The sequence below is a fragment of the Panulirus ornatus genome, chromosome 5 (assembly GCF_036320965.1).
Source record: "Panulirus ornatus isolate Po-2019 chromosome 5, ASM3632096v1, whole genome shotgun sequence".
NCBI lineage: Eukaryota > Metazoa > Arthropoda > Malacostraca > Decapoda > Palinuridae > Panulirus > Panulirus ornatus.
The window spans coordinates 39,001,801-39,290,158 of NC_092228.1; the positions used below are offsets into that span (position 1 = coordinate 39,001,801).

Sequence of the window (288,358 nt, forward strand, 5' to 3'; positions counted from 1 at the left end):
GACGTAGAACAACAAAACGCATTACAATATACTTACAATAAGCATTTCAAAACAACAACAATAACAAGAGGAACAAGCTGGTTATTAACTATTCATTACCAATCATTAGCTTATCATTCATTACCAATTATCAGCATATTATTCATTTCTATGATAACTGAATAACGTAGGAACAATTCGAAATTAAATGTATGGAAGCATGTGTATAGGAATATTTATATGAAATGCAATAAACATCTTGAAAACTTAAGTTAACATTGAGCAAATTTTACAAATGTTTACTGTGTTTATTTTCTTTGTTATTTGTTTGGCAACAAAAACAAATACAACATCTTTACGTGGTAATTCTGGCCACATCTCGTCCTCACTCTCGCCCAGGACAAAGTTAACTTTATTAGTGATATGCAAATATCTTTATAGTACTTCTAAGAACTACTTATCAAAGTTAAGCAAGACAATAACCCTGTGTTTTCTGATAATTTGTAAGTAATAACAGATATACACCACAAGAAAACTAATATTTATGTATATATATATATATATATATATATATATATATATATATATATATATATATATATATATATATATATATATATATATATATATATATATATATATATATATATATTTGTGTATATATATATATATATGTGTGTGTGTGTGTGTGTGTGTGTGTGTGTGTGTGTGTGCTTTATATCTACATGTTCCTATACCAGTACATATGTATAATGATATTCAGTTATTCATGTCATAAGAATGTTACAAATATTAGTGTAATGAAAGTGACGGGTTAAGGGTTAAGCCTTGTTGGAGACTTGATACTCAGCTGGTGGGAACACAACCCATCATAATACTCAGCTGGTGCACCCACAACCCATTATAATACTCAGCTGGTGCACCTAAAACCTATTATAATACTCAGCTGGTGGACCCACAACCCATCATAATACTCAGCTGGTGCACCTAAGACCTATTATAATACTCAGCTGGTGCACCAACAACCCATCATAATACTCAGCTGGTGGACCCACAACCCATTATAATACTCAGCTGGTGGACCCATAACCCATTATAATACTCAGCTGGTGGACCCACAACCCATTATGATACTCAGCTGGTGGACCCACAACCCATTATAATACTCAGCTGGTGGACCCATAACCCCATAACCCATTATAATACTCAGCTGGTGGACCCACAACCCATTATCATACTCAGCTGGTGGACCCACAACCCATTATGATACTCAGCTGGTGGACCCACAACCCATTATAATACTCAGCTGGTGGACCCATAACCCATTATAATACTCAGCTGGTAGACCCACAACCCATTATCAGTATTAAGCAAATGAACTCATACTCCTCCCCCTCTTGTGATCCTCTAATTATTTATCTTTACTTCCTTTAACACGACGGTACGACCGTTGAACACGACGGTACGACCCTTCAGCACGACGGTACGATTCTTGAGCACGACGGTACGACCCTTTTATATGCTTTGCCTGGTCGTGGATCTGATCCTTAATGATTTAGGTACATGTCTGGCAAGTATGGACAATAGTCGTACAACCCGTGATCAGAGGTCGTACCACCGTACTCAAGGGTCGTATCTTCGTACTCAAGGGTCGTATCTTCGTACTCAAGGGTCGTATCGTCGTGCTCAGGGGTCGTACCGTCGTGCTCAAGGGTCGTACGTTCAAAATTATAGGGAGATACCGTCTCAAAGAGATAAATCCATCATTAACTTTGTGGTATTCATGTGTCAATTCATCAGTTTTTCATTGTTAGCTGTATAACCAAATTTTCGTTTGTGTTCACAATACTTTCATGTTATCGTACTGCTCTTGTCTTTATTAGTCTTATTTTTCTATATCAAAATTGCATCAACGTCATCACTTTGTGAACTTCAAAGATCATGTGACAGTTGGTTCATAAACTTTCTCAGAATTTCTTTTTGATTATAATATGAGGGATTTGTTTGCTTTAAGTCACTACATTTGTCATGGGTTCATAATAAACAATACTTTTATCTCTTAATACTTTCCTAGTTTAGCAACTTTATCAAATGGAGGTTACCAGCATCATCTAGATACATCAACTTGGGGCTAAAGTTTGGAGGGCTAGTCTGACGTCCTTCATGAGATCTGAATAATTCATTAAGCTTTAAATCAAGTTCTACAAGACCTCTGTAGACCGAACCAAGATGTTCAAGTTCGTAATTTGAATTTCAATGGTGATCGTGTGGCCAAGAGAAACACAGGTGGAGCTACTCTGGCCTCTCCTCAAGTATATATAATTTCAATTAGTTTCCTGAACCATGAAGACATGACTCTCTCTCTCTCTCTCTCTCTCTCTCTCTCTCTCTCTCTCTCTCTCTCTCTCTCTCTCTCTCTCTCTCTCTCTCTGAAGAAGCCGAGCCCTGGAACTACATGTGTTGCTTCAGGGTAAGGTTTGTCCCTGTCATGTCATGTCATGTCATGTCATGACACCTTCCTGAGGAGTGACATGAGTGACATGACTTACTAACATTGCATGACTTCCTTCATTTCACCCTTCTCTTCACGCACATTTCCTTCATCTTTATCATCTTAAACTCTGTCGTACTTTTCCTCTAAGTTCTACTTCGTCATCAATGCCTCTCATTCTGCCCTTATCTTCTCTATCTGTTATCATCTTGAACTCTTCTTTCATTATCTTACTTATTCATCTTTTCCTTCAATTCTATTCACTCACGACCCTTAATGAACAAATAGGTTCGATTTCTTATAAATTCTTATACAGTACTTATAGGTCTCCACTTATAAACATTGTAAGTATGATCACTTTCATTTGAACAATCATTCAAATTATCTTCCCACTTCTGTCTACTGATGTATATAGTAAAACTTTTAACAGAAATCTACTGAGTGGTTTCATGGCAAACCCACACACTTATATATCTATCTATGTCTACGTATTCAAAGTAATGTGGTAATTATGTCAAGAAATAAAACACCAAAATTCTCTTACATTAAAATGAAACAATTGGACGGTGATCTAAACACTGAGAAACAATTCTCACATATCACTTAATGTTTTAATGAAGTCAAAATTGATAAAGAAATATAATTACTATAAGTACTTATAGTAGTAGTAAGAAATATTTAAATATATGGAATTATTTGTAGAAAGTTTGTAAATTGTTTTAGTAAATTATATAGATAATTTCATTAAAAAAGCTGAAGTGTAATGTAACTCATTCCATTTAAATACATCAAACACTTTGGCACCAAGAATGGTTACAAGAACGAGCTAAGCCAAAAGTCGAATGAATCCAGTGAAAACATCCACAAAAACGCTTGTGCGTTATCTTTCTTTTATGCTCATCCTTATTCATCTTTAGGAAACTTATGATCTCTTTCTCCTTTGTACATAAGATATAGTGTTCCGTCTAACTTGCATGTATAGCTACGAAATGCAAGGTTACTCATTATCTTATACGGAAAGTCGTTTGCATATCAAAGGAGGAATACTTAAGACCATGGTCTGTTCCGTCCCTTTAAACATATAGAGACGGTCTGAGCAGACCATACCAGATCACACTGGCTCTTACAGACATCCAGTTTTCAAGAATAAATCGGAAAATTAATGTACACTCGCATCTTTAATATATATCAAGTTATATATAAATTTTTCATCACCTTTGATGCAAAACTGAAGATCAATCGATCATACAAACTGAAATACATACATATGTCTTGTTGTTGGTCCTCTTCATATTGTGCAATTACTGCCAGTTATCAACCTATAGACCACTGCAAATGATAACAATACGTTGCAATATCATTGTATCTACGCTATACTCGGGGGTAAGACTCATGTAATATATGGAAGAGATTATGAGTTATGGAATATTTTCCCTGGACTGTATAATTAGGGAGACGTTTAGTAATGTTCTTACTTCTTTACCTTCCTGCTTTTAGAATTTATTGAAGTAGCAATATCTAACTTTATGTATATCCAGTAACTGTGTATCTAATCTCTTAAACAAGATGTAGGGAGTTTCAGTGTCAGTATAAAATGCCAATGTTGGCTTCACTATCTATAAATGTCTTTTAGAGCTCAAATGCCTGCCAAAATGTCAAAGACTCTCTCATTGAGTCAAAATGTAAAGATGGACATCAAATGCCCGAGGATGTGGGTCACCTGGCTTGCCTATCTTAGTAAAATGTGGAGGAAGAGTCTCTCATGAAGATATCTAAGAACTAGCAATGTGGGCAAGACGTAAGATCCTTAAGTACAACGTACCGTCGTGTTCAAGATAACTACACTAGTTTAAGTGTCCAGTGAAGAAATGATCATCAGCAAGAAAGCAGAGCTTCGTCTCCATTGGTTGATGTGACTGAACACAACTGACCAAACCATCAGATGTTTGCATCACGTTACTATTGATGGAGTTGTATCAGTATAAGTGTAAGTAGCTATGTACAAGCAGTTTGTAAGCTTGACTTCTCTATAGCAGAAAGCAACACTAAAAAAAAAGAATAAGAGTGAAAAAATGAAGGTTATTGAGGATGATGGGTTATGTTTGGTGTTGTATATGTTGTCAAACTCAGTACTTGGTTAAGTTGTAAGTTTAATGGTGATGTGTGTTGAGGGAGTCATGAGGCGTGAGGGGAAGTGTGAAGATTCTAGTTTGAGGGGGGTTATGAGTTGTGAGTAAAGTGTAAACATTCTAGTTTGAGGGGACTTATGAGTTGTGAGTAAAGTGGAAACATTCTAGTGTGAGGGGACTTATGAGTTGTGAGTAAAGTGTAAACATTCTAGTTTGAGGGGACTTATGAGTTGTGAGTAAAGTGGAAACATTCTAGTGTGAGGGGACTTATGAGTTGTGAGTAAAGTGTAAACATTCTAGTTTGAGGGGACTTATGAGTTGTGAGTAAAGTGTAAACATTCTAGTTTGAGGGGACTTATGAGTTGTGAGTAAAGTGTAAACATTCTAGTGTGAGGGGACTTATGAGTTGTGAGTAAAGTGTAAAGATTCTAGTGTGAGATATCTACATAAAATGACATCTATGAAGTTAAGTTTCTAGAAATCGAAGATCCTGTTTACTTCATCTAGCAGGTTTGGTTCTAGTGGCCAATATACTTAACTCTAGATATGAATACCTAATAGCAAAAATCTAGAGATAATTAGATATAAGAATTAATTTTCTAGACGTTAGTTTTCTAACAGCAAAGTTCCAAGTCCTTTGCATCTATCAAGTTAGGTTTGTAGTAGCAAACTTCTTAAACTTTGTTTAAGAATTATATACTAAGTTACTATAACACTAAAGTATATACAAACTTACTTAGGTCTATAAGTGTCAACACTCGAGCCTTTTCTAAGTGACTGTCATCCTAATGGCAAAACATTAATTACTTTGTGCAGAAAAATAAACCTTATTGGTAAAGTATTAATACTCTGGGTGCAAAAAGTAACAATCTTGGGATACTTTTGTCATTAAAAGTTTTCATAGATCAAACTACAACAAGAAAGGAGTTGTGTTTAAACTACTTTATAAAAGTTTTACTTTGTATTACTTTTGTTGATAAAGTTGTGTTCGTATTAGTATTTTTCGTTGAATTTTGGTTTATTTACTTATGATTATTGTCTTTTAGTGTTGAGAAATATATTATATGTTCTTAAAGTCTATATTGGGAGAAAATTTGGTTTGCAAAGATTGCAAAGGAAAGTGTATTAGAACACTGTGGGTCTCAGGATCATTGAGAAACTAATTATCACTATAATCTACACTGATTGATAGTCTAATTAACACTGATCATCAGTGTAATCAACATTGATCATCAGAATAATCTACACTGATTGATAGTCTAATGAACACTGATTATCAGTGTAATCAACACTGATTATCTGTGTAATCAACACTGATTATCTGTGTAATCAACAGTGATTAGCAGTGCTATCTAGACTGATTATCAGTGTAATTACTGATTACGAGTGTGATCATCAGTGATTATCAATGTGATGAACACTGATCATACGTGTAATCAACGGCAATATACCAATCAGCCAAACACTGATCACATCACAAACAGACAAATACTGCCTACAGGATGGTACTAAGACGATCCTGGGTATACTGACGTACACTGACACACACACACACACACACACACACACACACACACACACACACACGTACACTGACACACACACACACACACACACACACACACAGTATTCCTATATCTAACATCTATGTCCCACTACGTTGAAGAGAACGAAGAACAACTGTTAAGGAATGAAGGAATCCTATTCCTTCTACAGCAGACCACACGTCACGTATCCTTACGTTGGAAGGATACGTTATATAGGATACTCCACCTGTTGAACGAGACTGTGTGCCGCTAGATGTCTCTAGTCTCAGAGGCAATGAAGGTTATGCTTAAACACGCCTTATATGAGAAGGAGATAAAGGTAATAGTGTATAAAAAAGATAGGAAATTATTCGGGAATATTGAAATGTAAAACTCCAATCTTCGAAGTTCAGGGAAAACCCCTTTTTTTTTTAAAACGGGTAAGGAAAAATGTTTCATCCTTTCTTTAAAAGAGTAAAGATCTATATCAAACCCTTTAAACAATATTTGTCACCATGGCGAAAAAAATAGGCCTGTTTAGGCTTAATTTCCCAATATATATATGTTACTGATATATAATTCCTTTCCATATACACACATGCAAGAAGCACAATAGCTCTTGTATTACTAAAGTTACGTTCTACATCTTTATGGTATATTTTAGATTCTTTCAACGCCAGATAGCATATCATTGTACATTAGTTACTGAGCGAGCTAATCACTCACAATACACAGGTTAATCTTAAGCTTGAAACATTCCAGTAAAGAAAGGAGAACCTTACCTCTGAATACTATAAGTTTGGCTCCTCAAATAAACAAGTGGGCGGAGCCTAAGCGTTTGACGTCAGCAAAACATGGGGTTCCGCAGGTGGAGCATCCACATATTTCACTATCTTACGCTACGTTTCACAAAATACACATCCACTTCTCCAGACAGTTGATTTATACGAGTAATTAGAATACATAGATCAAGTTTGTTGACATCAAATTCCTTAGCGAACTACTTAGAGCAGAAGAAAAGACAAAAGCGAGTGCCATTCCATCATCAATGGCCAATACTCTATTCTCTTTTTCACTAAGTTGTTCCTATCAGCCAACTTGGTGCTATTTGGCTACATGGGCCCTCCAGATCTGGAGGAAAACCTGTTCAAAACATGACTAAAACAGGAACTATCATTTGATTTTTCACTTGTTGCGTTTACTTATATACACATCATGATGGATATATAGATATATGTGCAGAGTGTTGGGTCAGAAAGTTTTCAAAATGCACGAGAAAGTTGACGACCAAAGTATTATATTACCAAAGTATCTTCAGAAGGAAGTAAAGTCTTTTGAACAGGTAATAAATTGTCTTTGGCAGGTAGTAAATCATTCTCAATATGTCGTATAATAACTTTACAATATCCTGAGACTCTCTTTTTTTCTCTCTCATATACTTGAATCCTTATATCACATCACTGTTACCAGTGCTAAGTGGCTGCGTCACTGTTACCAGTGCTAAGTGGCTGCGTCACTGTTACCAGTGCTAAGTGGCTGCGTCACTGTTACCAGTGCTAAGTGGCTGCGTCACTGAAGTCTGAATGAAAGTGATCTAGGATTCTATAGACGGTACGACGTTTTGTCATTTATATGATCAACATCCAAGTTTGTAGAACATAGAAACATCAGATGACAGAAACCTTCATTATCTTACAACTTGTGTCTGACTTTTCATCTTCAATTGTTCACAATCATTAAAGTCTTATACGAACAACCATTTCATGATAACCAGAGTCCAGCGGTAGATTGGGACTTGGATCTCCCAGGATAAGACATCAGGATAATGAATCAACAACCTGTTGATTGTAAAGACATAAACCCAACTGTCAATTAGAGAAGAGTGTGTGACTTGACCTGGGTCAGAACACAGGATGAGAGATCAATAACTTAAGCTGAGTCAGACCACAGAGTTAGAAGTCATTTTCTCTGGAACATCTGTTTGTGTTTGTGATTACTTCTGGGAATAGTGAGTTCCTGGATAGTAGACATTGAAGCTTGAAGTATTCTATCCACCAGCTTAAGCTGTCTACACCCAAGCTGCTGATAGATGGAAGTCCTTGTCTTCAACATGAAGACCATCTTCCTGGTGAACCTTCATGATACATGCTACAGCTCGCCCTCTGCCAGGATGACAGGACACTCCCCTAGTGTCCTTGTGGTGTCTGGGTCGTATCCTTAAAGACCCAAGTTGTGGTTGAGGATTCCTGGGTGGCAGCAGAGGGCGAGGACCTGCCTCAGAGCTCCCGTAGGAGTTCTGGCTGTTGTCTGGAAGGTTTCTTCAAGACCGAGTACTGTGAGCCCCACTCCAGCTCCTCTGCCGGACCACAGATCTTGTAGGCACAGCAGGCAACCACACACAGGGCCATCAGCGCCCCCAGACACATGGCTGTTAACTGCATAGCCAGCACGATGTCTGTAGGAGACAGACCAAGAACATATCAGATAAGAACAAGTTAATCCACAAACATATGTCTGTGTATTATGCTAACTAGGGTCACCTAAAAACATCTGCCTATGATACACTTATACACACACATCTGTGTGGACTCCTCCCCTAACATCTGTCTTTGCTAATCTTACCTACTAAACATCTGTGTCTTCTGTGGAGCCTCTAACAAACATCTGTCTTTGTTACATTCCCCCACAAACATCTGTCTGTGCTGTATAATTGCCCCAGATTATATCTGTGTTGTATAATAGCCCACAGACACCTGTTTGTACAACATTCACTCAGAAATAACTGTCTGTCTATTGATAAAAATGCATCAATGTCTCCTTGTGTCAACATGAGAGTCAACCAGCCAAGAAGGAATACCTAATTTTGGATGGTTGAAAGAAACACAAAAATATATATTCTTAACAGCTACATCTTCGAAATAGAACTTACAAAAATATTTATGAAAATGATAGAAAGATATTTATATATCCATCAATCTTATCATGTAAGGTATTTTCTTTAGAAGGAGTAAAATATTTACATTTCTCTGGAGCCACTATGTAAACACAGATAGGTATCCCTGAGTTGACTTTTATATAAGTAAATCAGCAAAGTAGAAATCTTTTTGCGAGTTTCCCCTCTGGTTTTAAAATGTCCTCCAACTTACCTCCAAGGATTTTGATGTCTATCAGTGACTTTGGCTTCTTATAGTCGCAAAATATCTCCAATTCATCTCCAAAATTTTTGAGGTACAGAAGTGTAAATACATTCTCTTGGAGTTAAAGTTTCTTCCAGCTCACCTCCAAAACCTTTGAGGTATTGAAGTTGTCGTGGTTTCTTATGACACTAAGGTCTCCTACAACTTATCTCCAAGAACCGTGAAGGACTTAAGTCTCCTTTTATGATACTAAAGTTTCCTTCAACTTACCTCCAAGAATTGTGAAGGTTATATGTTCTCTGCCTACAACACCCACCTTCCCAAGTCATCTCCCGGGAAACGGAGTTGGAGAGGCCATTGTAGCCTCCATGTCCACCTCCTCCGGTCCCTTTCCCAGCTTTCCCTCCACGGCCGTGTCCTGCAGGAACTCCTGGGGAAGGAGAAGGAGAGAATCCTTCAGTTGTCGTGGATGCCACCGTCTGGCCGGGGTGATGGCGTGTCGGGGAGAAAGGTCTGTGTCTACCTGGTCAAAGTGGCAGTGTAGTTTACTGCTTCATGACCAAGTTGAGTCACAGGAGAAGTTGTGAGTCTGGATGAGTAATGGTCTTAGTGGTTGGTCACTACGTCTTAACATGTAGAGTTCTTCATAACAAGTGTATGTAAGATGTATATGTTTATGAACGCATATGAGAATCCATATAGTTGTGAATGCATTTAGGAGTGCTTATATTTTGAGTGTATATACGAGTGTATATGGTTGTGAGTGCATCTGAGAGCACATACATTTGGGAGTGCATCTGGTAGTGCACGTAATTTTGAGTACATCACATAATTTACATATGTTTCTGAGTGCCTTTGTGAGTGCATACGTTTCTGAGTGCATGTGCGAGTGCATGCGAGTCTTAATAAGGACATTCACTGCTTCTAAAGCTACTTGCAGTTCAACAGATACACAATCCACATTGGGTCACCTATAAGTCAGTGTCACATTATGTTTAGATCGTCCTCCATACAGAACAGATGGACGCAGTCTGGTCTTATCTTTCTCAAGTTGTTATCAGTAGTGAGAACTGGAATGAAGATAAGAGCATCTAAATGTGGCGTCTGAGTGTAAGATAACTTTGAGAAGACACTTGAGATGCATTCAGGATCATAAGGTCAACTATCTGTCTCGTCTGGTCCAGTTAGACCACACGGGTCAAAGTCACTAGTGAAGGTGAAGGTTCAAGTCCAGGTCAGATGTCAAAGTCTACATCATATTCCGGTTGTGTTCGTGATTTAAAGTCATCGTTAATTTCCTAATTATAAAAGTCACGGAATTAATATGGAGATCTTGAATTATAATCTTACTCTGTACACAGATTATTCAACTAACACATAACATAGAAAAATGAAGTAGTAGATTTTGAGGACAGACGTAGAATCTGAAAAGTTACTATCATACTTAGAGAATGTAATCATAGAATTTAGGGAAATAGAATTGAACTAAACTTAGAAGAAAAATTAGAATTTGAATCTGTTCTTACAATACTAGTAAAAGACTAACTTTACCGGGGAAAGAATGTCATGAACTAGAAATGACTTTAGTAAAGTTGTATTAGGTAATAAAAAGAACGATCAATATGATCACGAGAGATAGATTGATCAATATGATCACGAGAGATAGAACGATCAATATGATCACGAGAGATAGAACGATCAATATGATCACGAGAGATAGATTGATCAATATGATCACGAGAGATAGAACGATCAATATGATCACGAGAGATAGATTGATCAATATGATCACGAGAGATAGATTGATCAATATGATCACGAGAGATAGATTGATCAATATGATCACGAGAGATAGATTGATCAATATGATCACGAGAGATAGATTGATCAATATGATCACGAGAGATAGATTGATCAATATGATCACGAGAGATAGATTGATTAATATGATCACGAGAGATAGAAAACACAATGAAAACGAAAGGTCAATAAAAACCTGGTTGTTTAAGAATGATCTAAGTAACAATAGATCTAACGTCAGAAATCTAAATAGAAATACTTTGAACCTTTGAGCACGACGGTACGACCCTTGAACACGACGGTACGACCCTTGAACACGACGGTACGACCCTTGAACACGACGGTACGACCCTTGAACACGACGGTACGACCCTCGGGCATGATGGTTTGGCCTTTTAACCTAACCCTTAAAAATCAGGTCGAAAGCCAGTCCATTATTCCTGAGGGTCGTACAGCCGTGTGCAAGGGTCGTACTGTCGTGTGCAAGGGTCGTACCGTCGTGTGCAGGGGTCGTACCGTCGTGTGCAAGGGTCGTACCGTCGTGTGCAAGGGTCGTACCGTCGTGTGCAAGGGGTCGTCCTACTGTTCTAAAAGGTTCAAAGTACATAAGACAGGGTCATGACCAGTTGTATCAGCCCATTGACCAACAGGTCATCAAAAGACCTCATATTGAACATCAAGTAGTTATCATAATGTCTAATTATCATTATCATTATTACCATTATTATTATCATTATCATTATTACCATTATTATTATCATTATTATTATTATTATTATTATCATTATTATTATTATTATTATTATTATTATCATTATTATTATTATTGTTATTATCATTATTATTATTATCATTATTATCATTATTATTATTATTATTATTATTATTATTATTATTATTATTATTATTATTATTGTTATTATTATTATTATTATTATTATTATTATTATTATTATTATTATTATTATTATTATTATTATTGTTATTATCATCATCATTATCATTATTATTATCATTATTATTATTATTATTATTATTATTATTATTATTATTATTATTATTATTTTCATTGCTCTCATTTTGGGGGATGAAATCTAACATATATTCCAAGTGAAGTGATATAAGACAGATGGAGGTTTAAACACAAGAGATCTTCAGTAGATGGAGTTGTGTGGATTTACCTGGGATGAGGAAGTTATGATTTAGTTAGGATGAGGATTAAAGTAAACACCAGGATTAATTATCTCAAACATTGGAAGTTATTAAGGGGACCAACAGGAATATAAGAACTATTCTATACCATATATCTATATCTATGTTATTGCTTATGTCATGCTCTAAAGTAATCTATATGACGACAAACTTTCAAAATATTTGAATTAACTTTTGGTGGATTCTAAGAGGGACATGTGACTCTCCTGATGGGCAGTAGTGACTCTACGTAACAGTATACTAACTACACACAGACTGCAAACTTCAAGATAAAGATAACAAACTTTACTACTGTGGTTATGTTCTACTTGTTGATCAGCGAGCTATGGCCAGGGGTTGTTAACAACACATACAACACACAAACACGGTGAAGGAATGACTGGAACTCATCATTTCATTACGTATAGTTAATTATAATTATCTCTAGATAATGAATGTTTCTTTGTTGACGTATTTTGGTCAAGATTTTACTTATTCCTAATAATGAGAATAAATAAGGGACTTCCATTCAGCATACATACTGTATAATGATAGACAGGGCATCATGCTGCCATAGTATCATGCATGAAGTATGTATACATGAGAAGGTTTGAGGTTAGTTAATATATACACTCAATCATGAAAGACACTCAAGGGTAAACAAAGGGATTTTGAAAGTCGTATTTACAATACAAAATTGAGATGAATATTTTCAACCATTAACATAACATAGTTTCTTCCACCCAAGGTTAATATATTTAACTCTTTTTTTAAAAGTAAATGGTATATATAGATCAAAAATTTTCAATATCATCGCAGCGTAAAAAGCATTCGTTAATATTTATACATTCTATACTTCGAAACGAATTTTTGCTCATATATATATATATATATATATATATATATATATATATATATATATATATATATATATATATATATATATATATATATATATATATATATATATATATATATCGGTAATTATTTTCTTTGATTTTTACAGACAGTTTTTTAATTATTTGTATCTATGTTTAATGAGTAACTAGACTGAAGAGATTAATTAGTTGTTAGATTAAGAGTGTAGTAGTTGAAGAGTTAGGATAAGGAACCAATGTGAAGATAGAGTTTAGATTTTATTGTCACAGTTCTATGACAAAGAAAGTGTTCTCAGTACACAGTACTTACAATACTTACAATACTTACAATATCCTTGAAACACTTTAGGTGGTGGTCGCGAAATGCTCTTAAGTAAAGTACAGAAACACTATAACGCTAACAACACTTCGTTAAAGTAACATATTACTACAAGTGTTACTTTCTCTGGGTTGTAAGTGTAAGTAGCTCCCAGAACGGCATTTTCCACACGTTCTGGGATCGGCCAGAAGAACGTAGTCTCCCAGGTCAGAAAATCATGACTATTGTTTGATGTTTTGTATCATGTATTTATTGCTTGATACTACCATGTGTGTGTGTGTGTGTGTGTGTGTGTGTGTGTGTGTGTGTGTGTGTGTGTACATTTCAACATATTCCCCAGAATATGTAATTAACTGTAATATCAACTACTCCATCAAACAACACACGGGAATACATAATTAAAAGTATGAGATAGATCGTCAAAGTCATAGAAATCTTCCTAAATACTTCTTTATCCACAGTTCAAAATATGATTGCTCTCGTATGGCAATACCAGCCCAAGCAGTAAGGTGGGAATTGGAAATTGACGAAAGCAAATTACTGTATCATTTGTACTGAAATTTTTATAAATGTATTGGTTTAGATTTACTTGTTTTGCGGGAAATACAACAACACAAACGATATCTAACGATCTTATCCAATCAGCTAAAGATTCTAGCCTCTATGTCAATATATATATATATATATATATATATATATATATATATATATATATATATATATATATATATATATATATATATATATATATATATATATTCCTATGATATTTAAAAGAAAGATAATAATCTGTCTAATACTTTTATTTTTTTTTGTAGAATTTTTTTGGTCCTGGGCCTCCAACAGGTTTCACCCCTCCCCCCCTCTCCCACACGGGTTTCTGTCATTCAATTTACTGTTGTTTTAAGAAGCCATGAACAGATAACAGAATCCACGAACAGATAACAGAATCCACACATGCACGATCCTAATTTTGAATGCAGACATCACAAAATGAAAAATCATTAGGTTTGAGACAGAGGATAAGAGATGAACGTTCACAAACCAGTCATCTCACTGTTGAATTGTGATAACTACTGTAAAGATAACAATCTTCCTGATTGTTTATCTCTTCAGGAACGAATGGGAAGTCAGTTATCATAATTATCAGAACACTGAGGTCATTCTTCTACGCTAACCAATAAAGAGAATGTAACTGATTTCTAATGATAACATATACTCAGTTATATTGTTAAATCATCAGTTAATCTTTAGGATAAAGAACCTTATTATATTCTATAGGGAACTATATCCTTCTTGCACGGGACTAAGGTTGTATTTCCTGCTATATTTATCTTTATTTGTGAACAATTAATGACGACTTGTATCAAACTGAACACTCTCTGGGATGGAACAATTTACGTGTTATTCGTTGTAATGTTTGTTTTGCTATTTCTTTTCCCTTGCTCTGGCATGTACACTTGCTTACCATCAGTCTGTTGTACACCTAACTGATTTGAAAATATTTTTTAGCTGATTTTTTGAACCTATAGATTCACAGTCATGTGTTTTGTAAATGATAATTTTATATCAATATGTTCAACTGCTGAATAGTTTACCCTTGTTTGTATTGCATGTTTACACATCTTGTTTTCTTGTCACGTCACCTCATTTTCGTGTCATGAACTTGAATGTTTCATTTGAACACTACTGTAAGGTAAATCTCTAATGAAATTCATGAAAAAAGATAATGTGAAATCATGAATGAGGATCATTTACATGTAAGATGTTTTACAATATCAACATATGTTTTATATCAACAATGTTGTATACGTTTATATCTATATATATTGATGGTTGACAGATTTACTTCAAGCAGTTTGAACCAACTGATTCTCTGATGATTATCCTGATAACAAAATTATTATAGAAACTTGTATCATTCTAATGGTTTCTATGTCAATATTAACGTCAGAGGTTCATTCCAATATAGAAATGTCTCTGCATAAAGCTACTTCAACAAGGATGACTTCTTCTTCCATTAAGACAACGTCAAGTTTTCCAGACAAAGTTTCGTTGAATGATTTAGTATACAAACCCCTCCACCCACCCACCCCAGAAACACTCTGGCACCCCAGATATACTCATAAGATATACTTTTTCAAAGCTCACTATCTAAGCAAAACGTTTTCTAGTTTCTAAAGCCTTCCCACCATGTTAGACACACGTGCCTCTTCTAAGATATTCTTTGCAAACTACATTTCAAGACAAAATCCTTATAATAAAATATTATTTCTTTCCGGAACATCTTGTCATGACTTTCATCTAAATTCTGTACCTAACACTTTATGTGCATCAAGATACAATGTTTATCTAGTAAACAAAAAATCTTTTTTTTTTTACATATGTTGTATTACCATTGGTGACTTAAGTTTATCTATGTGACACTAATATGGAAATTAGCCACTCAGGTAAATATGTGTTTTATGGTTCCAGATCCACATAATGTGATCACCTTTACATTATACATATTTCGACGAGCCATTCATTAAATAATGGTATTTTCTCTACAATAGATAAAACTTCTAAAAACTATAGTCATTCAATTCAAAATTAAGATTTCCATGTCAATAGAAATTAGAAATTAGTCTATCTTCTTCCTATATATATATATATATATCTATATATATTCTTCAATTTTTAAAACATTTTTCGTCCCTACAAATGACTATGGTAATACACAGAATTTCAAAATACATATTTCTCTGTAACTACAATAATCAACATTATCTATTAATCTATTAATCCAATAAACTATATACCAATCTAAGCTCAGATCTATTACAATTCTTTGTTCTCAAACCAAGTTCTTCACCAGTGTAGTTAACAACCTCATTACATCGTCATTACACCTGCTACCTTCCACTCAAATTTTGTACAATTTCGCAGTTGTTAAGAATTTCTGTATTCGTTGACATATCTTAGTTCAAATACGTAAAAGTGAATAAAGGGAACAAGATAGTAAGGAGTTAAAGACATTAAACAATATATTGTTAAAAAGGAAATTGTAAAATTGAATCGGTCATTTTGGATCTATATGTTGTGAAAGCAAATAAATAGATAAAAAGCATAATATATATATATATATATATATATATATATATATATATATATATATATATATATATATATATATATATATATATATATATATATATATATATATATATATATATATAACCTCTACGTCTCTCGAGTCGTATTACATTATCTATAATTCCTCATAACGTTTTCCAGTGTATTATTCATTGTACTGATCACTGTTCTCCAGTGTGAGAACAGCTGTAACAATAACATTAACGACAAGGTTCTGTAGGATAGATGATGTTCTGGGTTAACAAAAGTTGCAAAGTGTAGTAAAGTGTAGTAAAGTGTAGTAAAGTGTAGTAAAGTGTAGTAAAGTGTAGTAAAGGGACAAAGTGTAGTAAAGTAACAAAGGATTTTACCAAGTCAAACAAAGTCAAAAGATGTGACAAGAAAATTATTTCCCACTACTACATGTAAAGTAGAATATATATATGTAAGACAATGTAAGTAATGAATAACACATAGCTGATTAAACACACATATCTTACATACTGTGCAATGCGTACACACACACACACAAACATACACATACATGCCAACAGACAAACAAATAAATACATTCTTTATATCTATCTACTCATTTATACATACATATATATATATATATATATATATATATATATATATATATATATATATATATATATATATATATATATATATATATATATATGATACAGTGACGTAACTATATATCCAGTGACATAAGCCACGTAAATTTTCCGTATATATAATAGCCAGAGAAACATTAAACTCCTTAATTTCCATCACCAAAATTTTTTCAAGAAAACAGAAAAACAAGAACATAACACAAGGCTAAACACTGGAACCTGGATGCAGACGATAAGGTCGTCATTCCCAACGAATTACTTTGATACAATGACTTTAAAGCTTCAACTAGAATATAAAAAAAAGATGTTCTATTCACAAATTGAATCTCGCTATCTTTCTGGAAAAAATGAAAGGTCAAAGGTCAAAGATCGATGTTTGGAACCTGAGTCAATTAGACCTGCTAACAACCTGACCAATAAGAACCAAGAAACTCAGACAAAGACATCACTTTAACGACCTTGTTACCTCGACCCTTGTTACCTCCACCCTTGTTACCACTCACTAGATCATGACTTGAAATTCTTCCTTCAAACCATCACACAATTTTGATATGTCCTTCAATTTCCTCAACTGTCTCCAGATAATATCCTACACACATGATATCTATACAATGTTCTATGTCCTTCTTAAACATCAAATATAGACACAGGTGATCCTCGAATCTTCCTTCAGTTCCGTAGAGCACCAGTTAATAAATGTGAAATTCAGAGTTTAAAGTTTCCTTTCAAGCATCAATGAACAACTTGATATTGCCACCAGGTCTGTTAAGTTCCCATATAAGTCAATAAACAAAGTTCTTCAAGTTCACGAGAGCTTCTGTCGAGAATTTGGATCATTCTTACGAAGTTTTATAAGTTCGTGAAGCTAAAATACGTGGACACCCCACTAACTTTTTTAAGTTCACAAAGGCTCCAGTAAGCAACTTGACCATTCTCTCTCTTCTATGTCATCTGTTGTGAACTTAACTCCCACTTAACTCCCACTTAACTCCTCTGACTTGACTGAGACATCAGGAAGCATTACCCGACGCCCACAACTTTATCTAATCCCACAAAAAAGACAAGATTGTTACACAGACACCAACGGTAAGGAATGAAACTCTCTTAAGATAACTTCATCCTGTTCAGCAAGACGGTACGACCCTTGTGCACGACGGTACGACCCTTGTGCACGACGGTACGACCCTTGTGCACGACGGTACGACCCTTGTGCACGACGGTACGACCCTTGTTCACGACGGTACGACCCTTGTGCACGACGGTATGACCCTTTGGTATGATATCCCGCCCCTTGTAGCATGACCATCAAGGGTCGTACCGTCGTGCTCAAAGGTATGATTTGACCTGTACCGTAACATCTGACCTGTACCGTAACATCTGACCTGTAGCGTAACATCTGACCTGTACCGTAACATCTGACCTGTACCGTAACATCTGACCTGTACCGTAACATCTGACCTGTACCGTAACATCTGACCTGTACCGTAACATCTGACCTGTACCGTAACATCTGACCTGTAGCGTAACATCTGACCTGTAGCGTAACACTCTTATTGTATCATATCAGTATATCAGAGATTCTTACTATATCATATCAGTATATCAGAATTAATTCCTAAGACGCTAATCTATTATCTAAAATATCTTTCTATGATAATAATATCTTTCATAATCAACAAATATATTTCTGATAAAATACGTCAACTGAACATTGTTTATTTATAATCTATAGCAACAGCTGTGCATGATAATTATAGGTTATGATAATTGATTTGAGTTTTTATCGCAAAACTACAAATATGTAAATCTCACAAGAAGACATTTATGGGTTTGGTCTTAAACTATTTGTTTCATAAAACAATATAATAAAAGTAGCCAACATGAAATCACACAGTCAAAATAATTCAAAGGTATTCTTCCTCTTTGAGCAATATAATTCTTTAACAGATAATTGATCAACATAAAACACGGTATGTTTCTTCCACTGGCTAATGTTTCAATATAATTATCATACTTTCCCCTCTAAATATATAGAAATTCTAAGAAAAACAATTATATTTTACAAAGAATGGAAAGCAATTATGAAGATAATCATCTCTCAATGTTGTTTTCAGATATCATATAATTGTAAAGTTTCTGCAATGATATCATCAGAGTCATGATATCATCTGAGTCAAACTGTGAAGGTAATTATAATGAAAGAAAGAATCAGGTCAAGTTAGAAGGTGGAGTTAGTAATAAGTATGACATGAGATACAGAGGAGTAACCTCACATCTCAGAAGCAGAGAAAACTGACAAGTTGGTTGTAGACTAGAACAAGTGGCCATAACTCTACCATAACTCTAATATCAGGACGTACCATGAATAGATAAGCTTGGAAGATAAGACAAAAGACGAGATATCTTGAGAGATATGGTTCCTGGTGGAATACCGTGAACTGTAGGAATGTTCATATGGTTAGGTTGAAGATGACGTAACCTTACATTTGTCCTTCATTTTATGGTGAAGGAAAGATGATCTATGATCTAGCACGTAATCCAACGCCTAGAAAACTCACTTGTAGATACACTCAAGATTGAGAATATCTTAATCTAAGAGTCTTACATGCTTACAATGTAGGTAACCCTGAGTGCTTTATGTACTCGACTATGACACTTGGAAATCAACTCGAAATGGTTTTGAGTCTTGACATACAGACAGACAGACAAACAGACAGACAGACAGAGGTTCATCTATATAAAACCTGTACAATGTTCAGGGGTCAAACATACGCGTGGAAAACCTGTACAGACGGCAGAGGCTCTGGTGTGTCTGTGTTGGTGTGTGACAGACACAGTGTTCGCATGTGAACAACACCAAGTGATATTCACCAAGTCCACCCACATATAAACGAATCTCTGTAAACATTTATTAGAATTTGCTTGGTGAGATTTCTACACTTGTCACATCCAATACGAAGATAACATTACTAAACTATCAAATTACATTATCAAAATTGCTTCTACATTACCTGAAGTGGTATTCATTACTTGTATCAGTAAATACAACGAAGGACCATCCCAAACGCTAATGCTATACAATCCTCACTACATCTTGACCAACTACATCAAACTGCTTCCTATACTCACTATACGTTTTCCCCTTTCCATATGTGATGCTTTAAATGACCCTAATTTCTGTAACTAATGGTTTTATCATTAAGCCATGTAGGAACAGAATCTTGAAGTGTAATATGTAATTCCAAACTACAGTACATCAGATCACCAGTAACTATGGCAGTAGGTGGAGTGGACGACCTTTGACCTCTTGTTATATAGTTTACCCCATCATTAACAACACTCAGAATGGTACAATAACTTTCTGCTTCTATAAAGTGTTACTCTCACTAGTTTCTCGTTCAGTTTGACGAAGAATAAATGATAATAACGTTCTCTCTGTTCTGCATTTATCTTTAATTCTTGATCTAGTTTGTTCATTCTTAACTGATTGACCTTCTTGAATAATTTGAATATATCAGGTGGATGACTTTGACTATGCAACTGAAAACAGCTTTAACTTTAATGATGTTACTGTATAGAAAACACACACACACACACACACACACACACACACACACACACACACACACACACACACACACACACACACACTGAAAGTGACATGAAATGTAACACATACATGCACATATGCACAAACACACCCAAGACTGTAACACTGTCATTTGCCACTGTAACATCATCTCTGTATTATCATGACTATATCAAAGAAAACTGTTCATTATAACATTGTCCTGCACAACATCATAGATTCATTTCACATCTTCCCACATATTTGTATGAAACCAAATGTCCACAAAACGACCGGTCTTTTTGATGTAACTTAGAAACTGTAATACGTTGACGTTACTGTAAAATACTACATTAAATGATGAAAAGTGTATTATCTGTATTGGTGTAAGAACAGTACAGTTCTGTAGCTGTAAAAGCTGTTATGTTTCTATTGTGTCTGACTCATTCTCTCGTGATAATGATTGGAGCACTAGTTGGCAACATTGGCTACGTCATTGTCCCTGATGACGTCATATGTTAATGTCCGGCCCATGTCACAACTCCCTGACCCCGTCATAACCTTCATAATGATGTCATAATGATAAATAACAACAAAACGACCAAATTGTCATTTGTTGTTTATAGTCATTTCTAACTGTACGCTACGACATACCACGTACGTTATCTGTTACTTGTTCACGATGTGACGTCACACATTGTAACGCCTATAGATTCCCTGGGTTAGCCAGCGTTACCATAACACGGTGCTACTGATTGGAGCGCAGCCACGAAGGTGCAGGAACCCCATAAACGGGTCCTGGGATCAACTATATATATATATATATATATATATATATATATATATATATATATATATATATATATATATATATCATTTTTTCTAAAGAAAGAACTGGATATCAACGGTCGTCTGTTGTGTTATCTGCCGTGTTATCAACGGTCGTCTGTTACTGGAGTCAAGAATAGCTGTCATGAACGCAGTGCATGATGGTCGTTAACAGATAATTACGCAATTAGTAATCGACAATTATTTCCCTCGTCTGTTAACAGTATCATAATGTCTATAACTCTGTTGTAATGTCCACAAACTGTCTACAACTGTATTCCTTAAGGCTTCGATCCACTGGTGTTATTACAATACACAACATCATAACCTAACCATCTGAACTATGACAAGCAGGTATAGAAGATGATCCTTCCTAATTTGACTACATAAACATTCAGATTAAATTCACGTTATTGACTTCAGGGCAAAATAAAGAAATAGTCAGCACAGAACAGCAAAATCACATTGAATAATTTTTTCCCCTTTTTTTCTTATTACATTTGGTCCCTTTCCCTGTGTTGGTGTCATTTTTGTTAGCTCACCTGTGAACGTCGTTGTGATCGAAGGCTGACTTCATACAACCAAACCATTGTAGTTACACATCGTTAATGATCGTAAAGACAAACTAACAAATTATTGGTGACAGTGAGAACATTATCTTCCGTCAACGCGTACAACACCTAGTAGCAATGTAAACAACCCAGGCTAAGTTGACTTCTTACAATAAACATTAGTAAAATAGTATGTTATTAGATGTAATATACAAATATATGATCATTGTAGATTCTTCTAGTTAACTGTGAAGATCATTCTACATCTACTGTCCCTCTACAGTAGACCAATCTACCTCTACAGTCCCTCTACAAGAATATCTCACTACCATCTTCTACATGAGGCAACAGGTCCCCATCTACCATACTAGGAGGGACCACCTGGCCCAGTGTACCCATGTGTTTCCAAGGTGTGTCTGCCACGACCCCTGTACACTATTGTCGCCATTTTGGTCCCAAGATTTGACTACACCGAGAAGCAATACAATCCCAATACAAACACTCACTAAACTCTGTTTACAGTTGGTAAAGAAAAGAACTCCATGATCTACACTCTGGTGTTGACGTCATGTGTGTCCTTGTTATCAGATCACATAACCTGTGTTTGTTATTGTTATCTGTGACATGTTATACATAACAGTCTTTCCTTCTCTCTCTCGTCTTGCCTCCGAATGTTGTCTGGACGAAGACATTTCCTCACAGTCATATACGTATTGCTACAGTGGTCACAACCGGACCAGCTGTTTGTGGTTCTTATCGTACACAGTGAACGCACTTCTGACGTGCGTCACTCCTTTATCACGACGGTTTTCATCTGACGTAACATTAAACTTGTGAGATACAGGAAGGCTACAAGCAGTGATGAGGTCGGCTTGGTCAGTTGAGGAAACCAGCGACGCATATACTCAGCACCGAAGATTGAGCGGGTGTCCAGGTAATTGGCTGACTCTATTAAGGCCGTGTATGCAAATGAGAAGGTTCCCTCCCACTACAAATGCAAGATAACAGGTGAAGGAAAGTTGGTATCGTCTCCAGTGATGGAGTAAAGAATGTGAAGTGTTGATGGATCCATCTTGGTGGAGGAACTGGTGGCCAGGTTAGACCAGGGAAGTATAAGGCTCCGACAGTGACCTGTGTGTCTGAGAGAGGCTGGGGATGGAGGCGGCAGCCGCGCGGGCCAGGTCAAGGGTCGAGCTGTGCTGGTTGTAGGCCGCCAGTCTGTTGGCCGCCCCTCGGCCAGCCACCTCCTTGGCCGCTCTGGAGGACGTCATGGCCGAGAGCGTCAGCAGACGAGGCCGACCGTCCAGCATACAGTTCAAGTTGAGGAGTCGTGGAGGTTTATACACGTCGGCCCGTGTGTTCTGAACGGTCAGAGGTCGCCGAGGGGGTCCGGGGGTCACTGACGGGGTCACCTCCCCAGCAGGTGGTCCTCGTGGCCTTCCATTCGGTAGGTGACTCAACTTGGCGCCTCTCTCGCTGCTCAGTGACTCTCTGCTGACCGAAGTGACCCGCAGACCACCACCCTCAGTGTACCTGCCCACAGATCCTGCCACCACAGCCTCGGGCGAGCGACGTGTCGCGGGATTCGACGCCTGGGACGGGCTGGTGGTTGTGGCAGGTCTGCTGGCCGTGTTGGCTGCCTGCTGCGAGTGAGCAGAGGCGGACAAAGAGAGAGTATAGATCTCCCGTAGCAGCTCTGGAGGGAAGCGAGAGTGTTCTGTCTTGAAGGCTGAGTAGCGAGGACTGTAGTCGATCTCCTCAGCTGGACCACAGATCTTGTAGGCGCAACAGGCCACGATACACAGTGCCAACAGGGCTCCGAAACACATGGCTGACAACTGCATAGCCAAGACAATGTCTGCGGAGGAGGAAGACAGCAACAGTTAGCTGGGTGGTTGGCAGGTTGGCAGGTAAATCATCAATCATACACTGAACTAAACTCGGTCACAGAACGAGTCATTTATATACATCTACAGAAAACGGCGGACGGTTCACTACGACCATCATTCCAGAGCTCTATAAGATACTAAGGCTTCACATAACATTAATTCTACATCTAGAAGCCTTATGGTACCATCCTTAATGTGGGTCAGACCGTCCGTTTGGGTCACACCAGGTCAGACCGTCCGTTTGGGTCACACCAGGTCAGACCGTCCGTTTGGGTCACACCAGGTCAGACCGTCCGTTTGGGTCACACCAGGTCAGACCGTCCGTTTGGGTCACACCAGGTCAGACCGTCCGTTTGGGTCACACCAGGTCAGACCGTCCGTTTGGGTCACACCAGGTCAGACCGTCCGTTTGGGTCACACCAGGTCAGACCGTCCGTTTGGGTCACACCAGGTCAGACCGTCCGTTTGGGTCACACCAGGTCAGACCGTCCGTTTGGGTCACACCAGGTCAGACCGTCCGTTTGGGTCACACCAGGTCAGACCGTCCGTTTGGGTCACACCAGGTCAGACCGTCCGTTTGGGTCACACCAGGTCAGACCGTCCGTTTGGGTCACACCAGGTCAGACCGTCCGTTTGGGTCACACCAGGTCAGACCGTCCGTTTGGGTCACACCAGGTCAGACCGTCCGTTTGGGTCACACCAGGTCAGACCGTCCGTTTGGGTCACACCAGGTCAGACCGTCCGTTTGGGTCACACCAGGTCAGACCGTCCGTTTGGGTCACACCAGGTCAGACCGTCCGTTTGGGTCACACCAGGTCAGACCGTCCGTTTGGGTCACACCAGGTCAGACCGTCCGTTTGGGTCACACCAGGTCAGACCGTCCGTTTGGGTCACACCAGGTCAGACCGTCCGTTTGGGTCACACCAGGTCAGACCGTCCGTTTGGGTCACACCAGGTCAGACCGTCCGTTTGGGTCACACCAGGTCAGACCGTCCGTTTGGGTCACACCAGGTCAGACCGTCCGTTTGGGTCACACCAGGTCAGACCGTCCGTTTGGGTCACACCAGGTCAGACCGTCCGTTTGGGTCACACCAGGTCAGACCGTCCGTTTGGGTCACACCAGGTCAGACCGTCCGTTTGGGTCACACCAGGTCAGACCGTCCGTTTGGGTCACACCAGGTCAGACCGTCCGTTTGGGTCACACCAGGTCAGACCGTCCGTTTGGGTCACACCAGGTCAGACCGTCCGTTTGGGTCACACCAGGTCAGACCGTCCGTTTGGGTCACACCAGGTCAGACCGTCCGTTTGGGTCACACCAGGTCAGACCGTCCGTTTGGGTCACACCAGGTCAGACCGTCCGTTTGGGTCACACCAGGTCAGACCGTCCGTTTGGGTCACACCAGGTCAGACCGTCCGTTTGGGTCACACCAGGTCAGACCGTCCGTTTGGGTCACACCAGGTCAGACCGTCCGTTTGGGTCACACCAGGTCAGACCGTCCGTTTGGGTCACACCAGGTCAGACCGTCCGTTTGGGTCACACCAGGTCAGACCGTCCGTTTGGGTCACACCAGGTCAGACCGTCCGTTTGGGTCACACCAGGTCAGACCGTCCGTTTGGGTCACACCAGGTCAGACCGTCCGTTTGGGTCACACCAGGTCAGACCGTCCGTTTGGGTCACACCAGGTCAGACCGTCCGTTTGGGTCACACCAGGTCAGACCGTCCGTTTGGGTCACACCAGGTCAGACCGTCCGTTTGGGTCACACCAGGTCAGACCGTCCGTTTGGGTCACACCAGGTCAGACCGTCCGTTTGGGTCACACCAGGTCAGACCGTCCGTTTGGGTCACACCAGGTCAGACCGTCCGTTTGGGTCACACCAGGTCAGACCGTCCGTTTGGGTCACACCAGGTCAGACCGTCCGTTTGGGTCACACCAGGTCAGACCGTCCGTTTGGGTCACACCAGGTCAGACCGTCCGTTTGGGTCACACCAGGTCAGACCGTCCGTTTGGGTCACACCAGGTCAGACCGTCCGTTTGGGTCACACCAGGTCAGACCGTCCGTTTGGGTCACACCAGGTCAGACCGTCCGTTTGGGTCACACCAGGTCAGACCGTCCGTTTGGGTCACACCAGGTCAGACCGTCCGTTTGGGTCACACCAGGTCAGACCGTCCGTTTGGGTCACACCAGGTCAGACCGTCCGTTTGGGTCACACCAGGTCAGACCGTCCGTTTGGGTCACACCAGGTCAGACCGTCCGTTTGGGTCACACCAGGTCAGACCGTCCGTTTGGGTCACACCAGGTCAGACCGTCCGTTTGGGTCACACCAGGTCAGACCGTCCGTTTGGGTCACACCAGGTCAGACCGTCCGTTTGGGTCACACCAGGTCAGACCGTCCGTTTGGGTCACACCAGGTCAGACCGTCCGTTTGGGTCACACCAGGTCAGACCGTCCGTTTGGGTCACACCAGGTCAGACCGTCCGTTTGGGTCACACCAGGTCAGACCGTCCGTTTGGGTCACACCAGGTCAGACCGTCCGTTTGGGTCACACCAGGTCAGACCGTCCGTTTGGGTCACACCAGGTCAGACCGTCCGTTTGGGTCACACCAGGTCAGACCGTCCGTTTGGGTCACACCAGGTCAGACCGTCCGTTTGGGTCACACCAGGTCAGACCGTCCGTTTGGGTCACACCAGGTCAGACCGTCCGTTTGGGTCACACCAGGTCAGACCGTCCGTTTGGGTCACACCAGGTCAGACCGTCCGTTTGGGTCACACCAGGTCAGACCGTCCGTTTGGGTCACACCAGGTCACACATTCCATGTGGGTCAGACCGTCCGTTTGGGTCACACCAGGTCAGACCGTCCGTTTGGGTCACACCAGGTCAGACCGTCCGTTTGGGTCACACCAGGTCAGACCGTCCGTTTGGGTCACACCAGGTCAGACCGTCCGTTTGGGTCACACCAGGTCAGACCGTCCGTTTGGGTCACACCAGGTCAGACCGTCCGTTTGGGTCACACCAGGTCAGACCGTCCGTTTGGGTCACACCAGGTCAGACCGTCCGTTTGGGTCACACCAGGTCAGACCGTCCGTTTGGGTCACACCAGGTCAGACCGTCCGTTTGGGTCACACCAGGTCACACATTCCATGTGGGTCAGACCGTCCGTTTGGGTCACACCAGGTCAGACCGTCCGTTTGGGTCACACCAGGTCAGACCGTCCGTTTGGGTCACACCAGGTCAGACCGTCCGTTTGGGTCACACCAGGTCAGACCGTCCGTTTGGGTCACACCAGGTCAGACCGTCCGTTTGGGTCACACCAGGTCAGACCGTCCGTTTGGGTCACACCAGGTCAGACCGTCCGTTTGGGTCACACCAGGTCAGACCGTCCGTTTGGGTCACACCAGGTCAGACCGTCCGTTTGGGTCACACCAGGTCAGACCGTCCGTTTGGGTCACACCAGGTCAGACCGTCCGTTTGGGTCACACCAGGTCAGACCGTCCGTTTGGGTCACACCAGGTCAGACCGTCCGTTTGGGTCACACCAGGTCAGACCGTCCGTTTGGGTCACACCAGGTCAGACCGTCCGTTTGGGTCACACCAGGTCAGACCGTCCGTTTGGGTCACACCAGGTCAGACCGTCCGTTTGGGTCACACCAGGTCAGACCGTCCGTTTGGGTCACACCAGGTCAGACCGTCCGTTTGGGTCACACCAGGTCAGACCGTCCGTTTGGGTCACACCAGGTCACACATTCCATGTGGGTCAGACCGTCCGTTTGGGTCACACCAGGTCAGACCGTCCGTTTGGGTCACACCAGGTCAGACCGTCCGTTTGGGTCACACCAGGTCAGACCGTCCGTTTGGGTCACACCAGGTCAGACCGTCCGTTTGGGTCACACCAGGTCAGACCGTCCGTTTGGGTCACACCAGGTCAGACCGTCCGTTTGGGTCACACCAGGTCAGACCGTCCGTTTGGGTCACACCAGGTCAGACCGTCCGTTTGGGTCACACCAGGTCAGACCGTCCGTTTGGGTCACACCAGGTCAGACCGTCCGTTTGGGTCACACCAGGTCAGACCGTCCGTTTGGGTCACACCAGGTCAGACCGTCCGTTTGGGTCACACCAGGTCAGACCGTCCGTTTGGGTCACACCAGGTCACACATTCCATGTGGGTCAGACCGTCCGTTTGGGTCACACCAGGTCAGACCGTCCGTTTGGGTCACACCAGGTCAGACCGTCCGTTTGGGTCACACCAGGTCAGACCGTCCGTTTGGGTCACACCAGGTCAGACCGTCCGTTTGGGTCACACCAGGTCAGACCGTCCGTTTGGGTCACACCAGGTCAGACCGTCCGTTTGGGTCACACCAGGTCAGACCGTCCGTTTGGGTCACACCAGGTCAGACCGTCCGTTTGGGTCACACCAGGTCAGACCGTCCGTTTGGGTCACACCAGGTCAGACCGTCCGTTTGGGTCACACCAGGTCAGACCGTCCGTTTGGGTCACACCAGGTCAGACCGTCCGTTTGGGTCACACCAGGTCAGACCGTCCGTTTGGGTCACACCAGGTCAGACCGTCCGTTTGGGTCATGCTAGGTCACACATACCGTGTGGATCAGATCGTCGTGTGGGTAACGGCGGACGGTTCACTACGACCATCATTCCAGAGCTCTATAAGATACTAAGGCTTCACATAACATTAATTCTACATCTAGAAGCCTTATGGTACCATCCTTAATGATCTGGTGACTTAATGACTCCATTAAGTCAGTTAATTATCATAATAGATACACAGGTGTCCCACACCCGTGGTGATACACCGTCTGTATCATTATGTTGTCTTCATAATGTTTACTAGTTTCTTTACTGGTCAAAAACCTAGAACCATCTCTTGTGGAATGTTCATACACACTCTCTCTCTCTCTCTCTCTCTCTCTCTCTCTCTCTCTCTCTCTCTCTCTCTCTCTCTCTCTCTCTCTCTCTCTCTCTCTCTCTCTCTCTCTCTCTCTCTCTCTCTCGTGCACCGTATACGAGCAATCTTCACTCTATTTCTCATATCCCCTTTCCTGAAGTCTCATATCTCTCATCTGACAACCTCTCCGACATCTCTTGTCTCTCTGGACATCACTTTCTCGTCTGTAATTCTCTCTTATCTTTCTTATCTTCACCTCTTAAGTTAATCAGGTATGAGCAGTTAGCTCTAACTCTCATCATTTCTCAAGAATAACATATCCAATCTTCATCATCTATCTGTTTCTCACTATGACCTAAGTCTCTCTAATATCTTAGTTTTCAGCAACAACCTTCAGGTGTCTTATCTATTATCTCCTACTTATCATCTACCAGTCTCCCATCTGTTCTAATCTACAATCCTAACCATTATAGTTACCAGTAGCCTTATTCTCACTCATATTTCACCCTGACACTTCAATCACACCTCATCCCTCCAGTTTGGATCCATCTATTGTTTCTCATCTTTCATTCGTCTCTCACACATTCTTCATCTGCCAGCCTAGCCAAGCCTCCAGGTGTTTCCCAATTACCAACAACCTAATCACGCTTTCTTTATAAACAACTGATCTACTTTAAGACTAAGACTATATTTGTGTATATTTGTCTGTGTGTGTGTTACAGGACTCTGCCCACAAGTGGTTACACGTCGAACATAAGATCGCATTCGACGGTATCATATCATCATCAAAGGACGGAAAGGAGTACAATCTATTCTAGGACCTTCGTAGACCCAGAGAAGTACATTATGTTCTCCTGCTCCTGCATCGAGCGCAGCGTAGGAACCGAAGGAATTCCGCAAAAGAGGTCCTGCAGTTGTTCAATAATAATGATGATAATAATGATAATGATAATAATGATAATTATAATAATGATAATAATAATAATAATAATAATAATGATAATAATAATAATAATGATAATAATAATAATGATAATAATAATGATAACAAAGATAATTATGATAATAGATCTATACACAGTCTGTCTGTGTATGTGTAGAGGATTCACAATTCGTAGTTATAAACATGTTTAACATAATAATGTTGTACCCACGATGGTTACCCAGTTCCTACAATGGTTACTCACTTCCACTTCATCTGTTATCTCTCTTATCAACATGATAACATTGTTATATGTATGAAATTCGTATTTACTATGTGGCAAAATTCTTACGTGCAGTAATCGTACCTTCCAGCCTTACCTAATCCTCTTAATCAAGATACGCATATTAATCCTCTTAAATCCTCTCTAAAAAATTTTATGACCGTTTTTGCTATTCCCTTGTAACATGGTAGCATTATATATATATAATGTATATATCTATATCACATACACAATATAGATTTCAGTATATTGTCCTTCTCATTATAATGTGTATACCTATGATTATCACCTTTATTAGCAAATTTTCATTATAATCTTTAGATGCATATGATAACTACACAAGCTGTTGATACAATCTATATATCAGTTCTATATCTATAATCTTTTTCTCACGGTGTAACATATGGGCGGAGTCCGGTAACACACACACACACACATTTCTTCACATCACTCTACCTACATTTGGTGTTTAGTCCCTGCAATTAATCCCCTGTCCACTGAACCTGTCTTAATATCTATAGAATGTTTGAAACTATCAGACCTTTGTGTCCTTAGGGGTCACACTGGGTCACACCGTCCGTTTGGGTCACACCAGGTCAGACCGTCCGTTTGGGTCACACCAGGTCAGACCGTCCGTTTGGGTCATGCTAGGTCACACATATCGTGTGGATCAGATCGTCCGTGTGGGTCACACTAGGTCACACCATCCGTTTGGATCACACCAAGTCACACTGTCCATTTAGGGTCACATCAGGTCACGCCATCCGTTTGGGGTCACACCAGGTCACACATTCCATGTGGGTCAGACCGTCCGTTAGGGGTCAGATCGTCATTGTGGGTCACACAAGATCACACCAGTCGTGTGGGTCACACTAAGGTCACACCAGGTCACACAGTGGGTGGGGGGGGGTTATCTCACCTTCCCAGGTCATCTCTCTGGCAGAGAAGTTGGTAAGGCCATGACTGCTGCCATAACCTCCTCCAGCACCCTTGGCTGCCTTGCCTCCTCTGGCTCCGCCGCACGGTAGACCTGGGAGAGGTGAAGGTGGACCTTCAATTGGGACTCAGAACCCCAGCAGAGGGAGAGGTGGACCTCGAGTGAGGCTCACAACTCCAGGCTGGGTGGCAGAACCAGAGACCGAAGCTATGAACCAAAGGAAACTTGAAAGAAGGGGACGTGGATGAGAGAGAGAGAGAGAGAGAGAGAGAGAGAGAGAGAGAGAGAGAGAGAGAGAGAGAGAGAGAGAGAGAGAGAGAGAGAGAGAGAGAGAGAGAGAGAGAGAGAGAGAGAGAGAGAGAGAGAGAGAGAGAGAGAGAGAGAGAGAGAGAGAGAGAGAGAGAGAGAGAGTTTACTTCTCTCGAGGGAGAAAATATCTTAAGAGCTTTACTTTGGAAATGTGAGTTTGAATGAGAGTCTTGGGGTTTGAGAGAAAGGATCTTAAGGAGCATAAGTTGCCACAGTTCAGGAAAGCTTTTCCAGATTTCCAGAAAATAAGAAGAAAAAATTCAATAGGTTGCCTCAGGAGGATAGAATTTTCTTTGGTTCATATGCGATAGCAGAATGAAGAGGACTGAGTGATATATTCCACACAGGAATCTATGAAATCCATTTGCGAGTCACTGGATAGTTGATGGTCAAGTGTCCTGAGGTGCGAATGAACATGTTGAGGGAGAATGGCTGAAGCTAACAGTCTACTAACAAGCATATAAAGCTTTTGATCACGATTATCTATGGAAGAATAAAGTGGCTTACTAAAGACTACAAGAAGAACGATCCGTCACAAGTAATTGTGTTGTTACGGTTGTTGCAATGACGTCATGATGGATGAGGAAGACAGGATCTCTTCTGAAGCACTCAGAGGTTCAGCTTGGTTTACCCGAGGTCATCCTGATGCATGTATATACCTGACATAGTCTTAGTCTCCAGGATGTTTGTGTGTAAGATGTTTATATGTTGGTCTCCGAGATGTTTATAGATTTGTCTTCAAGATTTCTCAATCTTTTGTCTCCTAAATGTTTATAAGTGTATATGATGAGTCTACATGGTGAGGGAGGGGAAGTAAGAGTCTTTAAAGAGAACTTGAAAACAGCTTAATGAAGACATTTGATGAAGTTCATAGAAGTAAACATGTCAACTATGACAATAGACAAGTGGACAAGTCAGTTAAAGGCTAACCCTTGATGATAATGTTAACAAAAACACTTAGATGGCGAATGTTAGTAGACATTACTGCAATCATCTTGCAATAAATGAGAAATAATAATGATAATAATAAAGACAAGAAGAAAAGAGAGAATTCAAAAGAGATATCACAGTAAAAGTCAAATTTTTCACTACTGAGAGTACTGTCTCTATAGCAAGTGTTGGCAACACTGTTACTTAGTCTACGTGTTGCCAACATTACCACAGTCAATTACCACAAAGTATGATGTCAATATTTCTCATTATCATGAAATATAAGTTACTTATCTTTAAGTTATAAACAGCCAGTTCTTAACAGATGAGAAGAGATAGATTTGTGAGTTATACATACATATTTAATGTGTTAATGTTTTTGCATTGACTTAATATTTTCTAAGCCACTGTAAGAAGTTCTTGTAAAAGAAACATTGCAAAATCATTTGGGAACCAAGTCTCTCAAGAAATTAGAAATATTTCTTATCAGTTGAAGAAGATCTGTTTCGTTTGTTCTTATTCTGATTCATTAACATTTTCAACTGTACAACATTTGAAAAGAAAAATATAAAACATTATCAATTTGGGATTACTGATGAGACCATGGAAAAGATTGAATCTAGTAAACATTGAGAAATACTGACATCAGAAACGAAGCAAGTTCACAGACACATAACATGAACAATTCACAACATGACTCCATAACATAATTAGAAAAACATAACATGGGCAAAGAATATATCTATGTATTTAGCTGAGAAAATTTATAGAATATCTAATATCTAACCAGAGAATGAATCTCTCTAGTCGTTAACTAGAGAATGAAAATTTTTTTGCAAAATGTAAATAAATGAAAAAATAGAATAGTCATTTAAGACAACAGGTCCACAATTTAGCCCAGTGATGCAAGCATTGCATAAGTTTAGATAGTATAGTAAATCAAGCAATTGTATCTACTGAATATAGCTACAGATATGACATACAAGAAAGTAGTCAAAGAAAACACTCATATAGTAAAGGCAAGACATAAAGATACATTGATAAAGTGTTTCATATGACAGATAAGTCAAGAAATTAAACAGAATAATTGAACAATGATACATATACTGTTTTGCTGTGTAAGTCTTTCGTCTTTGCTCATGATCCTAGGGAGGAAAAAATTCTTGATAAATCAAGAAAAAAGAAAGATCAGAATTAGGAACACTGACATCAACATAAGTTTGGAAAATGCCGGAAACATTTGCAGTAACAGAAGTCTTCTTTCACATCAGTTGGGCTGGAGAGATTTATATGTTTGATCCATATCAGAATAATGGTAAAGGTTGGTCATCTACAGATATACATGGCGTATCTAAGATCTGATGTAGCAGAACTGCTGGATGAAGAGGGACATAATTCAAACCACAGAATTACTTTAAAATAACTAGCAAGATCAGGTCAAAAAATCTACCGCAACTAAGATGATCTATATGACTATCTAGTAAGATAAGAGCACACATAAAGGGCAGCATAACAGCCATCAGAGAATATAGTCATATCAAAACACATTATTGCAGTGACACAAAGTCAGAGAATAAGACAGTAACAAGATCTGTAAGTAGAGAACTTGATGATGGGCGGGTAAGAACAGGCATTTATAACACCTATGAAGTCAAACACTGAGGGAACTAGAGTTTTGTAATCTAGAGAAACTAACTCAGTCTGAATGAAGAATACAAAGACTGGATTGACACATCTATTGAAATACATCTTGTAGGAGTAAATACATGTAGTAAATACAGCTGTAGAGAAGAGCAGATTAATCAAAATATGTTGAAGAAGAATCGGTTTACGAACAGGTTTAGATACGCTAGACAGAGGGACAAGTTTGTCGCTTCGTCCTGTTGGCAAAGGCCACTACGGGGGAGAAGCCAAACATCTACAACAAGACTAACATTGGTCAGAGAGAGAGAGAGAGAGAGAGAGAGAGAGAGAGAGAGAGAGAGAGAGAGAGAGAGAGAGAGAGAGAGAGAGAGAGAGAGAGAGAGACATCAGACTTCTAGACTAAGTTCATATCAGAGTTTTATTATGAGGTCTACACACCTTGTGGCGCCATCTCGCGTTGACGGGATGACCGCGGCTTCCCACACACACTCCATCCCCAGCCCAGACACCAAGAACACTGACAACAATAACATGCACAACTCTCCCTACTAAACACATTACAATAAAAATGTGAAAGACACCCAGGCAGGGCAAGCTCCGTCGACACAAAGAGGAAGCAAACACACCATCATCACCATCAATATCATCATCATCATCATCATCATCATCATCATCATGGTACAGAAATGGTAAATAAAGGAGTCAAATATTCACATTTACACACACAACAAAAATAAATCTTTCTCTGCTGCTCTTAAACTATAATGATATCCAAAGCAATAGCCAAAATCATGTAGGGTATAAACAAAAGCACAAGTGTTGTGAGTGCATTAACAACTCAAGAAACTGCCTTCATTCCTGTGAAGTTTTGAACATTTCCAAAATCACATTATGATAACCACTACAAGTGTCTTCTACAACCTGTATCCTCATTACAAGTGATGTTAACCCACTGTGCACGACTGTACGTGATGTTAACCCATTGTGCACGGCTGTACGTGATGTTAACCCACTGTGCACGACTGTACGTGATGTTAACCCACTGTGCACGACTGTACGTGATGTTAACCCACTGTGCACGACTGTACGTGATGTTAACCCATTGTGCACGACTGTACGTGATGTTAACCCACTGTGCACGACTGTACGTGATGTTAACCCACTGTGCACGACTGTACGTGATATTAACCCACTGTGCACGACTGTACGTGATGTTAACCCACTGTGCACGACTGTACGTGATGTTAACCCACTGTGCACGACTGTACGTGATGTTAACCCATTGTGCACGACTGTACGTGATGTTAACCCATTGTGCACGACTGTACGTGATGTTAACCCATTGTGCACGGCTGTACGTGATGTTAACCCACTGTGCACGACTGTACGTGATGTTAACCCACTGTGCACGACTGTACGTGATGTTAACCCATTGTGCACGACTGTACGTGATGTTAACCCACTGTGCACGACTGTACGTGATGTTAACCCATTGTGCACGACTGTACGTGATGTTAACCCACTGTGCACGACTGTACGTGATGTTAACCCACTGTGCACGACTGTACGTGATGTTAACCCACTGTGCACGACTGTACGTGATGTTAACCCACTGTGCACGACTGTACGTGATGTTAACCCACTGTGCACGACTGTACGTGATGTTAACCCACTGTGCACGACTGTACGTGATGTTAACCCACTGTGCACGACTGTACGTGATGTTAACCCACTGTGCACGACTGTACGTGATGTTAACCCACTGTGCACGACTGTACGTGATGTTAACCCACTGTGCACGACTGTACGTGATGTTAACCCACTGTGCACGACTGTACGTGATGTTAACCCACTGTGCACGACTGTACGTGATGTTAACCCATTGTGCACGACTGTACGTGATGTTAACCCACTGTGCACGACTGTACGTGATGTTAACCCATTGTGCACGACTGTACGCCCCTTGCTTACGATGGTATGATCCGTGAATATGACCTTTGACCTGATGCATTCAAAGATTGGGTCAATAGCTAACCATCATGCGCGTGGGCCGTACCGTCAGGCACAGGGATGGCATCTCGGTCTTCATGAAGTCAGACTAAGAAATAATTAATAACTTCTTTCTCAAGTCATTCATTCCCTGACTTCAAGAGTTTTTCATTTATACAATCATGAATGTTTAACGAAGCTTCGTATGCACTGTGAAGCCTTATAAGGTATTTAGACTTTCTCATTTTTAAAGGTATTTTGGTACTTAATATTTCTTGTCTTATAGAATTTATTTCAATAAAAAACAGGTTTAAGTAAAGTCATTTAAAATCTTATCTTACAAGATTACGAAAAAGTATTAGATTATTATCATTATTATTTGTCTTGTATTTTTATATAGGTTTAAAAACATTAGTTAGATTTATGCCAGAAATTGGCATAATAACCTAAAGAAAAGGGAAAATCTACAATCTTAGAAAAGATGAATCTTTCTTACAGTTCTACAACAGATGAAGAAGACAAAACCTTCAGTGGAATATGGATACCCAGAGTTGACATGTTCCTAGCTGATGAGTATTTCAATCACTTGCAGAAATTCCCTTGATATTAGGATTACATTTACTTACTTTAATCTTACGTTTGTAAATGTTTCATAAGGAAAGATGATGCACTAAATAGGGGGGTAGGCAGGCGCTTATCCAAGTCCATTTTGCTTTTAACTTTATCTGAAGTTTCCATGTTGTATTGTCTGTCTCACTAACAACTCATGTCTGTAAATATAATGTCATTGCCATTTCAAGAAAGTCTGACTTGCTCTGGTCTCGGCCCAGTACATAAATGAATGATCAATTTCACCAGCAGTAAGTGTTTAACATATTGTAGTCAGGTAAATAATTATGATATTAGTAGTTGTGATTCTTTCTTGATTGTGTCATATAAAAAAATGTTTTGTTATTCATCTAAGTAACGATTGTTCTCTGTTTATCTCAGAATGGAAACTGATTCTAAGACAGTTGATCAAAACAAGTCTGAAAAACATTATTCAACTCAAGTTTATTGCTCGGGTTGTAGAAAATAAAGCTGTTTCTTACTTTATAATGATTGAATGCTTGATAATCTCCAGGTTTGTTTAGTAAACACATGTTACCACACAAACTAACACAGAACAGATGCTAACATAGGATTAGGTATTATAGTGTTAATCTTAACCCTAACATAGAATCTATTATCACTAACTCGAATCCCAGTCTGTACTGTTGATTTATAAATGAATTATCTATTCTATCTTCTGTTTTACTGGTATAGAAATATGTTCTATCTTACCGACTGCGCTTTATAAAACTATATTTATTATATCTTTATATTGTTTTTTAAATAGATTTCGATCAGATTACGTTACAAACAAATGGTTTCGAGGTCAGCCCATCGCACTGACCTTCTGAATCAATTGATGACTTTTATGTACAATAATAACACGTTATGATCTCACAAACTTCAGAGTCCAGTAAACAATATAGAACTATACAATAATATTTCTATATCATATATGAATTACTCCAAGACAAATTAGACAATAGTATGATAAACAGTCGTGTATTGATAATAAGAGAGAGAGAGGCAGCAGAGATATTAGGGCCAGTACAGAGCAAGTAAAAAGACTTCATAGTATAAAGCAAGTCTTATGAGAGACTTATGAGCAGTGAGAGAGGTTCTATAATGATGAGAGACTTATGAAAGTGAAGAGTTCTGTAAGAAACACAGATACAGAAAAATGCCTCATGTCTGAATCGTATTTATAATAATTACGTCATTCTTTTTCATTTTCTTATCTCAACCCCATCCCCCTCCCCTCCCTAGACAATCTATATACGTTATCTTATCATATTGGAAGAAAGAACCAATCTGCTAAAACATGTAACTTTTTACTGTAATTATGGTAAGGAATCATTAGATTTTTACCAATAGTCACATGATCAAATACATTTGCATATCTCTTCGTAAAGCACCGAGATTTTGATCTAGATTTTGACAAACTCTTTGTACTTTACATATTTTAGCAGTTGAAACATTCAGTTATATATATATATATATATATATATATATATATATATATATATATATATATATATATATATATATATATATATATATATATATATATATATATATATATATATATATATATATATATATATATATATATATATATATATATATATATATATATATATATATATATATATATATATATATATATATATATATATATATATATATATATATATATATATATATATATATATATATATATATATATATATATATCCTAAAATGTGATGCATTCAGTGTATTGGTTATTTTCATAGCAACAAATATATATAGAAAAACTTGCCAAAAGTTTCCAAGAAGAGAAAATACAATATAAAATATCAATGAAGAAACTATATACAAAAGATCGAGCAGAGAATGATGCAAGTATAACATTTCTATGCAGCTCAGTTTTCATGTTATATCCGGGTTGTATTAAAGCAAACAGGAACGTACTGCTTCGGGTTACGTTATGGAGGTAATTATAACGAAGGCTAACATTAAAAGCAGAGACTTATACAGGACGTGCAAGACCTTATGCTATACAAGGCTATGTACTGGTGAAACCCATCGTAACTACAAGCTAAACATTGACTAGATTCTCCTTATCGACATATAATGATATATACAACATATAACCTCTTCTACGGGGCATACAACATACAGCATTTTTCCTTTGTACATACGCATGGTACTGTTTCTTTTGTAGTACATACAACACATGTATGGCGCATACAACACGCTACGTCTCTATACAACTAATGCATAATGTTTTACAACCTGTGTTCTTATGTCGACGGTATGCAACTCGTCACTCTCTACAACATCGACACATTGAACTACAGCTACAACATACATATCATAACCTCATCATAAACCATTCTAACTCATTCCTACAACACATCAAACAACTCATACGCCTACGAAGCACATACAACATAATTCATTATCTCTACAATGAATATACATTGCTGCCTATTGTCGTCACAGCAAATACAACATACTGTATCACTTCTACAACACGTATCACGTACAGCGACACCTCTACAACACGTATCACCTACTGTAGCATTTCTAAAACACGTACCACCTATTGAATTAGCTCTAATGCACGCACACTACCACAAATACAACATTTTGCGTCTCTATTACGGCATGAACAGCACACAAGTTGTTACATCATTTCCCTATAGGTTATTCTACATTTCCTACAGCCCCAGCAAGGCAGGTGTCAGCCAACATTATTACCTCCCAACCAAAACGAAAAAACAAAAATGCACACAGAACGACAGAAAGTGTGTTTGCACCTAGCATGTTCAAACCCTCACAACACAAGCAAAAATGTAAAAAGAAATGAAAAATATCCACCAACACCAATTCAACAATGCAAAAGCGGCGGTACAGCAGCTGTACCCACAATGACGGTACAAGGTACCGTACCCCTCCCACAATACAGCCACTCCAGTGGTACTCCAGTGAGCAAGATTTCAAAGGCCGGTTGCACATGCTTAGAGGAAGATCGGAGAAGTATACAGACGTGGTATTCCTGGGGGTATATCCTTTGAATTGGGTATCGCCATTAATATTGCTCCCAAAGATGTTATCCACGTCTTCATTATCGCTGTAACGCTACCGCTGTAACAATCACCTATGTATTTATTAACACCTTTGTTACATGGAGCTCTCCAGACACGAGAGGCTGCAATGATCTTTATATGAAAAAATTTGGTATTAACTGAAAAAAATAATCAGGAATGTAATTCATGTTAAAAATCATTCTATTTTGAATGACATTTATGAAAGATAGGCCACCATGATGAAAGCTCCAAGTACATAAGGTAGTTGAAATATAATTCATTGAGCGGATATATTAATGAATTACTTTATTCTACAATGTTAATTATGGATTAAAATTTAGATTATCTAAGGTTAATGTAGATTTAAAGATAATGATCCTTTCCTTAGGAGATGATATTAAACATAAACATATTAACCTGCACTAGAAATAATCATATTTATCACTAACGAAATATTCCTTTCCAATGTATTGAATTATTTAAAAATTATATTATCTCACTCCACGTTATTAACATATCCATAATGTCCCCTTATAAAATTCCTCATAGTAATATTATGTTCTCTCTTTAATTATATCCTTCACGAATCCTGTTTTCTATTTAACACACACACACACACACACACACACACACACACACACACACACACACACACACACACGTAAGCAGACTCTGGTCCTCAGATGTAATCCAACATTGCTAAAACCCTACTTAATCTCAACATCTTCTTTCATTAGCAATTTAAAAGCTTTATGAAAGACCAAATCTATTTTCCTGTATGAACATTTCCGAGTCTAAAATTCGTATGAGAGGTATTGGGTTATACAGATATGTCCAACTATATCCAGAGAATAATATCTTAGATATACTTCTCTTGATCTGATATATTTCTCTTGATCTGATATACTTCTCTTGATCTGATATATTTCTCTTGATCTGATATACTTCTCTTGATCTGATATACTTCTCTTGATCTGATATACTTCTCTTGATTTGAAATGTGTATGCAAGGGAAGGGAACATTCCCTCACACAGAACTATATAGTTTCTTCTGAACCAGATGATCAGAACGGGATACACTCAGAGAGAGAGAGAGAGAGAGAGAGAGAGAGAGAGAGAGAGAGAGAGAGAGAGAGAGAGAGAGAGAGAGAGAGAGAGAGAGAGAGAGAGAGAGAGAGAGAGAGAGAGTTTTGTATATTTGTTGACTGGATGGATAAAGAAATAGATAGATAGCTAAAAGGTACCTACATAAATAGATAGATAGATAGATTATTAGATAGATAGATGGATAGACAGTTTGATAGTAAATAGATAGAGAGTCAGATAGACAACAGATGCCGTGAAATGTACATTGATAAATATATATGACTTTTGTGTTAGAGAGCAGTGGAAAATATGAGTCTACTGAATAAAATAATATATACAACGTTTAATGATTCAAAACAGACGAATTATAACCGGAAAATATCTCCCACATATTGTAAGATGAAATCCAATTAGGAAAACTACATAATATGACGATGGTTACTAAGAAGGATTGGTAAAATGAAGGTAATATAGAGAAATATCGCTCTATATTGTAAGAAGACTTTAGTAAATACAAAGTTTGGGAGTTTTAATTATTTCAATGATTATGTATGTTTTCTGATATATCATTATTGACTCCTTGTATGCACCAGATGCAGTAAGTCACAGTGGGAATGATCCTGCAGTGGTGGAACTACCACAAGTTTGATATGAGATGAGAAACTTGGCTTGTTAGCCTTGTTATGTTGGCTGATGGTTCTCAAGATGAATTCTAATCTTAATATGAAGATTTCAGTATGAAATTTTAAACTCTTTACATAACAAACTTGCTAACAAATTAACATTTGTCAGCTTCATTAACGAGAATTTGTGTGAGAAAATGAAGGATGGCACATGACGCGATCACTGGCGCGACCAAGAACTCTACGGGAAGTGCTACCCACATTTCGCTAACCCGGCCGTCAAACTCTACGGACCAAATACCCGCGCTTCACTAACACTGTTTCAAAATTCTAACAACACGGCCTGTTTTACATTTCACATACTTCTACAAATATCTTAATCTTCTATCATCTTTATAGATATCCTCTATAATTGTTATTTCTATGTGTTATTTTCTTTATACATGTGATGATTAGATAAGTGTAAACATACATAATTCAAAACATTTCAGTCTTTATCCATCATCTACCATTGTAACATTCTCAATATTTTGATATTGCATTACCCCTTGAATAATCATTATTCAAAGAGGAAAGTAAAAAACACAAAGGTAATTCATGATTATTAGATCTTATAAGTTAAAACTTGAATGATTTAGAATATCCTGGTGTCTGGCTAAGGCGGGAAATTGCGAATATATATAAAAAAGAATATATATATATATATATATATATATATATATATATATATATATATATATATATATATATATATATATATATATATATATTTCATTTTACACAAAAATCTTATCTTTTGAGAAGGAGAAGGAAAAAGATATATATATATCAAAACAATTTGAGTCTAAGCAAAAGCTTGGAAAGGTTATGTATAATTGCATATTTATGTGTGTGTATAAATAGATGAGAGAGAGAGAGAGAGAGAGAGAGAGAGAGAGAGAGAGAGAGAGAGAGAGAGAGAGAGAGAGAGAGAGAGAGAGAGAGAGAGAGAGAGAGAGAGAGAGAGAGAGAGAGAGAGAGAGAGAGAGAGAGAGAGAGAGTATCCCTTGGATATGATAAAATACTTTTCCTATAATTACTTATATCTTCGGAATATTTGTAATATACAATTCATATAAAGAAACCCTGAATACTGCACTTGAGATACTATACATATTTAATGTGTAATGATATAACTAATGTTACATACATCTGTCCTTCCCAGGTGTGCTAGGAAAGTCTTCCATACAGTTTTCGTACAACGATTGGAGATAGCTATACTTAGCTATAAAAACAGCAAATGATTTTGTGATAGAAATATAGAAGCCGTTACCCAGTGTTAAGTTAGGTTAACTTCTCACAAAGGAAAGACGTTACACTGATTATAATTCATTGCGTGTCTTTTGGTCGCGTTTAAATAAACTCATCTCGATTGCGGCGTCGAAACAGGTTCAAAAAGAAAGCATTTTTATCTGTCTGATTTATTTGTGAGCCCTATGACAAAGAGTACAAACAATCAACAGTACACAGTACTTACAATATCTCTGAAACACTTTAGGCGGTGACCAGTACTTTATCATATAAGTAACTAGCCATATATATTAGAACCTAGCCATATATAAGAACCTAACCATATATGTAAACCTAGTCATAGATGTGAACCTAGTAATTAAGAACTTACAGAAAACCTCTACATAGTATGTCCAGAACCATCAAAATGTACACGTGTTACCACCAAACTTACATGTGAAGTACACATATTACTTTCTAATTACTTGTTATAAGACATTTTATTGCTAATGATTGGTAAAGAGAATTGCCTGATTAGGTGTTTAATTGGGTGCTTTGGGAAGGTATATAGATGGTTATAGGTGGGTGTAGGATGGTGTAGATGGGCATAGTAGGGTGTAGGATGGTGTATTGGGTATAAAGGTGCTCAGGGTGGTGTATGTAGGTATAGAAGGGTGTAGGATACTGTAGATGGGTATAAAGCGGTGTAAGATGGTGTGGTTGAGTATACAGGAGTGTAGGAAGGCGTAGCTAAGTTTAAAGAGGTGTTGTGAGGAGTGTAGGATCGTGGTAAGTGGCCAGGATGTGTTGTGAGGAGTGTAGGATAGTGGTAAGTGGCCAGAATGTGTAAGGTACGACCATAGTGGTAGGAATGTGTAAGGTACGACCCATGTACGACCCCAGTGGAAGGTACGACCCCAGTAGTAGGCATGTAAGAGGTACAGTATCTAAGGTGCCCCCCATATACCCCATCTTATTCTAACCTATTATCATACTCTATTATAAAGTTGTTATCTACTGTATTAAGACTGACCTTGAGCTGATTAGAACATTCTATTAATATTAATGACTGAGAGACCCAATTCCCCTACTGAGAGATCGAATCCCTCTTCTAAGAGACCTAGTCTCTCATCTATGAGACCCAATCCCTCTTCTAAGAGACCCAATCTTTCGATCTAAGATACCCAATCCCCGTACTAAGATACCCAATCCCACTATTAAAAGACCCAATCCCTCGACTAAGAGACCCCAATCCTTCGACTAGAATACCCAGTTCCTCTACCTCACTACGACTGGTAACATCTTACAGATCCCACAACTCAAAGGTAAGTCGCGCTACACAGCTATATTAACTACAGATTTATTTCAAAGTTTAATTAAACTAATAAAGTCTATGACAAAAAATTGCGTTGTATGTAGTTATTTTCATTTTTTTGTAATTCTAACTTCATTTCCTTGAAATTTATTCATACGTTAATTTCCTCTAATATTCTACAATATTTACATCAAAATTTTTATTTTGTTCTTTTTATTAGTAACTTCTGTTCCACGAAATTAATTTGTTGAAACTTCTATGCTACATATGATCACTATATTGTTTACACCGTCTTAGCTTTTATGTCCATCAATAATCATAATTATGTTTACGTCTCACTAGCTTCCTCAGCAGTCTCTATCTATCTGTGATTTTCTCATATCTTACAAATGTTGAACTGATGATCTTCCAATTGCAACCAATTGGAGTGAACGTTGGTTCTACAATGTCACTTGTAGTCAGGTTTAATATTCTACAATATTCATCAGCCATTATATTCTACTGTATACATTGGTCGATATACAATATCTCTGTCAATTTTTGTCTTACGTCTTGTTTAAGCAACATTCATTTTATCTATGTGATAAAGTTGTCAGTGATTGCATTTCTCATTATGCATCAGTCGTTTCTTGTATTCTACAGCTTTTAAAAGTATTTTTTTCTTCAATTTCACATAATTTGTCAGTTACTCGTTTGTATTGAACTATATGTATTAGTCAATGTAGTCATTTATGGAGTGTCTTCACTTATAAATGAAAACACTATAGTTATGACGACAGTGGCCGATACATAGTGCTCAATACAAGAGCAACAGATGAATTATGTAAATCTGAAAGAAAGAATACTTTTAAAAGCTGTAATTACAAGAAACGACTGACAGATAATTATTCTTGAAGATCACAGTATATACGTGTCATGTTATTAATCATCTATCAATCCTCAAACGCTCTCGTGTTCTACTACGTATCGTTATGTGTTCTTGGGTTCTGAATCTACTTCCTGTACCGTTTAAGGTACAGTAGCCAGCTGTATCTGACCTGTAGCGTTTCATAACGCATTTCTTTCATTTTTTCTTCGTCAGTCATGATATATTGATCCGCGTTCATCAATTACCGTTTGTTGATATTTACATAGCAGTCATGTCTTGTGTCTTGTATAGATTCTATGGTTCACTCATTCACACATTGTATAGTCAAGATCTCACTCATACTTTGCATCAGAGTCATGCATTGTAGCTAACGTTATTGTCATTCATAACTTAAAATCTATTGTGTTTATAGATGTTTAGAAGACATCATGAATCATATTACATAAAGCTATGGAAACCTACACACGACCCAAACCCCAGTTTGGAACTGAGATTGGAAACTCCTAATGTACATATCAAGACTATATACATTCTTAACTCCTGACAACACTTAAGACAACCTAAACATCTATATCCCAAGAAAATCAGCTGGAAATCATTGAAGACAACTAGAGTCAACTTATGGAATCAGAACAAGATTCAAACTTGTGTGGACTTACGTCCCGGGTATCGCCAGCAGTTACTTGTCATCATATTTCTAAATCCACCTGGTTGATTCCAGAACCATATAAAGGATTACATATACATAGAAATCTAGATATAACCACATAAACCCTTGTGACGTGTTTCAGACGATATCAAAAGGCCACACACTTCCCCAAGCTAACTGCTGGCTATATCCTAAGACCAGTCCTTTTTCAACTATACATCTCCTTACGTTCTACATCATGTATACTAACTATATACAAGGTTTAAATGACCAAAGACTTGTTTACCTTTATCACATAAGAGACGAGAGAGAGAACGTTATCTTAACACATGTCAATAATAACGAAATGTTCATCAAACTTGTAGTAAGTATAAATATACAAGACCATAATATTTTACAATACTTTCATAAAAATGCCACTGGCGTTTATATACGTTTTCATTATCAATCTACAGGAACATAATGCTTGCTGTATCAAAGGTACGGCACCTCTACGTAGGGATATTTTCATTTTCAACCCTGTATTTCGTTCACAGGTAAAATTACTTCATATTTTTCCTTTCTCTACAACTGAGCATGAGGGGAGACGGCTTTTTCCAGGAGAAGGAAGTTCGGGTGTGGGGTTGGGATAAATCACTTTCCACATGAAGTTTCAAATGTTCTATTTCATTATATCACTAATAATTCGAACACATAATTTATTCTAAAGTCTTGAGAGCTTAAATCAAACAGGAATATTCATTCGTCTGTTGTAGTTTGTATATCAAATGTATACATCATACAAAACGTTGCTCTATTTCTTGAGCTGTATAATGTCCATCTATCCATAACATTAATTCAAGATGTATATCCTTCATCATTATACATTATATTTCATGTATGTGGTTCGTTTCATCATCACATTTAGCAATAATATGCTTTTCGGTACACATCATCAAGGTAAAATTATTATTCATAATCTTTATGATTTAGTTTTATTCACTATACACTTACAATTTATGGAATTTGTTTTCATATAGATTTGGTAGAGGTTGCTTCAATAACCATACTTAATTACTTATATCCATACATATCAAACGTATTCAGTCTCATTTCATCTAACTATTCTTATGAGCATTTTGTAAGTTCCATTTTGAAAGTTACAAGTGGAATATATTGTTAACCTGAAATATTATATATCGCAAGCATTTTTTTTTCTATTTCAGGTACATGTTCTGTTATAGTTCTGTTATATTCTGTTATATAGAAAAACGTCGATGTTATTACAAGAAGAGAACACCCAAGTTCTCCACACATAAGCAAAAATTACCAAGCCAAACTTGATAATCATCTATGTACTTGTTTGCAAAACATGACAAGTAAAAAAGTTAAAATAATGTACACGTCAAGGAATTTAACTTTATACAAGTAAATTGAAGTATATAAAAGATCACACATACACACACACACACACACACACACACACACACACACACACACACACACACACACACTTGGGCGCAGTTTCCTGCTTAGTGAGGTAGCGCCAGGAACAGACGAATAAAGGCCTCATTCTCCCTCATCCATTCTCTAGTTGTCATGTTCAGTGTACCAACACCAACTGAACTTTCCATGGTTTACCATGACAGCTTCATATGACTTGTTCCAGCTCTGTGACAGCACGTCACATCCCATATACCACATCGCTCCATTTTGTTCCATCAGGGGATGCCCTTCACCCTCCTGAATAAACGGATCCTCAGATCTTAAAATCTCCTCCTCTCCATTTTCTCCACAGAGCATCCCTCCTCTCCTGCTCCCTCTAGTTCTGCCAGATGCCTTCTCTCTCTGCCATCTTTCCTCACTCACCCACTCCAAACCAGCACCCTGGTGAACAACCAGTCACACCACGCTCACTCTCACACACATTGTATACATATACATACATACATATATATGTATATATATATATATATATATATATATATATATATATATATATATATATATATATATATATATATATATATATATATATATATATATATATATATATATGTATATATATATTCGAGAGGGAATGTTCATATATTTACACTTACATACATGAACGCAACTGCGTCGTACGAAAATTCATATACACATAGTAAGCTCTCTCTCTCTCTCTCTCTCTCTCTCTCTCTCTCTCTCTCTCTCTCTCTCTCTCTCTCTCTCTCTCTCTCTCTCTCTCTCTCTCTCTCTCTCTCTCTCTCTCTCTCTCTCTCTCTCTCTCTCTCTCTCTCTCTCTCTCTCTCTCTCTCTCTCTCTCTCTCTCTCTCTCTCTCTCTCTCTCTCTCTCTCTCTCTCTCTCTCAACAGTGACAATTCTAGCGTATGATCACTCTACACGTCGTTACGTACGCATGACCTTTCATAACTAGTGTTGCTTCGTACAAACCTCTTCGTTATGTATGATCACTTCAGGAAAAGGTAACACAATACATTTTCATTTTGCTTAAATACTTCCGACTATAACAATAGTTCCACTATGCACCAAAATGTATCATGATTTACGTGATAATTGCTGAGCTTTGTCATGAAAATTCGCAGGACGAATTAAATAAACGTCACAACATTATCAAAACCCTTTTGCACGTAAGTCTCCATACTTCATTTCTCAGGGTTATGTCGTCTACTTGTAAAAACAAATAAAATAAATGTTTTACACGTTTCAATGTAAAGTTATGCCGTAGAAAATAACGCTCTGTAATTGTAATTGCAAAACTGCGCGAAAAATTGCAAACATCGATTTGCGGTAGATATACAACAATGATAGCAAGCTGTGCTACCCTGAGCTAATATCTATATTCGTTAGTTACTATCTCTTTCACGTAAGACAAAAAAAGATAGAAAAAAAATGTTATAAGCTTACAGGCGAATAATATAAATATATAATCTTTCATATAAAAAAGATATACTACAGTCATGTTGCCTTTGTAAAATAGATAATAATTATAAACTGGGAAAGTTAATTGTGAGAAAGTGTTATGTGTGTGTGTTTCCATCATATGAAGTCATGGAAAGGACAGATATTTGTTTGATTTTCAAAATACTTAAGCAAAATTATATGTCCTAGTTAGCGTCTACTTGTAATGATGGTCTGCATCACATACAAAATGTGGACATTTAGCAATGAAGATATCTCTTAATTACTAAAACATTACTTTATATTACTATTAAAAAATGTATTCTTACAAACGTGTCATAAATCTACGTCTTCTATCACATTACTTAGATTGTATCCATTAAGGCTTCAAAATACACATATAGTCTCACCAACGACGTACGTCATCAAAATAGCATGTATAAGTGTTATATAACATGTATGAGTGTTATATAACATGTATGAGTGTTATATAACATGTATGAGTGTTATATAGCATGTATGACTGTTATATAACATGTATGAGTGTTATATAACATGTATGAGTGTTGTTATATAACATGTATGAGTGTTGTTATATAACATGTATGAGTGTTGTTATATAACACGTATGAGTGTTGTTATATAACATGTATGAGTGTTGTTATATAACATGTATGAGTGTTGTTATATAACATGTATGAGTGTTGTTATATAACATGTATGAGTGTTGTTATATAACATGTATGAGTGTTGTTATATAACATGGGGCAAATTTAGCACAACACCATTTGTGCACACAGCACAATCTGATTCTTGGCTGGAAATAGTTTTGCACGATCTGGAAACCAAGGAATTTCCCGAGTGATCTGGAATGTGAAGTTTGATCGGTGGTTTCTTACAAGGTCATCTGCCTAAACCAGTACAGAATATTTCTTTTTCAATATATTTGACAAGATGAACTAATGCTGAGTACCAAATCTTAACAAATTCTCCCAAAATCTGAACCACCTTCAACATTTACTTATTGAAACAAAATGGAATCATATGAATGGTCAAGAAAATAGACTCATTACTTTCTGAGATCACTATCATCTCTCTCTAAGAAGCAAACAAACTGATTCTTCACGACGTGAAAAAAATCGTTGTATAGATGAGGAAGTGAGGAAGGATCAGTGCTGGGTGAACAAACGTAGGATCTATCATGACGTAAACTGACCCAACCATCTCTCCATATCTTACCCACTTGTTCCCCAGACAGACAGACAGACAGACCCCAGAGTATAGGATCAGGGGTTAGACTTGTGTATTTACCTTACGATCCTAACACAATGACGAGGGTTAGGAGGGAGGAGAGATGTGTATAGGAGGAGAGGACTAGCAAAACAGGTTTTATCATAACTATCATTACATCGAAATGTAAAACATTACTGTGGCGAAGTTTAGATTACTCTATATAACATGAATTAAACATCTTCCAGACACTAATAATATGTACTAAAGGAATCGTATGAAATGCATAAGATAAAGGTTGTATTCCACTCTAGAATACAGTTGTATGGGTAGTGTGTGTTGGGAAATATTCTTTGTGGAACTGGCGTAGGTCAAGCACGAATCTTCTGCTTGCCAGAGATAAATTGCTTGAGGTTTTCGGTGTTTTCTGCAGGCCGTCAGCGCCATCAACGTTAAAGATACAATAGCTGCCACTAAGAGAAATAAGCTAAGTTAGATTACCTCGGTAATCACATATCTTAACTTTAAAACGATTATCTTAAAGCTTACATATTCCTTCACCTCTACACATATTTACGAAAGCCTAAATAATTAAAACAAGTTTTATTTACAGGAATAGTTTCACATGTGGGTGATCTGAAAACCCAACATGGCTGACAAAATAATCCAATATAGTTCTTAGAACTTCCGAAGGATTATATTTTCTTAGCAGTTTTCTCTTCACAGATCTTGAAATAAATATCAAACGTTTGTCACTTTATCAAAATTGCATCAACACCGTCTCTAATACCTTTACTAAGATAAGAAAATACTGCAGCTGTCTTCTTCAGTACCTCCACTGAGATAAAACAATCTTTGATCTCAATGTACTCCATGCTCTTTCATACGTACTTTATCATTTACCGTTTGTATATCACTGTCGTGTTTGAGCCGCCCCCTGGATACCATTAGGATCACCAGAGGTTTGTATACAAAGTGTAAATAATGGTAGAAAACCACTTAGTAAAACCTTCCTCACCCTACTGAACCCAACTGCCATTTTCTACTGAAGTAGCGAGACGTATATATGTAATACTATGTACACTTGCTGTACGTGTACACCACAGCAGGTACTGTCGCTACAGACCCGCTGGTGTACACTGTGTTTGCATACAGGTTGAATCTAGGCAGCTTGAGTCAGTCAGCTTATGATCTAGGAAGCTTGATTGAGCCAGCTTATGATCTAGGCAGCTTGAGTGGGTCCTTTTCAGGATAAAGGGAGTTCGGTCCTCCTCAAGCCGCTGTGAGATCCTCCTTAAGCTGGCTTCGTCATCAAGTGCCACATCTTGAGCAGGTAACTGGTACAATACGAAAGGTAAACAGGTGTGGTAACTCAGCCCGCAGGAAGGCTGGAAAGTGCTGGACGCACACTTATTGATTCCCGTCAGTGTCCCGCTATACAACGTCAGTGTCCCGCTATACAACGTCAGTGTCCCGCTATACAACGTCAGTGTCCCGCTATACAACGTCAGTGTCCCGCTATACAACGTCAGTGTCCCGCTATACGACGGCTGTGTGGGGGTCGGAGAATGACCTGTGGGTGTAGTTGATGGTCGGGATGGAGACTGCAGCAGCGCGGGCCAGGTCAAGGGTCGAACTGGTCTGGTTGTATGCCGCCAGTCTGTTGGCTGCCCCTCGGCCAGCGTGCTGTCTTGCTGACCTTGCGGACGACAGAGAAGACAACGTCGGTAACCTGGGCCGAGCCTCCAGTATGGAACCTAAGTTGAGGAGACGAGGTGACTTCCTGGAGGTGAGGCGGATGTTGTGTGGCGTCGGAGGTCGAGGTGGAGCGGCGGGAATGATGTCCTCGAGTGGTGTTTCTCCCGGACGTCCATTAGGTAGTTGGCCAAGGCTGGCCACTCTGGCCCCAGGCGCGGGATCCCTGTTCACAGACGTCACTCGAAACCCGCCTTCCATGAGCACGCTGGAAGCCGTCGCTGCCTTCACAGAGTGTCTGTTTCCCGTCGCTACGGGCGTCGTCACCGACCTGGCTGGCTTGGTCATGGAACGTGAGACTGACGCGGTCGACGTGGGTAGTGTGTAGATCTCCCGGAGCAGCTCCGGCGGGAGGCGAGGGTGAGGAGGCTTTAACACTGAGTAGCGGGAACCCCACTCCTCCTCCTCTGCCGGGCCACAGATCTTGTAGGCACAGCAAGCGACGATACACAGGGCCAGCAGCGCCCCGAAGCACATGGCCGACAGTTCCATGGCCAAGACAATGTCTGGAGACGAGACAGAACACAATAACGATAACACGCTTGGATGAGCAATAGATATGTGAGATATTCTCGTAACTTCTACAAATACTACAATGTCTATATCATTATTTCATACAATATATCATATTCCTCATTCATAACTAGTGTGACTTTTAGATATGTTCTTACAGGATTTATTTCCAAACAGACAGTCATGATCAGAGTCTAATTCTGAAACATTTCTGCTCATGGATACTTTACCTCTTCATGATTGATCTTCTTCAGTTGTATTCCTCTTCCTGTTTGACTCAGTCTTCCCATTATTCCTATTTTTGAAGCTTTACTACAATCTCGCCTAATTCTGTCGTTTATCTAATTTTTCCTTTCCTTTCATCTTCCATATGGCAACCACTTCCTTGTGACAACCTTCTGTATAAATTCTCTCTTACGTCATACCTACCTAATACCTTCATCCAGTGCTCGTTAATGACTGAATACAACACCTGTTCTAACAGCCTATCAGCAGGTGATTAGATAGACGTCCTGAAAGGTGGGCACCCTACAACGCAGGATCCTGGTAGTTAACACCCACATTAACCATTTTCTTCACCAATAAATCATCAAATCAATTTCTCTCTACAGTCAAAACCATTGACTGTTATCATTAAACTCACAGTTCTTAACTATTCGAAAAATCTAATTTCCATAATCATTTCCAGCTATTGTTATTCTAATTTCCCTTTCCCGTTTGTTGCACCAAATCCCGAAATATTATTCATAGTGTAAACATTACTATCCTTCTTCTAACACTCGCCTAATTCTATAATCTATTTCCCTTCTATATCTAACATATCCACAGTGGTGATGATGTTAAATGTTAACTTACACTGTGTTAACTCCGAATTCCTCAAATGGTTTAGTCCAATAACTAAACTATCCTCACTGTGTATTTATCTTAACAAATACATAACACGTTCTCCTTACCCACAGGTATTGTATGTGTCTTTATTACAACCATTATAGAACCTATAATGTTAACTCTTCTTATCGTTCTTTTTTATTTTCAATATTCTTTTTGGTCTATATAAACTGTTCTGACTTCATATTCACTCTAAATGCAAATTTCTTCCCATAAAATCGATGTCTTTTATGTTCACTTTCAGAAGTGGGGTTTCGCAGCAGCTGAGCTGATTCTGTATCTAAATTCCTTATGCTTGTGTGAGATGTGGAACAGGCGTATGGCTGTATTATACAATAGGCTGCTGGACTACAGGAAAATGACTCTGTATCTATTGATTCTTGAAAATTCGGAGATTCAACACAACCCAACCCTGATACACTGCCCACGTGTCCTATATCCACTCTACAATATCAGTATTTTTTTCAGTGAAAACGTCGCCTGGTTGATATATAGATCTATAAAATCCTTACCTATCGGAAATGATGTATTTATTCCGTTTTTTTCTCCCCAAAATTCTTCTTTGTCTAAACTTAGCGATTGTTTAATTCTTTCTCGTCTGCCATATTCAAATTCCTTACCTTCATGTAACCTGCATTTACGAGGAGGTCTTACCTTGCCTCCTGTGTGGACGTTCCTCCCCCCACCAGGTGTGGCTGGCATGCCGTTTCCTACGTCACTAGAGTAGCGTCAGCCTTACCTTCCCACGTCACTTCGTAAGACGCAGCATTTGCGACACCTCGGTACCCGTAGCGACCAACACCGCCTCCTGCTCCTTTGCCAGCCTTGCTCCCCCTGGCACCTCCCCCAGGCACACCTGTGGAGGGGATGTGTACCACATCGGTTCTGCGTATTACTGTCCATGTGGCGGTGGTACGGTCCGGAGGGGGTGAGGGGTGAAGTGAGGGAGAAGGAGGGAGAGGGGAGGGTGTCCGTCGGTGGGGGCGAACTATGGGTTGGGGGGCTGGGGGGGGGGTCACGTTGCTTCAGGTGTCGTATATTGCTAGGTCTACGATCAGTTGGAGGAGGGGGGAGGGGTTGGTTGCGTTTAGTAATACGACATTAAGGTAAGGTCCCTGGCTGAAGGTCAGGTCCACAGTCAGGTCCACCATAAGGGTCACACTTCATGCTTTAGGGTCCACAAGTTCATATCTTTAGGGCTGTGCTCATATAGGGTCAGAGTTCACATCTAGGGTCGTTTTCTTGTTCATGACCGCAGCTCATCTTGAGAGACACAGCCCAGTTTTTAAGGTCCATGGTCATGCTCAGGGCCCCAGTTAGGGCCACACTTCAATTTTAGGATTATACGTTTATACGTTGTTATGATTTCAAGCAAACTCCACGTTTATATATATATATATATATATATATATATATATATATATATATATATATATATATATATATATATATATATATATATATATATATATATATATATATATATATATATATATATATATATATATATATATATATATATATATATATATATATATATATATATATATATATATATATATATATATATATATATATATATATATATATATATATATATATATATATATATATATATATATATATATATATATATATATCCTCCCATGTGTACATGAACTTACAATTGCAGCGTCCTGACAAAAACCAAACAATAACAAACACACACACGTCATCAGACCTGTGCCTCACTTACAACCTAATGTCTACATCAACACATCAATCCTCTATATCGCTCTCATAACCCCAGAGAAACATGACTCCAAATAACAACCTGCCATAACCCTGAGCAGCCACTCACTCCCTCACAACCAAAGTTCCGACTACACTTACCATAACCTACAACAAACACTTGACTCTCGCCCACAACACAAATAACAACACAAAGACTGTAAACAAACCAGACTTCCTCACACACTTGCCAGCGTCACATTTAGTTCAAGAGAGAAAATCCCTCGGTATTACTTGCAAATAGTTCATCATCCGCACCATTCTAAACTACGTCTCACCTGTCTGGCCTTCCATCCTGTTAGAAAACACACACACACACACACACACACACACACACACACACACACACACACACACACACACACACACACACACACACACACACACACACACACACACACACACACACACACACACACACAGAGCACGTACAACAATCATTAGGTCCTTAACAACCACAAAGATATAGCACCTACCAATACAATCTTAAGTCTAACTCTCAGTTTTCTACCCGAGGCGTCTTCAACAACAAACACTCCATAACTAACCACTAAACACTTATCAAAGATAAACACTTTACCTTTACCTTCCACATCAACAGACACGACATTCAAAAAACTCTTTTATACTGAAATGACCAAATATGCACTAAACTGCTTCCCTACCCACCCCAAACATACACCAATCCGAAACTACATACTATATATATATATATATATATATATATATATATATATGTATGTATATTTGCCCGACAAGATTGTGTAGATTAGATAAAGTCACTTGCTTGAGTAATGTTACAGGAATCATCATCAAGTTACAGGAATAATTTCGTCTCATCAGTAAATGACGAACGTCATTGTACGAAACTGAGAATGTAACAAAACGGTCAGTCCTGCGTCAGACTCGTGGCTCAGGATGTGCTCAGTCTCAGAGGAACTGACTGACTGACTGACTGACTGACTGACTGACAGGCGTCCAAATAAGTGAGGAAGAAGATGAGATAACGTGTTGAGTGTAGCCACACACCACCTGTGGTAGACCAGGTCGTACATTGATGTGTTCTCCCGTCCGTCCAGGTGGAGGTGTGTACACCAGAAACCTTAACTGCCAACGATCCACTAACTGTATGACGTCACCACAACAGGAGGCAGGAAACGCTACGTATGAACAACTAACAACCACAAGACGCAAGTTGTAATAACTCGTATCTTTAAGAGTGAATGAATTTCCCCTCCTGATTGATCACTTGTCAAGGAAAAATTCGAATGTATTGTGATCATTGTTACAAGTTAGTGGCACTAAATGGAGGTAGTTAGGACGAGTTCTAACCGAGCGCTGGGGACAAGGAAGGGAACACGGGAAAAGCCCGCGCTACAAACATCGAATGACGTCATACACAAGGTAGTTACCTCTATATTCCAACCATCGTTCAGGTAATTCCTTATAACATCAGACGATACAATTAGAAAAGGCTAAATAAACTGAGAAACCCTCAGCAGATTTAGTTATCATTCAAATCAGTAGACTTAATTATTTGTAGTTTTATTTAGTAATAGTAATACAGAGTTTAGTTATATTAGTTAAAGCGGAATATGATTTGCTTTTATGTCATGAGAGATGAGTATAATGTGGTTGATAGTTTTAGGTGAAGATACGTGCATGTGTGTATGATGAATATGTTCATGACTGTCTCAATGTATACCATGCATCAACACAGTATAAATGAAGGTGTTTGCATGAAAATGTCTTTTCCGAAGTCTCAAAAAATATAATATGCTTCATAACAAAGAATAAATGTTTGAGTAAGAAGTTTTTAGAGAGTTTAGCTTCTCGCTTGAGAATATACCTTGGTGTTTACTGAAGTTTGTCAACATAACTTCAACACCGCCTTGAAGGCACTCACACTGATATATACCTTCAGAAAGTGATGATATTCAATGGCCAGAAAGTTTACGTTATAGAGAATCATAATATACATATTGAACCCTGATAAAAAATGGGAATTTCCATTTCAATACTTTCACATTTCTTCATACAGTAAGGTACTGTTAACATGGCAGCTTGACTTAATATCATATTCTTCTTAATAATATTCACATATCATGTGTTTAGTATATCATTTTGTGACTGTCACGTGTGATCAACATTCACATATACAACAAATACTGTATGTGTGTTCACGTGACAGTGTGGTGAGTCTTGTGTGTGAAGTGTCAGATGTGTTTTGGTTCCATATATAATATATACATACATAATCTTTGTCTTGTTCATCTATTCTTTATTTCACATTAATCAATAATATCATGTCTATTTATGTTCCAGTGATATGGGCCAGACAGGGGCCCATCACTGTAAATTAAACAAAATTGTTTACTTCATTTGTTTATTAAGCAAAAAATGCATATTATTTAAACACAACAAATGCCAAACATTATTTAAAAAAGTAATTTGATTATTTAGTAAATCTGTAGTTACCAGGGATGTTCCTAGTTTACCATAAGCAATACTGACCCTTATGTCCACGATATCATACATCATGTCCACGATATCATACATTATGTCCACGATATCATACATTATGTCCACGATATCATCCATTATGTCCACGATATCAAACATTATGTCCACAATATCGGCAAATTTATCGACTTCCAAAACGCCAAACTACTTAAATTCTTCTCCGTTACTTATAAGTGTGAGATAAGCGAAAACATCGAATATAAGTTCTTTAATACATCCACATTAGCTATAGCGACTACAACGAAGTAAAGTATAACATCGAGGAATTACTACACGAGACCCTGGCTGGGGCAGACCCGCCCACACATTGTGAGGACAAGAACAGATTAAGTGATCACGAAACTTAATCTGGTCACTAGTGCACATCAGTCAACTACTTGACTCGGTACCTTAATTTTCTCTAGAATACAAGCTGTTACTAGCAAACTAACGAATAGAGTTACATATATATATATATATATATATATATATATATATATATATATATATATATATATATATATATATATATATATATATATATATATATATATATATATATATATATATATATATATATATATATATATATATATATATATGTAATATGTCAAACCTGATGACTGATTACGTATCAGTATATACAGAGGAGATAAAGAAGAACGTAAATAGTTTGGAGGATTATCATGGAAGCTGAGATCATGATGTCACTTCCTGGAAATCTGATGATTTGCTCACACAAGACGAAGTTGTGCAGTAACGAAGAATAACAAGATAACAACATTAGGAGATTTAGTGAAATATTAATATCATGAAGTCCTCAGTGAACACATACACACACACACACACACACACACACACACACACACACACACACACACACACACATACTAATATATAAACAAATTTCTTCGACTGATTTTTGTGAAAACTTTCTGTTTTTTTCAGGGTCAATTGTATTTGAATTTGTGTCAAAACAAAAACATTTCTTTGTTGTACCTGTCACAAATTTCGTTCAGCCTCAAAATTTTATTGTATAAAGATTTACCTTCCTCTCATAGTTAAGGAAAATATCATATAGTGTGTTTGTAAAACGTTTCTCTCTTTGTTAGAACAAAAACAGTAAAGACAGTTACAAAATACAGTTTGTATGATTTTTCTCAGCAATGGCTACAGTATACAATGCGAAACACCAATATAATTTGTCCCACCTCAAACTTAACACCAAAATAACTTGACTTCACTAATACATGTACGACAATTTAACTTTTTCTATCTAGAACATGAACGTCACTTATGTGTGAAATTTTACGGTAAAATTTTGAGGAATTTTCCTAGTTCATTTGAACTTTATTTCTGTGTTTATAGAAAAAAAATTAAGGGAAAGGTGAGCAAATTATTAAGAAAATTTGATCATTAGATGTTTCATGGATACAAAACTTCATAAATTATTTCTACATGTGGCATACCACTGATCTCATCAAGTTGCATTAGTTTCGTTATTTATTCTAATTTTTCGCAGATTTAATTTATCTTGAAATTCTAGAATAACATTTAATTACACTTATCACATCTTTTCCGATCCTTTGTAATTAATCGTCACTTTATGCTGACTCATTTACATGTGTTATCATATAATCAAATTAATCAATATTAAATTTTGAACAGAATTTCTAATTATATCTTCGGGAGCATTATAGATAATTTCATATATATATATATATATATATATATATATATATATATATATATATATATATATATATATATATATATATATATATATATATATATATATATATATATATATATATATATATATATATATATACATATATATATATATATATATATATATATATATATATATATATATATATATATATATATATATATCAAAACACGTAAAACTGATCTAAATTTGTACTTTAAGTCAAGACAGTTATCATGATCGCAGCTTCCATAAGATTGCTATAATCATCGTTTACCACAGGATTACCTGACATCTCTGTATAGGACACACTTTGAGGAAGATAATGACATACCATATAAGGAAGAGGTTTACGCTGTGTACAACACAACGAGGAAGCCATAGTCATGATCGAATAATTACACTTGATCAAGGATTATGGTAATCACTTCCGGTGTGAAGGATGTTACCTAAAGGGTTAATCAAAAGGGTTTGCAGTAACCGGTTCCACTATAGTCAATGTAGTAGTTAGTAGTTTATAAGCAAGCAGACAAGGTAGTCTCAGAGGATGGTACTGTGGGGGGGGAGGGTTGGGGTGGGGGGGTGGGGGGGTCATTACAGATTACCAAGCAGGGAATAAAGTGAAATGATACGAATTGGCTGAGGCTGTCAGGGTCATAATCTCATGTTAGCGTCATGGGAAAACACCAGTATGTTAGTATGAATCTTCAGAATGGACACAAAACAGCTGAAATGGAGGCAAAACAGGAGATAATGTCAATGTTAATGCAAATGTGGATTTTAGATGAAAGCTTTACGAGCGGAATAGATATTAAGGATTCTGTAACTACTTTATAGTTAGAAAGTATCTTTTCTATCTACAGTTAGAGAATATTTTTTGCTACCGATAGAAATACAAAAGATGATGCAAAGAGTTTACTTTAAATTTGACAGCTCTTATTTTTCCACCTTCTACTGAGCCATAGAAAGAATACATCTATATATAAAGCAGTTCTAAGGATGATTAAGTTTACAAATGCAGATTCAAATTCCATTAAGATGAAAATAAAGTTTAGAAGCATTATCCAGGCAGATAAGAGAAAGAATTACTTCAATACAGTAAGAATGGAATAATTTATAACCTTAATACAACAATATAAGAAAATATAACACAGGAAGCAATTATTTAAGCAAAGGTCAGTACTTGCAAATGCAAAGGAAGTACTTAGAAATATTCTACAAAAAAACTCTCACATAATTAACACACAAGTTTTAGGAAGGGTGTGGTACACGAAGGTTTAAAAGGTTTTGAAAATGGTAAATTATTTTGAAGGAAGAAATAAGCAGGATTTACATGATATTAAGATGTATTTAGTCAGATATTTTATTTGATATAGATGCTTTAATGAAAAGAATTTGACATATATCTGGATACTTCGAACCAAAGTTATATTGCAACCTATAGGTAATACATGAGAAGAACTTTACATTTACTGGAGTATATTTATGTAATAAGATATTCACACAGTGAAAGTTTCAGTATATCACTTTAATAACATCTTATGTATGGACACACCTGAATACATCTTTGAATAACAATAATACACTGAATAACACTTCATTTTCACGAATCATGAATTCACCACGAACTTGGAAACACTTTAGAACGTCACTTTGAAGAACAGAACAGTTGAACTGACGAACACTGACGGTAGGAGAACAAACTACACTATATGGAAGAAAACGAGCTGAAGGTGCACACTGTCAAGACATGTAACTAAGATATGCTATAAACAGAGATATCATTTGACTTGTACACACCTTTGTTATCCAGTATGTGTTGCCTGTTATTGAAGTTTTCCAATTAAAAAAAAAGTAAATACAAATTGTAAGACATGCCTTGAGCCCCAACAGACGTGAACGAGACATCATATCAACATCCACTGAAGTGCTAGCATCGATCATGTCAGATTTTTCCATGAACACTAGAACGGTCTCATTCTCAACAAACACAACAACATCATCTCTACAGCGAACGAAAACACACTCTAACCTACACACTCTAACCAACACACTCTAACCTACATACTCTAACCTACATACTCTAACCTACATACTTTAACCTACACACTCTAATCAACACACTCTAACCTACACACTCTAACCTGCATACTCTAACCTACATTAACCTACACACTCTAATTACAGAAGTTCATCATAAGTGCCTCTATGTTCAGGGTTAAGTCCTTAGTTATGTTGACTTAGAGTTTTATTTATAAGAATGAAAATATAATATTCTTCTCTTCCATAAAAGACACCCATGTATATATATATATATATATATATATATATATATATATATATATATATATATATATATATATATATATATATATATATATATATATATATATAATCATATGGGATGCTGCTCTTTAATTACTCAAGATAATGTTATAAGAACAGACAATGCTGGAGAAGGCGTCATTATAACAGATTATTCGTAGTATAACAATACAACCCTTGTTTACCCAGATGGTTATAAGACTATTATTATTTACAGTGACAAAATCTGAGAAAGTCGAATCCTTGCCATAAAGATTGTATTATTTATATCTTCAGTTATTTACATATTCCTCAGCAATATGGTTTACATCCATTCCTGTCACAGTGCCTCACTAACTTTGTTCTTACTGAGCATCAAGTGATATCTTGATTAGAATTAGAATATTATTTACGTGTCAAGAAACCTAGGCGTCGGGTCATACTTCATTTATATGCCACAGCATCATGATCGTAAACCTCAATATCAACTCACTCTGCAAGTGGACTAATTATCTAGTCATGATCGGTGTCAGTTAGCCAGATAATAAAACCCGAAATCTCAGGAAAATGAAACTTAATAATGTAAATAAGCAGCTAACGCTCAGGCAAATGTGTTATGACTCGGAGTATGAGCTAAAGTGATGGTTTCTATCTTCATGCAGACATATTGCTATCATCACTGCCTCTATCATGCAACATTATACTGCTTTCTTCACTGCCAATAACTGGCTCAGCAGTTTCCTGGGAATCTTTACTGGTTGTAAGATGGATCACTGAAGCTTGTAGCACGAAGCAGTGAACTTTTTCTGGACTGCATACAGTGAAAAACGAGAACTTGTAGTTGTTTTTCGATACAGTGAAAATGTGTGTGTGTGTGTGTGTGTGTGTGTGTGTGTGTGTGTGTTGTGGCCAAATCACGTCACTTCCGGCCCACATCAAGTAGCAAGTCAGACTAACCCAAGTTTTGGATAGGCGATGACTTTAAGTTGTACTTGTGTGAGTGTGGGAACTCCAGTGTTGTGAGTGTGGGAACCCCAGTGTTGTGAGTGTGGGAACCCCAGTGTTGTGAGTGTGGGAACCCCAGTGTTGTGAGTGTGGGAACTTCAGTGTTGTGAGTGTGGGAACTTCAGTGTTGTGAGTGTGGGAACCCCAGTGTTGTGATTGTGGGAACCCCTGTGTTGTGATTGTGGGAACTCCAGTGTTGTGAGTTTGGGAACTCCAGTGTTATGAGTGTGGGAACTCTAGTGTTGTGAGTTTGGGAACTCCAGTGTTATGAGTGTGGGAACTCTAATGTTGTGAGTGTGGGAACTTCAGTGTTGTGAATGTGGGAACTCCAGTGTTGTGAGTTTGGGAACTCTAGTGTTGTGAGTGTGGGAACTTCAGTGTTGTGAATGTGGGAACTCCAGTGTTGTGAGTTTGGGAACTCTAGTGTTGTGAGTGTGGGAACTTCAGTGTTGTGAATGTGGGAACTCCAGTGTTGTGAGTTTGGGAACTCTAGTGTTGTGAGTGTGGGAACTTCAGTGTTGTGAATGTGGGAACTCCAGTGTTGTGAGCTTGGGAACTCTAGTGTTGTGAGTGTGGGAACTCCAGTGTTGTGAGTGTGGGAACTTCAGTGTTGTGAGTGTGGGAATACCAGTGTTGTGACTGTGGGAACCCCAGTGTTGTGAAAATATGTAGGTGACATCAAACTCTCCCTAGGTTGTAGAGAAAGGAGGAAAGACAAACAAGAGAGAGAGAGAGAGAGAGAGAGAGAGAGAGAGAGAGAGAGAGAGAGAGAGAGAGAGAGAGAGAGAGAGAGAGAGAGAGAGAGAGAGAGAGAGAGAGAGAATAAGGGAGGCAGAGAAAGAGAAATAGAGGATATATATATATATATATATATATATATATATATATATATATATATATATATATATATATATATATATATATATATATATATATATATATATATATATATATATATATATATATATATATATATATATATATATATTTGATTCATATTGACAGATTGGAGGGATACTGAATTACAGACAGAGAGACAGAGAGTAAAGGATAAACTTCCAAAACAAACACAGACAAAAAAAAGGTAAGAAACTTGAGAGAAAGAGGAAAGTACACGAGAGAGAAAGTGGCAGACTAGTTAGGGAGAGAAAGTGGCGGACTAGTTAGGGAGAGAAAGTGGCGGACTAGTTAGGGAGAGAAAGTGGTGGACTAGTTAGGGAGAGGAAGTGGCGGACTAGTTAGGGAGAGAAAGCAACGTTAGGGAGAGTTCAGACCTGGAGGCATCTATATCATTGCTACTGCCATCCCCTCTAGTGGCAGGTGGCTACATCTTCCAGTCCATGTCTTCCAGCATCTATGGAAGACAGTCTCCCAATCTTACAAACTTCCAATATGGCTGGAGAAGGATCAGATGTAACACATAACACCTCTATATACACGCCCAGTTCAACGTATGGGATCAGGTATAGCTTTTGCTTTGGAAATAAATATGATAATACTGTTAAGACGTTCAGTCAGCCGGCCATACATCTATTTGCTGCAGAAGAAAGCTGTTTTCAGAGAAGGAACAGACACACACGACACTCAGAGCATAACACATCTTCTCTAAACACAACACAAAGGTTATTCCCCCAGGCTCCAGTATATACAACTTACAAATACAACCTCTACCACCAGTGTAACCAATAATCCATGTAGATGAATTCTTTGCATTATTTATGTGTATTTAGATTTGCCAAGATCACACAGTGAAGGAATGGCTTCCAACAAACTCATATAAAAACAAATTCTCATGAAAATAATTGAATTTACCAAAAGAAAATTCTGACACGATTAATACTTTATGTATTTCCCAATAAAACTTATCTCTAGTTATATTTTTCTTGAAACATTGGCTTCACAAATGACTTTAATTCGTACATTCCATTTCTTCGTTATAAAGAGTGAGATCTCTCATTCTCACACTCAGTTTTGAAATATCTTTATGCTACTGAACAATTCTTTTCATTTCCATAATCTAATTCAAAATATATTTAAAACTAATAGATAGATAGATAGATAGATAGATAGATAGATAGATAGATAGATAGATGGATAGATAGATAGATAAATAACTTGATAGATAGATAGAGAGAAATAAAACTAAATAGATAAACTGTAAAAAGAAACTGAGTGGTAGTGGAACGTGGGTGGTGATGTCCGTAGAGTTTTTTCGGAAATTTGAAATTTTCATATTTTACTTTTGGAAGGATATGTTTCCACTATATCTACGCTGCATACATTCCATCGATAAATGAACAGATAGATACTTAAACAAATAGATAGAAAGATAGACAGATAGAGATATAGATTGACTAAAATAGATATTTAAATAATGATTTATCGATAAAGAAAACGTGTACTAGTGTAACATGGATGGTGAACTCCGTAGAGTTTATCCCAACTTTTAATTTATCATTATTTACTTTTAGATAGATTTATTTCCTCTATATTTACGTTATTTGTAGAATTCATAGAATTTTCTAGAAATAACATTTAAATATTAGTTTAAGATAATTTGTTCAGTTGATATTTCATGAGAAGCTGTGAGATGTCTGGCCCTGAACATAATTCTCAGATAAGATGAACCATATTAGAAATACAATTTACTTCTTCCTTGTGGATTTTATAAACGATAATCAATTCCAATGCAAAGAACATGGAGTGAGAGGCTTCACATCATTACAATATGTATTCAATAGTTTAGGAACTTTACATTTACGAATATTTTACATAAACCGTCGTAGTAAAGTTACGAACCTGGGGGAATCAGCTTCAGCTATATAATAATCACACCTCATAACAATGAAAGAAAATGGTGAATGGTAAGAAGAGAAGGTGCGAGTTGTGGCCATGAAACTATTCCCCCGAAGAGGAATGTCTTCTTGGCTCTCACTCTATCTTGACTTCATTATCATTAACCAACTTGTTGCTAAAGATAACACTGACTGAGGGAAAATGTAAACACCTTCAAACAGCTAGATGTGTGATGGTCTCCATGTAGTGTATACAGACGAAACATGACGTAAACTAAGGCTACTAAATTCATTGAGAGCAAAATATATATATAAAAAAATATATATATATATGGATATAAACATTAACATTCAGAGAATACGTGACACTAAAGAACAAAGAACAGCAAGAACAAATACACTGCTACTGATTCTAAAGTTACTAACGTATGAGAAAGACACGCAAAGCAAACACGAAGTAGACGGTGCCCACACTTCACATACCACACACATACTCTCATATGTGCCCATTTTGCATACTCACACAACGTAAGATAATAACTTCTGCCAACAAACCTTGATGTCACACACACACACACACACACACAGACACACACACACACACACACACACACACACACACACACACACACACACACACATGATATACCACGAACCCATTTTCATTTCAGCAAGCCCCTGCCTCCCTCCACACGTTTTCTTAACGTCACAACACCAGGAACCAAACTTCTCCAAACAATAACATTAATGTTCTACAAACTTGAGAAAGTTCTTGTTTTCTCCGTTTTCTCTGACACAGATAACTTTGTTCAACACATCTATCCTAACGTGAGATGTTTATGTGCGAGGTAGATAAGGGTATTTGACCATAATTCGCCAAAAATGATAATGATGCTCAAATTCAAAAACTTCTTCAAGAGTCTGTCAATGATGTGAAAAGAACTTTGACAACGTTAACCCCTGTTGTCATCCACATGACAACAGACTCGACACAGCTCTATAGATGACCACACACGACTGGAACTGCTGACTGTAACACTGACAATGTCAGCACATATGTTGGAAAGGATCACAATGTTGCGCGAGATCAAGTATATTCCTATGAGTCCACGGCGAAAATGAAACACGATAAGTTGCCAAATGCATTTGGGAACTTATCGTGTTTCATTTTCCCCGTGGAAATTTTATGTCTGCGTAAGACCAAAGATGTGGCAGATGAAGATCAATTAAAAGAAGTTATATAGGCTCTTACAACCATAACAGATGTTACAACCCTTGTCTTCAAAAACGTCATAGTCTTCAGTTGTAGAGAAACGTTCAACCTTAATCATATTAATCATTATTATCAACATCTGCTTAACGATCAAATACTTTCATTCCTTCAATTGAACATAATATTGGCTGAACAGACGATATAACACATCAGAGTTCGGTTCTCGATAGAACAAAGTGTTCTACTAATGATGTCATTGATTTTGAAGTTTGGCACACAGCACATTGATGATGATAGGGTTGTAATGATGTCACTAACAATGTTGAAAAGGTTATAACTCTCTCATTACTGTCTCTCTATATTGTCTAATAGATTTTCACTTTATAACAACTTAGTTTTTTATAGCAATTGTCTGTTTTTATCTTAAGGAATGTAGATATTAGAAAATGTGATTTTAACGCCATTACTCCCAACACCTTTAGCCTACTGCCACCAATAGTCTAGTCGTCAACTCTGCCAACACCACAGCGAGCACAAACACTGACCTCCATACCAACACTGACAACATTGCCAACCCTGACACTCTTACCACCACAACCAACGCTTCTGCCACCAAACATAGAACAGAAGTCGTGTGTTCACAGCACGTACCTCACAATTGTATACAACATCAGGATAAACTCGCTACTTCAACATACCCACAGATATAATAACTTTATATGAACATATTATATAAACAGACGCCATATCTCCTGGTCTATATAGCCCTATAGATAAAATGAATCTTATAGCGTATAGATATAGAACCTATATAATCAACAAAACTATTTTTCGAGGAAAACAACAGAGTTTAATATCAGTCCTTACAGTACAGGACACAGAAGATCAATAACTTTCAACAGAAGTGTTCTGACATATCACGTTGATCAAACTTGACCATTGTTATCAATCAATACAGAGCCCTTAACCCCCTACCCCCACCCACCCCCATTGTGTAATCATCCTTCTAACATCTAACACAACTCGAAAACCCTCAGTAGAAATTATCTTTTTATATTTACTTTGTTGAAAACTCATTTGTAAAACAAGAACTTGTTTGACTTGTCCTTTTTAAAACCATCTGCTGAAGAAAACTTTCTTAATCTACATCTTTGTAAATCATTAGTTTCAGTGAGCTAAAGGAGTGTGGGCAACCCTCTGGTGGCAGCTGTAGACCAATGAGAACACAGAACATCTTCGCCAGGTGACATATGTAATCATTTCCTTTTGTTTAACTACCATTTTATGATAACTTCTCCTTCACTGTACCTCTTACAAATAGATACTTTCTATACAATTCGTGGTCTTAAAAGGTCATCTGTGATATGTATTTTTTTTAAAAGATAATCTTATTATAATACTTTCCCTAAATTCCAGCAAGTTTGGAAAAAGAAATGTGTGGAATCAGTTGAAGCACAAGGACGAATGTGACCCACTGCAACACTAACACACCTGGCCAGCAGGATGACGTAACAACCCATAACAAGTCACGTGTTCTGTAGGTAACCCACACCCCGACCCCACCCAGACCCCACCCAGACCCCACCCAGACCCCACCCAGACCCCACCTCACCACAGATCTCTCTGACCGACGTGAATGTACCCCATACGGGGTTGAGAACTACGTCATCAAGCCAATCTATGTGCAGGGTCATGACCCGGTTGATGAGGTCACGACCCGGATGATGAGGTCACGACCCGGATGATAAATGGATTCAAGAAAACGTCAGCTCGGACCTCAAACTGAACTCACTATAAAAACTATAGTATATATGCTTCCCAGATAAACTAAAACAAATTTAATTTTGCGTTTTGGAAAAAGCCTCATTGAGACTGAAAATCTTAATACACAACACAACCACAAGCAACACATCGAACACACCAACACCAACACCAACACCAACACCACCACACCAACACCACACCATCACCAACACCACACCATCACCATCACCAACACCACACCATCACCATCACCAACACCACACCATCACCATCACCAACACCACACCATCACCATCTCCAACACCACACATTGCCTATTGCAGGAAAGAAGACAGTCACTCCATGAACACTAAAAGAAAAATTCATAACAAAAGTTGTATTAGACTTACTGCATGCTTGAGTTTGATAATGACGAATGGTACGTACATCAGAGAGCATGTTATTAAGGCAGCACGGAATGTAAAGAAAAATTCTGTAAGTACATATGGATATGTTAGAGAGAATGGCCTCACACGTTACCACAATCATGATCTTTGAGCAGGTAACCACCACAGGTGACTGAGCCAGTCAACATTCATCATTCATACCAATGAGAACTCACTTGTCTTTAACAACTAACAAACATTCCTTGCCCTAGTGAAACCATTCATCTTGCCTGAAGCACAGTGTAATATTTAGTCACCTGTGGGAAACAGGTGAAGACAATTCCTATTTACAGTATTATTTAATTTGATGTTCAATATACAAGCGACTTACATCTTAAGAAGCATCTACGGAAAAAAATCCTTAAATGACTTTTGAAAAAAAAATATATATATAAATATCATCAGTGTTAGAGCCAATTGTTTAAGAAATTTTGGGTATTGGTATGAAGGTTGTCTGGCAAATAATTGTTTTGGTAATATTAGAATTATAATAATTTTCGTTGACGTCCTTCCCATACCATACAGAGCAACCAGCTAACTGTCCATAACATAAAAAATATATGTATATTTGTTTTCGCCTCTTATATGTTATACTTCTTAAGAAAACAAACTGTTTCTTTATTCTATTATGTTGTCAAAATTTGAGACTTGTTGTGGACGTGTGAGATTATCTGGTGCCGGATGGAGCCAGGGTTGTGCCGGATGGAGCCAGGGTTGTGCCGGATGGAGCCAGGGTTGTGATGAGCCATCCCTCCATATATACCGGGGAAGAAGAGTTCATTTTTCTTGACCTGAAAGCACAAACCCTGTAAGGGTCATCTTAAGACCCATGACGGAGTTGGGGGAAGAGTGTGACCTCCTATACTTCTTTCTTGGAGGAGGTGCCTGACCCCAGCAACTTACAGACCTTCAAAGGATAAGAATATTTCTGGAGGAGAGCAGGTCACCACTTCCGTCTGCCACAGCCTCCTCGTACAGACGGACCCGCTGTGGCCTCACCTACCAACACAAGAGGATGGTCAGCAGATGGGGACTTAGAGAGACCATCCCTCAATCCACAGGGAAGACCCCCTTATCAAGACCAAAGCCTGTGTTGGTCGTCTTCACCCTGCGACTTGCTATAAGACACTCTGAACTCTTGGATTTGGAGCAGGAGGGAAGATCAGCCATGTTGATAAGTCCCCCACGAGAGGCCATCTTTTCAGGTCAGAGGAAAAGAGTTGAACCTCAAGATTTGTTGTACCATTTGTTGTGAGACAACGAATCATGACCGACACAAGAGACCATCTCGACAGTGGAATTGGTAACAACCAAAGTTATTGATCGTTTCCATACTGATTCACTGGTTCGTTCGCTGTTTCATAGGTTCATTTAGGTGTTATGAACCTGGTCGACGAGCGTAACAAAAACAGAAAAATGTACTTACATCATCGTCTTTGTTCAGCCTCAGGAAACATAATAATAAACAAATACAACAGATCCAGCGATTGCTTTTTGTTTTCGTTTCGTAACTTTTAAAATATTTCGATCGAAACAGGAAATAAAGTGAGAATAAAATGCTGCTCTGGTCCCTGATGGTGCAGGAAGGACGGAAGTCTTGGTGAGAGTCACTATATTGACACATCTATTAGTTTTAAGTGATTCTTTTTTTTAAAGCAATGAGGTTAGGGGGAACTGAAGATGAGTTGAGGGGACATTGGCAGGGAACAGACATTGACAGTAACATATATATGCTTGGGAGGATTTTGTTTTCTTTTCTTTTAGGGAGTGAAAGATGATTTTGGGATGCACGTGAGGGATTGTGAGGGACTCTGGGTGGAACATGGACATACAGATGTAAACAGTAGGGAGGTAAGTCTGCGAGGGTTGCTGAGCAAAACATGATCTTCCCAACACGGTTAGTGGGAGAGTGGAGTCATCATACCCGGGATTAATGATGGATTTAGACGATCGTGATAACTAGTGGCGCGGTGGTGGGAGTTGTGGGGAGGGAGTCAGGGGTGGGTGAGTGCCTTCTCACACTGTGACATTGTTCAAGTGGGAGGTAATCAAGGACGGAGACTACTAACAACTACGAACTTAGGTCAGAAGTTGATGATGAACTGGTCAGGTTAAGACGGGGGTCAGGTGGGATACATACAAATGGTCAAGAATAGAAATCTCATGTTCCTCCATCTACCCAAAACCCCTTAACAGGGACCATTAGCCCATATTGCCTTGTTAGAGCATTATTAACCTAGCTCTCGGGCCCTGATGGCACTGTTACATGATAACATAGGCGTCACAACACAGCCTTGGAGACATCCTGCGATCCTGGCCTAATTTGTAGCTACAATAATGAGTTTCTAGAGACGTGTGTGTGTGTGTGTGTGTGTGTGTGTGTGTGTGTGTGTGTGTGTGTGTGTGTGTGTGTGTGTGTGTGTGTGTGTGTGTGTGTGTATTCTAGAAGCATCTAGTAGTGCTAGCCTGAAGGGTTTCCTAGAGAAGGTGAGGACTCACCTGCCAGTAAGGCGGCTAGGAGCAACGCCACCTGCGGCGTCATGGCTGCGGCTTCTGGATTGCGGAAGGTTGCGGCGTCCGGGTTATTATCTCATTGCGGCAGCTGGGACGCAAGGCTGGGGGTCGCAGCGGCCGCAACCACCACCTTGCCTGCGGCTCCACCTGACCACTAGAGAAGCTGCGGCACACCGCATCACACAAGCCACCTGCCGCACCCCTTCACCTGCGGCCAACACTGCCGCTAGCGGCACATAGCACTGGGGCCCACAGGGCCACAACCAAACAGCTTCCTCACTTAAAGATTTTTAAACATCAATATTTTCTTCTTTTCGTTATGTGATCAACACTGATTTATAATGGAATAAACCTTTTATTTATTTACAAACTTTTCCTTTATTTATGCCCGGGAAAAAAAATCATACTAATTAGAATTATATTTTAAGGTAAGTAATTAAGTCACATCATTGCAAAATAATGATATCTTTTTTATTTTCTTCAAGAACGTGATTCGAAATATACTTTGAAAGATACCAGCTGCCGAGCCTCCCTCATATGGCCTTTGAAAACTAAATTTTTTGAATCTAATTCTAAATCTTTCAGGTACGGGCGAGATGGGTCTGATGTAAGACACGAGACCTGACACAAGGTCTTCTCTGACCCACGAGCGAGTAACGGCCTTTTCTTTCCCAGTATGATCACCGGCGTCTCGTCTTCCACCGTCGACTTCTTCTGCTCTTCCTCTTCCGAATCTCTTCAGAAAACTTTCAAGAACTTTTTCATGAGCTCTGAGGAGTTCTCAGGTGCTTCTTGGAGCTCTGGGAACTTTGTGAGCTCTCGGCAGTTCAGGGGAACTTTTCAAACACCTCTGGGAACTTTCCGTTGCTGTTGTATATCTGGTCTTTGGTGCTTGCTGAGCCATGGGAAGCTACAGACTTCTTCTTGATCCTGGAAAACACAAGAAGAAAAAAAGTTTAGTTTTAATCTAGACAAGAAATTTGTCGGCAAAATAACATATCATATCATTTTCTTATGTTAGCTGACACGTCAACTGAATACCCCAGACAAGGTCATCTCATTAATATATGTATATATTTACTCCTTCATGTTACACTCATATATACAGACATACACCTCGCTGGCTACATATCTCAAATATCACAAACAAATCTTCCTTCGTTCATATTTCATTTCATCTTCATGTTTATCAGTCTTCATAAAAGTATATTTAACCTGTACGGGTTAGTGAGAATCAAGCTCGTCTGGTACGTGTATATATGTAGATAATGTCATCATGACAGTGTGTGAGGTGAGGTATGGCCTCATCATGACAGTGTGTGAGGTGAGGTATGGCCTCATCATGACAGTGTGTGAGGTGAGGTATGGCCTCACGAACATTGCATGACCCGGGGAGGTCATAAGTTGACCTCACTATAGAAAGATATCGTCAATATTTACCCAAGACATGGCTGAGGATTTCACTGGAGGTGAAGGTAGAATGTTTACCTCTGTATTTACTGTAATATGTAACGGATTCTCCCTGTCATCACGTAGTATATATATACAACTGTTTTGTTACAGTCAACATAAACAACTGCAGCAGATTCAGATGTTGAAATTCATTCGACTGATATGAATTACCCTGGACGACCCTAATGACCCTGTGGGTCAACAGACTTCAGGCCTAACTACTCAAGCGACCTCTGTAATGCGTTGTCTTCATCCCTTATGAAATAACAGCAATGTTCCCGCTCATCCGCCATCACTCGGGCCTCCCCACCATCCACCCTCCTCAGAAATAATTGGCTGAGTATTTCACAGAAGCGATCGACCACTTGGCAAAGTGTCGTGTAATATCCTGGGCGAGTGTGCACCATTGTGACATCGGTTCATCGTCAAGTGGTTGGGTTGTTGAGGGTGATTTACGACTGGTCTGTGCCTCGTTCCCTCAGCGGATGGTAATGAAATGTACGCACACACACCACGCTAATTGGGCGGGTGACACGTATATCCTGGCCCGCTGTCGGTACTACAGTACCTGTCTGTCTGTCTGTCTGTTTGTATGTCTGTCTGTCTGGATGAAATATTCCAAACATCTGTTTGTTCGCTTCGCACAAAATGTCTGGAAGTTTCTTTAATCTTCCAGTGTCATGGATCTTCCAGTGGCAGTAGATCTTCCAGTGTCATGGTATAAGATTTTCCACATTCGATGCTGATATTACTAAATACTTTTTTTCCTTAATAGATAAGATTATCTGTGACATATACGTCAAAATCTAATTTCTAAAGCGTTGATCTGGTTGCTGTTAAATAGAACGTGTCACTGATTGATTAATTAGTTTTGTATAATCTACTGAATATTGCATAAGATCACTACAATGAAAACTAATATGTTAATTTACTGAATGACATTGAGCTTAACAACGATAAATTGTCAATTGTTTGTGTTAGTTTCACAATGCATCGCTCGGTTTTTTTCATTTTGACAAATATGAAAGAAATATATTTCGTTAACTTTTACATAATTGAGAGACATTAGCAAAGCTATATCATAACACAATATATTCAACAATTATTATTTGTTGGAAAATATAAATAATGTTCTTGACGCATTGGCAATGTATAACTCATCTCGAAGCAAGAAGGACATTAGTGCACATAAGGGTTTTATGATTTGTTAATAACGTTGAAAATCGTTATGTTTGATGAAAATATTAGAGAGAGAGAGAGAGAGAGAGAGAGAGAGAGAGAGAGAGAGAGAGAGAGAGAGAGAGAGAGAGAGAGAGAGAGAGAGAGAGAGGGACAGACAGGCGCAGATAGTAAACTATAACGAAAGAAGAAGAAATATCAAGTTATAAAGTTGTTAGTGAAGCAGAAATTATAACAAATTTCATTTTCGCTCCTCAGAGATTTAACAGTTGAGAAATCATTTCAAATTCCACGAAAATATCAGAATAGATTCTTCAGTCATGAGTGAGGGGCTGTCATATAGACTGTCTTCACCACACTTTTTACCTTGCTCTCCCTCCTATATTACCACATTGCAAAACTGGTTACATGTCTACACTGTCATGAAAAAAGAACACCATCCATATTTTTCAACATTATAAACAATCTAACACACCAAAAACACCTTATACACAACTGCAAGCATCATAACGAATACACTGAAGACGTGGCTGACTTCCTGGACACTGCCAGGATCCAAAGACGAAAGACCTGCAGCAGACACCTTGCCTAACGTAATGTTTACGTAACTTGTTGTATAATGATAACGATTATAATAATAATGATAATAGATAAGAATGGAAATAAATTAGAGTACAGTATGTGCTCAGAATATATTAGAATGGAATGAAATTTATTTGGCAAAAAACGATAACAAAAGGAGAAATATAAGAGAGATTTAAAACGTAAGAAAATATGAGCAAACTTGATGTAAAAATCTCCTTAAAAGATATTGCCGTAAATATAAATAGAGGAAAAAAACATTATCTGGCATCTTGTGGCTGGGCCCCGCAGCCAGAGATACGATGATTCCATGTCGGACCAGATGCACGATGCTTGCCTGTTTGTGGTAATTACCTTTAATTAGTCTGGCTTGGATGTTATGAGAGTAATCAAGACGGAGGCAGCTGCACTCAAGAGTCTTGCTTTACCCTTCACCTCCCTCAAGCTTGACTTGACCTGAGAATTCCCGACCTTAACTTGAATGCCCTCTTATCAGTAGACCATGTTATCATTATCAGTAAACCATGTTATCGTTATCAGTAGACCATATTATCGTTATCAGTAGACCATGTTATCATTATCAGTAGACCATGTTACCATTATCAGAATGTCTGTCCCATGATAATGATAATCATCCACACATCTGTTTCTCAATATAATCCACACATCTGTTTCTTAAACTTCAAAACATATATTCTTACTTTCTTCAAGTTTAGCAAATTTCCTTGAGGCAGATGAAACTGTATTACACATTTATTGATGCTTGTTCCTCGCTCTAATGTAAGAGAGAGAGAGAGAGAGAGAGAGAGAGAGAGAGAGAGAGAGAGAGAGAGAGAGAGAGAGAGCTCCCATGCGGTTTGAGGATCGGCAAATGGGTTTAGATCTCTCATCTTGGCTGTAGCCTGAGCATGAAACAGTTTGGGATTCTTTTCAAGATATTTGGGTAAATCTTGTTAAGGTCTTGAGTTCTCAGCCATGTTATCTGAAAACCGTTCCTATCAACTCTTCTGGTATAGCTCTTTCTTAAATCTCTTTACCTTACTTTCTTGTCTCTCTTTAATCTTACTTTCTTACCTCTCTTAATCTCACTGACTTTACTTCCTTTATCTTACATCCGTATCTCTCACTCTATCTTACTTCCTCTTCTCTCTTTATCTTACTATCAGCGGCTCAACAACTCTAGAGTATGAGGTCCCTGACACCCAGTGTAAGGGACGTATAAAGCAAATTACATTCCCCCCTGATCCCTGACATCCAGTAAAAGGAACGTATAAGGCAAATTAGATCCCCCTAATGATCAGGTCCTTCAGCAACAGTTGTAGATTTACTTTGGACCAAAAGAATATAGAAGACTCACCAATGAACCACTTTATATAGAGTTCATTTTCTTGATGTAGAGTCTCTGGGGGGATCAACTCTTGTAGCATCAGACTTTCTGGGTGTGTGGGGGGTGTCCTTAAGGTCTTATACATTCAACATACACTGGGGTGTTCCCGGGGCCCTGCACATTCAACATACACTGGGGTGTTCCCGGGGGCCCTGCACATTCAACATACATTGGGGGTGTTCCTGGGGGCTCTGCACATTCAACATACACTGGGGTGTTCCCGGGGGCTCTGCACATTCAACATACACTGGGGTGTTCCCAGGGCTCTGCACATTCAACATACACTGGACAAGAGACATTTGGGTGCAGTCTGACTAATGTGTTGTTCATTAGTTCCACAAAACAAGTCCAGATATTTGGCATATAAATCTTGATCTTGGTGGGGACTGGCTGGAACTCCATCATGTGGGAACTGTGGGGGTCAGCGAGAGAGAGAGAGAGAGAGAGAGAGAGAGAGAGAGAGAGAGAGAGAGAGAGAGAGAGAGAGAGAGAGAGAGAGAGAGAGAGAGAGGTGGGCAAGTAGACAGGGAGAGAGAGAGAGAGAGGGAGGAGGTCGTCTACAATAAGTGTAACACAATATGCTGGACGACCCTCAGGTTCCAGTATTGGATCTCTGCCTTACCCCAGGGTTGACCACACTCCATCAGGGTTAAAGTGGCCCTTCACCCCTTCAGGGCCGTGGCCCAAGGCTCCCTCAAGCTATAGTCTCCCTCTAGGTACAAGTCCCAGGGCGCCTTAAAGATACACTCTCCCTCCACGTCTGGGTCCAGGTCCCACTCCTACCTGGAAATATATATATATATATATATATATATATATATATATATATATATATATATATATATATATATATATATATATATATATATATATATATATATATATATATATATATATATCCTGCCTTAGGTCCAGGTGTGGGGGCACCCTCCAGCCATGTTCAATGTGCAGGTGTTGTGCTAAGTGTGGGAAGGTCTGGAGACCAGGGTATACCCGTGGCGTCACCACACACGTCACCACACCCGTCACACACACGTCACCACACACGTCACCACACACGTCACACACCCGTCACCACACACGTCACCACACACGTCACCACACACGTCACACCTGCGAGAACTTCCAGAGTTTTGTACGCAACGTTGCCTAGGAATGTCTTAGGAAAACATGGGGTATTGCTGGTGTGCCACACTTCACAACACACCACTTCTGTCACACTTCACAACACACCACTCCTGTCACACTTCACAACACACCACTTCTGCCACACTTCACAACACACCACTTCTGTCACACTTCACAACACACCACTTCTGTCACACTTCACAACACACCACTTCTGCCACACTTCACAACACACCACTTCTGTCACACTTCACAACACACCACTTCTGTCACACTTCACAACAAAACTTGGTAAAAAAATGCTGGAATTTTGGTCATTGTTGTTGGGTTCGACTCCCATCCAGAGTGAGTGATACAGGGTCTCATCTGACGTCCAGAAAATATCACGAGATATTTTGGTACAAACAAAATGTTACATGTTTTGAATCCCACAAGACTTACTGTAATCTGTGTGACCTACAGACACACACACACACACACACACACACACACACACACACACACACACATACACATACACATATGTGACCTCATGAAATACATGGGTCTATGTGTTGTGTGTTGAGGGTTATCTACTGTGCTGCTGTTGTGGTCACGTGACAGGTGGGCGGGACAGAACACACGGGGTCGTTGCTGGAAACAAAGTTGGGCAGGAGAGATACGATGGGACACTTGGTGTAATATGTGGCTATTGGAGGGGAGACAAGGTATGGATGGTGGGGAGAGAAGATATTGGAGGTGGGGAGACAAGATATTGGAGGTGGGGAGAGAAGATATTGGAGGTGGGGAGAGAAGATATTGGAGGTGGGGAGAGAAGATATTGTAGTGGTAGTGGAAGGGTGATGACAGGAGATAAAGGGATGCAGAATGGGGAGGAGACTTATAGAAGGTAAACCTATAATGCTGGACTGACATCTATAATGCTTCGTTGTGATATCGTAACGTATCGGTCAATACTCATTCATCCAATCAGCGTCATGATCGTGGTTGGTCTTATATAGATATAAGACGAAGGTTGGTAAGGTCTGTAACCCAATAATCTACTGGGAAACGTGACTCTAATGGCACTTCCAATTAGACCTTTCTTTCTCCGAGAACCGTGTGGCGAAGATCTCAGTCCTCCCCCCCTCCTCTCTCTCTCTCTCTCTCTCTCTCTCTCTCTCTCTCTCTCTCTCTCACACTCTCTCTCTCTCTCTCTCTCTCTCTCTCTCTCTCTCTCTCTCTCTCCCCTGGGGACAGTCATGGCTGGCCGTGGGAACACTGGCTGATGTATTATTCTGAATAGACGATTTACGGCCTTGTGGGGAGGCAGGCGAGAGGGAGAGAGAGAGAGAGAGAGAGAGAGAGAGAGAGAGAGAGAGAGAGAGAGAGAGAGAGAGAGAGAGAGAGAGAGAGAGAGAGAGAGAGAGAGAGACAGGCCTCCAGGTTATTGAAACCCTGGTAACGAGTCCTTCGTAACGTCCCTAGTAACGGACCCCTAGTAACGGTGCCCTAGTAACGGTGCCCTAGTAACGTCCTTGTAATGGTTCAGAAGTAACGCCACCAGTGATGGTGCCCTAGTAACGCCCTAGTAACGTTGTTAGCCTTGCTAACGCTGCTTGTATGGGTTACCTAGCGATGCTTCACCCACCTGGCTGACTCACCAGCTGCACCCACCTGGCTGACTCACCAGCTTCACCCACCTGACTCACCAGCTTCACTGATGCAGCTAATTCCTGTATGGTGAAGTAAGGTTTATTGGTAGGTGTAGTAAGGGTTATATTACCATGGTAATAAGTAAGGTTGTGGTGTTTAAGGGAACTTCACCTTTAAAGATCCAGGGAAGAAGAAATGAGTCGAGAAGTGTCTCTCTTGATTGTTGATTGGAGGGACGGGTTTTGTAGGAGCTGAGGACTGTGGGAGGTGTTTCTTGTAGGGCTTCAGTAGGTTTGGGAAAAAAATGGTGGGTGTTTTTTTTTTTTTAACTCGTTTGTGGTGAAGTGAGAGGTGTGGGGCAATGTTTGTAGGGAGAGCTCTCCAAGGCTGAAGAATTTGGAGGAGTTTGTTAGAAAGTTTTGAGGAGATGGAGGGTTTGGGAGGGTGTGTGTGTGTGTGTGTGTGTGTACCTACAAAGACATTAGGAGGGTGAGAGGTTTTGCTAAGGGTTTGTTGGAGGAATATTTGAGGGTTTGTGTTGGTGGATTACTGGGAGTTTAGGACATTTTTGGAGGATATCTTGATGTTCATGTATCTTACTTCCTCCAAAGCGGCACTGAATCAATATACAAAATATCTGACTTTTGTAGTAAGTTCAGAATCCATCTAGAACTAGAATACATAGATCAGAATATTCCCAAATATCACCGGGACAAATATGCCAATAATCTTTTATCGTAGTTCTTGAAGATATTCTGGTAACATGATATTGTTAGAAAAACTCACAAAAAAAACACGGGAAAACCTGGTATCTTAGTGTGATCTTCCTGGGAGTTCCGGTACACGGGTTCGAACCCACGTATTCGTCCCCCAGGAAGGTGTAGGGGAGGAAGGAGGTGAACGTGGGGTCATGTAGGAAAATTGGTGAGGATCTGGGGGAGGTTCACTCAGATAGAATTCCCGAAAGAATTGTAAGTCAAGGAGAGAGAGAGAGAGAGAGAGAGAGAGAGAGAGAGAGAGAGAGAGAGAGAGAGAGAGAGAGAGAGAGAGAGAGAGAGAGAGAGAGAGAGAGAGAGAGAGAGAGAGAGAGAGAATGATGATAGATGGTTCCTGGAGATGAGTTGCCTAAACGAACACAGCAACATAAAACCTTTGTAGTGACAACTTAAACCCTCCAACAAAAACCTCCAACACAAGGCTCCTCCAACACAAGGCACCAACACAAGCCTCCTCCAACACAAGGCACCAACACAAGCCTCCAATACAAGCCTCCAACACAAGGCTCCAACACAAGGCTCCTCCAACACAAGGCACCAACACAAACCTCCAATACAAACCTCCAACACAAACTTCCAACACAAGGCTCTTCCAACACAAGGCACCAACACAAGCCTCCAACACAAGCCTCCAACACAAACCTCCAACACAAACCTCCAACACAAACCTCCAACACAAGAGACCCTGTTATCTCACTGGATGGGTTAGGACAGGGTCAACCAACTGGAGCAGTAAGGTCGTAGATCCCATAGCAGGAGGAATGAAACATGATTCTTCTGGCGGCAAATATTTGCACTTTCTTCCCCGAGGCAGATCTAATGTGTTGTTTGTTTGTTTGGTGTGTCAACATTTCGCCCCAATCACCTGGTGGCTCAATTTTCACATGGAATGAGATCCAATCAACGTCTGACAGATTGGAATTATGGATGATATCATCAGGATTAGGATCATGGTGTAGGAACTGAGATTATAACATGGAGATTGGAATATATATATATATATATATATATATATATATATATATATATATATATATATATATATATATATATATATATATATATATATATATATATATATATATATATATATATATATATATATATATATAATATTCAGTCAGAAATAGCCAGTCTTTCCAAATGACGTCACGTTATGATAACCAATTAGAGTGTAGATCTTCTGATCATCATCCCAGGCTGGGATACAAATATCCCTCTGACAGATGGGATGTGTTGACCTCGTCCCACACACTGTACATACATCCCATTTTCTACTAACGCCAGTCATGTGTAACTCGGGATTTTCTTGACGTAGATTTTCAGTTAAGTCTAAGTTAACCTTCCATATTGACCTGGGAAACATGACCAATCATGAATTATGATATTTTATCATACTAATATACTGAGTATATAGTGATGTATACTTTGTAGGTATGTATGTATGTATGTATGTATGTATGTATGTATGTATATATGTGGATGGGTGGGTGGGGGGAGATGAAACTTGGCGTTAAACGTAAGCTGGATGTTGAGTTTAAGCTGGATGGGGAGTCTAAACTGAGAGGGAGCTTAGAGTGAACTAAAGCTTAAGCTATTTTGGAAGCTTCAGCTGGGAGTGAAGCTTGATATGACACTGGAGAGGACCTGGCCTGATTCCCCCAACCTTCTTAAAGCTGGGCCATGTTGGTGAGAGAGAGAGAGAGAGAGAGAGAGAGAGAGAGAGAGAGAGAGAGAGAGAGAGAGAGAGAGAGAGAGAGAGAGAGAGAGAGAGAGAGAGAGAGAGAGAGAGAGAGAGAGAATAGAGACTTGCACACAATAAATTTTCCTTCTATTTCTCTCGTCTTATTCATAAGGTTTCCACATTGGCCAGACAACACACAGAGGTTGACCACAACATGAGTGTGGCACTGCTTCACTTCCTCCATAACTTCCAGACTTGCCTGGAACGTTCCAGCCGAAGAAAACGTCATGTAATTATTCCAGGATTATCCTGCACAATACTGGAAGTCGAGATGGAATGACTTTCTTTTGTTATCCGAGGTTGAGTCTTACCTCCAATCATGAAGGTGGAAAGAACTTGTGATTACGCAGGAACCCAGTCCAGATTGGAGATTGGATGACTCATTCATCTAATCTAATCTTCAATTCACATTTCCTTGAAGCATTGAAATATATCAAGACTTTTAAATGCTGAGTCTGGGAGTTACAAAATATGTGTTACTGCCACATCTTGCCCAGTGATCATTCTGATTATAAAGTCATGTTACTCTACCTATATATACATACTTTACGAATGATAACATGAACTCAAGACTCACACACAAAACATAAGTGTACACACATGCACGATGCCATAGCTACACACATACACAAACACATCTTCCACATGAAAACACATTCACAAGCACGTACATACATACATGATTAAATACATACATACATACATACATACATACATACATACATACATACATACATACATACATACATACATACATACATACATACATACATGTATAACAACAAAATCACCTCATCTTCCCATCTTTCCCATGGACGAAGCAGAAAGGCAACACCTTACCTTACCCCTACCCTACCCTAACCTACCCTACCTACCCTACCCTACCCTACCCTACCCTACCCTACCCTACCCTACCTACCCTACCCTACCCTACCCTACCCTACCCTACCCTACCCTACCCTACCCTACCCTACCCTACCTACCCTACCCTGCAGCTGTCTGCCCTTTTCCCATCAGCCTCTGCCACCCATCCATTGTTCCCACCGTTCCTGGTGCCTCGTGTTCCTGGTGCCTCGTGTTCCTGGTGCCTCGTGTTCCTGGTGCCTCGTGTTCCTGGTGCCCCGTGTTCCTGGTGCCTCGTGTTCCTGGTGCCCCGTGTTCCTGGTGCCTCGTGTTCCTGGTGCCTCGTGTTCCTGGTGCCTCGTGTTCCTGGTGCCTCGTGTTCCTGGTGCCCCGTGTTCCTGGTGCCTCGTGTTCCTGGTGCCTCGTGTTCCTGGTGCCTCGTGTTCCTGGTGCCCCGTGTTCCTGGTGCCTCGTGTTCCTGGTGCCTCGTGTTCCTGGTGCCCCGTGTTCCTGGTGCCTCGTGTTCCTGGTGCCTCGTGTTCCTGGTGCCCCGTGTTCCTGGTGCCTCGTGTTCCTGGTGCCTCGTGTTCCTGGTGCCTCGTGTTCCTGGTGCCCCGTGTTCCTGGTGCCTCGTGTTCCTGGTGCCTCGTGTTCCTGGTGCCTCGTGTTCCTGGTGCCCCGTGTTCCTGGTGCCTCGTGTTCCTGGTGCCTCGTGTTCCTGGTGCCTCGTGTTCCTGGTGCCCCGTGTTCCTGGTGCCTCGTGTTCCTGGTGCCCCGTGTTCCTGGTGCCTCGTGTTCCTGGTGCCTCGTGTTCCTGGTGCCTCGTGTTCCTGGTGCCTCGTGTTCCTGGTGCCTCGTGTTCCTGGTGCCTCGTGTTCCTGGTGCCTCGTGTTCCTGGTGCCTCGTGTTCCTGGTGCCTCGTGTTCCTGGTGCCTCGTGTTCCTGGTGCCTCGTGTTCCTGGTGCCCTCGTGTTCCTGGTGCCTCGTGTTCCTGGTGCCTCGTGTTCCTGGTGCCTCGTGTTCCTGGTGCCTCGTGTTCCTGGTGCCTCGTGTTCCTGGTGCCTCGTGTTCCTGGTGCCTCGTGTTCCTGGTGCCTCGTGTTCCTGGTGCCTCGTGTTCCTGGTGCCTCGTGTTCCTGGTGCCTCGTGTTCCTGGTGCCTCGTGTTCCTGGTGCCTCGTGTTCCTGGTGCCCCGTGTTCCTGGTGCCCCGTGTTCCTGGTGCCTCGTGTTCCTGGTGCCTCGTGTTCCTGGTGCCTCGTGTTCCTGGTGCCCCGTGTTCCTGGTGCCTCGTGTTCCTGGTGCCTCGTGTTCCTGGTGCCTCGTGTTCCTGGTGCCCCGTGTTCCTGGTGCCTCGTGTTCCTGGTGCCCCGTGTTCCTGGTGCCTCGTGTTCCTGGTGCCTCGTGTTCCTGGTGCCCCGTGTTCCTGGTGCCTCGTGTTCCTGGTGCCCCGTGTTCCTGGTGCCTCGTGTTCCTGGTGCCTCGTGTTCCTGGTGCCTCGTGTTCCTGGTGCCTCGTGTTCCTGGTGCCCCGTGTTCCTGGTGCCTCGTGTTCCTGGTGCCTCGTGTTCCTGGTGCCTCGTGTTCCTGGTGCCCCGTGTTCCTGGTGCCTCGTGTTCCTGGTGCCTCGTGTTCCTGGTGCCCCGTGTTCCTGGTGCCTCGTGTTCCTGGTGCCTCGTGTTCCTGGTGCCCCGTGTTCCTGGTGCCTCGTGTTCCTGGTGCCTCGTGTTCCTGGTGCCTCGTGTTCCTGGTGCCCCGTGTTCCTGGTGCCTCGTGTTCCTGGTGCCTCGTGTTCCTGGTGCCTCGTGTTCCTGGTGCCCCGTGTTCCTGGTGCCTCGTGTTCCTGGTGCCTCGTGTTCCTGGTGCCTCGTGTTCCTGGTGCCCCGTGTTCCTGGTGCCTCGTGTTCCTGGTGCCCCGTGTTCCTGGTGCCTCGTGTTCCTGGTGCCTCGTGTTCCTGGTGCCTCGTGTTCCTGGTGCCTCGTGTTCCTGGTGCCTCGTGTTCCTGGTGCCTCGTGTTCCTGGTGCCTCGTGTTCCTGGTGCCTCGTGTTCCTGGTGCCTCGTGTTCCTGGTGCCTCGTGTTCCTGGTGCCTCGTGTTCCTGGTGCCTCGTGTTCCTGGTGCCTCGTGTTCCTGGTGCCTCGTGTTCCTGGTGCCTCGTGTTCCTGGTGCCTCGTGTTCCTGGTGCCTCGTGTTCCTGGTGCCCCGTGTTCCTGGTGCCTCGTGTTCCTGGTGCCTCGTGTTCCTGGTGCCTCGTGTTCCTGGTGCCTCGTGTTCCTGGTGCCTCGTGTTCCCTATCGTGCCACTGTTCAGCTCTGGTCACAGGAATGTTAAGGAAAATTGTTTTATCTTCACAGTAAATTGGAGCTGGATATTTTTAGTTGTGAGTGTAGCTGCCTGTATGTGTGTGTCGAGGATGGCCTCTCTCTCTCTCTCTCTCTCTCTCTCTCTCTCTCTCTCTCTCTCTCTCTCTCTCTCTCTCTCTCTCTCTCTCTCTCTCTCTCTCTCTCTCTCTCTGGGATACTTCGCGCAGGAGCAGGGTAAGGTGGGCTCCCCTGGAGCGTGAGGTTACTGGCGGAGGAGCTATACTCTTTTCCGTCCACTGCTGACGACAGAGCCTGATAGATGGTGACATCACGATGACGTCACGATAGATTGTTCCCCCGGAGACTCAGAGCAAGAGCGGAAGGTCTCCAGCGATCCTCTTATTATATCATGAGGATAGAATTCCCTTTAAGCCATATTGGATGGCACATTTCCCTGCCTTTAATAGAAGATCAAATATAAAAGATCGAGCTATGAAGGAGAGAGAAGCGTCTCTGATGTATGACATTAGAGAGGAAAATGTTTGGTTGATCCTGAGTTAGAGTAAGGGACGTCTTACCACGGCACACTGTGGTGGACAGATACATCATGAAAGATAAGAAGATATGATGTTATCATATTACAATCACTACTGCCTTGGTCAGCCACACCACAGGGGAAGGTTCTGCTGCACACACTGTATGAAGGAAACATAAATTCCGGTCTGCCGCTCTACAAACATCTTGTCCACACCAACAACAACAACAACAAATACAATACAAACAACAACAACAAACACAACACCAACATTTCCTGGGAAAAGGCGGTAAGAAAATCTCTGTAGTTTCAGAACCAAACAAAAAAGTCTAGCGACTTGTGCTGGGGGAAATTATGCCCCCAGCATTGCTGGAGAAATCCTGGGGAAGTTTACGGTCTGGGCGAGATGATCAGGGAGCTGGGGAGGCTCTTGCTCCCCAGCCAGTGGCGACTGGGGAGGATAAAATCTCTCTATGTCTTGTGACAATGGTGTAGGATTTAACTGAGAGAGAGAGAGAGAGAGAGAGAGAGAGAGAGAGAGAGAGAGAGAGAGAGAGAGAGAGAGAGAGAGAGAGAGAGAGAGAGAGAGAGAGAGAGAGAGAGAGAGAGAGAGAGAGAGAGAGAGAGAGAGAGAGAGAGAGAGAGAGAGAGAGAGAGAGAGAGAGACAGACAGACAGACAGACAGACAGAGGGCGGGGTAGAAGGGGACAGACATACAAATAGACAGATAAGAAAGAAACGACAGAGACAGAGAGACAGAACAGACGCATTTGACTCTATCTTTAGCCTTACCCAGAACCTTGCTTCCTACACACACACACACACACACACACACACACACACACACACACACACACACACACACACACACACACACACACACATACATACACACACACACACACACACACACACACACGCACACACACATACATACACACACACACACACACACACACACACACACACATACACACTCACACTGGTCGATAATGGTGTTCAGTAGCTCGTATTTTCTCCCTCTCACATCTTTATATCCACTCTCACCTCTCCTAACTGCTCTCTCATTCTGACTCTCACTCTCTCTCTCAACTTTCTCTTTCCTGGCTCTTTCTTCTCCCTGTTTCTCCTACTTATCTTCTTGTCTTTCTCTTCATACTTTCCTCGTACATGGCCTCATATTTTCATCATAATCTGTCTCATATTTCTCTAGTATTTCTCTTCAATTACACGTAATATTTCTTTCATATCATCTCATTTCTCCTCACACTATCCTCTCATATTATCTCTATTTCTCCTCATATCTTCCCTTCTATTTCTCCTCACATTACCCTCATATTTCACCTCATATCCCCACACTAAGCTCCTCCACTGAGCCATTCTGCCATCAAATACCCTCCCTGCTTTACAGCTATTCTACCTTCAGTTCCTCTCCGTTTCTTGTATTTATCTTTCCCTTTAAGTCCCCTCGCTGCTCTCCCGCCCTTCATCTTATCACAACATGTCCGGTATGTGTCCGGCACTCAGCAAACAGCCGCCAAAACTTCATTAAGTCAAGCCAGCCTTCCACTGCCCTCTTGTTTGGATGACGTCACAAACAGCTGATAATGACAGCTCTCCCAGTTGTCAAAAGATGATATTATCATTTCAGACAATTTTCTGGATTCTTTTTTTTTTTTTTTTTAGAAAAAAAAGGAGTCTATGATTTACCTGAATCATTTACTTTACGCAAGAAATTGTAACACGAAATTGAAAAGAAATCATAAATCATTATATTTCATAGCCAGATTTTAACTAACATTATATTCCAGCTTATGCAGTCATTACGTGGGAAGATCTGCACTCATTAAAAGACATAAAGAACCTTACGAACTAAGGGAAAGTTAGGTCCCTCTGCCTTGGAAATGATCCTGAGAGAAGACCGAATATTGTAGTCGCCAAATATTTTCGAAATTCTCATCTTAAAGATTGACCAACATGGCGAAGACTTGGCTGAATATTTGTGTTTTGTTATCGATCGTTGCATCAATAACAATGGCTTCTTCTCCACATTGTTCAGTGGCTGCCAGTTTTCCATCTCTCTCTCTCTCTCTCTCTCTCTCTCTCTCTCTCTCTCTCTCTCTCTCTCTCTCTCTCTCTCTCTCTCTCTCTCTCTCTCTCTCTCTCTCTCTCTCTCTCTCTCTCTCTCTCTCTCTCTCTCTCTCTCTCTCTCTCTCCGGCTTAATGTCTCCCCCCCCCTCCCCCTACAGTGTCATAACTTCGCTCTCACCTTCCCAACTCTCCCTTACTCTCCCTTACTCTCTCCCTTACTCTCCCTGGTTATCCCGGACATCACAACCATTGCCCCAGGCTCCCCCTTGCTGTATGTGTTTAGGGAAGACGACAGTAGAGTCATCATAAGAGAATGTATCATACAGTAGAGTTATCATAAGAGACTGTATCATACAGTAGCTCTAGATACAGTAGTTACCCTGAGGCAATATACAGTAGAGCCCACTCATGTTGTATTCTAGGTGTATTTGTGATTTGTTCTGATATAATAGATGGTTTTATTTTGATACATTTTATACACATATGAAATGGTTTTCCTGGAGTACAACACTGCTTTGTTCTCCTTTATCATGAATGTATTTAGCCATCATATTCATTTATTTTCTTGGGGTATCACACGGTCCTTTACTGTTGTACTGTGAATGTATTTCATACATTAATCCTAAGGCAACGTATATATTTGCTGTTGTATTCTAAATGTATCGTTGTTTTCTCTCTTGAGTTGACAAATGGTTTTTTTCAATCGTAAATAGAAATATGCTCAGGAGTTTCTCTAAAGCAAAAAGGAGGTTTAATGTTCATGGTATATTACCAGACGGAATACTAAAACATTTTCCCACATTCAATATCGTTGACCAGTTACGAACCTAGTCATGAAAAAATCATTTCTAAAGACTTACATTGAAATTCATCGTTGGAAAAGAAAATGACTTTTTAAACTTCATTTTTTAAGGTCTACCTGAAATATTCCGTTTTCTTTTCAACAAAAAACAGGTCTGGTAGCAAATCGATGGGCAGGTTGGGTGAGCTTCAAGCTTCAAATGTTTCAGAATTCTTTATATACAGTTCTCAGCAGTTTCCAAGAGCCTGAATAACCCATTTCAGCTGAACCCTTTCTTTTACTGGAAGATATGTAGGGTGAATGGTAACCCTTTCATTCTATTTAGTGAAAAATAAATGGAAAATCGTAGGTAATTACAAGGATTATTTATGCCCTAGATATCAAAAATATAAACTTCACAGCTTCAGCTGGGATATATTTTATGAAATCCTACCTGACATAATACTGGAATAATTCACAACACGAACATATGTGTGCTAGAAATAAACCAGTTCGTCAGCCAGCAGCTCCAGCACCCTGCCAGGATGTACGTGACTGATTGGAAACTGTGTTTGGGGGTTAGTTGTAGTGCCGTTGGTAACTCCTTCATGGTGAGCACATACAGAGGCCAGACCCGGTCTATTATATCATAGATCATGAAACATCACTTTACTTACAAGTATAAGTTGCATCTTATGGCCAAGTTGGACTGTAAGTATATACAAAAAAACTTAGAAAAATCTTGTTTCTACAGCTTGTAAGACTAATATGGTGTTTTACTAATGCGTTTGTATCTTTACACCAATAAACACTTGAGCCCAATACACTTGAACTGCTGAACTGTTCACACTCGATCATGTCCACACTCAGGCGTCTTTAATTTGTATTTAGAAATCAGTTGTAGTTTGTGTCTCGTCCAGTCAACTATCATCCACACCCAGGTATGGTCTGTGTTGTATGTACAACAACTATAGGTCGTTTGTGTCATGATTTCTAATCATGAACACGAATGTAAGTGTTGTAGGTAGGTAGAGTTGTGCTAAATGACCAGTGTGTAATCTGTACCGTCTTTATAAGCTCATAATCATATTAAAAAAATTTCTAAAAAGATTATTGTATTGATACTATAGAATTATGTATTAATAATTTCTAAAAAGATTATTGTATTGATACTATAGAATTATGTATTAATAATTTCTAAAAAGATTATTGTATTGATACTATAGAATTATGTATTAATAATTTCTAAAAAGATTATTGTATTGATACTATAGAATTATTGATCAATATGGAACTGATGACTGGATGGGCGAACAAGCCTTTTCATCATCGGACTTAGGTCTCAGGTGATGATAATCCTTGTTTCTAGAATTATTAGAAAGTTGGTATTACTGAGGTTAACACTGGTTTAACTTTGTTATTACGAATCAACATTGTCTGTGTCTGTAGGAGATGTAGAATGAACATGTGTGTTCATAAAGGCTGGAAGTTCTTGATAGCGAGGTCACGCTCTATACACGTCATATTTAACTACGAATAAACGAGTGTTTCATTTAACGAAGCTCTGACTTTATTACAACGAAGACTTGTGCTTTAATTAGGCAGCAAATGAGTGTGGGATGTTTGTATTGTGTTAGTGGAAACGTGGAGACCAGTGCTCTCTCTCTCTCTCTCTCTCTCTCTCTCTCTCTCTCTCTCTCTCTCTCTCTCTCTCTCTCTCTGAGAATCGAAGCAATTTAGTCTTCTACTCCACTCAAGAGCAATGAAGGTGTTGCTGGAGTACCTTCGTTCGATCGTGTCTGCCTAAGGTGGAAATATGAGAGCTGAAACTTAAGCCAAGGCCAGAGGAGCTCCTTCAAACACCACTTGTCTGGCATCACCATCAAGCTATGGATGACGTCATTAGGGAACTTTCCTCACATCTTCTATTCCGTCTTATGTAACGTTTGGCCTCAGTTATTCCTCCTTCCATCAAATGGCGTCATCCACATAAGGTTAAGACCGCCCCTAGTCAGGGGTTTGATGGCCTTTGATCTTGAAATCCTTCCTGAAGGGACATTTTGATGGCCTTTGATCTTGAAATCCTTCCTGAAGGGACATTTTGATGGCCTTTGATCTTGAAATCCTTCCTGAAGGGACATTTTGATGGCCTTTGATCGTTAAGCCTTTCTTCAGAGAACGTTTCGACGGCCCTTCATGGGGAAAAAAGGCTTTCTAGAGTAAGGTTTAATGGCCCTTGAGAGTCAAGTCTTATCTCAGAGAACATTTTGTGGGTCTTTGATCATGGAAGACCTTCTTCAGAAAACGTTTTGTGGGTCTTTGATCATGGAAGACCTTCTTCAGAAAACGTTTTGTGGGTCTTTGATCATGGAAGACCTTCTTCAGAAAACGTTTTGTGGGTCTTTGATCATGGAAGACCTTCTTCAGAAAACGTTTTGATAATGTTTGACGGAAGTATCACTCTAGCCAGCCTGGGTCATAACGTCTTCAGATCAACATTCCATCCACGTCCTCCACCTGGAAATGACTTACAATATTCTCGAGTTGGAAACTTTGTGGAGAGGACAAGAGGCCTTCCAGCTCCCCCTCGCTGGTCTTGTAGAAAGTGTTTTATGTATCTGTATACATCTGGGTACGTATGTATGTCTGTATGCATGTGTATGTGTGCTTGTATATGCCTGTATTGTACGTGTGTGTGTGTGTATGTGTGTGTGTGTGTGTGTGTGTGTGTGTGTGTGTGTGTGTGTGTGTGTGTGTGTGTGTGTGTGTGTGTGTGTGTGTGTGTACAGGTAATACACAAAAAATAAACAAGTCAGACAATACCGAACCAAAATCACCTTTACTAACTATTTCCTGGTATCAAACCACAATGAAAATCTCTTTTCGAAATCTGGAAAGGAAATTAGATTTCAGGAAAAATCTTAGAAGCGAATAAAGGCATTAGGCAGGAAATTAGGGCAATAACATGCTATATTGTTGCTCTGAATTCTGAGGTTAATGGAAAGCAAGTTAGTTTGAATAAAAAAAATTCTCTCTCTCTCTCTCTCTCTCTCTCTCTCTCTCTCTCTCTCTCTCTCTCTCTCTCTCTCTCTCTCTGGTATTTATTAAGTGATTCCTTCACTTAACGCCATGCAATGTGTTCAGCCTTGATGATCTTCCAAGTGTGTCATTCTTGCATGACTTTCATCCTTGTTTTCCACTGTTGTTTTCTGGTTGTTATCGACCGATGGTTTTATTCTTCACTTTCCATCGTGTCATCAAGTCAGTCAATCAGTCGTTCCTACTGGCTGACTGACAGAAACAGACAAGAAGATAAAGGTGACTTAACCACTAGGAATATTCCCAAGACGAAACTTTTATTCCTACAATATTTGGAAGATATGATATATGACAGTCGGTTATCTGGTATAGTCGTATATCATGGCTATATGATTCTATAAAGAGGATGACCCTTGTTACGCTGAGATATCATATTGCATTTTTTTTCTATTTCTGTCGCATCAAAAAGCCAGAAAGGTGTTCATAAACCTCACAAGGGATGGCTGACTCCAACTTGTCATTACCTGATTAACTGAACCCAATTTTCTCTCACTAATTACTTACTAATGAGGTTTTCAATCCCCTTTATGGTGACGACACTCGACGAAAATGTATTGCCCATACATGTTCATAAAGTGTGACGGTTGATATTAGAGAGAGACAGGAGGAAGAGGCAAGGAGGGTGTGTCAGGGAGAGGCTGGGAGAGTCAATGTAAGAGAGGGTGGGAGAGTGTGTTAGGGAGAAGGTGGAAGACTATGTCGGGGAAGAGGCAGAGAAAATACATTAGGGAGAACCTGGGAGAGTGTGTAAGGGAGATAGTGGAAGGGTGCGTCAGGGAGAGGCCAGGGAGAGTGTCGGGTCGGCTAAGCCACAGCAGGGAGTTGGGCAGGAGGGTGGAGGGTGCTGGACTCCATCAGTCTTCTGGGCCAAATTGGCCAGCAGGGAGGCAGGTGGGGGGAGGAGGGGGGGGGGGGGATACAGGGGCCCTAATTTTCTTCTTCTTCTTCTTCCTTATCTTCTTTACCATCCATATCTTTCTTACGTTTCTTATCTTCCTACTTCATATCTTTCTTTCCTTCCTCCTGATCCTACATCGTCACTACTTCACCTCTCATTTTGACCTCTGACCTCCCCTGCCTGGGTCATCTTCCTCCTGATCCTAACCTTGACCTCTCCCCCTATCTCCTCCCTCTGCTCAGATCTCCCCCCCCCCCCACCCCTTCCCTATCTCTTAAAACTGCCCAACTTTTCACAAAACATTCCTTTTTACATCTCACAAAGACATCGGTTCCTTTGTGATCTCCCCAGAGATTTTTCTTTTGACCTTATCAGTGCCTTTATCCCCTTACTACGGACCCACCAACCCAGACCCATCACTTCAGACCCACCAACCCTGACCCACTACCCTAGACCCACCAACCCTGACCCACTACCCTAGACCCACCATGCCAGACCCACCACCCTAGACCCACCGTTTCATATCTACTCACTGGAGACAAATGTGTATAAAACTTAACGTAAGCAAAATAATGTTAACTGGATTACTATCGAAAATCATATACATCTTTCCTGCATAGTTTAGGAAAAATATATAGGCGACGCTTATATAGTGTATATAGGACGTGACATGGAGGGAAGCCATGATCATGGAAGTGCATATAGAACGTGACAGAAGCGGTGTCCTCCAGTCAAAATGACGACACAGTCCTCCATCAGGCGCCAAGGGTGATGATGTTTATGGTCCTCGAACCTCTTTTGTTTTAGGAGGAATCACGACCATTTGTACCTGTAATGTTTATGGCCTTCAACCCTCTTTTGTTTCCAACCCTCTTTTGTTTTCTGGGGAACCATAAACATCTGTGCCTGTAATGTTTATGTTCCACCATTTCCCCCTTTTTGCTATGGGGAAAATCGCAAACTCTTCTAAATCTGTGTCCACTTCACTTGTCTATGTCTTTTCACCTGAATTTACTTTTCCCCGCCACTATTCCTCTATTGTATCCTATAGTTCGCCATCGGCCAAGATCCTGTATTTTATCTCCTCCCTAATGTCTACTGTATTTGAATACAGGTTGCCAGCGCCCTCCTGCCCATCTCAGGTAAGGAAAACTCCCATACACATGTGGAATATTTCAACCAGTTCCACAGAGACTGGTAATCTTCCTCCCTTCTCTCATAAAGTCTTACATAAAACCTTCAGAGATCATTATACGTTGGTCTCTCGTGACCCTACTCTTGAATAACCCTTTACTGTACCTCTATTATCATCAAAAGTCAATAATGATAATAATAATGATAATAATGATAATGATAATAATGATAATAATAATAATAATAATAATAATAATAATAATAATAATAATAATAATAATAATAATAATAATAATGATAACAGTGATGATGATAATGAAGCATATTATGATAACAAATCAATAATTGTAAATAAAGAACAATATGTATTTCTAGATACAGACACGTTAAGTCCTTACAATGATATATACATATGATGTTTACCATTCTAAAATCATCCCAGAAAAGATCACAGCTTTCTTGTTGTGCTGAGATATGTCCACAGTTGGTCTGAAGTGTTTCATATCTTACGAGACTTATCGTTTGGCAGTGCCATCAGGACGCCCTCATTCATTCTTGTCCCATCAGGATATCTTCTCATCTCCATCACCAGTGACGTGATACTAACATCACACAATGGTTCAGGTAGTAACATCATCAGGGTTGCCAGTTTTTCTTGGCTCTGTCAGACTAGTGCCATACAGAGCGTCTCACACTGTCCTTGGCCAATCAGAACATCTCCTGATCTTTCATGTCTTTCCCATCCTCTTCGGCCGATCAGATCTCAGATAATGCTGATCACACCCTCCTGGCCCATCAGAATAGTTTCTGATTTCTTCTAATGCGTTTCACATTCTTTTTATAAACAGAACAACTCCGAAAATACGTCCTGATTTCCCAGAATACGTCACGTACCCTCCTTACGCAATCAGAATGGTTCCTGATCCCCCCAAATACGCTCCACACCCGCCCTGTCTATCAGAACACTCCCTTAAGCCAAGCAGAATCCTTTCCATCTCCTGTGGTCTTATCAGAGCGTCGCCTGGTGCGTCTCCAAAACCCTTACGTCAGAGGCAGTGAGATCCTTGACTCCTTACACAACAGTTCCCTCCCGCAGGATGCACAGGGAAGGACCCTCACCTGACCTACATCCTTCTCAAGGTAAAGGAAATCTATACATATGGAAATAAGACAGGAATTCAAAAGAGCGTGTGTATAAGACCTTTTGTGAAGAATTTGATACTAAACTGTATGAAAAACGGTTACTTGAAGGATCTGAGTCTGAGCTTCTTATGTCAGTAACACGAAGCAACACTACGGAACACTTCAGAGACAAACAGTGCTGAACAACAGATGAATAACACGTACGGAACAACTAAACTGAACAGATTTATCAGACATCTGCAGGAGCCCATGAAATTTGTATTACGTATAAATGTACGGTATGATCACACGTTCCCAGTCTACCTCTCTCTTCCCCAGCACTAGAACATCAACTTTCAACCCCCCAGACCATCCCCCATCCCCGCCTCCATCACTATCCTGATTTACTTGTAAATTGGATAAAGTTCCACAGTTTCCTGTGGGTTTGATGTCAGCTTGAGAGAGACAGATATCTTTTATACATGTTCCCTCAGTAGGATATTTTTACTCTCATATTTACGGTACTGATAATGTTATCGCAGTTTGTATCAACGTACGTAATATGATAGTCATTCCTTTACCTTCCTAGAAGACAACATCTCTGTTTTTCATGAGGATTTCTAGATTATATCAATTATTGTTCACCATGTTAGCAGGAGAAAAGAAGATATCTATGAAATAGAAGATATTAGTTTATTCATTTTTGCGACGTTTTTTGTGGGTAATTATAAGGGTTTCCCCTGTAACTCCGATCAGTTCGTTATACATATCTTCCAGAGTCTTAATCCTGTACAGAAGATAATGTAGATTTATTTTACTATCATAAATATCTCAATTACACTTATCAGACAAGAAGCTGAACGAATTATCATCCGACCTGATTTATACGTAATGAATATTTTCCTATGTACTTTTAAGGTATAGAACATATTTCTTTTGATGTTTACAGTAATTCAGTTTGATTTTAAAGTTATATGGTCATGTATTGACCTTTGAACACGTTATGATCCTTAAACATTGTACGGCTGGCACCGTAGTGCTCAAGGATCGTACTATTTTGCTCAATTGTTGTACCAACGTCGTCTGGGAACATACCCTCCTGCTCAAGGTTCGTGTCGTCGTCCCTGGGGATTTTGAGTTTGAAAATTTATCCCTTACTACTCCTGAAAAGTCGTACTCTGAACCCCTGACCAGCAGGAGTTGTCAGCACCGCCTCCGGCCACTTTCAAAGACTCGAGAAAGGCAAGCTAAGCGATGCTGGACTGACCAAGGCAGGAGAATCATTGGAACATGGCAGGAGTTCGCCACTCTTACTACCTCAGCCTTATTGATAAACGCTTCTTGAATTTTTCAAGGAAAGTCTTTTCCTTAATATTCAGTACAACAGAGAAAATATTACAAAAAATAAAGTGAAAATGAAGCCAATAGACTGACACGGGCATTTTTAAAAGACTTTTCAAGAAATGTATTTCGTATCTCAGGTAGACTAGATTTTCAAGCAACTGTTGTTAAGAAGAGGCTTTGCTTTCTTGAAATGAATTTCAAAGTAATAGATAGGTTTATCAGATCCGTACAACAACCTAACGACAATTCTTCCATCATGTACCCAGCTTGGTATAGAAACAGGATGTTCCTTCCTAGTGTCGCAGAGTATCACGTGTTTACATTCAGGCAGCGAGTGTTCTTTCCTAGTGTCGTAGAGTATCACGTGTTTACATTCAGGCAGCGAGAGTGTTCTTTCCTAGTGTCGTAGAGTATCATATGTTTACATACAGGCCAGGTGAGTGTTCTTTCCTAATGTCGTAGAGTATCATTTGTTTATATTCTGGTTGGGCGAGTGCTCTTTCCAAGTATGGCAGAGTATCACATGTTAAAATTGATCCGGATAGTATGCAAACATGGCTTCTGCTTGTTTTAGCCTCTTGTGTTGATAGTTCGCCCCTTGAAATCCACTAATCCCTTAGTTTTTCAAGTGGTGGACAAAGATGACAGGATGCACTTTGTCTTGATATGTTCAGAATTAGTCTCTACATCATGTCAACTGCTAGGCTGGTCAGTTGTCATCCAAGAAAGTCACAGATTATACCCTGATACTGTATACAAAGTAGCTGTCATTTGTGTTTTATATATAAAGAGTTACTTTATCTCTTGAGCACGACGTTATGACCCTTGAGGACGACGGTATGACCCTTAAGCACGACGGTACGACCCTCGGGTATGATGACCTAACATTTGAACTGATCCTTAAGGGTTAAAGGCCAGGCTATCATACTCAAGGGTCATACTGATGTGGTTAAACACCGACTGTAACCAGCGCCACTGAGTACTTGCCATATAATACATGATGATAAGATTCGTCTGTACCATAAAGCTAAGTATGGTGGTTAGTGAGTAAGTGGTTGATCTCTCTCTCTCTCTCTCTCTCTCTCTCTCTCTCTCTCTCTCTCTCTCTCTCTCTCTCTCTCTCTCTCTCTCTCTCTCACACACACACACACACACACACACACACACACACACACACACACACACACACACACTCACACACACACAGACCAATCACCCTCTACCTTCCGGACCGGCGCGCTAGGACGACCCACATTTTCAAAGGAATTTGGAATTCTTGTTGGAAGGGAGGGGTATCCGGTCCCCCACCCCCTTCCATTATCACTGGAAAGCTTAACGATAAGCTTAAGGAAGATGTCGGGTTCTCTGGGAGATTTAAGATAAGCTTAGGGGAAGAGATGTTTAGGTCTTGTGAGCTTAACAATAAGCTTAGGAAAGCTTGAGAGAAGATGTCTGCCTCTCGGGAAGATTGAAAAGCTTAACCATAAGCTTAGAGGAGAAGATGTCGGCCACTCTGGGAGATTAAAGATTGATGGAATGGCATGTAATGGATGGGAATGTTCCCCTGAGTGGAATAGATGAATTGTGTTAAGTGGGCTGGGCTGAATGGAAGGGATTGGTGCTTTCCAGGTGATGCTGTGCATACTTACGGCTGTGTGCCGTGCTGGCATACGTTCATATGCCATGCTGTACATACGTACATGTGCCTTGCTGTACATACGTACATGTGCCGTGATGTATATACGTACATGTGCCGTGATGTATATACGTACATGTGCCGTGATGAATTACTTGGCAAAACACGAGCTGTGAGCTTATCCTCATTACCCTAACCAGCCCCAGTACCGACATTATTCAGTGGTATGGAAAACTGGAAGAGTTGAGCGGGTTGAACAAACAGACTCCCTCGTTTCCCCGCGTCAGTCAACTCTTCAGCCATGCCTGCCTCAAGTCCTACCTTCCAGACCAAGCCTTCCAGATCCAACACCACCTACCTCCCGTCCTACCTTCCAGATCCAACACCACCTACCTCCCGTCCTACCTTCCAGATCCAACACCACCTACCTCCCAGCCCACGTTCCAGACCAACATCCAGTGAGTCAGCAGACCAATGTCAGGTCGCCACATAGCTACAGTATCTTAAGGCAAAGCGCTTCACCACACCTCTTTAATTACACTTGAAACTACACCAGGAGTTGTACCTTCAGCTGAGCCAGTCCCTCTACCGCAGCCTCAGTACTATGCTCCACCAGTCACAATGTCCTGGTGCGCGGCAGACTTCACATGTCTCACCAGTACCATAGTGCACTACAAGTCACCATCTCTCAGTGAGTTGCAACCCTTCATCATCACCAGTCTATACATACATTAACATCTTCCATACACTCCCAGCAGTTTGATAGTAGGAAGATCTCTGCCACACTTTAGCATCCTGCATACAGACACGCAAGACCTCTGTAGCTCTCTCTCTCTCTCTCTCTCTCTCTCTCTCTCTCTCTCTCTCTCTCTCTCTCTCTCTCTCTCTCTCTCTCTCTCCCCACCTTCGTTGACTTCACCAGAGCTTTGGACACAGTCAGCTATAACATGAACACCAACAAAGCCATCAATAACAGACCATGAAATCACACTTTACGTCTTGCAAACTTCCTCTGTCTGGTTGGTCCCATGTCTGTATCTTTCCCTCACTCTGTCTCTCTCTGTACATATTTTCTCATGCTAAATTATTAGATTTTGGGGCTCAGAAGGGAGAGTTACTGATGCAGATGAGGACATCTGTGGGAGATGAATACGAATTGTCAGGTATGTTTACACTCTAAGGCCCAAGGTCTCTCTCTCTCTCTCTCTCTCTCTCTCTCTCTCTCTCTCTCTCTCTCTCTCTCTCTCTCTCTCTCTCTCTCTCTCTCTCTCTCTCTCTCTCTCTCTCTCTCTCTCTCTCTCTCTCTCTCTCATCAGCATGTTCACTTTTATATAAAACTTCCCTTCCTAAATCCAGCTTCATAAAGGATCCCTTCCCTAATCCACCTGCATTTTTCCTCTGTATTGTTAAAGCTCTTCTTTATTTCCTTCTCTCTTCCCCCTTTTCATCTGGCTGCCGCTGTTCCCCTCTTTCGCTGTTCGCACAGAGAAAAATGTGAAGATTATGTGACTGACTTAAGAGGGATGTGTGGTTCCAGAGATAGTGGCATGTATTTCAAAAAGGGGTGGAGAGAGAGAGAGAGAGAGAGAGAGAGAGAGAGAGAGAGAGAGAGAGAGAGAGAGAGAGAGAGAGAGAGAGAGAGAGAGTTCATGAGCGGAGAGCTTCTCTGGTCCATGACTCTCACTCAGCCACATCTGACACCAAGATTTCTCATTTCCACTGTACCACAGTCAACCACATCTGACACTAACATTTCTCATCGTGGATGTGTCACAAGGCCTTGCGGTCGCAGCAATATATCTTGATTCAGCAGAAGTTTGAGTGGACCACGTCCGTTAATAGCCATAACTGGCTTGAGTTAACCGTAGACTTGTGCCATTGTAAAGTCCTGAATAAAGATTAACCACTTGAACAAGACAGCACGACCTTAAAGTATGACGGAACGGCCCTTAGGTTGACGATACGACCCTTGTCTATGAAGGCACGACCCTTGAGTATGAAGGTAAGACTCTTAAAATAATTACTCTTCAAGATCGGGTTAAAAGCTAGACCCTGAAACCCAAAGGTCGTTGCATCGTGCTCAAGAATCGTACCGTTGTGCTCAGAGGTCGTACCTTTGTGCACAAAGGTCGTCTCGTCGTGCTCAAGGGTCATACTGTCGTGCTCAAGTGTCATACGGTATAATCTTCAGAAAATCTTAGAGTTTCACGAATGATAAAAAAGGAATATTGCAATATTCTCGCCAAATCTCAGAGGATCAATTTATTTCCATTATGGAAGAACCGAACCTGTACTACCATTTTTTCTCCCATTTTCTTTTGATTCTGTTCAAGGTTGTGGCTCATAATTGGCAATACCCTTAATGGTTAGGTCTCATGAAAGGTAGTATTTTCGCAACTTAATGGTCCACCTAAGACCCGGCCTCCATGATAACTTATAAAGTTCGCCTACAGTGAGAACTTCAGCTGTATTAAGAACTTCAGCTGCTCGAAATATTAACTTCAGCTCATTTGCATATCATCGGCCATTATAAGAGATACGAGAAGATGATTATGACCAGAGAATGGCAGTTCGGTCTTAGACTGTCTGGACTCGCTGTTTGACCTTAGACTGTGACCTTAGACTGTCAGGACCGACTGTCTGACCTTGGTATTGTAAAGACTGGTTGTTAGGGATAAACAACTGTCCACGTCACAGTAGCTTCCCCTGACTCTGATCTTTGTGTACAGATGGATTGATATTTTGCCTGAGTAAATGGAGTGATGCCTTGCTATACAGCTCCATCTTGCTATACTCCTCCACCTCGCTATAAACCTCCATCTTGCTATACAGCTCCATCTTGCTATACTCCTCCACCTCGCTATAAACCTCCATCTCGCTATACACCGTTTCACTATACACATCACCTTACTATACACCCCCCCCACCACCCCCTCCCCCGCTATACACATCCTGTATCGAAGAAAGAAAGTGATAAACTTCACCCATTGGTCGGAAGCCCCCTGGAAGCTGGTCTGGATTCCAGAGAAATATTCTATTCTTTCCAGTTTTTGCTCGACGTATCTTCCCTTGCACGAAGACTGCTGGAATGAATCACGGATTCATGAGGGAAAATTTCATGCCTTCGATGATCACAAAAGATCTTTTGAGTGATTCTTTGCTCCTTATTTGTGACATAATATTCTCAACAACTGAATCACCATCTCTGCCCGTCCTGGAACAACCAGGCACTTGGGATTGGCTGGTTTATGTTGGTTTATGAATCCATCATTTCCCACAATGAAATCTAAAACATTCCTTCGCTAGATTTATGTTAAGTCCTTGGGGTCGTAAAATTAGTAATTGCGTTAGTGTTCTGTCCTCATATTAAGTGTCCCTAAGTGTAAAGTGTTCTGTGAGTGTTAAGTGAAAAGAGTTTCTAAGTGTTCACTTAGATGTAAGAGTTGAGAAGTGTCCTTTCAAAGGTAGTTATGAGATATGTCTTATCTTCACGACGGTACGACCCATGAGCACCACGACACGTATTAAAGGGTCGTACCGTCGTGTTTAAGGGGCGTACCGTCGTGTATAAGGGTCGTGCCGTCGTGATCAAGGGTCGTACCGTCGTGCTCAAGGGTCGTACCTTCGTGATCAAGGGGCGTACCGTTCTGTTAAAGGGTCGAACCGTTGTGCTCAAGGGCTTAATTGGTTCCGACCTGTGAGTGATTTTTAATCTAGGTAAGTGCAAGATTCAGTTGGATAAAGACTGGGAATCTTTCTCATTAAATGACTCTCGCCTGATGAAAAAGACTTTCCATTAAGAAATGTTTATCCTTAATCACATGAAAACCCCAGCATCGAAATGCGACATATTAATATCTGAAAATGCAGTTTTTCTTTCCTTTATCATTAAAGAAATATCATAAAAAGTTAAGTGGATTTTTAGCTGAAAGAAACTCCTTCTTTTAGTTCAGTTTAGCTTGAACATTTTTGATTTATGGTAGAAGGATGAAAACATTATTGGAACACATGTTTGCAGAAAGCCTTAACTGTAAGGAACCAGCGAGAACGACCAATGTTGTTTTAATTAACCTAGAATATAATCATATCTTGACGAAATGAAAGTTAGTTATTTGTTTTCCTTGTGATTTAAAAATGTTGGGTCAAACTCGATTTCTTTCACGAGAAAAATATTCACCAAGGAATAACGTAAAGAAAATTCGAAAAATCTTTCATTTCCTGAACCTCTTCCCGTTTTTTAAAGCAAATTCGTATGTAAACAAACTTTTAGCGGTAAGGTATTAGGCACTTCGTTGCTCTGCTTGTTTTCTAAGCTTTTCATACTAGGGAAAGGGAATGGACGACCTCGATTTCTTTAAGGTTATAAGAAATTACGTAAATTTATGGGAAAATAGGTACGGTTTGATAGACTGGGAGCAAAAAGGACGTAACTACTACATTGTGGTTGTTGTTAAGGGAGAAAGTAGTGAGTATGTGAGTGGATTAAGAGCATAACCACCTTACCAGCTTGATCAGTGCCTATAAGGAAGTGTGCGCAATAGGGACGGAATTATACAATATGTTAAAGACTTTACATCCTTGTGTGTGTGTGTGTGTGTGTGTGTGTGTGTGTGTGTGTGTGTGTGTTACCCCCCCCCCCCCCTCCCCCGTTAAGTGCAGACATAAGTCACTGTACTTACCACGTCTCTCACCTCTCCCTTGAGCGCCCTCTCAGCCAAGCGCCAGAACCGACCACTCCAGCCGCTGGAGCCTCCAGACCCTCCAGGGTCCAGTCCTGTGAGCTCTCTCTCTCTCTCTCTCTCTCTCTCTCTCTCTCTCTCTCTCTCTCTCTCTCTCTCTCTCTCTCTCTCTCTCTCCCTGGTCACGATGATGGCCGGCCTGGTTCGTGGTGTCGCAGTCATGTGGGTCCTCACTGTCATGACCCACTCTCTCACGTCTGGTTAGTGTGATATTTGAAGTGAGTTATCAGCAAACGTTGCCACTGTGCTGTTAGAACCTGGAGGGGGGGGGGGGCAGTTGGGGCGAGGGGGGGGATATTATAATATTTCTCGAGGTCACAAAGCCAGCGATGGGACGCGAGTTATGGAAAACGGGGAGAGGGTCATATTTCATTCTCGCATTATGAGAGATTTATGATATTTTTTTTTCATCGTCACAAAATTGGAGGAGATCTTTTATTATACATTAGGGTGAGGGATGTGTATGTGATAAGAAAGGAGGGGAAATTGCTGTAGGGGGAGAGGGAAATGCAGAGATTGTAAATGTTTTACAAGATCTGGTTTATAGAGAAGGTCACTTATAGTTCGGTTTATGATCACGGTTGACCTAGCTACAATGTGGTACCTGTATCGAACACGATCAAGCGTCGCATCTTTCCATCATTCCTGTATCATTTTGTCTGGTTATGACTTTCACCGTTTGATTCCTGTTCTATACATACTTTCCTGACCTGAACTCATCAGAGGTCTTGCCTCGTATTGTGATAATGTTCTGGTTATCTGTCGTATCATCTACCTCAATGTGTAAAGTAAGGAACCTTCTGTACTTTTCCACAACAAAGATATCAGTAAAGTTATTTGATGGATTTCAGGTCATGGTGTTTCCCTCAGACCTGACCCAGGTCATGCAAGTGACCTCCTACGAACAGGTCATGACCCTGCAATACATCTAGACTCATACTGACCATTAACCTTCTCCTGTACTGGAATACCTTACAATATTATCATAATTAACAAAGATTAATTAATTTCGTATCATTTTCCATTAGTCTGATATAAAATATTTGATAGTGTATTTAAAAATGTTAATTTTTATTTGCATATTTTCCAGAACGAATATAATATTATGCTTTATAGAGATTCATTTTTTGATAAATGATAAATGTGTGTGAAAATGTCATATATGTAGTGAGAGCAGGTGTGGGCTTGTAATTATCTTGAACACCTGACGACAGCTTTAATGACTCCAGCAGCTGTTAGGCCTAAGGTCCAATTAAGTAACCAATCTTAACTCTGTAACATCATGATGTAAGGCCCCAGGGCGCTCGTCTCCCACGTGTGGCAGGGGAGCGCCGACAGAGGTGTCTTCAGGTATAATGGAGTAAAAATCTTAATTCGATTCTCAAGATGAAAGACTTGTGAATAAAACAGAGTTACCAGTTAAGATGGGCCAGGTGGGCTGGGATATTCTGGGATCCTCTGGAATATATTACTTGGATGTTTGTATGGGAAGTTCATGCTGGGTTTCTGATGTGGTGATGGGATGTTATCGCGGTTGGGATGTTTGGTTGGGATGTTTACATGGGATCAGTTCACGGGAAGCTCGCTGGGATGTGTAGTAAAGATGTTTCTTTTTATGCCATTTTGTTGTCATGTATTACTGGGATGTGTTGACGGGATATGCGACTGGGACCCTCCCTTGATGCCACTTGTCTCTCATGTCAATATTTTTATCTTGATACGATCTGTGACGTGTTGGACGACCCACCCCAACCCACCAGTACCTGGGGTCGTCTGACACTGAGGGAGGGGTCATGTGACACTGGGGGAGGGTGTCATGTGACACTGGGGGGAGGGGGTCATGTGACACTGGGGGAGGGTGTTATGTGACACTGGGGGGAGGGGGTCATGTGACACTGAGGGAGGGGTCATGTGACACTGAGGGAGGGGTCATGTGACACTGAGGGAGGGGTCATGTGACACTGAGGGAGGGGGTCATGTGACACTGGGGGGAGGGGGTCATGTGACACTGGGGGGAGGGGGTCATGTGACACTGGGGGGAGGGGGTCATGTGACACTACATTATGGACTATATAGCCAAGAATTATATTTTTCCCCAGGATGTGTAATTACCCCTTCCTCGTCTGAGGTGGGAAATACAAGGGTGTTAAAGGGGCAGACCATTACGTTGAGCATATAAGTATGATCCTTATGAATATAGCCTTTATGGATGGGAGGAGCGTGCTTGGGGGAGGAAAGTGTTACATAATATGGTTTAAGAAGGTGGTGAGTATAAGTTACTTATGATGTAAGTATAAGTGGTAAAACACATGCGAGGCAGAATACTAACAAACATATAAGTGTTAGGAGAATGCTAACAAAGACAGTGTTAGTTACTAACAAAGACAGTGGTATTAGAATACTAACAAAAACAGTGGTGTTAAAGAGAATACTAACAAAGACAGTGGTGTACGAGGAGCACTAACAAAGACGAAAAGGGGACCAAGCTTCAACATAGCAGAGGGAGCCCTGGTGTGTAACACAGCAGGACCACTGAAGGTTAGCCTTCCCTAACAAAGCAAGTGGAACAGGATGAAGGAAGCCATGAATCCTTTGGAGAATAATTTACTAGATTATCCTTCCTCTAGGCTTAATGGTGGGGGAGTTGGGGGGACAAATGTTGTTAATTACCAACGAAACGTCATAGTTACTCCCACGATATGGGGGAGATAATGGGGTGAAATGGGAAGGATAATAGGGAGGATAATGGGGGAAATGGAGAGGATAGTGTGGAGGATAATGGAGAGGATAATGGGAAGGATAATGGAGAGGATAGTGGGGGGGATAATGGAGAGGATAGTGGGGGGGATAATGGAGAGGATAGTGGGGAGGATAATGGGTGGGAATGATGATGAGAAAAACTGCCCATCCCATGACATGGGCAGGAAAAGCTTGTGCCTCTCTCTCAAGCTTTCTTCTCAAGATGGGCTTTGGGAAATGAGTGAAAGAATGTGAGACAGTAAGAATGTGAGACAGTAAGAATGTGAGACAGTAAGAATGTGAGACAGTAAGAATGTGAGACAGTAAGAATGTGAGACAGTAAGAATGTGAGACAGTAAGAATGTGAGACAGTAAGAATGTGAGACAGTAAGAATGTGAGACAGTAAGAATGTGAGACAGTAAGAATGTGAGACAGTAAGAATGTGAGACAGTAAGAATGTGAGACAGTAAGAATGTGAGACAGTAAGAATGTGAGACAGTAAGAATGTGAGACAGTAAGAATGTGAGACAGTAAGAATGTGAGACAGTAAGAATGTGAGACAGTAAGAAAACTCACACTAAATGAGGAAAGCCATTAATTTTATGAGGTCTTGTCATCATCAAAGGAGGCAATCATACATTTTTAGATATAGATAAATTCGATGCATTTTGAGAAGTAGAAGAGAAGGTGTGGTTGGTAACTATTTATAAAATTTATAAAGGTTTTTATTGATGTAATAAAATGAACATTACGATACGACCTTTGACCACGACGGTACGACCCTCGAGGACGACGGTACGACCCTTGAACACGACGGTACGATCCTTGAGCACGACGGTACGACCCTTGAGCACGACGGTACGAGCCTTGAACACGACGGTACGATCCTTGAGCACGACGGTACGATCCTTGAGCACGACGGTACGAGCCTTGAGCACGACGGTACGACCCTTGAGCACGACGGTACGACCTTTGAGTATGACAATACGACCCATAGCTATGATGACCTAACCTTTGACTTCAGTCTTTTCATGGAAGACATAGGGAAACATTTCAGCACATTGAGTAAAAGTTCTGGAAAACTAATCTATTCAAGATGACATAACTAATTTGTTCAAGATGATTATAACATGAATATAACACGATTATAACATGATTATAACATGATTATAACATGATTATAACATGATTATAACATGATTATAACATGATTATAACATGATTATCGATTATGATTATCGATTTTTCAAGGTTTCAAATTACTGAAGCCATAATTACCTTTCTGAACTACTCAGTTAACGAGAACCTCTGGTGCTCAAGCATAATTACCCTCGCACTGGCCCTCTAGTTTTAATTACATTAGTCTAATTCATTTCACTGCGATATTTACAGTTATTTACATGTAAATAACAATCAAACTTTGGTGTTGTCACCAAAAGGGACAAAAAAAAAACACGAAATTTACGAACACAATCAGATTAATGAGGCACATAACATGATATGAACACGGACATGAAATTCAAAACTCAGTCAATAGCTTTATATTGTGTATATTTGATGTTGTACATTACCTTCATTGTTCATTAATGTGCAACTATCAATGTTTTCTTGCTTGGGAAGGCACAACTCAGGCTTAAAATGCCACACAGCTACAGAAATCGTCAGCATAACTCTACAAATACGGTGAAGTCTGATTGTATATTTTGATTGTATTCCACAAAAAAATACAAGTAGATGACGATAAGGGCGTGTATAGTGCAATGAACAACGTGCAAACGACCAATAAGGCATTTGACTACCATTACATATGGCCAGTGTGCATGAAGACAACACCTGTAGGCAAATACAAACGACCATTACCTTGTTAATGATCGTAACATTACTACCAACCTGCAGTGTTGTAAGCTGACCATGGTATATATAATGATCCCCCGAGGCAGGACGAAATCACTATGGCTTTACCGCTACATTACAGCTACACTACACCATTACAGGGCTACACTACACCATTACAGGGCTACACTACACCATTACAGGGCTACACTACACCATTACAGGGCTACACTACACCATTACAGGGCTACACTACACAACTCTGACTTTATATATGTAAGAAGTAAACATTCATCCATCATTCTTACTTTACCTTACATCACTGCATCTGTGTTTGTGTGTCTGTTGGTACTACTGCCTCTATAACATACCTAGAAAGAAAAGATAAACATGTGTTAGTTATTTATGATAAATGTATTAAATGATACATTATACTCCTATAGTAATCTCTCTAAGTGACTAATCATTCATTTTATGTTTTTTCCTAATAATAACAGCAGTAAGACAAGCAGCGAGATAACACACAGATGCAACAAGGAACATTAGATCATATTTCAAGTTTAGTAAGACAGTCAACACCTGCTGGATACCTGTAGATGCTGATATCTCATCTAGTGTTCCCTGCCACCAACAGATGGCGTTGGCTAGACTAAATCCTCGCGTTAGTCTGTTATTTGTAGGTACGTTGCCTGAAATGTTGAAGTTATTTGACCTTTCCTTCAACGCCCAGGCTGCTGAATGTCAGGTCTAACATGGCACCATCCCCTGAACACGATGGTACGACCCTTGAGCACGACGGTACGACCCTTGAGCACGACGTATGACCCTTGACCACGACGGTACGACCCTTAGATATGATGTCCCGTCGTGCTCTGGGGTCGTCCCGTCGTGCTGTCGTGCAGGCCGTGGTCGTATCCAGCTGCGACACAGACCAACAACACATTGATGGCCAATTTTCAGTGGAATTCACAGTGCCTTAACACCATAACGGGAAACAATCACATTTCAGTGGAAAAAATATAGGTCCATTGATTATATTCCAGGATGGCGCAAATGGTATATATTGACTGTTTGTTTAGGCTAGGATACACGAGAGGCAAGCGACGTTATGCTGGATGTATTCAATGTTTGTTTATGACTGGATATCACTAATTGTTCTCTTCTGATGATCATGAAAACAACCATTGTGTGTGTCTGTATGTCTGTGTGGGTGTGGGTGCCTGTATGTGTGTGTGTGTGTGTGTGTGTGTGTGTGTGTGTGTGTGTGTGGGTGGGTGAGTGGGTGGGTGTGGGTGGGTGTGTGTTTATATGTGTTTACATATGTTTGTATGATTATGTGACTTAACCTGTATGTGTCTGTTAGTGCAAGTGATGTTTCTCTATGTGTATATTTGTACATAAGTACATATGTATCAGTACATGTAAGTATCGGTGTGTGTACGTTTGTATATATGCAAATTTGTGTTTGTGTATACCTTCGTGTGTATATTTAGACGCATCAAATTACCAGTGACTCACCATTTGATGTAACCATCTCACACGTCTATCACACACCTTGCCTGTAAACACGGATTTGCATATTGCCAGATTCAGTAACCCTTTGAGACCAAAATACTTTCTAAAATCTAATATTCTCACGTCTAGAAAAAGTCCTTTTGAGCGACATTAACTTAACCAAAACAAATTTGAAGACTGCGATAAAAAATATTTCAAATTTTTCGTTCCATTTTAGAAGCGTTTTAGAAAATCAAAGTCGGTTAGATTCACAATTACTGACTTTGATTCAGCATCTGTAAATCTTGGATACATCTGTTGTATAATCAGAAAATACATCACTGTATGAGTATACCATGATACCTGTTGTATTCAGACACAAAATTACTTTGATAATTTCTGACTTGCGTCATCCGGTAATCATATTAACGTTCTATTTGCATGTTAAACTGTTCATTTACATTTGCATAATTCATTTGCCTGATGAATGTCTTTGTAAACTTTCTTGTCTTCGTATGTGTATGAACACATAAGGTCGTGTATGTATGAATTCACACAGTGTGTGTGCGTATTTTGTCATGTGTACACGAGTTATCAACGACTGTACATGTCATTGCAATTCTTGAGGTAAATAGTGCACAGGTCATTGGAGGTGTCGAGGTGATTAGTGAAGATATCATCATCGAACTCTCGAGGTAATTAGTGTTGATATTATCAGAACTGGTCAGGTAATTAGTTAATCAATCTACGCAAAATAGATCAATCTACCTGGTGTCTGTTGCATATGAGAAATTCTTATCCCTAGATCATTCTATTTCTACTAATAATCATTATGATTGAGAATATATATATATATATATATATATATATATATATATATATATATATATATATATATATATATATATATATATATATATATATATATATATATATATATATATATATATATATATATATATATATATATATATATATATATATATATATATATATATATATATATATAAAATGATGCCACTCTAAACAGCCATTAAAGAGGGAATCACATTGTTCGTGTGATCGTATCATGCTGCCCGTAATGTCGTTTAATCTGTCTTAACTGATAATATTGATAACTTTAACCTGTCCTCAGGTCACTTCAGAATACATCCTACCATCAACCAGGTCATTATCAGACAACCATCAACACAAGATGGGTAGTTGAGCGAGCATCTCGCCACACAGGATCACCACACTACATAACCCCGAGGCTCCTCTCATTTTCCCTTCACCGTTCAGTACAGCAGCCACTGTGGTGGTTGTGGTGTGTGTGTGGTGTGGTGTGGTGTGGTAGGAGGGTGTGGGGAGTTGTGGTATAGTGTAGTGTGGTGTGGTGTGGTAGAAGGGTTTGTGCAGGTGTATGTGTGGTGTGTGTGGTGTGGTAGGAGGGTGTGGGCAGGTGTGGTGTGGTGTGGTAGGAGGGTGTGGGCAGGTGTGGTGTGGTGTGGTAGGAAGGTGTGGGCAGGTGTGGGAAGCTGGAACTTTGTGAAATGTTTACACGTAATGAACCAAGAGTCGGCCATACCACAAACGACAGAAACCACCTCGTTCACATGTTAGAACAAGCGGCCGGTACAGTGACCAATCACCACCTGCCTCCCCCCCTACCCCTCCTTTCCTCCTCACACACCGGCCGGCTCCTCCTCAGTGTTCCTGTGTCCACCAATGTGTCCGGTTGTTAACAAGTGTTGACGTGATAATGGTGTTGTATCTTGCGGCCTCCAGTGTGTTGTGATGGAACACATGTTAGGTCTTGTGGACCAATACATACAACAAGTGAATCACAAGTGTGTTGTTGATGTATCCGGACACTCCTGGATCGGACGGTACCACAGTGTGGCCGGTAATGTATCCGGACACTCCCGGATCGGAGGGTACCACAGTGTGGCCGGTAATGTATCCGGACACTCCCGGATCGGAGGGTACCACAGTGTGGCCGGTAATGTATCCGGACACTCCTGGCTCGGAGGGTACCACAGTGTGGCCGGTAATGTATCCGGACACTCCCGGATCGGAGGGTACCACAGTGTGGCCGGTAATCGCCAAGTGTCGTCAATTAGGATCAGGTGTGGAGGCGTCCAGATCCGGATGGCTGGAAGAAGACGATCGTGTGTGGACGCGTCACACACAAACACAGTGCTAACCCAGCGGTTCTCCTGCAGCGCTACACTCATCATGCCGTAAGTAAACACTGACTTTTGGCTCACCACGTACACACACACACACACACACACACACACACACGGGGATGGGTTACAAGCCTAGAGTTTGTTCACCAATGAAGAGAAAAGACTGAGGGGTGACCTGATGACAACCTTTTAGATCTTTGAACTGAACTGTTGACGTTAAAAGTGAACAGGTGTTCCACATATGACATGAAGGATTGAACAACCAGGTGACATGACATGAAACAAAGTTCATTAGAAAAGATGTAAAAATGTGTTATGGTATAAAGTATTGTATGGAGGGAAGTGGGGTTATGAGATCGTGGTTGTGAACAGCTTATAGATGGTGAAATGTTCAGTGATCATTAACTTCAAGAGATGGGTCCCCACCAGTGTACAACTCCCTCCCCGTACAGTACAACCAGTGTACAACTCCCTCCTCGTACAGTACAACCAGTGTACAACTCCCTCCTCGTACAGTACAAATAGATCATTATAGATAGATGATGACAGACATACACACGGACATAAATAAGTACAAACACACAAACAGTTTTGCCAAAGATTCTCGACATCCAAATAACCATAATGTTATAACCTTCCCTTGTGTTGTTATTGCTATCTGGAATGTTTGTAGACTCTCACTGATACTAGGAATAATGAAATTTATTTTGATTGATATTGAATCAACATGTATTGATTTTATTACCGTGTGATGACACTGTATTGCCCCGATGTTATGGTCGGAATTGCTTTGTTCTTTATGAGATTGTTTAAAATCTATATCATGTTTGTCCTATCTCTGTCATTGTTTGAAATAGATGAGGAGGAAAGTATCTCTCCTGGGGTAAACCACGGGGAACACGTGCATCAGTGGTTTACTAGTTTACAACATGGGATTGGGTGGTAAACAAGGGCTCCCAAACAGAGGTGGTGCCATCTGGTGTTGATAATCTTTCCTACATGAAACCTTGCGTTATGTTGCAATATTGACACCGTAGTGATACTGATAACTGTACTACTGATAATTGTAGTTCTGATAACTAATAATTTTCATAGTAAGAAAAATAACTACTTTATTTGAGCGATAACATGATCATTAGTAATTGTAAAGGTAAACCCGATAACATCATTAATGATGATGAATGTGAGAATAATGATAATGTCTTTATCACTAAAATAATCACGATTCAATAATCGAATCAATCTAGTAACTACAATAAACGACTAATTATCAGTTATTTCCTGCTTCGGTTGTTTCACGACCTCTGACCTCCGGTTAATTAGGTCAGGACTAATGAGCTCGAGGCCATTGTCACCTTGTTTAATACTTAAGTGGTAGAACACGTCAGACAGTGTGGCTCCTACTTACAAACCGTATTTAAGTAACCACTTCCCTGTGGGAAGCCGACCAATGCATATGATTATCATATGTTTAATCCGAGCAGAGAGGAGAGAGAGATGAAACACACACACACACACACACACACACGAGGACAACAAAGATGGTATCAGAAGTAAAAGACACTACTTACAGGACAGAAGATGGAGGCCTTAAATCTGCCCTACCATGGAAGAGAGAAGAGTAAAGGGTGACCTGATCACAACATGTAAACTTCTGAACCAGTTTGATGACGTCGACACTACAATATCTACGATGTATACAAAGTAAGAACAAACAATATAACATAACATGGATAGAACAACCAGAGGACATAACACGATAACAACCAGAAGACATAACACGATAACAACCAGAAGACATAACACGATAACAACCAGAAGACATAACATATTAGGCACAGCTTCTGTTGAGGAAGGTGTGAAGCGGAACGTTGGTAGTAAGAAGTGATGGTGGATAAAGTGAACAAACTGACATATCAGATCTTGAGTGTGAACAAGTGACACATGTTTGATAAGTTCTTTGATGGTACGAATCATTGAAAAGATGTCACCCCTCCAGTACAATACTCCCAGTACAGAACAACTGGGTAATTGCACACAAACCATCTAACGATCAATTCATGGCTTTTAGATCACACGTTTACCTTCTATTTAAACTCTCACCCTCACAGAAATTTAAATAACGCGTCCTAGACATTTAGATTTAGCGCGCCAGAAATATTTAAAGGACCCGAAGTAAACATTTAAGGTCCACCTGTCCCACACGTTTACAAGACACGTGTGTTAGGCATTTAAACTGGCACCATCACAGTGAGAGACGGCTCGTGGTCTGCACTGTACAACATACATCTAACAACACCACAACCTGAGTTGTAGGTCGTATGTATAACATTAAATATTGACGTCCTTCCTTAGAAAGCTATTAGAACAGATGAGTCATTAGCACATCAGCTGCGTCTGACGTCATGTGACATCGATGTTATGACGTCATACAACCTTGAGGTAGGTTATGACGTCACGTAAGCTTGGGGTAGGTTGTTATGACGTCACCAGACTTCAGGGTCAGGTTACTGTGGGTTGAGAGTTCTCGTCACGTCTTCCTCATCAGCTCTCCTAATTACTTAACGAGTCGTTAATTAGTTTCCGAAGGTCATTAACGAGGACCGGGGTACGTCAGGCTGGAGAGCGGGCTAACCACGGTCAAGCAGACCCCCCCCCCCCCCCCCCCCAACTATCTGACTCCTTCTAATGCTAATTCTAATTAAGTTTCTGAAGAATCTCTTCATTATGACCACTTTTTCTCCTGTGTCTACCTGAACAATTAGAACATTAGACTTAGATGAAAGTTAGACGAGTTAGGGAAAGATCTGACTCAAATTTAGATGAATTAGATTTTGTTGACATTCTTCTATCTCGCATGTCTTTGACTTATGATGTTTGTGTACACAGTAAGTACTGAAGTACTTGTGATGTTTGTGTACACAGTAAGTACTGTAGTACTTGCTTACCAGTACTTACGACGAGACATCGTCGCAAGGCAGGGGGAGCACGTAGCCCAGTGTAACATTACGTAGAACGAGTCGTGTGAACCACGTGTTGCCACGTGTTGCCACGTGTTGCCACGTGTGAGGTACAGAGGTTGTATGTTGTGGTCTGGAAGCCAGCAGCCCACATGTGGCTCAGGCAGAAAGGAAATAACAACTGGGATAAGGAGGGGAACTAGACAGCAGAGAGAGAGAGAGAGGGTAGGGCGGCCTGCACGCCAGTGTTCACACTACACTCGTGTATGTAGATTTGCGATGGAGGCGCCCATCTCCATGCATACATACATCTGCATTACCGTTGGCTCGATCGTGTGTGTGTGTGTGTGTGTCTGGTGTTTGTGCTTTGCTGGTGTCGGATACATAAGCGTTTGTACCGGACACATACGTGTTTATACCGGAGCCAGAATTGGATTCATTGGACTGCTTGAATCCCTTATTCCTTCATGAAAGAAGCAAATGTCTGCAGATGAAGGAAGGAGAGGATTTCACATGTAGCTCTAGAGATACAGGAATGCTCCTAGCTACAGTGATATGTCTGTAATCCGCAAGTCATGTACTAGGGAAGAATACACTGAGGTGTAAGTCAATCATTTTACTGTAAGTTGTAGGACTCCCAAACTCTACGGGACCTGTCCATCCCTAGATACACACGGATCTTGTAGGATCTCCATTACCAAGGTTTGGTGAGACTTGGAGGCATATATTGACTTTGATCGTTCTTGCTGAGGGCTGAGCCTACATGTGTACACAACCCTGATGCTAGACGGTTGTTGGAGAAGTTAAAACATAGGGATCGTACACGTCTTCTGACGTAACTCTCATTCATCATCTTCCACCACTCAGAAATGCATTATTCGCTGACGACCATAACATACAAGTCTTGGTGGCCACAGCAACGAAACAAATGATACAAAACGGAACAAAAAGAAACTGTAGAACCTTCCATCACTCGTGAAGACACTTAGTAGATATACCACACCAAGTGTAGCACACCAAGTGTACCACACCAAGTGTACTCAGGAACTGTACCATATTAAGTCCACATTGTACATACACAACATATCCACTTGTTCCGGTGATTTGTATGCGAAGAAAAAAATATAAAATGCAAATTTTTCTTGATTCTTCGATGGGTCGTAATTTACGAAGACAAATATTGTGTATTGTCAAGACTTAAGCTTGTGTTAGGACGAGAAACAGTTTGTCAACAATATTGCACCAAACATTTCATCTCCGCTACATCAGTGTGTGTGCGCGCAGGATGTTGTCCCACAAGACTATTACAGGCAGGAAAATGCAGGAAAAGAACATCAAATGACTTTTCCTTATCTAAATGACTTTTGCAGAAAACAGACTTTCTTACTTGGGCTATATAAGGGAGGGGAAGGGTGTGGGGGTTTGAGTATACAAACAATAGAGATAGTCATACATCACATACAAACAATAGATATAGTCATACATCACATACAAACAATATAGTCATACATCACATACAAACAATAGATATAGTCATACATCACATATAAACAATAGATATTCAGTCCTACAACCCTTGCCATGTCTTCATCTTCGAGGGGTCGACACTGAACTCTCTTATCCAGCCAATCACAGCACAGGTCAAGGTCATGTTTTACGCCCAAGCAACATGTTGTTGACATTTTTGATCAGCTGACCAGTATCATAGCAAGATGTTCCTAGCAGCAGCCGCTACCTTCACCCAGCAGTGCACGCTATACTGTAGCAATTGCCTCTAACTTCAGTCAGCGGTGCACATTACACTCTAGCGACGTCCACTAACTTCAGCAAGAGGCACACGCTACACTCTAACGACAGTCGCTAACTTGAGCGCCAGGAGAGTTTCCAAGTCACAGACACCATTGCCAATATAGCTGGCTGCTTACATGTATTGTGTGTGTGTGTGTGTGTGTGTGTGTGTGTAGAAATACCGAGCAAACAAGAGTGAGTATTCAGCTTTGAAATTGATAATAACAGTAGTAATAGTCATGATAATAATAGCCACGATCATACCGATAATATTAATGATAGAAAATATAATAAATAATGAACCTTTACTATATTATGCTATAGATCATTTATCCATCATTAACAATTTTCCATGCTAATTGGTCGTACGATGATAACCTGACACGTGAACGTTTCACCAAGATAAAGTCCAGAATATCTCTCTGCTCTGCTCCCGTGCCAATGTACCTCATACATCCCATAATATCACACGTCTCGATGAACAATATCTTTGATCACTGATGAATTACATTCCCTCTACTTCATTTTGATGGAAGTTCTATCTGACGGTCACTTAAGAAGTTGATAAAAGTATGAGAAGTGATCAAAGTCCCCAGAAATAAGTAGTAAACTTATCTTAGAAGAAAAACTTCATTTAAATGTATAATGAGACCCATTTCACCGGACCACCACATACCCAAAATGTGGGTGTCTGGCAACCCATCCACCAGGCACCCCAGATGAGAAACTCTACAGTGCTGGAGAATGTGGGTGTCTGGCAACCCAGCCACCAGGCACCCCAGATGAGAAACTCTACAGTGCTGGAGAATGTGGGTGTCTGGCAACCCAGCCCAACTCTCCAGTCTGGCTGGAGTGGTTGTATCAATTCCAGCGAGGGGAGAGCCAGGGGGAGAGGGGAGAGCCAGGGGAAGAGGGGAGAGCCAGGGGGAGAAGGGAAGAGCCAGGGGGAGAGGGAAGAGCTGGGAGAGGCGTGTGTGAGGTGAAAGAAAGGGAAGAAGCGTAGAAAATATGAGACGGAAAATTAAAGAATAAAAATATGAAGAATGGAAGGATGAAGATGGAGAGATAGGAGAGAAGCAGAAAGATGAATATAGAGATGTAGAAGGAAGGCAACAATGATGGACGTATAGATAGATGGGGAAAGAAATAGATGCAAAGATAAAAGGAGGGAAGTAGGGAGATGGAAGGGAGTTGTTAGGAGGGAAGGAGACGTAGAGAGAAGGAAGACAAACGGAAATGTAAAAAGATGTGACGAAGAAGAGGGAAGGAAAGAGAGATGGAAAAATGAGGGATATAAGCTCCCTCTAGTGTTTGGTGTTGGCACCAGACTGTTGTCTGCTGGCACTGCTGTTGGTGGCACCAGATCCTGTCTGTTGGCAGTCCTGCTGGTGGCACCAGACCCTGAGTGTTGGCAGTGAACAACAGGAGGCCAGTTGGTAGGTGGTCACGTTATTGCCACAGGAAAGATATACACGAATAATAACAAGAAACGCAAACACATAATACCCATAATATCAGACCCTTGAACACGACGGTACGACCCTTGAACACGACGGTACGACCCTTGAGCACGACGGTACGACCCTTGAGCACGATGGTACGACCCTTGAACACGTCGGTACGACCCTTGAGCACGACGGTACGACCCTAGGACAGTATAATACGACTTTGTTCTTCGACCTGACTGTAAGTAGATCGTACCCTCGTGTTCACGACCCGGGTCAGCCCAGGTCCCACTACTGTTATCACTAAATATCTTCACTACTGCTGGTGTACAGTATGGCTGCCCACACCAGTCTCTCTCTCTCTCTCTCTCTCTCTCTCTCTCTCTCTCTCTCTCTCTCTCGTATACCTCATTTACCACGTAAGCAGGAGAATAGTGCTAACCCCAGAAACATTGTAGTCGAATTTTCAACTCTGAATTAATTTTCCATTCGCCCTTAATGTTTGCAATAACTTATGCCTCTTTATATGGCTGAAAACCTGTGATGTGAACAGGAACAAGGAATTGTGTAAAATCCAAGATTTTGTCAAAGAAATGGGGAAGAATTGTATGTATATATGTATGTTTGTGTAGATACATACATACAGACACACAGATATATATAACTTGATTGTGAATCGTATATAGTTAAGGTGTAGCCAGGCGTACACTCAGTCCTGTAGAGATGGGTGATGTTTTGTGATGCAATCATGTGTGAAACGACCGTAGAGCATGTGTTTGAGGTCCTCACTTGGCGCTGTAATGTTACAAAAGATATTGTAGTGTTGTGTTGTATTGCACCAGAGCTCCTGTACTGTACGTAGACCAGGTTCTACCAGGGATAGTGTGGTGTTGTGATCTACCAGTCATGTTGTATTATACCAGGGTTATTGTAGTGACGTACTGCACAGGGAATATTGCTCAGTTGTATTTATTCCGAATTATTGTATTGCTGTATTATACCATGAGGACTGTATCGTAACTGCGTGATTGTATTTTGTGTCGTACTTGTATTATGTTGTATTCTCCTTGTGAATCACATTATCCGTTTTCTTTCCATTTTCCAATATATTGATAAACACGTTTGTCTTGCGTTAATGTCTTTGTCTTAATAAAATGATCTTATTGTCCTTGGTTCTCTCATCACACAAACACAAATGTATCGACACACAACTACACACACACACACACACACACACACACACACACGAAGGTAAAAAGTCTACCAACATCAAACAGAAGCCAAAACAAACATACAAACAAACACACCTTCTACATTAAAGAGGAGCCAAAACAAACAGCAAACACATGAACAACAACAACAACACAAGCCAGCAGGAGTGGCAGCTTGTACTGGCCTCTTGCCTGAAGGTGTTGCCCTCTCCCCACCCACGAACACTCAGCAACCAACCCACACACTCGCTAACCTTGACACTCGCTAAGCTAGACACTCACTAACCAAGTCACTCGCTAAGCTAGACACTTGGTAAGCCAGCCAGCCACTCGCTAGGCCAGCCACTCGCTAGGCCAGCGCGTCCCACTCTGCGTGTCCTCGAGCACAATCTGCTGTAGACCCGGACAGTAGCGAGGTCGACTCCCACCTGCAGGCTATTCTTAGGTCGACTTGAGGCACCAGCGCTGGTGTCTTCCCCATACAGGGAGGGAGGGAGAGGGAGGAGAGGGAGGGAGGGAGGGAGAGGGAGAGAGGGAGGGAGGGAGGGAGGGAGGGAGGGAGGAAGAGAGAGAGAGAGAGGTATTACCTACGACGCAGTGTTGTCAAGATGTCAGGGTTAGCGCGTAGTATCAACCGCACGAAAATCTGGACTGACGTAGAGCGAGACGCACTGAGTTAGGTGTTGGTCAGGTGAATCGTACGTCTGTGTGGGGCTAGCGTGGGGCCAGCAGCCCCACATATGGGACACAGGAGCGACGTTTGACAGCCACTGAAGTACTGGCTCACTATACATCCGTCACTATAGGTGGGTAGAACCCATAATATCTCCCCTCCTCCCGCCTGGTGGGTGGCTGTCCAACACCTACCACACTGAGCAACTTGCCCACCCCACCACACCCCACACCACACACCCCACCACACACCCCACCTCCCCCACCCCACACCCCACCTCCCCACACCCCACCTCCCCCACCACACACAAAATATCTTCTATTCACTCATATCAAACACGGAAAAAAGTAAGACGCAATATAGAGCTTTACAGCCTACGTCCGTAAGGTCGAGATGTACCCGTGATTCCTCAGGATCATCGATCGTACTGCCTTCTCTCCATCAGGTCATTACATCTTCCCTTCGGGACAAGAAAGTGCTGCATCTTCCTCCGTCTCTGCTTTAATAATGAAGGGGAAAAACCCTTGCCCAGTCTTCTGGTGTGGCAGAGAGAGAGAGAGAGAGAGAGAGAGAGAGAGAGGAACAGATGACACAGAACTCATTAGTTTATGATCAGGTGACATGTTCATTACAACCCACCAACTAGAAACAAAAGCCCGACCGATCCTCCTGTTCGTCTATTGTTATAGAGTCTGTAACAACAACAACAACATAGCAGAGGTTATCACACTTTATAGTGAAGTGTTCTATATAGACGGATCGTCCTACACTCGTGTATAGGGTTTGAACCTCTCTTATCTGGTCCTGTGTTCCTGGCTGCTGATGATCCTTGTTTACTTCCAGTAAGGATTCTGTACGATTCTATCTTTTTTTTATTATCATTACAAAGACTTGCTGACGTAACTAAGGATTTTTGGGTTCTGTGGAGGGAATAGTTTATGTTCCAACAATATTTCCTCGTATGGCTAGTTTCCTTGTTGATGTTTTTCTTTATTTTCTAAAGTCTGTGTCGATGAATTCGTAATCAATAGATAGATAGATCGATTGAACAAATAGAATTCAAGCTGTGTATGAGTTAAGACAGAGAATACAAACCTTAGTTTCTTGTATCAAGGATGTGTATATCATATGAGATCTATATCAGGGATGTATATATCATATAAGATCTATATCAGGTATGTATATATCAGGGATGTATGTATCATATAAGATCTGTATCATCCAAGGTCAAATATATTCATACAGCATCAATACATCTTTCGAAGACGAGATCATAAGTTGATTAATAATCAAATGTTTCTCTTTTAAGTTTAACTACAAAATTAGCTTTATTATTTCCCAGGTTAGTGAGCTGTTGTTAATATGTATGATAAATCAGAATACAGTTACGGGTGTTTGAGGCAGAAAACTTCAACTACGGATCAAGTGAAATGTGAGTTTTCGAGTAATTTGATTACAAGATCAAGCAGGGAGAGGGCCAGGCGGAGGGAGAGGTAGTGAGAGGGCCAGGCGGAGGGAGAGGTAGTGAGAGGGCCAGGCGGAGGGAGAGGTAGTGAGGGGGACGGTGAGAGGAGAGAGAGGGGGGGAGGGTGGGAATCAAAGTGAGTGAGGGTTAAGTAAGAGAGCGAGAATAAAGTAAGGAGAGTGAGCGAGAGTAAAGTAGGAGTCTTAGTAAGAGTAGAATAGAGAGCAAGGGAGGGTAATGTGAGAGCTAAGATAGTAAAGTTAGAGTATAGTAAGAGAGTGAGAGCATAGTAAGAGAGAGATAGCATAGTAAGAGAGAGTGAGAGTATAGAGAGAAAGAGAATGACGTCAAAGTAGGAAAGCAGGTGAGTAAAAATATATCAGATAGCAATAAAGTGAGAGCAGAGAGTATAGAAAGAGAGTAAGAGTAAAGAGACAATGTGAGATTAGGTTCATTGCGAAGTAAAGAGAGAGGGGAGGAAGGTAAAGTGAAAGGGGAGGAGGGTAAAGTGAGAGAGAAGGAGGGTAAAGTGAGAGAGCGAGTGAGGGTAAAGTGAGAGCGTGTGAGAGTAAAGTGAGAGCGTGTGAGGGAAGATGAGAGGAGGGTTGGTTGGCATGGTTACCCTAGTTATGGTGACTTGTTTATACCCTGAGGCCACGGTCTTAAAGAGCAGTATACCCACACCCGTGCACTCTGCCCACACCCACACCCGTGCACTCTGCCCACACCCACACCCGTGCACTCTGCCCACACCCACACCCGTGCACTCTGCCCACACCCACACCCGTGCACTCTGCCCACACCCACACCCGTGCACTCTGCCCACACCCACACCCGTGCACTCTGCCCACACCCACACCCGTGCACTCTGCCCACCCCACCGTGCACTCTGGCTCTCGCACACCAACAGATTTAACTGAAACTGAAGTTAAAGTGTGATGTACTTGTGTGGGAGGGAGGGAGGGAGGGAGAGAGAGGGAGGAAGAGAGAGAGAGAGGTAGAGCGGGAAAGAGAGAGGTAGAGCGGGAGAGAGAGAGAGAGAGAGAGAGAGAGAGAGAGAGAGAGAGAGTGTAAGATCATCTGGGTGAGAGAGTCTCCTAGGAGGAGAAAAACGAAGTTTGATTCGAGTTTCAGACCAGGGGAAAGGGGGGATGTGAAGGGCGAGGGAGTTAGGGGGTAGAGGTGTGTGTGTGGGGGGGGGGGGTTGTAGCAGGAGACGGAGACATGGGCAGAGCCAGGGAGTGTGGCGGGTTGAGGGAGGGATATACCACACACACACACACACACACACTCGACAACCAGCCACCAGACGAGGATGAACACCTGGGCTGAGTTGCCCAGGATTCGAACCCTTGAGGCTGATGGCTGTGTGTGTGTGTGTGTGTGTGTGTGTGTGTGTAGAATTCCCCCAGCTTCTTCTGTCCTCCTCCCCCACCACGAGCCTGGCAGGGCTGTACAGGCCCCACGTCAGCGCCTCCGTCAGCCAGCCATCGGGAGCCACCGTCAGCAGACACTTTATTGTGACGCCAAACACCAAAAGACGCTCATCCGGGAGTAGCATGTGACGTCAGAGGCGTCGATTAGGACTGTGATTGGTGGAAATGATCCACAGCCAGTATGAAGGGAGGTGATTGGTCGCCTCCCGTCTACCCTTTACACTGTGATTTAACTTTGACCTTCTATTGTCCTGTTGATAGAGAGCTCTATAGAAACCCTAGCGAGATGTGTTGATAGATAACTCTATAGAAAACCCAGGCAAGATATCAGAGAGAGAGAGAGAGAGAGAGAGAGAGAGAGATCTATAGAAACAGTCCCATTTAGAACAGATTTCCTGTGACCTTTGGTACGAACAGATGGCTGGAAACCAAGGGAAGAGTCGGATAATCTCTCTCTCTCTCTCTCTCTCTCTCTCTCTCTCTCTCTCTCTCTCTCCCCGTCCACACTTAGAGTAACGTATTAATCATCCATAACATAAAAACCTTTACAGAATCTTTCTTAAATATTCAGTTGACATTTTCTTCAATATAAAATCCTCTTAATACGAAGATAAATCCACAGAATACGATTTCTGAGTAAATCCTTCAGACCAGAACGTAATATTTCAGCTAGTGGGAATAATAGTGATTTCAGGATTGGTGTTAATCCTTATGAATATCCACTTTACGAAAAGTCTAAGAATCCTAACATGTACCAATTTTTATATCAATCCTTAAAGAATGGCACATTGTACACCTTCAATATTGTACACCTGCAGTATTGTACACCTTCAATATTGTACACCTGCAGTATTGTACACCTTCAATATTGTACACCTGCAGTATTGTACACCTTCAATATTGTACACCTGCAGTATTGTACACCTCCAGTAATCCTCACTTCAACTGGAATCCCCCATAATCGCAGGTGATGGTAAATCCCCTCGTATGGCCATGAAATAAAGATAATTTGCAAAACATTTTCGTAAATCCTCCTCAGTTTGATATTTCACGTATATCCCACATAATGCAACTCAGGATTAATCCACAACTTTCCAAAGTCATCCGCAGTCATGCATGTTTTACACAACTGAAATCTCTCTAAAGTAATCCTAAACTTGATACTTTTCAGATTAATCCCCTTCTGTGATAGGGCTTTAGGTTATCTCAGAAAGTGACGACACTTTAAGTACACATCTAAGTGGGATTCTAAGTAATCCTTAGCTCAAGAGACACTGATACAAGATGACTATCAGTGTAAGGTAATCCTCCGGCGAAGGCACTTTCATTAATTCCCTTCTGGCAAGATTTGAATACATTAAGCCTTGAGTGATGGTCAGTAGCTGGTCTTCTCTGCCTCTGAAGAAATGTTCCTTGTGTTGTCAGAGGACGCAACACCCTCATGTTTGTGTTGTAGAGGACGCAACACCCTCATGTTTGTGTTGTCAGAGGACGCAACACCCTCATGTTTGTGTTGTAGAGGACGCAACACCCTCATGTTTGTGTTGTCAGAGGACGCAACATCCTCATGTTTGTGTTGTAGAGGACGCAACGAGCTGCATTTACATATTTCTTCATCGTAAAGATCTTGCTAAACATCGAAAAATTGGCATAACATTTGCTGCCTCCTGGGTTATCAGGCTTAACATGTGTTGTTCTTATCGTAGGTAAAGTTGAGGTCATCTCATGTTCTGCCTCATATTATCATATGTTCTGCCTCATATTATCATCTCATGTTTCCATGAGGTTTATATCAGTATGGTTTATCAAGGTACACGTGGGTTGTACGGTTAAACTGGTTTTAACTCGTTCATTTTACTTACTTATTCTTATTATCTTTTGTCCAGTTGAAACAAGTCTATCTTTATCTCCGTATCTATCTATCTCCTTTATCTAATCTAATAAGCTAATCTGAATTGAAAATGTTTGACGTGACTTGTATTTTCTCACACCAAATATTCTTTTTCAGAATATTGAATCCATCATGTATAACTTCTTTATTTGATATATATATATATATATATATATATATATATATATATATATATATATATATATATATATATATATATATATATGAGGAAATGTGAATAGCAAAAATATAAAGATATAGATGGTATGTGATGTAGGAAGATTAGGGAAGGAGGTATAGTATTGATTGTGCAATGATGTGCAGGACATGACGATGGTAAATGTTAGCATATGGTGAGAGAGAGAGAGAGAGAGAGAGAGATGTCAGGGGATGACTGCTTACATTACCATTCTTATGCAAATTACAGTCCACAGGTATAATTGCTTGTTAATGAGGAACTAAATGAGAAGTCGACTCCTCTCTCTCTCTCTCTCTCTCTCTCTCTCTCTCTCTCTCTCTCTCTCTCTCTCTCTCTCTCTCCAGCATAACCTTGGTGACCCAAACATCGTACAAGCTTCGTGTAAGGTTGTGATCATCAGCTGGGTTCAGAATAAGGATTTGTGTGTCACGTTCACAAGAGTTTGAACAACAAAGTTGTTGAGTGGAGCGTCCCCGGAGCAGCTGGGTTTGTGATGCCATAAATACAGGGAGTCAATTGTGGAGGGAGGCAGGGCTCGCCCTCTGGAAGGGAGATGCTCATGTAACTCAGCCCTGAGGGCCTGGCGAGGGATGTAAGGCCACGATAAGGGAGGAAGCCAAGGTGATCAAGGGAGAGATAAGGGAGGAAACCAAGGTGATCAAGGGAGAGATAAGAGAGGAAGCCAAGGTGATCAAGGAAGAAACAATCAGAAGGAAGCCAAAATGATCAGTCATAAGTTAGTGTGGAATCTTAATTCATCTGAACCTTTTTCTCTTGTCTCGCCAAAACTCATGATTTGTGACGCCAACCAAGTCAGTCAGTTCCGACTTGATGTATTTTTGTGACGCAAGATTCCATCTGTAGGGGACAAGTTCGATCATCATCTTCATTACAAACAACCCATTATGTCATTATTCCCTCTAGGTTGTTGTTAAGATCATAAGCAGTTAGTTGTTCTAAGACTTATGACCTTAATACCTTCAGGACGACTTTAATACCCTCGATCAGGTCAGGTCAGAGGCCAGGCCGTCATACCAAAGGGTCATCCCGTCGTGCTCAAGGGTCATCCCGTCGTGTTCAAGGGTCGAACCGACGTATTCATAATGCCAAGGTTTTTATTACTGGTGAGAGAGAGAGACGAGCAGTGTGTCTTCCAGTCTGGTGCAGGAGTTATGTCACGGTGAACCCGTCAACCACAAGAAGTGAACCTGGGTTCGTTTAAGGCGGGTTCCTTCCTCCCTGTGAGGGATGAGGCAATTTGATCTTGTGAAGATGAAGCGAAGGATAAGACCAGACATGTTGGCCCATCTAGGTTATCAGCAATGTCTTTTCGAAAAACTTTACCTTCTCGGCTTGCTTGAGACCGAACAATTAATCAAACGTATCTATCTTCCTAAGTGTAATTATCTGTCTTTAATGACCTATTTGTACGGTATGGGAGGCTGTTGTACACTCGTAAGGCTCCTCATCTCTTGTCTATGTATGTGTCACCCAGTCTGTCTCTCTTGCTTCACAATATCGGCTGTTTAACGATACTTATCATAGCATCCAACACTGCTAAGAGCATTGTTACATTGGTTTAGTAACCCCACAACTGAATCTAAGATGATCCACTTCCGAATATGGTTTAGAAATCAAACATTTTTATAGTATTTACATATTTCGACCAGATGGTTTTGTTGATATAGAACCGCCACATAACTATTAGTTATACATAGAAATAGACATAGATATTCGTACAAGATGCGGCAAAGGTTTTAATACTAGTATATATAAAGCCTCATTGTTAACAAATATTTCTTTCCATGAGAAACCAGAAAGAATTTTGCATTTATATCCAGAATTCAAAAAGAATTTGACATCATTCGTTCACTGCAACGATTTTGTGAAATATCTTGAGCAAGACACGTTGCTTACTCTCACACGGGAACCCAATTAAACTAGTTTGTTTTCGTTTTGTGAGACGAAATAGAAAGCCAGCCCAGGTGGGCTCTGGCTTGACTTCTTGGCCCATGACAGTTCATGGTCTGAATGGCATTTGTTTACAGATGAGGAGGGAAGATACACATCAGGAGGGAACATAGTTCAGGAGGGAGCATACAGATCACGAGGGAACACACACCTGGAGGGAACACACAGACCCACTTCATGTGTGATCATCTAACAGGTTAGCACACTCAAACATTTGATCAGATCCATGCTTCTCCCTCATTGCAGAACTCATTATATTTCTCACACTAACACTTGCCTCATTAACACTCCTCCTTATTCAACCCTTCCTCCTCAGTCTTTCTTTACTCCTTTACTTATTTTCCCTCATTCAGTTCTTTATCACTTCGGTATTCCTAATATGTCTTCGCCACATCATCACGCTAAATCTTTATCAACAAATTTATCAATGTTTTTTTTATACATCTCCTTCCTCATTGTGTCGATCCTCATACCCCTCACACTAGGTACTCACAATATCAGTGTCAGTTGCTCCAGTGTCCAGCCAGCCTGGCAGGACTGTGTATGGTCTTCCTTCCTCACACTAAACAGATTGTTCCTTGTCCTGTACTATAATCTTGGAGCTTGTCTACACCCTTGCATCTTGTCTACACCCTCCAACACTGCCTGGTATCTGTTCGTGGTCTTATTTGATATCTCGTGTGTTCTCTACAGAAACCTCTCATGCCTTCCACCTGTCTTATGTTCTCTACAGAAACCTTACAATGAATTCATTTCTTCCACGTTTCTTGTATTCGTTACAGAAACCCTACAACTGTTTCATTTGTCCTGTGACATGTTTTCTGTAGAAACCTTCTACTACTGCCACGTGTATAACAGGTTTCTTTATAGAAACCTTCTGCCTCTTCCACTACAGATTATCAATTCGTTTTCTAAACCAACAAATTATATTTTCATAACATATTCCTTACTGTAGATCTGTACACGTGCATGTGACCAATCCATAACCTAATGCAACCTGTAACTGCACCATTTATAATCCCTAATCATTCCAATAATTAATATTCTGGAGAACTAATTATCATCCTAGAGTGCAAATTGGAACCTGAGCTAATATCGTTATAAATTTTAAAGTACCGTAAATTAATGACGAACATACAGAACTAGACAGACGGATAAGGCCCTACATTACATTATTTAGACAAGCAATACTTGTATCTATAGTGAGATTGTTTACGTAAACTATGGGTCTGCTCAACCCTCACTACACGAGCAATGAACAGTTGTTGGTCGCGTCTTCGCTGGTCAACTGCTGGTCTCTCAGGCCAAGCGTAACACCACGACATTTTGTGGGAGATCAGAGGGGGAGATGAGAGTGAAGGAGATCAGAGGGTGAGACGAGAGTGAGGAAGATACACAGTCTCGGGGAAATGAACTTGGTGACCCAGGTATTGACCTGAGAGACACCAGGTCATCATCGTTATGGTCAAGACTAACTTGCTGCTGGTCAGTGGACAGCAAGAGTCTAACACTGCCTCAACCCTCCCTACAAGCTCAACTGAACCGAAAGTTATATACAATATTGGTTGATGATAACGTAGACTCGTTATGTATATAAATTTATAATGAAAATGAATTCAGATAGATAAGAAGACTCTGATAGACATACGTCAGAGAACAGTGGAGGATAGACACCAAGATGAACGAGACAGATAGATGGGTAGAAGTGTAGTGACCCAGATAAGGTGAGTCAAAACAAAGACACTCAGCATCTCTCCCTCCTCGGCGCCAAGTGCCTCGCTCCACGACGCACTTAGCTAGCCTCCCTGACTCTCAAGCAGTGGGAAAAGTGCCTTGTTTAACTTGTGCCAAAATAGACCCAGGACCGTGGCGAGGCAGTTCGCCTAGCAGGGGAACACTGCCTCTACCTCTGGAAGACCCACTTCTCTGAGGAAGAAATCCCCAGGAAGACCCCTTCAGAAAGACTCTCCCCAAGGAAGACCCACCCCCTTTGTAGAACCCCCCCCCCCCCTCTGAAATACCTCTGTAGGAAGACCTTCTCGGGGAAAATCCCATCAGCAAAAACCCCCCTCCCAAGAAGACCCCCGTCTGGAAGACCCTCCAGAAAGAACCTACCCAGGAAGACCTCATGACATGAACCCCCATTTGAAGACTTGATAAGGAAGACCTCAAGACAAAAATACTCCATAAGACAAGAAGACCAACTGAAAACAAAAAGAGACTCCGCCAGAGGAATGATGACATCATTGGTGGAAAGACCACATAAGGATAAGACCTCTTAGGACCACCACAACACCCCCTCATCAACACCCCCTCATAGCAAAAACATTCCCTCAGAACCAGGAGACACACACGCGAAAGGAAAACTCCTTCTGAACACAAAGTCTCCTGGCAACAAGAACACATCTTTAAAACCAAACTACATCTTTCCTGAACAAGAATTCTTCCTTCTCAGTAGGAAGAAAAAAAGACGCCAGGAACCTCGCACACCTGCAACGATCCCTCAGGACAACATGGCTTCCTTCTAAACAAAAATAAAAATTCCTCATCAAAACCAAAAGGTTGTCGTAGCTCAAAAACTTTCCCTCGGGACAAAACAGATCTAAACCCATGATGACACAACGCACTGTGGTCACTATGACCCACCACGAGCAGCCAAACATTTCAGGAGACACCATAGGTTAATTTGGCAGTTTTTAAACTGCAATTTTGTGTTAATAGCAGAAACTAAGCGTCCAAAAGCACTCTGGAGTCATTTGCATGAATATCATTAAGAAAAATGATCAGAAATAGTTCCCTTATATTTAGAAACTGCAAAATGAATTCCAGCAAAGCTCAGATTTTTTTTAATAACTGAAAACTGGAAAAAGATATGGACATCAAGGAGGAGGAAACCAAAGGCAAAAGCACTGTGAACTTAAACATGAAGACAGAAGAGTCAGGAGCAAGTTATACTAGACAAAATGTTATTAGATTCTTGTTCAGAAACCCAGAGCAGCATCTGGATGATGCTGGTGTGTGGCAGGTGTGCAGTAGGACAGGTGTACATTAAGGCAGGTCTATGTAACAGGTAACAGCTGCACCAGTGGGTGGTAACGCTCCACTGTGGACGCTACGACCCCCAGGGGTGTGTCCCTCTCCCTTGAGGTACCACCTGGTGAAGGTAGTACCAACAACCACAGGGGGATGGTTCGACCCGACACAGGGGATGGTACGACCCGATACAGGGGGATGGTACGACCCCCGCTGGGGCTGGTACGACCCTCCGCTGGGGGGTCGTGTTAAGGAGTGTAATCGAGGAGGATCAATAGTTGTACAGAGCAGGTGGGTGGATGGAGGTCCTGCTTACACGAGTAACAGGTAGGTCTGAGGCTGCTCCTCCACCAGCGACTGGAGAAACAGCCGCTGGAGGAGGGGCAGGTGGAGGTCGTACTCACCCGAGTAACAGGTAGGTCTGGTGGTGGTCCTTGGAGGCGAGGGAAGCGGGGGAGAGGAGGGAGCACCACCGCGATCATCAAGAAGAAAGAGAGAGAGAGGCTGTCTCCTGCTGCCTGCTGCTGCTCCTCACATCCTCTACAACATGTTTATCTCTCTCTCTCTCTCTCTCTCTCTCTCTCTCTCTCTCTCTCTCTCTCTCTCTCTCTGGGTCTGTATGTATCTCTATATATACAGTTCTTCCCTCAGTATTGTGGCCTCATCGTTAACTATAGTGGTCCTGGTGTGTGTTTCTTGGTTCACTGAGATCATGCACGAGGGAGAGAGCAGTGAGAGGGTTAGAGTAACTTCCGGGCGTGTGTGTGGCGGTGCGCGGGAGGGCGTGTAGAGCGATGTGGTGGTGCGCGGGAGGGCGTGTAGAGCGATGGGTTGGTTGGCGCGGGAGGTCACACGGCAGGGCTCCGCACCTCACCACTGCTCGAGCCTTACTAAGGGCGTCGCCGGTGGACAACTCAGCTTCCTCGCTCTCACTCTCTCTCTCACACACACTCCCTCTCTCTCACTCTCTCTTGCTCACTCCCTCTCTCGCTCTCACGCACTTTCTCTCTTCTCTTGGCTGAGCATCCAGTATCTCTCTTTTGCCAAGCACACGCTCCCTGGGTCCCGCCACACACACACACACACTCTCCCTGGGTCACACCACACATGCACACACACTCCCTGGGTCACACCACACACGCACACACACTCCCTGGGTCACACCACACACTCCCTAGGTCACACCACTCGCACACATTCTCCCTGGGTCACACCACACGCACACACACTCCCTGGGTCACACCACACACTCCCTAGGTCACACCACTCGCACACATTCTCCCTGGGTCACACCACATGCACACATATTCTCCCTGGGTCACACCACACACTCCCTAGGTCACACCACACGCACACATACTCCCTGGGTCACACCACATGCACACATATTCTCCCTGGGTCACACCACACGCACACACATTCTCCCTGGGTCACACCACACACACACATTCTCCCTGACAGTCCAACGTCGAGTTGCATGTCGCTTCTGACAAGATCTGGCTGCTCACAGAGAGACATGTTGAGCATTTCGTGCGCACGCGCGTGTGGAAGCGACCTCTCTCTCTCTCTCTCTCTCTCTCTCTCTCTCTCTCTCTCTCTCTCTCTCTCTCTCTCTCTCTCTCTCTCTCCCACATATCTGTGAGCAGTTAACACTCAGTATAACGCTGGCTCGCTGGATCTTAGCTGTACAGCAGATTCTGTCTGCTTCAAGTGGCTGCCATACAGTGAGGAGGTGTGTGTGTGTGTGTGTGTGTGTGTGTACTGGAGACGTCGTCATCCTGTGAGGTTGAGGCTGGTGGTGCCCCATCACGTGATCTTGTTGTCGACTCTTGTGTATACGTGTCACTTGCCTACTGTGTGAGGCATACTGGGCTGTCCTGGTGGCTGGAGAAACTTATATGGTTGAATAGTCCCACTGTAGCATTATACTACTAACTACTGTTACTACTACCACCACTACTACTATCATTACTACTACTACTACTGTTGATATTGCTGCTGTTGTACATCTACTATTACCACAAATATAAATACTGCCAATTTTATTACTATTACACACATACACACCACACACACACACCCCACACGCACACACACACACCACACACACACACCACACCACACACACACACACACACTTCAGCAACTGAACAATAATACATTCTCACAAGAGTAAAGTCAGATTCAGCATCAAACGCTTGTAATTCACATAAAACACCAGCTTGATGAAGAGGAAAGTAAGACAACTCAGGATTGGCTGGGTTTTGTTCATGGTTAATGGAAGAGAAGTATTTCGAGGCGTGCGATGGGTGAAGCTGATTATAAGAGAAAGGAGGAAATATTCCCCAGTGGAAGAGATGGCTCAGGGAAAGCACTTAATGGAAAGGCAATGGAACAGCTTCTCGTTTATTCTGAGGGAGGAGGTAAACAGCAAATGGAATAGCGTCTGGGAGAGAGAGGGAGGGAGGGGAGGCAAATGTTGGACATTTTGAGAAATACAGAACAAATGAAATGATTTTAAAGAGAATGAAAAGACAAGAGATTCATTTTTCAGAGGTAGTTGCATCATATGGTGGACTTCATATTTCAGGAGTTAGATGTATTCAGAAACAGATCAGATGATAGACTGTGTATGGCAATATATTTCAAAGCTAACTTAGAATGAAACAGTAAATATAGAGGAAGACAATGACAGGTCTATGGTTACAAGAAGAGTAATGAACAACAGAGGAGATAAACGTGTGTGGCAGACCAAAGATGATCATAAATGATATTTCAGAAGTTTAACAACCGAAGAATATACTTGACCTCTGTACTGCAAAACATTACAGACTTTGTATCCTCCACTACAAAGCATTACAGACTTCATACATACCGTCATCCACCAGGGGAAGATATTACAGCACCAGGATGCGTCTTTACTCCCATTCTTCTGGTCATGTCCTGGACGCCGGCTGAATTGGCTCTGTTCCCTGATTCCCACCGACCTCCTGCTGTGGCACCCGTTACCTGGCCACTATGTATGTTGCCTACCACTGGTCCAGGTGGCACTAGGTGTGCTACAGTGTGGTCCAGGTGGCACTGGTGTGCTACAGTGTGGTCCAGGTGGCACTAGTGTGCTGCAGTGTGGTCCAGGTGGCACTGGTGTGCTACAGTGTGGTCCAGGTGGCACTAGTGTGCTACAGTGTGGTCCAGGTGGCACTAGTGTGCTGCAGTGTGGTCCAGGTGGCACTGGTGTGCTACAGTGTGGTCCAGGTGGCACTGGTGTGCTACAGTGTGGTCCAGGTGGCACTAGTGTGCTACAGTGTGGTCCAGGTGGCACTGGTGTGCTACAGTGTGGTCCAGGTGGCACTAGTGTGCTACAGTGTGGTCCAGGTGGCACTGGTGTGCTACAGTGTGGTCCAGGTGGCACTGGTGTGCTACAGTGTGGTCCAGGTGGCACTGGTGTGCTACAGTGTGGTCCAGGTGGCACTAGTGTGCTGCAGTGTGGTCCAGGTGGCACTGGTGTGCTACAGTGTGGTCCAGGTGGCACTGGTGTGCTACAGTGTGGTCCAGGTGGCACTAGTGTGCTACAGTGTGGTCCAGGTGGCACTAGTGTGCTACAGTGTGGTCCAGGTGGCACTAGTGTGCTACAGTGTGGTCCAGGTGGCACTGGTGTGCTACAGTGTGGTCCAGGTGGCACTAGTGTGCTACAGTGTGGTCCAGGTGGCACTAGTGTGCTACAGTGTGGTCCAGGTGGCACTGGTGTGCTACAGTGTGGTCCAGGTGGCACTGGTGTGCTACAGTGTGGTCCAGGTGGCACTGGTGTGCTACAGTGTGGTCCAGGTGGCACTGGTGTGCTACAGTGTGGTCCAGGTGGCACTGGTGTGCTACAGTGTGGTCCAGGTGGCACTGGTGTGCTACAGTGTGGTCCAGGTGGCACTGGTGTGCTACAGTGTGGTCCAGGTGGCACTGGTGTGCTACAGTGTGGTCCAGGTGGCACTGGTGTGCTACAGTGTGGTCCAGGTGGCACTGGTGTGCTACAGTGTGGTCCAGGTGGCACTGGTGTGCTACAACAAACACAAGAAAGTCATTTTGTTCTACGTGGGTTATATGAATAGGCTGAAATTTCTGTAATATTGTAATATCTGAATATATATATATATATATATATATATATATATATATATATATATATATATATATATATATATATATATATCAATGTATGTTTTATATACATTTCATAACATGATATTCAGGGTAGTTTTAACTAAGTGCTTCGCTGTTTGTAGTTGTTTAACAGTTATATATGTGGCTTCTATAATCTCTATATTGTGGCTTTTTATCTTGTGGAAAATTAAGCATTATAGACACTCCATAGATGCGAGATGGCCGCTACTGGGGCGGAGATGTTATGGAAAGATTAGGACAGGGAGGCCATGACAGATGTCTTAGAAGGAATAACACGGACCTTTCTTATGAAGGATCAAACTTCATTCAGAGTTAACCCAGAGCCTCCTGTTACCCAGGAAGGGCCCTGGTGTTACCCAGGAAGGGCCCTAGTGTTACCCAGGAAGGGCCCTGGTGTTACCCAGGAAGGACCCTGGTGTTACCCAGGACCCCCTTCCTCAGGGACTCCTTCAGATCCAAGACTGCGCTGCTACCATGACCAGACATCTGAGGTGAGAAGTTCTCGGTCGAGACTGTACTCTGAGTGATATAACCTTGCTGAAGTGGACTCTTCATACTTACTAACACAGGAGCTGGGAGAGCTGCTGTGAGAGGAGCTGGGAGAGCTGCTGTGAGAGCTGCTGTGAGAGCTGGGAAGAGCTGCTGTGAGAGGAGCTGGGAGAGCTGCTGTGAGAGGAGCTGGGAGAGCTGCTGTGAGAGGAGCTGGGAAGAGCTGCTGTGAGAGGAGCTGGGAGAGACGGTGAGAGCGAGGAGAAAGGGAGAGAGAGGAATGGTAAACAGGGGGACGTGACGAAGGTGCCACTTGAAGCTGCTGCGGATCACGTGGCACCGTGCCAGGCACCCAGCCACCCAGGAGGCACCCAGCCACCGTACCAGCCACCCAGGAGGCACCCAGCCACCGTGCCAGGCACCCAGGAGGTACCTAGCCACCATGCCAGCCACCCAGAAGGCACCCAGCCACCGTACCAGCCACCCAGGAGGCACCTAGCCACCGTGCCAGCCACCCAGGAGGCACCCAGCCACCGTGCCAGCCACCCAGGAGGCACCCAGCCACCGTGCCAGCCACCCAGGAGGCACCCAGCCACCGTGCCAGCCACCCAGGAGGCACCCAGCCACCGTGCCAGCCACCCAGGAGGCACCCAGCCACCATGCCAGCCACCCAGGAGGCAGCCAGGCACCCAGGAGGCACCCAGCCACCGTACCAGGCACCCAGGAGGCGCCATCCACCGTGCCAGACACCCAGGAGGCACCCAGCCACCGTGCCAGACACCCAGGAGGCACCTAGCCACCGTGCCAGACACCCAGGAGGCACCCAGCCACCATGCCAGGCACCCAGGAGGCACCCAGCCACCGTGCCAGGCACCCAGGAGGCACCCAGGAGGCACCCAGCCACCGTGCCAGACACCCAGGAGGCACCCAGACACCGTGCCAGGCACCCAGGAGACACCCAGCCGTCTTCTCGTAAGTGTAGCCAGATTAACAATAATTCCTCCTCAGTTAGATACTGAGTGGCCTTCGCCCCTCAGAAGGCCACTATGATCGTCTTATCTGCTCATCACGATGGGTTTGATCAGGATGGGTTTGATCAGGATGGGTTTGGGTTTGATAGGGATGGGTTTGATCAGGATGGGTTTGATCAGGATGGGTTTGATCAGGATGGGTTTGGGTTTGATAGCGATGGGTTTGATAGGGATGGGTTTGATCAGGATGGGTTTCTCTCGAGCCAGGACGCTCGTCAGGAGTTTCCTAAGGTTTTCTCCCAAACGTTCAACAAAAACAAAAGCAATCCATCCCCCATGTTTACGCTGGTGACGTCAGCAGAGCTTGAGGGGCCACGGACGTAATGTAAAATGTTTACCTCCAAGCATATTTTCAGATTAATCTTTTCTAGAAGAAATTTACTGGAAATACTTTTAGATAATGACTATATAATCAATTAGTATGTTGTATATATACTTCGATTTGTATTTTTCTTATATATTTACGATGAAGCAAACACCAAGGACAAGATGTGTCATACAACATGACAAGAGAAGACAGAATGACTGATGTTGTTATGTACTGTGAGCTTCTGTGGTATAGTTCTATCTAGAAGACTTCATCTCTTCCTAGAATCCTTCGTCACAGAAAAATAACATTTCGATCAAAAAACAGCAATCATGTTTGTTGTTAGACTAAGCTCCAGATTACTTCAAAGTAATTATCAGAGCAAACTACAACAGATTTCATTTGTAGACAACAAAATGATTTTGTAAGTTTAAAGGAAAAGATTTCCCGGGCCAAAGCAAGACTTAAAGTTGTTAATATTAAGATTCTCTCCTGATGACGCAGGCAAGAATCTTCGACCAATATGCAAATGAACCTAACTTGAAAAACTTTTTAGTTCTGTAATCATGATTGAGTCCATATTGCTGGCTGGCCAGAGGTTGGGAGTGAGGCAGGGGGTCGTGTGTGGCACTCGAGAGAGATGAACATAAAAGACGTTTGCAGAAACCTGACAACAAAACATGCTTTACAAGCCTTCTGAAGTTGTGTGAAGATGTTCAAGTGTTCCACGCAGGATGTTCCAACGTGTCACCTCCAGGAGGCCAACAGACTGGGGTAAGGCCCTCACCAAGCCAGAATTTCTGGGACCCATTTTTTCCACCTGCCGAAGGAGAGAAGGAGAAATATTAATGACGGTGGAGCTGTCAGGATGTCAACGCCAGTGTGAGGATAACCTCGCCAGAGATGGAGACCCGTGCACACCCTGTCACCCGCCATTATAGAGCTGTATAGCTCGAGCCTCGCATCCCCTTTGTAGAAGCAGCAAGTTTGGGGGACTAGATCCTGTGTTCGCCGAGTCCCGGATTCTGTCATGGGATTTGATTATGTCTCGTACAGAGAAGTGTCTGCCCAGCTGAGGCCAGAATCCATCATAGGTAAGAGCAGAGTCCACCGCTGCTGGCACTAACGTCAATCAAGGTAAACATAGAGTTAGATATTGGGTAACGCGGAGGTTGCAAGATTAGTGTGATGCTACGACGACATCAAGAATGTCTACTGGGTAGTGTAGTGGAGCTTCAGTCATCAGAGAAGATGAGAAGGTTGTGAGGAGGCTTAGAGAGAGAGATATGGCCAGGCGCTGGGGGGGTCTAGTGGCATCAAACTTAGTTACGTTAAGTCTTCCACGCGGGAAAATCCAGTCCAGATCTAAATCTATGGAGGAAGTTGTGACCAGACGAAATGTGGATCGAGGAAAAGCTGATGAAGCAAAGTTGTAAGTTGTGGAGGAATTCAACCTTGAGGCATGACGGGTGAGGTGAAGGTTGTACCAGAGAAGTTGTTGTTAAAGATCACAGACGCCTACCAGCAGCTGGAGAGAGAGACTGTCGCACTCATGGGTAAAGAAACGCCTCGCTTCACCTACAACCTGACTGTGGTCATTACTTTGGACAGAAACGTAAGATGAATGTAAGTCAGATGATGGAGACATAATCCAGGTGTTGTAAGTCAGGACTTTATATCAGGATATCAGCGGTTTGTGACACAACTCCAGAGGGTTGTAGAAAGCCACTAGAGTTTGTAGAATTCAGTTAACTTTGGTGAAATAAATGGAAAACAAGAGATGGTTGCAGGACAACTGTTGATGCAGATGACGTCAGACTTTGGAGAATCGAGATCCATAAAGCGGACGACATGTGGGTGGTTGCTGGTACAAACACAGACCCTCCACGTGATGACGTACAGACCAGATGGTCCTCACTACAGGAGACGTCACTAGAAGGACAACAAATTTTGCTGAAATGAATAGAAAAATATTCAGGTTTGGTACATGTGTTGGTCATCATTGTTTACTCTCGTTAGCAGCAGAACCAGGCGGGGAACTGAAGATCCTCACATCTCAGGATTTCCCTGAAGCTAAGGACCGTATATGCCTGTTAAACCTTACCATACTCGTCCTTATAAGTTCATTCAGAAAAGAAATAGCAAGAGTGTAATAAGAAGCAATACGTACGTAAGGCAGGTGATACCAGCTCGGTTGCTAAGTGTACAGAGAGAGAGAGAGAGAGAGAGAGAGAGAGAGAGAGAGAGAGAGAGAGAGAGAGAGAGAGAGCAAAACATGCTGTGTTAACGTGCATGATGTTAAATGGAGCCAGCCACCACTCTAACACTCGTACGTCAGGAGAGAACTACTTCCTTGAACGTTTGCCATGTAACACCCACAACGGAAACGTATATATGAATATACATGTGAATGTAAATGTAAGTTCTGCAGATCCATGCACATAAAACTATGCAACAAACCGCCTTACTTGCTGTTCTTTCCCTTAATAAAGTAAGAAAATATTTCTATCCTCTTGGCTAGGGCAAAACAAAGCTGACTACGCAAACCTGCCTCCTTCCTCGCCAACATATTATGCAGAGGGGAGCCAGGTCTATATTTAGGCAAGCCAGACACCCCTGGGCAGGGGCAAGCACACCTCACCTTCCCACACCTGCAGGACACACACCTGCAGTGCACGAGGACAGGCGACGTCACACCTGCAGTGAACGAGAACAGATGGCGTCACACCTGCAGTGAACGAGAACAGATGACGTCACACCTGCAGTGAACGAGAACAGATGACGTCACACCTGCAGTGCACGAAGACAGATGACGTCACACCTGCAGTGCACGAGGACAGATGAGGCCACACTTTGGAGAGGAGAGGTCACACCAGAAGACGTCTCACCAGAAGAGGTCACACCAGGAGAGAGGAGGTCACACTAGAAGAGGTCACACCATGAGAGAAGAGGTCACACCAGGAGAGGAGAGGTCACACCAGGAGAAGAGAGGTCACACCTGGCCACTATGGGAGGGGAAGGATCGATCCTGGGGCATGTGTGGTTGGCTCAGATGTGGACTCCTCCCAGATGCTACCACATTGCCAGGCATGGAACAGCTTGTGTTACCCCGTGCGCTCGCCACTCTCCTCCTCCACACTCACTGCTCAGCAGGTGGGACAGTCAGCTGAGCGGTGGACTCCTGTGCTCAGCAGGTGGACTGGTGAGTGCTGTGCAGTGAACTCCTGTGCTCAGCAGGTGGACTGGTGAGAGCTGTGCAGTGACCTCCTGTGCTCAGCAGGTGGACTGGTGAGTGCTGTGCAGTGAACTCCTGTGCTCAGCAGGTGGACTGGTGAATGCTGGGCAGTGAACTCTTCTGCTAAGTAGTGAACCAGTGGACCAGTGTTTAGGTAAACCCTTGTGTTAACCCTGTAAACCAGTGTTGAGCAGGTTTTTCTCTGTGTCTTGTGCATGTAAACTGGTGTCTTGAGCAGGTACACCACTGTGTTGAGCAAGTAAACCAATTGTGTTTAGAAACTTAAACCAGCATGCTGATCAGGTGGACCGGTTTATTGAGCAGGTAAACCAATGTCGTGAGCAGGTAAAAACGCAATATAATCATCAGTTAAACCTTTATTAGCACACAGTGTCGACGTGTGGGTATATTGGCGACTGAACAGAGGCGCATCATAAACACTGCCATGTATATAGCGATTTATATGTGTAGAGAGAGAGAGAGAGAGAGAGAGAGGTACCTCCTCCTCCTCCTCCACATCTAACGTCTTCTCACATCAGTATCACAGTAGCGCTACACTCATACCATCAGTGTAATTCAATAACATCAGATATTATGGTAATCGCAACTCGAGCCGTTTGTGTTGCCAATGATCGAATATGTTGGAGACGTGGACGTGGGTGACGTACATGGCGGGTGTCTGTGGTGTTAGAATGATCAACACACACACACAGGAGTTACAGACTGTTCACTACGTGGTGACGACCCTGGCAGTTGGCTGGACCAACAAACAACCACAATGATAATGAATCGCAAGATAATGACATTGCACGCAAGGGGGAGGTGCGATTTCATGTGTGGCGAGGTGGCGACGGGAATGGATGAATGCGGCAAGTATGAATATGTAAATGTGTATATATGTATATGCATGTGTATGTATGTATACGTTGAAATGTATAGGTATGTATATGTGTGTGGGCGTTTATGTATATACATGTGTATGTGGGTGGGTTTGGCCATTCTTTCGTCTGTTTCCTTGCGCTACCTCGCAAACGCGGGAGACAGCGACTAAGTACAATAAAAAAGTAAGAAATAATGATATATATCAATAACATGCCTCCGCCAGACTATTCTCAAAACAATCCTTTATCTTACTTGACCAAACCTGTGACTCTACACATGTGGTGCTGGACCTCGTCCATGTGTAGTGTGTGACTCTACACATGTGGTGCTGGATCTCGTCCATGTGTAGTGTGTGACTCTACACATGTGGTGCTGGACCTCGTCCATGTGTAGTGTGTGACTCTACACATGTGGTGATGGACCTCGTCCATGTGTAGTATGCAACATGTATATTCTCTGTGGGCGTGGCTCTGGGAGGCTGTTTACAACTTGTTTGCGTCCTCTACACTGGTAAACAACTTTATCAATATCAGGAACTCAGGAAATTTATGTAAAAGCAATTTATGCTGCCAAGATATGGGGAAATATCTTCCCTTGATGTATACGTGCTGGAATATGTGCCAGCTAAAGTTTATCTTTAAAATAACTTGTAAATTATCTAGTCTTTGTTCTAGGTCACCAGGACAGTGTAAACAATATATCTGCCTGTGTTTGTAACAGTTTGTTCTTGTGTTTACTAATCATACACTACATAGATCAGAAATAGTACAAGGTACAAGAACCTCCCAGCCACACCAAGGCCAGCTCCCTCCCCCCTGCAACCTACCCTGGGTTGTATGATCCTGCGTATATTTAAAAATATCCAGGAATTATATAAGGAAAGAGTCATTATGGGCGAAATGATCGCTCACCTGGAGAGACCTGGTAATGAGGAAATGATTGTGTGTGTGTGTGTGTGTGTGTGTGTGTGTGTGTGTGTCGTTAATTCCATATGATTACACGCAAGTTTTGAAGTGATATATTTCGCCGAACCCGACATGAATTAATCATTATCAGGAAGACATTCAACTTGTAGTTCTATTGTGCTATTTTGTATTACTTCATCGCGACGTACATACGAGATCATATGTCCCTCTGTCGGTTGAAAGCTGAACTATAGATCATAATAGATCAAAATATGATGTTTGGCAACTCACACACTGGCTGGCATTATCTGCTTGCTGCTGAACTTTCTCTTCTTCTTCAACTTTTGTTTGATGTTTTAAGGAGAGAGATTTTCATACGATTATACACAGTCCAGGATAAAGAGAATTTAAAGAGATGAAAAATTCATAAAGTTGTATAAAGTATAACTTGAAATGTCTTTCGGTATGATATATGATGACATGTTTTCTCTTTCTTTCTCCTGAACCTGAAATACAGACATCATTCTTGCCTGTATTCCTAAAGTTCAAAGCAGCAGCCAGAATTTCCATAGCAAGTTTTCAAAAGAGGAAGGAGCGGCTGGGTGTGTGGGTGGGTGAGTGGGGTCTGTCACTTAATGTAGGCATCACTTGGCCACCGGGAAAATCAATGTCGCACATGAGTTTGAATAATGTTTTCAAATTCTCGCTGACAGCCACCTGGTAATTGGTGTCGGAGGTCATACAGTTGAGGTAGTTCACACGAGGTGATTAACGAGGGTAGTTTGGCTTTGGGGAGGTTAACGAGCTCATAGATAAAGAGGTGTTTGTCATTTATTCAGACATTCAGGGCTGTAATTTGGCAAACCTCTGGCGAGGTGTTGTTGGCACGTTACATCCCATTTTCTATGACAAAACATCTCCAGGTCTGCAGCCACGGTGACTGAAGACATGACAGTTAGCATGACTTGTTGGCAATGATGACCAGGTCAAGCATGAGACGTGACGCTGACCAAGCCAGAACTGGAGGTGGGGTTAGGTCACTACAAGAGCAAGTGATTCTTTCAGAAGGTGCATGTGGCCTCGGACTCAAGTGGGGTGCCTGAAGCAGTGGAGAGCACAGATCAAGAAGACCAGAGCATGAATCATAAATTTAGAAACAGAAAATGTAAGATGTGTTGCCTGTGTGTGAAACGTAAGATGGTTAAGCCTCTGGTCTGGTGCCGGGGTGAGAGGTGCTCGATGGTGGCTCGGTACGAGAAAAAGATTCATACGTCTGATGAGGAGGAGCTGTGTCAAGTGATGGTTGATTGTAATTATACATCTGCAGTCCCTCGTAGGAGGCATCAAAGATGGAGGCGAGCCGGGCCGTGTGTGCAACAGAAGATGGGAGGAGGAGACCCGCAAGTACGAGGCGGAGGAAGTGTTCGGTCACGAAGGATCAGACCACACACGAAGGATCAGACCACACACGAAGGATCAGACCACACACGAAGGATCAGACCACACACATGTGCACCAGCAGGAAACTCATTTGCATAGACAGGCGGAAATTGATGACTAAATACCATGGTTAAGGAAGGATGAACTCTGAATATACAACCCTAAATACTTCATACCTCATTAATAAATAATTACATTATAATCAAGTGCTATACACATCTCTCATACACTATACATGTTTGTATATCATACAGTATACTGAAGTCCCCTTGATGAAGGTACGACAATAAGGCAAATATAAACTACACTTTTCATGTATTTCCAACATCTTTAATGATACAATTTCTACACATTTGTAAACATGCAAATGACATGTCTGTTCAGTTGAAGTTCAAGATCTATAAAGAGATTATTAAAGAAAATGGATTGACATATCTATAAAATCCGGAGCCCAGTACACATATTCTATACACTCACATATTGTATACACATATTCAAGCAATGTATACTGACATACATGCTATACATATGCTGCGTCTCTTGAACTGTATTCATATCACCTATTTTCTCACACACACACACACACACACACAGACACAGACACACACACACACACACACACACACACACACACACACACTGACTACATTAGCCACAATTATAATCTAAGAACATCCAGGATTATCAACTTAATCATTCTTCATAAATATAAATTATTTCATTGGATATCTACTGACCAACAAATCACATTGGAATGTTAAGACAAGCTTTGCAACTCAAACAAGTCTTGTTAATGGTCAATTTTCAGCTTAAAATTCCTCTGTCGTGTTCTTTAGCTTAGCTGATTAGTTAGAATTTGAGGGTTAAGCTGCCTACATTACTTTGCTTTTAGACAGATTAGAATTTGAAGAGTTTTCTATTTTAACTTTTCACTAAGTAATGTACACACACATCCTCTGACCTGAATTTAACCTTGACCTTATTCGTAGTGGCTGTCTTAATCTATCTGTTGACCTTCGTCTACCTGTTGACCTTATTCCGTCATATCTTCCATAAGTTTGACCTTGCTATGTAATGTGTGTGTTTGTGTGTGTGTGTGTGTGTGTGTGTGTGTGTGTTTGTGTGTGTATGTGTGTGTGTGTGTACTGTGACCTTTGTATGACCTTTGTCATGCGACCTTGACAGGAAAGGTCACCCGAATAAGTAATAGGATTTTACCATGACAGATGACCTCGTCCCTCAACACGACCTTAAATGACCTCATACACCACATCCTCTGACCTTGCCGTTCATCATGACCTTACCCTCCCCTGCCGTGACCTTACCCCACCCTACCGTGACCTTAACCCCCCCCCCACCCTACCGTGAGTCTATTAAACACATCAACCCAAACAGTTATTCCTGGCAGTGTTGCCAAGGCCAGTGTTGCCAACCTGGCACTCGCCCACTCAGTAAAACGTCAATATCGTATTTTTTTTTACAACTTTATTAAATATTACAACTGTCAGGTGGAACACTGTGCAGCGGGTTGTGATGATTGTAGTTGTTGAGTTTGTTGTGTTCTTGTTAGATCTTGTACTGACGTGGTCCACGAATGTGTGGGTTGGTGACTACCAGCTTCTCATTTTCTTTATTTTTCTATGACAGAGGAAGTGTCTGGTGGGGGTGGAGGGTACTGGAGGGGCATAGGGAGGGTTCATGGAAGGGAAAGGTGGAGGGGAGGAGATTCGCCAGCAAAATCTGGATCAATATGGCCCGCAGACCGGGCCAGTGTTCCAGTATGGCCCGCAGACCGGGCCAGTGGTCCAGTATGGCCCACAGGTCGGGCCAGCGGAGGGGGGGGAGGGAGGGCGGGCCAGTGGGCTGAGTCTATAGATCTGTGGACGTCAGTGTTACGCAGACAGTGGCCAGGTTCCCTCCACTTCCCTCCTCCTCCTGTTGTTCCCTCCGTTCCACTGAATCCCTCCTTCACATACACCCCTCCTCCCCCTTCAGGGTTCCCTCCTTCTTGACCCTGTGTGACCTATGACCCTCGGCTTCAGCCCCCGGGCGACCGGAAGTGAAACTTGTGTATGTAGAAACACAAGAAACGAATGGGCAAAGTTTACGTAAAAGATAAACAAAAAACGGGAAGCCATTGTGAAAGTTTTAGTTAAATGACGTCACAACCATTAGAGAGAAGTGCTCAACAGCCTTGTGTTAACGAGCAGTTGAACGACCTCAGATTGATGGCTGGGTTAGTAATGACCCCACAACACGACGTAGAAGATCCTGGCTGTTGCCTCCACGCTCGTTGACCTAAACCATCCTTAGCACACACACACACACACACACACACACACACACACACACACACACGAAAGTGAAGCTACCCAGAAGACGACCACACGATCGGTGAACACGTCGGCGTGTGTGGACGAAGTGACCAGCAACGACAGGTCACTGAGCAGGTCAGAGTGGCTGACGGGGTCAGGGTCAGGTCAGGTGTGTGAGCCAGGACCTCATGATGATGTCTCGCCCAACATCAATAGTTTCCTTGATCAACGAAAACCATCTTTGTGTGTGTGTGTGTGTGTGTGTGTGTGTGTATTTTGAGCAGCTGTCTCAAGGGATTTTCGTGATGCTGGCTATAATGGTAGTTATTAATAACTAATTACTTAATTAGTAGCCTTACAACCACAACCCAGGCTAGTGTATCATGGGTTCTGGCCGCTCCAGGTATACGCCTAGCTACCCAGCACTGTAGACTGTTTACTTGATGTATAGTATGTGTTTACTTGATGTAGACCCTGTGTTTACTTCATGTAGACCATGTGTTTGCTTGATGTAGACCCTGTGTTTACTTCATGTAGACCATGTGTTTACTTGATGTATAGTATGTTTACTTCATGTAGACCATGAGTTTACTTCTGTATGGAGGGTTGACAACTCAAGCTGAAGGTTTTAGCAGTATACAAAGCAAACATCACAGGTTTACAGAAGTTTACTTAGGTCGACATTATAGTTTAGGTTGTGTATACAATGTACAGGGAACCAGGGGTTGTTGTTGATAATGTCGTTATTTTTGTGTTTGTGTTATACAAGTTGTGACTGATGTTGTGATGTCAGAACTGTTATTAAAAGGTGCATGTTGTAGTATAGCCAGTCATAATCCTATTGCTGCCATTAATGTAATCCAACCACAACCATCAGTGTAATCCTATCACACCCATTAATGTAATCCTACCACAACCATTAATGTAATCCTATCACACCCATTAATGTAATCCTATCACACCCATTAATGTAATCCTATCACACCCATTAATGTAATCCTATCACACCCATTAATGTAATCCTATCACACCCATTAATGTAATCCTATCACACCCATTAATGTAATCCTATCACACCCATTAATGTAATCCTATCACACCCATTAATGTAATCCTATCACACCCATTAATGTAATCCTACCACAACCATTAATGTAATCCTACCACAACCATTAATGTAATCCTACCACAACCATTAATGTAATCCTACAGTTTCCATCAATGTAATTCAACACAAGCGAGCGATAACTACAAGCAAGTTATGAAATACGAGATCATTAGTATGAACAATGTAACTCCGGTTATATTAAGGTACATTATCAATGTAATCACAACCTACAAATGTTTTCTAACCACAAGTCATCACTCAGCATGGTGGGGCTCACACCTATGTCCACAACCACAAGTCATCACTCAGCATGGTGGGGCTCACACCTATGTCCACAACACGACCGGATCTTGCAAAGAAAGAAAAAACATAAAAACAAAAAATTCCTGAAACAAAATTCACTTAACTTTTGTTGTTAATCTGAAACTTTTGTGAAGTGATAATTAAGGTCACACAAGATGACGTCATTCGCTAACCAGCCAAAAATACGTGGTTTTTTTTCTATTAGTGTTAGCTAGTGTGTGGCTTATATATATATATATATATATATATATATATATATATATATATATATATATATATATATATATATATAATGTGTGTGTGTGTGTGTATTCTACAGCTAGCAATAAGTACATACTTTTTTAATTGTTAATATCTGTCGTGTTAATCATGTAACGGAAACGCCAGACACATTTTAGCAGGAAATATAATTAGCAAGACATCAGGACAATATATAAATTCTAACACAATATACATGAAACACCAGGAAGATGTGTTTGATGATTTTCAAACAATATAAGATTAGGAATAGAATCAAAGCCAATATTTCCCAAATGACTTTGAAGAAATAAGACTAGTTCATTATTGTCCAGACAAAAGTAATTTAAGAAGAAATACTAATGATGTATTTCACAAATAAGTACAATTTAGAACTAATATTATAACAATGTTTGGCAGAGATTTAGATTTGGAACATTTGACACTTTGATGTGAGATTGTAAACATCTGTCATATAAACCCATGTCCCCAGGCTCAGCCACGCCAGTCCAAACTTATGTTTCCACAAATAACAATAAATTTACTGTATCAATACATATGAAAAATGTACCTTGGTAACGAAAAACAAATGAACATGCGACCCTGTATTTGTGCGATGGATGTATTAAGGGATGACAGAGATATATTGAGATCTGAGAGCACAGAAATAGGATTAAAATCTGCCATTGTCCTTGATTTATATCAAACAGAAAATGAATGTGTCATGGACCAGCCAACTGTACAGTAAAATGTAGAACAGAGAGAATGGCAGACACGATTTTCTGTTGTTAAAATTGGATCATAAATCTACAAAATAGATCGAGGAATTGATTACGAACATATCACACTGCCATATACGTCGCTATTGTTAGGTAAGAACGTCAAAAATATCAATAGAAAAAGTAGAATAACGACCATTGAACTTTAGTGAACTAATATCAACGCCATTGCTTTTGAGTTCAGGCCAACTGGTGAGCGAGAGTGCCAGGGTTCGATTCCCATATTGGACGACCATGACCAGTGGTACACCTTGTTACTTGCTTACCGTTCGCTTGTGGCTGAGCTTGGGGGGGGGGGGGGGTGTGTCCTGGGGGAGGGGGGGGGGGGTTGTGCCGCTGCTGTATTCCCAGGTTTAAGTCAATAGGATTCTGGCGTTAAATTATGCACATAATGATGATATATATATATTGTATATCTCAGAGCTCCTCTCTCTCTCTCTCTCTCTCTCTCTCTCTCTCTCTCTCTCTCTCTCTCTCTCTCTCTCTCTCTCTCTCTCTCTGTGTCAGGACATAGATATCACTATGTACAACTTCTATCGTTAAACTAACTTTCCTTTTCCTTTCTAGTTAAACGAAGGGAATCAGTAGTTCGCTACAACTGCTTCACAACCGCTTGCTGTTGTACCTACCAGTCAACTAATCTACCAGTCATACTATCTACTAGCTTGCTAAACTACCAGTCTACCTATCTATCAACTCACTAATCTACCAATGTAGTACTCGTATCGTCCATCAATCTACCTGCACCTATCTACAGCATCAGTCTACTAATCTACTAGCAACTAATCTACTAATCCATCAGTCAACCAAAGTACCAATCATCTACTCTACCAGACTCCAGTCCATTGATCTATCATCTACCAGTCCATCAATCTACAGATCAACCACTAATTTTCTAGTCAGCCAATCTACCATTCTACTACTCTACCAGTCTACCAATCTGCCAAACTTCCATTAATTATCCATCCATCCCGATCCACCAATCAGTGTACTAATCCACTAGATTACCAATGTACTTGCAACCAACCCATAAGTACATCTATCTACCAATCCACCAATCTACGAATCCTGGAGGACTTTTAGCCACCAATCCACTAATCTATCAGTCTTCTGTCGTAACAGACCAATACACTAATCAACCAGTTCCCCACATCACCAATCTACCAATCCAATCTTTCTGTGTTCCAATCGTGTACCAATCATTCACTCGACCAATCCTCCAGTCAACCAGACTATCATCTCAAGATCTTACTAATCTGTTAGTCAACCAATCCACCAGTGTACCAATCCATCACCAGACCAGGACTCCAGGTTACCAATCCAACGTATACTCATTAGCCAATCCGCCAATCTTCAGGTCTAATCTCCTGTTCTCTCTTGACTTAGGAAACTTCAGATAGACAAGTGAGAATCTATCGTCACACCCACCATAACATCTATCGTCACACTCACCGTAACATCTACCGTCACACAAGTGTACCACTAACCCATCGTCACATACGTCACTCTTCATGAACCCACCGTCACGCTGGCCAGTCCCCCGTCACAGAGTACCAACTTATCGTAACATCCGTCACCAGCCCCCGTCACATAGTGGGAATCTAAATCCTAAAAATACACAGACAAAAAGTTTCTCAAAGTTCTTTGTGAACATCAGGTATGAACATGAGGACCAGCGCCAGGAGGAGGCATCTTGCATCGTGTACACAGCTGGGTTTATGTACTAACTTCTCGTGGAACAGCAGTGATACATCAACCTGTTGCAACCCGACGTATGCGTCAGAAATTAGTAAGTTAGTTTCAAGTGGTGTTCATCGTGTAACTAACGCGATGACGTAAGCTGTAGGAGGCAATGCATTACAGCTGACCTGAACTGCTACAAATGATATGCAAGACTTCCAGCCTTCCAGCACACATCTTGCTCTGACAGACCTTAGACACATCTGCAACATCCGCGACGCGATAGATCAAGGAAGAAACAACATTCAGGACACGATAGATCAAGAAACAACATTTACGACACGATAGATCAAGGAAGAAACAACATTCTAACATTCTAATGAGGTAAAGTAAGTCAGTAAAGTTTGGGTAGATTCCCCAGGCGACGGACGAAACCTTACAACTTCTACGAAATTAGTTTGTCGGTAAACTTGACAGGATTATGTGTGGCGGTGAAGTTGTCTTAGAGTTCCACCTTGAGGTGTGAGGCAGTAGGAGACTTACGGTCATAACGAGCACTAACCACCAGTTACTGAGACACTGAACGACGGGACCAATGGCATCTACAGCAGACGATGACAACGAACACGACACAGGCACTGTAAGGTCTCGCAAGTCTTCCATTTTCCGATGCGAGTACCTGAAGGAGAACATTGCTTCCGCCGTACCAGGTGATGGCTGGAGCCGCCAGCCACCAGACTCTGCCACTTCTGACGACGTTGTGAACGATAAGCCAGTGTGTGAAGCCCTGGAGAAGAGCAAAGTTATCCTGAAGACCATAGAGAATAACAGACCATCACACGAAGCCCTAGTGAAGACCGGACCTTCCTCTGAAGGCACTAGGGGTCGGAAGCTGGTCTGTGAGGCACTTGAGACGAGCAAGGTCATCCTTGAAGCACTTGAGAAGATGAAGAAAGACAAGATTCAAGACTCGTCGGAGAGAGGATCCTCCGCACGTCCTGAAGAAGACGTAACGCCTCACGTCTCCGCCATGATGCAGGCGTGTCCATACCTCCTGAGGGAGAGAGAGGACGCCTTCAACGCTGCTACCTGCAGAAGGACGGACTTCAAGTCGTCGCTTCCAACAGCTTCGAAAAACACGACATTGCGAGACGCTTCCACCATGACAACGATCACCTCACCATCAGAGGCAAAGCTGAGCAAGAATATCACTGTAACACCTCCTGACGAAGGCCAACAGAGAAGACCTGTCTCAAGCCTTCATACTAAAGGTACTGTCGCCTTAGCGTCACCAGCACCACTGTGGTTGAGGACAAAGAGGCTCGAGGGATCTACCACTCCTGGCTTAGAAACAGGAGATGAAACTGTGAAGAATATCATGATACGAAACATTTCTCGAGCGAGCCACCGCAGACGAGATGATGAAACGCCACCATCTGCCACAGAACCAGAGTGGAGTGGACGCCGCCAGGGAGGAAGATCCATACAACTCACTGACTCACCAGGAACGTCCCCACAGGAGCTCAAGGAAACCATCTCGTCGTGGAAGGTGTCCACACTAGAGAAGGAAAAAATCTTCACGCCACGACAGTCCTCAGAATTCGAGTCCCACTCGACAGTGGACGTAAACACGACATTGTCCAGCAACCTGATGTGTGAATTCCTGAGGAGGAGGAGGAGGAAGGTTCCTGAGAGGGACGTGAAGGCGCGTCCATCAGATGATCTGCCGCAGTACCTGAACACAGACGAGGCCAGGAGGACGAATCTCCTTGCTCACAGCGAGACACGTACATGTCTCGCGAGAAACGAGAGAGGTTCATCTTCCTCAGTAAGTCTAAAACCTGAGTATGTCGGTCCTGAGGATATTAATTCCTCAGATTCGACACCCTCAGCACGGGAGCACCTGAGACCTAGCAGGAGAACCTCCAGGCCAGGCTGGGGGCCGGGCTGGGGGCCAGGCTGGGGATGTAACACAAGCCCCACGCAGCCCGACCCCACCACCAACACGACCCCTACTGACAGACTGGAAGATAAACACCGAGTAAATATTGACACTGACTCCAACTCTCTTGTGAGAACTAGTAATAAAAACTTGACAACCGACATTAAGTGGAACAAGACCCACGAGTTCTGTGGTGGAGGTGTTGTGTTCCCCGGCAGCCAGCACCTCGCCAACACTGATCAAAGCCTCCCTGAAGGGTGGAAATCCCTCAGGAACAAAAGGGCGTCTGAGACTTCAGGCGGTACCAGAGATGGCGTCTTCCTAAGTCCGTATGACGAACGGTCGCTCAAGAAAATAACAAATGAATTCGGCCACCAAGTTGCATTCCCTGACCAACGGAAATCCTTGAGCTTGGCCAGTTCAGATCTTGTGAAAAATGGAAATATGTCACAGTGGGAGGGTACCCCTAGTGGTTCGAGGGCAAGTGGTAGGGAAGGGAGTGTGGCTTCCTCTGGTCACACACGCGAACACGCTAACAAGATCGCACCAAACTCGGAATTTTCTAAAAATTGGATAAATGGTGACATAAACAGGACACTGTCTGTCGCTGCTAGGCCCACGTTCTCATATCCTCAGTGGTTTCATGATAACATACGTCAGTGTTCACAACAGAAAGATAAAGATCCAATACAAATCAGAGGAGAAAATATCCATTATATCAGAAGAGATAATAAAAGATATATAGACAGTCTTCAGCCTCCCCAGCGTGGAGGAGCGAAAGACAATTCCAATCCATCAAGTTGGCGAGATGAAGATGCGACAACCACAGGTCCTTCTGCCCAACACAAGGCTATGGCGACCCAGGTATTGTCAGCGCCTCGGACCACTGCTGACACCCTCAACAAAGAGGAAGACCATCGTCAACCAGAGACCTCCCACCTCTCAAAACCCTCAGATGGAAGGAAGAAAAAGCAGCTTATTTCGACAATGGAAGCCTCAAAGAATTCCAAACAAAACTCACAGAAACCTGCGTCTTCCATGACCACTCCAGCAGCAGTTGGAAAGGAAAAGGAAATAGTAAAGAAGGAAAATAGTCTCGTAAGAAGGATGGTCAGGGAAGAGGAGAGGCAGGAAGATAATGATAAACTCCCAGGAATCACTTGGGTGTATCACGTTGATCACAGCCTCTCGTACACCCGACCACAACAACCTGATCAAACCTTCTGCCACTTGAAGACAGACAGTGGAACGAAACAATGTAACCAGGTAACACCCTCCACCACTGGAGTTACCAGTAACCAGGTACCACCCTACACCACTGAGGTTACCAGTAACCAGGTACCACCCTACACCACTGGAGTTACCAGTAACCAGGTACCAGCCTACACCACTGAGGTTACCAGTAACCAGGTATCACCCTACACCACTGAGGTTACCAGTAACCAGGTACCACCCTACACCACTGGGGTTACCAGTAACCAGGTACCACCCTACACCACTGGAGTTACCAGTAACCAGGTACCAGCCTACACCACTGAGGTTACCAGTAACCAGGTACCACCCTACACCACTGGGGTTACCAGTAACCAGGTATCACCCTACACCACTGAGGTTACCAGTAACCAGGTACCACCCTACACCACTGAGGTTACCAGTAACCAGGTACCACCCTACACCACTGGCGTTACCAGTGACCATCTGGAGCAAAGAAATACAATGTCAAGGACCAGCAGTGTGTCAAGAAGGAGCAGTGTTGTCCTTCAGTGTGAGTACGATGAGTTCTCCGACAGCTCTGGTAGTGAAGTCCTTGAGAAGTACGACCAGAACCTGGTGTGGTCGGTCACCCCAGACTCCAACACTCCCAGAGAGAACGACCTGGGTTTGGTACCCCCGCCCCTCACTCCAGGCTACAACCCTCGCCATTACTGACGGATGATAATCTCATTATCTCGAAGATACATTCCCATCTCACACCCTCACTACCACAGCTTCAGGTTCTGCTGAGACAACGGGAACCCGATGGTCATTGCAGAAATACAAGGCAGACACACTGCCCCCATTTTCTTTTATCAGTGTTTCACAAGAACAAAGAAGTGAAGTAAAGACGCAAGTCCTTGACAGGTTCTTAAACTTTAAGATATATCTGAAAACGACGTTCCAGAAGGACATTCCAGGACCGTCTGACACAGGAGGCAACATTCCAGGACCGTCTGACACAGGAGACAACATTCCAGGACCGTCTGACACAGAAGGCAACATTCCAGGACCGTCTGATACAGGTGGCAACATTCCAGCCAGTCCCCTGGAAGAGTTCCAGAATGCTTTACAAACTTCAAAAGTCTAACTTGTGAGCTTCTTAAGAAAATGTTTCCATCTGGGTCCTGGAAGAAAGTCTTACAGGAGCCTTCCAGTTCACGTTGTAAGAACAATGCGAGTTCGGTTTCCATTGAAGGTGACCACTTCCAGACCAGAGGGCTGCTCCTTCTCCCTTTGACGTTTGAGCTAAAATACCTCAAAAAAAAAAAATGAATTCCATGACGTCGTCCTCAGGAGCCACCAGCCCTTAGCTGCCCATCCTGTAGGACCGCCGTAGTGCAGACCAACATCCTTCAAGTGAACCAGAAGGATTCAGAAACCAGCAATCACTCAGAGTCTTCTTAAAAACCATGGCGGAGGTGTGACGTACAGACACCACCAAGTTTGATTTTCCAAACTATCCTCCATGTGTTCTGTAGTTGTAGTCAAACAATAACATGATAGTACCTTTCTTTGTGACTACAACAGTGAGAAGTTTTAGACAGTGTCGTAGGTTAAGAATACTTGACCTTAACAACACTCTCGCCTTGTAGATATGTTTTCATAATGTCTCGCAACAATGATTATCAACTATAACATTGTGTTGTGCTGATGTTAATAACAACAACTTAACCCTTTGGTGTCGGATGCTTGTCTGACTGACTTATTCAATGTTGACAAATCTATGTAGAATGTCAGTCAGTCTTTACAAATGCAAGTGACTTAATTGCTTACGCAGATAATTGGTTGTTTACTCATAGATTCAAATCATTGTGCCTTGGCTCTTATGATTGCTTTGTTCTTATCTTATAATGATTGGTAGTTTTTCAATGTTGTATTTGAGATATGACTGCTGGTTGCTAACATGAACCTCCCCTGTAACTTCTGTACTCAGCCATACAGCAACTTATCACCCCCTCACCCCAGCCTTACAAATACAACTGATGTATATTAAATACTGATAAATACAGTAGTCTGTCTACTGTAATGACAGATACAACAGCTTGACCATTTAACTATGGAATCCAGTTAGTGATGAGTTAGTGAAGATGAAGTCAAGACGTCCGTTTGACTTCTACGTATGGCTACAATACTTTATGTTTACTGTTGATGAATACAATAATATATATACATATTACTGAGGTTCCCAATATTCTGAATTATTTATCATTTCATTCATTTATTGTCTGATAATGATTTCAGAAATGTATTTCATGTTGATGACTTCAGTAATTCTATGTCTACATTGATGATTCTGATGGTCTGTGTGTTACAAGTGATAATTCCAGTGTCTTGTGTCTTAAGTAGGGATGATCATCAATGTTTGTCTGTTGATGATTCTAATAGTTTGTGTTTAAAGCGTTGATGAATTTGCTAGTCTGTGTGTTTAGAATGATGAACATCATTGCTTGCATGCTACTGTTGGTGATGTCAATAGTTTGTGTGTTGATGTCAATGAACTGGATAGTTTCTAGATTGATGTCTGTAGCATTGATGATTCCGGTAGCTGTGTGTTTAGATTCGTCATTCCATCAAGTTATGTGTTAATATTGAGGATTGTAAAAGTTTGTGGTTATAGTATTGATGCTTCCAATGGTCTGCTGGATTAGATTGATGAAGACAATAGTTTGTGTATTAGTGTTGATGAATCCAGTAATTTCTGTGTTTAGAGATGAGTACAAAAGTTATCTTAGGGTTGATGACTTACAAAGTGTGTGTGTGTGTGTGTGTGTGTTGATGTCATTAGTTTGTGAGTCCAGATTAATGGTTTTGTGTTGGTGTTGATGACCATTATGGTTAGTGTGCTTAGAAGGATGATTTTAAGAGTCTATGTTGATGATTGGTAGGGTCAATGTGCTTAGGAATATTGATCTTGATATAAGTTCAAAAGCAGAATATGTTGACCACACACAGAGCAGAACATTTTGTATAGTTTTATTATATTCCAACAAATAAGATTAATTTTGTACCATTAGTTTTTAACTGTATTGTTGGTTGAATAATTCAACAGTGTTGACACTTGACAATAAACTGATTACAAAGCAATTATGAGAAATTTGATATTAACAAGACTTGGTATGAATTGTCTTAGATCAAAATATTACGAAAGTCGATAAAATAATGAACCAGGGAACACTGAACACTACTACTACTACTGTGAGGCTCATGCAGCTCTCAGGAGGCCAGCCACGTCCCTTGAGCACGGTGCGACCCTTGAACATGACGGATGAACGACCCTTGAACACGACAGATGAACAACCCTTGAACACGACGGATAAACGACACTTGAACATATATGAACGACCCTTGAACACGACAGATGAACGACCCTTGAACATGACGGATGAACGACCCTTGAACACGACAGATGAACAACCCTTGAACATGAATGAACAACCCTTGAACACGACGGATAAACGGCCCTTGAGCACGACGGTGCGACCCTTGGGTATGATTGTCTCTCTCTCTCTCTCTCTCTCTCTCTCTCTCTCTCTCTCTCTCTCTCTCGCTCTCTCGCGCTCTCTCGCGCTCTCTCGCGCTCTCTCGCTCTCTCTCTCTCTCTCTCTCTCTCTCTCTCTCTCTCTCCCTAATTAAATGATTACTCCTCAGACCCTTTTTCAGGGAAATTGGATCCGCGTCAGATTAAATTAGTTTCCCTTCCTGAACCTCTGTGTTGAGAGGTGTGGTGAGAGCCTCTCTCTCTCTCTCTCTCTCTCTCTCTCTCTCTCTCTCTCTCTCTCTCTCTCTCTGCCAGACTCGCTTACCCTTCCTCCAGAAATGTCAATAAACGTCTCTGGCTGTTCGCCTGTCAATGACCTGTTCCCAGAATGTACCTTATATTTCACAGACCTTTTAGTCGAACCCTGGTCAAGTGTTGCTGAACGGCATCACACAACCAGTAAGCCAAGATGATCACCAGTGAGACTCGTAAAGATGGAGTTTAAAGCAGAAATATTCTGGTGACCTGATTTACATAAAAGGACGTTTATGGACTAGAAGCTTTCACGGGTCAGGTCAAAGGTTAGACCATCATACCCATCAGTCGTTCCGTCGTGCTCAAGGGTCGTACCGTCGTCTTCAAGGGTCGTACCGTCGTCTTCAAGGGTCGTACCGTCGTCTTCAAGGGTCGTACCGTCGTGTTCAAGGGTCGTACCGTCGTCTTCAAGGGTCTTACCGTCGTCTTCAAGGGTCGTACCGTCGTCTTCAAGGGTCGTACCGTCGTACTTATGGGTCGTTCCGTCGTGTTTCAGGGTTCATGCTCAGCTCGTACCATCGTTGAACTACGTAGTTAGGGAAGCACCAGGGACGACGGGCCAGACGGTCAGAAATCACAGGGTAAATGATGGACCGATGGCTCTTATGACGACGCCCCGCCCACCCTCACGACTCATACCAAGACAGGAGAGTAAGGAAGCTTTCAAGAGATGCCGACAGATGGCACTGGACGAGAGACTGGAAAATATTTTGATATATTTTCAAAAATAATAGTGACGTTAAGGACAATAAACATATGGGTGGTCGCTCTCACTAACGTGGAAATGAAACGGAAAGAGTAAGGATCGTTGAGAACAGAGAACAACAGGAAACAGATATATGTAACAGATATATGTAACAGATATATGTAACAGTATCTGTTGTGTGGCAGTAGTGCCTGTGACTTACGCTTCTTGACGACCAATGTTGTTGACTGTGTCTGGTCTGAGGAGAGAACACAGAGGCGGGATGTTTATGTATAAATGTGACGCTACAGAGAGCACTCAGACATGTGCCTGGGAACATTGTCTGTGACAATACAGGAGGAAAAACATGAGAAGATACATAACTGACCAGAGAAGTGGGTCAGGGATACCAGAGCCCTGGCTGTGGTGTGTGAGTTCGTATTGTGGGTTGAGGACTTGGTGGGTGGCAGTGAGAAGCCAGTATTGTAATGTGTTTCCTTACGATGTATTATAGGAAGTAAACATCCACTGATGGTTGTGAGAGAAAGAGAGAAAGCAACGACATACTGGAAGGTCCAGGAGGTCGTGCTGGAAGGTCCAGGAGGTCGTGCTGGAAGGTCCAGGAGGTCGTGCTGGAAGGTTGTACTGGAAGGTCCAGGAGGGCGTGCTGGAAGGTCCAGGAGGTCGTGCTGGAAGGTCCAGGAGGGCGTGCTGGAAGGTCCAGGAGGGCGTGCTGGAAGGTCCAGGAGGGCGTGCTGGAAGGTCCAGGAGGTCGTGCTGGAAGGTCCAGGAGGTCGTGCTGGAAGGTCCAGGAGGTCGTGCTGGAAGGTCCAGGAGGGCGTGCTGGAAGGTCCAGGAGGCCGTGCTGGAAGGTCCAGGAGGCCGTGCTGGAAGGTCCAGGAGGCCGTGCTGGAAGGTCCAGGAGGCCGTGCTGGAAGGTCCAGGAGGCCGTGCTGGAAGGTCCAGGAGGCCGTGCTGGAAGGTCCAGGAGGTCGTGCTGGAAGGTCCAGGAGGCCGTGCTGGAAGGGAACTGAAAGATGAAGCGATGAGGAAGAAGGTGTATGGTTACTGCGATGTAAATGTGTGACCAACATATAGAGTAACACACGTAACACTGGTGAAAAAAGTGATAGAAAAACATATACAGAAAAATGTATTTGAAATGTTATTGACGGAAAGGAATATAAAGGTCATGGCATATTGCCAGCATGGCTTACTATACTCGACCCACCTACCATACCCTACCATGACGACCATAACCCACCCACCCACCCACCATACCTTACCATGACGACCATAACCCACCCACCCATAACCTACCATGACCATAACCCACCCACCATACCCTACCATGACGACCATAACCCACCCACCATACCCTACCATGACGACCATAACCCCCACCCACCCACCATACCCTACCATGAGAACCATCATTCAACCATAAACAACCACCTCCCTCAGTGTCGGGTCTCGACTGAGCCACCAGTCCCGAGTTGAAGACAGGTCCCCTCCTCCCTGTCCACAGACGGCGATGCTGTCTCCTCCTGTCACATCCGCCTCCCAGATGAGCCTGTCACGCCTCTACCAGGACCTGTCACGCCCTCGCCACTGCCTGTCACGCCTCCGTAAATCCCTGTCACGCCCGCATGAGTGCCTCCCACGAGTCGATCCTCCAAGATGTTCTCAATTTAAAAAGACGCCAAGTCTTGGGTGAGTCAGGCTAGAGAGATATTCTCTCAGAATGATTCGCGCATCATTTCTCTCTCACTTTCCTCTGTATTTAGAATATACTTGAAAATTAAAACGTAGAATATACTAGTGAGAAATAGATATAACGAATGAAACGAGATGTTGGCTGAGGTAAAACCGAGACATTAAGGTTAAAACACCCTCCAAATCTAACTTGAAATATATTTCAAAAGTTATCAGCACACGAAGCTCCCGACGATAGGGTGATATTCTGATTGATATTCAATATTTTTCGTGATCAGGTATTGACAATATCTGTCTATTTCACTGTTGTGTAATCGTATCATATGTCTGATCCCTGTTCACTACCACATGACGTAATAGAAAGAGGATCATATGGGACAATGTTGATGTGGTAATGTTACTTCAAGATTGATTAGGAAAATAAAATCAAGCAGTTGTTCACCATACATAACGACTGTATACCAGAGAAAGTATTGAAGAATTACCATAAGAGATCTGTGTCGCCTCTTTGATTTCTTATATATTTGTTGTTCACGACCAAAGTATCATAAAATCTGTCGTAGATCCGGATCAAGACAAGGTGTTATCCAAACATTATTTACATTCGTATAAGACTCTCAGTTGACGACACATACTGCTGGTAACCTGGCAAGCCAGCTCATACCTCCCACCTACAATGGTTCCCACTTATCACTAGAAATATTAGAAGCATAAATTGGCCGGAACTCCTCTGTTGACGTCAGATGTTGACACTACTTAGATGTGAAAGAACACACACACACACGCAAGCACATATGTAAATATATGTAAAATTTTCCAAATCAAAATTCATGTGATGCTCCACAATCAGCCGTAATTTAAACTTTATTTACCGTTTCTGGCAAGTTAGATTCAACCCCAACTCGGCATTACTCACTCTTGTTCAACAGATCTGTTTATGGTTCAAGTTGTAAACATAATCATTACAGACAGCAAAAGGTACATCTATAGAGGCCATTTTTCACATTCGTTCGATCTAGTAATTCACATATGATCGACTTACTGTTTACTGGCTTTCTGACATGGATTTAATAGGAATGTTTGGTCACACTAAGTCATGGCTCATCATCAGAGCAGACATCCACTGGTAACGTCTGTCTTACGTGTGTTGCAGGTGACGAGAAGTTGTTTGTGTTCATACACAGTATTCCCAGGTGTTCTTGCACACACACAACACACTACTCGTGTGTGTACTCGCAGACGAAGGCACCGTCCAGGTCACAGTCTTGACCGCTAGGAGAGACGTGGGACGAGGCACAACCGTCAGGACATAACACGAGACACATGGCTTTGTCTTCCTCCACCTTGTTGGCCTCTGTCTTGACGTCCTTAGCCTTGACGTCCTTAGCCTTGACGTCCTTAGCCTTGACGTCCTTAGCCTTGACGTCCTTAGCCTTGTCGCCCTTAGCCTTGTCGCCCTTAGCCTTACCGTCCTTAGTCTTGTCGTCCTTAGCCTTGTCGTCCTTAGCCTCGACACTGCGGTTCTCAGCCATGGCGTCCCTGGGCATCAGTTTATCTTCCCAGATATTTGGGTCGACTGGTAGGCCTGAGAGCCACTGCCAGCCTTGCTCCCTCGTCCTGTTCGACGCTCCAAGGTAGACTGATCGCTCTCGAGCTGTAGGGAGAGAGGAAAGAGGATCAGTCTCCACCTGTGTGAGAAGGTAGAGAAGTCTCTCGTACCTGGAGAGAGGTCGAGAGACAGAGAAGTCTGTGTCCTACTGAGAGGTGAGGTGAAGGTATTTTGGTGAGCTAAGACAGCCTCTCCCGCTCCCTACTTCTCTCCCTCCTTCTCCTCTCCCTCCTTCCCTTTCCCTTCTTCTCCCTCTCCCTACCCTCAACTCATCAACCATACTCACGGTACTGTTCCGTGAGCACCACCAGGAGGGCGTTGATGAAGGTGGGCTGCGCCAGGTCGCCTCCCATCTTCCTGCAGAAGGCTCTGCCGTCCTCCCAGCTCGTGCGATGTTTGTTGTTGACGTAGAAACACTGGGACATGACCGACTTGAAGGGACGCGGGCACCACGAGTCTGTATGGTGGGGTAGTACAAATCTGTAGCACTTCCAGTAAGGTTCTTACACCTGCTAGTGGCATCTGGGAAAGGGAGCTGAATGGTTACTGTAATATTCTCCTACTTGTAGAATGATGATGTACAAGATTAGTACAGGAGTAAAGGGAAGCGGAACTAGTTAAAGGACGTGAGAACATTAGATCATTATTGCTTGACAACATCTTCATTAGGCACGATAATTACAGCAGACCGAGAGAAATTTTTGGACGAATTTGAACAATGAAATTCTGTTGTGTTGTCTGATGATGTATTGATCCACTTGTGAGAGATGATAGGTGAAGACACCTAACCTGTGACCCTTACGTCCCATGACCTCATGTACTTAACTATGACCTGATGTACTTACCCATGACCTCACGTACTTTCCCATGACCTGATGTACTTACCCATGACCTCACGTACTTACCCATGACCTGATGTATCTACCATGACCTGATGTACTTACCCATGACCTCACGTACTTACCCATGACCAGGTCAATCTTCGAGGTAAGGTAGTCAGCCATATTCTGCAGGTTACTTCTGACTCTGGATACCTCCTGGAAGCTCTCTTCCAGGATGTCTGTTCCATTCCACAGTAGATCAAGGACCACCTTCCCATCCGCAGCTGGTGGCAGGAACAAGAGGGTGGCTACGGTTGCCATGGTGGCCAGCAGGTGAGCTGAAGATTGCATCATGTGAGATTTCTCTCCTGGTGGTCGATGGTGGTGAGGAGAGGTCGTATAAGGTCGTCAGTCGTCGTGTGTGTGGTTGACACTGGGGCGCTGCCCTGTCTGGTCGTCAGTTCGGGTCGCGTGGGGTTGTCACTCGGTCAGACAAGGTCGCACTGAACCCTGGAAACACTGCAGAGGCTCAGACGTTCCTGTAGTGTACGTGTCCCGCGCGTCGGACAGTCCTGACTGGATAGTAAGATCAGCTGTGGTCCTGTGTGAGGAGAGAGATGTGGACGGTGAGGGCTTCCGTGAGCGTCCAGTGCTGTACCAGCTCAACCTGGGAGTGGCTGGCCGGTGCTACAGAGGGGTTCGAGCGCGTTGCTTCCACTGGTCTTGACACCAACCTTGCAAGTGTAAACAAGACACGTCAGCAACGGCCCAGCGACTGTCATCTGCCGCAATAAAGACTCGAACTCTACTAATAATCTTTAACTAAATACTATAGACGAGAAGAGAGTTGGTATCCGGTGTTCACACAAGTACTGGATATGTTTCACGACGAGTGTTGGACGGGAGGGAGGGAAGCACATGTCCTCACATTGTGGATGCAAGTGTGTCATATAAACTTGGGAGATGTTTGTAAACAAACCTACGACAACAGCTGACACCAAGGACGACGCTTCCTGGTTGCCATGGTGACCAACCAGGTCTTGGGAGGGGGGGGGGGAGCCAGGAAGTACTGCAGGACACCATGACACAACAGACTGCCCAGCCCACACCACAGACTACCCAGCCCACACCACAGACTGCCCAGCCCACACCACAGCCTGCCCAGCCCACACCACAGACTGCCCAGCTCACACCACAGACTGCCCAGCCCACACCACAGACTGCCCAGCCCACACCACAGACTGCCCAGCCCACACCACAGCCTGCCCAGCCCACACCACAGACTGCCCAGCCCACACCACAGACTGCCCAGCCCACACCACAGACTGCCCAGCTCACACCACAGACTGCCCAGCCCACACCACAGACTGCCCAGCCCACACCACAGACTGCCCAGCTCACACCACAGACTGCCCAGCCCACACCACAGACTGCCCAGCCCACACCACAGACTGCCCAGCCCACACCACAGACTGCCCAGCCCACACCACAGACTGCCCAGCTCACACCACAGACTGCCCAGCCCACACCACAGCCTGCCCGGCCCACACCACAGCCTGCCCAGCCCACACCACAGACTGCCCAGCCCACACCACAGACTGCCCAGCCCACACCACAGCCTGCCCAGCCCACACCACAGACTGCCCAGCCCACATCACAGACTGCCCAGCCCACACCACAGACTGCCCAGCCCACACCACAGCCTGCCCAGCCCACACCACAGCCTGCCCAGCCCACACCACAGACTGCCCAGCCCACACCACAGACTGCCTAGCTGTCTTAACAGACCGAGACACCACATGTACACCCTCAAGATGTACATGTGAGAGCTGGGTGGATGACGACCCTCATTGTGTACATGTGTACTTAATCAGTCCCCTGATCACGACGGTACGACCCTTGAACACGACGGTACGACCCTCGAACACGACGGTACGACCCTTGGGTATGAAAGTCTGCCCCTTATGACTTAACACTAAGGGTTAGAATAAAAGGCAGACCATAATACCCAAAGGTCGTACTCAAAGATTCTACCGTTGTGCTCAGAAGTCGTAAAGTCGTCAGAGGTCGTGCCATCGTGCTCAAGGGTCGTACCGTCGTGCTCAAGGGTCGTAACGTCGTTTTCAAGGGTCGTACCGTCGTGCTTAAAGGGTTAATTGTAGGAATGAAGTGTAGTAGAAATTTTTGTGGTGTGTACAGTGTGTGATGACTAATATCCACAGGTATTTCAATCTTTTGTGTGTGTGTGTGTGTGTGTGTGTGGTTGTGTGTCCTTCAGCAAGGTTCCATGTCAACTGTCCAGTTCGCCAGTAAAGCCTTTCTAAACAAGGTTACCATGGACCCCTCCCTACACCTGACCTTCAAGGCTTGCGTTCCAACAACACACTGTGTCAACATCGAACCCGTTCACTCGAGTTTAGTGTGTTGAAGTAATGCCACGCGACCAATGATGAGGAGACATGATATAAAGTCTCCATAGTATTTCCTGCTCGTGTGTGTGTATGTATGTATGTATGTATGTATGGAGAGAGAGAGAGAGAGAGAGAGAGAGAGAGAGAGAGAGAGAGAGAGAGAGAGAGAGAGAGGTTGGGGCAAGGGGGGAGAACCAGACAGGTCAGTTGTCCACCACTTCAATACACAACTCAGTAAGATAATACAAGAAAATACTGTGGGTAAGTGTGAGGCAGCGAGGGTAAGTGTGAGGCAGCGAGGGTAAGTGTGAGGCAGCGAGGGTAAGTGTGAGGCAGCGAGGGTAAGTGTGAGGCAGCGAGGGTAAGTGTGAGGCAGCGAGGGTAAGTGTGAGGCAGCGAGGGTAAGTGTGAGGCAGCGTGGGTAAGTATGAGGCAGCGAGGGTAAGTGTGAGGCAGCGAGGGTAAGTATGAGGCAGCGTGGGTAAGTGTGAGTGTGGACCAGGTGAGAGCAGCAGGTGAAAGGAACCTCAGATAAGGACTGACGCAAATGTGGAAATGCTGGTAAAACCTCTGGTTTACAGGAGGAGGGGAGAGCTCTCACACGAGGCCCGGGGGAGAGTGTGGGAGAGTAGTGGAGAGCGCGGGAGACTGGTGGTGAGTGTGGAAGAGTATTAGAAAGTAGGAGACAGTGATGGAGGTGAGGAAGAATGAGAGGTAGTATGGGGGAGCAATGGAGAGTGAGGAAGAATGAGAGTAAGTGTGAGGTAAGGGAGATGATATAGTTCATTTTCCGCTGGTACATGGAAGGAACCCTCGACACATGAACAATGTATGAACACTTAAGGTGAACAGAAATACACAAGGAAATATTCGAGATCATTTATGGAACTTCGAAACACTCCAGCAACCATTCAAAACCACTTCTGGAGCTTCGAGACACCCCAGCAACAATCTAAGATTACCTGGGAAGCTCCGAAACACCCGAACAGCAATTCGAGCCCACTTATGGAGCTCCGAAGCACATAAGAAACAAACCCAACCCATCCCCGGAGCTTCGACCCTTGCAGCCAGGGTTCACACAGTCGCCACTCATGGCTGCCAACCTTTGAACGGTCACCACTTCATGGAAATCAACTTCGATTTTCAATTAAGGGGAATTTGGAAGAGGTGGCAGGCTTGGGGACGCGAGGAGAGTTTAGAATTTTTGAATGGAGTGGTGGATGAGGGTGGAATGGGGTGAGGACTGATAAGAACTGGTTCACGAGATGGAATGGAAATAAATGTTGATAGTAAAGGAAAACGATATGGAAGATTTCGCAAGAATTAAACAAAAAGGTTCGTGAGAATAGACAACGTCTCATACACAGTAGATGAAAGAAATAAGTTGATGCAAATAATGATGAGATCCATGAAGGAGGTGTTGGAGGTGGTGACTGAAGGTAGCCTTGAGGGAGAGTTAACCACTTGATCACACAGCAGAGCAACAGCATTTCTTAATGTCTGCTGGATTGTACCTGAACATTCAGCGTCCAGGCAGTACTGGAACATTGTGATCGAGGCAATACTGGAACATTAACGTTCCAGGAAACACTAGAACTTCCAGAGTTCCAGGGAAAATTTGAGAAACCTGCTTTAATGTAAGTTCATTACCACCTCAGTATTACGTTACAGCAACTTTAACATGTACATGAAGGTGGAATGTTATATGTGGACTATCTTCTCTTTATTATGACCAGCCACATGAATGTGGGATGTTGTGGTGTGAAGTGTGTGTCTGTATGTATGTTGTATGTACACATATTCTGCTCGGCACCACAACTCGAGATAGATACATGATAGATACTTCATACCATAAGTACTTCTTGTAGGGATCGCCAACTGATTAGATTTTGGTAATTGTAGCTACTAACATTTACGATAAATTAATCATTTTCGTTAGTAATGTAACGGATAAATGATGATGAGAAATGCAAACTTACACATGACTTAGGCTGGAGCAAATTTCATGAACATATTGTAGCAAATCATTAGTTTTGTTTTATATATCCGAAAAAAATTGTTTGGTCAAGTGTAACGACTGGAACTAGTCATACCTACATCCCCCTCACACACACACACACACACACACACACACACACACACACTCACACACACACTCACAAAATTCATACAATGGAAAACTTCACTACACACAACACATGCCTCACTTAATAAAATCTATAAATTCGTTGCACTTTGTCTCTACTGACACAGTATATCAGTTTTTCATATTTACTAACTGAAATCTAATCAAATCCTTCTTTATCAACGTTGTAAAAGATTCATGTGAGTGAAATTGATATTTTCTTAATTCTTAAAAAACAAATCAATGTTCTGACATTTTTTTGTACCATTTAATTTCGTTCTACGTCAGTTGATTTTCTGGCCTCTGGTTCCAGCATATTTCTGGCCTCTGGTTCCAGCATATTTCTGGCCTCTGGTTCCAGCATATTCCCTAACTTTATATCAGGAGGGAGGTCAAAGGTCAGCCTTCGAGGTGAGAGATTACAAGGTTCAAGGTTAAGGAAATTCTTAAACATATGTTAACGAAACGACTTGGTACATTCTGCCTCAGAGTTTGAGTTCATTCTGGAGTCATATTGAGCTGTCATAATGATTCAGTTTGTCATATCACTGGATTAAACGTCAGTTTTCTTTAATGGTCAAAGATTAGATACAGGCTTTAGCGGAAAAATGTATTACGTTTGGTGAGGCAGAAGCTGACATGACCATAAATTGTTCATAACATACAGCGATGGCAGGAGTTCCTGTCACAACGAAGCGAATTCTGAAGCGGTTTCGAAGCAGTTTGTGAACGAATATAAATCTAAAACTTGGACCATCATTGGTCCCTGCAGCACCTACCACCAACCAATCAGGAGTCAGCTCCTCAAGTATTATTCTTAATGACGACTTTGTTTAATATTTTACATTTGTCTTATTGATGTATGTGTGTTGGTCTCGTATTTACGTCTCTCTTCATTCTGATTTCTAAAACCTTCTGAGAGGGAGAAGTTGTTTTTGCTGATGGTTTGAGGTTTTTAAGTTCGTTACAAAAATAGTATCGTATCGGGTCAGACCCAGACGAAAGCTACCATAACACATTTTCGTTTTCATTGGTTTTATAAACGAGATGGAAATATTTACAGAAATATCCCACTCAAACAATTAACAGGTAAACATTTTATTGTCTTGACTAACACAAACTTTCCTGTATATCATCATGAACAACAAGAAATTCAGTTTAGATTAACAGATAAACAAAAAATATAGTACAATTTTCGGGGAACTTCGTGGTATAATATCTGTTCTCTGATGATGAACACCAGTTTTGCGCCATGTTTTACGAAGAACAGGAATCGTGGTCAGTGTTCACTAACTACATAACAGAGTTATAAAGAACCAGATAACGTGTGAACATGTGGCTGAACAGATTTCTCTCTCTCTCTCTCTCTCTCTCTCTCTCTCTCTCTCTCTCTCTCTCTCTCTCTCTCTCTCTCTCTCTCTCCTAATACCACAACGGGCAACTCTGCAATCTGAACCTTGAAACACTAAGTGCCTTAATTACCAGCCAGAAGGTCGACATCCTGTGGGAAGTAAAGGGGAAAGCGAACCTATGGTGAACGTAATGGGTTGATAGTAACCATTATCACCACACAGTACAGCTGGCTAATGCACCTGCTGCCACCTGACCTGCTGCACGTTGAGAGAGAGAGAGAGAGAGAGAGAGAGAGAGATTAACACACACACACACACACACACACACACACACACACACACACACACACACACACACACACACATTATGTAATTCGTTAACACTCGGTTTAATTCAACATTATCAGGTAACAGCATAATGCAGGAACAAGGCAGAAGTCTACAGTGTACCCAGTCATTCTTCATAAAACCCTCAAAACAGCTGGAAAATCTGAATAAACCATTTATGTTCATTACATAGAAAATGGAGCTTAAAATGTATAATAGCCAGAGGGATTCCTAATTCACTTCTCTCTCAGAATCATTAAAATAGCTCAAACGTGTTTTGGCAGGACTACTGTAGACTTAGTGAAGTATATGATATGAGAGGTAGTGATGTACCTGAGCCATACCACTGTTCATGGAATGCTTCAGTTTATTAGCAAGTCATATGAGTTGGTCAGTAAAGAATGAAACATGACTTATTTGCATAGAAATGAATTCCTGGTCTACAGTTTTGATCGAGTATCAATCAAGGGTACCACAGGCGAGTGGCAACACAACACAACGCCCTGTTGCAGCTTGGGTATACAAGTTGTATTCAGCTGTGCTTTACGTGACGTTACCTTAGAGGTGAATAAATACATTAAGAGCAAGCATATGGAAATGAGAGACATATAGTGTGGTTCGTGGTTGTCTGTGGTAGTGTGGTTTTGTGTGGTAGTGTGTGGTTGTCTGTGGTAGTGTGGTTGTGTGTGGTGTATGGTAGTGTGGTGTGTGGTTGTCTGTGGTAGTGTGGTTGTGTGTGGTGTATGGTAGTGTGGTGTGTGGTTGTCTGTGGTAGTGTGGTTGTGTGTGGTGTATGGTAGTGTGGTGTGTGGTTGTCTGCAGTATTCATGATCAACCATGAAACCCCAACCATATAACTCAGTACAGTGATACGATCTTTAAGTATGACGGCACAACCCTTCTGCCATCATACCCAGGGGTCGTACCGTCTTGCTCAAGGGTCGTATCGTCGTATTCAAGGGTCGTACCGTCGTGCTCAAGGGTCGCACAGTCGTACTCAAGGGTCGTACCGTCGTGCTCAAGGTTCATGTCGTCATGAACAAAATATGAACACAAAGTGCACTACAACATGTTGTAAACTCACACTTCTGAAAGAATATTAAAGACTTTTGAACACTTTTGACATATCAAAAACTAAAAGACCTGACATTAACATATAAGGTAAAACATAAGACAAAACATTTTGAGATTACACATTCTCTCTTCTGTATCTCTCTCTTCATCTATCTACTCATCTATCTCATATACAAATATATATAAAGCCTTTTTTGGGACTCGGCAAACTGTTACTACCTGGGTGTTATGCACACCAGTATATAATCATTTAGTATTTGAACATTGTGGCTCCATGTTTCTGCTCCCGAGAGGTGGCTGCTTGTGTGCCCCCCACTATTAGCAAGACCACGTAATGCTGGGCAAATTACTACATCATATGATGCCTGTGTGGCCGTCGGTAGTGAGATGAGTTTTTTTTTACCTTACACCGCTAAGCTCTAGCACTCTTTACCCCCGTTATGTCTTTCTACCACCTGACCCTGTGTCAAAAGCAGGTTGCCCACTTCATTCAAAACTCCTGGACTAATTGTTCTTCTTTCTTACTCTTCTTTCAAACTGTTTCATTCATGACCCTTGTCCCAGAGCATTCCACCACCTTCACTACCTTCAGAACTCATTCATTTATCAGTTCTTTATATCCAGATCTTGATAACTCAGGGTATAGAAAACGTTATATAGAGTGAGCAGTATTTATTTATTTTTCTCTTCTTCATTATCATTTATCTTTTCATTTACTTATACAGTGTTTTAAGGTAATTAAATTTACCCAAAATATCATGTCCTTCACCTTTGCCAACTGGTGATAACAGGCCTAATATATTTCTTCTCTTATTTTTTTTCTTTTTTTCAACGAGAACGCGGTCAAATTCTTATAATATAACTCAGAACACATGAAAAATATCTATTCTATAAATATCTGCCGTAAATTTTGAGAGATATTTGTAACCAAGCGACAAGTTTTCATATATACATATATATACATTGATATATAACATTGCCTGCCAGGGTTTGCGAGGCAGTTTCCCTATACCCACGTGGTCGCTTTGCTCTGGCACACGGGGTGTTCACGTGGCTATTGCGTCATATTGGGTTAACGTATTGCGTCATATTGGGTCAATGTATTGCGTCATAACCTCTCGCGATGTATAATGTTTTTCTTACAAGATTACACCATGGTTCTTGGCGGATCATAACACTTGAAAGGTAAAAATCTAATCATAGATCACATTGTTGTTGTATGATATTTTCTATCTGTCAACATTGTCAACATTGCCAGAGTTAATACAGTGGCCTCCTCCTCCCCTCACAACACCCCACAAAAAATGCATGATTACCTACGCAAGAATATACCTTAATTACGTCATTAACTTGCCAAATACGCTTGACTTACATATGTCCTTTGATTACCTGGTGTGTGTGTGTGTGTGTGTGTGTGTGTGTGTGTTGGGGGGGGGGGGGTGAATACGAGTGTCTGCTGGTAATATAAACATACACATTACTGCTGGTGTAGGCTGACCACTGATGACCATCTGTGTCAGGAGACAGTGCACTCCAGGACGACAACAGTGACCACCCACGAGCAACCTACCCCGTGTGTGTTCGTGTGTCCAGACACCTGGCATGTGTGGTGACCTACACTCACTCACTCACTCACTCACACCCTTACTCACTCACTCATGAGGAACGGTCATCCTCCACTGTTCCTAAACTGCCGCTCATGTTTAACACTTTATCTCCAAGTTTTGTTTTAAACCTTCACCTTTAACCCTTGACCTAAGGTTTAACCCTTGACCTAATGTTTAACCCTTGACTCTAAAGTTTAATCCTCGGCCGTGAAGGTTAGCACTTGACTTGACCTTTGACCTGAGAGCGTGAGGTCAACCCGTGACCTTACTCCTTCTCTGCTAACGTTCGTAATTTCTGGTCAGAAGGAACATGTCTAGTCCACTCCAGAGTAGAATTATGTGGGTGAAGACATTACGAAAAAACACCAACTAACACATGGATAATTTCCTTGTATTTCAGGGAAAAAATATAATGGCTTATGTAAATCAATAAGAGAGAAGTGTATGGTTGGTAAACATAACATTATTCTTGTATAATACTATATATTTTCAGTATGATTTGTTTACAAGTCATGGAGAATACTGTATGGTGTATTTTCATTTACATTCATTGTAAACACAACACAAGGATCCCTGCTTTCTCGTCTTATGCCCTTCTTACATCCTTTGTTATTTGTTAAGAAAAAATAAAAACTTTAAAACCAAGGAAAAAATATCGTAAATTCTGCAAAATATGTTTAGTTTCCCAGCACAGCTGCCATACACATTCTTCCATACGTAACCATTTTCCTTCATCACCATAATTTCCAACTCTACCTTACCGCCAGAACCAGCGCCATCTCACGTCTAAAATCTCCTGGCGAGAAGTAATGTAGCGTACAGTGCCATCTATCGGCATCTCTCATAAATCTTCTCACTTTCCCGTCTTGGTACAAATCCTGACAGTGGGCGGGGCGTCGCCATAAGAGCCATGGGTCCATCATTTACACTATGATTTCGGTCCGTCTGTCCTGCCTCCCTTGGTGCTCCATCACGGCTAATGGATTTGTCCCTTTCGTTTACTTTTGCTCTTTAATTGCCCCGATCTTTTATGTCCAAGATATTCTCCTCGAGGAATTTTAGCTGCTTCTCTGGGAACTGTCATATGTAATATTCTTGAACTACGCTTTGAACTCGACGGTACGACCCTCGAGCACGACGGTACGACCTTTGAACACGACCCTTAAGCACGACGGTACGACCTTTGAACACGACGGTACGACCCTTGAACACGACGGTACGACCCTTGAACACGACAGTTTTAGCTTTGGGTATACAGTCGTTAATTTTGACCTGACCTTTGTAAGTCAGGTGAAAGGTCATGTCAATTAGGCTGGTGAAACAGAGACGAAATTGACAATATTCATAAAATGTTTGATAACTTGGATGATATATCTTCTCTAACACCTGCCATGTTAATTGCAAGAGTTCGTTGATGAGATGAAGTTGTGAACCAGATTAATTTAATTAAGACTTCAGAATGTTACTTAAACTATGTAGGAAAAGAGAAAGGCGCGTGTTTACAAGTTGGAGTAATTTGCATATAAGTTACCAATATTAAGAGGTTTCTGTCAGTTCAATTCCTGTGTTGAAACCAACATTTGTAGACATTTTTTTTCCCCACAAAAGACAGATGTCAAAGTGCCTTTTACCCTTGCTGAACGTAAACAAACGTAAGCTTTAAGTGCTCAAACTGAAGCTGTACAAAGCTCAGACGTTGAGCAAGTCATGTGTGAAGTATGTTACAGTGTATAACAGTTGTCTTATCCTACTTCACAGATCATGTTCCACCGTCAGCGCCCAGGGCCTGGCTGTGTGTCTACCCACGTCATCATGTGGCAGACGAGGTGATGCTGGGGAAGCCACCACGTCACATGCAAGACACCAACCTGTACCAGGTGGTCAATCTAACTACCATTAGGTAGTTAGAGAGATAACCACCTACCTCGGGCCGTAGCCAGGCTGGTATAGGAAATTATCATCTTTTCATTGGCTGTCTGGTTACGGCCCCGACCGAGAGGAGGAGATGTAGACACCACAACTCGAACCCTCGGCATGATTCGAGCAGTGAACAGTGTGATCAAGAGGATCATATCCCACTGATCTTCAACACAGTAAGTCACATGACGATCGTACCAGAAATCTGTACAACTTGATTGTACTTAAAATATTGGCTGATCCACATGTACATACAGCTGTAGTCATGATATTTACCTACGATTCGTAACCACAATACGTTGTAAGATGACTCTTGTGTATTCATATATATTCGTGTAATGTGTATGATGAATATACTCCATCTTCTTGCTTCAGGTACCACTCCGAGTTAGGTCAGGTCAGGTAAGGTCAGATGAGAGCTACACACAGCTAACCCCGCGTCCGACTGCCATGGTCAAGGTAAGTTCAATGTTTTCGTCTTTATTACAACCCTGGTTTCTGACCTGGGGTCAAGGGTCAGGCATGGCTACAGTGGACCTTCCTTCTCTAGGAGAGGACGACACTGGGTGTTGACCATCTCCCTCCCTCCCTCGTGAGGCCAGCCTCACCAACACCTGCCTCAACCTCCACCCTCTCCACCTGAGCCACGAAATATTCACGAGTGTCGTTCACACTTCGCAAACACTGCCTGCTAAACGGTCGTCTCCAGCACTATTTCCTGTGTGGCTGTGGCCTCGCTTCCCACCGCCAGCCATTGCTCTATTCCCTTTAAATCTCTCTCTCCCCGCGAGGCTCCTCTCATCACCATTATCTTCCTCTTAATCCATTACCCACACTACGACTCTCCTGTTTCCAACCTGGAAATCCTTATGTAGGTTCCACTGTAGTGGGTGATGCCATCTAGCGGCGTCTCGCACAAACCTTCTTTCTTTCTCGTCTTGTTATATAATTTCTGGCGACTGTGGATGTCGTCTGCTAGACCATCATTAAGGGTCATCTGTGCATCAGTTACACAGTGTTGCTGTTCCGTCTTGCCTGCCTCGCCTCCTGCTGTTTCTCCTCCTCGCTCAACTCCTAATGGATTTGTCTCTAACGTTTACCTCCGCTGCTCACGTGTCCAAAATCTTATTTACTGACTCATTTACACCATTTTCCTGTGGAATTTCAGCCGGCTATCTGAACATAGGCACTTCATATCCTTTTGTGAGACTGAATCGTATTTCAGACTTGCCTCAAAAATAGAAAAATATTTGGTATTCTAGCACGTGTGTTTGTATGTGTTGCCAGGCGGCTCAAACCCCCCCTTCCCGGGGCACGTTTCGAACCACGTCACCTGGGGGGCCGGCGCTTCATACATGTCAAGTGTTCGTATTCATGAAGTGTCATGTCTGCTCATATTCACACCAGCACTGTTATTCGTCAGGTACACCAGGGGACTAGTCCCTTGTCCCACACCCTCCCAGTACACCTGACACAACACTGCACAACCCATACCACATCCTCGTGTGTATCCCTCTCAACTGTCTTTCATAATACACCCCCTTGCTACACCCACATCTCTTCTGTTAAGACTTCAGTCTTGCTCACTACACCTTGCCACCTGTACCCCCCACTCGTACTCCAGGGTCGTACCTCGTACTCTAGGGTCGCACCCTCGCACTCCAGGGTCGTACCCTCGTACTCCAGGGTCGTACCCTCGTACTCCAGGGTCGTACCCTCGTACTCCAGGGTCGTACCCTCGTACTCCAGGGTCGTACCCTCGTACTCTAGGGTCGTGCCTCGTACTCCAGGGTCGTACCCTCGTACTCCAGGGTCGTACCCTCGTACTCCAGGGTCGTACCCTCGTACTCCAGGGTCGTACCCTCGTACTCCAGGGTCGTGCCTCGTACTCCAGGGTCGTACCCTCGTACTCCAGGGTCGTGCTCCTCTCTCCTCAGTATCAATAAAGACAAACATAATCCAAGGAAATATTTCGAATGAAAATCTCGCCAAATATTATATCATTTTATTCCTTATATAAAGAGTACAATGTGACGACTCTTTCTCTCTGACAAATATAGGATCATTTTGTACTATAGTATCAGTATTGTATGAGACAATATATTCGTATATTCGTATGTGAACGTATCGTTCGTGTGTGTATATACAATTCGTGGACTTCAGTTTATATCTCCACAAATACGTTGCGTCCAAACCCATCGCTCACAAGTCACGTCAACTGACGCAATACAGTGTTACGTCACACCACCATTAAAGCCAGAGATCACATGTTATCTTTAGTACCATTTGAACCCTAGGTCACATGTTATCTTCTGATCTTTATCAATATATCGACGTCTGAATGCTGGAAATTCATGAAAATAATTCGTCTATTCTCAAAAATATTCATCGTTGGTCCCTCAGTCATTAGCAAGTTCAAAAGCAAAATCTTTGATATATATATGAGAAAATACAACAACAGCTGTATTCATTAAGATCACGTAATACCTTGTTGTATCCATCAGCTTTATATAAAATAACTATATTCATATTTGACCTACGTAGGTTACTATATTTGTGATCAAACACACCATCTGTTGTATTTGTGTTATAAATACACTTTGCTATTTCTTCACTACTAAAGTAATAACCCATTGTATTAAGCAATTCTAAATACACAACCTATTGTATCAATGATTATTCAAAACATAAAGTATTGTATACATGATCATTTACATAAAACCTTGGATATTCAAGAACATGAGATACATTCTATTGTATTCATCTCTAAACATACACTATTGTATTTACTGATGCTAAGACATACACTGCTGTATTCCTCATCATTGAAATCAGACGTTATTTTGATTTTTCTTTACTACAGACACAAGCAATTGTATTTATTAATACTAAACACACTGACTATTGATTGGTCCTACATGCATAACTATCGTAGCCATCAATACTAGACACTAACTATTCTATTTCTTTCTGCCTAACACAACCTAACCAACCTGTGTAATGTTGTGGTTAGGTTTCCTGGCTTTGAATTCAACGCCCAGGGCCGCCCTGGGTTCGAATCTTGGTCATCCTGCCCTCGAGAGTCATCAACAGATGGGAACTTATCTTAGGCAAAGGTATGTGTATTGTTGGAGTCTCTGGAGCTGTCAGGGATGGGCATCCACTTGCCCGTCTCGACTCTGTTGCCTTCAGAGAAGACAAGTGTTTTCGCCAGTGAACCTCTACGTTCTAACTCCCCGATTTCTTCGTGAAAGTTGCATTTTCTATGAGCCGTTATTGTGAAAGTGTGTGTAGGGAGAAACCAGATGATTTAGGGCGTGTAACCTGGGTCTTGACCTGGGGTCAGGGTCACAAGACCCAAGTCGTTCTCTCTGGGGCTGTTCGAGTCTGGGGTGAGGGAGACGACCAGGTCGTGGTCGTACTTCTGCAAGGTACCCTCACTACCCTCGCTGCCGGGGCTGCCGGAAAAATCCTCGTACCGACCCTCCGAGAAGTGGTGACTGGCAACACTGTTGCTGGTGTTCCTTGACAGGCTGAGCAACGCTGGGATGATGCTGGCTCTTGACAGACTGAGAGGACTTGACAAACTGCTGCTCGTCGTCAACGTGCTAAATTTGGACAAGTTGCCAGCCTTTGACAGACTGCTTGTCTTTGACAGGATGCTGGTTCTTGACAGGTTTCGAACCCTTGGCAGACTATTGGTCAGTGGCAGGGTGCTGACCTTTGACACGCCACTGGTGTGTGACAGGCCACTGGTGCATGACACACTGCTGTCATTTGACAGGTCACTGAAATACAAGTCGCTGGTATGTGAGAAGCAGGTTCTCAACATATCACTCGCCTGGTCCTCCTGCTGGTCGATGGTCGTTCTGGCACCACCAGACAAGAGAAGGTTCCTTGTGTTCTTGTTATGATGCTCCATGGTGCAGTAGGCTGACGTGTCACCCTGGGTCTCGGACGATGACGAGAGGTCATCGTCTGTGTTCTGCCCTGTGTCGTCTCCACAAGGTGTAGATAGGTACATCCTCTCCATGATGGCGACGTAATTGGACCTCCAGGACTCTCCACCATGTCCTCCTCCCTTGTCCTTGATCCCCAGGTGTGTGGGGGTAGAGTCGTCTGTCCTCGCTCTCGTACGCCTGAAGGAAGCAGGTGTTATGCCTCTGGGCGTCTCATTACGTGATACACATTGTGAAGCAACACTGGAGGTCTGTGTTACACAGACTGGGTTCTTGTCTGCCACTTTTTCTGTGAGAAGTTTTGAAAGATGATAAGATGTGTTTACTTCAAGATGACCTTTCACCTTCGTTTGATCGATGTAGCTTTGACCTGTGTACAGAAGTGCCTTGCTATCTTTGTCTTCGGAGGAGAGACTTTTGGATGAGGCACTTGGTACATGCGAGGCATTCCTGTGTGAGGCACTGTCTTGAGAGGCATTCCCACCTGCGGCACTCATACAATTTGTCTCTATTTTTGTAATGACTGACTCGGGAATTTCTGTCCCTCGCTCGTCGTTTTCTTTACTAATATCATGAAAGTTGTTCCTTCTTATGTTGTATCTTGGCTGATCATCGTCAGTCTGATCATATGATAACTGATCATCTCTGAGATTTTGAAGATAAGCGCACGTTGGTCTGGTGCTGTCGACCCGTGATCTGCCAGTGTCGACCCGTGTTCTGCCTGTGTCGACCCGTGTTCTGCCAGTGTCGACCCGTGTTCTGCCAGTGTCGACCCGTGTTCTGCCATAGGTCATCCCAGCGTCACTATAATGACTCGGATTATTTTTAATGCCGATTTTTGTGATGTAGTCACGACTCGTAGAGGACAATACCTTACCTGCCCGTACCGTGGTCGACGGTACAGGAGCAGGACGTACCGTGGTCGACGGTACAGGAGCAGGGCGTACCGTGGTCGACGGTACAGGAGCAGGGCGTACCGTGGTCGACGGTACAGGAGCAGGGCGTACCGTGGTCGACGGTACAGGAGCCAGCAGTACCACAGCTGGTGCAGGGAGGCTGGGGTGTGGCTGCTGCTCGCTCTCCAGCCAATGGAAGTTGCCACCACACATGGCTGACCTGACGTCATCACGCACGACCTTACATCCTGACCTGACGTCATCACGCACGACCTTACATCCTGACCTGACGTCATCACGCACGACCTTACATCCTGACCTGACGTCATCACGCACGACCTTACATCCTGACCTGACGTCATCACGCACGACCTTACATCCTGACCTGACACTTGACTCTGAACCACTGTGACCCTTCGTCAGGTACTGACGGTGTAGCGGACGACCTGGTAAAAGTTCTGTATTCTGAACTTTACTAGACTCTTGTCCTACAGTTCTGGGACGTGTGGACTCGCTTCCATTCTTCGTAACAAGTTTATTTTCCTGCATAATTGCCGGCGAATATTTCTTCCCCTTTGACGTTAGGTCAGCAGACGTCAGCCACCTGCAGGAGGAACTCCCTCCTGTGTTAGACGGAAGGACTCTGTCCTCAGACACACGAGACTGGAGGAACATCTCTTCCTTACCTGAGGAGTTGTTGTGTGAACATCTGACGTCACGAGAGGTGTTCTTGTTCCTGTTTTTTGTGTTGAGAAACTGTTGGTAGTTCAGTGTAGCGTGCAACGACTGGGTCTCATTTCCTTCTGTATCGTTGTGGCGTCCAGGAACGTTCGTGCTCTGCTGCTGTTCTTCAGTTCCCGAGCAGGGAGTTGCCATAGAGGTCTTCCTCACCGCGAAATGGCCTGAGAATCGACCATTGATTACAGGGTATATATCGAGCAGTTCATTGTTTGTACCATATAAAGGCTGGGATGCATTGTTTGTACCATATAAAGGCTGGGATGCATTGTTTGTACCATATAAAGGCTGGGATGCATTGTTTGTACCATATAAAGGCTGGGATGCATTGTTTGTACCATATAAAGGCTGGAATGCATTGTTTGTACCATATAAAGGCTGGGATGCATTGTTTGTACCATATAAAGGCTGAAATGCATTGTTTGTACCATATAAAGGCTGGGATGCATTGTTTGTACCATATAAAGGCTGGAATGCATTGTTTGTACCATATAAAGGCTGGGATGCATTGTTTGTACCATATAAAGGCTGGGATATTTTGTCTGTTCCATATAGTTTTACGTTCTTTTCCAAGGAATTATTTTCCCAACTGTTATTTTGTTCTTCATTGTTCCTGCAATACGTCAGGTTTTGTCTGATGGCCCTCGTGGCTGCCAAGGATGTTGTATCGGTGAGTGTGGGACGTCTCCCGCCTGTACAGTGTCCCCGAGCATCGCCATGACTCCCTATCGCTTCTTGGTTACTGCTGCTGACACAGGAGTTGGCGTCAATATTTACCCGGTATATATTTTCCAGCCTGTTTGTTGGGGCCGTGTTGGTGGAGGGAGGGTCTTCCTCAGTAAGGCTGGGCTGCTGGGGGCTGGTGTCGCACCTCCAGCCTGAGCCCCAACCCAGCCTGGCACCCGGCCCCCAGGATGAGGTGGTCAAGGCTGGTGAGTTACGATTATTATTTAGGTAATCACAGGTTAGGTTGGCATGGGAGGCCGAGTTTCTGCTGAGATATTCACACGTTATACCCGCCGTACAAATAGAGTTTCCAGTCTCGCTATTAAGATAGTCACACGTAGAACCAGTCGAGGGAACTGAGCTTACAGTCTTACTGTTGAGATATTCACATGTTGTACCAGTTGAACGAGTACAGTTTCCATCCTGGATATTGAGATAGTCGCACTTTATGCTCGTCAAAGGTGTAGAGTTTCCAGTCTTATTATCCAGGTAGCCACAAGTCCGGTGCCTCACACATCTCGTCCTTTGCTCCGCCTTTGTGACTGAGTCAACCGGAAATTTATTCAACGAATAATCTGTCGCTTCTGTCTGGGTGCCACTACTGGTCGTCGTCTTCCTGAGAGAATCATCCACGGATTCATTAGTGAGATTCGTGATCGTCTTCTTCTTCAGCAATGATTCAGAGGATAGAGGATCGAGTGATGGCCCAGTTTCCCACTTTTTCTCTGGGTCGCCACGGACGGTGTTCCTTGATGGGGTAAAGGCGCCACTCTGTTCCTCACGGAGAGCTCCTGACGGCTCGGTGTAAGAGCCAAAACCTCTCGTCTGACCCAAATATTGACACACTGGTTCTGTCCAGGGTGGTGGAGATGATTGGTCCCTCACTCTCTGGTGTCCTTCAGGAATGTTTCCTTCAGCCAAGTTCCTGGAGTTTGTGTGTCTTACTTGTGTTTCAGAGGCGGTGGAAACTTCTGGCTGCTTTAAATCTAACTTTTCCTGGATCTGTTTAGCTGAGAGGACCCCAGTCGTCTGGGCAACACTGTACACGTTACTTTCCTGCAGCCATTCCTTACAGAACCTTGTTGATGCTCCAGATGTCCGGTGATTCCCCTCCCCCAGCTGGAGTACAGAGGCTGTAGTCTTTGCCAAGGCTTCGTCCGATGATACAGTGGCTGTAACCGTTACCACGGCTTCGTTCGGTCGTCTGGCGTGCTCCCAGGTCGGCCTGCTTGAGCCTGACGACAGTATATCCCTGCCCTCCGTCTCTGGACAGTTGAAACTTGCCGAGGTAAAGAGAGGAAAGTTCTCCATGGCCTGCAGCAGGTACTGGCAAACCGGCCTCCTGAAGTGGGTGGGGAGGGCACCTCCTCCTCCCGGCCTCCCACATGACACTCTCGGAAGTGGTACTTGAACTTTAGACTCCTCCTTCTGCTCAAGAGCCTCGAGGATAGACTTGCTCTTCTGAAGGAGCTTACAGATCGGCTTATTAATCCTGAAGCTTTCAGAGGAAGGCCCGGTCTTCACTAGGGCTTCGTGTGATGGTCTGTTATTCTCTATGGTCTTCAGGATAACTTTGCTCCTCTCCAGGGCTTCACACACTGGCTTATCGTTCACAACGTCGTCAGAAATGGCAGAGTCTGGTGGCTGGCGGCTCCAGCCATCACCTGCCGTACTGCCTCTTGATGCTGAGGTCAAAGACGCGACACAAGAGTTCTTCAGATACTCACACTTGCATCTCGACGTCTCCTGAGGACTTACGATCACTTTTGCTGGTTCCTCCTCCTCCTCCTCCTCCTCTTCATCTCCTGCAGATGCCATTGTCCTCGCATTCCTCTGCCTCAGGAACGAGCAATTAGTGTCTGTGGAGATCATGTGTTTCCTGATGATTCAGATTCTAAGACTCAGGTGTTCAGAACCCTCAAGCCAAATCGATAATTCTCGACAGCTTTTCACTAACTAGTTTTGAACATCTTTTCTCTTCGTCTGCAGCATTTTATTGCTCTGGCCAACATGTGATTCGTGTCTTCGAAAGCAAACCAGACACTTCCTGCCTGCGTTCCTATGATTTCTTTTAGTTTATAATGTTCCACTAAAACTTCCTTGTCTGCTTGATGCTTAGAAGAGGCACTGGTGTCGCATGTCTTGTTATATATGAGGAAGTTGAGGGCAGAGTTGTTGTATGTCCTCTCCTGTAGTGAGGAGTTAGTGCACAGTTTGGTGTTCTTATATCTCAATCCTGTGGCTCGTCTGAGTGAGAAAGTGTGAGACAAGAGCTCTCTCACTCGCCAGGGAGGCTCAGAGCCCTCTCACTCACCAGGGAGGCTCAGAGCCCTCTCACTCACCAGGGAGGCTCAGATCCCTCTCACTCACCAGGGAGGCTCAGAGCCCTCTCACTCACCAGGGAGGCTCAGAGCCCTCTCACTCACCAGGGAGGCTCAGAGCCCTCTCACTCGCAAGGAAGACCTAACAAGTAAGACCCCATTATACAGCAAAAGTGCATCTCGTCTATACATCTCCTCAACTCGACAGATATTGACCATAACCCTACACACACATACACACACACACACACACACACACACACACACACACACACACACACACACACACACACACATGTAGTTATCTGGAGAATGATAATAATAACACTAACTAATAGTTAATATTTCTCAAGGTGAATGGTCATTCTTATCTGCTCCACCAATCTCACGTTCACCTTGCCCTCTCCACGTAACTTCCTGGTAGTTTGGTCGATCGCGACCCATTCACCTGGCTGTCATATTCGGCTGGCTGTCATATTCACCTGGCTGTCATGTTCGCCTGGCTGTCATGTTCACCTGGCTGTCATGTTCGCCTGGCTGTCATGTTCGCCTGGCTGTCATGTTCGCCTGGCTGTCATGTTCGCCTGGCTGTCATGTTCGCCTGGCTGTCATGTATCGTGCCTGGTGTAGACACTGTGCACTGGTTGACTAGAGAACTGGTTGTAGATATGGATAGTAAACTGGTCGATTACTGGACACTGATTGGGCGACCGACCAACTAACTGATCGTCTGATCTACTGGCAGAGTGAATGAATGATGAATTAGACCAGGAGAACAGTAAACTAAACCCGTCCAACCTGTTCTCAAAGAACATGTTCTTCTGGTCTTCTCCGTGTTCTCTGTCACCTGGGAAAGAAAAAGTCGTTATCATCACAGATGAAACATAACAAAATAGATATTTCTTGTATATCCAAACTTTGTATTTACAATATTCACAACATGAAGGTTATCGTGTGTGTGTGTGTGTGTGTGTGTGTGTGTGTGTGTGTGTGTGTGGGTTACTGACATCACAACCAGTGGTGTTGGTGTCACAACCTTAGCTTTACAACCCCCAGGTCTGACACACAAAGCATCACACTCCATCAGACAATAATCAGTCAGCAGTAAACAATACCATCTCCATTTTCTATCCATATTTTTTCCTTTTCTAGTAACAGTGATATACCTTTGACCCCCTGATATTACGACCTCATGAAGCCCAGTTAGTGATGGTTATGGGGTAAGGATGACCCCAGATATATGGTCGGGGATGTCCCCAGACATACGAGGTGACCTGGCAAGCCCTTCTACCCCTGAGAAATACGATAAGAAAATTGTAGAGAAAATGACAGACGGTTTGACAGTGAAGGAGGAGGTCACGTGACCATCATTCTCTGATGAGGTCATTTGTAACGTCATCCCCGGTCATCCAAGGTCAAGTGGAGCGCCTGGCTTCGAGTATAGGTGGGGCATGTGCAGTGGAAGCGGTACATATATAGTGATACATACATACATACACAATGATACATACATACATACATACATACATAAGGATACATACATAATGTACATACATACATACATAAGGATACATACGTAATGATACATACATACATACATAATGATACATACATAATGATACATACATACATAATGATACATACATACACTGATGTATATCGACATGTGAGCTGACATGACGGGTACAGGCCAGGCAATTGTGTTGACCTCTCAGACGTGAGGGTCTCGCGAGAGTGTGTTGACCTCTCAGACGTGAGGGTCTCGCGAGAGTGTGTTGACCTCTCAGACGTGAGGGTCTCGCGAGAGTGTGTTGACCTCTCAGACGTGAGGGTCTCGCGAGAGTGTGTTGACCTCTCAGACGTGAGGGTCTCGCGAGAGTGTGTTGACCTCTCAGACGTGAGGGTCTCGCGAGAGAAGCTCTTTATCCTGAGGGTCAACATCACCTTTGCATATAAACAAACACTCAAACACGGGACCAGATACGACCACCTCTCTCTAGTGAACAACTCTCTCTCTCCTCGCCTCATTACAGCGACCACTCTCTCCACGACGTCAACAAACATGTATACTGTTGACGTAAATGGTGACCACCATCAAATGAGGTCAATACTGCCCTACCAGTGTTATGTGACCCTAGCTAGGGTTATGTGAGCCTGGCTAGGGTTGTGTGACCCTCGCTAGGGTTATGTGAGCCTGGCTAGGGTTATGTGACCCTGGCTAGGGTTATGTGACCCTCGCTAGGGTTGTGTGACCCTCGCTAGGGTTATGTGACCCTCGCTAGGGTTATGTGACCCTGGCTAGGGTTATGTGGCCCTCGCTTGGGTCATGTGACTCTGGCTAGGGTTATGTGACCCTCGCTTGGGTCATGTGACCCTCACTAGGGTTATGTGACCCTCACTAGGGTTATGTGACCCTGGCTAGGGTTATGTGACCCTGGCTAGGGTTATGTGACCCTGAGCATGACTGGCAGTGATGCTGTCCAACTCAAACCTCACAAATTACATGTTCTGTTGACAGTTTACATTTTCATGATTACTGGACTCGATCATCTTAATAGTGCAAAAAACAAAGTTCACTTGTGTTATTTCTGTGACTATTGATTATACAAATCTGTAACCATTATCTGATAATTATTATAATTTACATGACGACAGATGTAATTGACCAGAATATTTCCTTGGTCGTTCATCGCTTTTTTTGTTTTCTCTTTTTTTCCTGACTAATAACGGGGAGTCCAGTCTCGACCGCTCAGGTAACAGCTATCGCCTCCCTGAAGAGATTACACTACACATAATTGCGGAAAATTGGTTTTTTAATATGAACGGCGAAGTTCAGCTACTTCGAATTACGGTTTTGAATTTCTTTTCCTTGAAGAACTTTACCAAATTTTACGGAAATCATTTTTTATGTTTTCATTTTAGATTTTTCTGACCCTTATCTTGAGCTTTTGTTTAGGTTGTGGCTAGGTCAGTCATCTCTTCAACAGGATGGTATGACCTCCAGGTATGATAACATGACCTTTGACCTGACCCTTGAAGGTTATGTCATTAGCCAAGACGTCATACCAAAGGGTCGTTCTGTCGTGCTCAAAGGGTCTTTCTGTCGTGCTCAAGGGTCGTTCTGTCGTGCTCAAAGGTCGTATCATCGTGTTCACAGGTCGTGTGATGTACCTCGTCCATAATGTAGGTAATATTTGACCAATGTAATATTCCATGGCAGAATTTCTTTCATATTGTGATTGGTCAAGTGTAGGAGTTTACACATCCCGCGTATCATATTCTTGAAATGATAAACAGTTTTATTATTATTATTATTATTATTATTATTATCATTATTATTATTATTATTAACGCCAAGCTTGACAGCATTTACTACCCAGTTTCATAAAGACTGTAACTGATGGAAATCCATTCTCATAAAACAGAAAAGATTGACAGATAACGTGACTGTATTTACCTGTTTATACAAGTACAGTTCAGCGAGGGGTCTACACTCGTGTGTGTCACTGTACCCGTCTGTGTTGACCAGGAGGACCTGGATCATTGTACCCGTCTGTGTTGACCAGGAGGACCTGGATCATTGTACCCGTCTGTGTTGACCAGGAGGACCTGGATCATTGTACCCGCCTGTGTTGACCAGGAGGACCTGGATCATTGTACCCGTCTGTGTTGACCAGGAGGACCTGGATCATTGTACCCGTCTGTGTTGACCAGGAGGACCTGGATCATTGTACCCGCCTGTGTTGACCAGGAGGACCTGGATCATTGTACCCGCCTGTGTTGACCAGGAGGACCTGGATCATTGTACCCGCCTGTGTTGACCAGGAGGACCTGGATCATTGTACCCGTCTGTGTTGACCAGGAGAGTCCTTATCGATCTTGGATGAGTGTAAACAAATACCTCTCACGCGTACTGTTGACCTACTTCTGAGACATTGGCCGATGCACTTAAACCTGCCTGCTGATACGTTCTCCTGCTCACTGCTGGTCCCCTCCTGCTGATACGTTCTCCTGCTCACTGCTGGTCCCCTCCTGCTGATACGTTCTCCTGCTCACTGCTGGTCCCCTCCTGCTGATACGTTCTCCTGCTCACTGCTGGTGCCCAGTCCACGCTATCGTTCATGCCACTGCTGTTCCCTCTGCTGTAACGGTTCTCTGCTCACGATGTTCCCGATCCTGGATACGTTCTTTCCTGCATACTGTGGTCCAGTCGTGCTGCTCGTTCTCTCCTCACAGCTAGATCCCCCTCCTGATATGAACAGATTTCACTCCGACAACACTTCTGGTCACCCCTCCTACCTCTACTTGATGATGTTCTCCCAAGCTACCTAAGGACCCGCTGGTGAGTGGGTCAGTCTTCTCACACCAGACACACTCGGTAGCACAGCTCACGTACTTAAACTTATCCACCTGAAGTTGTATGAGTCCAGCTTGTAAGTCAGTCGTTGCACTTGACTGTCCACACTGAAGCATTCTCGCCTCACGAATGTTCTTTTAACATTCGTAATGCACGATTTGGATCCATCGTATTTCGTGAATCTTTCGTGTCGTGAGTTTATGTTGTTAGCAGTGGTGTAAGCTCGTGTTCTCAGTCCATCAACAGACTTAGATCCGCCCTCACGATTATGACACTCATGATTATTACACTCACGACAAAACACTTCTGGTTACACACACACACACACTCACTCACTCTCTCTTTCAAGGGTTATTATCACACTTTTTCAAATATTTTTACACAAGATTTTTCCCTGTAAATCATCTATGTTCTTTTTTAACACTTTGTGGAATTCTTTTACATCTCGTTTCTTTTCTTTTTACACTTACTGTTTAGGTTAACGTGGTGAGGTGTGTGTGTGTGTCTTGGGTCAGAGCGGGTCCACCTGTGACGTTCAGCTCCTTTCGTGACACCCCTGCTGGCTGGCTGGGGTCCTGGGGCCGGGGAGATGGGGAGAGAGGCATGGGGGAGAGGCGGGGAGAGAGATAGGGAGAGAAGCGGAAATGGATGAGACACAAGGTCAGGGATGATGGCCCCCCAGGGCCATACTGACCGAAGCCGTGGGCCATATTGGACAGCCGGCCCTCCTCGTATGGCCCATGGCCCAGTATGGCCCGCTCTTATCAACAACTTCCATGACCATGAATCCCATTTTTCTTCATCTACTTTCTTACATTTGTTCTCTCTCTCTCTCTCTCTCTCTCTCTCTCTCTCTCTCTCTCTCTCTCTCTCTCTCTCTCTCTCTCTCTCTCTCTCTCTCTCTCTCTCTCTCATTCCTTGCACCACTGCATGAGCGTAATCAGGACAAGATCACAGATTGGAAAATAGATCTGAAAAAAAAAAATCTCCAGTCCCTTACAATCTGGAATTCCAATCGTCAAAGGATTGGCTAATCTCTCCTTCCAGTCTGCGTTTCATCCAATACATGAGTCACATACTTCATCCACCACATAAACCACATATTTCATCCACCACATGAGTCATATACTTCATCCACCACATAAACCACATATTTCATCCACCACATGAGTCATATACTTCATCCACCACATAAACCACATATTTCATCCACCACATGAGTCATATACTTCATCCACCACATAAACCACATATTTCATCCACCACATGAGTCATATACTTCATCCACCACATAAACCACATATTTCACCCACCACATGAGTCGCATACTTCATCCACCACATGAGTCGCATACTTGACCCACCACATAAGCCACATGAAACCCAGCAAAGGTCTTCCTTAATCTCTCTCGCCACTGTCCTAACACTGATAAGGTCCGCACGCCATGGGACAAGGTCACCGATACAGGTCACGGGGTCAGGGAAGGTCACAAGGTCATACCAGGAAGTAAGATCACATAACGAGAAAAATGAATGACCAGAGAAGTTTGTGACAACACAAGGAAGAGCTGTGACGTGGAGAAAGGTCACAGTGAAAGGTCATAATAAGGCATAAGGTCATGTTATAAGATAAAGCCACTAGGTACAATATACACATCATAAAACATCTGCTTACCTTAGAAATTCTTCAAACATTACATTCATATTTACGAATGATACCAACTACAGATTTAAAAGGTAATTCTTATCATAGATGAAAAATCTATATTAGCATCTCTCTTATCTATTCGGTCATCTATATCTTATCATCTATCTAATTTGCATACAGGACCAAGCAATGAACTCACCATTTCTTGGGTAAATGTTATCAATCTTAGCTCGAATGTAATCAGTCTTGGTAGGATTATCAATTTACTTCATCATGTTCTCTGAAATACAAAATCCTACACATGAGATTACATAAACCGAACGTACACACCCCCCTAGTAAAGAGGCGGTACAGAAATTTCAAGGAACAGTACGACCATTGAGCAAAACGGTACTACACTTAGTGTGACCAAGGGTCGTACTCGAAGGTCGTACCGTCGTGCTCAAGGGTCGTACCGTCGTGCTCAAGGGTCGTACCGTCGTGCTCAAGGGTCGTACCGTCGTGCTCAAGGGTCGTACCGTCGTGCTCAAGGGTCGTGCCATCGTGCTCAAGGGTCGTAACGTCGTGCTCAAGGGTCGTACCGTCTTGCTCAAGGGTCGTACCACAGCAAGATAAAAGTCTTGAATTCATTTGAAAATTACTATGACACTGGGAACTCGTGTGATGTTGGAGTATTATAGGAAATCTAATTATGTACTTTGGTAACTTGTTTTAATAGATATATATTTTCAGAGGTGAAGGGAAACATGCAAGGTAAATTAGGCCTACAGTAAGGAAAATGGGGAGATCTTCATATAAAATGTTCAGAACAAAAAAAAATGGTGACTTAAAATGCCCCATACATAGTCATTACCAGGGCAGCCGTCAGGGGACAGCGGCGCCACATCAACGCCGTAACTAGTGTAGTTGTCGTACGGTCATGACCTCATCCCTGTCGGGCGTACGTTACACTGTATTATTCACCAGATCTTCCTCTATTAAACGTTATTTCAAGTCTGGTGTTCCATAGTTCTGCTGGAAATTGAATATGGAAAACATCTTTTTCCATATATTTGCCACAACTACCGAGATGAAGTGGGGGTGGAGTGGTGGCAAGTTTTACCTGATTTATCTCATTAGTTTCAGTCCTCCCTCCATTCATCATCATTATGACTTGGTTTTTGAAATAATGGAAGGAATCATCTCTCCGTAAGACAATATCATCAAAATGTCTATGTTTCAGGTTCAAGTATGACAAGCGGGAGTCACGGGGATTATCTACCCTTCCCTTGAGATATACAATATATTATTAACTTATATAATCCTGCATCAGGCTAAACATGGAGAGGAAAACAACAGAAATGTATATAAATGTATCGCTGACGCTATTAAGAATCACATGTTGGGCAACAATTCTGGTGCGGGGAAAATCTCTCTCTCTCTCTCTCTCTCTCTCTCTCTCTCTCTCTCTCTCTCTCTCTCTCTCTCTCGTGTGGCTACACCTCAGCCTTTATTGCCATCGTTCGCCAATTTGTATAAACCTGACCAATTGGGCTTCGTTTCCGGGTAATGGTGGATAAATGTGTTCGAATTTTCTTTCTCTTTTACCCTGTAACCTTTCACCCCGGGAGTCTCACATATGACCTTAACATGTACACAGTGCTACAGCTTTACCGGGGTAGGATAGGTTAGAGGATTGTAAAATGTAAAAAGTATTTGTCTAAATCTCTGTGTTGTGTTGTTTCAGCATCTGTATGTTTACAGATATATATGTGTATTGGTGTCTTCATACGTCATGTGTTTGTGATCACTTGTCATGTATTGACAAAGCAGTTTATCAACCAGATGCCTTCTCCCTGATTCGAACCCGGGCACATGAAAGTCTGAGCTCGTAAAGCTAACCAATGCATCACGAAGAACGTTGTGTGTGTGTGTGTGTAGCTACACACGTTAAGAACGTAATAATCATTACTTTTTTTTTCAAATTTCGATTTCTCCCTAGTCGTCTGATTTTTCTATCGTTCATTCCAGAGTATCACACCACTACCGTCGTCTTTCATGTTTGTCTCTGCGTCCTACATTAATGCCTCACAAACTGAAAAAAATCGTATTTATTTTGCCCCTCACCATGCAGCCTGCCCCAGGCCGTGCCTCGCACCTCCTGCCAGACGTGTAATGTTTGTTGACATAACTACGTCATCATAATGCCACATGTACGATGCTTCAGGGAAAGAAAAAGCTTTGTTTTTTGATTCTTTAATGTTTTATAATTTACAAATATAATAACGTCATCGGCCATGTCAGTTGTACAAATTTTAAGTCAATAATTACATTATTGCATTCGCTGAATGTATGATGCTTACACATTTACTCTTATCAATGACATTTCGCTTCAAAGTATTTATGTTTGCCATACTTGCAATACAACCAGAATTGCTTTCAAAAACGTTCATATGATAGAAGAAATATGTAACACCAATAGCAAATGACTATAGATTGAAAAATGAAAATAAAGTAATATATCATCAATTAGTCACCAATGGCATGTTTTTATCATAAATGTTGCCATTTGGCGCCAATTTGTATGACTGGGGTAAATTGTGTTTCCTTTTTCGCCTAATGGTTAGGAAATTATGGCCGAACTTGCCTAACTGTGTAACCTCTCACCTTTAAATTTCACCTCTGACCTTACCCCTGGCACGCTATCATTGCAAATGCCTCAGCCAGAGAAAAGAAATTTAATCGACTTAAAGCGAAACACGAATCGTGTCGGCAACTCATACCCCCCCCCCCCCCCCCCAACATTTGGTGGCTCACAGGACAGTGGGCCATCCAGATGACATGACCTCATAACAGTGTGACCCACCCTTGGGCATAACAGCCTGACCTCTCGAGCACGACGGCACGATTCTTAGACATGATGGTATGATTTAAGGATTACGTGACGACACTTTAGCACGACGGTACGACACTTAGGTACAACGATGCGCCATGGTTTAAATGCCCACGATGCGCCAAGGTTTAAATGCCCACGATGCGCCAAGGTTTAAATGCCTACGATGCACCAAGATTTAAATGCCCTCACCGCTCTGAGAGTTAAATCACCAGGGCGCTCCGACAACGAGACGTCAGCGTCGCGCCATCATGTAAATACGATCGTGGTGCTGAGGTCTACCTACACCCGCCGGCGCTGTATGAACATCTCGCCCGTGTGTCAGCTGTCATTATTCCTCTGTTTTATCCTAATGGTTAAACCAGACCGTAAACAGTCGTAGATGCTCCCCTTCTTTTTTTCCATCCAGGCGCCAACTCAACCGATCCTGCGATAGGGTCGAAGTTAATGTGTAAAGTATTGCCTTCAGTGCCTCTGTTGCTGCCACCATACAAATCGTATTTTTCCTGTTTACTTTTGCCTCGTTATTTCTGTAATACGGGGACCTGTTATTGCCACCATTGTTATACGGGGAACATGTTATTGCTACTACTGTAATACGGGGTTCAAAATTTTGTGTATGAATACATTAAGGGGACAAGATACATATCTTTATATAAACTCAATCACTATATATATATATATATATATATATATATATATATATATATATATATATATATTTCATACTTTTCGCCATTTCCCGCGTTAGCGAGGTAGCGTTAAAAACAACATGTTTCTACCCATCCTGTTGAGTGTTACTATACCACATAATATGTATTAATATGTTAATCTTTGTCTTCCAAAGAGAATTATCCTCTCCAATGACCGTACCATTGTCCACTAACTCATCTCTCTCCCGTGTTCGCTGCTACATCTCAAAATCTGAGACACACACTTGGGAGCCCCAGGCATCACCCCCCCCCCCCCCCACGGTTTTCTTTAAACAGAAAATCGAAGTTCATTTCCCTCAAGTGACCAGCCAGAGATTAGCAACACAGGTGCGAGGCTCCCCAGGAACCCGAGTCACAACAAGGCTTGAAGCCTCGAACCGGAGATCGGATCGTCTCTCGTTTGTATCGAAGCTGTGTCGGTGTTCATGATTTATTCCGAGCGTGTTCCGGAGCTTCAAAACTGCGAAGAGATACTTTCCCAGTTCTGGCCTACAGTGCATGAAGCCCCCGAGGAAGAGTTCGGTTCGTTCCTCTGGTGATTTGAAGCATCATATGTGTTCATGTTTCGTTACTGGAGACTTCGTGACCCCATAACTACGAGAGTGGTTTGTGATCTTACCGGGAACGGTCAAAGTATTAAGATCGAACTGATTCTCTTTCTCGTATGTCCCGTAGCTTTAGCAGCGGTTAAACCTTCCTCTTCGGGTGTCTCGAAGCTCCATAACTCCACGGCAAATTGGTTTACTTATGGCGAACCTTGGAAATCCATTTGCGATGAACCAGTTAGGTTTTTCCAACTCAACCATTTTCAGGTTTGTTTTTTCAGTGTTTGTAAGATGTGTGGAAGACATCCAGAGCCTTGGTGTCATGTGTTAGGGAAGTATGTGTTCATATCTGTATCTCATGTTCATAACAATCATGGGTTCGTTTGTGAAGTGAGTCGTTCGATTGTTTGAAAGTTTCAGTTTCTGTAAAAGGGGTGTAGATATAGTCATGGTAGTCAGTCTTATGATGAAGCAAACTGAACCAGTGTGGCTTTGCGAGACTCCCAGAATCTCTCTCTCTCTCTCTCTCTCTCTCTCTCTCTCTCTCTCTCTCTCTCTCTCTCTCTCTCTCTCTCTCTCTCTCTCTGTAAACCTGTCACCTCCCAGAGGGAGAGAGAGGTGGGGATATATACTTTACCTTATTCATCTGTTCTCAACCATTTGGCAATATTCCCGTACGTATATCAGCACAGGTACTCCAGCAATACCAACTCTTCAAACATGAATTTTTATAGAAATATTTTTAGCTTCAAAATTTTGTGTTCGGCGAAGACAAGTATACCTTAAACATATCGAACTTTGGAAAGAATGTTGTGGAGCGTCTGTTATCGTCTTGCTGCCGTACTGATATCAGGTCCTTATCTATCTTATCACTAGGCGAGAAGGGCCAAACTTTATCCTAAAGTTGGCACCAAAGTTACACAAACTGTGAGGTTCCTCCTCCCTTCCTTCTCCCTTCCCCTTTTTTGTTACCCTGTACAGTTTCTTAGGATTTATTACTTATCAAGAAGCTGATTCTGTTATCAATTTATCTGTAGATCATGATCCACTCGACTGTTTTTATTCATTTATCTATTTATGTTTCCATTCATTTGTGTATTCAGTAACTCTGCTCTGTTGCTGCCACTGTCAAGTTTCAGTTAATATAGATTTGTGGATACTTGTACATACGAAGTAAATACATGACCAGGTTATCTGCTGGAGGACAGTATAGGAGGACAGATAACACAAGACCTGATGGTCTATGACCAGGTTATCTGCTGGAGGACAGTATATGAGGACAGATAACACAAGACCTGATGGTCTATGACCAGGTTATCTGCTGGAGGACAGTATATGAGGACAGATAACACAAGACCTGATGGTCTATGACCAGGTTATCTGCTGGAGGACAGTATATGAGGACAGATAACACAAGACCTGATGGTCTATGACCAGGTTATCTGCTGGAGGACAGTATACATGTTATCCTGATGTAAGCAAACGTTACCATGCAACAATATAAAGTTCCTTAACACCAGACTATAACTCGACCACAACACAAAACTTTAACAAGAAACCGAGGAATTATATTAGACAGAATGAAATGGGTATTTTCACAGAGACACTTACAGTAAAGTAAGTAATTATAAAGTTAGACGACTTGGTGGAAGAAGATGTTAAGGTCAAATGGACAAGATTTATAATCAGATTAATAGAGACTGTCAAGTTAGAGTCTAATGTTAACTTAGAGGAAGGTACATGGTGGAGGGTCACGTGATCAAAGTATGGACAGGCCAAACACAAACTTTACAAACAAAACTGATGAAGGAAGACGGTGAAGGAAGACGGTGAAGGAAGCCGGTGAAGGAAGCCGGTGAAGGAAGATGATGAAGGAAGCTGGTGAAGGAAGATGGTGAAGGAAGATGATGAAGGAAGCCGGTGAAGGAAGCCGGTGAAGGAAGCCGGTGAAGGAAGACGGTGAAGGAAGACGGTGAAGGAAGCCGGTGAAGGAAGCCGGTGAAGGAAGCCGGTGAAGGAAGACGGTGAAGGAAGCCGGTGAAGGAAGCCGGTGAAGGAAGACGGTGAAGGAAGCCGGTGAAGGAAGCCGGTGAAGGAAGACGGTGAAGGAAGCCGGTGAAGGAAGATGGTGAAGGAAGATGATGAAGGAAGCCGGTGAAGGAAGCCGGTAAAGGAAGCTGATGAAGGAAGCTGGAAATTCATATCAAGAAGTATGTAAACAAAGAAAACTAAAATGAAATAATTGAAGGAATGTTGAGAATGAATAACTTGATAATAAACAAAATAACACATGACAGATATTATTACTTATATAAGTGGCCTGTCTGGAGAGAGAGAGAGAGAGAGAGAGAGAGAGAGAGAGAGAGAGAGAGAGAGAGAGAGAGAGAGAGAGAATAGCACCGTCCACTGGGCCACTACTCTGGGTCCTGCGTCCTTGTGGGATGTGCCCAGGGCCAGGGTATGTAAACCCTGGGGTCCTAGCAGGAGTCACAAGGTCAAAGACCTTAAGTAATTACATTGAATGAGTAGTTTCTCCGAGGTAGAACAGAGGATTGTTGACCTGACGTGGAATATTGAAGGTAGAGGATGTTATTCATACGATCTTAACATTATATTGATCGTTAATCCATTCCACGATGCGGCAGAAGTAAAATATAGTTTCTCTGTGAGATGTATCCAACCCGCAGAGTGAGTCTTGCCATCGACCTACCCACCCCAGACTCCGTCTTCTTTCTCTGTATTGTCGTCTTGGTTTTCTCAAGTCCATCTTGCCCCCAGGAGTCACACTCATCCCCCAGAATCCCTCCAGACTTACTGTGTAAACACCCCACCAACTCCCTCTCCAAACAACCGCCCTACATTTTCTCCCGGCCCCCAGTTCTTACCAAGACTCGATACCTTCCTTCTCATTTTCTCTAATTCATCTTTGAACCAAGATATCCCCACTCAGCTAGGTCAAGATATCCCCACTCACTCAGGTCAAGATATCCCCACTCAGTTAGGTCTAATCCTTATAGATTATCATCCTGACGTTAACTGCTTGTTCCAGTGTAATCACCATTATAGGGGATTACTGAGGCGTCAAGTGGCACTTGTCTGGTGATTTCATTAACAATTTGTCTCTCTCGATCTCACTCCTGACTGGAGATGAGGCGTCACCATAAGATCCATTGGTTCATCATTTAACACTGCGTCTTCCGCCTCTCCTGCTTCGTCTGGCTCACCCTGACCGCTAATGGATTAGCCTCTTTTACCTTCATTGTTATCTGTAAGACCGACCCACAGTCTTCCTCAAGTTTCCACTTTTCCATTATCTCTCAATAAACTAAATTTGATCATTAACTGACATGCTGATGACCAAGTCAAGGTCAAGTCTCAATGATATTTTCCTTTATGTTTAGAATTTCATGCGTGGACACCAACCTTTGAATCCCACCACCAAGATGTACGTGTATGGGACGTGTGAGGCCAGAATTTGACCCAGTTACACTGAAATACACAGCAAAGCCTGTGTGTTGATGTCTCCTACCTCAGGTTACATTATTGTGACGACCCTTGAACACATACGTACTACCTTACGTACGAGGGTACGACCCTTAAGCACCATCTGCGATCATTGAGAACAATTGTGTGACCCTTGACAATGATAGTAATAATGATATAATGATAATGATAATAAGAATAATATAAAACTTGAAAAAGAAAACATGACTTCATAGTAAAATATCTGTGAGCCACTAGGCAGGCCAGCTGAGTCATATAGCTGGGAAAAGCTTTTAAAAACTTGACATTTGTCACAAAAGCTTTTTAAAAAGAGTTGCTTCCGTAGATATGCTTTTACTGTGGGAATTTAAACCAATGGGTTTAACCCTGTGCATTTGGGACTGGGTTGTCGTCTGCTATAACTTTTATATGTGGATCGTAAGTGTTGCTGTGAGGAAAGTAATTTATATTTTCTATTAAATTGTTCATCACTAAATTATTTAATTTATTCATACGTCTACATACACACTTTGTTGACCTAACACATAGGCTTATAAGTTGATGTCGTCCGTACAAGTCGTTACATAATACAAAATTTCTTATGCATTTTCTTCACTTCTTCTCTCTCTCTCTCTCTCTCTCTCTCTCTCTCTCTCTCTCTCTCTCTCTCTCTCTCTCTCTCTCTCTCTCTCTCTCTAAGACCCCCTTCCCAGTCAAACACACTTCCATACAGATCTTGTGTCGTCCACCTTCCCGCGCTGGCCTCCGGATGTGCGCTATTTTTCCCCCTTTTCAAAAGACGTTAAGAATCAATAGAAAACAAAAGTTGATAAATAACCCTGTCCTGCCCTGCTCCCCCAGGAGGTCCTGGGGTGCACTGAAGCGGGGGCAGATAAGGCCACCTCTATATATATCCTCAACTGCTGACGAAGGCGCCGGAGATGGCCGCCCTGGGGGTCTCTGATGACACACATCTCAGTCATTTCTTCGGCTGTCACGCCCTTAGGAGACCATTCCTCAGGCCTTTAATTGTACTGAGAGCGTTTACAGAATGTTAGGATGAGTCTAGGGGTGTGTTGGGGTGCGGTGAGGCTGTGTTTGTGGACGTGTGGAGAGAGAGAGAGAGTTAGGGTGCGTGATGTGTGGAGAGACACATCACCATCGTCCACTCTCTCTCTCTCTCTCTCTCTCTCTCTCTCTCTCTCTCTCTCTCTCTCTCTCTCTCTGTGTGCTATGAGGGCAGTCACGCCAGTATTTCGTGTTAGCTCGCTGGTGCACACACAGACTTGCCTTCGAATCCCGTGAGAAAATCAGGGATTACTCTAGCCATGCGGGACGTCTTGCCTGGTAATTGTGTTACACTTTTATAAGACCTGACTTGCAGCAGGTGTTGGTTGGCACTATCTGGAGTCTGGGGGACTGAGTGTATTTTGGCTCGAGCAAACGTTGGTTGCCTTTGCTTCAAGTGCGAGGGTTCGAAACCCTCTTGGTCCCATCAACTGTTGTCAGACTTACCCCAAGTGTAAGGGAACAAAGTCTTTCATGGTTCCAGCCAGACACTTGCACGTTATCATGGTAGCCGGACGCGCTGGAAATATGGAATCATTAACTGGAGATTGTTTCTTCGTCAGTCTGGCCCGAGTGAAGTGTGCTGCTCATAATGGATCCTCAGAAAATAATTTCTCACATTTTCCAGCCTCGTGTCTCTCGGATGCCCTGATGCCATTCAACATCCACCATCCTTGTTCAGGATATAATTTAACGTTGAAATTAACAGATCTAACGTTTGTGTTAAACATTAACATGGCCTCGAACGTTTGTGTTAGATATGAACACACTAACATCCACTTCGACTCGGTTACTCAATTCATACCAAGATCTGGATGGTTTTCTACAATTAGAAACGTAACGTCTGAAGACACGAACATATATATATATATATATATATATATATATATATATATATATATATATATATATATATATATATATATATATATATATATATATCTTTCTTTTTCTTTCATACTATTCGCCATTTCCCGCGATAGCGAGGTAGCGTTAAGAACATAGGACTGGGCCTTTGAGGGAATATCCTCACCTGGCCCCCTTCTCTGTTCCTTCTTTTGGAAAAAAAAAAAAAAAACATGGCCTCCAGCTGGATGGCCCACTGCGTCACAATCTTCTATAAATAAAATGAGGAGAACGTTAGCAATGTGTGGATGTATACATCTTCACGGGGAAACAAGCAGCTTTCCCAGTCATTATCTTTCTCTAATTTCCCCGAATGATGTCATGTGGTTGTATGTGATCACTGGCATGAAATAACCTCAGAAATTTGAATGGTAGAAAGTGGAAGACGAGGATGCGAGTCTGTAATGGTTCCTTCGTCTGGTCAGAACAGATGGATAACAGACCCATGTATGAGGATACGAAGGTGTTGGCCAGACTGTGAAGGTAAAAACTTCGTTGCTTTCACTACATATGTGAAGAGTTGCAATCCTGCCCTTACATTCACGTCTTACATATTCCATAACTTCTTATTTCTAAGACTTACATGACATGTCTTCCTACTTTCATTTTTTGAAATACGAATTAATACAGTTGATTTCTGTGATGTGTAGGATGCATTTCTATATCTGGGCAATCATTAATATGATAATGCAGAGGAAGAGGACGTTATTCTATTATAGAAAGTTAAAGTTAAGTGGCGCATCGAACTTCACAATGACCATGTTGTGAGGCTTCATCGAACTTATGAAAGTTTCTGAAGCAAACTTTAAGTAACGTACTTCACTGGTCTACTGATACAAGTGTTCTTATTATTAATTGGAAATACTGAAGCATTTATTGTTGTCCTGTACATCACAACCAGGTCATCAATCACCCAGTGTGTCTGTACATCACAACCAGGTCATCAAATACCCAGTGTACCTGTACAGGTGTACACTCGCGGTATAACCTCACCAGGGCGGAAACCAGTAGCACCTGGTGATGACCATGTTGAAGGTGTTGTACACAACACTGGACGACCCTGAGTGTGCTACTGACTATACTACATCCGTTTTCTATGGTGCTGGGAGAGAGGGTGTTACATCTCATTTTCTGTGGCTGATTTTCAACAACTATTTTTTTTTATATTTAGGTTATTTTGGACGTGGGAAGGTTAGAGGTCAGTTCTTTGACATTTGTGCATCATTTGGCATATGATCATAATGATACGTTTTCGATAAAATGAACTTAAACTGATACCCAGACATCTCAGGTCAGGTCAGGTCATAACCTAATGATAGCAATAGTGACTGCTAGCGAGACTTGGCAACGTACATATATATAACTTGCCAAACAAAAGCCAAGTTTGAGGTGGTGGCAACCAGTGAGCACACTTCTGTAAAGAAGGAAAAAATGGCCCATATTGCTGTATTTGGTGCAATGGTCCATATAAACGACTTGTAGGTTATTGGATTCCGTGTACTGGAATCGTTTAAACAAACTACTGCCGTCTTATCGGTCCCTCTGGCGTTTGTTTAAACGAAAATATATGTCATTATTGGCACACATGTCAGTTCAAATCCATGAAAACCGTTCCCTTTGGGATGATAATTGCTTAACCAAACTTCTTAAGGTTTTTCTGGGCAAATTATTATTATTATTCATGTCATGTTACATGGGGGGGTCTTCATGTTACATGGGGGGTCTTCATGTTACATGGGGGGGTCATGTTACATGGGGGTCTTCATGTTGCATGGGGGTCTTCATGTTACATAGGGGGATCTTCATGTTATGTTATATGGGGGGTCTTCATGTCATGTTACATGGGAAGGGGGGGGGGGGGGGTTAAGCAGAACTTAACTGGTTTAAGTTTGAGCGACAATGATGATTCCGTCAGCAACACGTCGATAAACCCGGGTCTTACTCTGGTGTTTATCTTTCTCGTTGTGACCACCTTGTCAGTGTTGTACTCTGGCTGGTTCAGTGTTGTACATCGTCATAAGGTATGAGAGTGGTAGTCTAAGATCCTGCACATACGACCCTTGACCACGAAGATACGAGCCATTTGCTCGTATGGGCATATGATGCCTGAACTTTTGACCTGACCTTTAACGATCAGGTCAAAGGTCGAGTCGTTCCATCCTCCTTAAAGCATTAGATTATCATACGAGTCGTGTGATCAGGGAACAACAGTTGCCAAGCAGTTAGCATATTGTCAGCAGCTCTGTGTCTCAAAATACATCATAAACTAAAGGATTAATTTGCATTAGAGAAATTAATATTTACATCAACGTAAGTTAATCAGGCCGACGTATTCCCAAAACAAAATCTTTAATATCTTGTCTGTACAGCAAAAACATATAGAGACCAAATATCCTAGAAAATGTTTTTCATATGTTTTGCAAAAGCACTGTTGTTTCTGTTGTACACAGACCTGGTACAGTTTGTAAATATCTTTAACCAAACAATTTCACAAAGTACGTTTCACTTGGCAGTTTGTAAATCGCACTGAACAACTTGTAAATGTTTCATTGAACAGTTTACAAATGTGTCTAACTGAACAGTTCGTAAATGTCTTACTCAGGGGTTTGCCCAAGCAACCACTATATCGCACATACAACCTCACTAAACATATTGGGCAAGATTAAACCTCGGTTAACCTCACTGGTCTCTGTTAAACCTCATCAGCGTAGCCAGACTCCGCCAAACCCCACGAGCCTTAAACAAACCCAGCCAAACCTCAGAAACCGAAAGCAAACCCAGCCAAACCTCAGGAACCGAAAGCAAACCCAGCCAAACCTCAGAAACCGAAAGCAAACCCAGCTAAACCTCAGAAACCGAAGGCAAACCCAGCCAAACCTCAGGAGCCGTGAGCGGACCCCGCCAAACCTCAGTAAAGGTGAGGCAGCTGGTGAGGTAGGGTGGGCCACAAGCACTCTTGACTACTGAGTCACTTAAAGTGGTGGCTTCAGGGCCAGTCCCCGCTGAGAGAGAGAGAGAGAGAGAGAGAGAGAGAGAGAGAGAGAGAGAGAGAGACCTAGTTACGATACCTATAATAAGAGAGAGAGAGAGAGGGATAGAGCGAAAGGATAATTTCCTAAAGTCACGCCCATTACCGTTGTACCGAGAACTTGGAATCATGGAGGCTGCAACCATCCTGTAAATTCCGCCATATTGTATATTATATCGAAATCTTTACCTTCTCCCTCCCGGGCCCGTAAATCACTGGCATGTCCGTACTTGGCAACTCGCCCAGAAGGGTATAGTTTGCTATATAAAAGATTTATAGGAATGCTCTTTCTCTCTCGTGATTCTGCCAATTTAAGACTTACATCTTAATCTAATATCAAGGCCGTTTCTTTTAGAGTCTCAGTATATGATAATGTAGCTTTAAATCATTATATAAGCACATTTTCCGAGGTGAATTTCACGCAGAGAAAACTTTATGCATCTGACAGCTTGCTCTTACCTGGCATGAGTTGCCACCTCGTGAATAAACAACACACGAATAAAGGTTTTTTTTTTTCGACAGCTCGAATGTCCTACATTTACCCTCGCATTCCTTCATTTATTTACTGCTTTCGTACGGCAAAGTCAATGTTAACGAAATCCATGCAACACAAGGCTATCTTTATGTTAAATAACGGGAGACAGAATGACTTAGGCTAGTCCACATCTGTAGTTTACTTAGGTTTGGTTAGGTTTAAAGTTAAGCTTAGCTTGGGATAGTGTAGCTAGGGTTAGTCTTAAGCTTAGCTTGGGATAGTGTAGCTAGGGTTAGTCTTAAGCTTAGCTTGGGATAGTGTAGCTAGGGTTAGTCTTAAGTTAAGCTTAGCTTGGGATAGTGTAGCTAGGGTTAGTCTTAAGATAATGGGTTAGCGATGGCAGTACTGTCTCATGACCTCTTGACACCAGCTGTTTACGCCGGTCTCAGCGGTTATATTAGCAACACAGATACGACCAGTCCCCATCTCTCAGACGTCATCGCTCAGACCAGTCCCCATCTCTCAGACCAGTCCCCATCGCTCAGACCATTCCCCATCGCTCAGACCAGTCCCCATCGCTCAGACCAGTCCCCATCGCTCAGACCAGTCCCCATCGCTCAGACCCTAGAGGTTTGAATCATCACTTGTCTTACTTCGAACTCTGGACGGTTCACTCCACACTGATCTGCTTCGCCTGATCACCAATGGCAGTGACAGATTTTAAGCACTGGACGCCTGAGGGCCGTGGAAGAAAGTAATTGGTTTTCCTGGATCAGACACAGACGCTGGAGTGAGTGAGTGTTTGGTGTTGCGCAAGTATGGCTGCCGGGCAGGGTTTGATGAAGCCGCCTAGCCAGTGAACCCTCAGCAGCTCGAAACGTCCCCTGAGTCGGAGGACGAAAGCCCCATCTTTAATATTTTTCGTTACCGTCATTTTAAATGCTTTTCTAACAAGAACGCACTTCCATTACTGCTTCAAATAACTCTAGTTTGAAAATATAATTATGAAAGAAACACTCTACATCATCCAAAGATTATACGAATAATTTTGCATATTTAACGGAGAATTTGACATGTACGCTTACTACGTGTAATTAGTTCCTTTTTGTAATATGATGAACTTGTGACCAGAAAGACGAAACAGTTGAGATAGTTTCCTTTTATCGGAATCTCTACAGGAGGGGAGGATTTACAGATTCCCTTTCCTCGTGGGTCAGGTCAAAGTCCTGTAAATGTCAGATCAAAGGTCATTGGTGTCGAGGATGTAACAATGACATTTGGTGGGATCCATACAATGGTTCCAGCCAGATTCGCGGTCGGCCAAAGAACCTTTTACCTGTATTTTCTTTGTCTGAACAGGTCATCTAGTGGTCGTGTCGACAGATAGATAGGATATGCAGGAGTCGTGTCGATGGATAGATAAACTATGTTCTAGCGCTTTACAACTTCAACAAAATCGACCCAGATCTGATATAGTATTTCTCGGAGTTTTAATGACCCAAGTGATCAGATCATATCAACTTAAAATGTCAACTGGTATCTTAAAAGACATATAGACAGAGGGAAGGGCACAGAGAAGATAGACAAAGGGAAGGGCACAGAGATGATAGACAGAGGTAGGGGCACAGAGAAGATAGACAGGATGAGGGACACAGAGCAGATACACACAGAGAGGGGCACAGAGAGAGTAGAAAGAGGAAGGGACACAGAGAAGATAATTTTTCCAGAGAACTGAGGATCAAAGGAAGACAATATTAATGGACACAAAAATATCCATAGAATCAGACACTGAAATATATATATATATATATATGTATATATATATATATATATATATATATATATATATATATATATATATATATATATATATATGAGAGAGAGAGTACAAAATCCCATATTTCTATACGGTAAAATCTCAACCAGCTTCACGACTCTTTTCTACGATGTCTCTATCCGGATGTACGGCAGCGCCCAACTGTTGCTCTAATCTGATTTTGAGATTTCTGGGACCGTAAGTGTATCGTGTATCAAGGAAAACACGTACTTCTGATAATTAAATGTTATTTCGTGTGATTCTATCTCACACCCATTGGACGAGGAAATCCATATTAAAATCCGGGTTGGCGTTCGCATAGCACTAGACTTATCAGGTATCGTTGTGCAAGCGATCACCGGTGTAAACATTGGAAATACCTTTTATGTGTATGATAATAAGCATTTACATATGAACATAGCGATGACTCCTTTACATTACCTAGAGGTTTAGATGTCTTCATTTTAACTCCCAAAGCCTCTATAATCAAAACAAAAAAAAACAGCTTAGTGCATTTTAGGACTGTAACAAAAGATGGAGTGTCAAATATATTAGCTATGTGATCATAACGCCAATCTATTTACGCTAGTCATGAAGAGCATTTCCTCCTAAACTACTTAAGTTCTTTTATTTCAGATAAACAATAGACGTAAGTGTTTTCATGATTTAACAACTAGAAATATAGCTTGAAGTATATGATCTGTATGTAGTTAAACAACTTTACATTAATGTACGACAGTCATTCCTTGAACGACAATATTGGTTCTAGTAGTCGTAGGCTAAGCAGGCTACCTTATTAAATCCTGTGTGATGTTAAACTCGAAAATGAATGAAATTGATTGGAGTGTGGAAAATGAGATCCAATTATTTTATGCCATGATGGGCCACAAGCCAGTCGGTGAGTCAAGTGAAAAGTTCATGAAGGGTTAACTGGTGAAGCTGGACGGTACTACCCTAGAGCACGACAGTACGATGCATGACAGTTTGACCCTTAGGCACAGTTGATGAACTGTGATCTGATGGATAAAGATCAAATCAGATTCATGGCCATCATAACATCGTGCTTTTTGGACGAACAGTTATTCTCCGGTTGACCTTAATTATTTCGTTTATTGCAGCCTTCATTCAGGAATGAGTTTTTCAATAACATATAAGTTGCTCAGATTTTAGTTGTTTTAGTATATTAGCATTTCATAGTATATTATAAAGACTGGTCAAGTTTTACATTTTTCATTATTTTTTGACCAGTTTCTCATATGGACACTTATCTGTGTGGTAATTATCTTGATATTATCTACGTTATAATTCAAGAGACTCATTTAAAATCAAGGCTTTTGACACTGCCTCTAAAATATCCCTGCAAGGATGGGCAGTTAACAGGAATGCCATGTGTGTTGAGAACTACGTGCTATGTATACAGCTACAGTGTATTTGAACAGTGACATTTTAATGATATAACCACGATTTATTTTGAAAACAACAGGTTGTGGAACATTTTGAGAAGTCACTATTTACATAAGGCTCTTGTTACAACTATCACATCTGTATACTCATATTAGTATTTAATGAATAGTCATAATCCACTTCTCTTTTCTGTTTCAGCCTAAACCAGATCTATGAATGCCTCACATAACCTCTGTTAGCGTATAATTTTCAACCACAGCATGTGCGTATTTTTTATATAACATAGATATTAAGATAAATGTTAATTGCTCGAGCAAATCAAATGACGTTTTTGTATAATGTAACGATTTCTATACTTGGTTCACAGGTTCTTAAATCTATCGAGTTCACACATTCCCAGATATTCGTAATCCTCCTCCATACCATCGTCTTGTTTCTTACTTAAGGGTAAATAGAAATTTTCCAGATCATGCTCCCAGTCTTAATGTAATTTCCATTACAAAACAAAGTCAGTGATATTTCAAAGCTTTGTTGTCCTTAACTACATTTAACCTCTGTATGTTAATTTCTACGTAGCTGTCATGTAAATACAATAGCCATCAGAAGGAAGGGTCATGTAAATACAATAGCCATCAGAAGGAAGGAACATGGCTAAGAGGTACAGATGATCATGTCACAATACTTAAAGAAAATGAATAATTATGCTCTTGATAATGCTGTTTTATTATGAACTGTGCTCTGAGCATTTTTCATGTCTTTTGTTATTGCATTGTGCTTTTCCCTCCTCCATACATTTAAATACAGTCAAATCATTCTTGAGTTATATACGTCCTTTTCTTCTTTTCCAAGAAAGTTTGCTGATACTGTGTCTTCTTCAAAATGGATCCACAAGTTTGAACCACCTTTAAAGTCATTGAGATTTCGAGTGTGAGTTGTTAATTGCAACAAAAAAATTATCTGGGACATTACATTATTTTTAACATTGTCTGAAATATGGATAGATATTTTATGGGTTTTTTTTTTTTTTTGTATGAAATATAGATGAACCTTTTTTGTCCCAGTTTATGCCAACTAGCACTAAGTTTAGATGTGGAATAGACGATATCTGAAAACATTTTGATTAATGCTTTGTTAATTTTCGTTTACGATACAAAGCACTGTACAGTATGCTGTTTAGTAATGCAAGTTCTTACATTGAAGATAACATTCTTGTCAAGTTCCTCATATATGATACTCTGAATAATTTGATACAAAGGTTTGTATATGCTGTAAAAGTTAAGTACTTTAATTTATTATACAGGTGTGAATAAGCACTTCCAAATGATGTTTATTCATGATAAGCTCAGTTCCTCCCTTAACTGTGAGATGTCGACTCGGACTATATGGGACAAATTGGAAACCTTGTACGACTTGGCTGCTTTGGTAAGAATGTTTTAAGGTCATACTATACTGTTTGAATATTCTTAGCCATGTTATAGCACAGAAATAATTCGTTTTCTCTTAGTACCATGTTTTTTAGTTGAGAATAGGATCACAGTTCTACAGTTGTATTATAACTGCAAGTATTCAGTAGCTGGAAATGAAGGTTGATGTTATCATAGATTTACTTTTCAAAAAATATATTCAGATTGAATATATAGTCAACAGGTTTGTATTCCTTTATGTAAGCTAGCTTCATGCCCACATGGAAAAGTATACAGTTTAAAACATGCAGTGTTTTTAAAGAGTATATATGACTGACACAAAGCATGGAGTTGATAACTTGGAAATTTTCCATTCCAAAAGCAAGTTTTTGTTGAAATACTGTTGACAGCATGTACGATTCAGTTACTTTTAGCACATTTTGATACCATATTAGAAATATTTGACAAAAGACATACAATATTGTGGACTGAAAGATTTTGATACCAAAAATTAAATTTTTATACTGTTCTTTATCATTCCATAAATAGAGCCTTACGACATTGTGGATATAACACTTTTCATGAATCACCTCTGAAATGATAATATGATTGTCATTATCAGTATTTTAGCTTCACCTGCACAATTTGTCTGGTTCTACAATGCAAATAAAAGTTAAAGAAATCCTGGCCACAGCTTATATTGTTCTTAGCCAAACTCTGCATGGTCAGACTATCTTTTTTTCTCATCCATCTCATCATATCACAGTTTATTTTCCTTTAGTTATCCCAGCAGGGTCACAGCTTATCTTGCTCCTGGTTGAGCTTGGCTTGGTCACAGCATATCTTGCTGCTAGAACAAATCAGCACAGTCAGTGGCTGGCAACACTTAATCACAGCTTGTCTTGCACTAAGTCCAATTCAACATGGTCACTGGCAGAAAATTCCCAGTCCACCTCAGAGTTTTCACTGAAAAGCAGTTCATTGTCACTGCTTGTTTTGTTCATAACCCAGTTCAGCATGATCACTGTCTATGCTTGTATGCCTGCTCGGCTTGGTCTCTGATAGCCTTGCTTGTATGCCTGCTCAGCATGGTCATTGGCTAGCATTTCAGGTGACCTGATCACCATTTATATATTCTGCATTCAAAAATTTATTATTATTATACATAATTGCTGTTTCCCATGTCGGCAAGGTAGCACAAGGAAACAAACAAAGAATGGCCCAACCATTCATATATGCATATATATATATATATATATATATATATATATATATATATATATATATATATATATATAATAATAATAATATATAATAATATATAAAAGTATATATATATATATATATATTTTTTTTTTTTTTCTTTTTTATTATACTTTGTCGCTGTCTCCCGCATTTGTGAGGTAGCGCAAGGAAACAGACGAAAGAAATGGCCCAACCCCCCCCCCATACACATGTATATACATACGTCCACACATGCAAATATACATACCTACACAGCTTTCCATGGTTTACCCCAGACGCTTCACATGCCTTGATTCAATCCACTGACAGCACGTCAACCCCGGTATACCACATCGCTCCAATTCACTCTATTCCGTGCCCTCCTTTCACCCTCCTGCATGTTCAGGCCCCGATCACACAAAATCTTTTTCACTCCATCTTTCCACCTCCAATTTGGTCTCCCTCTTCTCCTCGTTCCCTCCACCTCCGACACATATATCCTCTTGGTCAATCTTTCCTCACTCATTCTCTCCATGTGCCCAAACCACTTCAAAACACCCTCTTCTGCTCTCTCAACCACGCTCTTTTTATTTCCACACATCTCTCTTACCCTTACGTTACTCACTCGATCAAACCACCTCACACCACACATTGTCCTCAAACATCTCATTTCCAGCACATCCATCCTCCTGCGCACAACTCTATCCATAGCCCACGCCTCGCAACCATACAACATTGTTGGAACCACTATTCCTTCAAACATACCCATTTTTGCTTTCCGAGATAATGTTCTCGACTTCCACACATTCTTCAAGGCCCCCAGAATTTTCGCCCCCTCCCCCACCCTATGATCCACTTCCGCTTCCATGGTTCCATCCGCTGCCAGATCCACTCCCAGATATCTAAAACGCTTCACTTCCTCCAGTTTTTCTCCATTCAAACTCACCTCCCAATTGGCTTGACCCTCAACCCTACTGTACCTAATAACCTTGCTCTTATTCACATTTACTCTTAACTTTCTTCTTCCACACACTTTACCAAACTCAGTCACCAGCTTCTGCAGTTTCTCACATGAATCAGCCACCAGCGCTGTATCATCAGCGAACAACAACTGACTCACTTCCCAAGCTCTCTCATCCCCAACAGACTTCATACTTGCCCCTCTTTCCAAAACTCTTGCATTTACCTCCCTAACAACCCCATCTATAAACATCTGTGTTTGATGATAGAGTGGCAGATATAGGGTGTTTTGGTCGAGGTGGTGTGCAAAGTGAGAGGGTTAGGGAAAACGCGGGAGACAGCGACAAAGTATAATAAAAAAAAAAAATATATAATAATAATATATATATATATATATGGTAAATTATATGGGAGGGTATTGATTGAGAGGGTGAAGGCAGGTACAGAGCATCAGATTGGGGAAGAGCAGTGTGGTTTCAGAAGTGGTAGAGGATGTGTGGATCAGGTGTTTGCTTTGAAGAATGTATGTGAGAAATACTTAGAAAAGCAAATGGATTTGTATGTAGCATTTATGGATCTGGAGAAGGCATATGATAGAGTTGATAGAGATGCTCTGTGGAAGGTATTAAGAATATATGGTGTGGGAGGCAAGTTGTTAGAAGCAGTGAAAAGTTTTTATCGAGGATGTAAGGCATGTGTACGTGTAGGAAGAGAGGAAAGTGATTGGTTCTCAGTGAATGTAGGTTTGCGGCAGGGGTGTGTGATGTCTCCATGGTTGTTTAATTTGTTTATGGATGGGGTTGTTAGGGAGGTGAATGCAAGAGTCTTGGAAAGAGGGGCAAGTATGAAGTCTGTTGGGGATGAGAGGGCTTGGGAAGTGAGTCAGTTGTTGTTCGCTGATGATACAGCGCTGGTGGCGGATTCATGTGAGAAACTGCAGAAGCTGGTGACGGAGTTTGGTAAAGTGTGTGGAAGAAGAAAGTTAAGAGTAAATGTGAATAAGAGCAAGGTTATTAGGTACAGTAGGGTTGAGGGTCAAGTCAATTGGGAGGTGAGTTTGAATGGAGAAAAACTGGAGGAAGTGAAGTGTTTTAGATATCTGGGAGTGGATCTGTCAGCGGATGGAACCATGGAAGCGGAAGTGGATCATAGGGTGGGGGAGGGGGCGAAAATTTTGGGAGCCTTGAAAAATGTGTGGAAGTCGAGAACATTATCTCGGAAAGCAAAAATGGGTATGTTTGAAGGAATAGTGGTTCCAACAATGTTGTATGGTTGCGAGGCGTGGGCTATGGATAGAGTTGTGCGCAGGAGGATGGATGTGCTGGAAATGAGATGTTTGAGGACAATGTGTGGTGTGAGGTGGTTTGATCGAGTAAGTAACGTAAGGGTAAGAGAGATGTGTGGAAATAAAAAGAGCGTGGTTGAGAGAGCAGAAGAGGGTGTTTTGAAATGGTTTGGGCACATGGAGAGAATGAGTGAGGAAAGATTGACCAAGAGGATATATGTGTCGGAGGTGGAGGGAACGAGGAGAAGAGGGAGACCAAATTGGAGGTGGAAAGATGGAGTGAAAAGGATTTTGTGTGATCGGGGCCTGAACATGCAGGAGGGTGAAAGGAGGGCAAGGAATAGAGTGAATTGGAGCGATGTGGTATACCGGGGTTGACGTGCTGTCAGTGGATTGAATCAAGGCATGTGAAGCGTCTGGGGTAAACCATGGAAAGCTGTGTAGGTATGTATATTTGCGTGTGTGGACGTGTGTATGTACATGTGTATGGGGGGGTTGGGCCATTTCTTTCATCTGTTTCCTTGCGCTACCTCGCAACCGCGGGAGACAGCGACGAGGTATAAAAAAAAAATTATATATATATATATATATATATATATATATATATATATATATATATTTATATATATATATATATATATATATATATATATATATATATATATATATATATATATATAAATTAAACCATGGAGACATCACACACCCCTGCCGCAAACCTACATTCACTGAGAACCAATCACTTTCCTCTCTTCCTACACGTACACATGCCTTACATCCTCGATAAAAACTTTTCACTGCTTCTAACAACTTTCCTCCCACACCATATATTCTTAATACCTTCCACAGAGCATCTTATCAACTCTATCATATGCCTTCTCTAGATCCATAAATGCTACATACAAATCCATTTGCTTTTCTAAGTATTTCTCACATACATTCTTCAAAGCAAACACCTGATCCACACATCCTCTACCACTTCTGAAACCACACTGCTCTTCCCCAATCTGATGCTCTGTACATGCCTTCACCCTCTCAATCAATACCCTCCCATATAATTTACCAGGAATACTCAACAAACTTATACCTCTGTAATTTGAGCACTCACTCTTATCCCCTTTGCCTTTGTACAATGGCACTATGCACGCATTCCGCCAATCCTCAGGCACCTCACCATGAGTCATACATACATTAAATAACCTTACCAACCAGTCAACAATACAGTCACCCCCCTTTTTTAATAAATTCCACTGCAATACCATCCAAACCTGCTGCCTTGCCGGCTTTCATCTTCCGCAAAGCTTTCACTACCTCTTCTCTGTTTACCAAATCATTTTCCCTAACCCTCTCACTTTGCACACCACCTCGACCAAAACACCCTATATCTGCCACTCTATCATCAAACACATTCAACAAACCTTCAAAGTACTCACTCCATCTCCTTCTCACATCACCACTACTTGTTATCACCTCCCCATTTGCGCCCTTCACTGAAGTTCCCATTTGCTCCCTTGTCTTACGCACTTTATTTACCTCCTTCCAGAACATCTTTTTATTCTCCCTAAAATTTAATGATACTCTCTCACCCCAACTCTCATTTGCCCTTTTTTTCACCTCTTGCACCTTTCTCTTGACCTCCTGTCTCTTTCTTTTATACATCTCCCACTCAATTGCATTTTTTCCCTGCAAAAATCGTCCAAATGCCTCTCTCTTCTCTTTCACTAATACTCTTATTTCTTCATCCCACCACTCACTACCCTTTCTAATCAACCCACCTCCCACTCTTCTCATGCCACAAGCATCTTTTGCGCAATCCATCACTGATACCCTAAATACATCCCATTCCTCCCCCACTCCCCTTACTTCCATTGTTCTCACCTTTTTCCATTCTGTACTCAGTCTCTCCTGGTACTTCCTCACACAGGTCTCCTTCCCAAGCTCACTTACTCTCACCACCCTCTTCACCCCAACATTCACTCTTCTTTTCTGAAAACCCATACAAATCTTCACCTTAGCCTCCACAAGATAATGATCAGACATCCCTCCAGTTACACCTCTCAGCACATTAACATCCAAAAGTCTCTCTTTCGCATGCCTGTCAATTAACACGTAATCCAATAACGCTCTCTGGCCATCTCTCCTACTTACATAAGTATATTTATGTATATCTCGCTTTTTAAACCAGGTATTCCCAATCATCAGTCCTTTTTCAGCACATAAATCTACAAGCTCTTCACCATTTCCATTTACAACACTGAACACCCCATGTATACCAATTATTCCCTCAACTGCCACATTACTCACCTTTGCATTCAAATCACCCATCACTATAACCCGGTCTCGTGCATCAAAACCACTAACACACTCATTCAGCTGCTCCCAAAACACTTGCCTCTCATGATCTCTCTTCTCATGCCCAGGTGCATATGCACCAATGATCACCCACCTCTCTCCATCAACTTTCAGTTTTACCCATATTAATCGAGAATTTACTTTCTTACATTCTATCACATACTCCCACAACTCCTGTTTCAGGAGTATTGCTACTCCTTCCCTTGCTCTTGTCCTCTCACTAACCCCTGACTTTACTCCCCAGACATTCCCAAACCACTCTTCCCCTTTACCCTTGAGCTTCGTTTCACTCAGAGCCAAAACATCCAGGTTCCTTTCCTCAAACATACTACCTATCTCTCCTTTTTTCACATCTTGGTTACATCCACACACATTTAGGCACCCCACTCTGAGCCTTCGAGGAGGATGAGCACTCCCCGCATGACTCCTTCTTCTGTTTCCCATTTTAGAAAGTTAATACAAGGAGGGGAGGATTTCAGGCCCCCCACTCCCGTCCCCTCTAGTCGCTTTCTACGACACGCGAGGAATACGTGGAAAGTATTCTTTCACCCCTATCCCCAGGGATAATATACATATATATATACATATACACATACACACACATACACATACATACGCACATATACACACACACACACATACATATATATACATATGAAAAATGTAAGAAACAATTTAGAAAACTGAAACTTCTAGCTTGAAATGAATGAAAAAATGAATGTCACATAATGGTTCAATAATACAGAAATGCACATATACATTTCAACATATACATAGACATATACATATATACACACGTACATATTCATACTTGCTGCCTTCATCCATTCCCATTACCACCCTGCCACACAGGAAATAGCACCCCCCCCCACCTACAATGAGGTAGCACCAGGAAAAGACAAAAAAAAAAGCCACATTCACTCACATTCACTCTCTAGCTCTCATGTGTAATGCACCAAAACCACAGCTCCCTTTCCACATCCAGGCCCAAAGACCTTTCCATGGTTTACCCCAGACACTTCACATGTCCTGGTTCAATCCATTGACTGCACAACGACCAAGGTATACCACATCATTCCAATTCACTCTATTCCTTGCACTCCTTTCACCCTCCTTTATGTTCAGGCCCTGATTGCTCAAAATCTTTTTCACTCTGTCCTTCCACCTACAATTTGGTCTCCCACTTCTCCTTCTTTTCTCCACCTCTGATGCATATATCCTCTTTGTCAGTCTTTCCTCACTCATTCTCTCCATGTCTCCACACCATTTCAACACACTCTCTTGTACTCTCACGATCACACTCTTTTTATTACCATGCATTTCTCTTACCCTTGCATTACTTATTCGATCAAACCACCTCACACCACCTATTGTCCTCAAACATTTCATTTACAACACATCCACCATCTTCCGCACAACCTTATCTATAGCCCATGTCTCACAACCATATAACTTTGTTGAACGTTCTCGCCTTCCACACTTTCTTAAACACTTCCAGAACCTTCGCCCCCTCCCTCATCCTGTGACTTGCTTCCGTTTCCATGGTTCCATCCACTGCTAAGTCTACTCCCAGATATCTAAAACACTTTACTTCCTCCAGTCTTTCTCCATTAAAAAAAAGAGACCCCCAGCCACAATATGGTGAGGTGCTTGCCATAGCATTATAACAATAACTACTGACTATCATCTTTTATCTGCAAAGGAAAGTGGAATTTGGGTTTGCCCATCCATCCATCTGCTATTGTGACCCAGTATTTTTAACACAATATCTTAAGACTGGTGGATTGAATATGGACTAATACCATGGATACTATGTACAGAGTTATACAGTCGGTGAAATTTTCAAGTTCAGAGGTCAAAGGACAAGGTCATAAGGTATTGTTTATTAGAATGTAACTGAATAGTTGTGTCTACATTACCTGAAGATTGGATTTGTGGATTTGGACCAAAATTATAACATAAATGCTACTGTACATAGACATCAGGATTCAAAGGTCAGCATCCCATACTGTGCTACTGAATGTCTGTGTGTGAAATTAGATGACTTGAAGAGAGGTCAACCAAGCTAGTACCACAGATACTTGATACAGAGTTCTACACCTTGACTGTATTTGGACATTAGGGTCAAAGATTGGATTGTGGGGTCATATGAACCTCCTGAATTTTTATCTATGGCCTCAAGAAACTTGCATATAGCTGGCCTAGGTTTGGCCACTTTTGGCCAAAACGTGAGGACATTTTATCTGGGTACCCATTGTGACCCATTTAGAAGACTGTCCTGCATTTTTATACTTGGTTGAAATTAAATAGCACTGGTTAGGACTCCAAGAGTGTTGTTTTACACTGTCATTTCTTAAGTCATATCAAATGGAAAAAACTTTGATATGTATAGGAATGCAGCATTTTTTTATAGTAAGGTTGGATTCATTGTAAAGATGGTAGTTTAAGATAAGAATCGCAATTTAAATTAGTGTTTTTGTCGTAGAGTTAGTTACTGCGTCGTGAGATTTCTTAATCTGTATTTGGGTATAACAGTCAAAGAGGTAAAAGGTTAGTATTCTAGATACTTACCAGATACAGTGTCCTAAATAAATCTGTAGAACACTTTTTGAGTGATGCAAAGTGTTTCCCAGCTTTACTTTTTTATCTGTATTTTGTCCCCTGACACTTTTTTTTACTTTGACATTTAGGATGAATCAGATAAGCTCCCATTCCCAAATGAAGAAATCGAATTCAACTTGCCAGAGATGGAATTCTCTGATTTGCTGGATGAACGAGTCAAACCTGATGTAAGGGATGAGTATAAAGATGAAAAGGAATTTCGAGGCAGGGGACGCCCACCAAAAAACTTTGAAAAGGATTATAAAGATGAAGGTGAGTGAAATAGTATAATGATTAAACCATTCAGTGGCAAGTTCTGACAACCATTGTCTCTCGTGTGGGGTTTCTTGAGAAAGTCGAGAAATCGTGTAATATTTATTTAATACAACTCATTCACATCAGATGAGTTTGAGTGAATTCAGGATATTGAATATTGTACAAGTACTATCAGCATTACAACCGATGCTAGAAAATGCACTGGCTGCTGCTCCCTGGATGATAACAATGTGTTAAGTGGCACAAATTCTAATGGTATATTTATGCATGCGTTGTAGTGCATCCCTCTCATTTTTGGCTCAGTGTTTGAACACCCCGAGTGTACACTGAAATGACATAATGCACAGTATTTTTATATGAAGACATTGCTTAAGAATCTAGAAATTTGTTGATCATATTTGTATAGCTGAGGAAAAAATTGATTAGTATAAAAGGAGGTTGTGGATGAGAGGGCTAAGGAAATGAGTCAGTTGTTTTTCGCTAATGATACAGTGCTGGTGACTGATTCGGGTGAGAAACTGCAAAAGTTGGTGACTGAGTTTGGTTAAGTGTGTGAAAGAATAAAGTTGAGAGTAAATGTGAATAAAAGCAAGGTTATCAGATTCAGTAGGGTTGAGGGACAAATTAATTGGAAGGTAAGTTTTAATGGAGGAAAACTGGAGGAAGTGAAGAGTTTGATATATGGGAGTGGACTTAGCAGCAGATGAAACCATGGAAGCGGAAGTGAGTCACAGGGTGGGGAAGAGGGTAAAGGTTCTGGAAGCGTAGAAGAATGTGTGGAAGGCAATAATGTTATCTCGAAGAGCAAAAATGGGTATGTTTTAAGGAATAGTAGTTCCAACAATGTTATATGGTTGCGAGGCATGGGCTATAGATAGGATTGTATGGAGGAGGGTGGATGTGTTGGAAGTGAGATGTTTGAGGACAATATGTGGTGTGAGGTGGTTTGATTGAGTAAGCAATGAAAGGGTAAGAGAGATGTGTGGTAATTAAAAGATTGTGGTTGAGAGAGAAGAGGGTGTGTTAAAATGGTTTGAACACATGAAGAGAATGAGTGAGGAAAGATTGGCAAAGAGAATATATGTGTCAAAGATGGAGGGAAGAAAGAGAAGCGGGAGACCAAATTGGAGGTGGAAGGATGGAGTGAAAAAGATTTTGAGGGATCGGGGCTTGAACATACAGGAGGGTGAAAGGCGTGCAAGGAATAGAGTGAATTGGAACGATGTGGTATACCGGGGTTGACGTGCTGTCAGTGGATTGAACCAGGGCAAGTGAAGCATTTGGGATAATCTTGGAAAGGTCTTTGGGGCCTGGATGTGGAAAGGGAGCGGTTGTTTCAGTGCATAACACATAACAGCTAGAGACTGAGTATGAAAGAATGTGGCCTTTCTTTTGTCTTTTCCTGCCACTACCTTGCTGGAGGGTGGGGATGCTTTGTTATGGATGAAGGCGGCAAGTGTGGGCATGTATATATGTATGTGTCTATGTATATGAATGTATACATTGAAATGTGTATATATGTATATGTGCATGTGTGGGTGTTTATGTATACACATGTGTATGTGGTTGGGTTGGGCCATGCCTTGTCTGTTTCCTTGCGCTACCTTGCTGATGCGGGAGACTGCGATTAAGTATAATAGATAAAATAAATAGAAGGAGGTATCCATATGTTGTGATAAAGTAAAGCTATTCATTTACAAATAGACTCTTGAGTAAATGCAGGATATGAATGCCTAGACTGCATCTTTTTTCTATAAACTCTGTATAAACAGAACTAGTACTGTCCTATACTCATTATGTTGGGAAATTTCACCCATACATTAGTAAAAAGTACATATGTCTTCAGTCAATCTTCTGAAAAACATGACAGGTTGATCCATTCTCATTTCATGTTTTATGGTCTTTGTGCAAAAAGTGAGAAGCATATATTGACGTGAAATTGTTACTTTGTTACTGTCTTTGAAGTAATTTCAGCAATTACAGATTCCTGGAATTTTCAATGTAGTATATAGAGATCATTTCCATCTGAAAAAGAATGATAGTACCATTAAATTATTATGGTCCAGCTTTGTATGATTTCTCTTTGAAAATCGATTTTCTTTTTTGTGTGCAAACCAAAAAACAAGGTGTTTCATGTGTTTTACTTTAGGCAACCGCTTTGAACTTCCCGTACAAAGTGTCAGTATCCAATGTTTTTGCATTAATCAAAGGGATATTTGCTAGGCAGTTCTGACACTTATGTTTTAGTGTCACCATGAGGAGAGGACACTCAAACATATATCTTTAAAAAGCTTAAATCTTTACCACTTCAAGAATCATTGCAAAAAATTTCCACTTAATCTACCTTTAGAGTTAAACAAATGAATGTCAGCAGGTGAGTGCAAAATTAAGACAAAATAGTGGAACAATGAAATAAACAACTGCCTGTTGTTCTAAGACAGTTGTGCACAAGAAACTCAAGGAGAGAAACAGCCAGTATGAATGAGTTTAAGCATATTTGTGTTGAACAGCAAATCATAGTAAAACAGACATTATGAAATGTATATTGCTGAAAATAGTCGAAGAAACCTGAAAGAATTTCATACATGTAACAAGCAAGAGTCATTATCCAGTCAGTTGGTCCACTGATCTCAGAAAATGGCAACTTGATTCAAGACAGTGAAGCCATGGGAAAGACCGTAGATTGAGATTTTCTTTTGTATTTATGATTTAAGACATGCCTCAAGTTCCAGATTTAGTTCTGTTGATAGCAGAAGAGAACATTATGCAACATAATGATATACAAGAACAAGCTATAACATCAGCATTAAATGGAATGAAGGTACATAAGATGGTAGGTATTGATAAGTTCTAAGAACCCTGGTTTTTTGTGAAATTGTACATTTTTGACAAATTAGCTTGATCTCTGAATGAAATGTGGGGCTCTTCCACATTAAAGAAGAAATGCATTCATGGAAAATAGTATTCGAAGTGAATTCATTTAACTTAAACCTCTCTTAGCTTAATGTAATGTTCCTTCTGACATACTTTTCAGAACCTTGCCAAGACCAAATACTGTACACTGTTTTCTTTCTAACTGAAATTATAGGTACAGCACATCCTATTAATTTTCCCATGCACTAAATAATTATAATCGATGATTGTCATATATGATGTTGATTAGGCAGGTGATTCTATGAGTTTGGCTCCACCGCTATACATTTGTAGCATAAGTAAACATCAGTGTGACAGTTAGTCACAGTCTTATTTCTCAGCTTTTTTTTTTTTTTGGAGAGATGAGTACTATATATGAGCTGGAGTTTGATGATGTATGGTAGATCACCAAATAGCCCACATACCTGCCAGTCTTACAGATTCAGTGAGTGCAATTTGGCCAGTTTTTTAAGTCTAGAGAACGTGATCTTACTAACCACTTACATTTTAAAATCATAGTTAAAATCCTTCTTCTCACTTCTCAAACAAATTCTTACCGAAATATTTTCAGAACTATGCATAGCACAGGAGATAATTAGCTCAAATTTGAGGATGAGACCTTTTCTGTTCTTGCCAAATTGTTTGAAATTGGAACCACATTTGTATCAAAGCTTAGGTGTTAAAATCAAATTTTACATATTTGGTTTATTTTTAAATCAGACTGTTTTATTACAAAAAAAAGTGTAACCAACTTGTGCAGTGAAAATAAAGTGATTGATATCATATATTTGGATTTTTAGAAAGCATTTGATAAACTTCTGCATCAAGGATTACTAGAGCTAACTCACATATTATGCATGTTGCCATGCTTCATATGTCAGGAAATTGGTTGATCGGCTGTAAAGAGAGTGGTGATTAATAGTCAAACCTCAGAATGGTCCTGCAAGGAATAGAGTTGGGACCTACTCCGTTTCTGATATGCATACATGGACCCACCACATGTATATGGGAAATATGACAATAAGCAGATATAAAGTACCTTTTCTTACATTCTCTGACTCGCTTGTAAGTGTCATTTTATGCTAAACTAACATTCATTGTTGTTCTTCAAGTTTTTGCAGTTCTTTTTTACCTGCTGCTCTATTCCTGTATCCCTGACACTGTATTTGTGGTACTGCCTAGTCTTCATCACACCTAAGTATGCACTTTTATCTGGAATTAATTCTACCCTCATACTGTCATTTCCTTCCATCTCATGCTGTGTGTTCATCTTTTCTGGTTCTATCTGGCTTTTATTTTTACACCTAAATTGCGTCAAAAGCAACCATATTTTGCTCTCTCTTTCCAGACTAGACTATTTCCCCCAGAACTCTTTAAGAGTTTTGTCCTGCAAATGTACTATCTATATCCTGTCAAATTACTCGGTCTGTTAATGGTTTGAACCTTGAAAATTCACAGTACCATCCGCATATGTTCATAGCTATTTCTTAATATGTATGTGTGATGTTCATTTCATGTGAGGTATGTAATTCCAATAAACACACTGCCTTTTCTGTGCTCAGTACCCTACCTTCCCAAATCATTTTGCACTGTCTGAATAATGACACCTAACCTTACCACGAAAATCATGTATTATCATGAATAAAATGAATTGCTCTGTTTTGTAAATCTCATACCATTAGGAATGAGGCGTGAACGTGCTCGAGATATGCGAGAGGAAGATGATGATACCCCAAGACGGCCTGGAAAAAGGGGGCGAGATTCAAAGCCATCTTCTCCAGCCCACACTCCTACACCAAATAAAAGACGCAGGAATTGATCATAAAGTGAGCTTAAATACTTTAGTTCCTATAAGTTCATACCAGCATCTTACAAGTGAAGTCTTTATAAAATGAGTTTCGTCAAAAGTTTCCTGCTAAGACATAGAAATTATTTGGTGGAAACATTTTGATTACTGGTAATACAAAATGAATTGGCTAAACAGGAAAGTTTGGTTTTTAGAATGATGGAGAATGCATGTTGTTATCCCCGTTGTTATCACCAGGGCATGATGCATGGTACCCTGTAAGTGATAGGGGCTGTAGTTTCGGTGCTTTACACATGACAGCTAGAGACTGGGTGTGAATGAATGTGGCCTTTTTTGTCTGTTTTCTTGGCACTGCCTCACGGATGCAGGCAGTAGCGATGCTGTTTCCTGTGGGGTGGGGTAGTGCCAGGGATGGATGAAGGCAATCAAGTATGAATATGTACTTGGGTATGTATGTATATGTCTGTGTCTGTATATGTATATGTTGTATGTATATGTATGTAAATGTGTGTATGTGGGCATTTATGTATACATACTTGTGCATGAGTGGATGGGCCATTCTTCATCTGTATACTGGTGATACGTCACTGACACAAGTGGGGAAGAGATAACAAATAGTGATGGAGTGAGGAGGAGATGGAGTGAGTATTTTCAAGGTTTGTTGAATGTGTTTGATGATAGAGTGGCAGATGTAGGGTGTTTTGGTTGGGGTCGTGTATGAAGTGAGGGAGTCAGAGAGAATGATTTAGTGAAGAGAGAAGAGGTAGTGAAAGCTTTGTGGATGATGAAGTCTGGCAAGCCGGCAGGTATGGATGTTATTGCAGTGGAATCTATCAAAAAAGGGGGTGACTGTGTTGTTGATTGGTTGGTAAGGATATTCATTGTATGTATGGACCATGGTGAAGTGCCTGAGGATTGGTGGAACGCATTCATAATGCCATTGTACAAAGGCAAAGGGGATGAAGGTGAGTGTTCAAACTACAGAAGTTTGTTGAGTATTCCTGGGAAATTATATGGGAGGATATTGATTGAGAGGGTGAAGGCATGTACAGAGCATAAGATTGGGGAAGAGCAATGTGGTTTCCTAAGTGGTATAGGATGTGTGGACCAGGTGTCTGCTTTGAAGAATGTATGTGAGAAATACTTAGAAAAACAAATGTATTTGTATGTAGCATTTATGAATCCGGAGAAGGCATATGATAGGGTTGATAGAGATGTTTTGTGGAAGGTATTAAGAGTATATGATATGGGAGATAAGTTGCTAGAAGCAGTGAAAAGTTTTTACCAAGGATGTAACTTATTTGTGCAAGTAGGAGGAGAGGAGAGTGATTGGTTCCCAGTGAATGTCGGTCTGTGGCAGGGGTGTGTGATATCTCCTTGGTTGTTTAATTAGTTTATGGATGTGATGGTTTGGGAGGTAAATGCAAGAGTTTTGGAGAGAGGGGCAATTATGCAGTCTGTTGTGGATGAGAGGGCCTGGGAAGTGAGTCAGTTGTTGTTTGCCGATGATACAGCTTTAGTGGCTGATTCATGTCAGAAACTGAAGAGGTTGGTGACTGAGTTTGGAAAAGTGTATGAAAGGAGAAAGTTGAGAGTAAATTTGAATAAGAGCAAGGTTATTAGGTTCAGCAGGGTCGAGGGACAAGTTAATTGGGATGTAAGTTTGAATGGAGAAAAATTGGAAGTTAAGTGTTTTAGAAATTTGGGAGTTGACTTAGCAGCAGATGGAACCATGAAAGCGGAAGTGAGTCAGAGGATGGGGAAGGGGGCAAAGGTCCTGGGAGCAATGAAGAATGTGTGGGAGAAGAGAATGTTATCTCAGAGAGCAAAAATGGATGTTTGAAGGAATAGTAGTTCCAACAATGTTATGAGGTTGAGTGGCATGGGCTGTAGATAGGGTTGTACAGAGGAGGGTGGATGTGTTGGAAATTAAATGTTTGAGGACAGTATGTGATGAGGTGGTTTAATCGACTAAGTTATGTAAGGGTAAGAGAGATGTGTGGAAATAAAAAGAGTATGGTTGAGAGAGCAGAAGAGGGTGTGTTGAAATAGTTTGGACACATGGAGAGAATGATTGAGGAAAGATTGACAGGAAGGATGTATGTGTCAAAGGTGGAGAGAACAAGGAGAAGCAGGAGACGAGATTGGAGGTGGAAGGATGGAGTGGAAAAGATTTTGAGTGATCGGGGCCTGGACATACAGGAGGTTGAGAGACATGCATGGAATAGAGTGCACTGAAACAATGTGGCATACCAGGGCCAATGTGCTATCAATGGACTAAACCAGGGCATGTGAAGTGTTTGAGGTAAACCGTGGAAAGGTCTGTGGGGCCTGGATGTGGATAGGGAGCTATCATTTTGGTGCACTACACATGACAGCTAGAGAATGGATGTGGCCTTTTTGTCTGTATTTCTGGCACTACCTCACTGAAGCAGGGGATAGAAATGCTGTTTTCCTGTGGAGTAGGGTAGCGACAGGAATGGAGGAAGGCAAGTAAGTATATGTACATGTGTATATATTTAATGTCTGCATATACGTATGTATATGTTGATATTTACATGTATGTATATGTGCATATGTGGGCGTTTATGTATATATGTGTGTATATGAGTGGATGGGCCATTCTTTGTCTGTTTTGTGGTGCTACCTCACTGACACGGGAAACAGCGATTATGTATAATGAAATAATAGATATAATATGTATACATACATAATCACTGTTTCCTGCGACATCAAGGTAGCGTCTAGAAACAGACAAAGAATGGCCCATTCACTCATATACACATATATATACATAAATGCCCGCATATGCACATATACATATACATTCATATCAACATATACATACATACATATGTACATATTCATACTTGCTTGCCTTCATCCATTCTTCTTGCTACCTCATCCCACAGGAAAACAGCATCACTATCCTCAGTGAGGTAGCACCAGGAATACAGACAAAAAAGGCTACATTCGTTCACACTCAGTCTCTAGTGTAATGCACCGAAACCAAAGCTCCCAATCCACATCCAGGCCCCCACAGACCTTTCCATGGTTTACCCCAGAGGCTTCACATGCCCTGTTTCAGTCTATTGACAGCACGTTGGCCCCGGTATATCACATCATTCCAGTTCACTTAAAATTTTGATATACTTTAAAGTTATAGTTTTTACCTATTCAACTAACTTGTGTATTAATATTTTTCTGGTGCTGATCATATTATATTGACCAAAGGTCACATTATTTTGAATGAAAATATATTATTGAAAATTTCTTGATTTGTGACTGGCTAAACCATCTCAAAAAACCTTGTACACAGGTTTCATCTTCCTTCAGGTAATACAAGTGTATACTAGAAATTAGGAGAGGTCAGTATCAAAGTCAGAAACTTTTATTATTTAGGCCTTTTACAAAGGGGATTGTGATTTCTATAAATAAGTATTCACACCCTTACAGTTTTGCCAAGAAAAGTACTTCCACTTGTGTGCTGTATCAGTATTACAAAAACTATAAATGAAGGCATGTGTACATGTAGGAAGAGAGGAAAGTGATTGGTTCTCAGTGAATGTAGGTTTGCGGCAGGGGTGTGTGATGTCTCCATGGTTGTTTAATTTGTTTATGGATGGGGTTGTTTATGGATGAGGTGAATGCAAGAGTTTTGGAAAGAGGGGCAAGTATGAAGTCTGTTGGGGATGAGAGAGCTTGGGAAGTGAGTCAGTTGTTGTTCGCTGATGATACAGCGCTGGTGGCTGATTCATGTGAGAAACTGCAGAAGCTGGTGACTGAGTTTGGTAAAGTGTGTGAAAGAAGAAAGTTAAGAGTAAATGTGAATAAGAGCAAGGTTATTAGGTACAATAGGGTTGAGGGTCAAGTCAATTGGGAGGTAAGTTTGAATGGAGAAAAACTGGAGGAAGTAAAGTGTTTTAGATATCTGGGAGTGGATCTGGCAGCGGATGGAACCATGGAAGCGGAAGTGGAGCATAGGGTGGGGGAGGGGGCGAAAATCCTGGGAGCCTTGAAGAATGTGTGGAAGTCGAGAACATTATCTCGGAAAGCAAAAATGGGTATGTTTGAAGGAATAGTGGTTCCAACAATGTTGTATGGTTGCGAGGCGTGGGCTATGGATAGAGTTGTGCGCAGGAGGATGGATGTGCTGGAAATGAGATGTTTAAGAACAATGTGTGGTGTGAGGTGGTTTGATCGAGTAAGTAACGTAAGGGTAAGAGAGATGTGTGGAAATAAAAAGAGCGTGGTTGAGAGAGCAGAAGAGGGTGTTTTGAAATGGTTTGGGCACATGGAGAGAATGAGTGAGGAAAGATTGACCAAGAGGATATATGTGTTGGAGGTGGAGGGAACGAGGAGAAGTGGGAGACCAAATTGGAGGTGGAAAGATGGAGTGAAAAAGATTTTGTGTGATTGGGGCCTGAACATGCAGGAGGGTGAAAGGAGGGCAAGGAATAGAGTAAATTGGATCGATGTGGTATACCGGGGTTGACGTGCTGTCAGTGGATTGAATCAGGGCATGTGAAGTGTCTGGGGTAAACCATGGAAAGCTGTGTAGGTATGTATATTTGCGTGTGTGGACGTATGTATATACATGTGTATGGGGATGGGTTGGGCCATTTCTTTCGTCTGTTTCCTTGCGCTACCTCGCAAACGCGGGAGACGACGACAAAGCAAAAAAAAAAAAAAAAGTAAATTAATGAAGATCAAATGAATTAATGAATTCTTACATATAGAAGATGTATACTTTTGTGAACAAGTTATAAGTAAGTAAATTTATGCAGAATGATGAAGATTCATGTTGTTTTAATCTGAGCTAGAGATAAGGTCTGCATGCTATAGGTAGCTGGAGAGATTGTAGTATGAAATATTCAGGTGTATATTTAACCCTCTCAGTAGAGGAAAGGGAGTATTATGTTATAGGTAACCAGTTTTTTTGTGCAATACAAGTATTGTTGTAACGTAAATATCTCAGGATTATTTGACCTCGCATTATCTATAGAAGTGTGACTGCAATCAACCAGAATGGAATATTCTAAGTTCAAACCTTTTCTTTTCCAAATCAGCGTAGGAGAGTTATGGAAGTACATAGGAAGGGTGGATGATAGGAGATCTTATGGTCCAAGTCAGGTTCACTACCTGGAAGGCAATAATATTACCCTATACTCCTACTCTGTGTTTTTATGAGCAGGCTTATCTATAGATAATTGGTATCACTGAAGTATTTGTCAAACTGTAATCTAAAGATATTTATATTCCTTACAATGACAATGTCTGGTAGTTTCTACAGTCCTGCTACCAAGAAGATTACCATCATTAGCATTAAATCCCATTCCTTTTAATTTCATAACATTATTTATTTTAGATGAATCAACATGAAATGTTAAAAAAAATATCCTGTGATATGTAGTTGAAATTATTTAGGGTGAGACCATTCTTCATCTGTTCCTTGTGTTACCTTTTGTAAAACTTGGGAAGCAATGAAAGTATATGAAAATAGTAATTTTGAAAACTTTTATGCCATCTCATCAGAGGCTGTGCTTTTTTAGAGAAAATAATGTTAGATCTCTGGGTTTTTCTTCATATTGCTTCTCTGAAAGACAGAATTACTATCACTTATAATTATTCTTCATCTTCAGTAAATTATGATGTGCAGAATTCAGTGCTGTATTCTGTTTGAGGTCTGACTTGGACTTTGCAAAGATTGGATATGCTGTAGTATCCTTCATTATATAGTTTATATTTTTGGCATTAAAGCCTAATTAATTATTTGCTATCTTTTATACAGCTTGGCAGTGCTTTGTATATTTAACCCTTTCAAGATAGAACCCTGATAAATGATTGTCTCTCACATGATAGCTGGATATTGACAAAATGTAGAATATAGAATAAAGAATATTAATTCACTTAGAATAAAAAGAGCCATTTAAACAGCACTTCATAGTCATTTAAATCTTGAGACAAGGTTTGATCCTTAACCCTTTCAGTTCTTCCCATTAGCATGCATTTCTTTTTCTGAAAAGGTGTATAAAAAATAACTCTCTCTTAAGAATTAATGCTTGAGTGTTCCTAGACTAGGAAAAACACATTGTGCGGTGTATTGACCAATTCTTTGTACACAAGTTACATTTACTTACATTTTGTAATCTTTTATTTATATATGCTTAGGAGTAGAAAAACTGTCAATGTTTTTTTCTTATGAATTAATTTTTTAAGCATTTGCAACTTAGGAAGAACACCTTATAAAGTTAAATGGCCAATCCTAAGTGCCAGGAACATGGGTATGGGTGCCACAAACATGGCAAGTCTTGGGAAAAGGAGCACAACAATCCACTGTGGTGACTAGTTCATTACTGAGGCCTCAAGTCAGCTCCAGTTACTAATTCTTCATTTTGGTTGCCATCTGTGCCCAGAAAACAGAGTCTAGAATGCATGAGTAATTTTGTTGCATGAAATTATAGGCAAAGATTGATGCCAATAGTGCACTGCTACATAAGCATAGATTGACACCAGTTGCACAAAAGGGTGCTGCTGCTATTCAAACTAAGTGTGTACTCAGGCACTCCAGCATGTGATTGTCCCTCATACTTATTTCCCTGTACTTGGAGACTGAGTTCTTCTCTGTTATATTCTCAATCTCTCTTCATGGTCTCCAGACACTAGCAAATATAATAGCTGTATTCATCATCTGTATTGTACCACATACAGTCGTATTTGTTTAAATTGTGTTGCAATGCAGGAGCCTGGATGTTGTGAATGCATATCCTCCCACTGTGGTTATCTTTGGATGACTAAGACTTGTTGGTATTTGTGTGTGCTAGTAAGAGTTTGGGTGACATATGGGATCTGTACATGTTTCCTGCCAGTGAAGGAACCATTAGTTCCTTCAAATATAACCAGGAAAATAAGACCATACAGTTTGCAGGAATAGGCCACCTGCACAAGGTTTGGGAATAATGTCATTATTGATTACCACTCTAAGGTCCTTTTCTTCTTGTTTCTCTAATAATGGTTTACCATGCATTGCATTTTCATGATTGATATTTTTCTTACCAAAATGCATCACTTTGCATATGTCTACACAGAAGTCCATATGTGATGTCTTTGACCACTCCATTACTTGATACTTCTTTGAATCCTCTTGCAGTCTTGACTGGGCTGAATTTTCTAGTAGCCTGTCATCAGCAAATGTTAAAATTCTACCGGTGAGTCGTGTCTCCACATCATTGATATAAGACTGAGCATTGTGGAACCCCACATGTCACTTTAAGCTAATCAGATATTTCCCAACGTAATATCACTCTGTTTTCTGTCTGTAAGCGAGTAAGTCCACCATCCACATGTAGATTCTATTTCATATACCAAGGGCTCTAATTTTTTTTTTTTTTTTTACAAGCCTCTTAGAAGCCAAGCATATAATATCTGAGGGTATTGTAAAGTCCCAGTTATCATATACAGTAAATATTCTCAAACTCAGATTCCCAGAAACATAGATTATTCCATTCCGCCTTAATAATTTTTCCAATTTTGACTCCCTTGCAAACCATTTAATTTGGATTTGAGAATTCACTGTATATGACTGAAGAATTCTTTTAAGATAGTTGTGCATGATCTGGCTTTACAGAACCCATGTGATTATTGGTTAGTAGTTTATAATTAAAAAAGAATTATCTTTGATTAATGTTTGTAGCATTTTACTAAAAACTAGAGCATAGCTGGCAGGATGGTAATTTGAAATGCATTTTCACTCCCTTGAAGATTAATTCATTCTGTTCATGGGATATTGTGAATATTTGATGAGCACTATTTTTTTTTTTATTATTATACTTTGCCGCTGTCTCCCGCGTTAGCGAGGTAGCGCAAGGAAACAGACGAAAGAATGGCCCAGCCCACTCACATACACATGTATATACATACACGTCCACAAACACATACATACCTATATATTTTAATGTATACATATACATACATACACAGGCATATACATATATACACATGTACATAATTCATACTTGCTTCCTTTATTCACTCCCGTCACAACCCCGCCACACATGAAATGACAATCCCCTCCCCCCACATGCGCGCAAGGTAGCGCTAGGAAAAGACTACAAAGGCCACATTCGTTCACACTCAGTCTCTAGCTGTCATGTATAATGCACCAAAACCACAGTTCCCTTTCCACATCCAGGCCCCACAAAACTTTCCATGGTTTACCCCAGATGCTTCACATGCCCTGGTTAAATCCACTGACAGCATGTCAACCCTGGTATACCACATCGTTCTAATTCACTTTATTCCTTGCACACCTTTCACCCTCCTGCATGTTCAAGCCCCGATCGCTCAAAATCTTTTTCACTCCATCTTTCCATCTCCAATTTGGTCTCCCACTTCTCCTCGTTCCCTCCACTTCTGTCACATATATCCTCTTTGTCAATCTTTCCTCACTCATTCTCTCCATGTGACCAAACCATTTCAAAACACCCTCTTCTGCTCTCTCAACCACACTCTTTTTATTACCACACATCTCTCTTACCCTTTCATTACTTACTCGATCAAACCACCTCACACCACATACTGTCCTCGAACATCTTATTTCCAACACATCCACCCTCCTCCACACAAGTCTATTTATAGCCCATGCCTCACAACCATATAACATTGTTGGAACCACTATTCCTTCAAACATACCCATTTTTGCTTTCCAAGATAACGTTCTCGCTTTCCACACATTTTTCAACGCTCCCAGAACTTTCACCCCTCCCCCACCCTGTGACTCGCTTCTGCTTCCATTTTTCCATTGGCTGCCAAATCCACTCCCAGATATCTAAAACACTTCACTTCCTCCAGTTTTTCTCCATTCAAACTTACCTCCCAATTGACTTGTCCCTCAACCCTACTGTATCTAATAAACTTGCTGGTTTATTCTGCTTTTCTGGAGACTTATTATAAATACAGAATTTAGGTAACTGATAATGATGCCCACTTTAATGGTTCTTTGTGCCCCTTAACTGTTATATACTTTTGGCTAGCAGTCTGTTGCAGATCCTTCCATTCATAGTTATCATTAATATTTTCTGTACCTGTTCTTCTTCCCCTTTTTCTGTAGACATCCATCCCTATATATCTACCTGTATTTGCCTCATAATGGAGGTACCCTATCAGCTTCAAGTGATATCTAAAATGACAATAATTTTTTTTTTTTATCCCTAATTACCCTCTTACACTGAAGCAAGGTGGTGTCAAGAACAAACAATCAGTGGCCTCTTGTGCACACAACTAATACTTAGCAGTCATGTATTGAATAATGTACCAAAGCCAACCATTCACATACAAGAGCCACATTTTATGCTGTGGGTTATCTCAGTTACTTCAGATGCCTTGTTTTACTTCATTCTGTTCACAGCATACCTCTCACCCTTCTATGTGTTCATATGCTAGTACCCCAAAGCCTTCATTACTTCATCCTTCCATCTGCTTCTAAGTCTTCCCCTCTCACTTGCTATTTTCCCTTCTAACACATACATCCTCATAGTTTTTCTGTGTTTATCTTCTCCATGTACTTGAACCATTTTAGTACACTGTTGTTCACTTTCAGTCGGACTGCACTTAATACCACAACTCTCTCTGGCTCCATAAATCCTTAGACTACATAAACTCTGAACAACCTGATTAGCCATTAAGCTACACTGTTACCCGATGCACTTTTATTATGTTATACTTCTTGAACTAGACTTTCTCTGCCTTCCTGTCATCTTAAAACATTCAGCAGTCGTTCAAAATACTTACTCCACCTCTTTCTCACCTTCCACTTCCCTGTCAGTTCTCATTATTGTTGCCCACATTTCTTCTTATGCTCTGCTTCTTCCTTTTTATTCAGTATACCATTCACCATGGCACTCCCACTCTGCTTACCACCTTATCCTAAACACATCACATTTGCCTTCCTGTCATCGTAGCACATTCAGCTTTTCTTGAAAATACTTACTCACTCAACCTCTTATCTATTCTTTGCTTGCTTCCATTTCCATGTCTATTCTCCCCACTGTTGCCCACATTTATTCTCATGTTCTCCTTACTCTGTTTACCTCCTACCAAAACATTTTTGAATTTCTCACTCATCTCTCACTTACCTATATTTTTAGCTGGTTTGTCTTGCATTCTTCTCAGTTACTAACACACCTTCCTGCAGATATTGACCATACGTCTCTTTTCTCTTTCATTATTTATTTAATTTTCTCATTCCACCACTCACTACCCTTTCTTATACATCCTCATCCTGACGCTCCTTACAGCTCCCTCTCCATCAGAAGTGTCACCTCCTTTCACTCTTTTCCTTTCATAAACCCTAGACTTTATCCTTTGTTCATTCCTGAACCATTCTATCCTTTTGTTTCATTGTACAGAGAGAACAGAGAGGTTTTTCTCCTCTCACGTACCTTCTGTCTCTCTTAATTTCATCTTCATTGTAATCATACACATTAAGTAACCCCTAGTCTTAGCCTTTGAGAATAACTCTTTACTGTCTCACCTTTCAAGTTTTTTGGAAAGTGGTTATGTAAAGAAGAGAAGGGTTTCCAAAGCCCATTTCTAGCCCTAGTGTTTAACCTTATACATGCAGGAGACATTTGGTTAATATTCTTATTCCCCTATCCCTTAGGATGAAAAAAAAAATACTAACAATATCTTGTCAATAAAGTCTTGCTACATATCAGTGCAATGTGCAGATGTAGCAAGACAAAGGTTTATTGACTTTATTGACAAGATTCTGTATGGGTCATTGCCTTGATTGGGTTTTTTTGCTAGGGAATTGTCAGAATGTTTGAATACATTAATTAAATGCCGTTTGAAAGCCATCAGTTGGTTACTTAAGTAATCTGAATAGTCCTATTCAGTAGCCAATACTTTGCAGTGAATATTTCAAGATGACCCCAAGTCTCAAAGAAGTTAAATCCTGTGTAACTCATTAACAGTAGCTAAATTACAAGTACTATATCACCATTATACTAATGCATACTTTTTTGTTATACTTCTTTTCAGTATTGATACTACATCTCCATGGGTGAAAGGTAATGTGCCAAAGGAATATATGTGGTGAATGAATGCAAGACTTTTGTTGGGGTTGCTTTGGAAAGTAAGGTGTATATCTGGATGGTCATGGAGCAGATAAAGATATTTTCCAAGTAGTGCAGAAATACAGATTTTTACCGATATACTTGTGCAAATCAGAAATGAAGCATACAGATTTAAGAGAAGGTTTAGAAATGGTATTTACAAAGATACTAAACGAATGGATTTGACTGAAGTTGATGGTAAGAAGTATAAAGAAAAGCTTCAAAGCAGTTGGGCATCATATAGGGGTGTGTAAGTGCATGTCTCTGAAAAGTGCTGAGATCAGAGTATATGAGGCAGTAGCCATACGGAATTTACTACAGAACAGAAGGGCATGTGGTTTTATATATAGATAGATGGCATTTTATTTACACAACATTGAAGATTATACAAAATTGCATTGTATACAAGCCTGTCCATCTACTATTTCAGTTTGTCATCATGCTTTAAGCATTATCATAATTTTAATTCAGAAAATGGTAGGCCATGGTACCAAATTTCTAAACATGTGGACAGAAAAGGGAAATGCTCAAGAAATACCAGTGCGCTTATAGAGGAAGTGGTGTTTAACAAAGGAATTTAGTTATGTTGTGCAGAATATGATACACACTTAGACACATGACTGTTGAATTATATTATTGCCAAATATTTTTGAGTTTTCTGTATGAATTGAGTACTTGACATTTGCTGTTTACCTATGCCTATATGAGAATGAGTTAAAACATGACGTCAAGCAGGTTTGTACATTTGAAGTCCTCCTTTCAAAGAATAATGACTTGTGGAAATCAACTCATAATTGTTACTTTCACTGTGGGAAGTGTTCACAACATTTTGAGTAAAGAGGTACTATGTTAATACATAGAAAAAAATGCATACTTGTATTTCTTTGAGAATAAACTTTGCAGAATGGGTTCCCAGGTCCAATCTGGAATGCTGGTAAAGTGCATTGTTACCTAGTTCCCTGTGGTAAACTTGTTACTACAGTTATATAAGTATTTCAACATCAAATATGTATGATAGTAAAGTGCATATCACTGTACTCTAATCTAAAGTGTGCTAGTCTTTTTAACCAAATCTTGCTGCAGCTTTTCACCTGAATTACACATAGGCCATGTTATCAAAATTAGTCATTACAGATGTGAACAGGACTAAATCTCCTGTGGAGCAATACCTAACTTGTAATAAAGTTTGTAAAAGTCTCAAGTCATAATTACCTATTAATAGTTAAAAATATTTGAGTAAAATGTATGCCCTAAAATGACATCATATGGAATTATTACAAGTGTAATGCAGAATAATGTTCTGTGATGTTTCTCCAAAATTTTAGGCTTTTCTTACAGTAAAATGTAGGTTTTCATTAACTAGAAATAATTCTCTGAAGTACTGAGAATGCTAAACTAAACATCTTGTTCCTTTGGAAGACCTTCTGTGGATATGTAGTCAGATGGAAAATTTTCAAATGTTTTTAAAAATTTTCATCCCACTTCCTTTACATAATAAACTCATGGTTTCTTCTTTAAGCCTTACAAACAGTACACATCAGTTACAGAAAAGCTGACTGTATTCACTATAGAATTACTCTACAGTACTTGGATAATACTTTTAAGTGATGCTAAAATGTTGACAAATATGGCCCATACTGTCAGCTAAACTATTGGTAAAAATGGCTAAACTGTCTGTAAATGTTTTGTAAATAAAATATTTTTTTTTTTTTTTCAAACTATTCGCCATTTCCCACGTTAGCGAGGTAGCGTTAAGAACAGAGGAATGGGCCTTTGAGGGAATATCCTTACCTGGCCCCCTTCTCTGTTCCTTTTGGAAAATTAAAAAAAAAATAATGAGAAGGGAGGATTTCCAGCCCCCCGCTCCCTCCCCTTTTAGTCGCCTTCTACGATACGCAGGGAATACGTGGGAAGTATTCTTTCTCCCCTATCCCCAGGGATAAAATAAAATATAGATGCATTAATATACTCAATCTGATACACATCTCCCATTTCTGGAATTATTATATACAAGTTGCCATGAGACAGTTTAAAATGTTTGATCAGTAGGCTTATCATAGTACAAAAATGTAGTAGAAAACTTTGGTGAAATTATAAGGCTAAAGCTATTAGTTGTCCTTGGAAAGACAGTGACCACTTGTAATAAATTAATATGTGAGGAGTCTAAAAGTTTATAACACTATCTATAGTAATTAATTTTGTGGAATCAGGATTGCCATCCCTAATCAAATGGGTTGGCAAAAAGGATAGGAACACCCAGTTTCCTTAAGTGTACTTGCAACCCTTCTGATTTTTAACAAGCTTTTCTGTATTTAATCCATTTTATAAATCAAATTTAAATATCTATATTTATGAGGTTGCTTGGATTTTAATGGATTCAGTGATTTAATGGCCTCTGGCCCATATAGTTTAAAAGATATCCATACAGTTGAATTACTTTATATATTGTAATACTATGTAAGTGCCATTTATGTTGAAGCATGTACTCAAAAAATGCACAGAATTCTATCATTGTGTTTGTTGGTAGGCTTATAAGTGTAATCCATTATATCTACACCAAAAAAAATGTAGGAGTGGATGGGATTTTAAAGCAGAGTTGCTTTTATTAGAAAATGGTTTGACAGTTATTGATAAGTTATGCTGTTCAGAGCTTTTATTGCCCAAAGTGAAGTACTTGAGAACTGGCAGAATGCCTGTATAGTGCCATCTGTATAAAGACAACAGGTACAGAAAAAAATGCTTTTATTACAAAGGTATGTTTGTTAAGTATACCTGGTAAGGCAGATGGGAGATTGATGATCAAGAAGATAAAGGAATGCACAGAGCATCCAACTTTGAAGAACTGTGGATTGGTGAGAGGAAGAAATGTTTGCTTTGAGAAATTTGTAAAATACCAGGTGGAAGGGTCAATTGTATGTGACATTTATGAATCTGGAGAAATGTATATAAGGGTTGTGGAAGGCACTCTGAATTTAAGGAGAAAATGGAAAGTTCCTCAGTGTGCTGAGGAATTCTAGCCAGGAAAACAAGGCATGTGTGCGAGTAGGGAGGGAGGAAAGTGTGTGTTTCCCAGTGGAGAGTGTGCTTCAAGGATGTGATATTACCATGGAAGTTTAATCTGTTCATGGATGAACTTGATGGAGGTGAATGAATGCAAGGGACATTTTTATGGTATGGGGAGGACATAAGTGATGAATCAGTGATTAGTTTGCAGAAGGCTTATCTTTAATGGCATACTATAGAAACTCCAGAAACTGGTGATGGTTTGAGAATACTGGAAAAGACCAAGTTGAAAGTATATTTGCACAGAAGTAACGTAATGAAGTGCAGTAGAGACAAGATAGGATGGTTGAATGCAGAGGACATACAGAAAGTTCAGAAAAAATTATCATCATACATTTTCATTGTCTCACTCGCATCATAGTACTTTTTCATCTCTTTTGGCCTTGATTACTATCTGCAGACATCTGGGCATGGAACTGGCAAGGTTCGTGAAGTATCTTTTAGGCCCTTGTTTTTGGTCCATAGGATCATGATCTCTTGAATGAGGCAAAGCTCTGATCAAGTTTTGCAGAAAGCAGCCACCCGTTTGTGCATTCTGAGAACCCAGTGCTCCAAGAAATCTCACATGTATGCATATTTTCTTGCTCCTTGGCAAGAGTTCAGGCTTTTTCTTCCATAGGAAGATAAGAACCAATCATCTTGAGGCACAGGTGGAAGAAATACTAGGCTCAAAAATGAAGTTGCAACCAGGAAGAGTAAAGGAAGAACAACCTTCCCTCAAGGTGGCCCTGAGGCAGAATGCTGGTGCTCACACCATTAGAAACAGCAATCAGATGTACAATGATTTCATACTGAGAGCATCATATGCTTGTATTCACAATAAACCTCAGCTGTGTATAGTCTTTGAAAATATATGGGGGCAGCCAGTGTTTTTGTGGATGCTATAGGTACCTGCAAATGGACATGCCAACAAATGGAACCATAGGGGTCAAATTGAGTCATAAGACGGAAAAGAGGCTAAGGCCCTAGGTGCGTCAAGGGGTGTGTAGAGGTCACAGTCCATAAGGGCATATTAGGTATGACTGAAGGTTTAGTAGTCCCAACAGATTAGTTTAGATTCCAGTCTTGAGCATTCATTGCAAAAGAATATTAGAGGATGGATATGTCAGAAACAAAATGCATGACTGAATATAGTGTGAGGCAGGTTCATCATGTAACAGTGACAGTATAAGAAAAAGTTGTGGTAGTAAGTACATTCTAAGAAATGTGACCAGTGTGTGCTGAAATGTTTTGACTAAATGAAGAGGATATCTGAAAAAAAAAAAAACTCGGAGAATTTACATGTCCAAGTTCAGGCAGAAAATGGGAGACACGAAGGAAGTGGAGTGAAGGAGTCTTTCAGGTATCAGAGTCTGAACATTCAGGAGGGTGAGAGGAATGCATAGGATAGAATGAATTGATGAGGTACATGGGGGAAACATACTATCAGTGGGCTGAACACTGAACCAGGACATAGGATGTGGTCAAGGTAAACTACGGAATAGTTTGTGGGGCTTGGCTGTGGATAGTAGGCTCTGATTTCAGTCCATTATACATGATAGCTAGAGAATATTCATGTGCAAATGAGGTTCTTCATTTGTTCCTCACATTACCTCACATTATTATTTATTTATTTATTTTATTAAACTTGATTGCCGTCTCCTACATCAGCCAGGTAGAGCAAGGAAGCAGATGAAGACTCACCCACTCATATACATACATGCACATGCATGTACATATACATACATATACACATCAATATATACACATCAGGGGCATATCTAGGGGAAATAGCACCTATGGCAGCACTGAAATTGCACCCCTGGCTTGATTAAGAATGTGCATACAGTGGAAGTATATAAAAATATATACTTAAATTTATATAAACTCTTAGACTTGTTTGATCAAAATTGTAATACAGAAGTGGTAATGCAACTGATAGTAGCAAAATATTACTATAGTTGAAAAGTAGGCAAGTTTCTTTATCTCACAAAACCAAACCATTAAAAATGTCAATCGGTAGCATATGTCAAAAAACAAACATATTGAGTGGCGACCCCCTTCAAGTGGTGCCCAGGGCACCTGCCCTACCTGCCATACCCTAGATATGCCACTGATACACATGTACATACATACACATACACACATTTTTTATTTTTATTATACTTGTCACTGTCTCCCGCGTCAGTGAGGTAGCACAAGGAAACAAACGAAAGAATGGCCCAACCCACCCACATGCACATGCATATACATAATCGCCCACACACGCACATATACATACCTATACATTTCAACATATACAAACATATACATACACAGACATAAACATATATATACATGTACTTCCATACTTGCTGCCTTCATCCATTCCCATCACCACCCCGCCACACATGAAAAACAGCATCCCCCTCCCCCCCCACATGCGCATGAGGTGGCACTAGGAAAAGACAACAAAGGCCACGTTCGTTCACACTCAGTCTCTAGCCGTCATGTGTAATGTACCGAAACCACAGCTCCCTTTCCACATCCAGGCCCCACAAAACTTTCCATGGTTTACCAAAGACACTTCACGTGCCCTGGTTCAATCCATTGACAGCACGTTGACCCTGATATACCACATCGTTCCAATTCACTCTATTCCTTGCATGCCTTTCACCCTCCTGTATGTTCAGGCCCCGATCACTTAAAATCTGTTTCACTCCATCCCTCTGCCTCCAATTTGGTATCCCACTTCTCCTCATTCCCTCCACCTCTGATGCATATAGCTTCTTTGTCAATCTTTCCTCACTCATTCTCTCCATGTGACCAAATCATTTCAATACACCCTCTTCTGCTCTCTCAACCACACTCTTTTTATTACCACACATCTCTCTTACCCTTTCATGACTTAATCAAACCACCTCACACCACATATTATCCTCAAACATTTCATTTCCAACACATCCACCCTCCTTCACACAACCCTGTTCTATAGCACATGCCTCGCAACCATATAACATTGTTGGAACCACTATTCCTTCCAACATACCCATTTTTGCTCTCCGAGATAGTGTTCTCACTTTCCACACATTCTGCAGTGCTCCCAGAACCTTCTCCCCCTCCCCTGCCCTGTGACTCACTTGCGCTTCCATGGTTCCATCCGCTGCTAAATCCACTCCCAGATATCTAAAACACTTCACTTCCTCCAGTTTTTCTCCATTCAAACTTGCCTCCCAGTTGACTTATCCCTCAACCCTACTGTACCTAATAACCTTGCTCTTATTCACATTTACTCTCAGCTTTCTTCTTTCACGCACTACCAAACTCAATCACCGACTTCAGCAGTTTCTCACCCAAATCAGCCACCAGCACTGTACCATCAGTGAACAGCTGACCCACTTCCCAAGCCCCCTCATCCATAAAAGACTGCATACTTGCCCTCTCTCCAAAACTCTTGCATTCACCTCCCTAAAAACCCCATACATAAACAAATTAAACGACCATGGAGACATCACACACCCTTGCCACAAACCAACATTCACTGGGAACCAATTGCATTCCTCTCTTCCTACTCATACACATGCCTTACAACCTTGATAAAAATTTTAACTGCTTCCAGCAACTTACCTCCCACACCATATACCCTTAATACCTTCCACAGAACATCTCTATCAACTCTATCATATGCCTTCTCCTGATCCATAAATTCTACATACAAATCTGTCTGTTTTTCTAAGTATTTCTCACGTACATTTTTCAAAGCAAACGCCTGATCCACACATCCTCTACCACTTCTGAAACCACACTGCTCTTCCCCAATCTGATGCTCTGTACATGCCTTTACCCTCTCAATCAATACCCTACCATATAGTTTCCCAGGAATACTCAACAAACTTACACCTCTGTAATTTGAACACTCATCTTTATCCCCTTTGCTTTTGTATAATGGCACTATGCAAGCATTCCACCAATCCTCAGGCTCTTCACCATGAACCATACATACACTGAATATCCTTACCAACCAGTCAACAACAGTCGCCCCCCCCCTCTTTTTTTTTTTTTAATAAATTCCACTGCAATACCATCCAAACCCACCACCTTGCCGGCTTTCATCTTCCGTAAAGCTTTCACTACCTCCTCTTTGTTTACCAAACCATTTTCCCTGACCCTCTCACTTTGCACACCACCCTACAGCTGCCACTCTATCATCAAAACCTTCAAAATATTCACTCCATCTCCTTCTCACCACTACTTGTTATCACCTCCACATTTGCCCGCTTCACCGGTTCCTTTCTGTTCTCTTGTCTTGCGCACTTTATTTACCTCCTTCCATAACATCTTTTTATTCTCCCTAAAATTTAATGAAACTCTCTCACCCCAACTCTCATTTGCCCTCTTTTTCACCTCTTGCACCTTTCTCTTGACCTCCTGCCTCTTTCTTTTATACATCTCCCAGTCATTCGCTTACTTCCCTGCAAAAATCATCCAAACGCCTCTCTCTTCTCTTTCACTAACAATCTTATTTCTTTATCCCACCACTCACTACCCTTTCTAATCTACCCACCTCCCACCTTTCTCATGCCACAAGCAGCTTTTGTGCAAGCCATCACTGCTTCCCCAAGTACATCCCATTCCCCACTCCCCTAACGTCATTTGCTCTCACCTTTTTCCATTCTGCACTCAATCTCTCCTGGTACTTCCTCACACAAGTCTCCTTTCCGAGCTCACTTACTCTCACCCCAACATTATCTCTTCTTTTTGAAAACCTCTACGAATCGTCATCTTTGCCTCCACAAGATAATCAAGGCAATCAAGTATAAATATGATATTTAATATATATGGAAAATATTCTAAATTAATGATGTATGTAAATGAAGTCTCAATTTGGTAGGATAGTGCTAAAGCCAATATGAGTGCATTAAAAAATGTTGAGTATACAATCTTGAGTGCAGTCACGTTACATTATGCTTCTGCAACAAAATTCTGACCATGTGAGGGCAGCTATATCAAGATAATTGTTTACTGTCCCCAGAGCCAGTATTTTAGTGTATACAAAAGTTTTGAAGTAATTTCAACTAATACAAGAAAAGTTGACAAAGTTCATGATAAAATTACCTACTGTTATCTTGAAATGTGTATGATGGGTTAGTATAGGTTGTATTTGATTAATAAATAAAGCACACTTATTTTCTGATGTGACTCCGTTTTTTGTCACATTATCAATTCACATGAGAGAAGTAAACTTCAAAATATTTTACAAAACACAAAATGACTTAAAATGCCTGGCTTCTTTTCATAAATGGGATACTGCATATTAGTTTTGGTTAATCAAAATCCATAATCAGTTTTCTTAAAAACTTATTTTGAGTTCTTGTACAAAACTGCTCCATGCTAATCTAGATACAAAGCTACACCCCTGCGTATACTAACTTGTGGTGTGGGTACCTGGGTGTGAGGAGCCAGCATAAGACACTGGCAACTCTTTTACATTGATTTCAGATTTCACCTAGCACCAAACAAAATTTATAGATTGTATTTCACCTTAATGTTGCAGAGTTTTCACTTGCGCAATCACTCTTTCTTTAGTGGGAACTTTCTGAAGTTCATACTTAATTGATGGTGCAGTCTTGCAGATAAAAGTTTGGAAAAAAGTACTAATAATTGTAAGAGTTTTCAGTGTCTTCTGGTGGCCTCAATTTGTATGGCTGGATGGCCAAAGTGTGGTAAGTACCAGCATTCAAATTTTGACGATTAGAACAGCAGATCTCCATTCACACAGATAAAAATTACCAAAATGGCCTTCAGAATGCAGGGCATTTATGATGTCAATTGCATGTGGAGATAAGGAAAAAAAGCTGGTTGCTTATTTGTAAATAATGCTGATGCTCACCCTTTGAATGAAAACTGCCCCAAAATTCACAGCAAATGGGGGAAGAGGGGGTGTCTCATCATTGTTCAGTCCCAAGCAAAAATAACTCGCCAAATCTAGTATCTTCATTATTATATTCTCATGTTACCCTACACAATTTACCCAAAAAACTATGCTGAACTAAATAACTTGCTAAATGATAACCACAGTTTTAAATGTCAAAACTGACCGTCCATAAATATATTATTCCATAAAAATGTTTTGACTTTGAATAATAACAAATTCAAATCTTTGAGCTCAGAGCACAAAATAGTAAATTACTGCCTATCAAATGAAATGAGTAAACACTCAGGATGTTGACAACACTTGCTCATACTTAGCCAAAATATTTCTCCTAAACTTTGGCATGTAATCAAGTAAACCTTCCATGATTCACTGCCTAAAATTTGAAATTCAAAGGCATAACAAAAGCAGAGATATGGGTTCTGAGGGCTACATGACCATCTTAATCCCCGAGACAGGTAAGAGACGACAATTAGTAAATTACGCCCCTGCAATTTTTGAAGCCTTACCAAATATTTTTGAATTAGGATGCCTTCTCATTTGAGCATAGCTCAGTTTTCATTGAAGCTCTATAGATCAAAATATGGTTCCCATGCAGGATTTACAAAATGCCACTCAAATACAAACAATCAAATAAGTCTCCCCTAAAGGCTATTCAAAACCTTGAGCAGAAAATAAATTCTAAACCTGAATTAATATTTTATTAGTAATAACTATCAAACTAAATAAAAAGGAGCATAAGTGTTTTTAAATTATATAAGAGTGATAAAGGATATGTCTTGAGCAGAAGCTTCCCTGCTGTTTTTGGTGACTGGGGTGAAGCTAATATTACGTACATTACTTTGAAACCTGACAAAATTCATACTTACATATCAACCACATAACCACAGTATGTGTATATTTTTCAAATTTTTTTGAAACTGCCCTATTGTAAATACTGGTCTTTGGGAAAGTAGCTAAGTGAAGAGAGAATGAAAGAATTTTCTAAACTGATCGCAATTTAGGCAAAATAAGTATCCAATGTGTAATAATATGAAAAAGGAATGTATAAGAACATGCTGAAGGCCAAAGAGAGACCTTTAATTTAACCTATAAGAAGCAAAATCTGGTGGATACAATGAAACAGCCTCCTTAAGAAGGAACTTATCAAGGAATCACTGGGGACACAATTCTTTAAAGAAAAAATTTCTTTGATAAATTATATGTAAAACACAAAATGAAGAACACCAGCTATATATATGATTACTGAGCCACCAACACAGGTCAACATTCACAGTGTAGTGCCCATTTCTATAATGCCATTTGAGATCACTTTTGAAAAGTAAAGACAACCAGGTGGGTTTATAGGGGAGATGATAAAAGTTCACTGTAGCTACAGATTAGTAGATCATAGTTAATTGAGTTATGTATCATTATTTACAATGCGACTTCAAGCACCTACAAAATATGTACCAAATACGACTGACCTTATCTGGAATGGTCATTTTGTAACCAATAATCTTCAGCCTCACAATATAAAAAAAATATATACTGTATACATATATATGTGTATATATATATATCACCCACCCCCTGAAAGTTGTAACCTACTACCTGTGACTCACTGCACTGTTTAAAGATGCTGACTTTGCCTGGTATGTCTTACTTGCCAAGCTGATCTCAAGCAACAATTGAGCTGCAACAACACCTGTATTTGTGAACCCAATATGAGGGAATGGGGGACTCAATAGGAATGAATCCCTATTCACAGTTATGCAATCACAAGTTCTATTCAAATGACTATTTGAGGTTCAAAATCGTCGACCAAGTCACTATGAAAATGAGCCATATTGAACTGCTAAGGCTCTACATGGGTAATCAAGTCACAAGAGTGGCCAGAGAGGCTGGATAAGCAGGCGTCCCAGTAACTGCAAGAAGGACAGAGGAGCTTGGAGGGAAGTGATGAACATATGAGGGCTTAGGAGACAGCAGTAATGGCTTTGGCTTCTCTGACGACCCGTTTCCCAAGCCTCCCTTGACCTGAAATATAATACTTCCAATTACATGTTTCATAAGCAATCCAACTCACTTTCTTTTAACAATTTGATATTATAAATATATCATAAACAAGCATATGTGGTCACATACAAGTGGAAAGGAATCTTAAATGGCCAGTAAGTATATTAATTCAGCAATTTTGTTACTTATGAATTAATCAGTGATATACAGTACCACTTTTCTTCATCTTCTTGAACTGTGTCCTATTTCCCACCTATGTCAAGTAGAATCAGACAAAGATGACAGCCTCAAAGGAAAGAACATTCACTTGCCTCCTTCCATATCACCACATTGTTCAATACCCACATGTTTGATGTAGGAACTGAGATAATACCTGATATGAATAATGATGTTCTACTACATTATTCACAAGACTAGAATCTGGTAATGCTGGAGAATGAAGGATATCACAGTTCTATTGAGAGATTCAGTACACTAGTTACCATTAAAGGCAAAAGTATTGATATGAAAGAGCATAAAACTGAATACATATGCAACATACACACTGAGTGGAATGTATATGAAATCTGGCTAAAGGGAATGTGAAATATGTTCAAAAGTTTATGTATTTCAGCAGCATTTCTAAAAAGGAGGCATATCATATAAAGTACCTGAGAATGCTAAAAGTGAAGATAAACTGAGTATCTCTGCTAATGGTACTGGTGAATTTGTAATACAGATGAGCGATTCAAGACATTAATGAAAACCGAAGAACAGTAGTTATGAAATTGATGGACTATCTATCAAAGACATACATGCACTAATCTTTCTGTCTATATCACTGACACCTGTTCCCAACTGAAACTCCCTCATGGGGGTGGCCAAGGCAACAGTCTCCATAACTAGTGAACTCCAGTGCTGCTTCTTAGCCTTTATGCCTCACCCTTAGCATCCCACTGACAAAGGGCAACTCTAGCACAGTGTTTGCAGAGGCTCCTACCTTATGTTCCTACTGAATACTTCTACCTAATGCTCCTGCCTAAATTTTCCAACCTACTACTTCTATCTATTGCTCCTAACATTTTGCCAAAAGACAGGGCTAGCACATAATGCTCATTGTAGGAAAATCTTGAGTTACGAAGTATGAGCTGTGTGAATCAAGAGTTATCAAGTGTTTTGTATGACAAGGAGTGAATATATGTTTGTGAACAGAATGCCAGTAGTCCACATGTGGGTGAGGAAAAAAAAAAAAAAGCACTAAACAAATACATACAATGAAAAGATGTAATGAAGTAATGTGTTAGACTGGGGCTTTTATGAAGGTAAACTGAGCATAAGCACCACAACCATGGCACCAGGAGAAGACTATGTAAGGGCTACAACAATATAATGCGAACTGGCAAATCATACTAACAGACTGAGTTAGTATAATTTGTCATAGAAATTACTATAGTAGAGAATGAATATACTGAGCAATTATAAACACATTACAAGCACCACTTGAAACATTCCGTTTCTTAACACACCTGGGCGGTGTTTCAGCGATCTTGCCGTTCGTTTTGGTTGACTTCAGCAAGGCCCTTTACTTTGAGTCTCTCTGCAGTCTTAAGAAAATTTGGAAGGTCAGCCTGAGCCACATTGACTTCACCAGCATACATGTATTCCAAGATAGCTTGCAAATGGCTGAATGGGACATCTTTAAGGATTATGATGGGGTGTTTTGATGGATTTTCCTGGAAAGAGAGGCATAAAATGATTATCTATACCCAAGTTTAAGATAATTAAGCTTCAAACAATATGTTGCACACCCAACTACAAAGTTTAACCAAAAAATGTCAACATTTATACATAATCAAAAACACAAGCATCAAACTACATAGCTGTCTGGGCATGACAAATATATAGCTTCCTTAAAGTTTGAAATAAAAGACTATAATGAAAAACACTTAGGAAGACTAATGTTGTGGAATTAATAAAGCATTAGAATCCACTGAACACTTAGGAAGACTAATTTTGTGGAATTAATACAGCATTAGAACCCCCTGATTATTCAGCAATCTTTAGCAAGAAAAAGGTGTTACATACTGGGGCATGTCTCCTCTCTATTAAGTAACCATGGGTCAGAGTTGTATGACCAATCATCAGTTAACAAAGAAGTCTCAAAATGACAATTGCTACTGAGAAGAGAAACACCATACTTCAACACTTTTCCAAGTCCCATCTAGCATGCCATTTCTGTCTAATTATTCATTCTGCTCAAAAAATCACTCTGAGGTATAACTCTCATATATGTATTGCCAGATATGTTCGTTTTGGCCTTAGCATCAGCAGTTTCATTTCTGCTGATAATACCTACATGTCCAGGAAACAAGTTCTATCTAAACTATTATTCTCTGAGAGGATTTAAACAATCCTATCTTGGATTCTTTAAGTATGAAAGACTGGGACATCATGTGATATGGCTGGAGGCCACTCTAGGAATCATAGAAGACTGTAACTTTCTGTTCAGCAGACTCTGATTAATTTAAGTGCAGCCTGAATACCATGCACTTCTGCAGTATATATGAAAGTTTCTCAGTTTTGCTATATAAGACTTATCTTCAATAACTACAGCAAAATCTTCCCACCTTCATAACATTTCTAGCCGCCAGTAAATATATTAATTTATTTGCATGAACAATATCAAACTTTTTGTGATTAAAGAAGCAATAGTGCTGTTGACTGTTTTCATCCAGTTCTGGCAAAGTTTAATATTGGAACCTTCCATAATGGGAATCATTCAAAGCCCACTTCTTGAACTGCATTAAGTCAAAACTACTCTCATTAATGGTTTCTTCATTCTTACATTAAAAGGTTTAAGGAACTGTGAATATTGATAAAATATACTTCAGTTCAATTAGCAGCAAAAACATGCTTATATGTAGGGTTAAATAGTATATGTTCAACCCAAAATGAAGTCTTTAAGCAAAGTTCTTTGCAAAGAAATCTGCACTTAAATTTTCAACTTTTGAGGGTCTGAATGCTCCCGTGCATATTCTAATACAATGATTATGGATGATGATAACCATTTTCAGGATGGTGGCAGTGGTTGATCAATATATCTGGCAACCACAGTCCAATTCTGATGTACAAAATGAATCATATAGCCTCAGCATGACTTTCCAATGTGTTCATATGGAGAATTGAAACTGATTTCAAAATTTTCATCATCTCTGTCACTGTATTTGTGAGGTTTTTTAATATGAGGTGCCCAAGTAAATCTTCTTGAGGACAGCCTCTGGGCTCTGAATACAAAAGAATGGAAGGGAGTGGACACTTTAGAAATGAAGTGCCTGAGGACAGTCATGTTAGACAGGTTGACTGTGTAAGGAATAACAACATTAGTAAGAAGTGTGGTAGTATAAATGCAATCTGATCAAAAGTTAGCAAAGGCATCCTGAAATGGTAAAGACATGCATAAAGGATCAGCCATATTATAGTGACTATAAGTATGTATGGACATATGAAGAGGATAAGTCAAAGCTATCAGAAGTGAAAGGAGCAAGTTGGAGGGGGAGCCCATGAAGGAGATGGAAAAACGGAGCAAAAGAGGCTTTGGGGTACTGAGACAGAATGAACTGGGCTGATGTGGTAAATGGGAAGCAACATGCTTTCAATGGGTTGAAACAGATCATGAGAAAAAAAAAAATGCTGTGGGCCATGAATGCCAAAGGACAGAAAAGGGGGGATATATTTGAAATGAAACACCTAACAACAATATAGGGTGTGATGGCATGTAAATGACTAAAAAAAATGAGAGAATAAAAGTGAGGTATGGTTTCAAGAACAGTGGTACGGTCCCAAGAACAGTCTGACCAAAAAGCTGACCAAGGTGTACTAAAATTGTTGATATATGGAGACCACAAGGCAAAAAAAAAGGTTTTAATTGGCTCTATACATCAGTAGTGGTGAGAGCATGGGGGACATAGGAGGATGGTAAGAGGGAGGTGCTGAGGTATCATGACCTGAACATTCAGCACAGCAAGAGATAAGCAAGGGGTAGAAGGAATTAGATCGATCTGGTATATAGGGGGTGAAGTGCTTTTGTAAGCTAAACCAGGAGATATGAACTGGTGAAGGGAAACTCTGGAATAATCTGTTGGGCTTGGCTGGGGACTGTTGTCTCTGGTTCTGGTGCATTGCACTTGAAAGCTGGAGAGTAGATGCAAGTACATAAGGATGTTCTTTTTTCTTGGCACTAACTCACTAATGTGGGAAATGGTAAACAAGTATTCAATTGAACATTATGAAAATTGGGAAAGATAAACAGTAAGGTAAACAATACTGTAAGGTGAAAAGACAGAATGTAGAACTGTATAAAATAGTTATCCTGTTGCAGTGCTTGAAAAAGTGTGTATGATATGTAGAGTGATACTTCTTTTCAGTAATACATATAACAGCAATATAAAAAGAGAAGCTACTGCTCCTCTAGGAATCAAATCTCCTGAGAAAAACAAACATACCTCTAACAAGGCTTTGAAGTATGGCGAACATGCTGATAGCACCATCTTGTGTGCCTTACATGTCTGTCCGTCACAAGCCAAAGTTACATCAGTAAAGCTCTTTTCTTCCCTCAAGTGTTTGAAGGATGACACCATGTTACTTTGGAATTCATTCCAACGCAAGCAAAACTGCTGGTCATCCGCCATTCTTTGTGTTGTTTTAGATTCCTGGAAAAATTTCATAAATCTTAAAATCAATGCAATCATTGACACAATAAAATTTGATTTCTTCCCCTTTTTACATTCTCCATAATTGCCTTAAAAATTTCTTTATCACCACTAAGTATGCAGCACAGCTACAAGAAAAAATATGAACCCTTCCAAATCATCCTGACTACAGTTTCCAAAACAAATCCACTATCACTCCCTCTTTCAAAAATACTACCTTCATCTCTATTGTATTCTCATTCAGATCCATAACCTTTCATTCTTTTCAACTTTGTAATTCTGGAGACAACTCCTAATTCTGGCATTCAAAAACAGCTTACACACCAACTCTTGCAGCTTCTAATTCTCTATCTGATATATCTTATAAGTAAAATCCTGGCTATCTATCTATCTATCTATATCTCTGATGCCTGTTCCCTCCAGGAACTCCCATGAAGTGGTAGCCATGGCAAAAAAGTCTCCACTTAACCCTGTCCTTACGTGCCTTCCTCACATGCAACATTCCAAGCATTCTTCCACTATTTCTCTACCTCCAGTATTCCTCCTCCCTATTCACCCATGTCACACATCATCTTCCCCTTGTATCAACCCCGTTAAAGGTATTACCATACATTCTCCTTGTAAACTCCCAGTCTTGCATTCTTTCCACATGCCCAAACCACCTCACGAATTATGTTTCACCCATTCTACTACTCCAAAATTCATTCTCTTTGCATTCCCTGCCATACATCTCTCACACACCCCTTCATTTCTTTCTTCATTCCATCTAGTCACACCACATGCTCTTCTCAAATAGCTCATTTCCACAGCCTGGATTCTTGACCTCTGTGACTCATTTCATGACCATGTTTCAGCTGCATAAGCCAAGGTTGGGAGAATTATGCTGTCCCTTATCCTCTTTTCACTTCCGTACTTACACTTTACCCTTCATTATTCTTTTATGGGACCCAATGACTTGTATCCTGTACTGCTCCTAAATAATTACATTCTTCCAGTCTTTCTACCCCTATATCCAAAGCACAATTTAGTAAACTTTCTTCTTTCACTCTATATGGTTTTACAAAATCGATACTCTCATTCTGTTTCCTTTCAAATACCATTACTTTACTTTTACTTACATTTACCTTCAATCTTCTATGCTTAAACACATCAAAAAACACACTTAGAACCTTCTGCAACTCCTCTTCACTCTCAGCAAACAACACAGTATCATCCACCCACAGGATTGCCACTGTCCACCATAATCTCTCCACCACACTCCATCTCTGCACCCCTTTTCCCTAACTTTTGCCTTCATCTCTTTCATCACTCCATCCATCAACTGAGGTTTACTAATATGTAATACAGTTTCCAAATATTTGTTCTCCTTTACTGTTAATACCAAGCAGCATTAGTTCATAATTAATGTCTTCTCAAGCAAAGTATATTATAGCCATATGGTCTATTTAACTAAATGAGGCAAAAGTAGAGAATAAAAAAATATCAGGGATTTTTTTTTCATACATATCTGCCATTTCCCACGTCAGCGAGGTAACATCAAGAACAGAGAATCAAGCCTTTGAAGGAAAATCCTCACTTGACCTCCTTCTCTATTCACTCTTTTGGAAAAGTAAAAACTGAAGGCGAGGACTTTCGGCTCCCCGCTCCCACGTATGGAATACAGCTTGTCTGATGATATTTCACATATGCTTGCCATTCATATGACCCATGGAGACAGAGAAGATATGAGGCAAAAGTAGCAAAAGGAGGGGGCCTAAATTTAGGTAAATGTTAGATGAGATGTTGGTAAACATTAGAGATTATTCTTTTAGAATGGGCTGAAGTGTTGATAAAAAGGCTGAGACTAACCGTCAGTAAGGGATATAGCATCTGAAGTCCAAGCCCTCCTTAATCCACTCAACTCCCTCCAATCCAAACAAAGTACATTACTTTATCTGGTTTTCTTTGATATGGTAATACCAATATTGGAAGGATTTTTTTTTTTGCCAGAAAAGGGTAATTTCTGAAGATTTGCACATTAAAAGGTATGACACTGATATACTTCTCCAAAAAATCTCAGTTATCAGGAGAAATTGGGGAGATCTTAACACGCTGATCCTCAAGTGTTTAACTTACTTTTACAGAAATCAAACCTACATTTTCCCTGATATGCATAATCCTCACCACTTTTACTGTATTTAATACTGTAGAATGTAAAGTTTTAAATCATACTCCTCCACTTTCATTCACTTCTTTAACTACTACACTAGCCCCCATCCCCCCAAACAAAATTACACAACGTCCAAAGGTAGTTTCAATATGACTACCCTGGTCATCTACCAAATGTAATGCTTACAACTCTTATTATATTACCTAAACATGACATTGGTACCGTATAACAAGCTCAGTCAATACCAGACACTGCTTGCAATGCATAGTTGAACTGATAAAGAACGTTGCCATATTTCCTCTTTATTTACCTTACATTTTAACCATCTTTTAATGCCCCGCCCACTCCCAGGAATTTATTACGAACTTAGGATAACGTAATAAATTAGAACTATTCTACTACATTAAAGAACCTGTTTTATAAGATTAATGTCAACAGAAAGCTGTAAATAAGTCTCCACAATAAGCTCTTACTATGATAACATGATATTACTGATGCAGAAAGTATAGCCAAATCCTGCTAACTGAGCAGAAAACAACAGGAAAGTAAAAGTGCCTAATAGAAGGAAAACCTGGAAAAGTTATTTTCAAAACATATTATAACATCTTGAACTTTCTTGTTTGAAATGATGATGGAAAACTGACCCTCTTCACAACTAGCACAAATTATGGGGGAACTAACAAGCAGTATATGAAAGGCAGAAAAAATGTATCCAGAGGGGTCATAAGAGTCTAAGGTGGCACTTGTTAAGTACGAGAACAATTTCAGAGGAAACTAACAAGCAATAGCTGAGAGGTAAAAAAAAAAAATAGCTAAAACTAATGGGTCAGCTGGCGCCAATTCCAGCAATTAGGAGTGGCGAATGTGCTGGCCTGGCTGCTTACCTGCTCACCTCCCACACCTACACCCATGCGCCTTCACTCTCGTAATGTTATCACTAAGTTAGCAATCATTAACCAGAGAAATAACTCCACAAAATACCAGTTACCGGCGTTGAAAGAACAGATCTTGACCAGCAATGTTTACAGCAACACACGTCAGGTAGCAAGCTGGCCGCTGATTGGCTGGCTCCGGTGGTGACTCTAGAAATAGGATTCTGATTGGTTAATATATATAGGCGCCTTGATTGGTGATGTTGGAGTGTGTGATCGTCTTTGGTGTGGTTATGTGGGATTGAAATCATCTCTCCAGGAGAAGGGAGATCTGAATACCCCGCCTAAACCTTGATATAGAACTAAGAGGAACTTAATTTTTCTTTAATTATGCCACGAACAAGATTATATTTATTGTTGATGAATCATGGAATTCCTTCATAGCCACGGAATGAAGAACAGATAGTCGTGGAACATTTATAAGAGAGGAGGTTGTGTCTCCTATCGGCTGCCATATTGGTGTTACATTGTTGTTGACAGAAGTTAAGTAGCAGGAGATATGTCCACGTTATCAGAAAAGGAGAAAAACAAGCTGATCCAAGAAAAATGCCAGAGTATTCTCTCAGATTTGTTAAAAGACGAAGACAACAAGTACTGCGTGGATTGCGATGCCAAAAGTAGGGAATTTATGCATTATGTGACATGGGTGACTCAGGGGGAGATCAGCTGAGGCTAGGACACTTGCACTGGCCTCAGCTCGAGATATTGTGTGACTCGGGTTGGACAGGAAAATCACATGAGAACAGAACATTCATGTTAGCTTCAGTTCCTTCTCTGTGTATGGCGTAGTTGAGATGTGGAGTTCATCTGAGGCCGGGGTAATTTTACTGCCTTGAGTTATGTGATGTGAGGAAGCCATGGGAGGTAATCTGTGGCTGGGACATTACTCTGTTGATTTCAACCTATTCAGTTTATGACGTGGGTTAAGTAGGGGAGGTGACCAAAGGCCAGGATATGCATATTGGCCTCAGATGTATGACATGGGTTACCCAGGGGAGGTCAGCTGAGGCCAGGTCGCTGCTGCTGGCCTCACCTCTTGGTGGTGAAGTAATCTCAGGTTCTGTCTCTCACTTCTGTACAAGGCTTTATTGATACAATGCTTTGTTGGTAGAGTATAAGCTTAGGAGCAGCACTACTAAAATAACAAGGATTGATAATGAAGTGTACGTCGAGGAGCTCGATACAAAGCAATGACGAGTGCGAGAATGTGATTTGGAGTATTAGTTATTATTTTGCTTGATTGATAATTATGATAGTGAGAGTTATGATAAGAGAAAATATGAAATAAAACTAAGTGAAATGCTGCTGGAAACTAACAGAATCTGTGGGAACTTCACACAGGGGCTGAAAGTTACTTAAGCTTTCAGAATTAGTCTAGATTTACCATCAGCTTTGTCATTTTCATTTTGTAGCATTGGTTGCACATAGTGAGAGGACGTAACCACTGTGTAGCATTGGTTGCACATAGTGAGAGGATGTAACCACTGTGTGAACAGAGCAAACACCCAGCAAGTGAATGAAGATCATACTATAGCATCGTCATTCTTTTAAGATAGCATAAAGATGAGATAGATTTAGGGTTATTTCAGTTTGATTTTGCATTGAAATTGGTTTTAGGATAAGTGGTTAGACACACTTATTTTAAGTGGTGTATGCAGTTTGGTGTGATTACAGAAATCCATGTGGAGCATTACATGGAACAATATATTGCCTAAGGAGACAAAAGCACATCCAGGGAAATATGGGTTAATAAGAGTAAAATTTATGCACACATAGAAGACCACAACCTATGAAAACCTTACCTAACTTCCATAGCAATAAAGATTAATCTGATTTTCAAATTTTTTTGTCCAAGTGTACCAATCACACTTATGAAAATTCACTACTGATGTGGCTTAGAACGTAAACAGAAATAACAGCGTGTTTTCCAGCAGGATGTGACCAGAATGTTGATATATCTTAGGTTAAATGAGGCTTTTAGTCTTTTTTGAGATTTTACAGTTGTGTTACCAACTTTTACATTGATCACTTCAATTTTCTCTTATATACATAAGATTTGTATGTAGCATTTATGGATCTGGAGAAGGCATATGATAGAGTTGATAGAGATGCTCTGTGGAAGGTATTAAGAATATATGGTGTGGGAGGAAAGTTGTTAGAAGCAGTGAAAAGTTTTTATCGAGGATGTAAGGCATGTGTACGTGTAGGAAGAGAGGAAAGTGATTGTTTCTCAGTGAATGTAGGTTTGCGGCAGGGGTGTGTGATGTCTCCATGGTTGTTTAATTTGTTTATGGATGGGGTTGTTAGGGAGGTAAATGCAAGAGTTTTGGAAAGAGGGGCAAGTATGAAGTCTGTTGGGGATGAGAGAGCTTGGGAAGTGAGTCAGTTGTTGTTCGCTGATGATACAGCGCTGGTGGCTGATTCATGTGAGAAACTGCAGAAGCTGGTGACTGAGTTTGGTAAAGTGTGTGGAAGAAGAAAGTTAAGAGTAAATGTGAATAAGAGCAAGGTTATTAGGTACAGTAGGGTTGAGGGTCAAGTCAGTTGGGAGGTGAGTTTGAATGGAGAAAAACTGGAGGAAGTGAAGTGTTTTAGATATCTGGGAGTGGATTCTGGCAGCGGATGGAACCATGGAAGCGGAAGTGGATCATAGGGTGGGGGAGGGGGCGAAAATTCTGGGGGCCTTGAAGAATGTGTGGAAGTCGAGAACATTATCTCGGAAAGCAAAAATGGATATGTTTGAAGGAATAGTGGTTCCAACAATGTTGTATGGTTGCGAGGCGTGGGCTATGGATAGAGTTGTGCGCAGGAGGATGGATGTGCTGGAAATGAGATGTTTGAGGACAATGTGTGGTGTGAGGTGGTTTGATCGAGTGAGTAACGTAAGGGTAAGAGAGATGTGTGGAAATAAAAAGAGCATGGTTGAGAGAGCAGAAGAGGGTGTTTTGAAGTGGTTTGGGCACATGGAGAGAATGAGTGAGGAAAGATTGACCAAGAGGATATATGTGTCGGAGGTGGAGGGAACGAGGAGAAGAGGGAGACCAAATTGGAGGTGGAAAGATGGAGTGAAAAAGATTTTGTGTGATCGGGGCCTGAACATGCAGGAGGGTGAAAGGAGGGCAAGGAATAAAGTGAATTGGAGCGATGTGGTATACCGGGGTTGACGTGCTGTCAGTGGATTGAATCAAGGCATGTGAAGCGTCTGGGGTAAACCATGGAAAGCTGTGTAGGTATGTATATTTGCGTGTGTGGACGTATGTATATACATGTGTATGGGGGGGGTTGGGCCATTTCTTTCGTCTGTTTCCTTGCGCTACCTCGCAAACACGGGAGACAGCGACAAAGTATAATAAAAAAAAAAAAAATATAAACACATAATCCTCATGGCCTTGTTAATGTAGTTAAGTAATTTGTAAATTATAATGGTCCAAATCTGACTCTGCAGGTTTATCTGTAATCAATGCAAACTAAAGAAAGCACTTAAGATATAACCAGTTTCTAAAGCGAGTATTGATATAGAGCTAAACAGGATTTTACCAGTTTAGGTTGTCAGTTGAGGTTTACGTAGATTCTTTTGATATCTATGGACAAAATAAAATTTAGCTCATCACTGTTAGGTTTAGATAGTGAATAATTATATTTTATAGTGTTTATGTGTTTAGAGAATGCAATAAAAATTGCCATGCATGATTCTGAGCATTACATTTTGTTGAATGATATTATTGTAACTAGTAATCTGTGGGTGTTTCCTTGCACCTCCTTGTTGATGCGGGAGACGACAATTAAGAGGCATATAAATACATATACTTAGACGTATTATTATTATTATTATTTTTTTTTCTTTGTCGCTGTCTCCCGCGTTTGCGAGGTAGCGCAAGGAAACAGACGAAAGAAATGGCCCAACCCCCCCCCATACACATGTATATACATACGTCCACACACGCAAATATACATACCTACACAGCTTTCCATGGTTTACCCCAGACGCTTCACATACCTTGATTCAATCCACTGACAGCACGTCAACCCCGGTATACCACATCGCTCCAATTCACTCTATTCCTTGCCCTCCTTTCACCCTCCTGCATGTTCAGGCCCCGATCACACAAAATCTTTTTCACTCCATCTTTCCACCTCCAATTTTGGTCTCCCTCTTCTCCTCGTTCCCTCCACCTCTGACACATATATCCTCTTGGTCAATCTTTCCTCACTCATTCTCTCCATGTGCCCAAACCATTTCAAAAACCCTCTTCTGCTCTCTCAACCACGCTCTTTTTATTTCCACACATCTCTCTTACCCTTACGTTACTCGATCAAACCACCTCACACCACACATTGTCCTCAAACATCTCATTTCCAGTACATCCATCCTCCTGTGCACAACTCTATCCATAGTCCATGCCTTACAACCATACAACATTGTTGGAACCACTATTCCTTCAAACATACCCATTTTTGCTTTCCGAGATAATGTTCTCGACTTCCACACATTCTTCAAGGCTCCCAGGATTTTCACCCCCTCCCCCACCCTATGATCCACTTCTGCTTCCATGGTTCCATCCGCTGCCAGATCCACTCCCAGATATCTAAAACACTTTACTTCCTCCAGTTTTTCTCCATTCAAACTTACCTCCCAATTGACTTGACCCTCAACCCTACTGTACCTAATAACCTTGCTCTTATTCACATTTACTCTTAACTTTCTTCTTTCACACACTTTACCAAACTCAGTCACCAGCTTCTGCAGTTTCTCACATGAATCAGCCACCAGCGCTGTATCATCAGCGAACAACAACTGACTCACTTCCCAAGCTCTCTCATCCACAACAGACTTCATACTTGCCCCTCTTTCCAAAACTCTTGCATTTACCTCCCTAACAACCCCATCCATAAACAAATTAAACAACCATGGAGACATGACACATCCCTGCTGCAAACCTACATTCACTGAGAACCAATCACTTTCCTCTCTTCCTACACGTACACATGCCTTACATCCTTGATAGAAAATACATATACCTACTTAGACATATTATTATTATTATTAGTATTATTATACTTTGTCGCTGTCTCCCGCTTTAGCGAGGTAGCGCAAGGAAACAGGCGAAAGAATGGCTCAACCCACCCACATACACATGTATATGCATACACGTCCACACACGCACATATGCATACCTATACATCTCAACTTGTACATATATATATATACACACACACACATATACATATATACACATGTACATAATTCATATTGTCTGCCTTTATTCATTCCCATCGCCACCCCGCCACACATGAAATAACAATACCCCCTCCACCCGCATGTGCACGAGGTAGCGCTAGGAAAAGACAACAAAGGCCACATTCGTTCGCACTCAGTCTCTAGCTGTCATGTATAATGCACTAAAACCACAGCTCCCTTTCCACATCCAGGACCCACAACACTTTCCATGGTTTACCCCAGACACTTCACATGCCCTGGTTCAATCCATTGATGGCACGTCGACCCTGGTATACCACATTGTTCCAATTCATTCTATTCCTTGCACGCCTTTCACTCTTCTGCATGTTCAGGCCCCGATCACTCAAAATCTTTTTCACTTCATCTTTCCACCTCTAGTTTGGTGTCCCACTTCTCGTTCCCTCCACCTCTGACACATATATCCTCTTTGTCAATCTTTCCCCACTCATTCTCTCCATGTAACCAAACCATTTCAGAACACCTTCTTCTGCTCTCTCAACCTCACTTTTTTATTACCACACACCTATCTTACCCTTTCATTACTTACTCAATCAAACCACCTCACACCACATATTGTCCTCAAACATCTCATTTCCAACACATCCACCCTCCTCCACACAACTCTATCTATAGCCCACACCTCGCAGCCATATAACATTGTTGGAACCACTATTCCTTCACACATACCCATTTTTGCTTTCCGAGATAATGTTCTCGCCTTCCACACATTTTTCAACACTCCCAGAGCTTTCGCCCCCCCCTCCACCCTATGACTCACTTCCGCTTTCATGGTTCCATCCGCTGCCCAATCCACTCCCAGATATCTAAAACACATCACTTCACTTTTTCTCCATTCAAACTTACCTCCCCATTGACTTGTCCCTCAACTCTATTGCACCTAATAACTTTGCTCTTATTCACATTTACTCTCGGCTTTTATCTTTCACACAGTTTACCAAACTAAGTCACCAGCTTCTGCAGTTTCTCACCCGAATCAGCCACCAGCGCTGTATCATCAGCGAACAACAACTGACTCACTTCCCATGCTCTCACATCCACAACAGACTGCATACTTGCCCCCTTTCCAAAACTCTTGCATTCACCGCCTTAACAACCCCATCCATAAACAAATTAAACAACCAATGAGACATAACGCACCCCTGCCACAAACCAACATTCACTGAGAAGCAATCACTTTCCTCTCTTCCTACATATACACATGTACATATTCATACATGCTGCCTTCATCCATTCCTGCTGGTACCCTGCCACACATGAAATGGCACCCCTCTCCCCCCTCATGCACGTGAGGTAGTGCTAGGAAAAGACAACAAAGGCCATTTTCGTTCACACTCAGTCTCTAGCTGCTATGTGTAATGCACCAAAACCACAGCTCCATTTCCACATCCAGGCCCCACATAACTTTCCATGGTTTACCCCAGATGCTTCTCATTCCCTGGTTCAATCCATTGACAGCACGTTGACCTTGGTTTACCACATCGTTCCAATTCACTCTATTCCTTCATGCCTTTCACCCTCCTGTATGTTCAGGCCCCAATCGCTCGTTCACTCCCTCCTTCCACCTCCAATTTGGTCTCCCACTTCTCCTCAATCCCTCCCCCTCTGACACATACATCTTCTTTGTCAATCTTTCCTCAGTCATTCTCTCCATGTGACCAACCATTTCAATGCAGCCTCTTTTGCTCTCTCAACCACGCTCTTTTTATTACCACACATCTCTTTTACCCTTTCATTACTTAATCAAACAACCTCACGCCACATATTGTCCTCAGACATTTCATTTCCAACACATCCACCCTCCTCCACACAACCCTATCTATAGCCCATGCTTCACAACCATATAACATTGTTGGAACCACTATTCCTTTAAACATACCCATTTTTGCTCTCTGAGATAACATTCTCGTCTTCCACACATTCTTCAATGCTCCCAGAACCTTTGCCCCCTCCCCCACCCTGTGACTCATTCCACTTCCATGGTTCCATCCGCTGCCAAATCCACTCCCAGATATCTAAAACACTCCACTTCCTCCAATTTTTCTCCACTCAAACTTACCTCCCAATTTACTTGTCCCTCAACCCTACTGAACCTAATAACCTTGCTCTTATTCATATTTACTCTCAGCTTTCTTCTTCCACACACTTTACCAAACTCAGTCACAAACTTCTGCAGTTTCTCACCCGAATCAGCCACCAGTGCTGTATCATCTGCGAACAACTGACCCACCTCCCAAGCCCTCTCATCCACAACAGATTGCATACTTGCCCCTGCCTCCAAACTCTTGCATTCACCTCCCTAACAACCCCATCTATAAACAAATTAAACAACCATGGAAACATTACGCACCCCTGCCGCAAACCGACATTCAATTGGAACATTGATAAATTATCTATATATTTATTATACTTTGTCGCAGTCTCCCGTGTTAGCGAGGTAGCGCAAGGAAACAGACGAAATAATGGCTCAGCCCACCCACACACACATGTATATACATACACATCCATACACACACACATATACGTACCTATACATTTCAACGTATACATATATATACATACACAGACATATCCTTATATACACATGTACATAATTCATACTTGCTGCCTTTATTCATTCCTGTCGCCACCCCGCCACACATGAAATAACCCCCTCCCCCGCTTGCATGTGAGGTAACGCTAGGAAAAGACAACAAAGGCCACATTTGTTCCCACTCAGTCTCTAGCTGTCATGTATAATGCACCGAAACCACAGCTCCCTCTCCACATCCAGGCCCACAAAACTTTCCAAGGTTTACCCAAGACGCTTCACATACCCTGGTTCAATCCATTGACAGCACATCGACCCCGGTATACCACATCATTCCAATTCACTCTATTCCTTGCATGCCTTTCACCCTCTTGCATATTCAGGCCCTGATCACTCAAAATCTTTTTCACTCCATCCTTCCACCTCCAGTTTGGTCTCCCACTTCTCCTCGTTCCCTCCACCTCTGACACATATATCCTCTTTGTCAAACTTTCCTCACTCATTCTCTCCATGTGACCAAACCATTTCAATACACCTTCTTCTGCTCTCTCAGCCACGCAATTTTTATTACCACACATCTCTCTTATCTTTTCATTACTTACTCGATAAAACCACCTCACACCACACATTGTCCTCAAACATCTCATTTCCAATATTTCCACCACCCTCCATGCAACCCTATCTATAGCCCATGCTTCACAATCATATAACATTATTAGAACCACTATTTCTTCAAACATACTCATGTTTGGCTTTCCAAGATAATGTTCTCACCCTCCACACATTTTTCAACACTACCAGAACTTTCATCCCCTCTCCTACCCTGTGACTCACTTCCGCTTCCATGGTTCCATCCGCTGCCAAATCCACTCCCAGATATCTAAAACACTTCACTTCCTCCAGTTTTTCTCCATGCAAACTTACCTCCCAGTTGATTTGTCCCTCAACCCTACTGAACCTAATAACCTTGCCCTTACTCACATTTACTCACAGCTTTCTTCTTTCACACACTTTACCAAATTCAGTCATTAGCATCTGTAGTTTCTCACCCGAATCAGCCACCAGTGCTGTATCATCAGCGAACAACAGCTGACTCACTTCCTAAGCCCTCTCATCTACAACAGACTGCATATTTGCCCCTCTCTCCAAAACTCTTGCATTCACCTCCCTAACAACCCCATCCATAAACAAATGAATGCTACGTACAAATCCATTTGTTTTTCTAAGTATTTTTCACGTACATTCTTCAAAGCAAACACCTGATCCACACATCCTCTACCACTTCTGAAACCACACTGCTTTTCCCCAATCTGATGTTCTGTACATGCCTTCACCCTCTCCATCAGTACTCTCCCATATATTTTCCCAGGAATACTCAACAAACTTATACCTCTGTAATTTGAACACTCACCTTTATCTCCTTTGCCTTTGTACAGTGGCAATATGCATGCATTCCGCTAATCCTCAGGCACTTCACCATGAGCCATACATACATTAAATATTCTCACCAACCACTCAATAACACAGTCAACCCCTTTTTTAATAAATTCCACTGCAATACCATCCAAACCCTCTGCCTTACTGGCTTTCATCTTCCACAAAGCTTTCACTACCTCTTCTCTGTTCACCAAACCATTCTTCCTGACCCCTCTCACTTCACACACCACCTCGACCAAAACACCCTATATCTGCCACTCTTATCATCTAACACATTCAGCAAACCTTCAAAATACTCATTCCATCTCCTTCTCACATCACCACTACTTGTTATCACCTCCCCATTAGCCCCCTTCACCGGTGTTCCCATTTGTTCTCTTGTCTTATGCACTTTATTTACCTCCTTCCAAAACATCTTTTTATTCTCCCTAAAATTTAATGATACTCTCACCCCAACTCTCATTTGCCCTTCTTTTCACCTCTTGCACCTTTCTTTTGACCTCCTGCCTCTTTCTTATATACATCTCCCTGTCATTTGCACTATTTCCCTGCAAAAATTGTCCAATGCCTTTCTCTTCTCTCACTAATAATCTTACTTGATAGATATGAACAAATAGTTAAGTTCCATTATGATAAGATGTATATATGTTCACACACTGTAACCATGACATCCTTAACAATATGCATTCTTCCCTTAGGTCCAAGATGGGCATCATGGAACCTTGGCATCTTTTTATGTATACGATGCGCAGGCATACATCGTAATTTAGGTGTACACATATCTCGAGTCAAGAGTGTCAATCTTGACACATGGACACCACAGCAAGTTGCAGTAAGTGTTTTCAGTGTAGTTTCTGAAAAGGCCCAAAATATAACTTTCATTATAGTTTATTGACGTAAGTGATAACCTTATTGATTTAATAGGAATAAAATCCTTATATTTTCATATCTTATAGAAAGAAAAAAAACTGTACAGGATAGTAAAACCAACATTGAGTAGAATCTTGCTTCATCTGATGACCTCAAAGGGACCTCCATCCCATGGTAACCCTGCTTAAGTTTGATAAAGACATCTATAAGAGGTATTTAGTTATGTTTGTAATAGTGAAGAAATGAATTTATCATTTATTGTACCACTGTTAAATACAGAATAATCTTGAAGATTTGTTTTGCTGGTAGAGAGATGAGCTAGTATGTGCAGAGTGATTTGGGAAAAGTTCAGATGTTTGTCTATGTAGTCTTCAGTGTCAGCTCTTCTCTTAGATATAGGATGGTCTGTAATGTATCTTTTTTTTTTTTTTTTTTTTTTTATACTTTGTCGCTGTCTCCCGCATTTGCGAGGTAGCGCAAGGAAACAGATGAAAGAAATGGCCCAACCCCCCCCCCATACACATGTATATACATACGTCCACACACGCAAATATACATACCTACACAGCTTTCCATGGTTTACCCCAGACGCTTCACATGTCTTGATTCAATCCACTGACAGCACGTCAACCCCGGTATACCACATCGCTCCAATTCACTCTATTCCTTGCCCTCCTTTCACCCTCCTGCATGTTCAGGCCCCGATCACACAAAATCTTTTTCACTCCATCTTTCCACCTCCAGTTTTGTCTCCCTCTTCTCCTCGTTCCCTCCACCTCCGACACATATATCCTCTTGGTCAACCTTTCCTCACTCATTCTCTCCATGTGCCCAAACCATTTCAAAACACCCTCTTCTGCTCTCTCAACCACGCTCTTTTTATTTCCACACATCTCTCTTACCCTTACGTTACTTACTCGATCAAACCACCTCACACCACACATTGTCCTCAAACATCTCATTTCCAGCACATCCATCCTCCTGCGCACAACTCTATCCATAGCCCACGCCTCGCAACCATACAACATTGTTGGAACCACTATTCCTTCAAACATACCCATTTTTGCTTTCCGAGATAATGTTCTCGACTTCCACACATTCTTCAAGGCTCCCAGAATTTTCGCCCCCTCCCCCACCCTATGATCCACTTCCGCTTCCATGGTTCCATCTGCTGCCAGATCCACTCCCAGATATCTAAAACACTTCACTTCCTCCAGTTTTTCTCCATTCAAACTCACCTCCCAATTGACTTGACCCTCAACCCTACTGTACCTAATAACCTTGCTCTTATTCACATTTACTCTTAACTTTCTTCTTCCACACACTTTACCAAACTCAGTCACCAGCTTCTGCAGTTTCTCACATGAATCAGCCACCAGCGCTGTATCATCAACGAACAACAACTGACTCACTTCCCAAGCTCTCTCATCCCCAACAGACTTCATACTTGCCCCTCTTTCCAAAACTCTTGCATTTACCTCCCTAACAACCCCATCCATAAACAAATTAAACAACCATGGAGACATCACACACCCCTGCTGCAAACCTACATTCACTGAGAACCAATCACTTTCCTCTCTTCCTACACGTACACATGCCTTACATCCTCGATAAAAACTTTTCACTGCTTCTAACAACTTTCCTCCCACACCATATATTCTTAATACCTTCCACAGAGCATCTCTATCAACTATATGCCTTCTCCAGATCCATAAATGCTACATACAAATCCATTTGCTTTTCTAAGTATTTCTCACATACATTCTTCAAAGCAAACACCTCATCCACACATCCTCTACCACTTCTGAAACCACACTGCTCTTCCCCAATCTGATGCTCTGTACATGCCTTCACCCTCTCAATCAATACCCTCCCATATAATTTACCAGGAATACTCAACAAACTTATACCTCTGTAATTTGAGCACTCACTCTTATCCCCTTTGCCTTTGTACAATGGCACTATGCACGCATTCCGCCAATCCTCAGGCACTACCTTCTATTTCCATACTAAATGACATAACAAATGCATCCACTCTGCCACACTTTCTCCTTTATACATCAGCATTTTAGTTCTCATCTCATCTACTCCAAATACCTTTCCTACTTTTAACCTCATTATTGCCCTTTATGTCTCCCTTCTTCCTGTAGGCCAATGAATTTGTACTCTTTTTGTACCCTCTTCATTCCATCCTCCATGCGTGTAACAACTGTTGCCTCCCCTTCACCCACATTCATCATTTCTTCAAAATACTCTTTCCATCATCCTTTCACTCCTCCTTATGTTTCAGCAACTCCCTCTCGTTTCTTCTCACATTAACATTTCCACTCTTACATCCACATCCTTCCTTTTCCACCTCCTTCTAAGACATTTTCTTATTTTCTTTAGACTTTTCACTCATCTTGCTTCCAAACTCTTTATCTCTATCTCATCTTTGTTTGCTTTCCTTTATCAGCTTCTTAACATTCTGCATATGCATCTTATGTTCTTCCCTCCTTTGTTGCTGAACTTCCAGGTACATTTCTTTTGAGCATTGTACCATATGCCTTTTTCTTTTCTTCCACAGCAATTCTAATATCTTCCATCCCCATGCATTTCTCTTTTTATTCTTTTATCTTATGACCTCTGGTAAAATAAATTGTAAGGTAAGTTTAGATGGAGAAAAACTGAAGCACTTTTAAATGTCTTGGAGTGTACTTAGGAGCAAATGGAAGTGGAAGTGAGTCACAGAGTGGGAGAGGGGCAAAGGTTCTGGGAGTAATTAAGTGAGCAAAAATGGGTATGTTTGAAGAATAGTATTTATTATACTTTGTCACTGTCTCCCGCGTTAGTGAGGTAGCACAAGGAAAACAGATGAAAGAAATGGCCCAACCCACCCCCATACACATGTATATACATACGTCCACACACGCAAATATACATACCTACACAGCTTTCCATGGTTTACCCCAGACGCTTCGCATGCCCTGATTCAATCCACTGATAGCACGTCAACCTCGGTATACCACATCGATCCAGTTCACTCTATTCCTTGCATGCCTTTCACCCTCCTGCATGTTCAGGCCGGATCACTCAAAATCTTTTTCACTCCATCTTTCCACCTCCAATTTGGTGTCCCACTTCTCCTCGTTCCCTCCACCTCTGACACATATATCCTCTTGGTCAATCTTTCCTCACTCATTCTCTCCATGTGCCCAAACCATTTCAAAACACCCTCTTCTGCTCTTTCAACCACGCTCTTTTTATTTCCACACATCTCTCTTACCCTTACGTTACTTACTCGATCAAACCACCTCACACCACACATTGTCCTCAAACATCTCATTTCCAGCACATCCATCCTCCTGCGCACAATTCTATCCATAGCCCACGCCTCGCAACCATACAACATTGTTGGAACCACTATTTTTTTTTCCAAAAGAAGGAACAGAGAAGGGGCCAGGTGAGGATATTCCCTCAAAGGCCTAGTCCTCTGTTCTTAACGCTACCTCGCTAATGCGGGAAATGGCAAATAGTTTGAAAGAAAAAGAATATACCGCTAAATGGAGTACAACCTTGAAGCTGCAGGAGCCCAATAAAAGGGTCCTAGGATTATGTTATATATTTATTCATTTACTTATTCATTGATACAATCATTTATAATTCCCCCAGGATCTTGACTTATTCCAGGACCCATTTTACAGGAGGTTCTGCAGTTATATTTGTTTAATTTGTTTGTGGATGGGGTGGTTAGGGATGTTAATGCAAGAGTTTTGGAGAGAGGGGCAAGTATGCAGTCTATTGTGGATGAGAGGTCTTGGGAAGCGAGTTGGTTGTTTTTCGCTGATGATACAGTGCGGGTTGATTAGAAAGGGTAGTGAGTGGTGGGATGAAGAAGTAAGAGTATTAGTGAAAGAGAAGAGAGAGGCATTTGGACGATTTTTGCAGGGAAAAAATGCAATTGAGTGGGAGATGTATAAAAGAAAGAGACAGGAGGTCAAGAGAAAGGTGCAAGAGGTGAAAAAAAGGGCAAATGAGAATTGGGGTGAGAGAGTATCATTAAATTTTAGGGAGAATAAAAAGATGTTCTGGAAGGAGGTAAATAAAGTGCGTAAGACAAGGGAGCAAATGGGAACTTCAGTGAAGGGCGCAAATGGGGAGGTGATAACAAGTAGTGGTGATGTGAGAAGGAGATGGAGTGAGTATTTTGAAGGTTTGTTGAATGTGTTTGATGATAGAGTGGCAGATATAGGGTGTTTTGGTCGAGGTGGTGTGCAAAGTGAGAGAGTTAGGGAAAATGATTTGGTAAACAGAGAAGAGGTAGTAAAAGCTTTGCGGAAGATGAAAGCCGGCAAGGCAGCAGGTTTGGATGGTATTGCAGTGGAATTTATTAAAAAAGGGGGTGACTGTATTGTTGACTGGTTGGTAAGGTTATTTGTTGTATGTATGACTCATGGTGAGGTGCCTGAGGATTGGCGGAATGCTTGCATAGTGCCATTGTACAAAAGCTTTTACTACCTCTTCTATGTTTACCAAATCATTCTCCCTAACCCTCTCACTTTGCACACCACCTCGACCAAAACACCCTATATCTGCCACTCTATCATCAAACACATTCAGCGAACCTTCAAAATACTCACTCCATCTCCTTCTTACATCACCACTACTTGTTATCCCCTCCCCATTAGCCCTCTTCACTGAAGTTCCCATTTGTTCCCTTGTCTTAAGCACTTTATTTACCTCCTTCCAAAACATCATTTTTTTTTTTTTTTTTTTGCCGCTGTCTCCCGCGTTTGCGAGGTAGCGCAAGGAAACAGACGAAAGAAATGGCCCAACCCACCCCCATACACATGTATATACATACGTCCACACACGCAAATATACATACCTACACAGCTTTCCATGGTTTACCCCAGACGCTTCGCATGCCCTGATTCAATCCACTGATAGCACGTCAACCTCGGTATACCACATCGATCCAGTTCACTCTATTCCTTGCCCTCCTTTCACCCTCCTGCATGTTCAGGCCCCGATCATCAAAATCTTTTTCACTCCATCTTTCCACCTCCAATTTGGTGTCCCACTTCTCCTCGTTCCCTCCACCTCTGACACATATATCCTCTTGGTCAATCTTTCCTCACTCATTCTCTCCATGTGACCAAACCATTTCAAAACACCCTCTTCTGCTCTCTCAACCACACTTTTTTTTTACCACACCTCTCTTACCCTTTCATTACTCACTTGATCAAACCACCTCACACCACATATTGTCCTCAAACATCTCATTTCCAGCACATCCACCTTCCTCCGCACAACTCTATCTATAGCCCACGCTTCGCAACCATATATCATTGTTAGAACCACTATTCCTTCAAACATACTCATGTTTGGCTTTCCAAGATAATGTTCTCACCCTCCACACATTTTTCAACACTACCAGAACTTTCACCCCTCTCCTACCCTGTGACTCACTTCCGCTTCCATGGTTCCATCCGCTGCCAAATCCACTCCCAGATATCTAAAACACTTCACTTCCTCCAGTTTTTCTCCATTCAAACTCACCTCCCAATTGACTTGTCCCTCAACCCTACTGAACCTAATAACCTTGCTCTTATTCACATTTACTCTCAGCTTTCTTCTTCCACACACTTTACCAAAATTCAGTCATTAGCATCTGTAGTTTCTCACCCGAATCAGCCACCAGTGCTGTATCATCAGCGAACAACAACTGACTCACTTCCAAGCTCTCTCATCCCCAACAGACTTCATACTTGCCCCTCTTTCCAAAACTCTTGCATTCACCTCCCTAACAACCCCATCCATAAACAAATTAAACAACCATGGAGACATCACACACCCCTGCCACAAACCAACATTTACTGAGAACCAATCACTTTCCTCTCTTCCTACACTTACACATGCCTTACATCCTTGATAAAAACTTTTCACTGCTTCTATCAACTTGCCTCCGACACCATATATTCTTAATACCTTCCACAGAGCATCTCTATCAACTCTTATCATATGCTTCTCCAGATCCATAAATGGTACATACAAATCCATTTGCTTAGAAAAGCATACATTCTTCAAAGCAAACACCTGATCCACACATCCTCTACCACTTCTGAAACCACACTGCTCTTCCCCAATCTGATGTTCTGTACATGCCTTCACCCTCTCCATTCAGTACTCTCCCATATATTTTCCCAGGAATACTCAACAAACTTATACCTCTGTAATTTGAGCACTCACTCTTATCCCCTTTGCCTTTGTACAATGGCACTATGCACGCATTCCGCCAATCCTCAGGCACTACCTTCTATTTCCATACTAAATGACATAACAAATGCATCCACTCTGCCACACTTTCTCCTTTATACATCAGCATTTTAGTTCTCATCTCATCTACTCCAAATACCTTTCCTACTTTTTTAACCTCATTATTGCCCTTTATGTCTCCCTTCTTCCTGTAGGCCAATGAATTTGTACTCTTTTTGTACCCTCTTCATTCCATCCTCCATGCGTGTAACAACTGTTGCCTCCCCTTCACCCACATTCATCATTTCTTCAAAATACTTTTTCCATCATCCTTTCACTCCTCCTTATGTTTCAGCAACTCCCTCTCGTTTCTTCTCACATTAACATTTCCACTCTTACATCCACATCCTCCTTTTCCACCTCCTTCTAAGACATTTTCTTATTTTCTTTAGACTTATTCACTCATCTTGCTTCCAAACTCTTTATCTCTATCTCATCTTTGTTTGCTTTCCTTTATCAGCTTCTTAACATTCTGCATATGCATCTTATGTTCTTCCCTCCTTTGTTGCTGAACTTCCAGGTACATTTCTTTTGAGCATTGTACCATATGCCTTTTTCTTTTCTTCCACAGCAATTCTAATATCTTCCATCCCCATGCATTTCTCTTTTTATTCTTTTATCTTATGACCTCTGGTAAAATAAATTGTAAGGTAAGTTTAGATGGAGAAAAACTGAAGCACTTTTAAATGTCTTGGAGTGTACTTAGGAGCAAATGGAAGTGGAAGTGAGTCACAGAGTGGGGAGGGGCAAAGGTTCTGGTAGTGCTGAAGAATGTGTGGAAGGCGAGAACGTTATCTCATAGAGAAAAAATGGGTGTTTGAAGAAATAGTGGTTCCAACAATGTTATATGGTTGCGAGTCTTGGGCTATAGATAGGTTTGTGCAGAGGAGGATGGATATGTTGGAAATGAAGTGTTTGAGAGTGAATTAGAATGATGTGGTATACCAGGGTTGACTTGCTATCAGTGGATTGAACCAGGGCATGTAAAGCATCAGGTAAAGCATGGAAAGTTTTGTGGGACCAGGATGTGGAAAGGGAGCTGTGGTTTTGGTGCATTATACATGACAGCTAGAGTCTGAGTGTGAACGAACGTGGCCTTTTCTGTCTTTCCTAGCACTACCTCACATGCATGCGTGGGTGAGGGTGCTATTTCATGTGTTCATTGCTCATTAAAGTTAGTAGGAAATGTACTCTTTGTATTCTAGCAAACTTCATCACTAAACTTTTTTGTGATCTTCATTCATTTGTTTCTTATTGTATAGTATATAGAATTTTTCAAATAATGTATTGATTAGCTGTTCATAGTGGAAGATCACCTTATTGATTTTTGTCTTTTTATTCTTAATTTGATATGTTATGTAAAGTAATGGCCATGAAATGGTTGTCTTAAAGAGATGGCTTAGATGAAATGTTAATCAGACTTACAAAGCCAGCTGTGAGTTTAAGTTAGATGAGAAATGAATATGCTATTATTCTTCTGTTGCTGATGCTGTCTTTCTGGAGCTTTCAGATGAGAAATAACTATGCTATTATTCTTCTGTTGCTGATGCTGTCTCTCTAGAGCTTAGAAAGCATTTGTATTTTAAAAAACTATGACTCTGCTGTGGATGCATTACTGTGGATTCAGTATTTGGTAGTAGACAGCTAGAGACTAGATGTGTGCAAGTGATGCCTTTTTTCGTTGTTCATGTCACAATATTAAAGATAGAAAATGTATTTAGTTGAAAAAGTAATTTTTTTACAGTACAGAGCTCCATAATTTTAGTGCTGCACTATTAACTTGATGCTTGCCAACTTAATATTTTTTTCTTGATGTTAATGGTAGTTATCATGCATAGTGCATCCAGCAAATGGGAAACAGCCGAGCCCGAGCTGTTTATGAAGCCAACATTCCAGATAGTTTTCGCCGTCCTCAAGTGGATTCTGCTCTGGAACAGTTTGTGAGAGCCAAATATGAAACAAAAAAGTACATAGCACGAGAATGGGTTCCTCCTGCCATGCCAAACCCCACATGGGATTTAGAGTTGGAAAAACAACTAAGGAAGAAGAAAAGAGAAAAGGTATGTGTGATTTTTTTCTGTAATATTTTTATATAATATTGCTGCCTGATAGAGTTGTGTGGAGGAGGATGGATGTGCTGGAAATGAGATGTTTGAGGACAGTATGTGGTGTAAGGTGGTTTGATCGAGTAAGTAACGTAAGGTAAGAGAGATGTGTGGAAAAAAAAAGGGCTTGGTTAAAAGAGCAGAAGGGGGTGTATTGAAAGGGGTTTGGACAGGGGAAGAGTGATGGGGAAAAAATTGAAAAAGGGGGAAATATTTTGTGTGGGGGAGTGGGAGACCAAATTGGGGGTTGGAAGGAGGAGGATAAAATTTTGAGCAATCGTGGGCCTTAAACAAACAGGAGGATGAGGGGTTTTTGCAAGGAATAGAGGGGAATTAACAATTTTTTTACCCGGGGGGTCGTGTGCTGTTAGTTGCCCTAAAACCGGGGCATAGGAAACGTCTGTGTATTTTTTAACCCTTTAAAATTATAACCAAAAAATTTTAAGTGAAGGTTTTATTACAAATTGGTTTAAAATTTTATTTTTGAAAAAAAATTTGGGTAAACGTGAAAAAAACCTTGGGGAAATTATCATTTTTACATTTTCCCCCCCGGGGAAACTCATAGGAATATTTTTAATAAACCGCTAAAATTTTGTGACCCTTTTCCCAAAACGGTACATATTTTTATATTGTGCCCAATGTTTGATAATGTGGAAAAATTTGCAAAAGGGCTGGTGATTTGAGTTTGGTAAAGTGTGTGGAAAAAAAAGTTAAGAGTAAATGTGAATAAGGCAAGGTTATTGGGGTACATGGGGCTGGGGGTCAAACCCAGTTGGGGAGGGGGTTTGAATGGAGAAAAACTGGGGGGTTTAATGTTTTAAAAATACCCGGGAGGGATCTGCAGCGGATGGAACCAGGAAGCGGAAGGGGGATCATAGGGGGGGGGAGGGGGCAAAAAATTCTGGGAGCCTTAAAAAGAATGGGGTGGAAGCGAAAAACATTATCTCGGAAAGCAAAAAGGGGGAAATTTTGAAGGAATAGTGGTTCCAACAATGTTGGATTGTTGCGGGGCCCGGGGGCAAAGGGGAAATAGAGTTGTGCGCAGGAGGATGGATGTGCTGGAAATGAGAAATTTTTTGGGGAAAAGTTTGGTGTTTAGGTGGTTTGAAACAAGTTTTAACTAAGGGAAGAGAGAAGTGTGGAAATAAAAAGACTGGTTGAGAAAAGCAGAAGAGGGGGTTTTGTTTTGGGTTTGGGGCACATGGAGAGAATGAGTGAAGGGAAAGATTTTACGAAGAGGATAAATGTGTCGGGGGTGGAGGGGGCCCAAGGGGAAAAAGGGAGACCAAAAGGGGGGGTGGAAAGATTTGGGGTTTAAAAAGATTTTGTGTGATCGGGGCCTGAAAATGCAGGAGGGTGAAAGGGGGCAAGGAATAGAGTGGGAAAAGGGGGCGATGTGGTTTTAAAACCCGGGGGACGTGCGTCAGTTTGGGTTTAATCAAGGGAGTAAGCTCTGGGGTAAACCATTTGGAAAAAACTGTGTAGGGATGTATATTTTTCGGTGTGGACGTAAATTTTATACAAAAATTTTTGGGGGGGGGTAGGGGCCAATTTTTTTTCGTCTGTTTCCTTTGCGCTACCCCCGCAAACCAGGGGACAGCACAAAGCAAAAAAAAAAAAAAAAAAAAAAAAAATTTGAATGTATATGTTTCTGTATGTATGAAGGAAAAGTGGGGCCAACAAAGTTGTTTGGTTTTCGAGGCCCTGGGCTATGGATAGAGTTGTTTCGCAGGAAAAGGGGGGATGTGCTGGGGAAAAAGGGGATGTTTGAGGACAATATGTGGTTGAGGTGGGGTTTTATTTGGGGGTAAGTAATAAAAAGGGGAAGAAGATGGGGGGGTAATAAAAAGAGTGTGGTTGAGAGAGCAAAAGAGGGTGGTTTTTTGAAATGGTTTGGCCCATGGGGAATGAAGGGGGAAAGAATTTACCAAGAGGATATATGTATCAGAGGTGGGAAAGGGAAAGGAGAAGTGGGAGACCAAATTTGGAGGTGGAAAGATGGAGGAAAAAAATTTTTGGGGTTTTTGGGGCCTGAACAGCAGGGGGGGAAAGGCATGGCCAAAGGAAAAAAGAGGAATTGGAACGATGTGGTAAAACCCCGGAATTTGACGGCTGTCCCCTGGATTGAACCAGGGCCCGTTTTAAACTCTTTGGGGAAAAACCCTGGAAAGGGGTTTTTTGGGGGCCCTGGAAGTGGAAAGGGAGCTGGGTTTCGGTGCATTATTACATGACAGCAAGAGACGAGTGTGAACGAAGGGGGCCTTTTTTTGTCTTCCTAACCCCTACCCCGCACACATGGGGGGGGGGAAGGGGGTTTTTTTATTTCTTTTTGTTGGAAAGGGTGGCGGGGGGGGAATGAATAAAAGGGAAAGACAGTAGAAAAAATTAAAATTTGAAATTTATGTTTATGTCTGTTTGTGGAAATTTTAATATAGGGAATAACGTTAGATGAAAGGGTTTATTTTAAAAATTTGCGGGTGGGGCTTTATTTATATACATGGGTATGGGGGGGGGTTGGGCCCTTTTTCTTTCGTCTTTTTCCTTGCCGCTAACCTCGCAAAACCCCCGGGAGACAGGGGGAACAAAGCAAGAAAAAAAGGTAAATAAAGATAAAAAAAAAGTATTTTTTGAAAGGGTATTGGCATGAAAAAAAATAAAAACCCTGGGGATAGGGGGAGAAAAAAGCTTCCCACATTTTCCCTGCTTTTGAAAAGGCGACTAAAAGGGGGGGAGCGGAGGTCGGGGAAACCCCTTCCCCTCCCTTTTTTTGATTTTCCAAAAGAAGGAACAAAGAAGGGGGCCCAAAAGTGAGGATTTTCCTCTCAAAGGCTCTTTTCCTTTGTTCTTAAACGCTCCCCTTCGGCCCAAAAACCAAAAGAAAAAAAGGGCGAATACGTATGAAAAAAATGTGTATATGACTGGATGGGCGATTTTTCATCTTTTTTCCTGGTGCCCCCTTTCTGACATGGGAAACGGCATTAAAGTTATAAAAATTTAAATAGATGAGTGAAGGGCCATTTTTTATCTTTTCCTTGCACTCCCTTGCAAACGGGGAAAGGGGCCGATCAATTAAATAAATAAAATTAAAAAAAACTTATGCCCTTTGGTATTAAATCTACAAATTTCCTACAACCTTTTGGGATAGTTTTTTTTTCTAAACATTTCAAACACCTCTTTCCCACACATGACGGCACCCCACCATTTCGGCAAAACCTTCCAAACTTTCTGTCCCCTTTTTTTTTAAATTTCCCCTTTTCATTCTTTCCCGTTTTTTTTTCTTCTTCCCTTCCCAAAAGCTCTTTCCTCTTAGTTCTTCCTTACCCCCTTTCCCCCTCCCCCTTTTTCCTTGTTTCCCCCCGTCCCCCACTGTCTCTCCCCAAAGAATCCACTCACAACCCGGCATCTAGCAACCCTTTCTAACCTTTCTTTCCCCCTGTCACATATCATTAAAAAGCCTTTTGTTCTTCCCCGGTCATCATTTTCTCACCCCTTTCAAAACAGGGGATCATCTGGGGGCGGGGAAAAGGGTTTTTGGGGAAACCGTATCAAGCAAAGTAAAAAGGTGGAAATTTTTAAAAGGTAGACATTTGGGTTTAGTATTTGGTTGGAAAAAGAGGTAGAAGCCTCTGTTTAACACTGAACTAGATTTTGGCCTTCTGCCAGGGGGCCTGTTAAAGGGGTGAGGAAATTAAAGCCCTAAAAAGCGGCACTGGAGTTTACCAGTTACAGAAAACTTTTGCCGTTGCCCCCCTCATTGGGGGGGGTTCCCAAAGGGAACAGGAATCAAAAGACAGGTAGACAGTATCAAGGCCTTCTTTTGCAATCAAAAATACACACTTACCCACCACCCCTTTTTTTTTTATGAGGGTATTTTACTCTCCAGGGAAATCCAAAAGCGATACCCCCGGTTTTTTTCCATTTTTGTAAGTGCCATTTTGTTTTCCCATTTTTAAGCAAGATTGTGACCATTAAGAACCCCTTTCCCGATTTTGCAGTTCTTAAAAGTGTTGTGTCTTTTTTTTTTGAAACTTTTTGAAAGTAGGGGGGAAAATGTCTACATTTTCTAAATAGTTTGGGCTTTTCCTTTTTGACTAATTCATATCTTCTACAAATGCAGTTTTTGTTTCTCAGCCTTTTCCATTTTTTTAATTTATCTCCTTTTATGTATTTCACATCTTTTCCCCTTTCCCTTGAAATGTGGGCTAGGGGATAGATTTGGGGTGCGCGGGAAAGGATGGATGTGCGGGAAATGAGATGTTTTGAGGGACAATTTGTGGTGTGAGGGGGTTTTAATCGAGTAAGTAACTTAAGGGTAAGAGAAAATGTGTGGAAATAAAAAGAGCGGGGGTTTTGAGAGACCCAAAAGGGGAGGGGGGGTTTTAAAAAAGGTTTGGGCAAAAATGGGGAGAATGAAAAGGAAAGTTGACCAAGAGGTAAAGTGTCGGAGGTGGAGGGAACGAGGAGAAGGGGGAGACCAAATTTGGAGGTGGAAAGTTTGGATTTGAAAAAGGTTTTTTTGTTTTGTTTGGGGCCTTTAAACCTGCGGGGAGGGGTGAAAGGGGGGGCAAGGAATAAAAGTAAATTTTGGGGGGCGATGGGGTTTATACGGGGTTTGCCCGTGCTGTCAGTGGGGATTAAAAAATCAAGGCATGTGAACCCTCGGGGGTTAAACCATGGAAAGCTGTTTTAGGTATGTATATTTGCGGTGTGGAAAACGTAGGGTATATAAAATTGGGGTATGGGGGGGGTTGGGCCATTTCTTTCGTCTGTTTTCCTTGGGGCAAACCCTCGCAAACGCGGGAGAAAAGCGACAAATTTAAAAAATTTAAAAAAAAAAATATAAAATTATATATAAAAAATTTTATTAAATTATAAATTTTTATATTTTTTAATATATTTTTAAGATTATATATATAATGGATGGAATGAGTATTTTGAAGGTTTGTTGAATGGTCTGATGACAGAGTGGCAGATAAAGGGGGTTTGGGTCGAGGTGGTGTGCAAAGTAGATTAGGGAAAAGGGTTTGGTAAAACAGAGAAGGGGGAGTTAAAAAGCTTTGCAGAAGATAAAAGCCGGCAAGGCAGCAGGTTTGGATGGTATTGAAATTGGAATTTATTTAAAAAAGGGGGTGATTTGTATTGTTGCCCCGGGTTTGGGAAAGGGTTATTTAATGTATGTAACTCCGGGGGAAAGGGGGGCCAAAGGTTTGGGGCGGAAGGGCGGGGGGCCTGGGTTGCCATTGAAACAAAGGCAAAGGAGTTTAAGAGGGGAGTGCTTAAAAATACGGGAAGGTTAATTTGTTGAAAAATACCTTTGGAAAAAATTTAATAGGGGAGGGTATTAAATTGAGAGGGGTAAAGGGAAATTTTAACAAAAGCATAAAAGGTTTTGGGGGAAAGACATTGCTTTCCCAAAAGGGTGGTAGAGGATGTGGGGGATCAGGTTTTTGCTTTGAAGAATGTATGTGGGGGAAATACTTAAAAAAAGCAAATGGATTTGGGAAAAAGTAGCATTTATGGATCTGGGGGGAAGGCATATGAAAGTTGATAAAAGATGCCGTGGAAGGTATTAAGAAATATATGGGGGGTGGGAGGCAAGTTTGGTTAGAAGCAGTGAAAAGTTTTTATCGAGGAGAAAGGGCATGGGGAAACGTGTGGGGAAAGAGGAAAGGGGATTTGGTTTCTCAGTGAATGTGGTTTGCGGCAGGGGGGGTGGGGAGGGCCCTCCATGGTTTTGTTTAATTTTTTAAAGGATGGGGTTTTTGGGGGAGGAAAAATGCAAAGAGTCCTGGAAAGAGGGGGCAAGTAAAAGCCGTTGGGGATGAAAGTTTGGGGGAAGTGATTCATTGTTGTTTGCTGATGAAAACGGGCCCCTGGTGGGCTGATTCATTGAAAAACTGCAGAAGCGGGTTTACGGGAGTTTGGGTAAAGTGTTTTGGAAGAAGAAAGTTAAGAGAAAATTTGTAAAATAAGAGAAAGGGGTTATTAGGTACGGGAAGGGCTGAGGGTCAAATCAGTTGGGAGGTGAGTTTGAATGGAGAAAAACTGGAGGAAGTGAAGTGTTTTAGATATCTGGGAGTGGATCTGGCAGCGGATGGAACCATGGAAGCGGAAGTGGATCATAGGTGGGGGAGGGGGCGAAAATTCGGGGAGCCTTGAAGAATGTGTGGAAGTCGAGAACATTATCTCGGAAAGCAAAAATGGGTATGTTTGAAGGAATAGTGGTTCCAACAATGTTGTATTGTTGCGAGGTGTGGGCTATGGATAGAGTTGTGCGCAGGAGGATGGATGTGCTGGAAATGAGATGTTTGAGGACAATGTGTGGTGTGAGGTGGTTTGATCAAGTAAGTAACGTAAGGGTAAGAGAGATGTGTGGAAATAAAAAGAGCGTGGTTGAGAGAGCAGAAGAGGGTGTTTTGAAATGGTTTGGGCACATGGAGAGAATGAGTGAGGAAAGATTGACGAAGAGGATATATGTGTCGGAGGTGGAGGGAACGAGGAGAAGAGGGAGACCAAATTGGAGGTGGAAAGATGGAGTGAAAAAGATTTTGTGTGATCGGGGCCTGAACATGCAGGAGGGTGAAAGGAGGGCAAGGAATAGAGTGAATTGGAGCGATGTGGTATACCGGGGTTGACGTGCTGTCAGTGGATTGAATCAAGGCATGTGAAGCGTCTGGGGTAAACCATGGAAAGCTGTGTAGGTATGTATATTTGCGCGTGTGGACGTATGTATATACATGTGTATGGGGGTGGGTAGGGCCATTTCTTTCGTCTGTTTCCTTGCGCTACCTCGCAAACGCAGGAGACAGCGACAAAGCAAAAAAAAAAAAAAAAAAAAAAAGTTTGATATGTATATGTATATGTATGTATGAAGGAATAGTGGGTCCAACAATGTTGTATGGTTGCGAGGCGTGGGCTATGGATAGAGTTGTGCGCAGGAGGGTGGATGTGCTGGAAATGAGATGTTTGAGGACAATATGTGGTGTGAGGTGGTTTGATCGAGTAAGTAATAATAGGGTAAGAGAGATGTGTGGTAATAAAAAGAGTGTGGTTGAGAGAGCAGAAGAGGGTGTTTTGAAATGGTTTGGTCACATGGAGAGAATGAGTGAGGAAAGATTGACCAAGAGGATATATGTATCAGAGGTGGAGGGAATGAGGAGAAGTGGGAGACCAAATTGGAGGTGGAAAGATGGAGTGAAAAGGATTTTGAGGGATTGGGGCCTGAACATGCAGGAGGGTGAAAGGCATGCAAGGAATAGAGTGAATTGGAACGATGTGGTATACCAGGATCGACGTGCTGTCAATGGATTGAACCAGGGCATGTGAAGCGTCTTGGGGTAAACCATGGAAAGTTCTGTGGGGCCTGGATGTGGAAAGGGAGCTGTGGTTTCGGTGCATTATTACATGACAGCTAGAGACTGAGTGTGAACGAATGGGGCCTTTGTTGTCTTCCTAACGCTTCCCTGCACACATGAGGGGGGGAGGGGGTTGTTATTTCTTGTGTGGCAGGGTGGCGATGGGAATGAATAAAGGCAGACAGTATGAATTATGTACATTTGTATTTATGTATATGTCTGTGTGTGTATATATATATGTATACGTTGAGATGTATAGGTATGTATATTTGTGTGTGTGGACGTGTATGTATATACATGTGTATGTGGGTGGGTTGGGCCACTCTTTCGTCTGTTTCCTTGCGCTACCTCGCTAACGCGGGAGACAGCGACAAAGCAAGATAAATAGATAAATAAAGATAAAATATATGTATGTGTGCATGTATTGGCATGTATGTATACATCTCTGGGGATAGGGGAGAAAAAATGCTTCCCACATATTCCCTGCTTGTTGTAAAAGGCGACTAAAAGGGGAGGGAGCGGAGGTCTGGAAATCCTCCCCTCCCATTTTTGATTTTCCAAAAGAAGGAACAGAGAAGGGGGCCAAGTGAGGATATTCTCTCAAAGGCTCATTCCTTTGTTCTTAACGCTACCTCGCTAACATGAGAAATGGCGAATACGTATGAAAAAAATGTGTATATGACTGGATGGGCGATTTTTCATCTGTTTCCTGGTGCTCCCTTTCTGACATGGGAAACGGCATTAAAGTATAATAGATGAAATAGATGAGTGAATGGGCCATTCTTTATCTGTTTCCTTGCACTACCTTGCAAACGTGGGAAATGGCGATCAATTATAATAAATAGATAATAAATCTTATGACCTTGTATTCATCTACTAATTCTACAACCTTTGATAGTCTTTTTCTAAACATTTCAAACACCTCATTCACACATGACTGCACCCCACCATTTCGTGCACATCCTTCCAAACTTTCTGTCACCCTTTTTTCTTAATCCTCCTTTCATTCTTTCAGATTCATCTTCTTGCTTGCCAATGCTCTTTCCTCTTAGTTCTTCCTTACTCCATTCCTCCGCCTTTCCTTGATCCTCGTCCCCACTGTCTCTCCAAAGAATCCACTCACAACTCTAGCATCTAGCACAGCCTTTCTCAACCTTTCATCCCCTGTCACATAGTCATTCAAAGCCTTTTGTTCTTCTCGTCATCATTTCTCATCCATTCATACATGTGGATCATCTTGTGCAGGAAAAGGTGTTTGGACGTATCAAGTCAAAGTAATAGGTGGAATATTAGGTAGACATATTAGGTAGTAGTTGGTTGGAACATGAGGTAGAAGCCTCTGATAACACTGAACTAGAGTTGCCTTCTGCCAGTGGCCTGTTAAGGGTGAGGCATTAAAGACTAAAAAGCGGCACTGGAGTTTACCAGTTACAGAAAATCTTTTGCCGTTGCCACCCTCATTGAGGGGGTTCCCAAAGGGAACAGGCATCAGAGACAGGTAGACAGTATCAGAGGCCTTCATGCAATACAAGAATACACACTTCACCCACCTATCCATTTTTTTATGATGGTACTTACTCTCCATGAAATCCAATAGCGATATCCCGGTTTTCCATTTTTGTAAGTGCCAGTTGTCTCCCATGTTAGCAGATTGTGACCATTAAGAACTCCTTCGATTTGCAGTTCTTGAAGTGCTTGTGTCTGTTTTTGAATACTTTTTGCAGTATTGGGAGGAATGTCTACATTTTCTCATAGCTTGCATTCTTTTTGACTAATTCATATCTTCTACATATGCAGTTTTTGTTCTCAGCTTTTCCATGTTTTTATTTATCTCTCTTTTATGTAGTCACATCTTTTCATATTCTTGTATGTGGGCTATGGATAGAGTTGTGCGCAGGAGGATGGATGTGCTGGAAATGAGATGTTTGAGGACAATGTGTGGTGTGAGGTGGTTTGATCGAGTAAGTAACGTAAGGGTAAGAGAGATGTGTGGAAATAAAAAGAGCGTGGTTGAGAGAGCAGAAGAGGGTGTTTTGAAATGGTTTGGGCACATGGAGAGAATGAGTGAGGAAAGATTGACCAAGAGGATATATGTGTCGGAGGTGGAGGGAACGAGGAGAAGAGGGAGACCAAATTGGAGGTGGAAAGATGGAGTGAAAAAGATTTTGTGTGATTGGGGCCTGAACATGCAGGAGGGTGAAAGGAGGGCAAGGAATAGAGTGAATTGGAGCGATGTGGTATACCGGGGTTGACGTGCTGTCAGTGGATTGAATCAAGGCATGTGAAGCGTCTGGGGTAAACCATGGAAAGCTGTGTAGGTATGTATATTTGCGTGTGTGGACGTATGTATATACATGTGTATGGGGGGGGTTGGGCTATTTCTTTCGTCTGTTTCCTTGCGCTACCTCGCAAACGCGGGAGACAGCGACAAAGTATAATAAATAAAAAAAAAAAATATATATATATATATATATATATATATATATATATATATATATATATATATATATGGATGGAATGAGTATTTTGAAGGTTTGTTGAATGTGTCTGATGACAGAGTGGCAGATATAGGGTGTTTGGGTCGAGGTGGTGTGCAAAGTGAGAGGGTTAGGGAAAATGATTTGGTAAACAGAGAAGAGGTAGTAAAAGCTTTGCAGAAGATGAAAGCCGGCAAGGCAGCAGGTTTGGATGGTATTGCAGTGGAATTTATTAAAAAAGGGGGTGACTGTATTGTTGACTGGTTGGTAAGGTTATTTAATGTATGTATGACTCATGGTGAGGTGCCTGAGGATTGGCGGAATGCGTGCATAGTGCCATTGTACAAAGGCAAAGGAGATAAGAGTGAGTGCTCAAATTACAGAGGTATAAGTTTGTTGAGTATTCCTGGTAAATTATATGGGAGGGTATTGATTGAGAGGGTGAAGGCATGTACAGAGCATCAGATTGGGGAAGAGCAGTGCGGTTTCAGAAGTGGTAGAGGATGTGTGGATCAGGTGTTTGCTTTGAAGAATGTATGTGAGAAATACTTAGAAAAGCAAATGGATTTGTATGTAGCATTTATGGATCTGGAGAAGGCATATGATAGAGTTGATAGAGATGCTCTGTGGAAGGTATTAAGAATATATGGTGTGGGAGGCAAGTTGTTAGAAGCAGTGAAAAGTTTTTATCGAGGATGTAAGGCATGTGTACGTGTAGGAAGAGAGGAAAGTGATTGGTTCTCAGTGAATGTAGGTTTGCGGCAGGGGTGTGTGATGTCTCCATGGTTGTTTAATTTGTTTATGGATGGGGTTGTTAGGGAGGTAAATGCAAGAGTCCTGGAAAGAGGGGCAAGTATGAAGTCTGTTGGGGATGAGAGCTTGGGAAGTGAGTCAGTTGTTGTTTGCTGATGATACAGCGCTGGTGGCTGATTCATGTGAGAAACTGCAGAAGCTGGTGACTGAGTTTGGTAAAGTGTGTGGAAGAAGAAAGTTAAGAGTAAATGTGAATAAGAGCAAGGTTATTAGGTACAGTAGGGTTGAGGGTCAAGTCAATTGGGAGGTGAGTTTGAATGGAGAAAAACTGGAGGAAGTGAAGTGTTTTAGATATCTGGGAGTGGATCTGTCAGCGGATGGAACCATGGAAGCGGAAGTGGATCATAGGGTGGGGGAGGGGGCGAAAATTTTGGGAGCCTTGAAAAATGTGTGGAAGTCGAGAACATTATCTCGGAAAGCAAAAATGGGTATGTTTGAAGGAATAGTGGTTCCAACAATGTTGTATGGTTGCGAGGCGTGGGCTATGGATAGAATGTGCGCAGGAGGATGGACGTGCTGGAAATGAGATGTTTGAGGAAAATGTGTGGTGTGAGGTGGTTTGATCGAGTAAGTAACGTAAGGGTAAGAGAGATGTGTGGAAATAAAAAGAGCGTGGTTGAGAGAGCAGAAGAGGGTGTTTTGAAATGGTTTGGGCACATGGAGAGAATGAGTGAGGAAAGATTGACCAAGAGGATATATGTGTCGGAGGTGGAGGGAACGAGGAGAAGAGGGAGACCAAATTGGAGGTGGAAAGATGGAGTGAAAAAGATTTTGTGTGATCGGGGCCTGAACGTGCAGGAGGGTGAAAGGAGGGCAAGGAATAGAGTGAATTGGAGCGATGTGGTATACAGGGGTTGACGTGCTGTCAGTGGATTGAGTCGGGGCATGTGAAGCGTCTGGGGTAAACCATGGAAAGCTGTGTAGGTATGTATATTTGCATGTGTGGACGTGTGTATGTACATGTGTATGGGGGGGGGGTTGGGCCATTTCTTTCGTCTGTTTCCTTGCGCTACCTCGCAAACGCGGGAGACAGCGACAAAGTATAAAAAAAAAAAAAAATATATATATATATATATGTGGTGTGAGGTGGTTTGATCGAGTAAGTAACGTAAGGGTAAGAGAGATGTGTGGAAATAAAAAGAGCGTGGTTGAGAGAGCAGAAGAGGGTGTTTTGAAATGGTTTGGGCACATGGAGAGAATGAGGAAAGATTGACCAAGAGGAGATATGTGTCGGAGGTGGAGGGAACGAGGAGAAGAGGGAGACCAAATTGGAGGTGGAAAGATGGAGTGAAAAAGATTTTGTGTGATCGGGGCCTGAACATGCAGGAGGGTGAAAGGAGGGCAAGGAATAGAGTGAATTGGAGCGATGTGGTATACAGGGGTTGACGTGCTGTCAGTGGATTGAATCAAGGCATGTGAAGTGTCTGGGGTAAACCATGGAAAGCTGTGTAGGTATGTATATTTGCGTGTGTGGACGTATGTATATACATGTGTATGGGGGGGGGGTTGGGCCATTTCTTTCGTCTGTTTCCTTGCGCTACCTCGCAAACGCGGGAGACAGCGACAAAAAAAAAAAAAAAAAAAAAATTATTTATCGCAATTCCAGGTCCATGTGTTTGTAATAACCTATTTTTATTGTATGGCAAGGAAGTTTAAACTCATGGGGTCCTGTCTCTGTCTACTATCATACAACTCCATGAATATATATATGTTGTCTGCATTCACCACATCCTCAGTCATATTATTCCATTCATCCACTACTCTTATACTTTAAAGCTACTTTTTTTTTACATATTTTCTAATAAGTTTCATAACTTAGTTTATATTTCATGCCATAGCCTCTGGTTACTCATCTGTTTTTACACGTCCATTACTGTCCTCTTTTAATTTTGTTAAGATGTTGATCAGATTTGTAACTTTGATGGGTGTCTTCATGGGTATTTGATCTTTGCATAGTAACTTATAATGTCTTGTAGTTACCACTAACACATGATAATGTATCAATATTGCAATTAACATTGATAACGTTAATCCTCCCCAGGCCAGTGGAACAGTAGAATTGCCTGCACCTGTAAGTGGTCGTGGGAGTAGCAGAGGTACCAGTGCCTCTCCTAAGCCTTTACCAAAAGCTCCTGGGAGCAAGAGTTCATCTCCCTCTCCAGCCACATCAGCCAAAAATTCCACATCATCTGTAAAGACCACAGCAACCAGCACCACAACTTCTAGTGCAACACAAGATCTTTTGGGTCTTGGTAAGTTTTGCTGTCTTAGTTTTGTCTTCTCTTGGCATGATTTTTAAGTGCATAATGAAAGGATAAGTGTGGTAATGGTATGCTTCTGCAGAGTTTAGTAAGATTGCATGAGAAAGATATGAAAATGATGTTTATGGGAATGATAAAGATTTCACTTGGGAGGAGGTATACTAACTAGATTTTAGTTAAAGATTATTTGAAGAGAGAATATGAAATATAAGGTTGAATGAGGTGTTGTAAGGAGACCTGTAGAAGAGAGGTAAGTAATAGAATGTGAATGTGAAAAGTGAAAGACCTGATAAACAGCAGTTAAAACAGTATTATAATTCCTCATTGAACTGGCATGATTTTGCCAGATATTACAAATGTTTCAAGATATATCAACTGATCACATATATTGTAACATTATATACTTTGATGAAATGTGGAGCAAATTGCTTTTTAGTATAAATTTGAAATACTTTGAATGTGCTGAAATACATTTTTTTGTCATATTTCCCAGTTTAGGAAGATGAATACATATACCTGTTGAACACTGGTTAAGTCAAACAAAGAGGGTTCTCATTTGACTATAACCAGTCTGTAGCCATCATGTATAATGTATCAAAACCAAAGACTGACTTTCACTGCTACACTTTACTGCACTAGAGTTGCCTTCTGCCATTGACCTATTAAGAGTGAAGCACTAAAAGGCTAAGAAGTAGCATTGGAGTTCACCAGTTATGGAGACTTTTGCCATGGCCACCCCCTTGAGGGAGTTTCAATGGGAAGATGCATCAGAGATTTAGATAGATAGACTTCTCCGACTACATATGTACTTGCTAGTTATTAATTTTGAGTTAAGGGTTTGAGCCCACTTTTCTATAAAGACAGTTTGTATTTATCAAGTATTAGTGTTTAAGGTTGATTTTTAGAGATGATGTTTTTAATTTAGAATTTTTTCTAAATCTCATGTAGATTCCTTATCCATAAACGGCACCAACACTGACAGTTCTGATCCCTTTGGGGAGTTCCTGGCTGCACCAGCCAGTCAGTCGAGCACCACTAGTACAGCACCCAGCATAACTTCCTCTGTTCCACTTCCTCCAAATGACACGGCTAAGGCAGATGAAGAGAATTTTTTCAACCAGAAGCAGCCTGAGGGTGGATCAGATAAGTTAACCAAAGACTCCATTCTGGCTCTTTATGGCCAGACACCTGCACAACCTCAGCCAGCAAGTATATTTGGTGTCCCTAACAATGTGTATATGGGTGGGCCCCCTCCTGGCCAATCCATGGGCCAACCTCCACCAGGAATACAGAATGGCGGAGTCATGCCTCAGCCACAGCAGAACCTGTTGTTTATGGCTCAGGTATGTCAGTAGATACAATTTTTGCATGCAATTGATCTGTTTATTATTGGAGGACAGGAGAGCGTGACTCTTGTATGTCTGGAGAATGTGGTTTCTGATGGGCATGTATCTGTTGGGGTTGTGCGGAAGACTGAATCAGGTGGGTGGTTGTTTAGTGCTTGTCGGGTCCTTTCTTTGTGTGTACGTGTGTGTCAGATTTGTGTTTGTAGGAGGTAGGGGGATCTTTGAATGTCTGCTGCTGAGGTGTGAGGCAGGAGTAAGTTCTTTACTTCTCTTTGGAGACTGGTGGCTAGTTTAGGAGTGACTTGGATTGGAGGGGTTTAGTACTGTTACAAGGAAAGGAGCGCCAGACATGTTGAGATGGGATATTAATTACCTATTTGTTTTGAACAGGGAGGGTGTTTTGTACTTGTAGGGCCTCATCTCTTGAACATCATTTGTAATACACCAACTTGAATTTCTTTATGCTCTCTGCATACAGAATTGTTGAATTATGTCCTCTGGTTGTTCTCTCCATGCATGTCTTGAAGAACTGTCCTTTATTTACATCCTCAATGTGTTTTAAAGATATAAAGAATATGATCAGGTCACCCTTCACTCTACTATCTCTAGGATTTTGTTTCATTCTGTAGGTTTTGAGTGTGTTTTGTTGCTAAGTAACCAAAAACATATATATAGAGACTGAGTGTGAACAAATGTGGCCTTTATGTCTTTCCCTGGCGCTACCTCGCTGGAGGGGGGTGCAATTTCCTGTGTAGAGGGGTGGTGACGAGAATGGATGAGGGCAGCAAGTATGAATATGCACATGTGTATATATGTACTTGCTTATGTATGTATATATGCATGTATGGACGTTTAAGTATATATATGTGTATATGAGTGGTTGGGCCATTCTTCATCTGTTTCCTTGCGCTACCTCGCTAATGTGTGAGACAGCGATAAAGTATAGTAAATAATAATAATGATGATAATAATGATAATAATATGTGTGGGAAACAGCAGTTATGTATAATATAAAAAAGATGTCATAATGCAAAGTGTGTTGGCAAGGTCCAAGAGATTTTTATGTCTTTACCATTCACTGTGACATACAGAGGGATTCATTCCTTGAATACCTGGCCATTAATGCTTATCCATGATTGCTTAGTTCTTTCCTTCAGTTAGGTTACATCTTTAGACAGTGATTAAGTATAATGATAATGATATGGTTGTGAGGCATAGGCTATAGATAGGGTTGTGCGGAGGAGGGTGGATGTGTTGGAAAAGAAATGTTTGAGGACAATATGTGGTGTGAGGTGGTTTGATAGAGTAAGTAATGAAAGGATAAGAGAGATGTGTGGTAATAAAAAAAGTGTAGTCGAGAGAGCAGAAGAGTGTGTATTTCATTCAGAGGTGGAGGGAACGAGGAAAAGTGGGAGACCAAAGTGGGGGTGGAAGGATGGAATGAAAAAGATTTTGAGCAATCGGGGCCAGAACATGCAGGAGGGTGAAAGGCATGCAAGGAATAGAGTGAATTGGAACAATGTGGTATACCGGGGTCGACATGCTGTCAATGGATTGAACCAGGGCATGTGAAGCACTTAGGGTATACCATGGAAAGTTTTGTGGGACCTGGATGTGGAAAGGGAGCTGTGGTTTTGGTGCATTATACATGACAGCTAGAGATTGAGTGTGAATGAATGTGGTCTTTGTTGTCTTTTTCTAGCACTACCTCGTGCATGTGCGGGGGGAGGGGGTTGTCATTTCATGTGTGGCGGGGTGGCGACGGGAATATATAAAGGCAGCAAGTATGAATTATGTGCATGTGTATATATGTATGTGTCTGTGTATATATATGTTGAAATGTATAGGTTTGTATATGTGCATGTGTGGACGTGTATGTATATACATGTGTATGTGAATGGGTTGGGCCATTCTTTTGTCTGTTTCCTTGCGCCACCTCGCCAGTGTGGGAGACAGCGACAAAGTATGATAAATGATAATAATGATGATAATAATAACATGTGCCTTGCCGGCTTTCATCTTCCGCAAAGCTTTCACTACCTCTTCTCTGTTTACCAAATCATTTTCCCTAACCCTCTCACTTTGCACACCACCTCGACCAAAACACCCTATATCTGCCACTCTATCATCAAACACATTCAACAAACCTTCAAAATACTCACTCCATCTCCTTCTCACATCACCACTACTTGTTATCACCTCCCCATTTGCGCCCTTCACTGAAGTTCCCATTTGCTCCCTTGTCTTACGCACTTTATTTACCTCCTTCCAGAACATCTTTTTATTCTCCCTAAAATTTAATGATACTCTCTCACCCCAACTCTCATTTGCCCTTTTTTTCACCTCTTGCACCTTTCTCTTGACCTCATGTCTCTTTCTTTTATACATCTCCCACTCAATTGCATTTTTTCCTTGCAAAAATCGTCCAAATGCCTCTCTCTTCTCTTTCACTAATATTCTTACTTCTTCATCCCACCACTCACTACCCTTTCTAATCAACCCACCTCCCACTCTTCTCATGCCACAAGCATCTTTTGTGCAATCCATCACTGATTCCCTAAATACATCCCATTCCTCCCCCACTCCCCTTACTTCCATTGTTCTCACCTTTTTCCATTCTGTACTCAGTCTCTCCTGGAACTTCCTCACACAGGTCTCCTTCCCAAGCTCACTTACTCTCACCACCCTCTTCACCCCAACATTCACTCTTCTTTTCTGAAAACCCATACAAATCTTCACCTTAGCCTCTACAAGATAATGATCAGACATCCCTCCAGTTGCACCTCTCAGCACATTAACATCCAAAAGTCTCTCTTTCGCACGCCTGTCAATTAACACGTAATCCAATAACGCTCTCTGGCCATCTCTCCTACTTACATAAGTATACTTATGTATATCTCGCTTTTTAAACCAGGTATTCCCAATCATCAGTCCTTTTTCAGCACATAAATCTACAAGCTCTTCACCATTTCCATTTACAACACTGAACACCCCATGTATACCAATTATTCCCTCAACTGCCACATTACTCACCTTTGCATTCAAATCACCCATCACTATAACCCGGTCTCGTGCATCAAAACCACTAACACACTCATTCAGCTGCTCCCAAAACACTTGCCTCTCATGATCTTTCTTCTCATGCCCAGGTGCATATGCACCAATAATCACCCACCTCTCTCCATCAACTTTCAGTTTTACCCATATTAATCGAGAATTTACTTTCTTACACTCTATCACATACTCCCACAACTCCTGTTTCAGGAGTATTGCTACTTCTTCCCTTGCTCTTGTCCTCTCACTAACCCCTGACTTTACTCCCCAGACATTCCCAAACCACTCTTCCCCTTTACCCTTGAGCTTCGTTTCACTCAGAGCCAAAACATCCAGGTTCCTTTCCTCAAACATACTACCTATCTCTCCTTTTTTCACATCTTGGTTACATCCACACACATTTAGGCACCCCACTCTGAGCCTTGGATGGTATTGCAGTGGAATTTATTAAAAAAGGGGGTGACTGTATTGTTGACTGGTTGGTAAGGTTATTTGATGTATGTATGACTCATGGTGAGTGCCTGAGGATTGGCGGAATGCGTGCATAGTGCCATTGTACAAAGGCAAAGGGGATAAGAGTGAGTGCTCAAATTACAGAGGTATAAGTTTGTTGAGTATTCCTGGTAAATTATATGGGAGGGTATTGATTGAGAGGGTGAAGGCATGTACAGAGCATCAGATTGGGGAAGAGCAGTGTGGTTTCAGAAGTGGTAGAGGATGTGTGGATCAGGTGTTTGCTGTGAAGAATGTATGTGAGAAATACTTAGAAAAGCAAATGGATTTGTATGTAGCATTTATGGATCTGGAGAAGGCATATGATAGAGTTGATAGAGATGCTCTGTGGAAGGTATTAAGAATATATGGTGTGTGAGGAAAGTTGTTAGAAGCAGTGAAAAGTTTTTATCGAGGATGTAAGGCATGTGTACGTGTAGGAAGAGAGGAAAGTGATTGGTTCTCAGTGAATGTAGGTTTGCGGCAGGGGTGTGTGATGTCTCCATGGTTGTTTAATTTGTTTATGGATGGGGTTGTTAGGGAGGTAAATGCAAGAGTTTTGGAAAGAGGGGCAAGTATGAAGTCTGTTGGGGATGAGAGAGCTTGGGAAGTGAGTCAGTTGTTGTTCGCTGATGATACAGCGCTGGTGGCTGATTCATGTGAGAAACTGCAGAAGCTGGTGACTGAGTTTGGTAAAGTGTGTGGAAGAAGAAAGTTAAGAGTAAATGTGAATAAGAGCAAGGTTATTAGGTACAGTAGGGTTGAGGGTCAAGTCAATTGGGAGGTGAGTTTGAATGGAGAAAAACTGGAGGAAGTGAAGTGTTTTAGATATCTGGGAGTGGATCTGGCAGCGGATGGAAGCGGAAGTGGATCATAGGGTGGAGGAGGGGGCGAAAATTCTGGGGGCCTTGAAGAATGTGTGGAAGTCGAGGACATTATCTCGGAAAGCAAAAATGGGTATGTTTGAAGGAATAGTGGTACCAACAATGTTGTATGGTTGCGAGGCGTGGGCTATGGATAGAGTTGTGCGCAGGAGGATGGATGTGCTGGAAATGAGATGTTTGAGGACAGTGTGTGGTGTGAGGTGGTTTGATCGAGTAAGTAAAGTAAGGGTAAGAGAGATGTGTGGAAATAAAAAGAGTGTGGTTGAGAGAACAGAAGAGGGTGTTTTGAAGTGGTTTGGGCACATGGAGAGAATGAGTGAGGAAAGATTGACCGAAGAGGATATATGTGTCGGAGGTGGAGGGAACGAGGAGAAGAGGGAGACCAAATTGGAGGTGGAAAGATGGAGTGAAAAAGATTTTGTGTGATCGGGGCCTGAACATGCAGGAGGGTGAAAGGAGGGCAAGGAATAGAGTGAATTGGAGCGATGTGGTATACCGGGGTTGACGTGCTGTCAGTGGATTGAATCAAGGCATGTGAAGCGTCTGGGGTAAACCATGGAAAGCTGTGTAGGTATGTATATTTGCGTGTGTGGACGTATGTATATACATGTGTATGGGGGGGTTGGGCCATTTCTTTCGTCTGTTTCCTTGCGCTACCTCGCAAACGCGGGAGACAGCGACAAAGTATAATAAAAAAAAAAAAAATAACGTGCAGGAAACAGCAATTATGTATAATAAAAAAGTAGATATGTCATAATGCAAAGTGTGTTGGCAAAGTCCAAGAGATTTTTATGACTTTACCATTCACTATGACATACAGAGGGATTCATTCCTTGAATACCTGGCCATTGATGCTGATCCATGATTGCATAATTCTTTCTTCAGTTAGGTTACATCTTTAGACCTATTTGCACTATAGAAAATTGGTAGCTGCACTCCAGTGACCCAGGTAACTGTCTTTTCTTTTTGCTTAACCTGCACACAGGCTACTAGTATTCTGTTTACAAGCATGCAATCTCTCCTTGTCACACATAACACTTGATGACACTTAACTCTTACAGCTCATTTGTCATATCTCTAGATTTTCTTGTGGTAGCCCTGCCTTTTGCCAGTATGGTGGGAGCAATAGATAGAAGTAGTTGGTAGGATTAGTAGTTAGAAACATTAGGTAAAAGTAGTAGGTAGGAACATTAGGCATGAGCATTAGGCAGTAGTCAGTAGGAACATTAGGTAGGAGCCTCTTCAAATACTGCTCTAGACTTTCCCTCTGACAGTGGCCTATTAAAGGGTGAGTCACTAAAGGCTAAGAAGTGGCACTAGAGTTCACTAGTCATGGAGACTTTGTTGCCGTGGCCACCCCATTGAGGGAGTTCCAATTGGGACAGGCATCAGAGATATAAATAGATATGTAATAATTGTAGCTAAATGATTAATTGATTAGTTTCTTAATTATGGTGCAGGCTGGAATGACAGGAGGAGCAGGTCCCCCAAATCCTTTCTTTGCCAATGGAATGCCTCAGGCTGTGCCCACATCCATACAGCTGTCTGCAGCCAACCCATTTGCTCAGGTATGTTACTTAATTCCTTGTATTGCTTATGCATGTTCATTAGATGATGCTATTAGAAAATTAAATCTTTAGACATGTATTTTATTTATTTCTGTCAGCCTTTGGTATTGAGCTATTGCTTGTAGTTAACAGAAGTTTGCTTCATCTGTTCATTGCAGTTTAATGTACTAATACAACTGATTAGATATTTTTAAGAATCAGAATTATTTTAGTTCATTAAATATACATGTAATGTAATCATCTGCCATACCACTGGCAATGTGCCTTTGCATTGTTAAAAGGTTTTGTAACACATGTATATTTGTTATAGCTACTCAAGTGGAGTGTGATATTCAAATGAAAAGCTTTCATGTTGCTTGGGCTATGAAGCAAGTGATAAACATGCTTTCTTAATTTACTAGGAGAAGTTGCCATGGCAGCAAAAGATGTTAAAGTGCATTTTTATGCAGCACTGTATAGTACGTTTTCTGTTACAAATGAATGTAAACACACTTGGAAAAGTGCTTGCCAAATTTCACAGTTCTGGTTCTTTTGCTACTTTGTACAAATATATTCTTCTGAGCAGTTTGTGGGGTCATTAGAAACATGTTTACCTGTTTCAGGAGGTCCTCAGTTAGAGATTGCCTTCCATCTCAGTATACTGAATTTTATTATTATTATTATTATTGAGAGGGTGAAGGCATGTACAGAGCATCAGATTGGGGAAGAGCAGTGTGGTTTCAGAAGTGGTAGAGGATGTGTGGATCAGGTGTTTGCTTTGAAGAATGTATGTGAGAAATACTTAGAAAAGCAAATGGATTTGTATGTAGCATTTATGGATCAGGAGAAGGCATATGATAGAGTTGATAAAGATGCTCTGTGGAAGGTACTAAGAATATATGGTGTGGGAGGCAAGTTGTTAGAAGCAGTGAAAAGTTTTTATCGAGGATGTAAGGTATGTGTACGTGTAGGAAGAGAGGAAAGTGATTGGTTCTCAGTGAATGTAGGTTTGCGGCAGGGGTGTGTGATGTCTCCATGGTTGTTTAATTTGTTTATGGATGGGGTTGTTAGGGAGGTGAATGCGAGAGTTTTGGAAAGAGGGGCAAGTATGCAGTCTGTTGTGGATGAGAGAGCTTGGGAAGTGAGTCAGTTGTTGTTTGCTGATGATACAGCGCTGGTGGCTGATTCATGTGAGAAACTACAGAAGCTGGTGACTGAGTTTGGTAAAGTGTGTGAAAGAAGAAAGTTAAGAGTAAATGTGAATAAGAGTAAGGTTATTAGGTACTGTAGGGTTGAGGTTCAAGTCAATTGGGAGGTAAGTTTGAATGGAGAAAAACTGGAGGAAGTAAAGTGTTTTAGATATCTGGGAGTGGATCTGGCAGCGGATGGAACCATGGAATCAGAAGTGAATCATACGGGTGGGGAAGGGGGTGAAAATCCTGGGAGACTTGAAGAATGTTTGGAAGTCGAGAACATTATCTCGGAAAGCAAAAATGGGTATGTTTGAAGGAATAGTGGTTCCAACAGTGTTGTATGGTTGCGAGGTGTGGGCTATGGATAGAGTTGTGCGCAGGAGGGTGGATGTGCTGGAAATGAGATGTTTGAGGACAATATGTGGTGTGAGGTGGTTTGATCAAGTAAGTAATGTAAGGGTAAGAGAGATGTGTGGAAATAAAAAGAGCGTGGTTGAGAGAGCAGAAGAGGGTGTTTTGAAGTGGTTTGGGCACATGGAGAGAATGAGTGAGGAAAGATTGACCAAGAGGATATATGTGTCGGAGGTGGAGGGAACAAGGAGAAGAGGGAGACCAAATTGGAGGTGGAAAGATGGAGTGAAAAAGATTTTGTGTGATCGGGGCCTGAACATGCAGGAGGGTGAAAGGAGGGCAAGGAATAGAGTGAATTGGAGCGATGTGGTATACCGGGGTTGACGTGCTGTCAGTGGATTGAAGCAGGGCATGTGAAGCGTCTGGGGTAAACCATGGAAATCTGTGTAGGTATGTATATTTGCGTGTGTGGACGTATGTATATACATGTGTATGGGGGGGGGGTTGGGCCATTTCTTTCGTCTGTTTCCTTGCGCTACCTCGCAAACGCGGGAGACAGCGACAAAGTATAATAAAAAAAAAATAAAATTATTATTATTATTATTATTATTATTATTATTATTATTATTATACTTTGTCGCTGTCTCCTGCATCAGCGAGGTAGCGCAAAAAACAGACAAAATAATGGCCCAACCCATCCACATACACATGTACATACATACACGTCCACATGCATATATACATACCTATACAACTCAACGTATACATATATATATATACACACACAGAGACATATACATATACGTATACACCTGCACATAATTCATGCTGTCTGCCCTTATTCATTCCTGTCGCCACCCCACCACACATGAAATACCCCCCCCCCCCCGCATGTGCGCGGAGTAGCGCGAGGAAAAGATAACAAAGGCCACATTCGTTCACACTCAGTCTCTAGCTCTCATGTATAATGCACCGAAACCACGGCTCCCTTTCCACATCCAGGCCCCACAAAACTTCCCTTGGTGTACCCCAGACGCTTCACATGCCCTGGTTCAATCTATTGGCAGCACGTCGACCCTGGTATACCACATCGTTCCAGTTCAATCTATTCCTTGCACGCCTTTCACCCTCCTGTATGTTCAGGCCCCGATCACTCAAAATCTTTTTCACTCCATCTTTTCACCTCCAATTTGGTCTCCCACTTCTCGTTCCCTCCACCTTTGACACATATATCCTCGTTGTCAATCTTTCTTCACTCATTCTCTCCATGTGCCCAAACCATTTCAAAACACCCTCTTCTGCTCTCTCAACCACACTCTTTTTATTACCACACATCCACCCTTCTCCGCACAACTCTATTTATAGCCCACGCCTCACAACCATTTAACATTGTTGGAACCACTATTCCTTCAAACATATCCACTTTTGCTTTCCAAAATAACGTTCTCGACTTCCACACTTTTTTCAACGCTCCCAGAACTTTTGCCCTCTCCCCAACCGTATGATTCACTTCCGCTTCCATGGTTCCATCTGCTGCCAAATCCACTCCCAGATATCTAAAACATTTCACTTTCTCCAGTTTTTCTCCATTCAGACTTACCTCCCAATGGACTTGTCCCTCAACCCTACTGTACCTAATAACCTTACTCTTATTCACATTTACTCTCAGCTTTCTTCTTTCATTCACTTTACCAAACTCAGTCACCAGCTTCGGCAGTTTCTCACCCGAGTCAGCCACCAGCACTGTATCATCAGCGAACAACAAGTGACTCACTTCCCAAGCTCTCTCATCCACAACAGACTGCATACTTGCCCCTCTTTCTAAAACTCTTGCATTCACCTCCCTAACAACCCCATCCATAAACAAATTAAACAACCATGGAGACATCACGCACCCCTGCCGCAAACTAGCATTCACTGAGAACCAATCACTTTCCTTTCTTCCTACACGTACACATGCCTTATGGCCTTGATAAAAACTTTTCACTGCTTCTAACAACTTACCTCCCGCACCATATATTCTTAATACCTTCCACAAAGCATCTCTGTCAACTCTATCATATGCTTCTCCAGGAGAGATCCATAAATGCTACATACAAATCCATGTGTTTATCTAAGTATTTCTCACATTCTCACATACTGAATATTTCAGTAATGTGAATATTTCAGTAAATTTCCTCTGCAGTGTTTCTTGAAATTCTTTTGAATGTAAATTTGATGTTATAAGGAAAAAGAAATGTCTTTTTATCATACTTGTATATATGTCCAGTAAGAATTTAATTAATATTATTGAGAGATGAGGTGAGAGATAATTGATAAACTTCAAAGAGAACAGGAAAATTTCCAAAATGAGGTAAATAGTGGGAGAACAAGAAACCAAGTGGGTGTGACAGTGAGGAAAGTGGATGGGATGTAAAAAAGGGATGGAGTGAGCATTCTGAAGGTCTGGTAAATGTATTGAATGGTAGAGAGGTGGTCATAGTGCATTTGGGATAAGTTGGCATGCAAATAATTTGTTTAGTAGAGAGGAAGTTGGAAAACCTTCTGCAAGATTAAGTATGAGAAAGTGGTTGGAATGGATGGTAGTGCAGTTAAGTTTCCCATAAAAATGGGTGACATTGCTGTTGACTAATTAGTTAGGCTTTTGAATGTTCATAGGGCTTTAGAACATAGAAAGTATGGTTGAAATATATTTGGAATTAAGAATATCAAAGGAGTTAAGAAAGAAATCAGCCAGAGGAGAAAAAGCACATGTAGTGGAGAGGAGGCAGATGGGTCTTCTCTGGGAAGATTGGGTAGATCAAGAGATACCCCCAGTACTCAGAGACCATACAATAATGAAGGAAATATAGGACAAAGAATAGGAAGTAATTCTGGAGCTGAAGAAAAGGACCAGGATAAGTGATTTTCTAACTACCTTTCAGATGCAGTCCCAGATGACAAATATCAACATAAGTGGACAACCCCCAGTGATTGGCCAGGCCCATGGTATAGGAGGAAGCATGACAGGAATGGTCGGTGGGATAGGTGTCAGCAGTGTTCCAGCTGGTGGTGTGAGTGGTGTTGTCTCTCAGCCAATGCCTGGTCCAGTCACCACAAGTGGATTTGGGGTTGGTAACACCACTCTGGCTACCAAGCTTTGGCAATAACTATAGTGTTCATTAGGAAAGTGTATTATCACCTCAGCCAGATTCTGTGGTGCTACACTCTGGACTGTGATGGCATAGGGTAGGCATGGTAACAGGTAAGTGATGAGGAGGCACCTGATAGTCAGTGTTGGGACCAGAAATGGGTTATATTTTAGCAGAGTACCAGTCAACTGCAACAGAATTAACCTCAAGCATGCTAAAGATGGAGGCATGCTGCTTGTGTTCTGCTGTAGTGTAAGATAATTTATTATTTGATCATTTGTTGTTGCCATTTGTTGAATGTATCCAAGATGGGAATTCCTATGCAGTCTTTTCCCTGTTATCCATTAAAGGTAAGGGCCTATTTTGATGTCAAGCCATAATTAGTATGTAGTGGAAGTGTTTCTGATGATAATTTTTCCAGGTATTGTAAA

General features: G+C 41.5%; 6 protein-coding genes across 11 annotated transcripts in view; 3 read left to right on the forward strand and 3 right to left on the reverse strand.

Moving 5' to 3' along the window:
* Nucleotides 1–13,376: 13,376 nt before the first annotated feature.
* LOC139748675 (uncharacterized) lies at nt 13,377–128,453 on the reverse strand. 2 transcript variants are annotated; one of them, XM_071661957.1, is made up of 4 exons: nt 127,803–128,449; nt 70,669–71,613; nt 31,047–31,157; nt 13,377–23,992 (listed from the first exon to the last, which is right to left on the reverse strand). In XM_071661957.1, exons 2-4 carry the CDS (start codon nt 70,709–70,711, stop codon nt 23,232–23,234), a joined length of 915 nt encoding a protein of 304 aa, XP_071518058.1. In that variant the 5' UTR covers nt 70,712–71,613; nt 127,803–128,449; the 3' UTR covers nt 13,377–23,231. The 2 variants fall into 2 exon arrangements, with proteins under 2 accessions (XP_071518058.1, XP_071518059.1); XM_071661958.1 differs by lacking the exons at nt 13,377–23,992; nt 31,047–31,157 and adding exons at nt 47,619–51,785; nt 53,420–53,536 and having other exon boundaries at nt 127,803–128,453.
* On the forward strand, nt 108,871–152,566 carry LOC139748674 (uncharacterized). The gene is made up of 2 exons (XM_071661956.1): nt 108,871–109,377; nt 145,170–152,566. Exon 2 carries the CDS (start codon nt 146,878–146,880, stop codon nt 150,151–150,153), a length of 3,276 nt encoding a protein of 1,091 aa, XP_071518057.1. The 5' UTR covers nt 108,871–109,377; nt 145,170–146,877; the 3' UTR covers nt 150,154–152,566.
* A 3,955-nt stretch (nt 152,567–156,521) lies between these two features.
* LOC139746866 (uncharacterized) lies at nt 156,522–158,978 on the reverse strand. The gene is made up of 3 exons (XM_071658507.1): nt 158,249–158,978; nt 157,571–157,741; nt 156,522–157,329 (listed from the first exon to the last, which is right to left on the reverse strand). The coding sequence occupies exons 1-3, from the start codon at nt 158,457–158,459 to the stop codon at nt 156,893–156,895; spliced, it is 819 nt and encodes a 272-aa protein (XP_071514608.1). The 5' UTR covers nt 158,460–158,978; the 3' UTR covers nt 156,522–156,892.
* Nucleotides 158,979–199,209: 40,231 nt separating this feature from the next.
* Nucleotides 199,210–227,004, forward strand: MrgBP (MRG/MORF4L binding protein). Of its 2 annotated transcripts, XR_011712792.1 has the most exons (6): nt 199,210–199,366; nt 201,173–201,294; nt 209,787–209,970; nt 214,569–214,712; nt 221,844–221,901; nt 225,734–227,004. XR_011712792.1 is itself a non-coding variant. In XM_071661959.1 (5 exons), the coding sequence occupies exons 1-4, from the start codon at nt 199,279–199,281 to the stop codon at nt 214,703–214,705; spliced, it is 531 nt and encodes a 176-aa protein (XP_071518060.1). In that variant the 5' UTR covers nt 199,211–199,278; the 3' UTR covers nt 214,706–214,712; nt 225,734–227,004. The 2 variants fall into 2 exon arrangements, 1 of the variants encoding a protein (XP_071518060.1); XM_071661959.1 differs by lacking the exon at nt 221,844–221,901 and having other exon boundaries at nt 199,211–199,366.
* A 7,165-nt stretch (nt 227,005–234,169) lies between these two features.
* Nucleotides 234,170–244,676, reverse strand: LOC139748677 (longitudinals lacking protein-like). 3 transcript variants are annotated; one of them, XM_071661961.1, is made up of 4 exons: nt 244,584–244,676; nt 241,240–241,446; nt 238,264–238,470; nt 234,170–236,779 (listed from the first exon to the last, which is right to left on the reverse strand). In XM_071661961.1, the coding sequence occupies exons 2-3, from the start codon at nt 241,423–241,425 to the stop codon at nt 238,276–238,278; spliced, it is 381 nt and encodes a 126-aa protein (XP_071518062.1). In that variant the 5' UTR covers nt 241,426–241,446; nt 244,584–244,676; the 3' UTR covers nt 234,170–236,779; nt 238,264–238,275. The 3 variants fall into 3 exon arrangements, with proteins under 3 accessions (XP_071518062.1, XP_071518063.1, XP_071518061.1); XM_071661962.1 differs by having other exon boundaries at nt 244,577–244,653; XM_071661960.1 differs by having other exon boundaries at nt 244,480–244,620.
* A 280-nt stretch (nt 244,677–244,956) lies between these two features.
* Nucleotides 244,957–288,358, forward strand: part of LOC139748679 (uncharacterized) — a 49,744-nt gene continuing 6,342 nt past the window's right edge. The window contains exons 1-7 of one of the 2 annotated variants that reach the window (XM_071661963.1): nt 244,957–245,144; nt 254,450–254,583; nt 262,757–262,978; nt 275,710–275,920; nt 276,878–277,272; nt 283,166–283,273; nt 287,721–288,358. The exon at nt 287,721–288,358 is cut by the window's right edge and continues 6,342 nt beyond it. In XM_071661963.1, coding sequence (XP_071518064.1) covers nt 245,027–245,144; nt 254,450–254,583; nt 262,757–262,978; nt 275,710–275,920; nt 276,878–277,272; nt 283,166–283,273; nt 287,721–287,945 — 1,413 coding nt within the window. In that variant the 5' untranslated portion in view covers nt 244,957–245,026 and the 3' untranslated portion in view covers nt 287,946–288,358. Of the gene's footprint in view, nt 245,145–254,449; nt 254,584–262,743; nt 262,979–275,709; nt 275,921–276,877; nt 277,273–283,165; nt 283,274–287,720 lie in introns of those variants that run through there. The other variant, XM_071661964.1, reaches the window with a different exon arrangement.

Bases quoted from the DNA above. Each gene is read 5' to 3' on its own strand.
- MrgBP (XM_071661959.1), top strand. From the start codon at position 199,279: ATGTTAAACTCGAAAATGAATGAAATTGATTGGAGTGTGGAAAATGAG. The intron at 199,367-201,172 runs GTGAGTCAAGTG...TTTATTATACAG, and splicing joins GATGGGCCACAAGCCAGTCG to GTGTGAATAAGCACTTCCAA. The intron at 201,295-209,786 runs GTAAGAATGTTT...TTTGACATTTAG, and splicing joins TGTACGACTTGGCTGCTTTG to GATGAATCAGATAAGCTCCC.
- LOC139748677 (XM_071661960.1), bottom strand. From the start codon at position 244,506: ATGGGTGTAGGTGTGGGAGGTGAGCAG. The intron at 241,447-244,479 runs GTAAGCAGCCAG...AAATTTTTCCAG, and splicing joins TAGGTGTGGGAGGTGAGCAG to GAATCTAAAACAACACAAAG. The intron at 238,471-241,239 runs GTATGTTTGTTT...CTCTCTTTCCAG, and splicing joins ACTTCAAAGCCTTGTTAGAG to GAAAATCCATCAAAACACCC.
- LOC139746866 (XM_071658507.1), bottom strand. From the start codon at position 158,459: ATGATGCAATCTTCAGCTCACCTGCTGGCCACCATGGCAACCGTAGCC. The intron at 157,742-158,248 runs GTAAGTACGTGA...CCCACCATACAG, and splicing joins GAAGATTGACCTGGTCATGG to ACTCGTGGTGCCCGCGTCCC. The intron at 157,330-157,570 runs GTGAGTATGGTT...CTCTCCCTACAG, and splicing joins GGTGCTCACGGAACAGTACC to CTCGAGAGCGATCAGTCTAC.
- LOC139748675 (XM_071661957.1), bottom strand. From the start codon at position 70,711: ATGACGCCGCAGGTGGCGTTGCTCCTAGCCGCCTTACTGGCAG. The intron at 31,158-70,668 runs GTGAGTCCTCAC...CACCTCTCCCAG, and splicing joins CCTAGCCGCCTTACTGGCAG to GTCTACCGTGCGGCGGAGCC. The intron at 23,993-31,046 runs GTGAGATAACCC...CCTCCTCCGCAG, and splicing joins CAGAGAGATGACCTGGGAAG to ACATTGTCTTGGCTATGCAG.
- LOC139748674 (XM_071661956.1), top strand. From the start codon at position 146,878: ATGGCATCTACAGCAGACGATGACAACGAACACGACACAGGCACTGTA.